At 46.9% G+C, this 225,509-nt stretch overlaps 12 protein-coding genes and 1 long non-coding RNA gene across 42 annotated transcripts; 6 read left to right on the forward strand and 7 right to left on the reverse strand.

Annotated features, from left to right (window-relative positions):
• The first annotated feature begins 15,110 nt into the window (after nt 1-15,110).
• Nucleotides 15,111-28,449, forward strand: RUFY1 (RUN and FYVE domain containing 1). 2 transcript variants are annotated; one of them, XM_052684802.1, is made up of 18 exons: nt 15,111-15,399; nt 18,190-18,363; nt 18,592-18,709; nt 19,327-19,428; nt 19,735-19,858; nt 20,463-20,521; nt 21,066-21,131; nt 21,647-21,716; nt 22,508-22,609; nt 22,884-23,000; nt 23,623-23,790; nt 24,604-24,701; nt 25,153-25,272; nt 25,802-25,931; nt 26,309-26,403; nt 26,803-26,851; nt 27,058-27,135; nt 27,758-28,449. In XM_052684802.1, the coding sequence occupies exons 1-18, from the start codon at nt 15,141-15,143 to the stop codon at nt 27,899-27,901; spliced, it is 2,073 nt and encodes a 690-aa protein (XP_052540762.1). In that variant the 5' UTR covers nt 15,111-15,140; the 3' UTR covers nt 27,902-28,449. The 2 variants fall into 2 exon arrangements, with proteins under 2 accessions (XP_052540762.1, XP_052540763.1); XM_052684803.1 differs by having other exon boundaries at nt 15,240-15,350.
• A 951-nt stretch (nt 28,450-29,400) lies between these two features.
• HNRNPH1 (heterogeneous nuclear ribonucleoprotein H1) lies at nt 29,401-44,968 on the reverse strand. 13 transcript variants are annotated; one of them, XM_052684712.1, is made up of 15 exons: nt 44,880-44,968; nt 44,338-44,449; nt 37,701-37,760; nt 36,590-36,727; nt 35,747-35,902; nt 35,412-35,555; nt 33,819-33,957; nt 32,637-32,815; nt 32,373-32,444; nt 32,160-32,299; nt 31,860-31,995; nt 31,651-31,734; nt 31,474-31,545; nt 30,751-30,843; nt 29,401-30,185 (listed from the first exon to the last, which is right to left on the reverse strand). In XM_052684712.1, the coding sequence occupies exons 2-15, from the start codon at nt 44,384-44,386 to the stop codon at nt 30,061-30,063; spliced, it is 1,587 nt and encodes a 528-aa protein (XP_052540672.1). In that variant the 5' UTR covers nt 44,387-44,449; nt 44,880-44,968; the 3' UTR covers nt 29,401-30,060. The 13 variants fall into 13 exon arrangements, 12 of the variants coding, with proteins under 12 accessions (XP_052540672.1, XP_052540671.1, XP_052540681.1 ...); XM_052684711.1 differs by lacking the exon at nt 44,880-44,968 and adding an exon at nt 44,524-44,648; XM_052684721.1 differs by lacking the exon at nt 44,880-44,968 and adding an exon at nt 36,921-37,015 and having other exon boundaries at nt 44,338-44,352.
• On the forward strand, nt 38,142-43,589 carry LOC128081470 (deoxycytidine kinase 2). Of its 4 annotated transcripts, XM_052684727.1 has the most exons (7): nt 38,145-38,253; nt 39,086-39,201; nt 39,425-39,618; nt 39,839-39,986; nt 40,398-40,513; nt 42,077-42,176; nt 43,315-43,589. In XM_052684727.1, exons 1-7 carry the CDS (start codon nt 38,154-38,156, stop codon nt 43,336-43,338), a joined length of 798 nt encoding a protein of 265 aa, XP_052540687.1. In that variant the 5' UTR covers nt 38,145-38,153; the 3' UTR covers nt 43,339-43,589. The 4 variants fall into 4 exon arrangements, with proteins under 4 accessions (XP_052540686.1, XP_052540687.1, XP_052540685.1 ...); XM_052684726.1 differs by having other exon boundaries at nt 38,142-38,253; nt 42,077-43,589; XM_052684725.1 differs by lacking the exon at nt 38,145-38,253 and having other exon boundaries at nt 38,574-39,201.
• A 6,916-nt stretch (nt 44,969-51,884) lies between the features above and the next one.
• On the reverse strand, nt 51,885-56,998 carry LOC128081524 (leukotriene C4 synthase-like). Of its 5 annotated transcripts, none has more exons than XM_052684841.1 (6): nt 56,794-56,998; nt 54,124-54,281; nt 53,293-53,392; nt 52,936-53,006; nt 52,645-52,726; nt 51,885-52,438 (listed from the first exon to the last, which is right to left on the reverse strand). In XM_052684841.1, the coding sequence occupies exons 2-6, from the start codon at nt 54,179-54,181 to the stop codon at nt 52,312-52,314; spliced, it is 438 nt and encodes a 145-aa protein (XP_052540801.1). In that variant the 5' UTR covers nt 54,182-54,281; nt 56,794-56,998; the 3' UTR covers nt 51,885-52,311. The 5 variants fall into 5 exon arrangements, with proteins under 5 accessions (XP_052540801.1, XP_052540798.1, XP_052540802.1 ...); XM_052684838.1 differs by lacking the exon at nt 56,794-56,998 and adding an exon at nt 56,638-56,748; XM_052684842.1 differs by lacking the exon at nt 56,794-56,998 and adding an exon at nt 56,253-56,574.
• A 9,650-nt stretch (nt 56,999-66,648) lies between these two features.
• On the forward strand, nt 66,649-83,903 carry CANX (calnexin). Of its 3 annotated transcripts, none has more exons than XM_052685154.1 (15): nt 66,649-66,722; nt 73,854-74,039; nt 74,493-74,566; nt 75,042-75,100; nt 75,443-75,584; nt 76,853-76,934; nt 77,735-77,927; nt 78,386-78,575; nt 79,253-79,366; nt 79,815-79,971; nt 80,300-80,515; nt 80,908-81,027; nt 81,119-81,248; nt 81,404-81,498; nt 81,597-82,143. In XM_052685154.1, the coding sequence occupies exons 2-15, from the start codon at nt 73,857-73,859 to the stop codon at nt 81,717-81,719; spliced, it is 1,878 nt and encodes a 625-aa protein (XP_052541114.1). In that variant the 5' UTR covers nt 66,649-66,722; nt 73,854-73,856; the 3' UTR covers nt 81,720-82,143. The 3 variants fall into 3 exon arrangements, with proteins under 3 accessions (XP_052541114.1, XP_052541115.1, XP_052541112.1); XM_052685155.1 differs by lacking the exon at nt 66,649-66,722 and adding an exon at nt 66,971-66,994 and having other exon boundaries at nt 82,079-83,903; XM_052685152.1 differs by lacking the exon at nt 66,649-66,722 and adding an exon at nt 66,971-66,994.
• A 1,641-nt stretch (nt 83,904-85,544) lies between these two features.
• Nucleotides 85,545-106,434, forward strand: MAML1 (mastermind like transcriptional coactivator 1). Of its 3 annotated transcripts, XM_052685151.1 has the most exons (6): nt 85,545-86,047; nt 94,378-95,787; nt 97,916-98,185; nt 100,467-100,581; nt 102,080-102,295; nt 102,433-102,530. In XM_052685151.1, exons 1-6 carry the CDS (start codon nt 85,679-85,681, stop codon nt 102,438-102,440), a joined length of 2,388 nt encoding a protein of 795 aa, XP_052541111.1. In that variant the 5' UTR covers nt 85,545-85,678; the 3' UTR covers nt 102,441-102,530. The 3 variants fall into 3 exon arrangements, with proteins under 3 accessions (XP_052541111.1, XP_052541109.1, XP_052541110.1); XM_052685149.1 differs by having other exon boundaries at nt 85,546-86,047; nt 102,080-106,434; XM_052685150.1 differs by having other exon boundaries at nt 85,546-86,047; nt 94,381-95,787; nt 102,080-106,434.
• A 98-nt stretch (nt 106,435-106,532) lies between these two features.
• Nucleotides 106,533-113,820, forward strand: LTC4S (leukotriene C4 synthase). 2 transcript variants are annotated; one of them, XM_052685158.1, is made up of 6 exons: nt 106,533-108,399; nt 108,744-108,806; nt 111,018-111,117; nt 112,265-112,335; nt 112,473-112,554; nt 112,654-113,820. In XM_052685158.1, exons 2-6 carry the CDS (start codon nt 108,749-108,751, stop codon nt 112,793-112,795), a joined length of 453 nt encoding a protein of 150 aa, XP_052541118.1. In that variant the 5' UTR covers nt 106,533-108,399; nt 108,744-108,748; the 3' UTR covers nt 112,796-113,820. The 2 variants fall into 2 exon arrangements, with proteins under 2 accessions (XP_052541118.1, XP_052541117.1); XM_052685157.1 differs by having other exon boundaries at nt 106,533-108,806.
• MGAT4B (alpha-1,3-mannosyl-glycoprotein 4-beta-N-acetylglucosaminyltransferase B) lies at nt 113,605-150,047 on the reverse strand. Its single transcript, XM_052685156.1, has 15 exons — nt 149,905-150,047; nt 126,769-126,948; nt 125,941-126,081; nt 124,875-125,008; nt 123,235-123,281; nt 121,169-121,282; nt 120,721-120,796; nt 120,046-120,160; nt 119,169-119,299; nt 116,768-116,875; nt 116,268-116,461; nt 115,799-115,877; nt 115,315-115,402; nt 114,745-114,857; nt 113,605-114,644 (listed from the first exon to the last, which is right to left on the reverse strand). Exons 1-15 carry the CDS (start codon nt 149,999-150,001, stop codon nt 114,621-114,623), a joined length of 1,641 nt encoding a protein of 546 aa, XP_052541116.1. The 5' UTR covers nt 150,002-150,047; the 3' UTR covers nt 113,605-114,620.
• Nucleotides 150,048-150,189: 142 nt separating this feature from the next.
• Nucleotides 150,190-152,354, reverse strand: LOC128081492 (uncharacterized). The gene is made up of 3 exons (XR_008207206.1): nt 152,093-152,354; nt 151,887-151,998; nt 150,190-151,133 (listed from the first exon to the last, which is right to left on the reverse strand). It is a non-coding gene; the product is annotated as an uncharacterized LOC128081492 (long non-coding RNA).
• Nucleotides 152,355-154,256: 1,902 nt separating this feature from the next.
• Nucleotides 154,257-158,678, forward strand: SQSTM1 (sequestosome 1). Of its 3 annotated transcripts, none has more exons than XM_052684807.1 (8): nt 154,257-154,519; nt 154,662-154,757; nt 155,522-155,751; nt 155,846-156,002; nt 156,449-156,538; nt 157,060-157,304; nt 157,554-157,635; nt 158,369-158,678. In XM_052684807.1, the coding sequence occupies exons 1-8, from the start codon at nt 154,342-154,344 to the stop codon at nt 158,524-158,526; spliced, it is 1,236 nt and encodes a 411-aa protein (XP_052540767.1). In that variant the 5' UTR covers nt 154,257-154,341; the 3' UTR covers nt 158,527-158,678. The 3 variants fall into 3 exon arrangements, with proteins under 3 accessions (XP_052540767.1, XP_052540766.1, XP_052540765.1); XM_052684805.1 differs by having other exon boundaries at nt 154,259-154,519; nt 157,554-157,761; XM_052684806.1 differs by lacking the exon at nt 156,449-156,538 and having other exon boundaries at nt 154,258-154,519; nt 157,554-157,761.
• Nucleotides 158,679-159,165: 487 nt separating this feature from the next.
• Nucleotides 159,166-162,472, reverse strand: MRNIP (MRN complex interacting protein). The gene is made up of 7 exons (XM_052684808.1): nt 162,386-162,472; nt 162,259-162,318; nt 161,991-162,088; nt 161,146-161,215; nt 160,706-160,842; nt 160,365-160,452; nt 159,166-159,867 (listed from the first exon to the last, which is right to left on the reverse strand). The coding sequence occupies exons 1-7, from the start codon at nt 162,443-162,445 to the stop codon at nt 159,298-159,300; spliced, it is 1,083 nt and encodes a 360-aa protein (XP_052540768.1). The 5' UTR covers nt 162,446-162,472; the 3' UTR covers nt 159,166-159,297.
• Nucleotides 162,473-163,012: 540 nt separating this feature from the next.
• Nucleotides 163,013-181,339, reverse strand: TBC1D9B (TBC1 domain family member 9B). Of its 2 annotated transcripts, XM_052684769.1 has the most exons (22): nt 181,150-181,339; nt 179,682-179,792; nt 178,529-178,647; nt 177,243-177,471; nt 176,347-176,605; nt 175,600-175,807; nt 175,262-175,474; nt 174,604-174,765; nt 173,883-174,033; nt 173,293-173,507; nt 172,478-172,595; nt 171,796-172,081; nt 170,967-171,096; nt 170,204-170,302; nt 169,648-169,716; nt 168,740-168,980; nt 168,292-168,357; nt 168,067-168,138; nt 167,602-167,652; nt 166,777-166,824; nt 166,226-166,332; nt 163,013-165,435 (listed from the first exon to the last, which is right to left on the reverse strand). In XM_052684769.1, exons 1-22 carry the CDS (start codon nt 181,265-181,267, stop codon nt 164,743-164,745), a joined length of 3,765 nt encoding a protein of 1,254 aa, XP_052540729.1. In that variant the 5' UTR covers nt 181,268-181,339; the 3' UTR covers nt 163,013-164,742. The 2 variants fall into 2 exon arrangements, with proteins under 2 accessions (XP_052540729.1, XP_052540730.1); XM_052684770.1 differs by lacking the exon at nt 167,602-167,652 and having other exon boundaries at nt 181,150-181,338.
• A 603-nt stretch (nt 181,340-181,942) lies between these two features.
• RNF130 (ring finger protein 130) lies at nt 181,943-223,591 on the reverse strand. 2 transcript variants are annotated; one of them, XM_052684708.1, is made up of 9 exons: nt 222,891-223,588; nt 216,698-216,892; nt 205,756-206,006; nt 202,534-202,605; nt 201,809-201,891; nt 196,534-196,630; nt 195,579-195,783; nt 193,495-193,588; nt 191,595-191,787 (listed from the first exon to the last, which is right to left on the reverse strand). In XM_052684708.1, the coding sequence occupies exons 1-9, from the start codon at nt 223,249-223,251 to the stop codon at nt 191,772-191,774; spliced, it is 1,374 nt and encodes a 457-aa protein (XP_052540668.1). In that variant the 5' UTR covers nt 223,252-223,588; the 3' UTR covers nt 191,595-191,771. The 2 variants fall into 2 exon arrangements, with proteins under 2 accessions (XP_052540670.1, XP_052540668.1); XM_052684710.1 differs by lacking the exons at nt 191,595-191,787; nt 193,495-193,588 and adding an exon at nt 181,943-186,773 and having other exon boundaries at nt 222,891-223,591.
• Nucleotides 223,592-225,509: the final 1,918 nt, after the last annotated feature.

The raw sequence follows: 225,509 nt of genomic DNA on the forward strand, positions 1-225,509 counted from the left end.
ACTATGGTCATTCCTGAGCTCCAGGCATAGAGGAACACAAGGAACAGCAGTGCTGATGTGAGAGGGGCAGCAACCAACCCCCATGAGGGTACAGAGGGCTCTCCTCATACCCAGAAGACCCTGCAGGAGAGGTGCTGAGCTCACGACCCCCTCCCCCATGCTGTGCTCCCATTCCCATCTGCAAAGCAGAGACCCACACATCACAAGACATGCTCACACAGGTGTGAGGACACCACTCGTGCCCAGCAGACAGGGAAGAGGAGGTCTGCAGATAGCAAAATTATTACTTTTTTCCTTCTTTTAAAATCAGGTTAATTATTTATTCATCCACAAAACACAGGTTATTGTTTGCTAAACAAATCTGTGCACCAGTCTGTGTGCATTGCTCCTTATGTGCCAAGCACCCTGCTTCAAAACAAGCCCCGTCTCCCTCCATTCCTCACTCCATCACTGCTCCCTCGAAGAGCCCTGTCCCATCACCAGCACCAGAAGAACAGAACTCCCAGCTGGGGACAAGGAGAGCGCTGCTTTCCACTCCCACAGCTCTGCTGCATGAAATGATTTCAAAAACAAATTCAGGAGCAGCGGCACGAGGAGCCCAGGCATAAAACTAAAGCCTCACAGGGTTTTGTTATCACAACACCACACTGTTAAGTGTCCTAAGCAATCTTTTTTTAAGGAAAACAAGTCTTTAGAAACAGAGGTGACCCCAGAAGTGATAAGTGAAGAGGTGCACCTGAAAGTCTGTTATCAGCTATTTGTGCCTGGCTCTGCCTCAGATATGGCACGGCGTGGCATATATATGGCACGGCGTGGCATATATATGGCACGGCGTGGCATATATATGGCACGGCGTGGCATATATATGGCACGGCGTGGCATATATATGGCACGGCGTGGCATATATATGGCACGGCGTGGCATATATATGGCACGGCGTGGCATATATATGGCACGGCGTGGCATATATATGGCACGGCGTGGCATATATATGGCACGGCGTGGCATATATATGGCACTGGCTTGCCGTGCTGTACCGTGCTGTGCCCTATGCCATATATGGCATGGCATGGCATATATGGCTTAGGGCACAGCATGGTATGGCACTATATGGCATGGCATCCGAGCTCCCAAACCATAGGGCAGCACTGCAAAAAAACAAAGACTAGCCGACATGACGTGCCCTTGCTTGATATTCAAAGGTGGACCTGCCAGAGTTGCAGCTAAAGTAAAAGTCTATTCAAATTAGCAATCAGCACATATGACTACTCTTCCATTTCCCTTCCATGCACTGAAATAGGAGCTCCAGCCTCCCTGCACATAAACAGCAAACACACACTCGGCATCTGATACCAAAGAAGGCTCCCAACACCATGAAAAGAACAGGGAGAAGGTACTGCAGAGAGGGAGCTGCCATCTTTGCTTTGCATCTGTGAGTGTTTGGCAAGGCACATATGGAGGATTCTTTTCTCCGCCTCATTTTTGGCCATGGAAATGCAGGAATTGGGGAAAAGCAGCAGTTCTGCCTGGGGCTGCTCAGGACAACCCAGTGACCTCAAATGTATGGTTCCTCCCCCCAGACACAGGTGCTGGGGAGCCAAATGTGTCTGAAAAATAAGCAGGAAACAACAGTGGCACAGGAACACCTGAGAGTTCTCCTTTCCTTCTCCAAGGAAGATATTTTTTGGCTCTGTGCAGGACAAATCCTGAGCATTTCCATTTTCTCTTTTCCTATTCAGTCCTAACACAGTGAGGATCTGGGGGGCTTTGTTGCACTTATTTCCTGGTACTGAACAGAAACACTTCTGCAAGCAGCAAAGAAAGAACAACAGCAGAGCAGCATTGTGCATAAGATCTCCTAAATACACCCACGGACCAGTGATAGCAAGCCAGAACAAAGGTCTTCACTGTCTCCTTCTGCCCCACCAACGAGAAGGAAAGCAGAAACAGCTCTGAAGAAACCACAGGAGAATACTTTCTCTTTCAACCCACGCTACGCAGTAGCTATCAGGCACTTGGGGCTTCCACAGGGACACACAGCCATTCCTCTGCATTAGGAAGCCACATGTCCAACCTTCACTGCCTGATCCTGCTCTGGGTGTCAGTGGATGTGCTAACTGCCAGCTTCCCTGCATGAGGAGCTGCTTTCCCCAGACTCCTGCTGCTGAACTCCCAGGGCTTCTGTCATCTCCTCAGTACAAGTGCAGGAAAATGAGGGAGAAAACCTCTACATCCAACCCACTGCATTCAACTCAACCCATTGTACTCAACTCAGCCTCTTGCATCCAACATGCAGCATCCTCAGCATCAAAAAAAATTAAAATAGAATAAAATACAAAGCCTCAGGGAAGCAAAAGTCTGAGCAGGTGGAAGAGCAGAAGTCTCAGAGGTGATGGTGACACAAACCTGAAAGGGAGTTGTAGCCTTTTGGTCACTATGGTCATTCCTGAGCTCCAGGCATAGAGGAACACAAGGAACAGCAGTGCTGATGTGAGAGGGGCAGCAACCAACCCCCATGAGGGTACAGAGGGCTCTCCTCATACCCAGAAGACCCTGCAGGAGAGGTGCTGAGCTCACGACCCCCTCCCCCATGCTGTGCTCCCATTCCCATCTGCAAAGCAGAGACCCACACATCACAAGACATGCTCACACAGGTGTGAGGACACCACTCGTGCCCAGCAGACAGGGAAGAGGAGGTCTGCAGATAGCAAAATTATTACTTTTTTCCTTCTTTTAAAATCAGGTTAATTATTTATTCATCCACAAAACACAGGTTATTGTTTGCTAAACAAATCTGTGCACCAGTCTGTGTGCATTGCTCCTTATGTGCCAAGCACCCTGCTTCAAAACAAGCCCCGTCTCCCTCCATTCCTCACTCCATCACTGCTCCCTCGAAGAGCCCTGTCCCATCACCAGCACCAGAAGAACAGAACTCCCAGCTGGGGACAAGGAGAGCGCTGCTTTCCACTCCCACAGCTCTGCTGCATGAAATGATTTCAAAAACAAATTCAGGAGCAGCGGCACGAGGAGCCCAGGCATAAAACTAAAGCCTCACAGGGTTTTGTTATCACAACACCACACTGTTAAGTGTCCTAAGCAATCTTTTTTTAAGGAAAACAAGTCTTTAGAAACAGAGGTGACCCCAGAAGTGATAAGTGAAGAGGTGCACCTGAAAGTCTGTTATCAGCTATTTGTGCCTGGCTCTGCCTCAGATATGGCACGGCGTGGCATATATATGGCACGGCGTGGCATATATATGGCACTGGCTTGCCGTGCTGTACCGTGCTGTGCCCTATGCCATATATGGCATGGCATGGCATATATGGCTTAGGGCACAGCATGGTATGGCACTATATGGCATGGCATCCGAGCTCCCAAACCATAGGGCAGCACTGCAAAAAAACAAAGACTAGCCGACATGACGTGCCCTTGCTTGATATTCAAAGGTGGACCTGCCAGAGTTGCAGCTAAAGTAAAAGTCTATTCAAATTAGCAATCAGCACATATGACTACTCTTCCATTTCCCTTCCATGCACTGAAATAGGAGCTCCAGCCTCCCTGCACATAAACAGCAAACACACACTCGGCATCTGATACCAAAGAAGGCTCCCAACACCATGAAAAGAACAGGGAGAAGGTACTGCAGAGAGGGAGCTGCCATCTTTGCTTTGCATCTGTGAGTGTTTGGCAAGGCACATATGGAGGATTCTTTTCTCCGCCTCATTTTTGGCCATGGAAATGCAGGAATTGGGGAAAAGCAGCAGTTCTGCCTGGGGCTGCTCAGGACAACCCAGTGACCTCAAATGTATGGTTCCTCCCCCCAGACACAGGTGCTGGGGAGCCAAATGTGTCTGAAAAATAAGCAGGAAACAACAGTGGCACAGGAACACCTGAGAGTTCTCCTTTCCTTCTCCAAGGAAGATATTTTTTGGCTCTGTGCAGGACAAATCCTGAGCATTTCCATTTTCTCTTTTCCTATTCAGTCCTAACACAGTGAGGATCTGGGGGGCTTTGTTGCACTTATTTCCTGGTACTGAACAGAAACACTTCTGCAAGCAGCAAAGAAAGAACAACAGCAGAGCAGCATTGTGCATAAGATCTCCTAAATACACCCACGGACCAGTGATAGCAAGCCAGAACAAAGGTCTTCACTGTCTCCTTCTGCCCCACCAACGAGAAGGAAAGCAGAAACAGCTCTGAAGAAACCACAGGAGAATACTTTCTCTTTCAACCCACGCTACGCAGTAGCTATCAGGCACTTGGGGCTTCCACAGGGACACACAGCCATTCCTCTGCATTAGGAAGCCACATGTCCAACCTTCACTGCCTGATCCTGCTCTGGGTGTCAGTGGATGTGCTAACTGCCAGCTTCCCTGCATGAGGAGCTGCTTTCCCCAGACTCCTGCTGCTGAACTCCCAGGGCTTCTGTCATCTCCTCAGTACAAGTGCAGGAAAATGAGGGAGAAAACCTCTACATCCAACCCACTGCATTCAACTCAACCCATTGTACTCAACTCAGCCTCTTGCATCCAACATGCAGCATCCTCAGCATCAAAAAAAATTAAAATAGAATAAAATACAAAGCCTCAGGGAAGCAAAAGTCTGAGCAGGTGGAAGAGCAGAAGTCTCAGAGGTGATGGTGACACAAACCTGAAAGGGAGTTGTAGCCTTTTGGTCACTATGGTCATTCCTGAGCTCCAGGCATAGAGGAACACAAGGAACAGCAGTGCTGATGTGAGAGGGGCAGCAACCAACCCCCATGAGGGTACAGAGGGCTCTCCTCATACCCAGAAGACCCTGCAGGAGAGGTGCTGAGCTCACGACCCCCTCCCCCATGCTGTGCTCCCATTCCCATCTGCAAAGCAGAGACCCACACATCACAAGACATGCTCACACAGGTGTGAGGACACCACTCGTGCCCAGCAGACAGGGAAGAGGAGGTCTGCAGATAGCAAAATTATTACTTTTTTCCTTCTTTTAAAATCAGGTTAATTATTTATTCATCCACAAAACACAGGTTATTGTTTGCTAAACAAATCTGTGCACCAGTCTGTGTGCATTGCTCCTTATGTGCCAAGCACCCTGCTTCAAAACAAGCCCCGTCTCCCTCCATTCCTCACTCCATCACTGCTCCCTCGAAGAGCCCTGTCCCATCACCAGCACCAGAAGAACAGAACTCCCAGCTGGGGACAAGGAGAGCGCTGCTTTCCACTCCCACAGCTCTGCTGCATGAAATGATTTCAAAAACAAATTCAGGAGCAGCGGCACGAGGAGCCCAGGCATAAAACTAAAGCCTCACAGGGTTTTGTTATCACAACACCACACTGTTAAGTGTCCTAAGCAATCTTTTTTTAAGGAAAACAAGTCTTTAGAAACAGAGGTGACCCCAGAAGTGATAAGTGAAGAGGTGCACCTGAAAGTCTGTTATCAGCTATTTGTGCCTGGCTCTGCCTCAGATATGGCACGGCGTGGCATATATATGGCACGGCGTGGCATATATATGGCACTGGCTTGCCGTGCTGTACCGTGCTGTGCCCTATGCCATATATGGCATGGCATGGCATATATGGCTTAGGGCACAGCATGGTATGGCACTATATGGCATGGCATCCGAGCTCCCAAACCATAGGGCAGCACTGCAAAAAAACAAAGACTAGCCGACATGACGTGCCCTTGCTTGATATTCAAAGGTGGACCTGCCAGAGTTGCAGCTAAAGTAAAAGTCTATTCAAATTAGCAATCAGCACATATGACTACTCTTCCATTTCCCTTCCATGCACTGAAATAGGAGCTCCAGCCTCCCTGCACATAAACAGCAAACACACACTCGGCATCTGATACCAAAGAAGGCTCCCAACACCATGAAAAGAACAGGGAGAAGGTACTGCAGAGAGGGAGCTGCCATCTTTGCTTTGCATCTGTGAGTGTTTGGCAAGGCACATATGGAGGATTCTTTTCTCCGCCTCATTTTTGGCCATGGAAATGCAGGAATTGGGGAAAAGCAGCAGTTCTGCCTGGGGCTGCTCAGGACAACCCAGTGACCTCAAATGTATGGTTCCTCCCCCCAGACACAGGTGCTGGGGAGCCAAATGTGTCTGAAAAATAAGCAGGAAACAACAGTGGCACAGGAACACCTGAGAGTTCTCCTTTCCTTCTCCAAGGAAGATATTTTTTGGCTCTGTGCAGGACAAATCCTGAGCATTTCCATTTTCTCTTTTCCTATTCAGTCCTAACACAGTGAGGATCTGGGGGGCTTTGTTGCACTTATTTCCTGGTACTGAACAGAAACACTTCTGCAAGCAGCAAAGAAAGAACAACAGCAGAGCAGCATTGTGCATAAGATCTCCTAAATACACCCACGGACCAGTGATAGCAAGCCAGAACAAAGGTCTTCACTGTCTCCTTCTGCCCCACCAACGAGAAGGAAAGCAGAAACAGCTCTGAAGAAACCACAGGAGAATACTTTCTCTTTCAACCCACGCTACGCAGTAGCTATCAGGCACTTGGGGCTTCCACAGGGACACACAGCCATTCCTCTGCATTAGGAAGCCACATGTCCAACCTTCACTGCCTGATCCTGCTCTGGGTGTCAGTGGATGTGCTAACTGCCAGCTTCCCTGCATGAGGAGCTGCTTTCCCCAGACTCCTGCTGCTGAACTCCCAGGGCTTCTGTCATCTCCTCAGTACAAGTGCAGGAAAATGAGGGAGAAAACCTCTACATCCAACCCACTGCATTCAACTCAACCCATTGTACTCAACTCAGCCTCTTGCATCCAACATGCAGCATCCTCAGCATCAAAAAAAATTAAAATAGAATAAAATACAAAGCCTCAGGGAAGCAAAAGTCTGAGCAGGTGGAAGAGCAGAAGTCTCAGAGGTGATGGTGACACAAACCTGAAAGGGAGTTGTAGCCTTTTGGTCACTATGGTCATTCCTGAGCTCCAGGCATAGAGGAACACAAGGAACAGCAGTGCTGATGTGAGAGGGGCAGCAACCAACCCCCATGAGGGTACAGAGGGCTCTCCTCATACCCAGAAGACCCTGCAGGAGAGGTGCTGAGCTCACGACCCCCTCCCCCATGCTGTGCTCCCATTCCCATCTGCAAAGCAGAGACCCACACATCACAAGACATGCTCACACAGGTGTGAGGACACCACTCGTGCCCAGCAGACAGGGAAGAGGAGGTCTGCAGATAGCAAAATTATTACTTTTTTCCTTCTTTTAAAATCAGGTTAATTATTTATTCATCCACAAAACACAGGTTATTGTTTGCTAAACAAATCTGTGCACCAGTCTGTGTGCATTGCTCCTTATGTGCCAAGCACCCTGCTTCAAAACAAGCCCCGTCTCCCTCCATTCCTCACTCCATCACTGCTCCCTCGAAGAGCCCTGTCCCATCACCAGCACCAGAAGAACAGAACTCCCAGCTGGGGACAAGGAGAGCGCTGCTTTCCACTCCCACAGCTCTGCTGCATGAAATGATTTCAAAAACAAATTCAGGAGCAGCGGCACGAGGAGCCCAGGCATAAAACTAAAGCCTCACAGGGTTTTGTTATCACAACACCACACTGTTAAGTGTCCTAAGCAATCTTTTTTTAAGGAAAACAAGTCTTTAGAAACAGAGGTGACCCCAGAAGTGATAAGTGAAGAGGTGCACCTGAAAGTCTGTTATCAGCTATTTGTGCCTGGCTCTGCCTCACGGCGTGGCATATATATGGCACGGCGTGGCATATATATGGCACGGCGTGGCATATATATGGCACGGCGTGGCATATATATGGCACGGCGTGGCATATATATGGCACGGCGTGGCATATATATGGCACGGCGTGGCATATATATGGCACGGCGTGGCATATATATGGCACGGCGTGGCATATATATGGCACGGCGTGGCATATATATGGCACGGCGTGGCATATATATGGCACTGGCTTGCCGTGCTGTACCGTGCTGTGCCCTATGCCATATATGGCATGGCATGGCATATATGGCTTAGGGCACAGCATGGTATGGCACTATATGGCATGGCATCCGAGCTCCCAAACCATAGGGCAGCACTGCAAAAAAACAAAGACTAGCCGACATGACGTGCCCTTGCTTGATATTCAAAGGTGGACCTGCCAGAGTTGCAGCTAAAGTAAAAGTCTATTCAAATTAGCAATCAGCACATATGACTACTCTTCCATTTCCCTTCCATGCACTGAAATAGGAGCTCCAGCCTCCCTGCACATAAACAGCAAACACACACTCGGCATCTGATACCAAAGAAGGCTCCCAACACCATGAAAAGAACAGGGAGAAGGTACTGCAGAGAGGGAGCTGCCATCTTTGCTTGCATCTGTGAGTGTTTGGCAAGGCACATATGGAGGATTCTTTTCTCCGCCTCATTTTTGGCCATGGAAATGCAGGAATTGGGGAAAAGCAGCAGTTCTGCCTGGGGCTGCTCAGGACAACCCAGTGACCTCAAATGTATGGTTCCTCCCCCCAGACACAGGTGCTGGGGAGCCAAATGTGTCTGAAAAATAAGCAGGAAACAACAGTGGCACAGGAACACCTGAGAGTTCTCCTTTCCTTCTCCAAGGAAGATATTTTTTGGCTCTGTGCAGGACAAATCCTGAGCATTTCCATTTTCTCTTTTCCTATTCAGTCCTAACACAGTGAGGATCTGGGGGGCTTTGTTGCACTTATTTCCTGGTACTGAACAGAAACACTTCTGCAAGCAGCAAAGAAAGAACAACAGCAGAGCAGCATTGTGCATAAGATCTCCTAAATACACCCACGGACCAGTGATAGCAAGCCAGAACAAAGGTCTTCACTGTCTCCTTCTGCCCCACCAACGAGAAGGAAAGCAGAAACAGCTCTGAAGAAACCACAGGAGAATACTTTCTCTTTCAACCCACGCTACGCAGTAGCTATCAGGCACTTGGGGCTTCCACAGGGACACACAGCCATTCCTCTGCATTAGGAAGCCACATGTCCAACCTTCACTGCCTGATCCTGCTCTGGGTGTCAGTGGATGTGCTAACTGCCAGCTTCCCTGCATGAGGAGCTGCTTTCCCCAGACTCCTGCTGCTGAACTCCCAGGGCTTCTGTCATCTCCTCAGTACAAGTGCAGGAAAATGAGGGAGAAAACCTCTACATCCAACCCACTGCATTCAACTCAACCCATTGTACTCAACTCAGCCTCTTGCATCCAACATGCAGCATCCTCAGCATCAAAAAAAATTAAAATAGAATAAAATACAAAGCCTCAGGGAAGCAAAAGTCTGAGCAGGTGGAAGAGCAGAAGTCTCAGAGGTGATGGTGACACAAACCTGAAAGGGAGTTGTAGCCTTTTGGTCACTATGGTCATTCCTGAGCTCCAGGCATAGAGGAACACAAGGAACAGCAGTGCTGATGTGAGAGGGGCAGCAACCAACCCCCATGAGGGTACAGAGGGCTCTCCTCATACCCAGAAGACCCTGCAGGAGAGGTGCTGAGCTCACGACCCCCTCCCCCATGCTGTGCTCCCATTCCCATCTGCAAAGCAGAGACCCACACATCACAAGACATGCTCACACAGGTGTGAGGACACCACTCGTGCCCAGCAGACAGGGAAGAGGAGGTCTGCAGATAGCAAAATTATTACTTTTTTCCTTCTTTTAAAATCAGGTTAATTATTTATTCATCCACAAAACACAGGTTATTGTTTGCTAAACAAATCTGTGCACCAGTCTGTGTGCATTGCTCCTTATGTGCCAAGCACCCTGCTTCAAAACAAGCCCCGTCTCCCTCCATTCCTCACTCCATCACTGCTCCCTCGAAGAGCCCTGTCCCATCACCAGCACCAGAAGAACAGAACTCCCAGCTGGGGACAAGGAGAGCGCTGCTTTCCACTCCCACAGCTCTGCTGCATGAAATGATTTCAAAAACAAATTCAGGAGCAGCGGCACGAGGAGCCCAGGCATAAAACTAAAGCCTCACAGGGTTTTGTTATCACAACACCACACTGTTAAGTGTCCTAAGCAATCTTTTTTTAAGGAAAACAAGTCTTTAGAAACAGAGGTGACCCCAGAAGTGATAAGTGAAGAGGTGCACCTGAAAGTCTGTTATCAGCTATTTGTGCCTGGCTCTGCCTCAGATATGGCACGGCGTGGCATATATATGGCACGGCTTACAAACGTAAATTCAGGTACAGTTTTAACAAGAGAGATGCATTTTATTGGTGTAAGCTACAAAGTCAAGTTGTTCCCTGTGTGCGTCCTGTCTCCAATTAGGAAAAGTAACGCTCTAATTAGAAATAACCCTGCCAAGGACAAGTGTCAAAGCAAAGCAGGAAGAAAAAGGTTTGCTCCCCCAGTAGCCACATGAGTTCATTAACAGTGACATGGACTGTGCTCTTATCTCAAGCAAGAGATAAAACATTAATCTGTTTTGCAACTATTTGCTTATCATATAGTTTAAAGTGATGCTCTGGTATTCTCTAAGCACAACAGGGCTGCACAAAGCCTGCTGGTGGTTAAACCAGGATACCCTTCCAGAGCACAGAATACACTTCACGCTGATTGAGCTGCAGCGAAGAAACAAGCTTTGGTTCATGCAACATTGTGGCCTAATCTCACACCCTGATAGTGGAAAATTGAGCATCTGTTTGGGTTTCTGCTCCCCCCACATTTATTTGGTAATAAAGGCTTAGCAGGCAAACACCTAGAGCCAAACAGAGAAAGTCACAATTGTGTTCTTAGTACAAAGAAGCTTCTGAGCTTTATGTGGTCTCCTGGCTAATTGTGATTCAGTGTATCAGTTAGCTGTGATCTTTGGTGTCTTCTGCACCTGAATAATATTTTCTGACATTTAAGTCAAGCTAAATAAGAGCATGCTAGTGACAGTAACAAAGTCTATGCTCAGAACTACATTAAAAGCAGGTTTCCCAGGTTGGGTTTCATAAATTTCTTTGCAAACATGGACCTAGCAACAGAGCTGGATCTTTTTAAGATAATACCATATCTGGTGACAGCAATTCAAAACTGGGTTAATAATTAAAGGCAAGATCCCTTTCCCTCCACTGCCAGTCCTTCAATGAGGTCTGGGAATGGGTGGATCCTGGCTCCACCCCTTCCAGTCACTCAGGTGCATTGCATTGCATACACCTGAGCTCCCCTGGGTTGGCCCTGCATTGCCACCGGCTGCTCAATCACTGGTTTAAGCTGGGACTGAGCACTTCTGCTACAGCGTGCAAAGTTCAGCTCATAAACAGATCATGTTTTCCTTTTATTCTCTTCTACTAAGAGGCTACTTCAGATGCATTTCCTAATAGCAAAATCACTACTGTGTTGGCTACTAGAAGCTTTTAGGATTTATTAAGACAATGACTCTACTTTCTAATTATGGTTCTTCTTTCTCCCTACACATTTATAGCTGCTATGATGCCAGGAGCTTCTGTGATTGCCAAAAGATGGGAGGAAGGATGTTTAAGGTAAAGAACTCTGTTAGTAAGTCTGTCATCTGCTTTGCTAATCTGCCATGTGGAGTCTCCATGGAAAGCTCAGGTCAGGCAGAAAACTGGGGGTTGAACAGGACATGCATATCGTGAGTAACTCTTCCAACACACCATCTGGAAAATATGAGATGTTTCGGTACATTAAATCAGTAGGGAAACAATTTACTTCTGTTTTATCAGATTTCTGCCAACTCAGGGCACTGAAGTGGTTCAGCAAACCAATGACCAAGGGGATTGGGGAAAGGATTTGGTCAGAGTAAAAGACAGCAGCTCCACAGCCAGCAGCTGGATTGCCTTTGGCTGCTAGAAAGCTACAGTTATAAATTCCTGCCATTTTTTACCTTTGATTGGCTTATCAAGATGTCAGAGGAAACAGGGCTGTTGTAAGGAATAAGAAGTAACTGAAGTTTCCCTCTTGATCTTGAAGCAGGGAAGGGCCTTCAGTGAAATTATCCTTACTCGTTATATGAGGAGAAACAGGGAAGGTGGTAACAGTTACACAGCTCTGTTACCCAAAAGTTCATGTTTCTCTTCGGTTCTTGCAATAAACGAGGTGCTTCTGCACATCTGTTCAGCGTTTCTTTTCTTCCTCCCTCTCCAGAAAAAAAATCCCTATTGAATCAAAGGGTTTGGGAGTTATCCCTAATTGTGGCAAACAAGCTGCTAGCTTGAACTCCACAAGGATAAAAGAAAGGAAGAGACAGATAGAAGAGACTGTTTTTGTTGGCTTTTTAAATAAAAATCTAGCCAAAGATGTATTGATTTCCCTTTTGTTTTAGGCTCTGCAGTATCTGACCAATTAACATGCAGTGACATTCACAAAACAAGCATAAAAATGAGAAAATCCAAGGCAAAGTAAAGGCAGGGAATTACACTTCTCAATGCCTCCTGCAATTTCTTTCAATAGTTTAATGCATCTAAGATGTGACTTAGTTATAAGATCTTTACTATTTGTGAAGAAGACTTAATCACAAGCAGCCTGTGCCACATCCTGCCCTTGGGTGAACAGGAACAGAATCACCAGGATTGTAAGCAAGCATCTAAATGATCTGTGGTATATTATGTGAAAAAAAATGTATTTTATTATTCCTACGGAAGAATAAACTTCACTTAAATGTATTTCAGGTAACTTAAAATCCTTTGTCTGAATTTTCCTTCTATTCTTACTGAAGCAGCAAAGCAGTCTGTTGTCTGATGTGCACAGAACCTTGCAAAAATGGAACTTCCTCTACAACACCCCCATTTTTATCATTCCACTATTTCGTAATATTAAATGTTTCCATACCTTCATACTGCTTCCAGTGAACTTGCAAAGCCACACCACTTTTCATGTAATGACTCTGGCCTGGAACATTGCCTCCCAACCCCTGCAGACCCCTGCAAATCTCCATGGAAGATCAGAAGGCACAGCTGTAGGTGACCTGGAACACCTCTGGGGATGGAGCACCCACAGCTTGTTTGGCAGGCTGCTCCAGTGCCTCACCGCCCTCTGGAAAACTTTCCCCTTAATATCTGATCTAAATCTCCCCTCCTTCTGCTGAAAACCGTTCCACTTGCCCTATCACTGTCAAACCCTGTGCATACAGTAGATTGAGCCCAGCACAACAATTCCAGTATTTGTATGCCCTGCTGGGAAGGTGACACCTTGAGAGCTGTTTGCTGTTTCCCAGGCAGCCTCACAACACGGCATTTGCTCGCGGTGCGTCCTTGCCGTGTGTGAGATGCCGCCCCACGAATACAGCAGTGCCACAGTGTCACCTAGCGGGAAGCTCTGTGTGCTGCTCATTCGCAAAGCACCAACAAATAATGTGATAAATAATAAAAAGCTAAGTTGGCGTGCACTTCTTAACTGTATTCTGACATTCCAGATCGCAGCCCACTGCATTCCTGCTATGGGTCTTTTATTTCCTTTACTTTGCTAAAAAACAGGTGATAGTTTAGAGTAGAACAAGAGCAGGACTAGTGGTCTGCAATGAACAGAGGTGAAATAGCAAATGCAGAAGTGGAAAATAGAAATGAACCCACTTTCAGAGCTAAAATTGCACTCTTATTCATGCATAGTGCCTATCTTTCATTCAAGACCAAAATAATGAACAACTTTTTTTTTTTTCTAGCTGTGCTTAAAGCTCTATTCTCTGTAAACTACATCCTCTGTGGTTATTTCTCTACCATGTACATTGATTATTATTTTTTAATAGCAATATGCAGAAAGATGATCTTTCATTTACTGTTTTTACACAGAGGTTAATTGCAAGGCAGCACAGGGAAGTATGATGCATGATTACATTACTGGATCAACACGATGGTAGGTGGACAGGGGTCTTTGTTTGCTTTTACTTTCAGTCACAAACTTTCCACATCCTATTCTTCAGCTCTATTGAATAACAAAATTATTTTGAAACTCACAACTCTGTTTTGCCCCTCTGGCCAATACTGTCCTCAGACTCAGTATTGCACAGACAGTGAAGGTTGAAAATCAGCATTAGGTCCTACTCAAGTCAGACAGAAGTGTACTTCTGTAAGCAGCAGCAAGGTAAGAACCTGTGAAGCTATCGGACACAGTGGTCGCTTAAATCCACTGTTAAGTACTGCTGGAGTCCACCAGGTGGACTCTGCACCCTTCCAGCAGCAGCAGCTTACTGCCCGCACTTAGCTCGCGTGAGTCATGGATGAACAAGAGGCTGCTGAGCTCTGAATTCTCGGCAAAAATAAACCAGATTCTTTATGCTTTGTAGGAGAGGAGCTGACAAACTTGCGGTATCTGAGAAGCCAAAAGGATAGAATCAATCTTAAACTAGCTCAAAGTGGGAGGATAAATAAGATGCAGACATAAAGATCTGTTTTGCTCTGATGATCTCCAACTTTCCTATTCCGTCTCCCCTTCTCTTTTTTTCTTAGGGGAGAAGAAAACAAAGAAACTTGTGTAGCAGGAAAGCTAATATGCAAAATCATATGACTGAGTAAGTGATCTATCTGCCTCGCAACAAAATGACCAATACAACTTGGGTGCATACAACTTCTGGAAGGAAAAAAAATGAGTGATAAACCATCGGTATCTGGGACACCTACTAAGGCTCAATGATCATATTGGGGTCATTTCAGTTCCCCTTTGCAATAAATCTCTCCTACTAAGCATGGCCCAATCACAGTCATGAATAGCCTGATTGTGCCCAGCTGCTTTGTAATGGCAGTGACAGAAGCACACACTTACCAAAAGAGCGAGTTGTCCTTCCTACCCACCACTTGAATCAAGATAGGATGGCTTCAGTTATACGTGTATAATTATATCAATAAAAGTAATAAAGATCTGTTTCAGCATACAAAACACCAGAAAAATCTGGCATTTTGAAAGATACTAAATATATATATATGTATATGAAAGTAACATTTGGAAACACAGAATGCAAGGAAAGAAAACATAACGTGCGGGTTTTTTTCTTATTTTCAAACTCGCTTAAAAAGAGAACTCCGCTCAGGTTTCGTCGCCCCTTCCCTCTCTCCTAAAGCTTTCAGCTGGGCGCTACCAGCGGGCTGCCGGCAGCTCTGGAGGCGGTCCAAGCCCGGCCTGCGCTGGCAGGGCGGCCCCGCGGCACGGCCCCGAGGTGCGGGACGAGGCGGGCCGAGCGCTGCCGGAGCGCAGTCATGTGATGGAGCGAAGATGGCTGCCGGGGAGCCGTGCGCTGCCGCGGGGATGAAGGAAGACTTTGAGATCATTGACAAAACGCAGGTGCCTGACACAGCCGAGCTGAAAAACGTGGAAAAAGAAAAGGAGGAAGCGAAGTGGTCCGCTCCCATCTTATCGCTGGCAAAGAAAGCCTCCGAAAACCTGGCGCTGAGCTATGGCAGCGCTCTGAAGTCTGCGGCTTCGGTAGGACTCATATCCAAAGCAGTCAGCAATGACAGCACAGCAAAAACAAGTATGGCTATGTCTATTTAGTAAACTTGCTTTTTATGCGGTACAAATAAGTTTAGTTCCCGTAAGTGGCGTTAAGTAGTGTGATGCTTTATTATTACTTTGAATTTAGGGTGTTTTGTTTTGTTTTTAATGTAATGCTGCGCTTGTTTCTTTAAGCAAGAGCACGCAGGCAGCACGGGAAAAGTTAACAAACTATAACCAGAAGAGCCCTAAGCTCTTGTAGCTCTTGTCAGCATCCTTAGATTCACTTGTATTTGTGGTTCAGGTGGCTTTTCTTGATTCCCTTTCTGCCTGAAGTTGTGCTGAGCAGCAGCCTGCTGGCGGGGTGCCTTCCTGGGAGGGAATGACGCTGCTTCCTGCACGGCTCACACGTCAGACAGCGGGCAGCTGGACTAAGGAATGGGTTGCTTACAAACTAATTGCTAACTGTGCTGAAAAACATCTCGTTTAATCACAGCTTGCTTTATTAAGCATTGCGTTCATGGGTGTAGTAACATGGGATTTATGGAAGAGCTCTCTTAAGACTGAATTAAGTGGGATCTTTATGGAAATTAAATCTCAGTAATATTTACAATACAGGAAACAAACCCATTCAAATGCAGTAGTACATGAGCACATTGGGCTGCAAGCTCCCAAGCTGGTGTCTGATGGCTCTGGGCAGCAGAGCTCAGTTATGCTGGCTGGTTATAATCTTTTTGTTTTGAATATTACGTATTCAAGCTGCATTCCTGAGGATGAATCGTAACTGCATGGTGGAATAAGGCTGATAGAATATTTCTTGTGTGAAAATTCCTCAGTGATGCATAGTCAGAGGTCAAGATTTCCTGTCCAGAAAGCAGCCTCCATTCTTATCTCTTTCTGCATCCACAGAACTCACACCAAACTTCTCAACTGGGGTGATCCAGTGTCTGTTCACATTTCATACCTGTTCTACCCTCCTATATAAAGCACTTCCCTGTTAACTTTGACCAAGCATCGTTTGATTTAAATGAGGTCTTTTTTAGAAATAACTTGTGGCCTGCAAGTGTATTTGTGGAAAAGTAACAAGTTGTTCCCTGCTGCCATCTTTTTGTATGAATTTTATTTAACTTCCCCCTACTTCAGATCTGGTGATCACGTGTAGATTCTGCTACACGCTGTGTGGTCAGCTGGACAAAGGAGGGAAAGGCACATCATAAACCCATTTTCTGTCACTGAAGAAACTGTTCTGCCTGGCTGGAAAGGCAGGAAATGCAAATTTAAAGAATGCAAATCAAGAAAGACTGTCTTAAAGACCAAAAGATGGAGAACTGTCACCTTTTCTTTATGCTATTCTCCTACTGTGTGTAGAACAGTGTATGGTAAACAAAGCATGGAGCTTCAAAGTGATGTTAAAATCAGCCGAACTGAGTCAGACACTACAATAACATGTTTTTAAAGATTGCATATCTGGGATCTTTTGCACTTACGTAATTCAGTTTGTGAGCTTTGAGGGTGGACTTGGATAATTTGCTAACACCTGGCTACTCTGCATGTACCAACTGGTACGTAGTTTTGCTAAAGGTGTGTGTGACTGTAGATTTCCAACAGACTAAGCGATTGTTTGTTACTTAAACTGAATACAAATCATCAACAGTGCTGTTTAGTTGAAATTCGTGTTCATAAAGAACACTTCATTCACAGTATTCATTTTTTAAGTCTTCTAGATAATATATATAGTGTTACAGTGTTTTATATATATATATATATATTTATATATATATATATATACATATATATATATATATATGCATCTCTTCAGAAAGGCTTACAAGCAAAATATCCCTGATAAGTGAAAGTTCAAGATCAGAAAACAGCATAACAATATATATTCAGTTGCTACTGAACACCTCAATATCTAAACAAAGCCACAGATTTCTTATGTCTAGTCAGGCTTTTTTCTCTGTCCTTAATGTCCAACCTGACATTAAAACCCAAAATGCTACAGCCCTCATGATCCTCAGTCTCAGGCATTATGAGCAACTTTGGTACTGATATGGCAGAGCTAGGCTGCTGGGAGGACAGGACTTCATGTGCTGTGATTTGCTGAAATAATTTGGTTAGGATAACTTTGATAACACTCTTCTCACAGGGAAAAGTTACACTCGATTTTAACTCTACATTACTATTCTGTGCACGAGAACATCACGATGAGAACTACTACTCAAACGGACTTCTGTGCGGTGTTGCTAACAGCCCTCACCCTCTTCCACGTGACTGACGGGGTTGTACCTTTTAGACTCACTCGTAGTAACTCGCATTCCCGCAGGCGACCAGGCCGCCCCCACAGCGCAGAGGCGGCAGGCTTCTTAGCGCAGCGCGCTCGGCCCAAAGCAAACGTAGTCGGCCGTGGGCCTGCGCTGACTGAAGCGGTAGCTCACCGTCGCGGGGTTTTGGTTGGTTGCTGTGGATTTGTTTTTGTTGGCGATGGGTTTTGCTTGTTTTCTGCCTCGCCCCGCATTCAGGTTACCGCGCTCAGGTCAAGGTGAGGAGCGCCTCCCGCCCTCAGAGGCGGCGCTGTGCGCGCGCGGGACGCCCTGCTCGCAGAACGAACTATTTCTAAAATGGCGCCCGGCGCGCGCGGGCCACGCTCAATCTCGCGAGAGTTCAGGGTTGTTGGGGGCTGCTGTTGCCGTGGTAACTCGGGAGCACGGGGCCTGGTCTGAAGCGCCCCCAGTTGGGGCCGGGCGGCGGGGGGCGCCGCTCTGCGAGGGGCGGCGGGAGCGCGTTTCTTAAACCGGCTTTTCTGTTTTTGCCCCTCCCCGCCGCACAGCCGCGAGGCACCACGCCATGGAGGAGCGCGCCAACCTCATGAACATGATGAAGCTGAGCATCAAAACCCTGATCCAGTCGGCCCTGAGCCTGGGCCGCACTCTGGACTCCGACTTCCCTCCTCTGCAGCAGTTCTTCGTGGTGCTGGAGCACTGCCTGAAGCACGGCCTGAAAGGTGGGCTTGTGCGGCCGTGCGCTGAGGGGAGGCCCGCAGTGACACTGGTTGCGCTGTGCCCGGCCGTGCCTGCTGTGGGCTGTGTAGGGCTCTGCCGGCTGTCCGAGCGCCCTGTGGCTGTTTGTCCTCTCAGCTGTCCGCTTGTGAGAGATGCGGGTGTGTGGTTGTGGAATGGCGGCTGGGAGGCTGTCGGTTCTCATCACGAACTTCTCTGTGTGCTCCCTGTAGCGAAGAAGACCTTTATTGGACAGAACAAATCGTTCTTTGGTCCTTTGGAGCTGGTGGAAAAGCTTTGTCCTGAAGCATCAGATATAGCGACTAGTGTCAAAAATCTGCCAGAGCTGAAGTAAGTTCCTTGTTGGGAATTACGTGTTTTGCTCACTCTGCTGGGAAATGCAATCCTTCGGGTGGTTTCTTAGCTTCATTAATGAGATCTCGTTCCAAAGAGACAAACAGGGTATGTAGGAGGCGTTGAGTGCTCCCAGAGATAAGGAGGCTGTCTCAAAATATTCCGCTCTTCTCTTTCAAATAGTGCACTCAAAAACAACATTGCAAAATTTCTGTAAGCGTGCTGTAGGATCTTCACAGGTGGTTCTTTCCCCTTGCTCCCATCGCTTTTATGGCTTTGTCTAACTTTGTGTGCATGTACATTTCATTTGAGGCCTCAGGATAATGAAGAGACTAGTTTTATTCCCAGAATGTATGAACGGTTGGGTTCTGGTGTCAGCTGAAGATATGTAGGGCTTTCTGATTCAGAAAGATGTTACAGTACACTTTCCTGACACTGAAACATCGGAATGTAATCAAATCCTTCTCTTGCTCTGGCCAAAAAAATATTTCCTTTGAGATTTAATTAATTTAATAAATAAGTGCCTTCATCTCCCTTTGTAAAGAGGGAATTTTCAATTGCACAGCTCTATTTAAACATTTTTGCTTTACCATAACCTTAATGTTTCATTTTAGGACTGCTGTAGGAAGAGGAAGGGCTTGGCTTTATCTGGCACTCATGCAAAAGAAACTGGCGGATTATCTTAAAGTGCTTTTGGACCATAAACATCTATTGAGGTAACAACACCAGTACCTTGCATTCACTGAATCCTTGCATAGCTGTAGAAAAAAGTCATTAATTGTCCCATTTAACTTTGGGTTGTTCTTGCATTCTGCAAGGCAATAAGTTGTTCATTGTTCTTGCAGTGAACTTAGGGTCAGGAGAATTTTCTGTTTTGCATCTTCTGCCTCGTGCACTGCCTTAGCAGGGGGAGGCTGGTCAGCTGAGCTTTAAAAGCACAACATTACTGCTTATGTTATTTTAGTGATAGAGGTACCATTGTAATTATGATGTTCAGTGATGCCTTATCTTATTTCTTCTAGTGAATTTTATGAACCTGATGCACTGATGATGGAGGAGGAGGGAGCAGTCATTGTGGGTCTCTTAGTTGGACTGAATGTCATCGATGCCAACCTTTGCTTGAAAGGAGAAGACTTGGATTCTCAGGTGAAGATTGTTTAAATATGATCAGTCCTTAAAATAATTGAGTTGAATTAAGCACTTTGATAAATACTTTACAGAGATGAGCCTAGAATTCCTAAATCTGTTATGTAGATAGGGATTGTCATTGCTTTTGTAAGTGGACGTTTGAATTCCTTGCATAAGAAACCAAACTTTAGATGAAGTGTGCTAAACACATGAGACACGTTGCAGTCAGTCTGCTAAGGCCTTGTGGGGTCTTTTGTTTTGAGGGTGAGTGGAGCTTTTCCTTAGGTTGGGGGAGGGAGAGTGGCAGGAATGTCCCGCATAGAAGCTGGTCATGTTTCCATACTGACAAGTATGAAAGTATCCATCTCCTTCAGTAGCAGCTTATGGAAATGCTGTCAAAAACAATAACTTCAGGGAAACTGAGTGCACCCAATGTGGTGGTTTTGATGCTGACAGATACTGGCCTGGAGGTTTGCTTTGGTTGTGAAGGACATAGGCATGATCTGTCTTCCCAAATCCGAACATTTAGATTTTTACTTTTTTTTCCAAATATAGAGAAATGCCTTCTGCTACTCAGAATTGTGTTGTGAAAGCATGGTAATCTCTTAAATATGTTTTTCAGGTTGGAGTGATTGATTTTTCTCTGTACCTTAAGGAAACACAAGACAGTGATGGCAAACAGTATGTATGGTGGATGAGTGATTCTAAATTGTTTGGGTTTTGTGTTTTGTTATTTTTTAAGGACAAGCCCATCTGTCAGTCTGTAGGAGCACATCAGTGCTAGAGATATCAAGCTCTCTTATTAACTGAAAAAAGAGAATCCTAAATAGATTTACTAGCTAAACAGAAGTACAACAATAGTTGATCCTGTGGCAACTTAAACAATGTGGTGAGGAGAGTCTGTCCCAAGCCAGCACCAAACTAATGACACTCAAAATGTGAACAAAATGTGAACTTAGCCTCTGCTAAGTCACTGCTTGATTTCTGAGCACCAGCTCAGTGCCATGCTCAGTGAAGGAGCTGTTTCTGTGGGAGATACCAGTTATGGAGAAGTATTTTTACTGGAAGTGTTAAGTGATGATGTTACTGCTTCCTGACCTTGCTCAAACACATTTCTATCACAAAAAAAGATATGCAAGTGCATGTTGACAACCTCTGTACAAATTAACACTTTCAAATGGAGAGAAGTTTCTTCTCAATCAATACATTCTTGCTTTACAATTAGAGATGGAGGCATTACTGCTGTCCTTGACCAGAAGCATTATGTGGAAGAGCTGAACCGGCACCTAAGGTAGGACTTTCTGCTGTTCTGAGGCACAACCACTTTCCCTTACAGCTTTAAATGTCTTTGCTGTCATTCTTGCGACTTTTGTCTGATTATAAACTGTCTTTTTTGATTCTCTGCTGAAAACTTAGTTTCATGTTGCAATCTTAGTCTTGTTATGGCAGATGCTAGCAAAAAACAAGTTCTGTAGTAATAGTTGACTGTTCCGAAACTTGCTAGTGGTCAACAGAGGATTTTGCAGATGGATTTGTGACAGTTCTCCCTTGAACAAACATCTCAAAGTCCATCCTTTAGATGGAGATGTGTTCTTATGTAGCTGCTCAGTGCTGGTAGCTGGCTTCGTTTAACCTCTGCAGTATCAAAGAGGTGTTAAGACTAAAAGCTAACCCAAAACAGCTGTCATAATGAACAAAAGTCATTGTTAGCAAATACCAGATGATGGAAGTATGGTTGTAAACAGGAATAAACGTTGAACATTGGCACTTGTATTGTTTTCATGCATTATTTTTTTCTCAACACAGTTGCACAGTCACAGATCTTCAGAACAAAATAGACTGCTTAGAAAAGACCAACTCAAAGCTGCAGGAAGAGGTTTGTGTCTGGCTATTAAGTGTTTCTTAGCTTTCTTCTGTCAGAGACAAAACACCCAAAGAATTCACCACACACTTGGACTGAGTTGATAATAGTGAAGTATGAAGGATTTCCTTAATCAAGGTCTTTTTCGTGCAGCGATGTCTCCACCCCAAATTAATCATATCACTAAAGAACACGATTTGTCTCGCTCTGCTCACACACCTTTATACATATCTCTCGTGTGAGTTAGAATGGAAATCGGGTAAAAATAAAAGAATAAAGATCACTTTGGGAATCTTTCCTAGTTGGGAACCACAATAAAAGCCATCAGTACATGTGACGAAGGCTGAGGGGATTTTTTTGCTTGGTTGGTATTTGTTTTGTTTGTTTTCAGGTAATGGTTGTTTTATTGTTCATATTACATGCACTACATGCCTACAGTCTGAACTGATATAATTCAGCATCCAGTGCCTTTTGGGGAATCTCCACTTGAAACTGCCATAACGTTCCAGCAGCTCCATGGCTGCCTTGTGCCTTGTTTTGGGTACCAGGAAGAACACTGCACATAAAGACCTGGGGTTGTGTTTGGCTTTTTGTGCTGTGACTCAAAAATAAGTGATGAGGGCATGGAGCACACTAATAAATGTTGTGGCCTTGTTGAGGCTGTAGGGTGAGTATAGCTGCAAAATGGCCTGGCAGCTTCTGGGAAGAATGAAAGGGCCAAGAGAGAAATGAGCTCCAGACTTCAGGATTTCTTCTGGTGTTTCATGTTCGTGCAGTGATAAAATACAGACATGTTTTTTTCACAGCTTGCAGCAGCAACTGACCGAATTGGCTCACTGCAGGAAGAGCAGCAGCAGTTAAAGCAACAAAACGAATTAATTCGGGAACGAAGTGAAAAAAGTGTTGAGGTAGGAGCATGACTTGAAGGTGGGGTCCTTAAAATAAGCCAGTTCTCTTGTTCAGCTACAGTTAGAGCTCTTGAAACAGCTTTGAACGGGAATGCAATGGAGCACAGCTTAACACACTTCTGTAAATGACTATTTATGTCTGCTACTTTTTCCATTGTGAAACAATAGGATTTTGCTTGAAATCGCACACAAATCCTTCAGTGAAACAGTATTTCTCAGTTACAGCCGAATTGTAGCGTTGTGATTTTGTGGTCTTTGCAATTGTTTCCTCTAGGTGACAAAAGAGGATACAAAAGTAGAACTGGATACTTACCGGCAGTCCCGGCAGGGTCTGGATGAAATGTACAGCGATGTCTGGAAGCAGTTGAAAGAAGAAAAGAAAATGAGGCTGGTGAGGAAACTTACCTTTCGTTTCACTCTCTGTAGGTACAGGACTGCCTGCTGTGAGCTAGGATTATGAGCACGTGGTGCATGCTGTGCATTTCTCTAAACTATTCAGAATTCATGATGGGTTTGGAAAGAAGATGCTGCTCTTAGGTCATTTACAGTGTCAGAAGAGAACTGCAGATCTGGGCCTATTTAATAGAGTACCAGGATTATTTGAGCAGAGACTTGAGCTAAGAGCACAGAAAGGCAGCTGCTGCTGTGGGATGCCAGCAGCCACGTTCACAGTTGCCTGCGAAGCAGTGACTGGTGAAATGAGCGCCAGGCTCATTGAATCTTGTGGTTTGTGTTCAGACCATCTCCAGCCTGCAGGAAATTGCACAGCTGAGATGCACACCATGCTCTACATTTTAGGGCAAGAGCTCAGATCTGCTGCCATGACCTGGAGAGCCAAAATAGTTTTTTGCCCTTACTGACTCACTGTATTATTTGAGACTAACTTTTCTGTAGAACTGTAGGTCTGTACCTGAGAGAGTAATGCAGAATTTCTGTCTGGTTTGATGTGGGCTTTGGAAATACTTGTCCCCGGTGTGATTACCTAGCAGTAATTAAGAAATCTCCTTTGTAAGGAACTAGAGAAGGAGTTGGAGCTACAGATTGGAATGAAAACAGAAATGGAAATAGCCATGAAACTTCTGGAAAAAGATACTCATGAAAAACAAGATACCTTGGTTGCACTTCGCCAACAGTTAGAGGAAGTGAAAGCAATTAACTTGCAGATGTTTCACAAATCTCAGGTATGTGCAGAGCAGAGGACAGAGCAGCTGCAGTGATGGCCTTGATGTGATGGTAACGCACGTGTGTGTATCTGCACAAATGGGTGCATCTGTTTTCTTAGGAGTATCTGTTTTAAAAGTTGTTTGGTTCCTTTTTTAGCTGAGTTTTGTTATTAATACGAGATTGGGGTGGTTTTGGAAAGGACTTTCCCTGCGATGCTGAGCACTGTGCTTGGGATCATCCAGGAGGCACTGAGCGAGTTGTGGAGAAGCAGCTCTGGCAGGGAGGGAAGGCGGTTTGGAGGTGTCTGTTCTGACAGCTGAAGGAGCAGTCTTTAAAAACACAGTTGCTTCCTGCAGCCAGAACTGCCCTGCTGCTGCTTCCCCTTGTCTCATTTGCCTCTCAGTTGCACTGCATTTCACACTGCTTACCAAAAAACCAGCAAGCTTCGCTAAACCAATAGAAAGCCAAGTTTGTGTGTTGGTTTTTTTACTTCCCTGTGAAACAATGTCCTTCAAGTGCAGTTTTTGCATTCAGATCGCAAAAGTAACAAATATAATGTGACAATTTCCTTCTTCAGACTCTTTAAGAGAAGACTTGGCCTGTAGCTGATCTCTTGAGTTTAAATGTTATTGGAATCAAGTTTTTTTGTTCTGAGCTCTTAACAGAGCAGCTGAGCAGTGTCTGCTCTGCCACTATCAGCGTCTGTTGGCACGCTGCTCTTAGACCTGGCACGGTTTGTCACAAACTGCACAGGCTTTATCTGCTGACTGAGTGACCTTCAGAAAACTACAATGTATTGTCTGCAATCCCCGACTGCTTTATTCCTGCAGAATGCAGAGTGTTCTTTACAACAGAAAACAGAAGCAATATCTTCTTTTGAAGGAAAAACGAATGAGATGATGTCTTCTATGAAACAAATGGAAGAGAGGTAATGATTAGAAGCTCAATACCATTGGTCGGTAGAAGGTTGTTATAGACCTGACTGAGGTTATTATAGAATGGCTTTCTATTTCTCAGTATAACCCTCAAAATGTCTCCTATAGATACGTGGGGTGCCTGCCAGCATTCTGCTCTTTTTCTCCCTATTACCACACTCCACGCTCATCTGTTCCCTTTGCCCAAGCAGATATGCACAGCACTGACTCGTCTGAAAAAGATCTGTGCTGTAGGCAAACTGTTTAAAAACTGTGTTGGCGTGGGTTGAAAAGCAGGTATGACCTGGGAGTTCAGCAGAAACAGCTTTCTGGAACTCCTGCTTCTCCACCAGTACCTTCAGTTCTACTTTCTGTAAAGACCTGTGCAAAAATGTGAAAGAACAAAATGCCAGTGAATAGATGAGGAAATGTGAGATGTCAGCAAATGTGTTCCTTACTTTGCAGATTGCAGCATGCAGAAAAGGCAAGGCAAGCTGCAGAGGAAAGATGCAACAAGATGAAGCAAGAGCTTGCCAGCAGACTTGACACTTGTCGGCAGCAAATGTCCCAGCTGGATAGCAAATGGTATTTCAGTGCTATTTCATCTCATCAGTTTTCCTTTTTTTATTTTCCTTCGTTTCTATTTGTTTAAGAAGCGCCTTCAGTGCTCATCCTGTAGGCTTGGTGCATCAGTGACTGTCAGCCAAAGCAATTGGGATTTCCTGAAGGCAGACTGGGGTTGGGGCTCTTGTCCTCCCAGGTTTGTAACACAATGTTTCATTCACTGCCTGCACATCAGGGCAGGGCGTCGTTTCAAACGTGGCCGTTGGAACACAAGTAGTCAATGCATTTTTGTGGAGATGGTGTGGTTGCTTTTTTTCTTCCTTCTGGCTATTCACCAGTTTCACTGCTTGTTTTCTGTACTCTCTAAGTACTACTATGGGTTTTTTTTTTGTCTGCTGCTGTAATATCTCTGTTGTTTCTTTGGCAGAATACTGATGCAGGTTTTGTCCTCTTTAGGACAAGTTTTCTTCTCATATTGCTGATAGCCTTAAATGCCATAGGATGTTTTTCTGCTGTAGAGTTCCTCTGAATCAATGATTTTTTTAAATAGCTCAACTCTGGAAAAGGAATTAAAATCTGAAAAGGAGCAGAGACAAACTTTGCAAAGAGAACTACACCAAGAGAAGGATGCCACCTCTCTGCTTAGAACAGAATTGGAACAAATGGAAGGACTGAAAAAGGTATGCATGGTGCAGGCATGCTGTGTTCAGAACCAAAGCTGGCTTGAAATGTATCTTCAAGCACAGAGAATAAATGAGTTAGATGGGCTTTTCTTAACACGTTTGTGGCACAGCACTGCTGCATTCTGGCTGTGCTCAGGGATGATTAAAGCCTGAAACTGTTCCTTTTTTTCTGGTAAATATGGTTAAATGACTTCATTGTTCTCACTCTGCAAGCATCCATGGGTAGTTCCCCCATCTAACACTAGAAATGAACCCTTAGAAATAGGCAGCTTTGTAAAGAAGTTTATGCTTGTGATTTGCTGTGGTGTTTCGGATAGACTGTGTCTCAGATCACACTTAGCACACGAACTTGATTTTTGAGTTTGATTTTACAGGAGCTGAGAAAATTGCAAGATGAGAAGCAGCAGCTGGAGAAAGTCTGTGAGGAGCAGGAGCAAGCTCTGCAAGAGATGGGGCTTCATCTCAGCCAGTGAGTGATAGGAGTTGAACTGGGGGTGGCGTGACTTGGAGGGCAGGGTTTCAAATTAATTACGAAGAACTTTGAGTCCATTTGTAGAACAGGTAGATGTGAGAATTTGAGGAGGCAGTTACTGCACATGGCGAAGCAAAACGGCCGTCCTTGTGTGAGAACTGGCAGGGATAAGAAACAATGCAGTAAATGCTGAGTTCGTAACGTGGAACTCTGCTTTTTCCACGTTGCTTCTGAATATACCAAAAACAGGGCGTAGCCTGAGGTGGTACCCTGGTGATACAGAGTGGCTCAGAATGGTAACGGTGAGCTGACTGAATAGATTCAGTGGCTGCACAGGGGAAGGGCAGGTAAAACAATGCTGTGCAGAGGGAATCATTTCTTCTTTTCTTCCCCCAGATCTAAGCTGAAGATGGAAGACATCAAAGAAGTAAACAAAGCACTAAAGGTACTCTCTTATTTTGTGGATATTTTGGCTTACACGTGCATTTCACTTAACACCTTCACAGTTCCCGCAGTTAACTCTTGATTTATTTTATCCTATTTTAAAAAGATGGCTTTTGGAAAAAGAATTACAAACAGTGTGGATAAATTGCTTCTGAGCCTTATGAATGAGCTTATCTCCAACGTGAGCGTTTTGTTCCAATTTCTTAGGGTCACACCTGGCTGAAAGATGACGAAGCAACACACTGCAAGCAGTGCGAGAAGGAATTCTCTATCTCAAGAAGAAAGGTACCGTTGTTCACTGATTTCTCCTTTTTCTCTCAGGAAAGAAAAGTGCTTTGTATCATTTGCTGACTGCCTCAGTCTAAGGACTTGTGGGTGTGAGAACTAAATAGAGCAGTAGTTTGGTGTTTCCCGCTCTAAGAACAGTACGTCTCTGCTTGGGCACTTTCCTTGGCAGGAGGCTGTTGTGGGTTGTGTTCTCCTGTGCTGTGATTTGTCCTCATTTCCTGCTGAGTTCAGGAGTGAGGAGGGCTGGATGCTGACAGGCCGAGCTTGGTGGTGCCTTCCAGTTGCAGTGGTGCCTTCCAGTTGCAGGGGACGGGGACCTGCTGCACAGCTGGGGACAGCTCTGTGTGCCTGCAGGCAACGGGGCAGGGCCCACCTGCGTGCTGATGCAGCCAGGTGTGCCAGAACACAGCTGAGGGGCGGCAGGGCAGCTCCCCTGGCCCGTGGCTGAGGGCAGCTCACAGCAGCTGGGAAGTTAAGCTGCTTTGTGTGAGTTCTCTGCATAGGAGATGGTGCTGTGCAGGGTGGGATTCTGGGACTTGAGGATGAGATTAGTGGACTCAAGGCTTTTGTCGTACCTCCTCAGCACGCAGCTGTCCTTACTGCAGTTCTCTGCTTGTAGCATCACTGCAGAAACTGCGGGGACATCTTCTGCAACACCTGCTCCAGCAACGAACTGGCGCTGCCCTCGTATCCTAAACCTGTCCGCGTCTGTGACACTTGTCACACTTTGCTACTTCAGCGGTGTTCATCTAATTCCTCCTAAGCCTCTGGTAACCTCAGAGGGACCGACTCAGCGCTGGAGAAGTAGCCATCATTGATTCTGAATTCCAGGCACCTTTGCAGCAGCGTCTGCTCTATTTTCCATCGTTAGGACAGGTCAGTGTGGAAGAGTGGTAGGGGTAATGCAAGAGGGATAACTAAAATTGTATTACCTGAGTTCCATTCAAGTTCTATTTGAGACTAAAATGCAAATCCATTTTCTGATTTTTTTTATACAGGAGATATTTGTATTAATATTTGTATATGGGATTTCTAGTTACTCAGTCCCTCTAGAAGATACTTTTTCTGTACATTAACTTCAGTTCCTCTGTATCCTCACTGTAGGCATTCCTGTGACACTGGCTAACATACAGTTGTGTATGGGCTAAGAAAAGGAATGTTCACTTACCAATTGTCTATGGAAAGAGCTTTATGAGTGTCCATGAATGTGCCTTCTGTAGTCAGAGTAAAAAAACTACACCTTAACACTTGTTCTGAAAGTAGCTGTGAGCACAGTGTGGTAGCTGCACAATAAAGTCTTTTGCAAAAAGATTCAGTTCTGACTTTTTCTAATGCTCCGTCAGTCCCATAGCCTGGAAGCGAGCCTTGTTACAGCGTGGTGCAGGGCTAAGGCTTAGAAATACAGACTGAAACAGATTTCACTACTACTGAATACTGCAGGCAGTGAGCATGGCTGGGAGCAGGGCAGCCCTTCAGGTGAGCTGCCTCACCAGCTGGGCTGTTGCTGACTGCCTGCGCTCTGCTCAGAGCTCTTGTGCTCACTGCTGAGGTCTGAGCACACAGCGCTGCACCAATCACAACTGGAGATCCATTACTGCAGGCTGGCGCTGGCAGCAGCCTGGTAGCAGTGGAAAGCCTTTTCTATAGGGCAGAGATAAAACTGGCTTTAATCTTTTCAAATCTATTGCTGGATTTCTACCACTGTAGAAAGACACCCCACAGCCGTTCCCCTTCAACCACAGGTTAGAAGTTTAGTTAGAAAGGGACGAATTCTCCATGGTAAATGCATGGAAACAGCTGCCCTACCGCTTCAGAGGAAGCTTCAGCTGTCACTAAGCTTAAACTGTTTATAAAACCACATCTGTGAGCATGGAGTTTGACAAATTGAATTTATTGAAACACAGCTGCACTAAGCTGCAAAGTCCATTGATCCAGCATCGATGCCTGTATCTACGTACACAGTTATCCCCAGCCCTCTTTGCAACTTCACAACCACGTTAGGCAGCCAACATCAGGCTCCGGGGCGTTCTGAACTCCTGCAGTTTGTAGCCCCCACCCCAACAGGACGCACCTTCCTTCACTAACTGCTTGTGGCTGGGAAACAGTCGTCACTTTTACATCCCACAAGGCCCCACAGCTTCTGCATTCCTCCAGCCAGGCACAGTGACTCACAGCAGACACGGAGTAGCACAATTATTGACTACAAAGCAGCATCTCAGCTTCTGTGGTACAGATAGAGGCAGAAGTTCAAGAAGAAATGAGTTCCAGTTTTTAAAAGGAAGATTTATTTAACAAGTTTCACTTAGCGCAATACACCTAAAAAGGAAATCACAATACAATGAAAGATTAAATCAAGGCCTCAGAATTGTATACAAACACCAAGACCGAAATCCTAAAGTAGCCGTATTGCGTCTCAACACGTTTCCCCCATTAACTTAAAAAAAAAGCTTTAACGTGCCTTACAGGGTATTAAAAGAAATAAACTAGAACTAACATGCCAAATGTTCACTTGGAATTTCAGACACAGCTCCTATATTGTTTCTTTACAAAAAAGCATGTTTTTTTCAACATGTATTCAAAACAGTGTCAGATGTAATATGGTATAAGAGCAACATTTAACATAATTCAAACAGCTTTAACCTAAATACGCTTACTGCTTAAATACACTCCTACAACAAAACTAACTTGAGAAACGCTCTGAGTTGTTTAACAGTTATCATCTCTGCTCAGCTGGGTTATTACATCCTAGATGAAAGTTCATTCTGTATGTTCAAAAATACTGAACCCGAAAGGTTTAAAATAACAATCCTGATTTCACTTACAGTAAAGCATAAATCACAAGCTCGTATTGCAAAACTGTTAAACTTAGTTTTTTGTTTTTTTGTTTTTTAAAAAAAGATTTGACCAAAAGTCAGCCGTTGGTTACATTCCCCAGCCGCCGCTCATGTTGGACATGTTGGACATCCCGCCCATGCCGTTCACTCCCATGGACGCGCGGTTCCCACTGCTGTAGTAGCTGCTGTTCATGGCGCCCTGACTGCTCGGGTCTGGGTGGAAACAAAGCAGCATATCACCACCCCAAGCAGCACATCGCCACCCCAAGCAGCACGGCGCCACCCCAAGCAGCACGGCGCCAAACGCGCACAGCAGCTGCGGCCATCAGCTCTCGAGCTCCGCACCGCACACAGCAACTCCTCCGCCCCGTGCTGAGAGCCGCAGCTTAAAGCTCCCTATCCAAAACTGGACCGCTTTGCTGTGAGCCAACACCTCCCCCCCCCCTTCCAAGAGCCTCAGCATTTTCTATTACTCTCCTGTGCAGAGTACCCCATTCCCTCCCCACCAATTCATCCTGCTGCATTTACACCAGGGTGTCTCCAGTACCACAGTGCCAGTTAGGAAGTCTGGAGACTGGCATTCCCGATCCACTTCGGAATAATGATTTAGCAAGCTTCTCCCTGGCAACAGATTCCCGCTTTCAATTTATCTCCTTCTTGTTCTCAATTCACTCTGGGGATCGCAGCCCACTCCATACAGCTGCCCTTCAACACCATCAAGCAGGACCTCCCGCTGGAGCTGCCTGCAGCCGCACAAAGGCAGCAAACAGAGCCTTACCGTATCCACTCATGCTGCTCTGGCCGCCATATCCGCCTCCGTAGCCCCCACTCAGCTGCTGGTTAGCTGGGCCACCATAGCTGGATTGGCTTCCTTTCAAGAGAAGGATACAAACATTACAAACCAGCCCATCATCAACATCAACAGTCCCACATGCTCAGGAAATAGCTCACTCTTTAGCCTAGGTAACCTCCTAAATAGATAACGTAACCAGTTCCAAACAAATAGCTGAGTTTGAAAAAAATATTCCTATAACCAAGCAGCAACAGAAGCTCCTAAGAAGTATGGCAAGCACTCGTTTTCAAGCACAAGAGGGTTTACTCTTGCAGCTTCTGCTGCCTAACTTCCATAATCCTGCTCCACACTGTGGGACAGATCTGTTATCTGGAGCACATCACAGCCTGCTGTAACACCTGCCCTGTGCGGGACACTAACTCAGCACCTGGAGTTGCTTTTGTCTACAGTCCTGACAGGAGCTCCTTAAGCTTTCTAACCACTGTTCTTCACCTACTTCTTGTCTACATGTACTCTTACAGAACCTCTCCATAGATAAAACATCAGCATTACTTTCTAGACATTCTGTGATTAAAATACTACTATATCCATACAGATACCCAGCCCCCCCCTCAAAGAAATCCCAAAACACCACCCCCCATTTTAAGGTGCTCCACTTTAAGGTTTCTAAGAAACCAGAAAATGGGAATACTCTGAAGGCTTGCATACCTGCCAATGTGCTTGTGTTCCAATCCTGAACCACTCCTTCAGACTCCTTGACTGTGTGATTAAGATAAAATGCTGTATTTCAGAATAAGCAGAAGCTGAGCAAGATTAGCCAGCTTTATTAGTATCATTAAACATTAAGTTTCATGTAACGAGGACAGTCAGACTGTTCGCACATACCCATTGCTCCCATCATCTGGCTGCCATAGGCACCACCAGTTCCTCCCGCTGTTGAGTTCAAGAAGAGCTCTACATATCTGTGTTCTGAAAGAAAAGAGAGTGCTTGACACCAAATTCACAGTCCCACCGCAAGAAAGGCTGCAGAATGCTTGGCATCCCACTTCCAGGAGGCACGGCACAGAGCTGCGCATTACAGCAGTCACACTTACGCATGTTTGCTTTGTCTTTGGACATGGCGGCCACCGCATCCTCGTGAGTAGCAAATTCAACATCTGCCTCTCCAGTCACTCTGCCATCTGGTCCGATTTCAATGTGTACTCGTACAGGGTTCAGAGGTGAGAAGAACTATATACAAAACACAAAGAGATTAAAATGCACCAATATAGCAGTTTGGTTTCACAGCAAGTCGTTCTCTGTGCAGGAACGCTTGCTGAGCAGCAGCACGGTTACCACCCGCACCAACACCTGCAGCACCCCAGGGCTTCAGGGAGCAGCAGGTGTGAACTCACGTTGTAGATGTCGTTCTCCGTCGCTCTGTAGGGCAGACCTCTCATGTGGACACAGTGGCCAGTCGTGCTCTGGAAGGTGGACGTCCCGTCGCCGTATCTGTGGTCCGACATTCCTGCAGAGAAGAGAGTCCATTCTAGGTCTTTCAGATGTATTTAAGTTTCTGTTCTATATGTATTGAAGGTTAGTTACAATTCCTATTAGAGATAGCTTACCTCTCCCAAATCTATCAGAACCAAAACCATAGCCATCGTTATACCCATTGTAGTCATCATAACCTCCATAACCTGCAAGTAGATAGGACAACATGATCATTTCAACTGCAGGAATGTCCAATGCACACAAACACGCCGCACACAACATGACCAGAAGTTGTTTCTTCCCGAAGAAATAAAGCCAGACCCGCATACAAACCAGACCTCGGCTCCAGGCGCTGCTGCCTCCCGACCTGCAGCTCGCCCTGGGCCTCACAAACTCACCTCCTCCGTAAGCACCGCGCCTCATCCTCTCCAAGCCACTTCCTCTACCAAGACTGTTATATCCGCGGGTGAGACCAGGCCTGTCGTAGGGACCTGGCCTCTGCATCGCCATCAGCTTGCGAGGAGGGTCGTAGTGAGTGCGCACCTCTGCCCGGCTGCTCTTGAAGATCTCAATGTACCTGAAAATTGTTGCCACAGGCAGTAGTCAGTCTCTCATTCCTTCCACAGAAGACCTTACAATTTCACAATAAAGCAAGACATTCAGTCAGAGCCTTGACACTGGCAGCGTATTTTAAGCCAGGTTTCTTTACATTATACAGGCAATGACATACTACGAAAAATAAAAAACCCTACGTTACTTTTAAATCAGTATCTTTTCAAGAAATTACAATTACTGAAGGGTTCATGTGCTCCTCATACCTCACAGTATCCCACCCTTAAGGGCGGGGGAGCGAGACTGAATCCCCACCCCCACCCCCAAATTTAAAGTGTTAGTCAAGAAAATACAGGAGGGACGGACGTCCACTCAACTCAGCACTGTTTTGCTCATGTGGCAATACAAGTAGAGGGTTAAAAACCTGATCTCCACCACGATTTTAACCCATCAGGATGCTACAAAAAGCTCTGCATGTGCTAATGAACCCAGCCTATGCTTCAGTGATTCAGCGTAGGCAAGAAGTGCATGCTTCAATGAAAAATAGTCACAAGTAAGATAGAATAAAAACCCTTTGTGACAATTTCTTGAAAGCTATGCTTATCACATGGAAGATTAATACAGTAAGAAAATTCGTTACATTTCAATTTATAAAACAAGTTTAGAAATTATCACATTTTCTTATGGTAATAAGAGTACTGTGCGTGACTTTAGAGCTAGAGGTATAATTGGTGCTATTGGAGAAGTTAAAGCCATAGTCTCTCAACTTTGCCACTCTCAAGCTACTGGTTTTGCACTCCTCAGAATGACCACGTTTTCAAAGCACGCAAGCTGAGCCCAATTTCAATTTTCAGTCAGTGCAGACAGCCTGTGCCACGCTGCACGTCAGTCAGTGCCTTTAACTGATGACCAAGTTAGAGACCAAAATACTGTGTTTATTTGGACACGAACATTTTCAGAAGAGAGAATATGGATTTAATTGGTTACCATAAGAAAAGCGACATATCCAACCAACCATCCATCCCCACCTGTGCCCTATTCTTTCCTTGTGTTTCTTTAGAGCCTTTTCAGCTATTTCCTGTGAAGCAAACTGCACGAAGGCCTCCCCCGTACTCCTCCCCTGGAAGTCCACCGGCAATGTTATCCCATTTGGCACGATTTCCAACCCTTCAACCCAAGGACAAATAACCCCAGTAGGGGGCAATATTAACATCACAAGCCCAGTCATGAGTTTTCTTATAGCTTTAAATACACCAGAAGTTCAGCATTTGTAAACGAATGGTATGTTGATTCTAGAACACTAGAGGAAAAAGCACGTAAACAGAAGAAATGTATCACCACATACCATTCTGTGTTCTTAATCCACCCTGCAGAGCACAGACAAGTTCTGAGCATCAAAAATAACTCCTCAGAAAAGGCATCTGAGGCAGGGTGCATTAAGAAGGTTACACTGTACAAATCTTTTCAACTCTGTGAAAGTATTTGATTTTAAGATGAACTTTCAACGTAACAGATTCAAACACATCAAGGTAAACAACTTCACAGAACTATTTAAGTCAGTCAAGTAAAATAATCACACAAATGTTAAGTTTCAGTGCTCAATTAAGAGAAATCATGATTTCAAAAGTATTAGCTAACGAACACAAGAGGCACACTTCAGATACTAAGCACATTTAACAGTCTTTGAAGATTAAATAATTTAACCATAGCAAAGTTAAAATGTACACTTTGGAACTGCTAATTCAGAATACAGTAAAGCTTTCAGAACTCATAGCAGTATTTTGAATACTTTAAAAGAAAGACAACAGGTTGAGTCATCTAAAGGCTGCTAATAACACAGTCTAGCCACGTGTAGCATTTACAGTTAGACAGCAGGTAGTTACTACTGCAAAAACTGACACTTTTGATCATAAATAGGAGAACAGATTTCATTCTTAGCATTTACAACAGCATCCCATCGCTAAGAAAATAAGAATATACACAACAGCTGCAAGAAAGTGAAAATTAGAGTCAGCAAAGCATTCTCTCTCCATAAGAAACGACTAAGCTATTCAACACCAAGGGAAGTGGGACGGGCACGGGAAAAGCTCTACTTCAGCACAGTTCAGCTGGATGGCTTTGCCGTTGTTTGTTTTTACCTGGGGTATTTTTCAGTAGGAAATCCATATTTTTTTCTAAGAAATCACTGGCAAAATGCACTGCCTTCCTCTACCTTCAGAGGAAGCCAGAACCAGCACATGATCTAGCTAAGGCGGAGAGGAAATATCTTTCCACTTGAATCGTTCATTTGTGCTTCAGAAAAACATTTCCTACTATCCCTCCTTGGAACAGTCTGCACCACACCTATGAATCAGGACAGCTTCTGCAAGATACCTGAGTTATTTAGCAAATAAATACTTAAGAAATTATCTCATGAGTCCAGATAATTAATTGGCAACTGCTTATTTGCTCTTAATGCAGATCAGCATGCTGCTGGAGGTATTATTACTGGGCAGCCAGGAGTGCATTTCTGTTTTGGGGGGTGTTTCTTTTTTGGTTGCTGGTTTTGTCAGTTGTTTGTTGTTGTTTCTCCTTTCAGCATTAACCATTACTGCTACAGCTAGTACTTTTACCCCACATACCTGAAAAAAACTGTACAATTTCTTCTTTACTACAGCCAAATGGGAGTCCTCTAAGACGTACAAAACCATCATTAGCCGTATCAGGGCTGTTGGGACCAGTATGCTTCAGAACCCAATCCATTTCAACGTTGTTTGACTTGAAAACTGTAAAAGGCACTTAGAATTAATGCATTGAGGAACGCTCAGCTCTTTTTAAAGCCATTTGCCTTGAAACTAGTCAACTTATGATACAACAGAAGTCCATTTGTCCTTCCACATGCACTTTAGAGACGGAACAGATTACCAAAACCCACCAAAAACAAATACATCTAGTCAGTTACTAGACCAAATCAAACCTTCAACATATCTGTGTCCCATTGTTTCTCGGTCTTTTTTCAGTGCCAATTTCACATCCTCTTCTGATTCAAGTTCAGCAAATGCTTCTCCACTTGGTCTGCCCTCCCTTGTGTAGATGAAACGAATACCCAAAGCTCCATTCAGAATTTTGCAGTCTGAAAAACAGAAACAAGAAGCCCCATTAATTTAGTTGTTAGAAGAATGTGGTAGCTTTAAAAGCTTCAAATATTCCAAAAGGAAGCAAATAAGTGAAATTGTGTAAGATAACAGTGTTCCTGTTAAAATAGGGCATTTTTTTCTTTAATTGAGGGCCTAGCTAAAATCAACTTATTCTTCTGCTCAAGACTAAAGATTAACTTTAATTTTTTTTTTTTAGAAAGATGTTTTGCTGCCTCAAGTCAAGTCAAATATGCCTTTGATCACAGCTGACAGACTTTCTAGTCAGCACAGATTGAGATAAGTAGTAATGATCAAATGGAGCATAATGAACAAAGTCAGGACCAGATCTAATGCATCAAATTCCTGAAATAGTTGGCTAGTTACAACAGTATCAAAAACTACTTTAATTAAGCTCGCAGTAAGGAATTTTCATTCAAATAGAAGATTCTCTAGCCTGGCGGCTCAAAAAGAGCTATAGGTATTCCAGCAGCTCCCTTAGCTACATTTGTTCAGTTCCTGCTTGAGAAGCATGGCTTTCTACACTGCATCCTGGCTGGGGCTCTTGCTTCACGAACATTGCTGGCTACTGAAGTACCCTGAACTTCCTTCACCCACCAGCTGCAGCGCATCTAAAGAAACCCCAAAGAATGCCAGCCCCCTAAAGCCTGACTTGTTTCACTTACCAGAGAAAAACCTCTGCACCTCCTCCGTGGAGCAGGACCAGGGCAGCCCCCTCACTTTCACCACGTATCCCTCGCTGCTCTCCGTGTTCAGCATCACATTGGAGGTCAGGTTTGGCTCCGCCTCGGTCTCAGTGGTGGCTGCACAAGACCAAAGCAGTCTTTTTGAGCCGCTGCAAAGCATGGCCACCACCCGCACCCCTCAGAGCGCCCGGCGGACCCCCGGCCCAGCCCTCCCCCTCAAGCCTCCTCTACCTCGGACCGCTGCCCGCCTCACACACACAGAGCCGCTCCCGCCCACCTGCCCGCGCCCAGCCCCCATCCCCGCACGCACACATGGTGGGGCTCCGCGGTGGTTCTAGGGCTCCGAGCCTGATCCGCTGTCCGGAGAGCGCCTAGTCCCAGTCAGGCGGCAGCAAGCGGGCGAGCCTGTGGCGAGAGCGCGCTAGGAAATGGCGGCGGGTACTCCCGCTTCCGCTGGGCCGGGCCTTCCGCCGCACAAAGAACCCCGACCCCACGCACCGCCCGGGCGGGCCCGACGTCCGGCAGCCCCCACCGACGCTTGCCGCACTCCTTCCCGGCTCAGGGCCCGGAGCTCGGCGGGAGCCCGACGTGTGGCCACCGGAACGGGCCGCGCCGCTCGCCGCAACCTCGGCGTGGCTGGGACGGCGCGCACGCGCCCCGCGCCGCCAATCGGGGAGCCTCTCGGCCCCCCCCCCGCCTGCGCATGCTCTGTAGCGCCGCCACGCTCGGCCGCCCCGGGACACAAACCCCCTACGGAGACGTTCCCCGCGCCGCTCCCGCCAAGTTGCGCATGCGTCCTCGCTAATCTACGCTCCCCCTCCCGCCTCCCTTCTCCCCCTCCCCCACGGTTTGTGCGCATGCGTCGCCTGCCTGCTGCGCTGAACAAAGCCAAGGCGCTCGCTCCCGCGCAGAGCGCGGGCCGGGCCTGCGCGCACGCGCCTCTGAGCGCCGCTCTCCACACTGCGCATGCCCCGCGGGCCGCGCCCCCCCCTCGGCCTCCCGCCGGGCCGCACCGCCGCCACCCGACCCCCTCCGACACGACGTGTGGAGAGCTCTGACCGAGCGGGGGTGTGCGGGAACCGGCACTTACCAGCTTCAAAGGCTGACGCTACACCACGTGAAACAATCTGCTCGCTTCGGTCACTGAAGCCTGGTGTGTTTGTAGGAGATGGGGAAAGAAGAGACACGGGTCACAATTATCATAACGTAAAGGAAAATATCCACCCCTCCCATCTCCTCCAAACACACTGGCCCTAGCTAGTTCCGCCCTGCACCTCTCTGTCGGAGACAACAGAGTTACCGGCGCCAACAGCAGCCCCTCACACGGCACGTGCCGCGTCCAACCGCGCGCCCACAGAACCCAATCCGGTAGCCGCGCGGGGAGCGGGGCACGTACACCGATACGGAGCCGCCAGCACGGGGAACTTGCTAAGGGTGATGCAAATTAGAGCGGGAAATAAAGGGGAGGGGCGGGCAGCGCAGAGCCCGCCCAGCGCTCGGCGGGAGCCTTAAAGCGGGCCGCAGCCGCAGCGCCGCTCCCGCCATGTCCACTCCCGCCAAAAGGAGCCGCCGCGGCCCCGCCGCCGAGCTGGACTCCAGCTTCCAGAAGCGCCTCAGGAAGATCTCCATCGAGGGCAATATCGGTGAGCGGGGCGGGGGGGATGCTTGTGTGGGAGCGCCTTTTCTCCCATCCCAGCGGGTGAAGGAACAGAGGCGAGGGGGAATGGGTTAATGGCAAACAGCCGGACTGCGCTGGAGGAGCCGTGCTGTGAAGCACCGGCGGGTGAGCCCCGCTGCATCCGTGCGCCGCTAGGAAGCGGCACCACCACCAGAGGCAGAGGCACTGCGTTCCACCATCCGCAGCCGCCGGCCGTCCGGGACGGATGCATTCCGTCCCTGTTATGTACCTCAGCGGTGCCGCCGGGCGCTATAACAATACGGCTTCTCTCGGCGCGGCCGCATCCACCTGGAAGCAGCCGCGAGCCTCCACCCGTTACCGTACTCGGGAGTTCCCGCCCGCAAGCGGCGCTGCACATCAGTGCTCAGCCGCCGCCAGCTGGCCATTTAATCGCGCATGCGCGTGGCTTTCTCTTCCCCCCCCCCTCCGGCCCAGCACCGCGCAGGCGCAGCAGCCCCGCTCTGCCCCGCCAGCCCGCCAACAAAGCGGCACTGCCTGCTCCTAAAATGGCGGCGCAGGCGGCCCCACGAGGGCCCCGCTACCTCCTTATCGCCAGGACCCAGCTCCGGTGCTGCAGATTAGAGCCTTTTTCTCAGAACGTACCCGAGCCTGCGCCTGCCCCTGCTCCGAGCAGCTGCCAAGATGCTATGGCAGGGCCGTGCACACGCATCTCTGCATGCCCAGCACTGCACAAACGCAGCCTGCGGTCTCTCAAGAAACCTCACAGCTGCCACTATCCTATCCGCCACAACAGCCCAGTTCACACTCACACTCTGCATTTTACGAATCTTTTGCAGCAGCCGGAAAGTCTACACTTGTCAGGCTGCTGGAGAAGCACAGCGATGAGTGGGAGGTGATCCCCGAGCCCATCGCCAAGTGGTGCAACATCCAGACCAGCGAGGATGAGTGCGAGGTGGGTGTGCTGTGCCGGGGGGCCCAAGGAAAGGTGGGCATGGGAGGAAAACTGAAGTCATTCACCAAGGAAATTGTGCCAAAATTCACCTGTACTTAGTTTCTAGAGATGCTGTTTCCTCCCAAGACCATTCAGTCATTCCCACTGTGCTTTTCTTAAGAGACATTAAGGAAGGAATAAAAGCCTATGAAGCCCTATGAATGTCTTCTCTCTTCTCCTCTAGGAACTTTCAACTTCTCAGAAGAGTGGAGGAAACCTACTTCAAATGCTGTACGATAAACCTACAAGATGGGCTTATACTTTTCAGACTTATGCCTGCTTGAGCCGAGTAAGGGCACAACTGAAACCCATCTCAGCCAAGCTGCATGAAGCAGAACATCCAGTGCAATTTTTTGAGAGATCTGTGTACAGTGACAGGTAATGATCCAATGCAACAAGAGCTCAGAGTAACAGCTTCAACACTTTAACTATAATCTGTAAGAAGCAGTTTTAACCAACAGGCACGAGTTCAATGATGTAGGGAGCATTGCAGACGTAGGTCTATGTCATTGATGTTCTCAGTACTGATTCTGATGGGAAGTACTTACAAAGTTCACTTACGTTATTCCTACCATGACACTAGTGTTTTTCATTGCAGGTATGTGTTTGCTTCTAACCTGTTTGAATCTGGAAACATCAATGAAACAGAGTGGGCTATCTATCAGGACTGGCACACATGGCTTTTAAATCAGTTTCAGTCTGAAATAGAACTGGATGGGATGATCTACCTAAGGACCACACCTCAGGTATGCTGAAGTATATATGTATGACATACTGCAGTGACTTCACACCCTAACACACTGAACCAGCATTTTCTTCTCCAGAAGTAACAGGAAGCCTTCAGTAAACTCAGATTTGCTTTAGAGACCAAATTGAACATATCCTTTCTAAAGCCTACAAACGCTGTTTTTGCTATTATCTCCTAGTCACTAAGCAGCCAAAGCTCATTTTGGAGCTGTACTTCAACAACAGCGTATGGGAAGGAAAGAATCTTTCAGTAAGAACTGTTGACTTTTGACTCACTCAAGCATTCAAATTAATGCTCACTGATGCCTAATGCTTTTGAAACCTTCGTAATTTTTCACGTTACACATTAATGGTTCTGATTTAATGACTACTTTAATACATTGTTAACATTCAGGCTTGCAATTTTTCAGAAATGCATGGAAAGGCTACAGAAGAGGGGAAGAAAAGAGGAGGAAGGAATTGACCTCGAGTACTTGGAAAACCTCCACTATAAACATGAGACGTGGCTGTATGAAAGAAATATGAGGTAGGAACCTGTTTCCCCTGGACCACTACTGTGAGCAAAATTGCTTAAATAACCTGTTGCCATGAGGAACCAGACAACTACCAGCTAATTCTCATTTCAACTTATAAGCAAGTTTTTACTATCAATCAGAAGGTAGAAAAAAGCCTGAGATCCATCTCTAGTTTCACTCGGGCATGGTTGGAATGACTTAAGCATTAGCTTCAACTGAAAAGCTATGCTAGTTGTGATTTTTCTCCAGCAATTCCTTAAGTTTAGAACTGGAAGTACATAGAAATAGGGCAGTTTAAATTGGACTCAGTGGCTAATTCCTTACTAAGCAACTTCCAATGTAAGCGAAGGTAAAGTCCTGATTACCTTTAAACTCGGGTGACTGTGTCTCAGCAAGGTTTAAATATTAACCCTGCCTTCAAAACAAGCAATTATCAGAAAGGCTTCTGGCAGTCCCTTGTATAAAGGAAACATGCCAGTGACTAAGCTATCTCTGCACGTCTTTTTTCCCCCCCCAGACTCTTACTGAGTCATACTTATCAGCTTTCCCCACGTAGGAATTAGCTGGACATAAACGCTAACTTCAGGTTTTCCCTATAAGAACCTGAAGTAGTCTACTGAATGCAAAACAAGAGGTTAAACATTTATTACTGACTGCAGTAGTAATAAATGACATCAGCATATTAAGTCCATTGCAACAACAGAAAAAAAAAAATCATAGAAGAGTTCAGGATATTCCTGGTAGGCAAGCGTGACTTTTCAGCTGAAATAAACAAAACTACTTCCAGATGGTGTACTAACAGATGCAAAACAATTCCAAGAAAAGTACGTTAAGCTGAACAGGCACATCTGCTTTTACTAAGTCTAGAATTCATGTAGGATGACCCAAGAGTTCAGGAGACAAGAATGTATTGCAGTGTTGTGGAATTATAACATTTACATTGTGTACTCATTCCAAACCCATGAGCAAACATTTCCTGTATTTTTAATACAAGTTAGAATGCTGTTCAGCCCCCTTTACTGCATTTTGGAAATTGTTCAAGCATAAGACAGTTCTCTTAAATCACGAATTTTCTAAGTGACATCTACTTGCACAGCCACTGCTGTCAGGCCGCAGCTGAAACTGTCTTGCTCATCTCCTAGCAACTTTAAACACCAGTCTTAGAACCTGTTAGAGGTCATTCCCAAAAGGAAGCTTTAAAACTTCATCTTGGTAAATGGATTAGCAGCTAACTACAAAGGTGGTGGGGGACACACAGGGCAAGAGGTACTTCAGAGGAAAATATTCACTCCCTCTTATAAAAATTGGATTCCTGATAGTTGGCTCCACAGCAAAAAGAATGAGGTAGAGAAGCATAAAGAATGTTCTTCCTCTTCCTACCAAGAGCCAGTCCTATGAAATGTACATTACAGTGATGCAGTGCAGATGAGTGATTAAGGACAGGGCTTTATACCAAAGTCATCAACATCCCAGGTGTACGTGGTAATCTGAGATGCCTTGGAAAGCAATTAGAACACTGTGTGAGTAAAGCTTTATATAAAGTAATTTGTAAAGCTATGTTCATCTTTTAACAGAGTTGATTTTGAGAACCTTAAGGAGATTCCTATTCTTGTTTTGGATGTTAATGAAGATTTTAAAAATGATAAAATTAAACAGGAGTACCTGATTGATGAGGTAAGTATTACATGTTTTCTCCTGCAGTAACAATTGGAAGTTATTGAATTTTATGACTGTTAATGTATTACCTTAAAAACTCAAAATACAGAATTATGTAGTAGTAATCTGGGGCTTCTACAATTGGCCCTCTTCATCACACGGATGAGGAAGATGCATTTAATTTTCCTCTACAAAACCATTTAATCCCTTACTTGAAGCAGTTCAAGGGAGAAATGACTATTTTTTAAAGAGGGGCAGTTGTGGAGGCCAGTCAGACTGACTGCTCCCTGCCAAGTCTGCACTGCCACACCATTCATTAAATAGTTGACACAGCGGTAGCGTGCAATTCATGCCATCCATGATGCCTTTAGAAACTCCTAGTCAGATCAGAGCTACTTGTGCTCCTTCAAATATCAAGGGTGTCCACGGACAGCACAACATATCTGAGAAACAAAGATGTATGCAGGTCTGTGTGCACGATGTGACACTTTAAATAGCAACACAGAAATCCAACAGCCATCAGAAGAAACACTGAGTTCACCAGACAAAATGGTGTCTGCTAGTTCTGGGGAAAGACAAGATCAGGGAATAAATGCCCCAAAGCACTCTGCTGTAGCTAACTACTGTGTACCAGTCCACAGCAAAAGAAATCCCAGGAACTACTTTTCTGTCCTGTTCTGGTCATCAATGCTAAAGATGAATGTTTGAATCTAAAATCTAAATCTATGCTTGGGTGCATAATGTTCACTCAACGTAACATGGTGGTGTTTGCTATGAATTTGCATCTTCCACTATGGAAAACACAGAAGAGCTTGGCTCGATTTTCAGACAATCCCCTTTTTCCTAAGGAAGAGCTACTTAGTGAAGGCATATCCATTTTTCTTTAATGGAACAATATACTGTAAAGCTACCTTCCCTATCTTTCTAATGAATTATTTAAGTTACTCAAGTCTACCCAGTACTAATTATAGTAAAAGGCATTTCAGATCACGAATTATATGTAGATGAGTTGTATGTAGAGGCAAAACAGCACTGGAGACCAGCATACAGAAGGAGTACAGTAACACCTCCTTTGTTCCTTCAGAAAAGGGGGAAGCTTCTGGTGTTCTGCCATTTCTTTTTAAAACATGTTAAACATACGCTTTTGTTTCCACAGATCAAATCTTTCCTGACTTCTTAAGAATTAAGGCATACATGAAATGCTTGGAACTCAAGAGTTAAACCGAACAGTCACGTGGTCTTCAACAGTCTAGCTAAACTAGATGTACTGTCAGTGTAACTTATAAACCTCAGAAAAGTAGTTTTGTTTGTTTGAACTGTGTTTTTTTAGATAGACTTTACTGTGTATTTTAAAGAAAAATACAGAGTGCCTTGATAATGTATTTCATTTTGTGTATATTCTCTACTCTTTAATAAACATTTTTAAAATAACACAGGCTGGTAGCTGGCTCCAAGCACAGAGGAGTTAAGTGGTTATCAGCAACTGACAACCGGTAAATATAGATACCAGGCGCCGGGGAGGGTTGTTTTGCAATAATTGGCATAGTTCACCATTTTAAGATCAGACTGTTATGGCGTCCTGAGCCTTTCCTTTCAACTTGTGCTTCATTAAATGGCTGTTTTCAAGGGATTTACACTACTTAAGGTCAGGCATTACTGCAGCCAGAAGGATTACACCTGGAACAAACTCTCATTTAAGGGTGCCTCGTATACGATCTCCCCCATCACCGGAATTCCCCTTCCCCCACTCCTCCCCCCCCTTACCACAAGGCCAGCAGGGAGCGGGGGGGAGCCGTCGGCAGGACAACAAACGCGCAGCAACCCGCCCGCCCGCGGCACCGCTCTCTCCCCGCCCCCCCCCAAACCTTCCTCCCCGTTCCAAAGCCGCCCAGCCGGGCGCCTCAACCCGCAACCCCCACCCGGAGCTCAACGACCGCCACGACGCACGCGGCGCGGGGGGGAGAAGGGAGGAGGAAGCGGGAAGGGGGGAAGCGGCACACGCGGCCGCGCCGGGCCCTCAGCGCCATACGCGCCCCGCCGCCCGCAGGCGCCAACACGAGGGGGGGCCGCACGGCGCCAGGGCCTCGGATCGCCCCACCCCCACCCGCCGCCCCACCCCCACCGGTTTCTCCTCACGCGACGCCGCTCTCGGCCGCCACCCGCCGCCACACGGCCTTACCCAAGCCGGGGATCTCGCCCTCGGTCTCTTCGGTGTGACAGGGGTCCATCTCGGCCGCGCCTTTCCGGACAGGGCCCGGGAGAAGACAAAAGCTTGACGGGGCGCTCGAGCGCTGCACAGACGGAGACAAAAGCTCAGCGAACGCCGAAAAGAGGCTTCGGCGAAGGCGGATCGCGACCTTCCGACCTCTTGTTCCCTATTCCCGCGGGGATGAAGCCCGATGGAACCGCCGGCCCTCCAAGGCCCGACCCGCCTGCTCGCTCCTGCGCAGCGCCGTTCCGCTCCTATAAATAGCCGCCGGCCGCGCTGCGCTGCGCGCTGACGTCACGCGCCGCCCGCCCCCACCCCTTCGCCGGCCGCAGGCCAATGGCAGCGCGACAAGTTAAAATCGGCCAATCACATCCCGCCGCTCGCTGCGGAGGGGGGGGGGGGAGAAGATGGAGGAAAGGGGGAGAGAGGTGCGGGGATGATCTCTTAATGGCTCCCCTGGCGGTCGGGGGGCTGTGGCTGCTCGCGCGCTCCGGCCCCACGCTTCGCCTTACGGATCTGGGCAGTCGGGGGGCGCTCAGCCCCGCGCACCCGTTTCGCCGCCGCCGTCCGCCCGCAGACCTAAGATGGCGGCCGCTTTGTCCCCACCGCCCGCCTCGCACCAACCAACCCCGCCCCGCGCCCTCACTCACGGCGCTGCGCGGCGCCGGGCGGGGAGCGGCGGCTCGGCGCACTGCGGTCGTCAGCGGGCCTGGCCCCGCCTCCCGCGCGACGGAGCCGAACGGGCAGAGCTGCCGCTCTTCTCCTCAGCGCCGCTCCTGGCCGCAGCGGGGCGGCGCTCGGGGGACTGCAGGCGTTGTGAGGCGGGGACAGAGCTGAGGGGAGGGCAGGGCGAGGCGGGAAGGGCCGTGAGGAGGCCTCGTCGGGCCGGCCCTACGCCGTCGCGGACCGTTTTCTCCACGGCCCCTCGGCGGCACTCCTAGCCCGACCTGCTCCTTCTGTAGAGCGTTATTGCAAAGAGCTCTTAGCGAAAGTACTGTTAGAAAGAATGCGTCACTAGAACGGCTTGGAATAGCTGCGAAGGAGCCAGAGGGATGGGTCTGATACGGGCTGACCTTAGGACTGCGCAGGTGTGGCGTCTCCTCGCAGCTTTCCTGACTGAGCGGCCAATGTGCAGTGAGCCCCTGCGCTAATCCCTACCGAAACGTTTTCATTTCTGACAGCCGTTTTTGTCCTCCTTTAATTAGTGTTAATAAACTTAGGCTGAGGCTCATTGACTAAGTGTCATTTTATTGCTCTGGCCTTTTCAGTCTCCGTTACAACATCTGATTACTGGGGCTGGCTCTCTGCTGTACTCAACGCGATCCACAGCAGTGCGCAGCTTTGCAGTGGGCTGCACTGTCTGGTTTTCAGTGATAAATAAAGTCAGGTCTATCGAATGCTGTCTCGATCATATGCCTATTGAAGTCTGCTTTCTGACTTTCCTCTTTACAGGACACTTCGGAAATGGCAGTCTTCCTGTGTTTACACTGGGAAGCAGTCCTGCTACACGCATACTCTCCTAGTGTTACAATCAAGGTCATGCGACTTCTTTGTAAATATGTAACTGCAAGAGCCGGCAAAACGCCTGCCCGGGCTGACACAGCCAACAAGGTGTTGTATGCAGCCACCACCAGGAGGAAGAATGTGGCAGTGAACAGCAGAAAGGCAGACATGCAGAGAGGCAAGCAAAGATCGAAATAGTTATCAGAAGAGTTATAATTAACCAACATATACGTGGTGTTTGAAAACTGAAAATAATTGCCAACTGAAGACAGCAGCCCTTTTCTTGTGTTGCCATATCTGAGATGTGCCTTTGCAAGTAAGGAGAGTCTCACAATATATGAGCACTTGCAAAGCATGAGATAGGGGACAAAAATCTTGCTAGAAATTTTTGATGTAGGATTTTAGTAGGTTTCTTGAAGCGATGAATGTGCAGACCTCTGGGTCTTGCTTCCACTATCTCTTGGAGGACTGTCTGTTTACCTGTTGTTGGTTGTGTTTTTGTTGCTGTGTTGGTTTGTTCGTTCGTTTGTTTTTTGCAGTCTGACACCTACACCTCCAACAGGCATGGTTGAGCTGTTGCATGTCAGTATGTCTTTCAGCAACTCAAGTTGCAGCTTCAGGTAACTGTTTTCCTCTAAAAGAGCTTTGTTCAGCTTCAGAATTTCACTGGCCTGTTCCTGCAAAAGGCATACCTGCAGGCTGGTGGAAACAGGAGCTGTTCTTGTTTTCCCACTTTCATTAACAGAAGGAAAATAAAGCTATGTTCAAGTCTGCACAGGGAGATCAGCATGCTGAGTTTTGTAGTCCATCTGGTAGAAAATGGGCAAAAAAGGGGGGGCCTCTTGGGTAGAAACCGACTGGAGAAATTAATTGTTCAATATTAACACGGCCCTATGTGACATCCTCACTGAAGTTCATGGTGAATGGGGATGGGCTGCATGAACTCTGATCCAGCCTGCAGAAAGATGCACAAGGCTGGGCAGAAATGTTAAGTATTAAGTTAGACCAAAGGACTAAAGTAAAGCTCTTCTTTGAAGCTTGCTACCTGCTCAGGACATTTCTGCTTGGAACTAGCCATACACTGTTGTTTGTTAGGTTTCTTAAGTTTCTTTCCTGAACAGCAAAACGGTAGAGGAACTCTACAGCTCTGCTTCAAGTGTTTTATAGGCATCTAAGCAAACGGAGACATATTGCATGTCTGGAAGTGGTACAGATGCTGATCCCCAACCGAACTTTGGAGATACTACTGCAGTGCAAAAAGTAATCACCAATAATTCTGTTACTATTGACTGCCAAATCACAGAAGAAAAAAAATACAAAAACAAAAACCAGCAATCAGAGTCTAAATACCTGCTCTGAAAGGATGACAACACTTCATCCTGGTCCGAATGCTGTGTGGTCTGTACATTTCCTGCTTTCCTAGCTAGAAGTTTTCCATTTGTTCTACTGTAAGACTAATCCTTCAAGTCTCAGCCACAGCTCAGTCGTCTAGACGTGTTGCGTGTTCCTTGTGTTTGCATATAAGCATGTATAATTCAGGATCTAACAGTTAATCTGCAAACCTGATTATCTCTCACCAAATGCTGCTAGCAGCTGACTTGCTGTATCATTTGAGGTCTGAAAATGGGAAATATATAGAAGTCCCATACTAGTAACAGTTAGTTTCTCCTTGTGAGACTCAGAAGCCCCAGAGTTCGTTATAACCTTTCTTTTGTCCCTACCCATAGCGCTAGACAGCCTCTAGCTGTGATAAATACAAGCTAAACAATACTATTAAATATGCATGCTGTGTGTTCTACCATATTAGATAACATGGCCACATTCATGATCCGCTCCTTTTTTCAATTTATTGCTTTGCTCATCCACCCTCCAGCTCCCTTTTGTTTTGGGCAAATCCAGAAGCTTTTTGGTTACACTTCACCTTTCCTTTCTTCCTTTTCACCCCTTCCGTCCTTATTCATTACACTGAATGCAGTGCTCTGCAGCGGAGGCTGGGCAAGAGCTCGTGTTTCTGTTTTCCTTATCAAGTTTACTGAAGAGTCAAGTCTGTCTGAAAACCAATTTGAGAATCTGCTACACTTTGCTGAAGATAGAGGCAGATACCAAATCTTTTTCTCTGAAGCTGCTGTCCTGTTTGAATCTATCACCCTTGCCTTTATACCACCAGGTTATTCACAGCTTATGCTCAGACCATCCTTCAAATCTGGCAACATGGAAGAATTGCCTGTGTGATCGCATCCTCCTACAGCAAGAGTCCTCTCCCAGCACACCTCAGCTGTCTGCATGCTTTGCCTGACTGAGCGTGGTGGGCATGAGTCAGCTGTGAACCAGGAGCCATCTGGCCATGCTGGCTGAGCTAAAAAGGCTGGTCTCTGGGAAGGCTGCTTCTGGGCTCAGGCAGAACATTTGCAGCTCTTTGGCACTTTGGCGTTGCACCTGCTTCCAGGAAGGAGGTGGGCAAGCGTCCATGTGCATCCTCTGCAATTAGACTTGTCTGCATTTCTTTATTCCCTCCCAGAGGCAGAATGAGCTGTAAATCTGTAAATACTTTACAATGGGGGTGCCCCAGTCTGGTCCTGGGGGAGTGTGCTGCATTATCTATGTAGCTGGACAGATAACATTGCAGTTCTAGCTCACAGCCCAGCCCTTGCCAAACTCATTATTCTTGGGAGCATCGTAGACAAGGAGCAGCTTCCAGGGACACAGGCAGGGATGGCTGCAGGCACTGAGGCAGGGGAGCCACGAGGAGCCCACTGCAGTCGATGAGCCATAGATCTGACCGTGACGTGGAGTCAAGAGATGAAGCCTGTCTTAGCCCAGGAGCAGTGACCACCAGCGCTCACTGTTTCCATGTTTGCTGACCTGGTGACCCCCGCCTCCTGTCGCATGTGGTAACACTGCTCTGGCTGTGCAGGGTCACTCTGTTTTCTCCTGTTGAGTGACACAGTGCCCAAGTGATACAGCTGATGTACAGATCAGGAGTGCTCTGTGCATCTTCCTGAGTGCTGGCTCTGCTTTGCTCTTCCTACCTACCTCTTACTGTTGGTTTTAGAGCAACACTGCAGCATGTGTCCATGCTCTCCTTCAGAGGCTGCATTAGATCCTACCGACCTCATGTACACTACAGCTCTCACCTAACCAGGAAAAGATCAATTCTTTGTGCTGCCTGAGAAGAGTTATTTACTGGGATGTATAAAACTGGTGACGATTAGGCAAATTTTAACCTTTGCATGTGGATTTTCCAGGCCTACCTATCTTGACTGATAATACAAAATGGTGGACAGCTTTGGTTTTGCTTGGGTTTTACCATGGTATCTAATCTAGGAATGTTCTTTCCCTGCAGGCAGTATTTGCCTGCCCTCCCCAGTCCACAGGAACATCCACACCTCCCTGCAGCCCCTCTCTGCATCCGTGCACCAGCACTGCATCCACTGCATCCCCTCTCGCTCTGTCTCCACCAGCACCATGCCAACCTCTTGGTTTCTGCCGGTGCAGTGCACTCCTCGATTTCCTCGGAGCAAAGCACTCCTTGCTCTGATGCACACTGCTGCGGTCCCTGCAGCTCCTGCTCATAAGATGGGTCGTTATTCCTGTTGCACAACTTCCTTCCCTTTTCATTGCCCTCGAATGTCAGCATATAAAACCGAGATGAGCCGATAACAGCATCGGGGTGAGGGAAGGAGGGAAAGAGGAGGGAAAGGGAAGCTTCCCCGTGCCGCTGCCGAGCTTCCTCCATTGGCCGGTCAGCCGGGAGCCGGAGCTGTGGGAATAAAGACCCATTGAGGAGCTCGGCTGCAAATTAGCATCTGAATTCCGTCGCAGCTCGTTGTCAGATGGGCAGGAGTTGGGTGCTGGCCTTGGTCTCTCAGTACTGATATACAAAGGTGGCTTTAGGAGGTTCTCCTCCTCCTTTTCTTTTTTTTTCTGAAGGGAAAGAAATGAGCTGTTCGAAATATGAAAGCTTCGTTTCCCTTTTTTCATTCTTCAGCTGTCTACTTCCTCTCTACTTTTGTCCTCTGCTTCATCCCCTTTCCCTCACCAGCCTGAGCTCTGTCTGGGTACTGTCACCCACTCTGACCTACTTCCCTCCCTCCCCTTGGCCCATGGATGTTGGTGCTATGGGAACCTTGGTGCCATGCCAGCCACAACACCAGGCCACCTGCTGCATCCTTCCCAGCTCAGCAGGGCTGCATGTGCCGCACCCCGAGGAGATATTACCTCTGGTAACAAGTAGTTCTTCCTGCTGCCAGCTGCATGGCCTCCTCTGGCCCCAGGCACAGCATTTGGGTGCTGTGGGCTGCATGTAGCCCTGTCACCAGACCTCTCTGTGCATGTATCCTGCACAGCTGTCACATGTTGGATAGGAAACAATGTGTGTGCATCCTTGATGTTTTCAAGACAACATGCTATGAACTTCTTCAATGGAGCATAAAAGCCCTACAGGGGCCTCAGTTTCTGCACGTGCACATGAATCCAAGCGTGCACCCACATGGCCATCCCTGCTGGGGAGGCAGTGGCTTTGCTGGTGGGCAGAGCTCAGTGCCTCCACCTCCCTGCTGCGCACAGGGAAGTGCAGAAGGGAGGCCTGGTTCTGAGCTTTTCTCAGTATAGAAGGATTCTCACTGCTTCTCCATGTTTTCTTAGTTCTTTGCTCAGCTCCCATTCATCCAGCTGCAAATTTCCCTCCAGGTACCCTGAGCTGAGCTGCCCTCCTGCTGGCAGCAGGAGAGGGAGCAAGAAGGTCCAGGAACCTGTAAGGCACTTGCAGGGGCTCTCAGGTCATTACTAAGACACGTCGGGGTGGTTTCTGTGGGGCTACAGGACTCCTTCCCACTGGTAACCTTAATAGCAGGGCTGTGTGAAATGGGTCACAAAAAGCTTTGTGCAGAAGACGCACAATCCCAGAACCATCTAGCCTGAACCTTCAAGATCACCGATTCCCAGCACTAAGCCTCCTCATTCAATGCACCATCACGTACTGCATTGCATTTACAATGACATCTATAACCTGCCTGCCCCGCATGCCGCTTGGCCTCGCGTGCGTAGGGGAGCAGCGGGACGTTCTGCCCACCCCGGGAGCGGCCGTCCCTGATCCCTCCGTTCCCTCGGCCTTCCCAATCTCGTTCTCCCGCTCCCGGTTCCTCTCCCCCCGGCCCCGCAGCCGCGTGCTACCGGCGCCCCCTGGTGCCCCCAGCGGGGCGAACAGAGGCTCCCTGGCGGTTGCGGGTGGGTGGTGGATCCCCGCACCCACTCGTGCCTCAGCTTTTGAACCTGATAAATCCCAAACATGGATGTGGAGCCATGGTCCGGATCGAAGTGTTTTTGGTTTTTTGTTTTGTTTTGCTATCCTGGTGCAGGAGGAGCAGAGCGATGGCGGCATCCCTGGGAGAGGGGAGCAGCTCTCCTCCGCCTGCAAGCCCTGCCGGGCTTGAGGGGGGGATTTCACATCCAGGAGGTTCCTGTAAGGTTGGAGCTGTGCTGGAAACTTTGCACGGATGAGTGCTGTTAGTTTGGTTTGGAATTGAATAGTTTGCACGAATCCAAGAGCCTGAAAGGGAAACAGACTGGGGCTCTGCTGAACAAAGCAATTAAACCACAGGGAAGGAAGTTAAGTAATTTGCAAAGTTCATAACTTCCCCAAAAAGTGCTTTGTGTTCTTCCAATGTAAGATATGCCTGTCACTGGGAAAGGAGGGAGCATGACAGGGTTTACAATCCTGTTAATCCAGCAGCACGCTGATGCAGCTGTTCTCGCTGAATTTGGTGAGAGGTTCCCGGTGCTGAGGGCAACAGAGCACCTCTGCTATTCCCTGAGCTGTGTACTGCCAGCCTACAGAACCAGCATTTCCAGCCCTGTTGTCACAGGGGCTGAGCCCACCTGAGGTGCTCTGCACTGCTGATAACCAGCTTTGCACCACGACTGTCTTCATCCCTGCAGGGAAACCAAACAGCCCTGCACCCCAAAAGAGAGGTTTCACCCTATGCCAGATGCAGACTCATGAGGACATGCACAGCTCAGCAAGCTCAGTGTCCTTTTATTGGCAGCAGCTCCTGTGCATGTTGTGTGCAGCAGCACTGCTGCAGCACAGCCAGCAGTGTGCAGGGACCTGATCTGGGTCGCCCCTTGTCTCTGCCCTGCCCCAGCCTGTGGATGCTTCCTCAGAAATTCTCTTCCTGGCTGTGCACCATGGGAGGCTGTGCTGACCCCACGGTGCCTGGGCTGGATGCGGGGGCTGAGAAGAGCTTACTTCTGTTTTCCAAAAAATTCTCCTTGCTTTGGCCATCAGCCATACAGAGCAGCTAGGCATGGAGTGCTGGGCACAAACAACCTTCAGAAAGGCCTTTGTGGCTCTGCCAGCTCCACAGGTGTTGGAAGCACAGTGAGGTGGACTTGTAGCTGGGGGCAGATACGAAGTGGTGATGCCAGTGACGGCCAGGAGCATCATGCTGCAAGCAGCCGGAGGACATTCAGACCCACATAGTGAGAGAGAAAGAAATGCAGGAGGCCCAGGGTCGCTGCTGCGACGAGCACCCAGAGAACACCGGTGCTGAAGTAGATGGGGGTGAGCCTGGAGGGGGAGAGACCGAACATCACTGCGCTGCTGTGGGAATGCCCTGCTCCCACCAAGGGCTCTGAGAGGCAGCCCTGGCTCCAGCCTCCCCCCATGGCCCTTGCCCATGCTGTGCCCAGCACTTGTTCACACAGCGGCCCCAAAACAGCTTGTGGAACTGAGCAAATTGAGACCCAGCAGTCAGCACTGGCTGGAGGTGTTACCTGTCTGAGGATGATGCTCTGTATCCCGTAAAGTAGCAATAGCGGGAGTAAAGATAGAGCAGGCCCAGGGCTGCAGCCAGACCTGTGATTGAGAGATATTGAGAGCTCCAGAGGATTTACAGAGCTCCTAAATGGAGAGCAGGAGGTGAGGAATAGAGGCAGTGCCCACTGTCTCTGAACTCCTATCAGACAGTATTGCTGCCTAATTCATTCCTCAGAGGGTGAGCAGGACCCGAGGACAGAGGCAGCACTGCAGACCTGGCACCCAAGCAGCTGTGGGGCTGCTCTCACCTTGGTGGAAAAAGAGTCCAGCCTGCCACAGGAGTGCCACGAAAATGGGAAAATACTCTGAGGAGTTCACCCTAGAGGGAAAGAGAGAAGAAACAAGGGAAAGGAGGAAGATCATGCAGGACACAGGACTGACAGCAGAAATGCTGAACTTGGGCAGTCCCGCTCTAAGCCCCACTCAAAGCTCTCTGAGCTCACGGAATCCCAGTACCGACCCTTATACCCATTAACTGGACCCCAGGGGAGGTGGGCATCTCCAAAGTGCTGCAAGGCATCAGAGAAACTGAGCAGCAAAGGAAGGGACGAGCAGTGCCACCAGACAGGAGGGCTGCAAAGCATGTCACAAGAGAAGTTTCTTACTGTGCTCGAAAGATCCGCTCAAATTCAGGTGGGCCTGAGATGTTGGGAGGAGAAACGCCAAACGTGCGCCTTGCATGGATCACCTGGAGGAAGAAGTAGGCTGCAGCGAAGGAGAGAAAAGTGGCATGGGTCAGACATTGGGACTGGCCTGGTGGCCAGGAAGCTGGCAGGAGGTAAGGGGGAATGTCCTGCAGCTTCCTTCTGACCTCGCAGCCCCACATTCCAGAGAGAGCTGGGCACATTCAGACAAGGCAAAGGAATGTACATGTGCAGTGGTGAAGCAAGCAGTATGCAGTCACATACAACCAGTGGTTATCTGGTTTCTTTCTTCCATTTGTTGTTGTTGTTGTTGTTTTTTTAAGATCTTTGTTTTTTTCCCCTTCTAAATTCTGATAGCCAAGCAGAGAGGGAACTGATGCCACAGATAAGCCACCCAGATGCTGAGGTCTATAGTCATGCAGCCCTTGTTAAGGTTGAGATTGCCATGCAACCCACCTCATCCTGTATATTTTATGCTATGATCTACATCAACTGCAAATCTACTGCAAACCTGTGTTTCAAATAAGGAAATTCTAAGTGTTTACAGAGAAGATCGACCAAGAGATATCAAGACAAAAGAGGTGTGTTAGTTCTGGGGAGAACTGTAAGGAGGCTGGCATGCCAGGCACATTTTTTGTTTTAGTGTTCAAAAACCACAGAAGATATCACTCACTGAAAGCAGTAAATTGGCAGCATGGCAGCAGAAACAGAGCATGGAAGTGAAAGGAAATAAAGGAGGTATGGTAGACCAACACAGGTGGTACCTGAGCATGGGTACATGATGGTCCCTACCTTGCTCCAGGACCCCAAGAACCGTCACTGCAGCCAGCAGATGGATCTGCTCCAACATAGCGACACTATAAAACCTGATTTCCCAAGCAGGATCTCCTCTGGCCAGGTCCAGTCCTTGCTGATGCGTTGGGTGGCGGTGCAGACAGCACAGGCTTGCCCTAAGAGAACAGAAAAGTTCAGTATGCAGCACTACAAACTAGGACTGCAGCTTGCCCACTACCTTGTGCACAGTGGCAGATAAAGGTCTGGTGGAGAATTCCACTCCCACCCTCCCTTTTCCAGGAATACAATAGGAGGAAGTGGGAAAGCCAGCAGAAACCTCAGAGGAGAGATAAGGGAGGAGAATGAGGGGACGGAGCTAGCCTAGCTAGTTCTTCCCTAGAGTAATGGGTCTAGCAAAAGCCCATGCACATCCCTCCTTTGGTGCAGCACAAGAAACTGCAGCCCTGCTTAGCTGCTCTGCATTGCTCATAGCACAACTCACCACCTTTGGGGGCATGCAGACCCTGTGCTCAAGTGCATGCATTGGCACAGAGCACAATTGCTGCACAGGTATGGCACCAAATAAAGCCCCACGTGAAAACCTACTGCAGATGTAGGACAGGGTGTGAACAAGTGCAAAAGATACGGATCTGCTTTGCATAGACCTGGGGTGAGTCCTGTACAACAGTCAGACAGCGAGGGAGAGTTTTGAATCTCTTCCCTGTGCTGGGAAGGCTGGGAGCTGAGCACTTCTGCCTCCCTCTCTGTCCTCAGCTAAAACAACCCCTGTGATACACATCAGTGAGAGATTTGTGGGAGTGAAATCCAGCACAATCCATCAGGATGTAGCAACAACACACTGAGGGCATCACATGCGTGTGACCACAGCAGCACTCGCAGGTCCCTGCCCAGTGCTGGCACTGCTGGACCCCGACTTCGTGCCCTTCCTTTCCATCACTCGAAGAATTCACTTTTGGCCCAGGGAAAGGTGAATGAGGTTTATGACAAAAGCGCTCATTAATCTTCACTATCACAGAAAACAAAATCAGATGGATGCAAGAGGAATTGCACTGTGTATCTGACATCCTTGATGGACTTTTCAAGGAACAATGTACCTCACCAGTGGATAAAGGCGCTCAGAGTAGTGACACCGATGTCCCAGCTTGTTTCTCAAAACATCAAACACCATTTTTCAAGCTTCAGCTGTAAGGCTGTTTTATATCAGAGCTGATCCACTTCCACTTCACCAACTGTTTAGGAATATGAGGGAGGTGGTGGTTTGTTTTCTCAGCTCAGCTGTCAAAGAAATGAAGGACTTTTCCTGTGCCAGCTCAGAAAAGGCAGAGGTCTCAATGCACGGTGCAGTTTCCTTTTCCCTCATCTCCTGGCTGATTACAGCCTGCTAGCAAAGGAGAATACAAAGCACAACAACTGAACAAGATCTGTGCTCACACCTCAGCAGTGCAGCATGAGCTCAGTGCACATAGGAAGACTAGGCTACGAAGTGTTTCAAAGGACCCTAAAGAGTGCTTCTATACCCCAAATCATCACTAGTTGCAAAACACTTCTGATATCATCTGGTGTAGTCTAAATACAACAAGGTTAGTAAAAATATGAATGAATAAACAAGTGCAGGCATCTCTCCCTTCCTCCCTCCCATGTAACCACCATTTCTTCAGCTGCCTTTACCTCCTGCTGGCTACCACATTTTTCTATTTGCTGTTTGTGACCACGACAACTCTCCTTATTTTCCATCCTCACTCAGTGATAGGAGTGGGTGCTGGCACTCCCTGAAGGCACTAAATGCCATCTGAGGGGACTGGCCCTGGTGCCCAGCATCCCACAGATCACAGCAGCCGCATGTGTGGGTCCAGGCTGGGGCCAGCAGGTGTGTTCCCCTTGCCTCCACCACCATCCCTCTAAGTGCTCACACCCGACCCAGCAGCTCTCTGGTCCCATGGCAGCTCAGCCCACGCTCTTGCTTGGGCATGAGGCTCACGAGGCTGCGAGCAAAGGGCTTGGTGCCTGAAGGTGGCCGAGTGAGCCACCACATCCCCAGCAATGAGAGGCAGGAGATGGGCTGGGATGTCTCTGCTGTCACCAGCCACATGCAATGACACTGGAAGAAGCATATCGCAAAACCTCACCTTCCGAGGCTGGCACGGCAGAATTTCCTCCTAATTGATGACAATGCTGCAGTTGCAGGTCCAGGCTGGGTACGGATTTAAAGGGTTGGGAGCTAAAGGAACGCTGCCTGCTCCTCACTGCCGTGCCACTTGAATGTGGCACAATGCAGAATCACTGCGCCGCCCACTGACTCATCGCAGGACGAATTGCTCTGTGCCCACGCTGCCAGGGCTTCTGCCACCACCTCCCGCAGCCATTAATCCCTCCTACCTCCTGATTACCACTTCAGAGCAGTGCTGCAGGATGGTTCGTGATGCTTATCTGGATTAAAAGCAATTTTGAAGGAAAAAACAAGCAGCATAGCAAGCCCAGGGCAGCTTTCGGCAGCAGGGTGCTTTGCCATACCTGTTTCTCACTGGCAGCAGTGGGGCGAGAAGAAGCCAGCAGAGCCCAGCGATGTCACACACAGCAAGATTGCCCTGGAAATGCATTCCATAAAACGGCGACGGACCAAGAGCTCTGTTAGCGGAAAAGGAAACAATTTGCATCTGATCAACTCACCCTTCAGCTGTGAAGCACAATGGTTCCCTGACCGTCCAAAAATCACAGAAACACAGAAGTATTTTCTAATATAGTTGGCCCTTGTGCTTCCTTTTGCTTCTACTTGTGCAGCTGCTGAGCGCTTCCAAACCCGAGATGGTTGAACTGCATGTGGGAACAGTCAGTGCCTTTTCAGCAGCCACGTGGAGAGCAGTTTTAGTTCAAAAGGATTAAAAGTCACATGTTAAAAAAAAAAAAAATCTCAGTTCAAAAGTATTCAAACACAGGAAAACAAACAAACAGAAACTCTACCCATAAAGAAAAAAAGAGGTTTTTGATTCAAAATACGAGCCTCCAGGCCTTGGTGTGACCAGCTGGGCAACCCTTGGACTGGGAGGGGTGCAAATAACCAGCAGCTTCTATCTGCAATCAGCATCTCTTGAGATGTCCTCAGAATTCTTGGGTTTTGAAGCTGCAAAAGGAAGTGCAGGATGAAAATATGTGGCATGAGGACAGAAGTTCATCATTTCGTCCCTTGATAACACAGCACTGGCCGAGCTCAGCCAATCCCAACGATGGCTGCAATTTCTGCTCTGCAGATGTTACCAAGGCTCCCTGGAGGCTCAGATATCACTTCGATTTGTGCCCAACCCGGGCATTTTGCAACAACTTTTGAGGGCAAAATCAGTTTGCTGTGGGATGCTTTAACCATGTCCCAGCAGTCCTAAAGACAGTGATCTTCACGTCAGGAGGGACAAAGTGCTTTGTCAGCAACAGGAGGAAGCTTCACTGTAAAGCCTTTGGGAAGCTATGGAATGAGTATGTGATACTCATGTTGTCAGGGATCATTTGGAAAATATTTTTTTTTAATAATTCTATTTTCCTAAAGACATTTGGTGACCATTATCTGCATGAATATTAAATCTGGCCAGAGGGCAAATCCATATATAAGCAGTGCTAAAGTGCTGCCCTTACTCAACATCAAAAGGTACTGAGATGCACAAATGGCCAAAATCTGTTAAGAATATGTAAACAGGAAAGTTCAACCCCTCTCTTGTCCAGCCCTGCCTCATAGTATTGTCACATGGAGCAGTTCTTTTGCCAGTTTTCCTATTCCTTTTTCAGCAGGATGTCAGAAAAAGCATTGGAGCAAAAAAGAACAACAGCAGAAGGGCGGCTGCGCTTCTGGCAGAGCGAACAAGAGCCAATCCTGGGAGCAATATTGCAGACAGCAGGGATGGGAAGGATTTCCTCCAGTGGTAGGACACACACTTATTATTATCCTATAGTGATGTGGAAAAAAAGTGGCAGGGCTCCCTTCAGGCCACATGGAATAGCTTCAAAGGCTGTAAGCAGGGCGGCTTGTTCTGAATTACAGGGCGAGGGAGCACAGCGCTCGCTGCCTGGTACGTGTGGGTCAGGGGGGTCAGTGAGGGACCGAGGGGACGGACGGGGCCTGAGGGCAGCGGAGGTGGCTGTGGGAGACCTGGGACACGGAATGTGGCACGAGCAGGATGGGCAGCTGCTTCCTGCAGGAAAGGCACTGAAGGTAACAGCGCGGCACCTCCTGCGCCTGCTAGCAGGGGTCTGGGGAGCAGTCAGACATCACAAGGGCGAGGTGTGAGCCGAGGGAATTAGTTTCTGGTTAGCAGCTGTGACTGCTTTGTTCAGATGTCTTTGCTCAGTCAAGCCTGGCTGAAGCCAAGCTGACCTGAGTGCAGCGAGCAGCAGCGCACACCATGTGCCCAGGGCAGGCACTCAGTGCCAGCACCAGGCTGTCCACATCCCACCATAATATTGGCAGTGCCTTATGAGTCTTTCTGTCCCACTCCGGCCTTGCAAAGCAGGGCTGCAAGGACCAACTCCAGCACTGCTCTTCCTTCCAGCGCTTGCTGCTCCCACACACCACATCATGCCCTCCAGCTCAGGGTGCTGCCTCACAGCGGCTGCATTTCAGGACAGAGGGGTGAAAGCCTGGGCTGTGAGTTAGGAAACTGTGCTCTTCCCAGAGGCATTTGAGAAGCAAATAACGAGCCTTCGGGCACCAAGAGCTTTTGCAAAAGGTGAGGAGCTTCCCCTCAATGACCAGTCACACTCTTGGACAGGAACTGCTTTAAAAACAGCACGGTTTGTTTTTAGGGTGTGTAACAGAATAGAACAGCCAGAAACAGTGCAAAATCCCAAACCTTCCTGCACACCCTCACCTCCAGCCATATGCAGGCTGGGTGGCAGTGGCGGTGTATTGCAGAGCTCTGCTTTCTGCCATAGGCTGCCCACGCTGGGTTTGGTGGGCAGATCTGATTGCAAGAAAGAACCACCAGTGTCACTTCCCCTCTGCTAATGAACGTCACTGTGCCACTCTAGGAAAAAATGTTTAATTTAAACTTGCTCTCTTTGCTATACAAATCCCTCCCAAGACATCATAATTTCAACATATTGTTTAGGAAACAAACAGATGTCACACCTGTGATTTGTGCACACAGTGTCAACAAGCAGGATGGGCAGTACCAGCACATGGAATGCCACTGCACCACACCTAAGGAATCCCACTTCTCAGCAGCCACCTGCCTGCTGCACACAGCTCAGAACTGGGATGCTGCCCAGGAGCTTCGTGCTTTGTCCTGGTGGTGGCCAGGACATGAAAAAAACTCCCAATGACAAAATTACACCCTGTGCATCCTCGCTATGTCTGCAAGATGGTATTCATCTCCCCTGTGATGGAAGAAGCTTTCATCTGGGTCCAGCTTGGCAAGGCAGGACCAGACACAGCACAAAGCAGCTCAGCTCTCTGTACTGGGAAGCTCTGGTGCTGCTCACCACAGCCTCCCATCACAATCCAGTCCTTTTCTTCAGTGCCAGCAGACATCCCAGACGTTTCTATGTCCCACGCAGTTTCAGAGATTACTTGTAACAGCTTGTTTGCTTTGTTCACTCTCTTGGTCTTCTCATCCCAAATACACCTCTTACATTTTTGGCTGTTGCTATAGTTCTGCAAATACCAAAGACTAACTTGCCTTGCTTTCTGAATAGGCAATAGATCTCCAGTATCTATGTGACAATTGAGCTCTTGGCAGCAGGAAGAACAGCACTAGAAAATAAAAAGAAAAGTAGATTATAGAAAAAAGGGATTTAAGGGAGATCAATCCCACCTTCCTACAATTGCTCAAGAAGAGCAGTGGAGTTTCTCACACTCCATTTCAAAGACCTTTCACTAACCTACGTACCACTGAAAAAGAATGAACATCAATCCATACTCCTGCTCATCATTTGCTGATACAATCCCATAAGGATGTTGCCTGGGCAGAGGCAGCCAACCAGGACCTCAGTGCTCTTGGCATCCCCAAACTTGTAATTGTTTGCTGGGACGGCTGCCAGGCTTCCCAGAGCAGGGCTGCACTGAGAGCGACTGGAGGGCTTCTGGATGGTCACAGCCCCTCCGAGAGGGAATTCTGAGGGATGAATAACACTATGGGTGTCAACCAGACATCCTCACAGAGTTATCTTTAATTCAAGTGCCGTTTGGAAGTCTTGTTAGGAAACTGCTGGTCTGTAATAGTTAACTTCTGTTGAAGAAGGAAGGGGCAGCTCGGGAACACACAGCGCTGTCTGTCGTGCAGGACTTATCAGGGTCTGTGCATAGGCTATGACTAAAACAAACAGAAAAATCTCCTCTCATTTCTAACAGGTTCAGTGCTTACAAAGGTCAACGCTGTCAGCTGGTATCTGCAGAATGGTCCTTTTTCTCCAGTGAAAATGAATTCAAACTCCTCCCAAAGTGCTCTCATGATCACCATTTCATCTACCAGTGATTCTTAACCCTAAATACAGAGATTCTTAACCATATGTATGCAGGTATACTAGATTTTTATTACATATTGCTTTTCACTGTATGTACATAGATTACTCAGGTATATGTACATTACATATATATTTAAAACTCTGTGAAGATCTGTAAAGCAGACACTGGTTCAGCAATAAAATAAGTAAGCCATTAGGAAGAGGCTCCATTTATCACAGGGATTTTGCTGAGCTTGCATCACATCTGCATCTTCATTCTTAAAGGAGGATCTGTTGGATTTTCTGTGTGAGTGCCCCAAGACAACAAAGGCAGCTCTGCATGGCAGTGACTGATTCAAACTCTGTTCACAGATACTTGCCAAGCAGGAGAGCTGAGTAAAGCATATATTTAGAATAAATGTAAGGAATAAGCTGAAAATGCAAAAACAAAATAGTTGACATGCATGGATTGTTACAGTGCAGTTTCTAAGAAGGCAGCAAGGCAGGCAGGTCAGCGCCAGCCCACTCCTCCCAGCATGGGGAGCCCTCACCTTACTCCTTGTTGGGAAACCAAACCTCTGTATTTTTGAATCCGTCTGAGAACAGCACTGTTCCCTGGGGCATAGACGATATTTTTAATATAGCCTTATTGTAGGCTGTATTAAATCAGACATCACCTTTCATTCCTCCTCTTTCTTTAGTTTCCATCGAGCTGAGTAGCAGCACGCCCTCACAACTGGATCTTTTCCTTTCAGTTATAAGGCTCAGCCCATGATTAATTCAGCTCTCGGGTGATAAGATCTAACTCCAAGCTATCTGACCTGAGAAAGAGAGCAAAGGTAGTCACGTTTCACTCGTGTAACCTTACTCATTCCCCTCCCTCCCGTGCCAAGCAGAACCTCCTGACCCCAGCCCACCATTTCCCTATCACCAACACACCCAACGAGGCCTTTCCTTCCCCGAGCTCTGTTTGCTCTGAGAACAGCCAGCTCTCTGAGTTCTCTGCCTCCACACCTCACGGGTTTTTTCTGCATGAGAAAGCTTCTGTGTCCTCCAAACCCACAGAGAATACCGCACTGTTTGTTTCAGTGCGCTCTGCTGCAGTGCTGCTCTTAAGCCTGTGACTCACCCTATTGTCAGGGATGCTGTTGGAACAGCCGTGCTGCATGAAGGATTGGTAACAATTTCCCCCTGCTGAAGGCCACCTGCAAGAGCAGGGCACGCTCATCTCGCCTCCCTCAAACCAGGAGAACCTGGGCCGCCTCCATGCTCTCGCATCCATCTTTGCTCACCTGCTCTGCTTTACAAAACCCTCTTTCATTTTGGAAACGTCAATTCCTTGCACTGCCCATTCATCTCAGCAGCAGTGGTAGCGAGATCCATCCTCTGCAGTAAACCTGGGGGAAGGACTCTGCCGTTTCCTTGCCCAGAGTGGAGCCTTTCTGTAAGGAAAAATCCGGGAATTCCAGCGACGCTCCTCGGAAGTGCGAGGCGTCCGCGCTGCCGGAGGGCCGGGAGCCGCTCGGCTCGCAGATGGAGCGCTGGCTGCATTCCTGCCGCCAGGCGGCGCTGCGGAGCTGCGGAGGTCGGCAGCCCCGCGCCTGGTTCCGCCCTCGGGACATCGAGGCGGGCGGCAGCGCCGCAGAGCCGCGCTGTCATTTTCGTCCGTAAAGAAAAATGGTGTCTTAGCTCTTTTCTGAGTAATAGCGGCATGGGAGAGGGAGCTGACACCATAGACAGGAGGCTGGGGCAGGTCCCAGTGCTGGAGCTGCATCAGCGCGGCCACGGGTCTTCAGAGTGCCGTCCCGTCTGCACCAGGAACTGCAGCTGGGAGAATGCGATGGAGCCCGCTGTTATTTTGGGGAGGTGCAAAGTCACTGTGCCTCGTTGCTGTGCTGTCACCATCCCTCCAGGCACGTGTTCTGCCTCGGATCGCAGGAGGACCAGCTGCTCCTTATTTCTCAGCAGGAAGTCCCTCCTGCACACTGCTGACTTACAGCTCCTGATGTTGGTTTCAAGGGTTCCAAGCTCACCTGTCCACCAGGCTGTGCACCAGAACGTGTGGCTCCACAGCAGGCACAGCTGAACGAAATGCATGTCCCACCTCAGCCGCTGTGATTCATAGAGCAGCACTTCGGCACAAACCAACCTTCATCAGCAATTAAATCAAGCATTGGAGATTCCATTTCACAAGTTGTTCCAAGTGTACCTCCCTGTGTGTGTTCCAGTAAAGGACAATCGCACCAATTCCACTGAAATCAAACCACTGGGCTTTGCAGGAGGTGCCCGCCCCATCCAGAGCAGGAGGAAGAAGCGTGCGGTAATGCAGAGAGAAATGGGCTCAGCATGAAACCACACGTGGGATTTAAGTGAAAACAACAAGGAAGCTGACTGTATAAACACGAAGCTCAGATGCCAGTGAGAGCCACACCTGCGTTTCTGTCTGCTTTAAAAGGGTGGTGATGTTTTTTTTGGTCAGACATGGACAGAGGCCCGCAGAAATGATGGAGATGTTCTCCTGCAGCTCCAGCTGTGCTGTGAGCAGGAGAGCCGTGGCCCTGTGGAGGTCACTGAGTTAAGTGCTGCTAATTCCCTGTTTGTTGACCTCAGCGAGGCAGGATTAGGGAAGGCCAGCAGTGGGAGGTGGCCTTGTGCTGCCTGCATGGCATGCCAGGAATGTGGCTGTTGGAGCACTGGTTCTGCTTGGGTCTGAAGGGGCTGCATGGGGCAGGGCTGGCCCTCAGTGCCCACTTCTTTGTGCAGAGCTGGAGGCTGAGGGCTGTCCTGAGGGCTGTCCTGGCCATGAGGCCTGGCTGAGTGGGAGAAGAATGGCTTCCTACCCCCTCACTTCCCCAGCTAATAAACGCCATTTAACTGTTTTCTTATTTTCTGTGATGGCATTTTGGTTTCCTTTAACTGGGTTCAATCACTGTCAAACTGAAGGTGTTTGAGGTTGAGAATGGTAAATATTTTTGTTCTCCAACAAGCAAACAGCTTTGTTGGCAAAACAACCGCTCCTAAATAAAACAAACAAACATCAGCCCTGAGCTGACAGCCCACCCTACAGCCAAACCCCCACAGGTCCAACTCTGCTGCCCGTGCCCAGCCAAGCTCACAGAAAAAGGCTTCCAGTATGACACCCTCAGGGAGAGCACAGACCTGGGGGCATCTGAAGGCAACCTTGGAGCAAATTACATCTGCTCTCTGAAAGAAGGGGTGGAAAAGGGCACACCCAGGACCAAACTGTGCTCAGCAGCGCGGTGCAGCGCCTACAGGAGCTACCAAACCTGTGCACAACCCAAGGGAAACATCAGTTCCATCAGAACCACGGTTGCTACCTACGTACAGACCAAACTTGCGCCTGGTGTCTTGTCTTGCATAATTCTGACCTGTGGGTCCCAGGAGTTTTCTATAACGTTCCTGTTGCACAGGCACTTCCTAGCTCCTTCACTTACTACCAGAGGAATTGTTTATCTTCTTCCACTTCAGTCTGTGCCTCCCCATCTCCTCCCACCCATCTGCTAGAGCTCTGCTTCTGGCTCTCTGGTGCATCTTCCTTTCACTACTTCCCCTCGCTTTGTTACAATTAATTCATAACATTTCTTACATTCACATCTATTACCTTTGAAAATGGCAGCCCTTTATTTTTAGCTTCAGACACCTGGGCCCCTCTGGTTTGACAAAGTCAATGTATCTTTCCCTGCCTCCTTCTCAGGAGTAGTCTCCAGAGATGTGACTGTAAAGAAATGGTTTCCATCAAAGCATACCAGGGCGCGTGGACATTGCCCCATAGAGATGCGAGCTTGTCTTCCCTCCTGCAGTGCAAAGTTTGAAAGAGCAAAAGTCAGTGTTCTCCTGCTGCTCATCTGCCTGTACTGCCTGTTATCTGCAGTCCCACTGCTGTCCTGCAGCCCCAACCTGCCTGATTTTCCACTCACTTCTTACCAGCTTTCCAGGGGAGAAAGAGATCTGAGCAGAGCTCCAGCTAATTCTTGAAATGCAAGGAGAGAATTAAGGAAGCAGGAATTCTTCAGAGATCAAGGTTAGAGGGAATTAAGATCAGAAAATAAAAGCTGAAAGTGCAGCAGGTTTCTCTGCCTGGCAGCAGGACAGAAAAGTTGCCCAAAGCTGTGGTCTGCCCATAAACAGAGAATTCTCCTCTTTCCTCTGAGTTCTATCTGTTCTGGATGAGGGACTTCAGTCTTTTCCAGCTTCACCATACTGCCCACTTTCTGCCTTTCAGAATTTACCTCTAAAATCAGAGAACAATACAGCGTGCTCTGCAAGCATTAATTGGTGGAAACTGGCAGATCTGCTTCGATGCCTGAACAAACATAAGTGAAAACCATTGAAAACCAAAGAAAATCTCAACAATGCAATGTGGTATCTGCCATCCCTCTTTCTTCCACTGCCCTGCCCTGGCACATCATAGCCTGGCCTAAAAATACCACCTGCTTGACTGCCAGAGCACTTAAACCTCTGTGCATGGTCCTTCTGTTCCCTTCAGTCCTCTTTTTTTCTTTTATCCCCTTTCTTTCTGGACCATCTATTTGTCTTATGTGGATTTTGTATTATTTTAACCAAAGTCAAACATCTCAAAAATCACAGAGCCGGAGATGGTTTTAGCAGCTTGTATTTCTTTTTAACTGACTCTTTTTTCCCCAGATGACAAAGCAGCACAGGCAGCAACGGGCTTCAGGGCTGCCTGCCTGTGCCATGATTCAGCAGTTGTAAAAGGAAGGAATGCCTGCTTTTTTGGGAGAGGGTGGAGGAGAGCAGGAAGGCATGTGTGACTGGCGTGTGTGTGTGCATCAACTTCCCAGAGCTTGTGTGATTGGAGCACGGCGTTCTGCAATCCCGCAAGTTATGCTGGAGGTAATAACCTGTTTCAAAAGAGGGACTTGGAAAGCATTTGGAACAAAGCTGCATTTTGCCCAGAGTGGAGATGGAGCGTGCTAAATTAAACATCTTTGTTACCCTTTGGAGTATTTGTTTCTAATTTAAGACACTTGGTATCTCACCTGCTGCCTGTCATTTGAGGCTGTTTCCCTGCCTATCTCTGCATCCTGCATTTGGGCTGGGCACAGCTCAGCTGACAGCGAGGCATAGGAGCCAGCTTGTTGCCTTTGGGGAAAACTGCGACCACTGGATCCCAAACTTCAGCACAAGCAGGGATTTGCTGTTTTATTTCATTTATGCTGAGCCTTATTTCCGAGCGCCGGGCCCTGCCTGCATTGTCCTAACGCAGTGGAATTTTCTCTGTGGGGAGACTTACGCTGCTGACTCACTGCATGGACTCAAAACAGATTTGTTTGCAAAGAAAACCCCTCTGCCCCTGCTGAGGGGCAGCTCCTGCTCTGCTCATCACAGCACTGCTCACGCTCAGCTCTTCCTCCCACCACCACCACAGGGACCGTTACTTCTGCATCCCCCGCCCTCTTCGACTGGTTTGGCCGTACAGACGCCGAGTCCTTCACCTTTACACGACTACTTTGCTCATTTCAGAAACGTGGCATTGCTTAAAACTCCCAGCATTACGTAAGGCCTTGAAGCCCAGTTCCACCCTCAGCCCCTCGGCGCGCTGCGTTCCCCGTCTTCCCTAAAACCCCAACTCGTGACTAAGAGATACCAGATGCACTTATTTTTTCTTAATAGGCTGAAAACGCTTTCCAACGGGTTAAAGAAACACAAGGGGCAATGAAGGTGAATGTGCTGTTTAATATAACAGCGTCCAGGCCCTTAGCAGGCTTCACCCGAGCCCCCAGCTGAACAAGCAGCTCCCAACAACCCACAGCACGAAGCGAAGCGACCCCCGCCACAAGGCCGGGCCGGAGCCCCCAGCCGTGCCCCCACCAACGAGAAATGCGCTGCGTCCCCGCCCACGTTTCAACGGCCTCCCCTCGGCCAGCCAATCGCCGCGCACTTCCTGCAACCTCACCAACCAATAGAAGCGCTCCACGAAGGGCTGCGCCGTTGGGGCGTGTTTTGAGGCGGGAGAGGCTTCGAGCGGCGGCGACATCAGCCAATCGGAACGCCGTACAGGCAGAGGAGCGAACGGGCGGGAGCGCCGTTTGCCAATGGGAGAACATAAGAGAGGTGGGCCGGGAGGCGGGGCTGGCGCGCAGTAGATAGGCGGGCGGCGGCGGTGCTGGGCGACTGGACACGTGACGGAGGTGAGGGCCGGGGGCGGCGGGCGGGGGCTGCGGCGCTGTCGGGGCTCGCGGTAAGCGCCCCTTCCTGCCCATGCACCGCGCCGAGCGGCGCCAGGCCGTCTGGCTTCGGGGCGGTGCGGGGTTCGGCGGGGCGGGCGGCGGCGACGGGGTGCCGGGCCTCGAGCGCGGGCCCGGCGGGAAGCGGGGCGGTCCTGGAGCCGCCGAGGGAGGGGTGATCGCGGCCGGGGGCTGCGGGGCCGCCCGGCTGCGTTCCGTGAGCCCAGCGGCTTCTGGTAGGTTCTGCGGCCTCTGGGCGGGCGGCGCGGCGCGGCCCGTATGGGGCCGGGCGGAACCCGGACTGCTGGGGGCGGCGGGACGGGGCGTGGTGTGATGCCGCTGTAACGGGAGGAGAGCCGGTGTGACGGAACGAGGAGGGTCCGGAACGGGGCAGAGCGGGGCCCGACGGGGGGAGTGCGGCCTAGGGGCTCGGAGCCGCTGTGCGGGGATCCCGACGTGCGGGGCCGGGCCGCTTTCAGCACTGGGCGGGGGGCTGTGCGCTCGCAGGGCTGGATCGGGGTCTGAGCAGCGTGCTTTTGAATGGAAAATCGAAGTGAAGCACGCGCAGCCCTGCGTTCCGCTCTGCTCTTCACGAGGGAACTTTCACGTGCCGTCCTGCGCTTCAGAACTTTCTAGGCGGTGGAAGGAGAAATGCTGCGGCTGATCTGGTTTGGAAGGGAAGCTGCCATGCGGTGGTGGCTGCAGTTACGGTACAGCTCGGGGCTTCAGCCATTGTGGTGTTAATTAATTAATGCTGTGCTGTTAATTAACGCTGCGGTGTTTCTGCAGAACATCATGTAAAACATACCGAGTTTGTTTGGGGTCTGTCAGGTGCCTGAGGTCTGGGCTCCAGGAACGTGATGTTTGTTGAAATTCAGTGTTACTTAATGCTTGTCAAGTAAGTAGAAATAACCCACGTGTGTTACAAGAAGATGATAGAGCTGTAGTTGTGTGTGAGATAACAGTGTTAAGAATATGGACTGAATGGAAGTGAAAATATGTTGCTCCAGAGCCACTTCAGGTGCATGAGAGTGGCTGTGAAAACATCCCTGCTGTTGATATGATTGCATTATGTGGGTTTATTCAGAATACTTAGCCTTTTTTTTAACTAAACTTGGTATTTGTTTAAGTCTTAATATTCCCACTTCACTATATATATATATATGTGTGTATGTATATATGTAATGGAGAGAATACTTCTACACACTACTTGACAAGCTGGCTGTAAGGTGCTAACTGCTTCCTAGTGTTGGCTGCCTTCCTTAGGAGAGAAGCCTAATGCAGAACAGCACGAAAGCTTGCAGCTTCTGCTAGATTGCCCTTTCATTCGGTGTGTTGGAGCACTTCCTCCTAAGTAAATGAATAAATGCTTTACTGAGAGCACTCTGTAACTTGTACTTAGTCCTTCCTTATATTTCCTTTTCTGGCCTTTCATTTTTCTGCCTCTTGCAGTGAACAAAATGGCAGCCTATTCTTGCTGGAATCAATTCTAAGCAAGGCAAACCTGAATTGATTTCTAGGCATGATGTCGAAGATCTTGAGGCACCTCCAGATCTCTCCCCACCTACCGTAATTTCTCTTGCAGTCCATCTGTTTTATGGCTAGGAAGCCTTGCAGTTCTGCCTTTGTCCTCCAAGGACTTCCAGTTCTGCAGGGATCTCTGTGCTGACAAACAGTACATGGTGTTTTTTCCCTTGCTGTTTCTGCAATGTTGTACATTATTTTTAGAAACTGGCGTATTTCAAGTGCTTATTAATGGCAAGCTTTGCTGTCACCTTTCACACCTAGTCTCTTGGTTTGTGCTCCTTGCAGCCCAACCAGGGCAGCTTTTTCTGTTGTGTGTAGGGGCTGCAGGTCTGGCTAATCTCAGGCCTGAAGTAGCAGTGTATCCTACCCACCCCCTCCTTTTTGAGGGGGAGAAAAAAAACCGAACCAACAAAACCACCCACACACAGAACTCCGGCCTGTTGAAAGCAAGGTAGGGCAGTACTGGAGTCTGTCTGACTGCAGAACTAAGCACTTAAGGGGAGAATAATTTTGTCTGCGTCGTATGAGCTGCTGTGTATGTGAACATAACTTTATTATATCCCTCTCAGAGGAGCGGTGAGATACTGGTTGCTGAAATCAGTGTTTGGCAATGAAGTTAGCTGTCTAGCTTTGCTGTGGGGTGTAGATCTCCCAGGTCTGCCTAATGAGAGTCTGTCTGACAGGCGTGGATGCCTGCAGTGTACCTGATACGATGGCATAAAGCTGCTGCTAGCAGCTTAATTTCCTTTATCCTTGGCTACTTGTCCCGCTACAGCCCTTCTGCCTTTGTGTACTGGACTGGAGAATTGATGACAGGTTAAAACAGTGTAGCAGAAGGGTTTTTAGCCATCTTAAATGGCCTGCCCTGCTCACCATCAGGCAGCTGCTGTGACACAGCAGAGGAGGCAGGATGTGGAAGGTGAAGGGATCTTGAGATGTCAGGGAGATTCCTCCACTCCTCAGTGGTTTGAACTGTAAGGAACTATTGGACTGCCTTGTAGAGTAGCCAAGTCTTGCTCAGAAATAATGACAATGTAGTTTGAAAGGAAAGAGGTGGGGGGTGAGGATGGGGCAAATATGTGTCATACTTTTGATCTCCTGGCAGTTTTGTTTGAATGTATTGACTTGTGACTGTACATCTTTCTTCCATGGCCCTTGTCTTGCATGAGGATGCATTGTGCTTATTTTTGCAGATGTGCTTCCTCCATAAATGCAGTAGCAAAGTGTGGTACTGAGCACAGGGCTTTGCTAGTAAATCTTGCTTATATAGGATCAAGTCAGTTTCAGTTGTTGATTGAGATGCTCCTGAAATAAAAGCTGATAATGCTCTTCCAGTTAAGTTTCTAAGGGTGGTTATGGTAACTTGTATGATACAGACACTTCCCTTCAGTGCTTAGCTCTGCAGTACCTTATTTTGAAAGACTTGTTTTATCTGACAGGGCTTTTTTAATAGAAAGAACTTTGTTAAACTATATCTAGCAGCAAGTCACCTGTGGTTATACTTTGTGCAATATGCAGTGTTAAGAACTGGCTCCATGAACCACTCAAATAGATGTGTAACCAAGGAGATGATTAAACTGGTTTTGCAGGCTCTGCTTAAACCGTCAGGGAAGTTACTTTATAAAGAGTACATTCTGGAAGTGTGACAGCAAGGAACTTAGACATCCTCTGCGAGGGCCCTCTCCACCGTGTCCTTCCTGCTGCATGTGGTGGTGAGAACTCTGATGTATTGATCAAGTCTTTGCAGTGTCGTGCCACTAATTAAGGAAATTAGACTTTGTGCCCAATGAAATAGGAAAAATAAGTCTGTGAAGCTGCATGATATCCTTAAGGCCTTGGAATCCAAAGGCGGCAATCCTTTGGTCCTGCACTGTAAGAGTGCAGCTGATGCTGGCTCTTCATGTCCAGTTTGGATTAGTTTTTACCAGTGTAACTCTGCAGTTCCAGGTGTCTGTTTTCAGTGGTCCCATAAATTCCAGGGGAAAATGTTTCAGCCCTCTGCCAGGAGCTGGTGAGCAGTGCTGGAGTGGCAGCGAGCTTCTGGAGTGGAAGTTGGCTGAGGATGAGTGATGTGATGGCACTGGCAGTTCTAACGCTTTCTGGTCAGTGCCCTGTGATAGCAAATGGCAGATTTTCCCTTCTCTGCGGATTGCCTGCTGATGTTTAGGAGTGTCTGAAGACCTTATTTAAGAAAGAAAGTTCTTACCTCTGACTTGAAATGGTGATGTACTGAAAATGGCAGTTGCTCTCTGGGTGAGAGACCTTCTGAGCTCACCTGTTACAGAGGGCTTCTGTGTTGTTAAATGCTTGGGGCAGCTGCGTGATCATTGCACCACCGTTGGGAGGTGCTGTATGGTGGAAACTGAAGAACAGAAGTGCAGGGAGAGCATCAGAATTGGAAGCTGGGCTCTATCTGCAGAGGAGGAATTGGATCTTAGTGCAGTTGGTGGCTGTGCTTCTGAAGACTGTGTGCCTACACCTGTAGTTGCTGGTGGCTCAAAGCTCTGCTGGAAATTTGTTTTCAGAGTATCTTGTGTGAAAATGACTCCTATTGCCTCCAGTTTAGGAGTAGCCTGATTTACTACAGTATCATCATCTTGGTTGTGTCTCCAAGGATTGTGTGAAGTTGAAACTTTCTTCTGTAGCAGCGCCTGTTACAGATGTAGCTTTAAAATATCACAAACGTGTGCTTCACTTTGGGTGTTCTCAGGACAATTCCGTATAGTTTAATGTGTAATGTTGCAGATGTTGCAGGGAAGCCTGACCTGACAAGTGGCAGCACTGGAGGTGCTCCCAGTCTGTGCTGGGTGTGTGAGTGGATCGTGGGCAGAATTTGGGAATGATTTCATACGTAGAAGAGAGCTGTGTAGGATGCCCTTGTGAAAACTGCTTTCCAGTCATTATAAAGAAGCAAAGATAGAAAAGTGAATTAACTAAAACATAGAGATTTTAGCTTTTTTAATTAAAAGAAATAAGCTATGGGAAATTTGAGTAGATTGTACTTGCAGCCTGAAATGAGTTTCCCCAAGCCTCCAACTCAGCAGGGTTGGCTATAGGAAATGGGAAGCTGTGGGGTGGGTCCCTGTGGTTGCATCAGGAGCACTGATGTGCAGAGCGAAAGAGCTGCTGCCTGTGCTTTGTGGGCTGTTGGTGGACCTGACTGGTTCTACCTGACTGCTGTGATAGAATTTCTGGAGCAACCTTGCATGCAGTGTCAGGCTGTGTGGCCTTGTCACTTAGCCAAGCAAGAAGCGCTTTTACCAAAGTCCACTGACCACAGACAGGTATTTCTCAAGGGCTCTAGTTGGGGTGGGATGATAATATAGGTAATAACTCCACAAGGAGTCTGTACTGCTGTGAACGTTTGGGGGCTGATCTGTATCTTTAACCCAAACTTCCACTGCTGGTGGTGAGGTCAGCAAGGGGATTGCTTATGTGCTGAGATGCTGACATCCTCTGCACGGGCCTGGGAGGAGAGGAGGCATGCGGAATAGGAAAGCACTGTCTTTTAACCTTGCTGTATTTTTAAGAAGCACTTTTTCGTCACTCTCCTGAAACAGTGCGGTGGTGGCTCCATCTGCGTGATAGAACTTGAAAGCAGTTACAAAACTTGGAGTAAAATTCTACTAAATCTAGCCCTGCTAGGAATGTGTTTGGTAAGGCAAGACAAAACTCAGCCTTACCTTGGAAGGGCATCCCTGTGCCACCTCACCCGGAGTCCCTTCAGTCACACAGGGCACATCCAGAGCTTTAACAGTTGCTTCTTCACAGATGTTTCAGGCTCTTGTTTTTTCTCCTCTTCTGGCCCTGCTCAGAGCATGCTGTCTATGCAAGAGAATTTCAGCCTCTGTTGATTCTGATGTTTACTTGACAGCTTTTGTTCTTTGGCTTTGTATTGTGGTGCCCAATTTGCAGTAAGATCCGGGTGCCTCTGTGTGGTCTGTAACTTCTCATCTGACTGTACCACGTGCATGAAAAAAAACACCAAGCACAACAGGCTTTGCTTATATGTAGGAACACTAAAAGTTTGTGTCAGCTGTTCATGCTGTGAGCCGATTCCTTTTGGCTTCGAGCTGTTTTGGTGCAGTTGCCTGAGCTGTGGGGGAGGGCTGTGGGCATGGATTGAGAGCATAATCCTCGAGGCCATCACTATTGTTAGGGAACAGGCTGTGACTGCACGTTGCTGTAGTGACAAACTGGACGTGACCTCAACACGAGTCTCTAAACTGCAGTTGGAGAAATAAAACATCCCCTCTGTCATTAGAAGCAAGTTAAAGAATAAAAGAATGGTATATCTAGCATGCAGTGGAGTTGTGGTATACTGGATAGTGCTGATAAGCTGCTGAGACTGTAAATGCTTTTAGCTGCCTGAACATGCTTTGGAAAGTAGGAAATTGTTTTCTAGCTCAAACTTGGGCCCCTACAGGCCTTATTAACTCTTCTTGAGTTATGTTTGTAAGTTTGTGGGACAGCAGCCTGAGGCAGGAATGTATGGGAAGGAGGGAATGTTTAGCTTTATAATCTCGTTCTAGAAGGAATTAGTACAGTATCCAGCTACAACTCTGTGGAAAAAAGTATTTGGAATGTAATTGAAAGGGGCAGATTTTCTGCTTGCTGTGAGCATTGCCCATCTGTCTTTGGTGCAGATAAAATGGTGAGCAGCGTGGTAGGAGTCTTGCTTTCTACATCCACCTAAAGGTGCAGTGGTTGAGTCGTTCTTTTTATCTATCATTTTACTTGCAGAGATCTTTTGAGCTTGAGTTTGTCAAGGTCTGCTATGTTTTAGTTAAGATGATATGCTGGGCATCCCATGAATTAGTTGGTGTGATGTTTTATTTCTATAAGATTTCTGTATTAGATTTTTCTGCTTTGATCATCCTGTTAAATTAGAGATAAAACTAACTGCTGAACAGTGCGAATTCTGGGTCTGCTTCAATATCCAGCTGCTCATAGACATCTGCTGAGTAGTATCAGTGACTGTTGGCAGTCTGTCTAGAAGGAAGCATGGGGAAGGGGTCTGATGGATGGAGGTAATGGTGTCCTGTGTATGAAATCAAGAAAACTATTGGACCGAGGTAGAAGATGGGTTGCTTTGTAGGTGCTTGAAAGAGGTAGCTAATATTTAGGAACTGAATAGAAATACCAGTGTCAACCTGTTGCCTTTAGAGTTCCTCACAAACAACAAGTAGATTTTCCTGTTCAGATTGCTTAGATGTGTAAGTTGTGTTGCAGACGTGCGTCTGTTCTTTGTGTGGGCTGTGGCAGTGGAAGGACAATACTGACACTTCTGCAGCACGACCTGCAGAGCTTGTCCATGTGCTCCTCCAGTGCACTAGCATCTCTTTGTATTAAAAATACCTTGAAGTCGTATGTCTTTCCCACTTTCTGAGCTGTCTTAACCAGCCAGAAGCAATAAATAGTAGAGCTGAGAAGGTAAGTTTGTACCTCTTTCAGTGGTGTGACTTGGTGCCCCACCTGCTGCCAGAAAAGCTTGTTCTCTCAGCTGAGAAGCTGCATGTTGCGCGTGTGTGTGCTGGCTTAACCTCTTTCCATTTCTTATTTATTCAGATAATGGAGATGAAATGGCTGCTGTATGTGACACTGCTAGCTCTTGGGACTCTTGCTGCCCAGGAGCATGATGTGGGTGATGATGATGGTGATGATGTCATTGATATTGAGGATGACTTGGATGATGGCGTTGAGGATGTAGAAGATTCAAATCCTGAAAGCAGCACTCCTCCTCCAGCTCCAAAGGTTTGGCATAGGTGTTCTTGAAAATGCAATTACTGCTTGTGTTTTGACTGCTGTCAGCCTGATCAGAGTTACCTTTACTTTGCTGAAACTTAATGTGTAGTGATGCTGTTAAAAATCACTAGCATGGAGTAGGGTTTGGGATTAAGCTTAGTTGCTTCCTTGCTATTCTTATTTGACCTGCATCTTCTTCCTCAAAAACTTCAGTGAGTATTTGAAAACTGGTGTAATTACCAGGAATTAATGCTGAAGCTTCCAGCTAGATAAAATCTTCAGTTTTTGTTGCAGAGGAGAGCACAGTGGCTCAGTGTAAGCAGCAGTGTTTACATCATTTCTGTATTTATGGTGCCAGAATGTTTTAGGTACTGTGTAGATGTAGGATTTGAGCTGTATATGCTTGTACTGCTTTAGAGAATGTGCCTTGAAGGGTACATAAATGCCTCTCTGTTTCCCTAGGTTACTTACAGAGCGCCAGTCCCAACTGGCGAGGTGTATTTTGTAGAGTCCTTTGATAAAGGAACTCTGGATGGGTGAGTAAAATGTGAGGGCTGGCTGAACAGACAAAATCCAACTATTATGGGGAAGGGAGTTCCTACTGCCTGTTATTGAAAATAAACAGGCAACACGTGGGGAGGATTACAGCAGTGACTGTGGTCCTGGCTGTTGAAGTGATGAGATAAACTAGTTTTTGCTTGGGTACTAGTAATAACAGGAAGAGAAGTCGTATTTTATGTATGCTTTAACCTTTATCACCTGACTTTGTGTACTTGCTTCAGGTAATGTAAGCATAATGAGGTATTAGAAGCTTGAATATTGGAATTTTTACAGAAGAGAGACTGAGGCAGAGAGTGATAAAGATGAGAACTTCACAGGCTTGCTATGGAGCTCAGGGGATCGAGACACTGGGGTGTAGTCATAGGACAGCAAAGGCTATTTTAACAACAGGTTTTTTGTGTGCGTGGTGAAAAAGTGTAAGTTTCTTACTGTTGGATTCTTGTCTTCTAGATGGATCCTTTCCAAAGCCAAAAAAGATGATACAGATGATGAAATTGCTAAATATGATGGTAAGTCCTATCCATATTTTGACTGATGGATACTCATGATGTCAGTTTGCCTTATGCAAAGAAGAGCTATTAGTCTGTTCTGCTTGCTCCTTGAAATTACGTTCATTTGAAAAAATGGGAGAATGTGTACATGGTTAACAATACAAAGCACGATCCTGATTCAGGTAAGATTCAGATACAATTTCCACTTTGAGGTTTTAAAATAATTTTTAGTGAAGACGTTCAGCCCATTAACTTGAAGGCACCCTGCACAAAGTCAGTGATGACTTTCTTGCTTAGGATTGGGCTGAGGCGAGATTGTATCAAATGGATTCTGATAATATTTGGTTGATTTTCCTCCAGGTAAATGGGAAGTCCAAGACATGAAGGACACTAAGCTTCCAGGAGACAAAGGGCTTGTATTGGTAACACGAGCCAAACATCATGCAATTTCATCCAAGCTTTCAAAGCCTTTTGTATTTGATACCAAGCCCCTTATTATACAGTAAGTAAAAGATAACTTAGTGTTCTATCAAGGGTGACATGATAGCAGGCTGGGGTTCATTTTGTGACTGAGCTTTTGTTGGCTGTGGGGGGTCTAGATGACACAAGATAGACTGTAAGGTATCATTATACAATTTGAGTAGGAGCAAAATAGCAATCCGGATTCCTCAAGTGGGAAGTTAGGAACAGAGTGGCCCCCTCTGAAGCCTGAGGAAAAAAAGTAGTCTCTGAAAAATAGAGTTGGTAATTAGTCTCTGGACTTGTATTTCTTGTACTCAGCAGAACAGGCAACTGATTTCTGTACTGTTGATTATAGATGTCCATGTCCACTTGGACAAGAGCTTGTCTGTATGTCACTGTGTTTATTCAGTGAAGTGCCCCCTGTTTCGAAGGGGGAGTGCGCAGAGGGTTAAGGGTGCACTTGTTTCCACCTTCCTTTGTTCTCGTGCATCTGCTGAGGAAGATGAGCAACTTGTCTCGCTCTACTGGGCCATGAGTGATGTGGAGGAATCTGCTTGCAAGCATGTTAGACTAGTAAGCAGGAAAAGAATCTTTCAATGACAACAGTTGAATTGTGGGATATTACCTGAGTTATCAGTTTTAAACAGGCAGTGAGCTAGTTCATATTTGTACAAGATAATGAATTGGTCACTTTACTTTGCATTACTGTTTAGTTTTGGCTCACAATGCATGGCTAAAAATAAGTTGAAGTGGTCATTCACTTCAGCTGCTGGCATTGAGAGAGGTTTGAGCATGCTTAGCCTATTCCTGACAGACATGCTTTGCCTTTTTCAGACTCCTTGGCATCTCTAAATATACTATTGTATGCTTACAGCCCTAAAGGGAGTTCTGCTCGGATCCAACTGCTTGCTTCAGTCATCTTGCAAATTGAGTTGTCTGTCTGCCATCGTGGTTGTGTGGAAAATAATTGGTTCCTCTTAATCTCTGTTGCAGTCTCTTACATACTTGAAAAACCTTTTCTTCCCTCTACTTCTGGATCACAATCTTCTAGATTAGTGCTTAATTCTTTTCATCTTTTCTGTCAGGTTAAGTCTTTTAAATCTTCAATTCTGCTCTTTTCTCAGGCCCTCTTGAACATCTGCTTAGTCTCTAGAGTGCAGCATGTGTTTTTAATATTCACTCTTAATTTGAAACAAACAAAACCAATATCGTCTTACTCTGCAATTTTCAAGTATAAAATCAGTCACGTATTATGAAGGTAAATGTTGCTTGTGTATAACATGTTCTTCACTTCTCTGTCCAAATAAGGTATGAAGTAAATTTCCAAAATGGAATAGAGTGTGGCGGGGCCTATGTGAAATTGCTTTCAAAAACACCTGAATTGAACCTGGTGAGTGCTGCTAATGCTGTCATCCATGGAACAAGGCAACAAAGCTTTTTTATTTTTTAGAGAAACCATTTTGGTAAAGGCAGTGGGGCACATTTAGGGCCTGATCTTCAAAGTACTTTGTGCTCATTGATTTCCCAGTATTTTCAGCTGGAGATGAGAAATACTGAAGTTTTCTGGCCTCTTGACTACATGTAATACCCAGAACTTGGGTACAAGTAGAACTTCACTACGTGCCCAGAAGACTACTTGGCTATCTGGCCGGTTTCATGTATGCATAGAATCTCAAGATACCATTAAGCAGAACAAATAGACTTGCAGTTATTATATTTAGTTAAGTCTGAAATTGAAACAGTATATACCAGCTTGTGTATAAAAGAAATACATCTCAGCTCCACTTTTAATACTGCTTATTCTTTATGTGAAAGAAATTCACTGGACTGGCTAATAGTATCTGATATTTCTGTTAGTGGCTTTCTAGTCATTTTTGTAGTGTAGGGATTTGCTTAAAACGTACATAGTTGTCACTGTGTAATGATTTACTTACCTTGTTAATAACACTTGTACAGCAATTGTTTTCCATCTGGAAAGTAGAGATGAAAGATGCCAAATAACGATGGTAGGCTAATTCTGGTCTTCTCTCTGGAAGCTTGTAATGGTGATGTGAGTTTTAGTCTGGGAACCTCACTGCCTTTGATACTGAGTCGCAGAACAGTTTCTAATGCACTGAGGGTTTTCAGGGTAGGCATTATCTGAAGTTGTATTTCAAATCAATAGCATTAAGTTTTGCATTGTTTTTAAAGGATCAGTTCCATGACAAAACTCCATACACGATCATGTTTGGCCCTGACAAATGTGGAGAGGACTATAAACTGCACTTCATCTTCCGGCACAAAAACCCAAAGACTGGCAAATATGAGGAGAAGCACGCGAAGCGTCCAGATGCAGACTTGAAGACCTACTTCACTGACAAGAAGACACACCTTTACACACTGGGTATGTTGACTGCTAGCTGCTATTCACATTAACAACTACTTCTGTTTTCTGAGTCAAAAACTCAGTGAACAGATGAACAAACAGATCTTTGTATGAATATACCATGCAGCTAGAGGCCACTTTATGAAAGTTATGAATGCAAAAGCTAGTCTTAGTACATAAAGGATTGCTGCTTCCTTGCTAGAAGTTTTGATTCGCTTAAAAAGTCATGAGATCTTGAACTAAACAGATAAAGGAGAACTGTATTTCAGAGTAGCTGTTAGTGACTTGGTATGATAAGTATTCCTGTCACTGGTTATATTTAGACATCATGGGAAAGGTTCTTAATTCTTAAAAGGAGTTGCTAGGTAGATGGTAGCTGGGATTAATGAAGTTTGAATTGTACAGCAGGAATGAGTGATACTTCAAAGCACACCTTCTAACTTCTGTGCAATGGCCGTACTTATTTTTCTTTCCAGTTTTGAATCCTGATAATAGTTTTGAAATTCTGGTTGATCAAATGGTTGTCAACAGTGGGAATTTGTTAAATGATATGTCTCCTCCTGTGAATCCACCCCGAGAGATTGAGGACCCAAATGATCAGAAGCCTGAGGATTGGGATGAGAGACCCAAAATCCCGGATCCAGATGCTGTTAAACCAGATGACTGGTAAGGTGTTGGAAGAGTGGAAGAGAGGGAGGTCTTGGCGTGGTAACTTCAGCCTATCAAAAGTCCTCTAATGACATACAGAATTCTGAGTCTCACACTTGTGTAAACCTTTAGTTACAAGTTGGTTTAGTAGCAGTGCAGTAAATAAAGGTAGAAAGGATTGATGTCCTATAGGAATAACTGTTCTTGTGCTGCCCACAGATAAAGACTACTGAAAACATCTATGTTAGCCAATGTGCTCATCTCTAATTTGCTTAAATGACAGGATGAAGGTATAAGTTGTTTGTGTAACGCGTAGTTAAGTGACTGAAATACCTGACAGCCTAGGGCAGAAGCTGGTACTGATTTTTTTGTTCTCGAGCCTGTGCTCTATGAATCACAGACTTGACTGCAAGCTCAAATACATGTTTCCAGTGACCAGTGGGGATCTGGGATTTGCTGTAATGTGCCCTTTCTAGATTAGCATTAAAAAATACTCTGTATTGGCTGGAGCTCTTGACTGTGCTTTGAGGTATCTGCAAGGTAACAGACTGCAAGTTAAAACATGGTGTTGTGTTCAGAAGTGAAGCTGGCTGATAAATCAGTGGGCTTGCTGAAAGTCTCAGAATCTTGCTTCAGGGTTGGGAATTTTTTTTTTTTTTGCATATTGTGTTAATATATTAAATGCCATCTTTAAGGGATGAGGATGCTCCTGCAAAGATAGCAGATGAAAATGCTGTGAAACCAGAGGGCTGGCTGGATGATGAGCCAGAATACGTAGCAGACCCTGATGCTGAGAAGCCTGAAGATTGGTACGTTTACTGTGTGTTATGTGACAGGTGTTTGGGTTCTGGTTTTGACAAATACAAGAATAACTGGTTTATTGTTGTTTGCTAAGAAAGTTGTCAATTTAGGCATTTTCTTTCAAAAGTGGAAGATGGAATTAGTCTAAGGAATTTTGTGTTCTCTCATTTATCTGTGTACTGGTGAACTGTTCTGTTTACATTGCAAGCTGAACAGGTCAAGGATGTTCATCTTCCAGTTTTACCATTCTGGGGACTAGCTTTCACTGAGCTTCAGTGCTTTCAAGCTACTTCTTGAGATACTTCTCTTTCTGCAGGGTCATTATCTGTGGAATTGTTACATTTAGTTTCAATATCTCCATTTTAAAGTAGGAATTTTAATTTTCCCAAAATTGCATATGCTCCAAGTTTTAGTCTGTTTAAGGGGACGGACCTGAAGGCTGGGTTTCTCTTTCAGGGATGAGGATATGGATGGTGAATGGGAGGCACCTCAGATTGCAAATCCAAAATGTGAATCAGCTCCTGGCTGTGGAACCTGGCAGCGACCAATGATTGACAATCCAAACTACAAGGGCAAATGGAAACCTCCTATGATTGATAATGTGAACTATCAGGTTGGTTTTATCATTGTATAAACTTCTGGCCAGCGCAGTGCTTCTTTTCCAAAAGTCAGAGTAATTATAAGTTCAGCAGATGTCATTAGTATTAAAAAATATTGTTATCTTTCTATGTTTTCAAGTGAACTGTTTCAAAGTGCTTGCTCTCTTGGCTTCACTTTTTTGTAACACTCATGAAACTTGATTTCCCAAACCTGTAGAGTCACACCTATAAACATTATAATTTGGTATAATGAATTGTTCTTCCTAGCTGAAATGGACTGAAAACTAAAAATGCAAACTGTATACCTGTAGGTAAGGCTTGAATATTTTTTGTCTTTTGTAGGGGATATGGAAACCCAGGAAAATCCCAAACCCAGATTTCTTTGAAGACTTGGAGCCTTTCAGGATGACTCCCTTCAGTGCTGTGGGACTTGAGCTATGGTCAATGACATCTGATATCTTTTTTGACAACTTTATCATCTGTACTGAAAGAGCTGTGGCTGATGATTGGGCCAATGATGGATGGGGACTGAAAAAGGCAGCTGATGGTGCTGCAGAGGTGAGAAACGAAGGCTTAATTGTGTGCTTCTGACTGAAACAGCACTGCTGATATTTTGGTCCAGATTTTATCAGTGTTGATCAATACGTATCTTTAGGTACCAAGGCTGGGGATTCATAAAGCTAATTAGAACCTTTAATTTGTAGTTACAATATGGTAATTTACTATTAATGGCAGTGAGTGTTCACTATTCTTGAGTGTTTTTGCTTTGACAGTTCTGCTAACTGTATGCTAATTCTTAACTTATAAACAATGGAAAAAGTATAAAAAGCTTTAGCTTTTTGAAGTATTAAATGCCATGTTTGGGGATGCAGGAAACCTATTTGAAAAAATTTGTTACAGACTTAACTGCTGTGACTTGCTGGGTTTTAATGGTTCATTGTACCTTACAGCCTGGTGTTGTGGGCCAGATGATGGCAGCTGCTGAAGAGCGTCCTTGGCTTTGGGTAGTGTACATCCTCATTGTGGCTTTCCCAGTGTTCCTTGTTGTTCTTTTCTGCTGCTCTGGGAAGGTATGCATTTCCTCTGATAATAAGTATAGTATTTAAGAAGTGATTCAGTGTAATGTGCCTTAACTTTACAACTAACATATTTTTTTTTTAGAAGCAGCCAAGTGCTGCGGAGTACAAAAAGACTGATGCTCCTCAGCCTGATGTGATGAGTGATGAGAGAGAGGAAGAAAAAGACAAAGGAGACAAGGAGGAAGAGGAGGTGGCAAGTGAGGAGAAGCTAGGTAGGCAAAATAGTGAATTGTGAGATAAATGGAGTTCTCAATCTGAAAGAACAAAAGAGCAAGATGGGCAGACATAATATCAAGCCAAAGGTGAACTGAAGGTGCAAATCCTAATGACAAGAAAATGAATGAGATTTCTTTCCCCTCTTCTTTAGAGGAGAAGCAGAAAAATGATGCTGACATAGGAAGTGCTAGTCAAGAGGAAGAGGAGGAAGAAGAGGAAGGGGAGGACAGGAAACGTGCATCAGAGGTAAGAGAACACTTGATTTTTTTGAGGAAAGCCTTTTTCTATACCAATAAAAAATCCACAAGCTTAGCTAACCTGGTTCATATGGTGCTCCTTTCCAGTGTCAGAACTCCAGAGAATTTAATCCCTCGCAAAACAGGAATTGCTGTGGCCAACCTCAGCAAAGCAGGGAACGTTGTGAAAGGAAGGCACTTGCCATAGACCCTGCATTGTGGGAAGACTAGGATTGTGTGGAATGCATCATCTTGAGGCAAAAGGCTCATTCAGCTTTGTGTGTAGTCAGGATGTGACCTTTTAAGTGCTCCACACTGACATAATGGCTGACTTAAAAATGGGTGGAGTGTTCCTTGAACTTGAAGGGATTTGTGCAGCTGCAGCAGTACTTTGAGCAAATAACATAAATTCACTATGAAAATAAGGATTTGTCTACCCTGCATGGAAAGGAAGGTGTAGTAAGAGCAAGAGATCCTTTTAAAATCAAATTGTAATGTAGAGTTGCAGAAGTAAGTTGTTTGTAGGTTTAAGTGGCTTTCAGGAATAAAGTTAGATTGCCTTAATGTTTTCACACCTCAATTTCTTGCAGGAGGAGGAAACTGTGAATAGATCACCCAGAAACAGAAAGCCAAGGAAAGATTGAAAAAAAAATAATCATAAGAACTTAATCTGTGTGAATTTTTTTCCAAAACATGGTTCTGGGAGAGGACCTTGGACACCTTACATTGAAACTTGGACAAACCTCAAGATTTCACCATCCACAGGTTCCAGTCACACTATCCAATGTAATGGAGTGTCTAGCAGTAAAATACTTGCAATCCATCTGTTATAAAGAACATCATTCCTGTAGAAAGAATGCATTTAATATAATGGGCTGTGGATTTTGGAATGTAACATGACTAACCTTTTCACTTTTGGTTTTAAATATTTTTTTTCTGTTTTTATGTAGATTGGTAGAATTTTACCAGTCTCGTATCTTGGCTTAATTTAATATGTTAATTAGTGAAGAATAACAATGAATCTTTAAATACTAGATGATAAAACAAAAATGCAGTTTCATAACTAGTGTTTTTTTTTTTTTTTTTTTTTTTTTTTTTTTTACAAATGTGCAAACTCCTTTGTCATGTCTTTCTATCCCAAAAAATTTGGTAATTATTTGAAGAAAAGTTTTCAGTATATTTGAAAATTCCTCTTCCCTCAAAAGGGGAAAAAAAAAAAGGGGAGGAGAGGAGATCATGTGTGGGGGAAACCAGTAGTTAAACTTTGTTCCTGGTGGGAGCTGGGAGGGAAGAGGAAGGGGTTGGTTGGTCAGTCTATGGAACATGCCCTCTGTGCATGGCTAAAGCCCAATTAAGTGTTGACAAATGATGTAGGATTTGGAGTGGGTTGTCTTAATGTGGCATTTAATCCTGCAGACCTTACAGTTAATGGATTTTGTTAGTTCAACTCTTTGTAAAATTAACAGGTGGTTGGGGGGCACAGGGGTGGTGCTGGACTGCTCTCCCTCTTCCCCTCTCTTCAGCCACTGATACTTTCCTTTCTCTGTGACTACACAGCTTTTTCTGAGTGCAGCTTTGCCTCAATTGCTGGAAGTGCTTCATGTTCAGCTCATTGTCAAACTCTTTTATTTTTATGGCTAGGCCTACTCCAGGGTCCAAGCACTGGATAGGACAGTGTCTCATATCCTCACTGTTATCACTGTATGTATTCCTATAGGAATGGGAGAAATGATTGATAGAGAAGTTGAACTGAGTATTTAATAAGGAAAAAATCCCAAGATGTCAGTATTTGTAGGTGGGGAAAGAAGCATGTGGAATATCTTAAGTGGTATGTGAAACTGTTAAGTCTTTCATCTGCTTTTCATGTAACAAATGCATCCTAAATTATATTGTGAATGTTAGGGAGTTTCAATTCCAGCTGAATAAATTTTTTTTAAAGCGTCGTGTCTACATATTATACTGTTTCAAACACTTGTGGAATGCTGGTGGTCACTACAAGAGCATACCTCTGAGGGTGAAACTGACTTCATCACACTGTACCAAATATGTTGGGGTTCAGATGTCTATACAGATAAGCTTTTGTTTGTTTAGAGTGAAATTAAATGTCCTGAAATTACTTCTCTTGCACTGAATTTAAACACTCCAGTGTTTGGTCATAGCTGTAGTATGGGGAATAATTCCCAGGGGCTGTGGGGTGGGGGTTGGGTGCTCCAAACCTTGCAAACAGTCTAATTACTAAAGGCTTGGGTTTTTTGTTTGTTGGTTTTCTTTTCTTTTGTACAAACACCTTTTGCTGCCTGTCCTTACGTTGTACCCCTCGTTTGTTGTGTTTGAAATATTAGTGACCACAAATGCATAGCAGGATTTCTCGATAATTTTTTTCAGCAGTGTGCAAATAAACTATTGTAAGCAAGATACTGGAAGTAATTTCAGACTTCTGTTGGGAGCTATTGCATGTTTAGAATGCCTTTGCCTGTTGAACACCGGGTAAATACTGCTCCTGACTGCCAAAATAGCTTATACTCTGACATGGGAGATGTCATAGCTTAAGCATTGCTATTAGCTTGTTCTCAGGGCTGTACTTCTATCAAGGAGCAGCTGCTATTTATGACTCAGTCCGTTGAGATGATGTGTATGTAAATGGTTTCGATTCAGCTAACATTTTGAGCACAACATAATTCTACTAATCCAATGGTTTTTATCTTAATATGCAAATTGCCTTAAACTCCCAAACAATTCATGTGCATACGTGTTCTTTCCTAGCATCACAATGGGACTTGAGATCTGCTGTCAGCTTCTAAAATAATACTAAGGCGAAATGTAAGTCTACATTTGCTTTGCTGAATCTCTGAAGAGGTCTGTCTGCATGCTATGGCTTTTTTTTTTTTTTTTTTTTATTCCATAGTGTATGCTTAAATAATCACTACAATAAATTAAGACTTTCTGAAACAGCTAGAAAATGCAGACGTCACTTCTTACCCTGCCTTCTGCATGGGGCTGCTGCGTTCAGCCTCAGCATCGCTCTGTTACAGGAGGAAAAGACGGCTGTGTAAGCTGAACTCGTCTGGGCTGAGGGAAGGGATGTGGTTCTATAGATGATAGAGAACAGAAATGCTAAAATGGCTTTTTCTCCTAGCACTGCTTTTCAGAGAAGAGTTGATGTAAGTAGGAAGTAAGGTGGTGTTCTGGCTGGGGCTCGTAGCAATGCATCCTGGCTTGTTGCTGTGATGCACTGAAATGTAGTCGGATCGCCTGCTTCAAGCTGGGCTTCTGCGTGCCTCAGGTCATCTCTTATCTCCTGTGATCCCGTGTACTGGGTTCCTGTGGGACTCGAGGTGAGTCCAAGTTAGCTCTGCTACCGCGGGGGGGGGGGGCGTGGTTGTTCTTAATGCTGCAGAAGCGGCGTGGGGTGAATTATTGCAGGAAGGCGCTTTCCTTGTTAATTGGCCGAAGTTTCAACCCTCGGAATGAAATCCTGGCGCGCCCGCCCTGAGCCCCCGAGCAGCGGAGCCCCGCCTCCCGTCAATCACCGCATGCTTCCCCCTTCCGCTGTCCTGATTGGCTGCGCCGTCTTCGCCCCACCTCTTTTCTTCCCGTGCCTTTTAAACGCGCCGCAGCCCGCCCCCTGCCAGGCGCTCTCTCCTCCTACGCCTTGGCCGCGTCCCTTCGCGCCTCCGCGCCTTCCTATTGGCTGAGAGCGCCGTCCCTCACGACTCGTGACGCGCGGCGCGCCGTGACGTCGCCCGCCACCCAGGAAGCTCCGCCTATTTATTCTCAACTCGGCTCTTGAGGGGAAAAACAATTTCAAGATGGCGGCGGCGCGGATAACAATGGGGACTCGGGGCTTCGGGCCGGCCCGTGCCTGAGAGCGGCGGCCAACCGGCCGCGCCGCGCCGGGGAGGGAGCGGAGCGGGCTCCGGCCGGACCCCCGGGGGCGGCGGGCAGCGGCCGCCGGGCAGGGCTGAGCGGAGAGCGGGGGAGCGAATCGGCGCCGGGCTCGGGAGAGAAGGAGGAAGTGGGGAGGGGGGGAGCGAGGCGGGCGCCGGGCCGGGGGCGGGAGGAGGAACCGGGCCGGGGGGCCCAGGTGAGGCCGGCGGGCGGGGAAGGAGCGGCGAGGCCTCGAGGAGGGCCATGTCGAGGCCCGGCGTGCGGAGCCGGTGAGCGGCGGCCTCCCCTCGTCCCTCCGGTCCATGGTGCTGCCCTCCTGCCCCATGGCGGAGTTCGTGGTGCCGCGGCACAGCGCGGTGATGGAGCGGCTCCGCCGGCGCATCGAGCTCTGCCGGCGGCACCACAGCGCCTGCGAGTCCCGCTACCAGGCCGTGTCCCCGGAGCGCCTGGAGCTGGAGCGCCAGCAAACCTTCGCCCTGCACCAGCGCTGCCTGCAGGCCAAGGCCAAGCGGGCCGGCAAGCACCGCCAGCCGCCCCCGGCCCCGCCGCCCCCCGCGCCACCTCCGCCCGCAGCGGCCGTCGCGGGGAGCGCCGAGAGGAGCGGAGCCAACGGCCTGGACGGAGAGGCGGCGAGTGGAGAGCAGCACGGCCGCGGCAGCACGCTGATCGCGGTAAGGCGCTGCTCGTGCCGCGCTTGGGGCTGTCAGGGTGTCACCTCGATAAGGGCGCGTGTGTCGCTGAGGGGGGAACTCTGCCAGCGTGGGCTTTGCTGTGTCTTGGAAAGAGGAGAAGAAGAGAGGCAGTGCTTGTTTGCCACCCGCTGCAGTGGGTGTGAGCGCTGTGGGAGTCCCACTCCACCCATTACAGCCTGGCTGAGCAAAGAACGCGAGTGTTTCCCTGGCCTCCTTAGCGCTGCTGGTTGTCAGGGCATGTGCACGCGGCCACGGCTGTGTGCCTATCTGGAGAGGCCGCTGCTTAACTTGCCCCGAACCCTATAAATGTCGTTAGCCTTTAAACGCTCTGCTGGTGTGTCAGCAATGTAGGTTAGTAGGGTGACCTCGCGCAGGCTGCCCCTCCTAATGCCTGTCCTTCTCCAGGGCACCCATTGCTAAACGTTGACCTTTGTGGAAATGATACAGTACTGCTTTGAATTTCTTTACGAGGGGATGGTGGGTTAACCCGATGCATTTTCAAGTTACTGCATAGGTAAATCCTATTTTTAAAATTGTCTGCTTGCTCAGTCACAGTAAAGAAGAGAATGTGGTTCTCTGCTGCCCTCGGCTTCACTTAGTTACAGTTTTTAAAACAGAATCATGACAGAGCTCACTGAGTGTTTGGGTATGACTGTGCATGATGTGGGATTGTGAGACACAGCACGCAGATGTCAGCTTTCATGTAGCGCTGGGCAGCACATACCTGGTTGTAGACTTTGCAGCATGAGCTGAAAACATTGCTTAGCTAACTAGCTGCTGTATCGTGTGTGAACCTAGGATACTGACTGTATTGAAGACCAAAGCGTTTGTGATAGTTTGAGTGCTTCAGATGGTTGTTAAAGAAGAACCTTTGAGGATGAGAAGAAACTTTCTGCCATCCTGGCAGTGATTCTGTAGCACTTAAGCAGGCACTGCTCTTTGCTGGGCTGATCCTGAGTGTAACTTGGTGTCAGAACACAAATCTCTCAAACTCTTTTTTATTTTCCAGAGATTTGATGGGGTTTCTGTTTGTTTCCTGTTTGGGCTGTGAAGCATTCTGTGTCTGGGGCTCTATGCATATTTGTGTAGCTCACTCCACAGAACTCTTTAGTATGTCAAATCCTGTTGCTTAAAGTGCCACCGTGCTCTTTCATACCGATCCTTGAAAAGAAAGATGTCCTTGATTCGTTGGTGTTGTTTCTTTTAAATCGCTTTGGATGTGGATTTGATCTAATTAGCATCCATTATAATGAGGGCTCTCAGCAGCAGTGTGGTTTTGAAATACAGTGCACATCTGGGGAAGCCCTTCTTGTTCAGGAAGCTGCTGCCAGTGGCCAATTTACACAACAGAAGAGGGTTTTAGTGTATGAATGACTCCTCCTCGTGCTGGCCTGCTGTTTCCTTCCTTGGATACATGACTGTAAGCTTAATTGCAGCTGCTGATTCATCATCTCGTTACTAGGGTATAAAGTTAGTTAACGCTTTTGAAAAAAAAACCAAAACACCCCCCAAAAACCAGAAACTAACAAGAAACCTCCGCTGCTGGTTTTGTTCCTTTGGCACAGGAGATCTTTCTCTCCGTTGGCGTTTTACCTCTGGCTGTACCCGTGGCTGAGGAGCAGCTCTTATTGAGATCAAATGTGTCTGTGCCTGGGAAGCACAAGGTTACGGTTTAAAATATTCAGTAGACTTTGGATTAACGCCGAAATTCTGTTTTAGAATATCCTGAGCATCCTTTCAAAAGAATGCCATTAGGTAGTGAAGCATACATTACATCGGTGTAACCGCTGTTACGGTGTGGAGTTTCTCTTGAAGCTGCGTATGAATCTTCTCTTGGAGACTAGGAGCTGCATTCAAAGTTAATGGGGCGTTTGTTTTGATCCTTGAGAGAAAAGTGACCAATGTAAGTGTAAAGGGCACGGGATCTCACATCTGTGAGCTGGCAGCAGGACCTGCAGCTGCTGTGCCACGCGTGTGCCCAGAGCACAGTGCCTGTGTGCCCAGGTGCTGCCCTTGGTGGACGCAGAGTAGCCCTGGGTAGAGGGAGCACCACCCTGTCACATCCTGTATGACTTGTTCACGTGGCCAAAGCCCGAAATTACATTTCCCTCCCAGTAGTTTCTGGTGTATGTATGCTGAGACTGAGCAGAAGCCAGGGGCAGTGCCATCCTTCGTTTTCTTACTAAGCAGTGCTGTCTTGTGAGTGCACAGAAACTAAGATACGATATGGATACAGAAATTCTTACGGATGGTTTGTGTGCTCAGTAGGCTTGTCCTTCATTTGAGGAACGAGATGAAAATACTGGCTTCCTATTAAAAAAGCCCTAATTTAAAGGAAAATTCAAATGTTTAAATTTTGCTTCAGGGTGGTGTTAAGACTTGTTCAGAGCAGAAGATGCTTAGTGCTTGAGTAACGTCCCTTGTGTTGATCTTCTATTTTTGAGAAACAGAGAAGTTGGGAAGGGACAGGAGCTGCCATCGAGCAAGTTTTTTTTCCTCTTTGCCAGTTTCTGTTTTGAGAAAGTTCATTTCAATAGAGTTTAAATTCTGCCTGCTGGAAAGGTTGCCATGTATTTCTGACAGACTGTGATGTCGTGCATCCCTGAGCTGTGCACCGAGCGCTTCCTCAGCATGGACAAGGAGCGTGCTGGGGGTCTGCGTGTTCATCTCCATGCTGTGCTTTGTGGTGGGGCCTTTTGGAAGGAGCTGTGCAGTGCTTCTCTTCCCACCTGAACGCGGGGGTTGTGTAGATGCTTTGCTTTGTCTGGGACTGCTGTGGATGGCATTTCTGGAATGGGCAGAGACCTGCTCAGCCTTGGGAATGCTCTGTGTGAAGCTGAGGAGCAGAGCAGCGTTTGCTGGGGAATGGTAGAGGCTTGTAAAAGTGCTGGTTGAAGCCAGGCACCCAAGTGAAAAGTTTAAGGAAAATTTCAGGAGAATAAAGAAATGTTCTGTGATTGAAAGGAGCTGTAGTAGAAAATGAAAGGGAATAGATTGCCTGGATTATAGGGACAAACATGGTTGCATTCTCCTAAGGAAGCCCAGGCTGGTATGCTGACAACTCAGGAGACTTTGGGGTAAGCTGTGGTGGATGGGTGTTAAATTGTGAAATTATGTTTTACCACAAAAATAGCAAATTATTTCCACATTATTTATACACAACTTCAGTACAGTGTACTCTTGCCACCATTGTTTGGTTTTGCTGACAAGTCTGATAGCTTGTTGCACAACAACTCTGACAGGTTTTTCTTTGTCTCCTTTTAATGCTGTGAGGTATTGTTGTGTGTTTGAAGCACTTCCCCTCGCAGATTGGTTAGATATGCAGCGCTGCTTTCTGAGCTGCAGGGATCTGGGAGGGACTGATGTGCTGCTGCAGTCCAGGCGAGGTGGGCGATCCGGCGGCCGAAGGCTCTGCAGGGCTTTTTGATTCAGCAGAACAATTCCTGCAGCAGAAGCTGCCCCTTGTGACTAATGCAGGCTGGGCTATTTATAGCCATGCACATCCACAGCCCTTCTCCACTCCAGCAGGCAGTCACCCAAACACAAAAGACTTCTGGAATTAAAGTAACAGTCAAAATTGAAGTTAGCGCAGCACTTTCGTTCTGACAACGCGCTGGAATGCGGGAACACATTTGGTAATAAAATGCTTTCCTTGCACGGAGAGTGCAACTTTGGAAGCTGTGTGTAGATGCTCAGTAAGAAGAGAGTACTTTGCAGGGCCAAAATGGTTTTTTTCTATCCGAAATTCGTATGTATTGCAACTCCTGGTATTTGCAATGGTCTTCCAGCTTGAGAGGTGGTCATCCTCATTGCTTCTGTCCTCAGCCAGGCAGGGAAGGAGAATCTGTCAGCTCAGAAGACTGTGCTGCTCCGTGGAGCTGGTGTGTGCTGCAGTATTGCCACTGCTGCTGGAGGCAAGCTGGTGTGTTCCCCTGTAGGTGAGGGTGCTGGAAGGCATCTTGGAGCTGGAGTTTTATTGCACATGTAGAGTAGCACGGGATTTCTTCTTTGAAAATGGCCAGCATTTTCTCATGCTGTTATTTTGTGACGGATCATAGATATAACTGAAGACTGAAACTCTAAGTTTAATTGAAATGAGATGTAAAGCTTTGTTGAATCCTGTAAGGAGAATTTAATATCCGAAACATGTCATCAGGGTGCCCAAAAGGCACAGCATAGAGTTAGGTCTTCAAAGTTTTATTTCTGTCATTTTTGCAAGCCTTTCTTGGGGGAAAAAAAAACACCAAAAAACCCCCCACAAATTTGCTTGCAGTTTCTATAACTATAAACTTATAAATATTTACCAACTATAAACGTAATTATTTACAATATTGGAAGCCCCTTTTTTCCCTGTGTGACAGAAGAGTCCCGAAGCCATGAACTCTGCCAGTGAGTTTGCTGGCAGAAAGCTGAGATCAAGTGTTAGTCCATTCCCAGTTTCTTCTTGCTGGGCTTCCTTGTCAGTGAGTGGCTGGCTCTTACGAAGTCTGCCAACATGCCTTCGCAATGAGGCTGCAGTGTGGCTGGGTGTCGTGGTACATGGTGCTCAGGTTTTGTGATGAGAGCGTTTGGGATGGACAGCCCTGTGTGGGGAGGGGTGGCACCTGGCTTTGATCTGTTCCCCTGGGTCAGTGGGGAAGCCGTGGTTATGGCCTGACTGCACGTGTACTCCTGCCAAGCAAACGTACTGTACTGGTTTAAATGCTTTGGATAAATGCTTTTGGGGTAAGAGTCTTAGGCAAAGTTAAGTAGGCTCATTGCAGAGAGCTTACAAGGTTCCTCTGCTGCTGGGAGGTTGGGCAGGCTAAGAAAATGGGAATACATTTCTGTTTCTGATCTTGTGACAATGGAAAGAATTGACTCGTGTTCTAAATAAAAGTGATTGATTCTCCGAAGGAAACCATGAATAACACATCAGAAAGCGACCGTGCTTTGCAAAATCATAACAGACAAAAAAGAAATGCTAAAGAGATTTTCTTAGTGAGTTGCAAGCTATGCTTTATTCTTGTCAGTGTGGATTTTTTTTTCCTTTGGAGTTTTGGCAGAAGAGAACAGGTTTTTCTTGCCTTGAGAACTCTGTTGGGGCAACTCGATATGCAGATAACTTGCTGTCTAACTTGTATCTCATGTATGCTATGTGTTGGGTTTTTTTTCCCCAAAAAAGGTCTTTAATTACACACAGACAAATGAGAAGAACCAAGTTCAACATTTCTCCTTCTGTTAGGAAACCAAGAGCTGAGATAGTATATGAGAAATGGTATTTCACAAGAGAAGGGTATGTTGTTTGCAGAGCAGTTGTGTGAATTTCAGGTTTTATTGCTTAGGAAGGTAACCATGAGTAAATAGAAGCTATCAGGTATGTTAGTGATGACGCTGGAGCAGTAGCTGTTGGCACCTGCAGCTTTTGGTACCACTGTCCTTGAGTGAAGAATGGAGGTGGGACATGGAGGCTGGCTTTCTTCTGCTCAGCTGGCTGAGCAGCTGCGGCAGCGTAACCTCAGCACAGCCACAGTATCCAGGTATGTTTTGTGCTGCTTTTCCTCTTAAAAGTGAGCTAGGATTCAAGTGCAGTTGGTGAATAGCTTCTACATTTCAGGGATTAAGTAGCCTTGTTGTGAATCGGGCTGTCTTTTCTGGTGCAGATAAGAGATAAGCAGATTTTCTTCTTTCCTGTGCGTCTGCTGGCTGCTGTGTACAGGTAGGATATCTTTCAATTAATAGTACGTTTAGATGAGGTGAAGCAGACACCCCAAATTTTACCTCATAAACGAATTCCTTTGAAGTTCCTTATTTTTTCAGTTTGGTTTGTTGTGAAGGAATTTAGTATGAGCTGAAAGAAGGGCTGTGTAAGAGCAACTCATGTCAAGGAGTTAAAATTGAGAATCTGGGTGTTTTGACTACTGTTAAAAGCCATGCAGATATGATAGACCCTGGGTTTTTGTGGGGGAAGAAGCCTGTGATGGACACTAAGGATCTACACCTACATCTAGACTTCATAAGTTTACTTTAGAAGCATAAATGATTTAATCTTGCATATATTGCAAGTGGTGCAGCACAACAGCAAAGACCTCAGCACAAACCAACTTCTGGAATACCTCTCCATCAACCTGAGTTTTGCAGCCCACAGAGGACTGTGGTCCTACCCGAGCCCTAAGCTGCCTGCAGGAGTTGCGGTTGCAGCTGTGGTTCCTCTGGGCCATGGTTCTGTTTTAATAGGGGAATTCACTTCAACCATGAGAAGAATACATTTAATGTACAAAACTAAATTAGTACTTGTATGTTATTTTTTGGAGAGTGTTTCTTCCTTAATGATTTGGAATTAAGGAGGATCCATCCCAATCTTTGATTGACTCATCATATGACCTCAGGCAAGTTACTCATCCACCTTGAGCTTCAGTTTTCCCAGTTGGAGTATTAAGTAAACAACAGGAAACTTGCCAAAAGCCGAATGTTGGGTTGAGTTGAAGCTTCCTCACTTTCTGTTGTTTTCTGTTTTTATGAAAAATCAGATTTCCTTTATTCTCTTAAGTTAGTAATTGAAAAACATTGTTGTAGGTCTGCTACTGAAGCTGTAGATGGGATGTGAAGTTCCAAATGTGTCCCTCCTCTTACAAGCTCTGCTGCTCATCTCACTACTTTGCTGCTGTTTCCATGAGGCTGCGGAAAGATCCGGGTCTCCTGGAAACTGCAGTCCATCCCTCTTGTAAAAAGGAGATGTAGGTGTTACCTATGCAAGCACGAGGCAGTGTTTGTTTCCAAAGATCAGCTAGCTGTGGACAATTAACGAGAGAGCAACCACTGTGATCCAGTCCTTCTATCCTTAAATCAAAAGAATGCTGTTGCCCAGGCAAGTGCTGTAACATTCCTGATAATTTATGCTGGCTCTACACACAACCTTTTGCTTCAGTGCCGAGATCTTGAAGTTTCCCCTGTTTGTTCTTGGATGAAACGTTTTTTCCCCAAGGGTTAGTGGACTGCATTATGGAGACTGCGTATTAAAGTAAGTGTGCTTGTTTTGAGGTTTGTTTAATGAGCCTCTTTTCTGCCATCTGAGAGGACTATTGTTCAGTGAACCACACTTGAGATGAGTGGCTTTTTGTGAGGATTCTCCTCATGTGTCCTGCTGGGACACACAAAGGCATCTTTTCCAGGTCAGGGGAAAAGGGTTCCCTCTTTAGACGTGCAGCTCTGAGCTGTCGCTGCCCTGCAGGTTTGTCTGTCGTGGTGTAGTGATCCCAGTACAGCAAAGCCCAGCTGTTTGGCAAATTTACCTAAGGGGGGAATAATTCATTGTCATCTTTGATGTGTGCCTGTGTTCTGTTTTCTGATATTTTTGAGGTCACTGAAAAGGAGTTAATATTTGAAAGAACGCTGCCGGAAGAGAAGTTAAACTGGGGGACCCACACTCGGCTTTGTGGAACCGAGGTGCTGTTGCTGTACCCTCTGGTTGCTTCTAGGTGGCACTGCAAGAAAAAGAATGCATATTCACTAGCTGTAGACTGGCCAACTGTTGAGCTGGTTTGTGCTCTGAGGGGCACAGAGCAGAGAGTAGCAGGGGGGAAATGCTTCGGGAGAAGAGAGGAAAGGAATAAACTTACTGTGTGACAGAATCGGCTGAGCTTCTAATTGCAGTTACGTATGAATGGAACTGTGGTCACTTGGTGACAAACTGGTTTTGCTTAATGCCAAAAATGTGATGGTGTACAAAAATTACATACCTGTTTATCCTCCAGTAATTAAAACCACAGCAGAAATGATTTTTTTTTCCTAAATCTTTTCATGTGAGACTGCTTTACAAAGCAGTCTTGCTGGAGAATTATACAATGTGTACATAGACCAAGTAAATGCAGGTTGTTAGTCTCAATTTGAATCTTATTGTTCTTCCATGTTTTACATTTTGAACAGGAAAGATGATAATATGTTCGAATTCAAAGTCATTTCTCAACTTGTCAAATATCTGGCAGTTTTCATCTTTGTTTGATTTAGTGCCTGGTTTGGAAAGTTTACTTTTCAGAGTTAAAGCCTCTCTTCCTGAATCTGCTGGAGCTTCTAACTCCAGCTCCTCATTTCTCTCTCTTTATTTATGAGAATTCTGTATCATTTACAAGAGATGATTGGTTTGGAAGATTTTAGCAAGGAAGTCATCTCATGTGATGATTTGTGAAAACTGAAGACCTAGCCCTTCTTTTCTCCCTAAAATGTTTTTTTTTTCCCCCCATATTCAGAGCTAGACAATGTTTTTGTAAGAAATAATCTGAGATGTGAAACTAAATAACTAAAATCTTTCTTTCTTTCTTTCTTTTTTTCAGCAGCTCCATGAGACTGTGAAAAGAAAGCTTGATAGTGCTGCTTCCCCTCAGAACGGAGACCAGCAGAATGGCTTTGGTGATGTATTTTCAGTTTCCAAGAAGCTGCGTCGTGATGACGGTCTTGGTGGAGTGAGTGGTTCTTCCAATGGAATGCCCCCTGTGTCTCCACTCCATCATCTTGACAAGAAATCTGCCAGTGGAGATACCTTGCAGCTTAATGGAAAACATCCGATGGGACTCGATGGCATCAGCAAGAAGTGTCTTCCAGATTCCAGTCTGCAACTGAATGGAGGTGGTGATGCTGATGATTCATTTCCTCTGAGTTTGAACAAAGAGCTGAAGCAGGAGCCTGTAGATGATCTTCCGTGTATGATTGCTGGAGCAGGGGGTTCTATATCTCAGAACAACTTGATGCCTGATCTTAATCTTAACGAGCAAGAATGGAAGGAGCTTATTGAGGAGCTTAATAGGTCAGTGCCCGACGAAGACATGAAGGATCTCTTTAATGAAGACTTTGAAGAGAAAAAAGATGCGGATTCTTCAAATTCAGCTGCACAGACTCCATTACCGCAAGATATTAACATAAAGACTGAATTTTCCCCTGCACCCTTTGAACAGGAGCAGATGGGATCTCCGCAGGTTAGATCTGCTTCTTCAGGTTCAGCATTCATCGGTGCTGCCTCTGTTCCTGTAAGTGCTGCGTCTCCGGTGGTCGGTAGTTCTCAGGCTATGTTTCAGCCTTCTAGTCAGTCAATGACTGAAAATGCTAATCAGCCCATGATGCAGGCATCAAACCACTCTCAGAACGTCCAGAGACCTCTCTCCAATGTGCTTTTACCTGGGAAGGGGGCAGGAAGTGCCAAAGAAATGTCCTCTGCTCATCAACTCCAGCAGATTGCTGCCAAGCAGAAGAGAGACCAGATGCTGCAGAACCAGCAGCAGGCTTCCCAAGTCCACCAAACCAATCAGATGTCTACCTGGCAGTCTGGGCCTTCTCACAGCCCACTGGCCGTTCCATATACCATGGAAAATCCCACCAGCCCTTCAGTTTACCAGCCGGACTTCAACAATCAGAAGCTCATGATGCCTAATATGGGAAATAAAAGCTCTCCGAGAGCTGGAGGCAACTACCATGTGAACATACTGGGTCATCAGCAAAACAACATGAACCAGAACCCTGTGAATAGTCAAGGCTCAGTGCTAGACTATGGGAACACCAAACCTCTTTCACATTACAAAGCAGAATGTGAACAGGGCGTTGCAGTACCTGGTCAGAACAAGACTCCCATGTTGGCTTACATGCAGCAGCGCCAGCAGCAGCCACTGTCTCACGTGGGTGACGACCAAAATGGAATGATCCTGTTGAAACCCAAGTCTGGAAACATTACCTACCGACTGCCGCACAGCCAGGTACGTGTTCTGATCTTTGTTACTTTTGTTTAGTGACAGATTTAAGGGTTTGAAAGAGGATGTTGGGTAGGTAAGATTGGAGTATGGGTTACTTGATGGTGTTTCAGATCAGCTGCTGCGTGTTCCTGAAGAAGAAGATGGTAGTGCACAGTGTGCTGAGGCAAGAGTCACGCACTGCATTTTCCACTGAGGAAAGTTTTTAATATGCAATTCTAGGTCATGTTGGTAATGTGTGGTTTGCAACTTAATACACTTCATGGGCAACAAATTATGTCGCACTTCACAGAAGGTTCTACTTACAAAGATAAATAGATGCTTTGTGAACTTCTGCCTGAAATAGCTCATAGAACTGCAGTGTTAAACAGTGTTCTAGCAGAAGATTTGCTTTCTTTACTTTCTCCTTGGTCCCTGACTTCTGTAGGAGTTGGCTCACTATAAACAGATACGCCTTCAGTTGCTGCTTTTTGGAGAGAGATGGGAGTGAGGGCTGCGTTCTTGGTTACTTGGGTGTTACTTGGCATTTTTCAAATCTAAGAATTTGCTACTGGTTAAGTCTGTGAGAATGGGAATGTATCTTTAATAGGTAACATTTGTCTGCTTGAAGCATAGTGCTTCAGGTTTTCCTATAAAGGAGAACTCCACGTTGTGCTTCTTTGCCTTACGAGATGTAGTAAATTGGCAATATAAAGATAACAACATATAGCTGATATTACAGATGTGCTGCAGGTAGGAATGTATATAGCAGGTGAAGGAGAACAGACTTGTAGGCATGTGCTATCGAATCCCCACGATGCACGTACTGGAAGACCTGCTGTCAAAAAAGATCCTTGTTATAAGGATTAAAACTGCAAAAGCCATCCGAGCTCCAGCTCTTGCAGTGTGATCCTTCAGTAAAGCAAAACACAAAATACACGGCATAAAGCCCTGAGTAGTCTGTGGTAAAGACCACAGTGATGTAAAAATACAAATGAGATCAATAATACATGCTTCATAAGGCACAAGGAAAATTAATCTCTTTAAAAGCTAGTGGAAGTAACGATCTAATGATATTTTTGGTGACGAAAGGAGGGGAAGGGTGAAGATGATTGTGTGTGTCACATTTATCTCTTGCTGAAAAACTTGAAGGTGACCTTGTGTCTGTGCTGTCATGCTTGCATCGAAATAACAGAAATCCTAATGAATACTTCTGGAGAATTTCTAAGAAGCTTGCTTACAGAACAACTTAGCACAGCATTACCTATATTTGGCTCGTAATTTCTTGCAAAACTGCTGCAAGTGAGAACCAGCAGCCCAGACCATTAGCTGAATTCTGAATGTGAAAATAAATATGTTTGCATAATTTGAAATGAGGCTGAACTGTGCTTAGAAGTGATAACAAATGTCAAATTCCAAATGGATTCTCATGTACAAAGAGATCGGTATCAGGTCTTGATGGATAACTGTTCCATCTTTGACTCGATGGCTTTTCCTGAGTTCCTATCTCCAAAACAGAACAAAAAAAGCAGACTTAAGAAAAAATGGATACGACCAGTTATCCACAGTAGTGTTTTGTCTGTATAATATGATGAAGGCTGGATTGGTGACCAAACGTTGGGACTCTTTATTTTGGTCAGTGATGTTTCTTCCCCTTCGCCTGTGAATAGTGAACTCTGATACTAAAAAAAAAAAGTCAGCATTAGGAGGGGAGGTGTAAACTTCCAGAGTTAAGTGTTGACAGAGGCAGGATAGAACTATATGATGACATTTCAAAGCTGGTTGGAAAGCTGCAACCAAAGGTAACTGCAGTTGGTGCATCTGAAGTGTTGGTTGTAATGACACCATTCCTCTGGCTGAGCAGAAGCGCACAGAGCTGTGTTCCCCTTTCTGAGCTGGAGTTTGGGAAGTACTTTAAGTGAGGCTTGAGTTAAAACCTCAGTTCCTGAATCTGCTGGAGCTTCTGACGTGAACTCCAACTCCTCATTTCTGTGTCTTTGCTTATAAAAATCCTGTATCCTTTACAAGAGACAATAGAACATGTGGTCATCGTTATGAAAACATCTTTCCTCATCTGTGTGACTGTACAAAGTCTCCAAGTTCTAGAGGGCTACCCTCCTTCTGTAACTCACATCATTGTTTTTATGTTCTGCAGGATCAAACCACATCTCCTAATGTTCCTCGTGTTCCTGTTTCTGTCCCGGGTGCTGGTGTTGGTGCCCAGGCTCCCAATGTCACCATGGCAGGGAACCACAGCAACCAGTCGTATCTTAGCAATCAGCAGCAAGCAGCAGTGATGAAGCAGCACCAAATGCTGATGGACCAGCAGAAACAGAGAGAGCAGCAACAAAAGCACTTGCTCATGGAGCAACAGAAGCAGCAGTTCCTAATGGAGCAGAGACAACAACATCTCTTAGTTGAGCAGGTAAGGGGGGCCAGCAATCTTCTTTCTTCCTTTCCACTAGCATGCTTTGGCTGACTTAAAGCTGTGTTTGAGATGTTGTAGAACTACTACAGCCTTATGAGATAGGGGATGTAAACTACAAGATGTTTTGGTATAAATCACTGTTCTGTTTTATATAAAATCATCAACAAAATGTAACATTTGGTTCCTGAGACGTTCTTTCTGTTACAAGGCACAGCTGTGAATTAAAAGAATTAAGCAGCTAGAATTTAATAGTGTGGAAATGCAAGCTGATACCTACAGGAGGAGGAGATATACCAGTGATGATGTAATTCTTTGCCTTCCTTCTTTCACAAAGGAAATGAGAGCAAAATAATAAAAGGTTGGGATACCCTTGATGTTTTGGAGAGCTTTAAGCAAGGGACTCTAAGCTGGTTGAGTTCTGCCTTTCCTCTCTGTGAGTGCCATGACAGTTCACGTTTCAAATTTTAAATCATCTTTCATTTGTTTATTTGGGGAAAATAATTAGACATCTGCATCCAACTTGCATCTTATCCTGCCAAAAGAATTTAACTCTGCTATCCATCAGACTGTGCAGAAAGCTGCTTTAGTCTCTCTCAGGGAAATGGGCTCCTTGTGTGAACCTCTCTAAGTTTTAAACCTTTTGCAAGTCTTTCAGCTGGGAATCGGTCTGAAGGGCCTTACTGCTGTCATCTGTGCTTTTCTGCATTTCTGAGTAGTCCATGCAGGCATGTTCCACACATTGCCACTGTACAAACAGAACACATCTCTGCGCTGGGTACGGAGGAAGGGAAGATGGATTTTCAGAGCAGGTTTTAGGCCCAGGGAGAATTTACAATTCAGATCTTCGTTTTGTCTTTCAGGATAACTGGTTGGGGTGAGGGGGTGTGGAATGTTATCTTTGGGGATAATAGGAGGAAAAGAGAGGTGGTAATTTATAGAAAAAACTGGGAGTTGCATATATTCCTTAATTAAAAGACAAAAGAAAAAGTCATTGAAGTGGGTGACAGTTTCAGGTATCCTCCCCTCTCTGATACTGTGAGAGTTTCTTACATTTGACATTCTGCATCTTTTTTATTTTTATTTTTTGCTGAGCCAGCCTTCTGCAGCTCTTGGTTCATCCTACTGCTGTGGCACACTTCCCTGGCTTCTGTGGTCAGCCCCTTTCAGGTCTGACTGGTCCTGCAAGCAGCAGGTCCCTTCTGTGAAACAGCCTGCCCTCTTCATTCCTCTGCATGTCTCAACAGCTTCTCAGTTGCAGACACTTCAAAACAATGGTAGTAATGTGTACCTGCCTGCTTTTCACAGTGCACTCATCTCTTCTTGAGGGGCTTAGTGCTTGTGTCTTTGTCCTAGGACTCTTGAAAGGGAATTTCTGTCCCTGCCTGTGCTCTGTGAGTGTTTTTACATAAGTGAGTACTTGTCCTTGGTATCGCTCTTAATGCTCTCAGAATTTCAACCTGGTTGAAGATAGCTATGGACAAGGGCCAGAAATGCTGTCTGAGATGTGCTTTGTGGTGTAAAAGCAGCCTTTTGGCTGTTGCTATTGTCAGAATCGCACTTCCTGCATGGACTTACACACCTTCTCCCCTGCCCTCCATGGCTTTCCATTCCCTTTAAATTTGCTAGTCTTCTAATGAATTTGTCATAAAGTACATGCAGATTGGATGCTCTTTTCAAAGAAGCAAGCTGAGTTCAAAGCATTAGTAGGGCTTGTTGCAATAAACAAGTGAATTATTGAGAAAATGGTTTGGAACAGCGATTGTAGAACTTGCATAGCTCCTGTTGTAACCTTGGTTTTGTAGTTTTCCATGATCTTCTAAGACACCCAATAATTTGGGTTTTTATGTTTTTGTTTTTGAAAACTGGACCTAGAAAACATGTACATGTTTTTCCTTTTCTGTGCAACAGTGGTGTTTATGACTTGTGCTTTAACTTTACACTCTTCAAATAAATTGATCTGGGGGCAAAGAGTAAAAGGTATTTGTGGGTTTTTAGGTGTTTTGGGCTTTTTCTCTTCTTGTATTTGCTAGAGTATTGTACCTTTAGGATATTGCTGAAAATGGATGAACGTTCCATTGGTTAAGAGACTGATACCTGTGACTTGCAGTTATTTCAAGGCTTCAGCTGAGAACAAAGGTCTGAAATTGAAGGTGACAGAAGCTCCTGTAATCACCAGCTCCATGTAAAAGCATGCGGGTGGCTTGATTTTTATCTGCACAGCTGCTCTTGGAGAATCCTTGCCTTGCTTCCTACTTACTTTGCATTGGATCTTTCCCAGGAGAAGCAGCGGCAGCAGCAGGAGCAGCAGCTGCAGCGACACCTGACCCGGCCACCTCCCCAGTACCAGGACCAGCAGCAGAACCCGTACCAGCAGCAGGTTGGGCAGTTCACAGGTGAGCATTGTGAAGTAATGGCAGAAGTACTGGGAATAAAACCAGGCGCCACTGGAGTTCCTGGGCTGGAGAGCTGAAGGTTGATTTATTGCAACATCTTCCTGTGTTACGGTGCTTTTCAACTTTTAGAGGTGGGCTCTGGTACATTTGAAAAAATAACAGCTTCCTCTGACCTAAACATCTAAGGCAGTGCAAGCTTCTGATTCTGTAATATTGCTGTGGCATTGGATAAAACTTGGCCTTTAGAACAATGAAAGTATTTCATTTTTATACTCTTATTTTCCTTTGCAGATGTTAAATTCTCCTTTAACTTTTGTGTTTGTAGTACTGCTCTAATATTCTCCCCTTCAGAAGGGAATGGCATCCTATGTGGCTCTTGTGGGATTTGGTTTTGTTCATAGGAGCTTGGAATGTCTTGATTGTACTGACACTGATAAATATTGGGGGTTTTTTGCCATGAAGGTGGAATGGCACCAGGAATGTGGAAGAAGTAGAGAACAGCAAAAAATTGTCTCCTTACCTGACAAATCCTTACTTACCTTGGCATCAAGGAGATACTTGCTTTCTGTTATAAAGCTACAGTGTGCAAAATGTACATATCCTCTTCTTTCTGTTTCCTTGCTCTATTCCTACAGAAGTAAATGCCAAATACAGAAGATGCAAGTAGAAATGTAATACTCTCATTCTTAGTGTTTGTGATCATACAGTAGAGTGAGGGCTGGGCGTTGTTACTTCTCTGAAAAACTTGATACCAGTGCAGGAGGTTTGTGCTAACAGTGGTCAGAAACAGACTTCAAATACTGAAATGCATTGTGTTGTCTCCTGCTGAATTCCTACAGAAATGTAGTGCTATCTCTGTTAGAAGTAGATTATATGTTTCTATAATGAGTATCAGTGTTATTTTTCCCTTGCTTTGATGATTGTAATATTCTGCATCTTAAGTGCTGGTATGTGTTCTACCTCTTCACTGTACGACCTCCCACTTGGCCCTGTAGCTGGTTAATTGTTAATCCAATGGAAAGCCAGTGTTACTCGTATGTCTTGAATTATCTTTTAAAAGATCTGTAGCTTTTTGTTGTTTGAAAGTAGAGGAAGCTCTGTGTAGGCAGGTTTCCCTTGGTTGGCTAAATGTGGGGAGAAAGTGGATGATATATCTATACTTTACTGTGCTTGTCTGTTGGATTTTTTTTTTTTTTTTTTTCTTGTTTTAAGTAGTAGGGATGTTTCTTCTACAGGGAAGCATCGCAGTCCTGGCCAATAAAGCCTAATTTTTTTAGTGTTGGTGATGCTGAACTCATAGAAGTGGCATTCAGGCTTTTTAGGAAATTGGCATATCTGTGTTTGAGATCAGACTGGGCACAGTACTGCTGTCTGTGTGCTGGTTGCTGAAATTGTTTTATACAAATGTAGCTGCATTCTGGCTTATAGGGTCCACAGGCCTAGGCTGGCCATGGTTGAACTGAGTAGTTAATGTACAAAATGTTTCTTTGTATTTCAGGATCATCTTCAGCCATGCCTGGGGTCAGTAATTTAGGACAGTCCAGCTCCAGCAGTCCACGGATGTTTCCTCAGACCCAGAACATGATTCAGATGGGACCTGGGCACACTGCTGTCGCACCGCTGCAGTCTGGCTCCAGCCAGCAGGACCGGGGGGTGTCTCAGTACGCCAACATGCAGAACATTCAGCGAGGGGGGCTCTACAGCATACCGTCAGGTATGGTTCCCCAGCATGCAGCTCAGAGTGCCAATGGACAGCCACCGATGCAGAGACAAGGCAGCTTGGGCCAGGGTGCTGCTGTTCCTGCTGGCTATGGGCAGAATACCTTAGCAAACTCAAGTATTTCTCAACAGCACAATAAAGGCGCACTGAATCCAACCTTATCTAAGCCACAGTTGGCAAGAGTACCAGCTGCTATGGGGGCTCAAAATCCATCTTGGCAACACCAAGGTATCCCTAATATTAATAACCAGACACAAGGAAACGGTGGCTTAGGACCATTTTCTGCCAGCTCCTCTTTCCACATGCAGCAAACTCATCTAAAGATGGCCAACCAACAGTTTGCTCAAGGAATGCCTCAGGTAAGCCTCAGCACCAGCAGGCCCATGACCTCCATGAATGCTGCCGTGTCTGGGCAGATGCTGTCGTCGTCGTTAGGCACGCAGCAGCGGACAAACCCACCTTCACAACAGCAGGTACCCTCACAGCAGGTCTTGCCTGGCATCAACCAGACTGTTCCGGATCTGAACGCTTTCAACCAGAATCCAAATCAACAAATGCCCAACAGAGGTAATATGCACTGTAGTCAAGGGTACCCGGTGAGGACAACCAGTCAAGAGCTGCCTTTTGCCTACGGCAGCCAGTCAGGCAATAATGGACTTCAGAACTTAACTGGTGACACAGATCTGATAGACTCTTTGCTGAAAAACAGGACTTCGGAGGAGTGGATGAATGATTTGGATGAGTTGTTGGGAACTCATTAAAAGAGGGCTGGGGGTGGGGGGTTCTACTTTTTTTTAATTATTTCATGAAATATAAGCAACACTTGGACCAAAAAACCTGTGGCATTGAGGAGACTTGCAGGCATTAGAGGTAAATGGTTGGGAAAGGGACTGGAGCTGCTTCTCAGTGAGCGCTGACGCGTGGTAATGGCGCACCAAGCAGGTCTGCAGGAGTAGTGCGCTTTGCCCCGGCGTCTCTGGGGAGTTGCACGTTCAGACAGGTCAAACAAAGCTGTGCGTGTCCCATCCAGCCTGTCAGAAATCTCACTTGCAGTGTTCTAAAATGAGAAATTTTAATTATTTAAAAACAGAACTGTTTCACAGAAGTAGTGCAGAAAGAAAGCAAACAGTTGCAGAAATTTAGGACTTAGTTTTCTGCAGCTGTTACCTGCAATCATTATTGTCCGTAGCTTGACATGCTGTTGTAGTACTGTCATCAGATGTCTGACTTTTTGTTTGAGGCTACGTGCACCTGAGTACGCTTGCAAGATGCTGTGAATTTTTCCACCGCTGAAGCATGTGCCTGTACTCTCCATAAGCAAGTGATATTTCACAGTAAGTGTTTCTAGATGCTGGTGGTAGATGAAAGGAAGTATTAAAACCTGGCCAGTTAGTCAAGGTAGTCTTCTTAATAGATTGTAGTCTTTTAAGCTGCAGTTTGCACTCTGTTGTAGAGAGGCACAGTTCTTGGCTTATACCTTACTGTGTTTAAAGGGGGAATTTCTTATGGGAGAACTTTTAAACTATAGTAGGTTTAACATGAATTGTAAAGCCATTTCCTTTGCACCTGTTTCTTCATAACTTATTTCCAAAGGTAGTTGTATTTAAATGAAGGCTTTGCTTCATGACAGCTCATTTAGTTTTCTTTGTTGTAAAAAGTAAAACTAACATTTGAGATCAGTTCATCCCCCAAAGCTAGCAGTGACACAATGAGCACAAGACTTTGTCACTTCAGGGTAAAATGAGGAAAAAAAGAACTTGGCTGAGAGGTGAAAAGTCCTTAGCAGTACCAATAGCACAAGCAGCCTGGGAGAATGCTTGCATCAAGGTTGCTCCAGTATTGAAGTCTCCCCCTTTAAATACTTTTGTTTTTAATACTGGGTTGTGAGTTTGGTAATCTTTCTGTAGACAGGTGGGTTTATCCCGTTAATATCCCTCGAAGCAGATGCTGGTTCTTTAGCTCAGCACAAGGAGACCTCTTGTCCGTGTTGGGATTACTCACAGGAAGGACTGAAACCACAGTGGCAGCAGACAGTGTTCCAAAGTCCTTACTTTTACCAAAAAAGATCCCTTATCCACCAACAAACCACCTTGCCTTAACCTTTACTTTAAAACGAAAATAAAGTTGAAAGCTTTTGTTTTAAATGCACAAATACCTCTTCCCTTTCTAAATCCACTTCTTTTGGAAAACTCCTTCAAACTTTTTAACCAAACCCGGCGTTGTGATTTAAAAGCAGTTTCCCTCAACAGACTGTTCTTCTTCGGGAGTTTTCCACTCTGCAGAATGTGCGAGAGGATTTTATTCCAGTGGGTGAGGGGAAGCGAAGGATAACGTGGAATTCGAAGAAGGAAAATGCGTTCCTGTATCTGCAGCTCCTTTGTCAGACAATTTGCACTTTTAAAAACTGCTTATTTTTAACACTAATACTTTAACCCTTTCCAAATATGCATGGAACGTGGTTTGTCCGACACGCTCGCCCTGCGTGGACGAATCGCGCTCTGTTGAACAGATTTGATGCTGTTGAGCCGCTGGCAAAAGATGCGGTTGGTCGGTGGATCCCACCGCTGAGTAGTGGGTAGAACTTCACTGAAGCAGACGTAATCCCTTGTAGAGCTTTCGCAGAGGTAACTAAGATTGTCTTTGGATGGGAAGACGAAGGTGTTAGTTGCTTTGGTTGTTGACACTTATGATATTCTCTAGAATAAGTAGTTGAGATGCAAATAACTGATGCTGACTTTTCTTGTACTGGCAATCTAAGGAAAGAGCTAGTGAGTGGTTTAGTATTAAACCAAAAACTGGTCCCAGGTAAGTGTCGTTAGCGTATAGATAAACTAGCAATGGCAGGGGAAGAAATGTTTGCTGTATATTTGTTTCTAAGGGTTAACTTTGCACCAGTGTGCCTTCCCTTCCTGCTGGGGGTGTTTGGGACCTCATAATTTCAAGTGACACCCTTCAGTGTCGCTATTTCCACTCCCCCACTCCCCCCTTGCCCCTTACAAACACTTGAGAGATATAACAGGGTAGTAGGATTCAGCTTTTCGTTCTTCCCTGTTCAGTGTGCTGAAGTCTGCGACGTTCTCTGGTAGATTTTGCACACAGTCTTTGTTCTGAATAAGTGAAAAAATCCATCTGCTTTTAATTTCTTAATCAGAGGAAAAGAGCATCTTCTGTTTGCATTATTGCTACCAAAAAGGCAATCCAGCGTGATGCCCAGTGAAATGCAGCTGTGCTCTTTCCTCCGCTGTTTCTGGAAGCTGAGGTGGACATTGCCCTGTTTGACCAGAGGTTTGTTCAGGAAGGTATCGAGTTTTGGGGACAGGGCCTTTTCATGGTACTGTTGAACTAAAATGAAGTGTGATTCTAGGCAGCCTGGCTTATGATGCCTGTTGGTCTTCATGTGTGAAGGGGATCCAGACACCACGTGACCGTGGGAAGAAGCAGCCCTTGCTTCTGTTTTGGGCCCCGTCGCATCAGGCTGTTAGGAATCACTGTAACAATGCTGAAAGAGTTGAAAGGAAAGGAAAATACGGTTTAGATGTCTGTAGGTGCATGGGTAGGGCTGAGCTTTGCCTTTATGCCCTTTTTCATGTAGCTGTCTGTATATGCACTTGGGCTTTCCATTTGCTGCAGCTTCAGAGCAATAAAATGTAGCTCCCCTGAACTGCACCTGGCCAGCCGCCCATGGCTTTATTTATAAACTGCGGTTTTGGTTGGGTGGGAAAGGTGAGAGTGTCACTGTGCAACATCCACTGCCTTCCAAAAACCACGACTCGATTGAAAAGGGTGCTCAAAATTTTGTTATACACATTTCCTTTGTGTAAATAAATGTTTACAATTTTATATTAAAGATTTGAATAAGAGTTAGATCTTCTGACTGTATATTTTTTACTTTTTATAGATTTTAAAACTATAATTCTTTATATATGTGTTTGGGGGGTATTATGGTAAGTTTTATGCTTGTAAATGGAGAACAGTTGAATTTGATGCTAACCTTTATGAATTTTTGTCATTGAAATGTATAAAGAGTCCATTAATCCCCTTATTCTTTTACTACAATTACTGGTGCACACCAAAAAGAAATCCTTCACTTCTGTTTTATCATTATAAAATAAATATTTTGCTAGTGTATGAAACATGCATGGCGTGACGTTCTACGTTTGTGTGAGCTGAGCAGCAGAGGGCTCAGCGTTGTTTGCAGTGTGTTGGTTCCCTCATCCCAGCACACAGCTCTGGCCAACCTGGTGCACAGGCTCAGGTTCTGCTGCTGTGTCTTAACCAGTTCTTAGTGCTACAGAAAGGCAGCGGCAGCCAATGCTGCATAAAGAGACTGCAGAAAACTCCGGAAAGGAGCTGCAGCCACTGCCTCTGGGTGCTGGGAGTGTGAGCACAGAGGGGTTGCTCATTAAGCATCGCTTCACTTCTTTTATTTCCAAATTTGAAAGTGAGAAAGTGTGCAAAATGTGAGTTCTGGAGCTGGTGCTGCTGAATGAGGACAGAGATGCTGGCAGCAGCTACGTGAGGAGTTTGGGTTAAAGCTGCCAAAGTCGCTGGTTCGTGGTCGCTTCATCGTGCGTCTGGAGCTGGTGGGTTGAAGAGGTGGTGGCAAGCAGTAGCAGAGTGGATCTGGGCTACTGATGGAGCTCTTGGTTGAACACTGCATAGGATGGTCAGAAATAAAGCGAAAATCTGTGGCTCTACCAGCATCCAAGGGAGTCATCGTTTTCAGGGGTACAAGTTTGGGTTTTAATAGTCTTGCTACCAAGCTGTAATTGATGGATTGCTCAACTGTTCTGAAGCAGTTCTCTTAGCGGTGAATCATGCTGCTTGCAGTAAAGCTACAAGTTCAGTTATTTATGTATTGTTTCCTGTTTAAGTGCAGCTTTTAACTGATCATATCTAATCTGGAGTTCCAAACTAATGCCTCTCATCTCTCTCCCCAACCACAGATATGATAAAGAAGTGATAAAGAAGAATCTGCGAACGATGACAACTGTGTTTCTTGCTAAGGCTGTGTTCCTCTCGCATGTTACAGCAATTCCCAGCATCTCCCTACATAGGCAGAATTTTAATCAGCTTCACGCACTGAAGGACAGTTCTCCATGTGTTGAACTTCGGGTTTTGTTCTTTGGCTGGTGTTAAAATGTTGTATGGTTGCTGGAATGGTGTAAGCAAAAGCAGTCTGGTGATGTCCCCTGTCTGAATGTTAGGGTAGATACCCATGTGAAGCTGTGGGTCACCAACAGCTTCTATTAAATGGAAGTAGAGCAGTCAACCTTCAGTCTGGGCCTCAGAGCAGCCTGCAGACCCAAAATCCAGTTGTGTTGTGAGAGGATGGGGAGCACTTGTGCTGCATTTCGTGTGTTTTGCCAGGAAAAGTGCACAGCTGTGTGTCTGAGTGATGTTGAAGTCAGCTTGAGAAACTGCTGCAGTGGGGTTTTGAGAAGTTGAAGGCTGAAAACAGAAGTGAGAACTTGCAGCATCCTGCTTGGGATGGGCGACAGGCGACAGGCCTGTTCATTCCTTGTCGGTGCTGTGAATGAAGCTGGCTGTGCATCTGCACAGGGGGAGATGCAGTGGTTCAGCCCTTCCCTGCACTTCTCCTCATCAACATGAGGTGAAAACTAATTTTTCTCTCTGTCTCCCGTTTTAAATCTTTGAAGTCAGTACTCTTTTATTTTTCTCCTGTTGTTCCAGGCCGGTTTGTAACTTCTTCAGCCAATGTCTGTTTGGTTTTTGTGATGAAGGAAAAGAAGCCATTCAGCTCTATGAAACACTGCTGCTCTTTACATTTCATGCTTATAGTTCTGATGTTACTGTGGTATTTCTGAGCCATCTCTCTCCCCTGTGCTGCCGTCCTTTCTGAAGGGAGAGCTTTTGGCTTGCATTTGAGCAAGGAAATGGTGGTACTGCAGAGCTGTGACTGCACCAGAAAACCACAAGAAGTGACAGAGCTCAAAAGGGCTGCGCTGTGTAAGCTTACACTTGTCATGGGCTGAGCATCCCAGTGCTCTTCTAAGGATGGCACTAAAGTCTATGAAGTCCTTCCCCTGACCAATTCTGTATCTTGGAATAGGAGCAGCAGATCACGCCATTAATTTGTGAGTACTCACTGAGACTTGCACAACCTTGTATAGAACATAGGTACTTCAGAAGTGATTGAAGTGAGCAGTAAAGACCTCATTGTCTTTCAGTACAAATCAACCTGAGTGCCAAACCTGTAATGTCCAAGGATCCCTTGGGGTACATGCAGCCCGTGCTGCTGCTCTCCGGGCAATGGGCAGCTGCCTGGAAGGCTGAGGGGTGTGGAGGGAGTGGATGCTTGGAGGAAACACGTGTTGTGCAGGGGAATAGGGCTCTGCTGTGGGGTGTGCAGAGGTGGGAGGAGGGCTGGAGAGCTGCTCTTCTCATTGTGCTGCTTCATTTGCGCGTTGGTTCATGGAAGGCAATATGAGGAGCGAGGTAGACTTGCTGGCTGCTGTCACTGTTCTGGGAGTCCTGGAGCAAGGTAAATAAATGGCCTTTGTGTCAGCTACTAATTAACCTAATTGCATCAAATGATGCGGAGCTGGTTCCCCTGTTCTGTTTGCTGTGCATGCGGGATGGAAGCTGCTGCCCTCGGTGATGGTGAGTGGCTGCACACTGTGGCTGCTGCAGGTGGGAGGCATTGTGCCTACGGGTGTCACTGGGGCACTAAAAGGTGTGTGAGTCTGAAAGCCTCTGTCCTAGAGGGAAATGGGAGCTGAAGTTTTGCTTCTAACCTTTGAACACCATTGATGATTGAATGTTTTAAAGCAGAGTGGGTTGTGACAGAATTTCAGAGCGTTGTGTGTGGCTTGGCATGGTTGGAAATGGCTGAAACAAGGGTGGGTGTGTGCAGCACTGATGGAGAACTCAAACACACATCAGAGATGTGTGGAAGGAGCTGTGTTCTGTCTGTGCCTCGTGCTCAGCCCTCTGTCCCATTCTGCAGGACAGGTGGTTTTGCTGCTCTTGTCTTTATTGCTCAGTCCATCCCCATGGAGCTGTCGGCCCTTTGCTCACAGCTGCTGGATGTGGCTCTGTGTTGTTTTCAGCCATCAGGTGGTGCATCTCAGTGCAGGTCTCACCTCAAACCCAAAGTGCTGCTCGGAGAAGGGGGCTCACGACTCCAGGGTGGTCATTTCCCTCAGACAATTTACTGAGAAACAAATGGAAGTGTTTTGTCTTATGCATTTTTGGTTATTAACGTAAGTGGGGGTGGAAGGAGCGCTCAGCGTGCAGGGAAGGAAAGGTGAATGCTTGAAATGAATTAAGGAAGTGTTTCAGAGACCTTTTCACTGGGAAACCTCATCAGCTCATCCCTAAAGAGCACCTTCACCCCCATGTGTTTGCTTTATGGGATCCTTCAGCGTTCCATGCAGTCTGTGAGCAGAACGCTGCCACCGGGGTTGGTTCTCCTTTCCCCTTTTAGCGTGGCTTCACAGGAAACACCTTGTGCAATGTCACAGCTTGCCAGTCCCCACTGAGAGGTTTGCCAAGAGTATTCAGATGCATGGAGCTGTCAGCCCTGGTGATGGTGGGTGAGTCTGGGGGTGCATCCTCGTGGGGAATGGAGGCATCCAGTCGAGTTTAACCTGGAGGCATGGAATCAGTAAGGTTGGAAAAGGCTACTAAGATCATCTCGTCCAACTGCCTGCCAATACTGCCCACTGAGCTGTCACTCAGTGCCACCACTCCACACTCTGGAACACCCACAGGGCTACAAAGTATGGGAAGCAGAGCAGATGGAGCTCTTCATCCTTCTGAGGAGGTTTGTGCAGTGCAGCTTCTCAGCACCTTCTTTTGAGAGGGCACTTTTGAAGGGCATCCCAATCTCTGCTAGCTGGCCCAGCCACATCTCAGGGCACTGCCCCAAACCTGTGTGTGGGATCTGGCACAGGAAGTGTTCAGCTGTCCCCAGAGGGCTCTTCATCCCCTCTGCCTCCCCCCAGCACTCATGCATGGGGCTGTGCACAGGGCACCAGCACATGTGCACTTCATCTTCAGTGCATTTCTGTGGATAGTTAAGTGGATAACGTTGTGTAATAGGTCACATAGCACCAGATTATTTACATTTCTAATTCCTTTTCCCTCTATGTCTGTTCTATTGCTTATCTGCAGGCATGTGTGGCTCTCACTCATCTTTAATCTTGCAACATCTGTCTCCTCTCTCTGTCCTGCTGCTCTGCTCTTATCCTCTATCTTACAATAGGACAGCCACAATATGGTCGGTGTGGGCTCCTCGTCTGCCTCTCAGTGCCCTATGGCACCTCACTGACCCCGTCCACAGCTCTGCCACAGCAACCACAGCCTGTTTCATGCTTCTGCATTCTCCTGGATGAACAGCCTTGTTTTCAACAAAAGCAAAATTAAGCACTTGAAACGTCATCAGCATTTCCCTGTGGGAATAATGATCATTCATCAGATGGTGGAACGGTCCAAATCCTCATCACTGTGGAGTGACCTTTCCTGGCCTGAGCCCATCACCCCCTCTTTGAGCTGCTCCAGCCGCAGGGCTGCCCTATGGGAGTGAAGTGTCAGAGATCATCGCCCCATCACAGTGCTCTCACTCAGGGCATCTCTAATTGAACCTCACAGTGCCATTTTCCTCCAGCCCTGTGCTTGGCTCCGAACTGGAGAAAGCTTGGTTGAATGCAACACTGCTGGGCAGTCACCTCTGTCTGTTGCTCTCTTTCAGCCTACTTTGCACTGCAGGTGATCTACGCCCGGAGGAAGTACAAGATCTCTCCCCCGGAGACAACGGGTCACCCCGAGTTTGAGCGGATCTTCAGGGCTCAGTAAGGTTTAGTCGTTTGCAGTGGCTGCACCCAGATCTTGTTTGGGTTAAATATCAATATCAGGAAAGACCTGAAGTCGTGGTGTTGTGAGAGCACCTGTGGGTGCGTGTTGAGGGCTTTTCCTTCTTCCTCTGCTCCTATGGAGTGAGAAGTGCTGGAAGACCCCTCTGGTTTCCAGCATGCACCATTGTCCATGTTTCATCTTGGTGATGCTATTCCATCAGCAGCCAAAAGGAATTGGCTGAGTGGGGGTACATTGAGAGCAGAGCTGATGTGTTTCCCTGCCAGCAGGTGGAAGATGGTGGCGGAGTGACAACAACACCCACTGGCTCCTTCAGTGGTGCCACGAAGGGCCAGCCCGCGTGGTGCTGTGCTGTGCTGTGCTATGCTGTGCTGTGCAGTGCTTTGCGGTGTGTGCTATGCTGTGCTGTGCTGTGCTGTGCTATCCTATGCTGTGCTGTGCTGTGCTATCCTATGCTGTGCTGTGCTATCCTATGCTGTGCTATCCTATGCTGTGCTGTGCTGTGCTATCCTATGCTGTGCTGTGCTATCCTATGCTGTGCTATCCTATGCTGTGCTGTGCTGTGCTATCCTACGCTGTGCTGTGCTGTACTGTGCTATCCTATGCTGTGCTGTGCTGTGCTATCCTATGCTGTGCTGTGCTATCCTATGCTGTGCTATCCTATGCTGTGCTGTGCTATCCTATGCTGTGCTATCCTGTGCTATGCTGTGCTGTGCTGTGCTATGCTCTGCTGTGCTGTGTGCCCCCCTCCTGCTGTGGCTCTGAGCAGGGCTGTCCAAGGCCTTTCTTCCTTGTGTTTTCTTCCTCCCTTCATTCTTTTCCCTGTGGAAAAGGATGCAAATAGGTCATTTGTTTTTATGTCTTAAGAGAGAGGGGGAAGGTATTGATGTATTACTATGGAAAGCTGGCAGTCTCCCTTGCTCAGGCTGTAGCCGCAGCATTCGCTTCCTCACAGTTTCCAGCTCCCGCTCTGGCTGCATTCCCTGAGCTTCTGAGACTTCTTGGCCAAACTTAAGATTGAATTGCTCAGGGCTCCATAAGGTCACTGTGTCTGTGGGTGCAGCTCTGGGACGTCCTTCTGGGCACCCACCAGCTGTGGGTTTTGTTCCTCTCTGCTTCTCACAGGGCGAACTGCTCTGAGTACTTCCCCATCTTCCTCTCTCTCCTCTGGGTTGCTGGGATCTTCTTCCATCAAGGTAAGGGGCAGCAAGATGAAACGCACCCCGAGGCAGCTGTGCCCATCTGCATCCCCTGAGCATCCACAGGCCAGTTCCCCCCTGCCACAGCTCTCCCACGGCTGCAGCCCCCATCCTGCTCTCTGCTGGCCCTGCAGGTGTGGCTGCAGCCTGCGGTGTGCTGTACCTCCATGCACGCTTCCGCTACTTCCGGGGCTACATGCAGGCTGCGCAGGGACGGTGAGTGCCCACAGCACAGCCCAGAGTGGGACGTGGCCCAGGCACCACGCTCAGGGCTGCTCTCCCCTCCCCACCCACGGCTGACAGATTTCCTCACAGGTTGGGGCCGCTGTATGCCAGCGCCCGGCTGCTATGGCTGCTGCTGGGGCTGGCGGTGGCCGGGCTGCTGGCACACTTCCTGCTGCCCCCGTCCTGCCCATGGATGCTGATGTGGCCCCTCAAGCTGCTCCGTGCCCACTGAGCAAAGCCATGGCTGCCTGGAGCGCTCGGCTCAGCCCAGTGTGACGGTCAGCCTCCTGTCCCACTGCCCACCTCATCCCTGTTGGAGCGTCACACAGCGGAGATGCAAGCAATAAATGCCTGTTCTCAATAGGTATCATCTCTCATTGCCAAAGGGGATTGGGGAGAGGGGGAGAATGTCACAGGCTGATGGGTCCCATGGGAAAAGCTGCTGTGATCAAAACTTGGAAGTGTCTAAGACCTTACCCAAACTGAGAGGAGGGGTGTCCAAATGGTAACGGCTGTGCCCGTCTCTGTCTTTAATCACAAAATCATTAAGGGTGGGAAAGACCCCCTAAGATCCCCCAGTCTAACCCCAGCTCCCCCACACCATGCTCATAACCACGTCCTGCAGTGCCACATCTCCACGGTTCTCAAACACCCCCAGGGATGGTGACCCCCCCCAACCTCCCCGTGCAGCAGTGACACGGCATCACCACTCTGTCAGAGAAGAAAAGCTTCCTATTATCCAACCCGAACCTCCCCTGGTTCCTCCTCCACCTCAGCCCTGTCCTCCTCCCACCAGGACTCTGCCCATCCACAATTTCTATCTCAGCTTCTCCCACAACCCCAGGAGCTGCTGAAGCCACTGTTGAGCAGAGAGCTCCACAACACATTTCCTAAGAACCATTTCACAACTGCACTTAGGAGGTGCAGGCGCATTCCTTGCTCCTAGCTGAGCAAGAGCAGATGAAAGCTTTTTTATTCCCAGGGCAGGAAGCAGGGACGGCCCAGGCTGAATGCCAGCCCAGCGCCTCTCACAGCTGCACCAAAGGTTTAAATTTTGCTTTTATTACAGTGCACATTATTTTATATATTTATATATAGAGATGTAGTTGAAAAATCAAATGTATCCAATAATAAAAAATACAGCACGTTAAAGTAGTATAATGCATTCCAGTGTATAGCTGAAGAGACATTGGGATTTACACTAATCCCTACTATTTTTGAACTGGGCTACTTCTGCTTTTTTTTTTTATTATTTTTTTCCAAAAAATTCACACCAACCAGTAATAGTTATTTAAAAAGCTGTTTTCTGCACTCAATCTCAAGGCATGAAGACACTGGAGACTTCACCATGAGTTAAGGGGCTGTGTTCAATGCTGGCAGGCACAGTGTGGCGTTTATTTTTTTCCCTGCCCTACTCAGAGCTCCAACCCCCTTTTGGATTCGTCCCTCCTCCACCACGGAAGGGTCAGCCCTCACCCTCAAGAATCTACAGCCATGGTCAGGATCAGTGCCTGTGCTACAGTGATGCACACGTTGATCCCTGGCTGTTCCCATCCCAGCGATCCCGCACCCATGCATCAGCCTGCAAAGCAGGGGCAGGATAAAGCTGTCTGAATCTGGCCCCCTCCGTCCCCAAACACAGCCACCATTCCCCTTTCTTGGGCTGAAGGTGCTTTTAGTCTCCATTGCTGCTAAAGCTCATCCCAACACTGAACGGCCCCGCACACTGACAACGCGCCCACAGGAGGAGCGGTGAGCACCTGGGTCTTGCCTAGGGGAGCAAAGCCACCCCTTTGCAGGGCAGCTTGGTTTTTGCTTTTTTTTCCTCCTTCCAGAGGAAAGTCTGTCCAAGCCCCGCAGCACCAGTGCTGGCCTCGAAGCCAAGGTGTGGAGGGCTGTCCGGTGCCCACAGGTCAGAGTGCAGCTCCTCCCAGCAGCCGGGTGCCACCTCGCTGGCATCGCGGTCCCCGCATCTCGGCCGGCTCAGGAACGAGGAAGAGTGGGGGGAGGTAGAAGGACCCGGGCGCTACGTGTGTCCATCCTTCAGCATGCCTGCTTCACTCTGCTTTTTTGATAAAAATCTGAAAGGAGAGGAGAGAAGAAAGCAGTCGTGTAAACGTGTCCTGTTACATAGCACGGAGATGATAAGGCTGGGGTGGTGGCGGCGGCAGAGCAGCGCACCTCGCTCAGGATGATCCACACTGGGGAGTCGGTCTGGATGGAGAGGCGGATGGCTTCCAGCGGCCCGAAGGATGGGTCCACCTCACCCTCTGCAACACCCTTGGAGAAGGAGCCTGGCGGGAGAGCACAGGTGAGGCGGGGCTGGCAGAGCAGGGGCACCACGGGGACTGGGCACACAGGGCCCAGGCATCAGGGAGGGGCCGAAACCAACTGAGAAGCCATCAGTGAAGCACAGAGTGCACTCTGCTACACTGAGAGGAGCAGCACCCATCAGTTAGAACAAAATGCAGACAGAACAAGTGCAGACAGACTGATGCAGCACTGTGCTGTAATAGACAAGAGACAGGATAAGGCACAGGAGGCAGTGCTTCTTTCCACAGCATTAGCAAGCATTCAGCCTGTTGCTATGTCCCATTTTGGGAATAATTTGAAGAAAAAAAAAAAGGAAAAGAAAATGGAAAAAAATCACACTCTATACTTGTGCCCTATTTTCCAAACAAAGAAAGAACAGCTTTAAGTCATGTGAAAATGAGCACAGGGGATGCATGCACGGTCTCCTCCCTGCCATACCTATCTGGATGTAGCCATCGGCTGTTCTGTGGTATCTGACAGCTGTACCTCTTCCCTCCTGCAAGGTTTCCTTGTCTGACTGCAGGCTCTGCAGGATGGAGAGGAGCTCTCAGCTCGGGACCAGCAGTGAGAACCACCCCAAAGCCCCAGGCAATAAAAGCAACCCCCGGAGCCACCCCCACAGCATCCCTGGCTATATGCAGGTCTCAGCACTCTGTGGCACCTTGTTCCCCTGCCCCGCACAAGGAGCTGTACATCCTGCCCCAGCCCTTCCTTTGCAGCCACCCCATCCACCTGGGTATCCTCTGTAGGCAGCTCCATCCCAGCTCCCAAGGCGATTCCATACCAGGGGATCAGCTGCTCAGGCTGCCAGCACCTCCCAAAGGCACTCAAGGTTCTCCTGACAGTTCTCAGTGGCTCTCCCTTCTCCATCCTCTTCTTCTTCCCCCTCCACCCACATCTCAGCTCTCACTAACACACTTACATCAAACGGCAAAACTTCCACAGTGGTATTGAAGAGTTTGTCTTCAGGGTGCTCAATGTTCCCGCTGCGGAAGAAGAACCTGTGACAGAGACCAAAACCACAGAAAACTACATTGAGCACAGGGAAGTGATGACTTGTGAGCCATCAAACATCTCAACCTAAGAGGTGCAATTCCTAGAAAGCACCTGTTTGGTAAGGACACCTGTACCAGATGGGTACCCTAAGGGTTGTTCCTAAGTGCAGGAAAGCAAAGGGTTCCAGCAGACATGGACCCACCAAAAAGGGTCAAGTCAAATCGCCCTCCCCCTAGCAGAGCACTGCTCCCTCCTCCCTTTGCCCATGCCCTCCCCATAATGGGCATGGGCAAAGAATTCAGCCCAAAGGGAGAGCCAGGAGAACACGAGAGAAGTATCTCCTCACACTCTGTGCCCACCCGGTGTCCCCACCCGTGCAGCCCCCAAGCACCGGCCTTTCAATGCGGAGTGGTTTGAAGAATCTGAATCTGATGAAGTCTCCAGCGGTGGGTGTGAAGGCCCAGAAGAAATCCTCTCTCAGGTAAGCCTTCTCCAGGGTGAAGTGCTGGTAGGTTTTCAGGCTGGTGCTCACCTCTGCAGGAGGGTTGACGTGCTCCTTTCGCAGCGCATGTTTGCCAAAGTCCTTGTCCTTGATGGAGGCAAAGCAAGAAAGCAGGAAAGGATCACAAGCTGCTCTCAGCCACGAGGAATGGGGTTTCCAACAAGGCAGTGCAAATTAAAAGCTCTTGATTTGCGCAGTGAAGAACGGAGCACTGCTGTTCCCTGTGTCTCAGCCAACAGCTTGAACACAACTTCCAAATGTCACAGAACTCTGCACACACCAGCTCTCTGCCAGGTGAGGGGCAGCTTATCAAAGGCCTTATACCATCAAATCTGTCTGCAGTAGCAGAAGGGATGTCTCCACTATGGGGGTCAGAGACTGCTCAGTACCCACCTTCAGCTTTTGGATCTTCCCAGCCAAAGAGGAATGGGTTCCCACGTGCTGGAAGAGCGAGGGCTTGAAGCGGATCCTCAGGTTTGCCTTCTGCCTGTCGCAGTGCTTCTGAAATGGGAAAATCCCCCATGTCACCACCTCACGTGCCAGCTTCCAGCATCAACAGAGGAACCCCTGAGGGAATGACTGATCTCAGAGACACGAAGGTCACCACCAGGGTCTGGTGAGCAGCCGGGGCTCACAGCCCACTGCCATGTTTCTCATTGCTAAGCGCATCCTGGCAAACGATGAGCAGATCTCTGGGCGATGTGAAGTAGGTACAGGCAGAGAATTCAGTTTCTTTTGTCCTTGGCTTATCTGGAAAGCCCTTTCCCTATGACTCAGAGCTCAGGATCTCTTATTTCTGAGGTGACAGTAAGTTCTGGGATATTTAGAGCCTAAGCTCGCAGGCAGCAGTCACAGTCTCATCACCGGGCAGTTTTCAGTCTATTGGCAGTTTTTGTTGGGTGCTGCCAAAGCTGTTGGCTGCTTCGTGTCCATCCCACCACGTAATGAACTTGGACGTGCAGCTCTGCTGCAGCCACTGCTCTCCATGGGGCAGGAGATGACGGGGAGGGAAAGGATAACAGCCCCAAGAGCACAGAGCAGAGCCATGAGGAGGGGAATGGCAGCAGTGGGCCTGAGCTTTCTGTGTTTTGTTCCCCTTCCTCTGACTCACCTGCCTGGCACCACTGGGTACAGTGAAAGGGGGGGGGGTGACACTGCCACCACCCCTGAGCTGTGAGATGCTAGGCACACCCCTGTGAGCCGCCAGCAGATAATCCCCTAATCAGCTCACGTTACATCAGAAAATTAAAAGCAGCCCTGCTCATTGCCAGCGACAACAAACGCGGCCCCGCAGAGCAACCGTCAGCTCTCATCTCTGGGTGGGCAGAGAAGGGGGAAGGAGAGAGGAGGAGGCTGTGACACCTCCTGGTTTCTCCTCTCTTTTACTACTTCTGCTAAAGAGGCATTCGCTGACAGCAGCACTGACCCAGTGAAGCCAGGACTGGGCTCAGCTGGTGGTAATAAGGCCATCCTTTCACACAGCTCTGCCTCAGGTAAATCTAAAATTAGTTTTAAAAGGAAAAGCAGGCTATATCCAGAGCAGACAAAGCACTCAGTGAAAGCTCAGGTCAAACAAACTTTCAGTCAAAAAGACAAATTCTCACTGCTACTCACTTGGTTCCGCACAGCAGGATTTACAAATGGGAGTCGTGTTTGAAAGGGAGCAGTGCTGAGTTAATCATGCAAACAGTAGGGAAAAGAAGCCAGAAATCCACACGGAAAGTAGGTTAATTTTTAAAAAGGCAACACATTTAAGAGGCTTGCAGGTTCCCCTGGGAAGCCTTCGGAGGACTCTGCCAGGCAGGAGCTGAGCAGAGCTGATGGGGCAGCGTGGTGGGACCTGTGCTGAACCAAATCTCAGGCTGAAGGCTGTAGGGAGGGGGCACAGAGAGCAGGGCGGCACAGAGCGCAGTCCATCCCCCACTCCATCTCCACAGCCCCAACTCTGCCCAAGGGTGAGAGGTCATTGGAGGCCAGCACAGAGGCTCAGGGCTGCTGTGTCACCCGGCTCTGGCCCTCAAGGAGAAATACAATATTAGCCCCAGTGTGACTGGTTGCCCTGGCACGAGTCACCAGGTCTTTGTGGCCACCAGGTCCCTCCCAGGCTGCTGGCTCTGAGCACGCAGCTATTCTGGGCCACCGGGACTCAGCTGCTCAGCGTCTGTCAGGAGAACACAAGCAGTGCAGAGTAAATACAGTATGCTCAGGGAGGAGGGTGGGGAGATGGCAGTGAGCTCATCTCACTCGTGCTCACCCTGGCTCCTTCTCTGCCCATCCTACTCAGTTTAGCCCCCTGCTGCTGCTGCTACAACTTAAAACACAGCCCGTGGGTGCAGGGCTTTCTGCTGCTGACTCCACGAGGCAGCACAAAGCAGGATCCCGTGTCAGCACTCTGCACCCTCCCAGATGCTGCAGTGAGATGCTGGTGTGCCGCCGGGAAGCAGGGCAGGGAGGGTCAGCTGAGGGCAGCCTGTGCAGGCTCCCTGCGGGGATGCTAAATGAGCACTGAGCCAAGGGTTATTCCAGGGTACGGTGTGGGGATGGCTGTTGTGCTGCAGGGCTGCAGGAACAGAGGGATGCAGAAAGAATGCCTTTTCAGGCAGCTGCAGAAAGGGCTGAACTCCCCCATCCTGCACTGTCCATAAGGAAGCCCAGAGGAGCAGCAAGGCTCAGTGCTAAGTCAGCTAGCACCAGAGTGCACTCACACGACCCTCCAAAGCCTCTGCAGGTACAGACCAACCATCTTTCTTCTCTCTCAAAAGAACTTTCCCTTCAGTGCAGGTTATTTACGTACCGCGTCCTTCTCAGGGTTGCAGACTTTCACCCAAAGGATGTGATCTAGCAGCCAGTCAATGGGTTTGTCCTTATAGAACATCAGTATGAACTCCACGATCAAGCTCAGATCCAGAGACTTGAACATTTTTCCTACAACACAAAAAAAGGGAAAAGAGAGCAGCTATTGTAATGTATTGACATTGTGTAGAATGAGAGCTGGGAAGAAAACACTCTAGAGGCTGAGATGTGGAGGTCAGATGTGTCCCTTTCTCTACATAAACGAAATAACGTGCAGCTCTGTTTTATGTACCAGTACTGTTGGCATTGCTAATACAGCTCTGGATTTAATATTCATGGCAGAATTAGAAAGCATTAGTCTCTCATAGGTCACAGCAGTACCAAAAGGTCTAAAACTCTTCCATTCAGCAGAGAGAAAGAAGGTTGAAAGTCACTCAGCCAGCTGCAGGACACATCGTTTCCTGCCCTGAAAACTGGAAGTTTTAAGCCAGTCAAACCAGGATCCAGCATAACAGATGAAGCTGCTACTGCAGCCATGTACTGCTGTTCCCAAAATAGTTCTGTGCTGATGTAAACTTCCTTTTGTACACTGTTAGGCAACACCAGAGCCAATCCAGCCTAAAAGCTACTGGTCGTGTCGAAGCCATCAGGCTGTCTGGTAAGCCTCCAACCAGGTTTATTTTCATTAAAAGCGAATGTCAGCTGTGGCTTGGAGGAGCCCTTTTTCCTGTGCAAACACAGGGCTGGTTGCAAAAAATAAGGAGGAACCAAGTCCAAGGTTTTGACCGTCTCACGAATCCAAGTTGTTGGACAAGAGCTGACCTTCTTACAACGCCCAGCAGGTGTCTGTGCTTGTTGGGACAGAGGTGAGACTTTACCAATAAACCCCAGCTGAGAGAACTCCAGGATCATCCACTCCTCAGAGGGCTGCTGCAAGGCAAAGTTCTTCATTGTGCTGAGATAGTTTGGTTTGGCCACGATATCATCCTCCAGCTGCAAGAGGAAGGGACAGTCAGTGCCAGTGACACATCCAGGTTCCAGTAAGAGCCTCTCTGCAGAGTAATCACACTGTAGAGTGGAGGAAAGCTTTGGCACAGATCTAGTTTATGTTGGAAGACACTCCAAGCAGATCCTAGCAGGTAAACAAAGCAAGGGCTCCTGGTCTGACTAGGAAAGATGTCTCCCAGTCTGAAGCACTTCAGAAAACCACCTGGCCAGCCCCACACTTAGCAGCCACATCTGCCAAGCTGTGCTTCAGACACAGCAGTGTCCAGCAGCCTCTACTCCCATCAGCTGGAGGGCTGGCACTTCCCCATCGCAGGAGGAGATGATGGTTACAAGATGCTCCTCCACAAGCTGTGATACACATGCAAGCAGGCTCTGGAGGGACTTGTCCCTCTGCAGCCACACACTGGTCAGGGCTTTGCTTCCCTATGGAGTGCAGTCTCTGGGGTTAGCACAGCCCAGCCATGCACTGGAGTGGGTGAAACACAGAGAAGCAGGAGAACAACAGAAGATTACCATCTCCTCTCCACCCTCAGCACCAAACCTACCTGTACGTAATAAATGCCTTTGGACTGGGCATACATCATTAAAAAGCAATAGTCCAGGTTCTGCTTGGTCCTCCACCTGCAACAGACAAAGGCAATGGGAGTGCTCATCCTGCCCAGCACACTGCTGCTGCTGGGGAAGCTGGCACACAATCACTCCTTTTGGTCCCTGAGCCATCCATTCAGAGCCGCTACGCAACTGGAGGGCTCTCAGAACGAGCAAACCTGGGTCAAAGCCACCACCACACTGTGCTGATGGGAGTAACGCACACAAGGCAAGCCCTGCGCCAGCTCATGGCCCCACACCACAGCCATCCAGCTCCTGGACAACGTGAGCCGTGGGGCCTTGTGTGGGACTGCAGAAAAGTGTTCTCCCTGCTGGAGTTGGAGAGAAAGATGTTGCAATTACTTAACGAAGGGTTTGCTTGCATCTAAGATCATTGATTCTTACCTGACTCTTTCCTTGGGGTCCCCAAAGGATTCCCGCAGATGGGAGAAATCAGGGTAGAAATGTGGAGAGGGGGAAATCACCTCCAAGAGACCAGAGTGGATTTCCTTTGGGAATCTGAGGGAGAAAGTCAGCTGTAAATACATGCGTGCCTCCATGCCTGATGTACCACTTCACAGACCGACTCACTGGGTAAACATCAAGCCACAGAACCAAACAGAAAATGCAGCCTCTAGGATGAAACCTGCCCTAGTGCACCTCCATCCTCACCAAAGGACTTTGAGGACTGACACCCAGAAGGAAGCGTCCCGTATTTATGGCACTTAGAAAACACACAGGTCAGCTTCAGAGAGAAGGTGCTCCCTCAGCCCCGCTCTGCAGGATTCAATGGCCCTGCAGACAGGCACAGCAAAGGTAGGACTTGCTGACATCACCGGCCTTCAGAGATTTTCCAAATGTGCCAGTAATTAAGAGTTGTTTTGCAGAGATTATGCTGTGCATTTCTGATAAGTTACTTAAAGCGCCGTGCTGTGCTGCAGTCAGGACAGCCGGCAGGAGTTCCACCTCGTTCCCTCATGCTGATAAAATCAGCATATATTTTTCCTGTAATGTGGTTTAGAAGCCTTTAAAGAGTCAAAACCAAACAAGAAAAAAAATCTCACTCATCTGAAAAATATGTACCTACAGAAGTGCTGCAAGCAATACCCAGAGATTGCTGAAACTGCCAGAGATAAGCGGGAAACCCAGTTATTTTTACACTGCCCTTTTCGAGAACATTTGGTGCAAGGTTGATTTCCTTTGTTTGTGCGGAGCCTGGAGGATGGGAGATGTGACAGAGGGAGAGAGAGCAGCGAGAACGCCAAAAACTTCTCCCTTAGTTTTCCCTTCTCTATTCCCCCCTGGGACCGGCAAGATTTCCAACTATTTTCAGCAGTGAAACAGAGCTGATAAAACTGCAACGAGGCAGCGACCGCCTTCACGTCCTGCAACAAGAGCTCAGCACTCCCTGTCCCCACACCACCTCCATTCCATTTGGAAGAAAAATAAGTGAAGTGAATGGGGGTGGGGACAGAAATAAAACCATGAGGCCAATTAAAGTTGCAGGCCATCCGCACAGAGCGCTCGCTGCAGCAGCGGCCAGCAATTCCATCAGGATACAGCAGACAATTGGCCCATTATCCCCGCTGCGTGCGTCCCGCAGCCAGCAGGCAGGAGGAGGGAGCGCTGCCAGCTTCTGCACAGCAAGATGGAAGGCTCTGTTTCAGCTCTGCTCCCAGGGCCGCACACAGCCCTCCGGCTCCGCTCGGGGCGCTCATCCCAACGCCTCGCCCGTCATTGGCTCGGGGATACGCTGCCCTGCAGAGGCTCCTTCTTGTGGTTGCTGCCATCCTTTGGAAACATGCAAATGCAGGAGACGGACCGTGGGCAGAGCCCCCTCGTTCTCCATTTTTTCCTTCACCTCTGAGCTCTGGCACTGTTACCACCTGGCCTGGCTTGCAGTTAATGATCCGCTGCTGGCTTCTGCCCTGATAGCACTGAAAAGCCACTAAGGCTGCAGGACATAAATAGCAGCTAGGGAGAGAAAAATGTAACTATCACCTAGGACATGAGGAAAACAAACCAGTGGGAGCAGGAGGAACACCAAACGTGCATTTTGAAGGCACTACAGCATGTGAATGTGCGTAGGTACCGCAGTGCCCAGCTGCTCTGACTCACAGAGCAGGCAGAGGGCCACTCAGGTACAGCAACAATTGCCAGGATTACTGTAAATCTAAATAATCCTTCTTCTTGCAATGCCAAAGCACAGAAAGAGCAAAGACAGAACAGCATAGCCTTGTGTGCTGAATACTGCAAGCACACAGCAGACTACTGGAAGCTACATATGGGACACATTTTGGAACAAGAACTGGAAGCAGCAAAAGCAAAGACAATGCAGAACTGAAGAACAACAAACAAAGCAGAGAACAAGAAGAAAGGGGCACAGAAAGACATGTATTCTGACTAGAAGAAACTACCCCTGCCCCGCGGCAGGAACAGCCCAGGCCCATGCAGTCATTCAAAGTGCTTACAAGTTTTTGATATTTTCTGCCACTCCGGCTGTGTACTGCGTGTCCGTCTGAAAACAGAAGTTACACAGTGTTAGATCACTCAGCCCCAGCTTGTGCTGCCCCGTGTTTGAGAAATCACCTTGCATACACCCTGGGCACGCTGTCAGCACCTCCACATCATCCTCCTTTAACATGCATCCCCCCATCTCACACCCAGCGCAACCCCCGCTGTGACAAAGCCCTCCTCTGAGGTGAACCCATCACACCCAGACCACAGCAGACAGTGCAGGATCCCAAGCTCTGAGCCCTCCCAGCTCTCCAGCACTGCCTGCACTCTGCCCACACCGTGCCTCTGCATGAAGCGATAAACGCTGTCTGCAGCTTGTTTCATACGTGCCAGCTTTCATCCAAACAACGCTCGGCAGAAAAGGATCTCCACCCCTCTTCTGAAAAGCACGGGATTATTTACGTGCCTGCAGTTTCATTTCAAGTTCATTTCAACACTTTTCTCCCCGAACCAACAGTTAGTTCGCAGAGCTCAACCTGTGGTGGTTTGGAGGCAAAGGTCAGTGGCACCGCAGGGCTCTATCTGGGAGTGAGATAAGTGCTAAGCAGGGACAGGCACGGGACACAAAGCATCTGACCAAGAAAACACCAGCAGGAGCAAAGGGCAGGAGACCCGGGAGCAGAAACGTGCGTGTTTCCTGGTGCCTGCATTGTTCTGGGCAGTCACATGCACCACGGGACCGGGATGCGGGTGGATGTGTGGATGCAGCACTGGGGTCGTTGTCTTGGCGCCAGGAGGAGGTGATACGAGCAATGCAGGGATGTGACACCAGTGAGGCTGTGCTGGAATGGCGACAAGGGAAGATTTTCTCAAGGGAACAAAGCTCCCATTCCCAAAAAAGGGCTCTGGCTCTGTTATGGAGTTACCAGTCAGGGGCCGAAGAGCCAAACACTACTCAAAATGTCAAACCACGAGGAAAGAGGCATCAAAACCTGGCATTTGTCTTTGAGCTGCTCCCTCTACCATCATGCCACTGAGGTTTATCGTTCTCAGTGCATTTCTGAAAATTAAGACAAATGCATTTGGGGCTCACAAAAATAATCCTGAGGGGAAAGCTGGGGAGAAAAATAACCATCTAAACCCAGAGATAAAAGCAGCTCTTGTGGATTAATGTATCAAGGCTTTTTAGCCCCCGGATTCTGCAACTGATTCTGGACTCCAACATGAGTGTAAAGCAGCATATTAGTCTCAGACAAAAATAAATGGGCTCTTGATAAATAAATGGGATCTGGAGAGAGGTTAGGGCCTTTTTCAAAGAACGGCTGAGAAACAAAGCTGCTGTGGGGGGGAGCTGAGAGCCCCTGAAATGCGACCATGAGGCTGCTCCAGCTCAGTCTGGGAACAATCACTCCAGCACTCTTCCAGAGGTAGCAAGACACAGACAACGATAAAATCACGCATCACACAACAGCTGCTGACGTGAGACATTTGTGTGCTCACACCCTGGCCTCCCTACCGCTTCATTTTGGGCAGGATGCATCTTCTGTTCCTGGCAAAGGCTGGGCTCATCTGCCCAGCCAGAAGACCAGGCCCACAAGCACGTGGCTGTACTGTTTGGCACCAAGTGGGACCAACAGGCCAAGCTCCATCTTACCTCAGCGATGAGGACAACGATGACCGAGTCCTCCTTCTCCTGCTGCGTGAGCTCAGAGATGAGGGAGCTGAGGGTGTCCGTAAGGTAGGAATGCACCTCCCGCTTTACGCTGGGGATTCCCATCACGACAGACACTGCCCAGGGCCAAGAAGAGATTTTAGAAAGAGGCCACGCCGGACAAAATGTTCTTCTCAACTCCCATGACCACCCCATGGTTCACCCAGTACAGGCCAGCAGCAGCCTGGTGCAGCCATGGCAGGGCACCCACTGCGGTCAGGTGCTCGCACAATGGCTGGGACTGCTGTCCTCACACCGCTTGGCACCTGTGGGGACGGTGAGCTGAGGGCTGAGGCTGTGCTGATCCTCAATTTTGGAAATCTGGGGCATCAAGGTGGACAAAGCCACAAGCAGCCTGGCTGTCCCTAATGCTGGGCAGATTCCATTAGCAAACAAACCTGGCTTTGTACTCTTTTCTGAAAAGCAGAAAGGAACTGGAGGTTCTTTCTTTTCTCCCCCAAAAACTTAGGAAACGCCCCAAACTCTCCCTGCCCAAGGTCCTTTCCGGCATGTGAATGGCAACTTCAAGAGCACCCTTGTTCTCCAAAGCACTCCTATGGCCAGAAGCACCTTGGCCTAAGAGGAATCAGTCAGCTGCTTGGGTTTGGGTTGAGATTTGGGAGCAGGGGAGGAAATGCTTAAGAACCCAAGTCCTGCTCTGGATGATATTTGTTTCCTAACACAGTTTAGAGTCTCCACGAACTGTGCTTTAATCTGACCACCTTGTAGGCAAAGCCTGAAGCACTCCAGAGATGGAAAGCAGCAAAAACCATCTGAGAGAAGCACTGAGAACCCTTTGTGAGCACAGACATCCCCATTACTCTCTGGCACGCAGATGCTCTGTGGCTTACCCACCCCGTGTGCTGCAGCACCAAGGAAGCTCACATGATACATGCAGCTGTTCCTCCAGTCCTGCTCATCTCCGCAGCGCAGCCAGGCCCGGAGGAAAAGGCAGGGGCAGGCACCAGGTGAGAGGAAGAGCACTAAAGCAGCACTAATTCCCATTTACCTCCAGTGCGCCCCTGTCCCACATGCACGGCTGGCTGCAGACTGTTCTCCTTTGACAGCAAATGTGGCAAATGATGGAAGATGGTGGGAAGGTGCAGCACATTCTTGTTGGTGATATTCCACAGTTTTAACTTGGTTTCGTCTTAAAAAGGAAAAGGGAATCAATATGCAAGGAATGGTATGTAGGAAGAGACTGCAAGGCAAAAAGCCTTTTTAGAGCAGCCTGGCCACCCGAGACTACTGCTGGGATATAAAAAATGAGGCCAACCTTTAACATGCTACCACAAACCCAATTAAAGTTCAGCAGGAGCCATGAGGGCCTTGAAGAACTTCCAAAATATTTGGGAAGGAAGGGGGAGAATGAAGATCAAATGAAGGCCAAATCGGATCTTTCCAAGGAGATCCAATTTTCTTCAACTGAGCAACTTAAAAAAAAATGAAGAAATAAATTGGCAAAGGGTGCTCAGCCAATCTAACTCCTTCCTCTTCCCTGTCTCCAGATACCCACTACTTTCCATATGCATTCAGTACAGCCATAGGAAACGGCACATGTGACTCGCAAGAAAAAAACTTAGAAGCAAGCAAGTTGGCAAATATCACTGGCAGAGGCAATCACAATGTTCAACGATGCATACATACCTGCCGTTAAACAAGAGTTTAAGAGTTCCCAAGTCTATTGCATTAAATAACAATAAAAACCAACAAACACCTCTGAACTCCACCGTTTGCTGGTGCCGGGAGGAAGAAGAGCACCGTCCTACCTGCACACACACCTCTCTACCTCCTCACTAGCAACCTCCAAACCATCTCCTCTGCTCCTGCTATTCACCAGATAGGCTGCTCCAGGTGCGGTTGATGTCTCGCAGGGCCTGCTTCTCCGAGACAGCTCTCTTGATCTCCTCCAGTACCAGGTTCAGCTCCTTGGAGCGCTTCAGGCTCTCCTGCTCGGCTGCGTGCAGTCGGTCCCGGAGAGCCAGGAACTCCCGCTGGTAGATGTCCACAACGTCACCTGCAGATGGCAAAGAGAGCATTATGCTTCCTCTGTGCTCAAAGGATGCAAAAGTGAAAGCAGTCATCCCTTCCATACCTCCGAACTAGGATTTATGGAGCTGCGGTCTATCATACACTAATCTGTTATGGTGGAGAGAGCTGGTTGATATACAAAGCATGGTTGATACATGCACAGAAGAAAGTCTCTGATACACAAAACAGCGTTTTGTACAGGGATGCACACGTGCTTTGTGCTACCATGTCGGCCGCGAGAGCTCTGACAGTCTGAGGGAACTTTCAGCTGCAGAGCCACAATGTAAAAGCTGCTTCCCTTTCTCTCTTTAACTTGGGTTCTGGTCATAGAGAATAATGACCTGATGTTGTGTGACCAAAGCATGGAGCAAGAATATGTTGTGTGTTAGTTCTTCTTTGCTCTACGCTCAGTTGCTTGCATTAGTTTTAAGGAAAATATTATGCATCTCTACAACACCAGAAGTTGGGGTGTCAGATGGCAACGACAGGAGTGAGCAGCAAGGACCAGGAGTTGAGTGAAAAACAACTGGAAGTATTTGGGTTTGGTGACTTGGTAAAACAATGACAAAACCAAGAAACACAAATATTTCCAATCGCCATGCTCCTTGCTTGGGTTGCCTTACTGTAGAAAAATAAGAGTTTAAGAGTGAAGGCTTTGGGCCTGAGAGTTGGTCTCCAAGAGAAGACGCCGCTGGGACCTTCAATTGCCAGCCCTGATGCTATGGCAGATGGCACCCCAGGAAAGACCCCAAAATTCCCTCACAAGGACTGCTCCAAAGGACCATCTATCAGCAGGGTGAGCAGAAGCCAAATCTTGGGCTCACAGGGAGGGAACCGGCACCGCACACCCAGCTGTGCAGGGGACACGGCAGCTGCAGATGGCCTGGCATGAATAACTGGGGCAAAGGCAGCAGCACCACAGGGGCCCTCGCCAGATGGCACACAGCATCTCCAGGGAGAAAGAGCTGCCAAGTGATTGAGTGGATTTTATATTGCTCAGACATAGTGGCTGCAGACAGGATGCTTGTCATTGTGGGAATGGCAGGCGCAGGCGTACCACAAAGTTCTGCCCACAGCACGGAGCAGACAAACAGACAGCTGCTCCTACTCCCACAGGGTTTTACTCAGCCCTCCCCATCTTCTTGCCACCTGCAGCCAGCCCTGAGCTGTGGCATCCCTCCCACAGTGCGTGTGAGCGGCGGTGATGCCAGCAGGTGAGCAACTTTGGTTCTGCAACCTGTCTGGACAAGGGGATCTATAGGAGGAGCAGAGTCCAACACAAGAAGCCCCCTGCCCAGCTCCATGCTGGCACTTACTAAGGCTGCCTCCAGGCAGAGTCCCAAAGGGATCCTAAGGACAAAACCAATTACAGTCATCTTAGTGCTCCTAAATGAGGCAGAACAAAGCCTGTCATGTGGCAATGGTGGCTGGGATGCTAATATCAATGCAAGTGTTTGGATATGCACCTTAAGGAAGCATAATAAAAATAACATATATAAATGAGTAACTTCTCAAGGGTAATAAAGTTTTTTATTGCCAAACAACACCTTCCCAGCCTGCCCTTTTTAAACAATAAAACAACTGAGTGCTTCCATCCATAACTAACTATACAACATCTGGCAGCAGAGTTGGTTAGCTATTGATATGCTTTTCTGGGCCTTTTTTTACCCCATTATTAATGCAACTTGTGTGCTCAGTACACATACACTTTCACCTCTAGTCATTCATATGTTTTCAGTGAGGTTAGATTTTACAGAACAACACCAGAACACAGTCAGAAGAGCTAACTCAACCAAAAGCACTGCACTGGAGCCAGCGTGAATGGAAACAGTTACACCAACTGCACTGAGGATTTCTATTCTGGGGTCCACGAGCAAATAAAAAAGGGTGTTTTGAAGATCAAACATGCCTAGCTCCAAAGCACAGGGTTTCCAAGACAACAACACTTCCAAGTCAAGTTCTCTTTAATGCTTTTGCCTAGGAGAAACTCCCCCCCCATGGGGCCTCTTCCCCACAATCCTTACACACTCACTTCCCATCCCCAGGCACGCGCCCGCACAAGACTCCATCGACCTCTGGAGCTCTCTGCATTACTGCAAAGTGCTGGGAGATAGGGAAGGAGGAGAGGAAGGCAATCCCATCTGGTTGCTGCTCTGTCTGACACGGGCGACATGCAGGGGGCACAAACAGAACCAGTCCTTCTTTTACCCTGAGTGATACTGCTCCCAGTACTAAGGGGCTTGCAGGAAAAACATGGCAACCCCCTGCATGAGGGGCTGCTGCAGGAATTTAAATCCACTCCACAATGAGCCAGACCTTAACCTGACGGTAGCTCCCATCTGTAAGAACACACCTCTAAGCCCTTACATTGTCCACGGTTAGGGGTTTTCATGCTCCTATCTTTAAATACTAGGAGCAAACCTTGCTTCCCCTCCTCACTCGATGCTGGTCTCCTCTGCGCTACCTGGAGCAGAGCATGGGGCTTTGTGCTTAATGGCTTTTTCCAGAGTGCTGCACTTCGTTTGTGTCAGACTGCGAAGGGAAATGTCACTGATTATTCAGGCACTAATGACCTGCCCACTGATGCCAAGAGCTGTACTTTTCATTAGGCAGCAATGGTGATGTGCAGTCAACCATTCGCTGCTTTTCTGGCTAATGGTTGGAAGTGAAATTGTATTTGTTTCCAGTGCTCTTGTCCTATGATGTGTTAGCAGGCTTTCCATTCTTTAATTAAAATTTCATGAAATTTGAAAGCTGATCGATTGTGACCAGTTACAGCGACAGCTTGAGACAAAGCCTGTGGTGGGCACACAGCTTCCCCTGGATTCCCAGTAACACCATTTTGCACTTAGAATCATCAAATCAGTAAGGCTGGAAAAGACCTCTAAGATCATCTACTCCAATCATCCTACCACCTATCCATACCACCAATATTGCCCACTCACCACGTCCCTCAGTGCCATGTCTCCATGGTTGTTGAACATCTCTGGGAATGGTGACCCCACCACCTCCCTGGGCAGCCTGTTACAATGCATTACTACTCTTTTGGAGAATAATTCTTTCCTAATATCCAATCTGAGCCTCCCCTGGAGCAACTTAAGGTCATCACCTCTTGCCCTGTTGCAGGACAGACATGGCAGACCCAGCTCTTTCAAAGCAGTACTTCCAGTGCTTGCAGATGACACTGTCAACCCAGTGCCCTGCAAACAACACCTTTCACACCACACCACACTCAGTATCTGCACTCAATGCTTCTTCAAAAGCAGTTTTCAGGCACAGGCTGCCAGGCCATTCACCAACTGGCTGCATGCATGGCAGTACACAAGCCTCTGGGCAGCTGCTGGCAGAGCTTGGCAAATGGCTGCACCCTGGGCTCTATTTTCTCCCTAAGGTTTGGTCTTGATCTAGGACAGCACCTCCAAAGGTCTGGTTTTGATCCAAGGCCCCCAGCTGATACACTGTTGGCTTCCCAAAGGCTACTGTCCATCCAAAATGGCGCCCACTTCTACCCATCCAAAATGGCGCCCACTGCCCACAGAGGAATTCTCTGCTTTTGTGGCTCTGTCCCTACTGAAGTGACAAGGAGGCGAACCAGGCCTTCCTGCAGAAGCAGGGGCTGAGGTGTCCATGTCTGCTCTGCTTATCCACTTGCAGTTTTTGAATCAAAGCAAAAAGCCTAATCTGGGTGTAAAGCAGCAGATGGGCACAAAATGAGGCCAATGCCGTAAAGCCGCCACTTTGCAGCCTCTCAGGGTCACTCACTCATGTGCACATAGATACAGTCAGGAGTTCTGTAATCCTCAATGCCGTGATAGTCTCTCAAATCTTTGCTAGCTGGATTCTCCTCTCATTAGGAAGACCTTTGAGAGACTTTGTTTAAAAACTAGAAACAACTCCCAGCCTCTAATCTGTTTATCTCTGTGAAAACTTGGCTTCAAGAGCACAACGGCGCGTTTTGACCCTTCTGCTGCAATCAACACACACGTCAGAGTTTCCAGGGATGGAACAGCCAAAAGAAAGCACAGTCCTGGGCTCACAACACAGAGAGAGAGAGAGAGAGCAGAAAGCCAAACTTTCCGAGTAAAAACCATCAGGCACAGCGAGCCTCGATGGAGCGCCCTCGGCCCTGCACGATGATGGGCGATTTGCTGTTTTGATGTTTAATGATTTATATAATGCTGGCACTGCTCCACGCATTACACTCTAGATTGCCCCAATTGAATCACAATGTTCATGAGGTATTTGCTAAGGGAACGCCACCAGACTGTTAACGTGGACACAAGGAGATGCTGTGCTGTATCGGTGAGTTTGGTTCAGCCTCTGGGATGCGGCAAAGGCTGGGGCAGCGCACAGGGACCAGCATTAATTCCACAATAGATATTTCATACACTGGAAAGCTAAATTTTGCCATTTGGCTGTGGAAGGAACAAACCATCAACAGAACCCCAGAGCAACCCCAGAAGCCACAGGGAAGAGACTGCTGGGCTGTGTGGAGCTGCAGGTGACAGCTGTTGATAGCCCACAGGGAAGGATGGCAAAAATACCAACTTGTACAGCAGGGAGGGAAAGAGAGAATTCAGCAGCCAAAATACTCCTGGCTCCATCCTGACAAGAAAAGCAAGCATCCCAGCATCCTCACACTGCAAACACAAGTCCATCATGCAGCAAACGTTATGTGACACTTGCAGCATCACTGTGCACTGAGTCTCAATGGGCATTTTGCAGCTACTGCTTATAAAAACACACTTCAACTTTCTTTGTTCATTTCACATTAGCGCTGCTGTAATTTGTGGTTAATATCAAGTCACAAAGCACCACAGAAAGTCATTAGTACTACTGGAAAGGTCGTTATTATTATTGGGAAAACAGCTGCAGGTGCAGAGGAGGAGGAACTGCTCACATTTCTGATCCTGCTCTGAAAACAAACAGCTCCTTCTACAACTCAGTTTTTTTGCTTTCAAAGTTCTAAGCAGTAATTCAGGGATGGGCAGGTTCCCCGCTGCATGTACAGTGGCTCATATCTGGATGGAGAACACTGAAATCCCACTCCCAAAAAGGGGCACACATCCCTGGAGGGATACAGGTGAGGATGCAGAAGTTCAGCACTAATGAACCACACTGGGATGCACACATGTGGGTACCAGCAGCCATCAGACTGTTCTCCTGCACCTGCAGAGCCCTTCTGTCCCCACTGCTCAGCTCTGTGGGTGAGCCACACTGAAAGAGATAAAAAGCCCCACGAACAGTGCATCCCCTGGGTTTTGTCATAAGGCAAAGTGAGGAAATCTCTGGCAGGCATAAGCCAGCATCAGATTCTGCAGAAGAAACCAGCTCCTCGGTTTGTCTGGGATTTTATCAACTTGTCCAAGGGATTTAATGAGACAGACGCATCAGCTGGCAATTTGTTATGCTGCAAAACAGCTGAGGAAGAGAAGGAAGGAGGCAAATAGTGCTATTGATCAGAAGAGAAAGAACATGGTATTAGGCAGTGAATTTTCATCGCAGCAAAAGGTTCAAGAGGAGGCCATAAGGTTCAGTATTAAACCTCCTGTCTCTTAGATTTAGTAAGGATCTGGAGAAAGAGATGAATTTGCAAAGTAGCAAAATACAGAAACGACACAGAGATAAGTTCCTCAAAGCCCTAAGCCAACCAAATGACTGGGAGAAAAGGCAACAAAATGAAAAATTAACACCAAAGCTGACAGATGCAAATTAATCGGGGAGGAGAAGGGAGTCGAGGTATTTTTCAGGCAGTTCCTAATTAACAGTATTAACTGAGAGGGAGATTGGAGCTTCAGAACATCTTGGTGCTGCTCTGCAGGTAGCAGCAACCCTGAGAGAGAAGGGATGGAGAGGGAGGCAAGGAAGATGTTGGTCTGCTCAGAGAACGGGATGGGGAATAATAGCACGAAGATTATAACGTTATTAAAATGATGCTGCCTAATCCCAGAATAGCCTTCACCTCCTCTGAAAAAGAGTATTATTACAGACTTAAAAGGGGCTTTAGAAGAAGGTGATGAGAATGATCAAAGGGCTGAAAAAACCCCGCTCTGCAAGGAAAGAAAAAATATATGAGATTATTCATCTTGCAACTGGCGTAATAATAGGGCTCATGATGAAAAGCATATAAAATAGAGTGATATAATGAAAATATATCACATAGACTTTCATTCTCCATGCTTGAAACTACAGGAATAAGCAGCCATTCGATTCAAATATTGTTAATTTCAAACTGACAAAAAGGAAATGTTTTGTGGTGAAAAAAAAAAAAAAAAAAAGTATATCTCCAAACTTACTGCCATAGAAAAACAGCAAAAGGGAATTTAAACAAAGTGCCAGACCTGGCAGTGCCCTTCATCGTCCCACGGCGTGGAAGGATGTCTCCAAATTGCTGCACCTCTCCTCCCACACCACAACTTAATTAGGAACACTGCAGCTTTCTTCTTCAAAGTGAAGCTAATTCATTAGCAATCTAATTATTTACCTGTGTAGCACAATACAGCTTTCGAAGCATTTTCTCTCAAATGGAAAGCAAAGGCTTTGTTCTCGTTGTTTTTTTTTTAATACTCTCTATTTGACTGGGGAATAAAAACATGCTGAAAGTGAACAAAATAAGGCATTATAGAAATCATGGGTCATTAAACCTCCAAATAATTGCAGCTCCACAGGATTTTTAAGAGGACACATCACACTTGGGCATGGAAAGCAACCCAAAGGGTTCCTGGAATGCCCTTCCCTCTGTATGGCACAGCCAGCATGGAGAATGCCCTGGGATGTGTGCTGCTCCTGTGCACAGGAATGCTCCTGCAGAAATCCGCATGGCCACCCCACACACAGCAGAACCCTGGCACATGAGGCTTCACAGATACCATGTGCAAGAGAAACCTGCTTTGCTCCCACTGCTTGCAACCTCTGGGCTGCACTGCTGCCCCTCCTGCCTTGTTCTCACCGCAGGGCCAAAGCCAGGGGGTGCAATCCCATGAGACATCCCCAAAGAGTGCAAGCGTGCAGGGCTGTGTCCCTATAGGTGCCTTAAAGAAACAAAAACACGGAGCAGAGCTAATGCCTCACAGCCTAACAGGAAACCCCGTTTTATTACAACCTAATTGTGTTATTAATGAAACACAGACCTCACTCCACCAAAACCCATGCAGCCTGCTCCGTGCCGCAGCGCTAATGGCTCCGCTTCCCGTTCGACAGGAATGCCTCCAAGAAGGCAAGCTGATCTTTGCAAAGGTCACTGTGTTAATCATCATGCCCTTTCTCTAGCAGCCGCTGTCACTAATTGCCTGTGAAGGAGTCGAGATGAAATTCTTGTTAATCCTCCTCCCAACATCACTACAACTCAACATCATCATCATTCCCTTGAAACAACTGTAAGCAGCTGATGGGCCCACAAGACGCGGACCGAGAGGGTGAAAAAAGCAGCTCATCTCTGCAAACTGAAGGCTAACGTGGTGATAAGCAGCAGGAAGTGTGGGGACAGTTGTGCTTCCCCAGCTCCTGCTAGGAAGGAGCATCGCAGCCATCGCTGCGCGCCGCAGCCTCAGAACAGCCGAGATCCTGGAGCACGGGGAGTTTGTTTAATCAATAACATATGAAGCTTCTGGCACAGTCGAGCATATGAAAGAATTTTACAACAGCAAAATAAAGCACTGCTGTGTTATAAATCAGAGAACACATATGGAAAAGTTAAAGGGATGTACTAAGTCGCAGAGATATCAAGGAAATCACAGAAGTTCTGGCTGGAGTCCCCGGCTCCATTTGTGCTAAGAGCAGTGAACTTCAATGCAAGTCAGGTTTTACTGCTTTTTCCAAAAGAGAAACTCATTTGCAATGTGTGCAACTGTATTAGAGTGAAAGGACAGTGAGAGCGCTTCCTTTGCTCCGCTGTCTGTCCACATACATGGAACTTCTGGTCTACCTATGGACGCACAAACAGATCCCAGTTTCCCTATGGTACCAATGCCTGACCAGATCACGGCTGTGCCTTTGGGCAGCAGCAGATTTTAAAGCCTCTCATCCTGATCACGCGATGAGCCGATCTGCATCGCATTTTGTTTCAGCTCTCTTCAGTAATTTGCAGAATGCTTCAAATAAAACTCATAGAGAGCCTCTTAAAAATTATTCAACATCAATATTTGAAATATTTATCCCCCAGGGTGCAGGCTCGTAACACGAGCACATAATGGGGTGCATTTTCCTCTCTCCAGAGACAAAACAAGACATTGCCATTAAATAGCACACTTAGCCCAGCTGTAAGTGTTGATGCTACGTGAGGTCTCCTGTTTCATCTCATATGCAAGGATAACTCCTGGGAAGAACAACATACCGCTAAAGGAAGATCTGCTTCTCGCTTTCCACATTCAGCAGCCAAGAGAACACAAGGAAGGGTTATCCAGCAATGCTGACACCCATCCCACAAGTCACAGCAGCCAGAACAGAGTGCAAAGCACCTTTTGTAACCACGTCCCGGAGCTGTGACCTGCAGAAATTCTGTTCTTCCTTACAACCACCCCAAGTCAGGGGTACCTCCTGCAGCCCTGGACTGCAAGACCACAGTGTCGGTGCTTCACTTCACAGCTATTCCTAAAGTGCTGTTCAGCCCTGGCTTTTGTAAGCAGCCACCTCATGCTCTCCATGAGCGGAGGTGCACTTCAGGTATCTCATTTCCTTACAACACCTATTTAAATGCATCCGTTTTTTCAGCATTTCACACATGGTTACCTTTACTGGTGGCATACAGAAAGCAGCACTAATTGCTGTGAGGGCTGCTGTGGCTCAGCTTTCCAGACTTACACCCAGAGGGAAGCTGTGCTGCAGAAAGATGCAGCTTGACATGTTCACCTGATGCAAGGGTGTCCCTGCTTGAGGAGGAAAGCAAGAAACAGTGCCTGAGCCCATGGGGGTAATTTTCCATGACAAAATCATGGCTGCAGTTGGCAGAACATAAGCACTGGGAGCTCAGTTCTAGCCCCTGTTTCCTCTGCACCAAGAGGTTCAGTGTTGCTATGATGCCTGGGAGGCATTTCTGTACTTGTATCCTTTAGGGACCCTGGGTGCATCCCGATGCTGCTGCAGCAATGGTCCCTCAGCTCCGTTCCTGGTGCTGCCAGCTGTCAGCTGAGCACACAGAGAAGTTCAACAGATGCTTCATCCTTTGGAGGCGTCCATAAAGAACTCACCCCAGGTTCATGACTCATCCTCATGCCCAGCCTCCCAGATCAGCTTTGTCACCCAGCATTGCTGACTGCAGTGTGCCGCTGCAAAAAACCTAACCCAATTTTCTCAAACCTTGAGAACAGGCAGTGGAAGTTGTGCTGGTAAGCTGCAGAACCAGCACCAGGGCAGCAGGTAGGGGAGCTCCATCCCTGCAGGGCGAGGATAAACCTGTGGCCACTGGGAACAACTGGAGTGGAGGCAGCAGCAGGACAGCTTCCCAAAGGATCTCACTGCTAAGCTGGAGAGTCTTGAAAAAGCAGAAAGTAGGAACTGTAACAGCATGAGGACGTACACAGCTACGGATGGATGGCCACGTCCAAAGCCTGCTTACAGCGGTGCTGTTCTGGCAGCCTTATAAATCACCGCCCCTAAAGAAGTGCCTTGTTTTTCTGTAAGGAGACAGAATAAGCCTGCAGCTCATTCCCTGGATGTGCCTTTCCCTGTCGCATTCAGGGGGTGGCACGCAGCAGCCAGCAGGGCACCAGCGTGCTGCCATAGCCTCACACACCTGCAAAGACAAATACATTCTTTAACAGCAGACAGGAGGCTGAGGAATGGAGCTGTAAGAGTGTACTGCTGCACATGAAGGGACATTCATTCTGCTGCTAACGCCTGTAACTTCCCCACTGAGAGCAATGGGCATCGCCAGAAAAAGAGACAGCGCTCCAGCCTGTGCTGACTGATCCCTGAGCCTGTGCTGGGTGCACGGCTGGCAACACAGAGCTCTTTGCCCTGCCCAGGCCTCGAGCTGACACAAAATGCCCATGCTTTAATAGCGAGTGATTAACCATCAGCATAAATTATCCTGATTATAATGAATTTCTCCCAAAACGGGCTTCGGCTGGGCTGCACAGCACACCCAGCAGCTCCCAGATGTGTGCTTCAGTGGGATCACCCCGGGCACGCTGTGCAACCCACACTACGGCTGCATTTTTTATTACAGACACTCAAGAGATCTGCTAGCACGGGAGCAACTCTGCCCTGCTGAGCTTCTTGCTTCCATGCAGCAAGGCTGGCAACTTCAGAGCAGTTTCACAGAGTCACATTTCCAGTGCTACTGAAGTTGTCTGCTCTCGGTCTGCTGTGAACATGGCATGCTAAATGATCTGACAATAGACATCTTTTTTTTTTTTTTTTCTTTTTTTTTCCTTTTTCTTCTGGAGGGATGAACAGGAGCCAATAAATAAATGAACAGGTTCATAAAGCCAGACTGCCCTCCCTCTCCCCCTCAATGTTTTTTTATGCCTCCTGTCCCCTTGCAGCAGGGTGCATCTGATGGCATTTTGATGGAGGTATGCTCTCCTATTTAACAAGCAATTAAAAAAAGAATGCTACAACAGCATTCAGAAGACATAAGCATTTCCTCTGCACGCTCACAAGCATTTCCTGACCCAGCAGCCTCACAACATGGAACACATTTAGCAACTGTGTTTTCCCACAATAATATTTTTACCAACCGTTGGCTGTCGCTGTTTTCCATTTAAGGCCATAATCCCATTGTGGGATAACCCAGAGCAGCAGATCTTCAGAGATGTAATAATTTGGGCAAAGTCCCAAAAAAGAAAAGCGTTGCAGCTATCCTTGGGAAGAAATCAGGAATGAGAAGAGAGAAGCTGGTTTCCAAGTGCTGCCACTATCGGTGTGCCACGATGGCCGGGCTCCTTTTGTTTCCAACACAACTGGATGGGTACATCAGGAGTGAACCGAGCACACACACCACGATCTGGGCAGGACGGCAGACGTGCTGCTGGGTACTGCTGGAACCTTCTGCTGGGAGGCCCTGGGGGGACTTCATTTGGCTTCACTGGCAATAAAAAGGACTGGCATCCTGCTCTGCAGCACTCCCATACAGAGAGATATTTCCATAGGGCACACGAGCCATGCAATTTGTGCTGTGCTTTGATGATGTAAATCAAAATTCAAGCGATGTTTACAGCACTCCTGTTGTCCCTTAAAGTTTATTTTTCTTTACTGCATGCACTCAGTGCCCGGGGTGAGGTGCTGTATCAAACTCTGCGCTGCCTGATGGGAAGCAGAAAGCTGGGAGATCCTCATTGGGCATCCCAGACCCATACCTCCATTAGCTGCATTAAGAACTTCAACAAATAGGCGTATACACAGCGTTACAGGAATGGATTTCAATTGAGATGAGTCCTTGGCAGGCTTACACAAGTAGAAAAGCACACGCACATAAAAACTGGGAGTTCTGCACAAGCTAATGGAGCAAGCAGCAAATAACTGGGCATGCTCTCTGGGCTCAGGGACGGTCTCCTTTACGACAGACAGTAATGCCTTGTTACAGGAGAAACAAATACAATAAAGATGAATATTCCATCTTCCCCTGGCTGCAGTTTAAGTGTTAAGCCAATACAAATTCTCAGGTTATATTTCACAAAAACAGCTCCGCCAAAATACTGCTGGTGGTGTGGCAAAGTACATCTCACTTCATAGATAAATCCTGCAGCCTTCACAGGCAAATGTTCAAACACACTGGGCTCTATCCAACAGCCCAAAGGAAGGCACAGAGTGAATTTACAACCAAAACGACCCTTCTTTTGCCACATCACTTAGCCTGGTGGTTTATGAAACGATGCTGCGTACCTTCATGTGTGCTACAGGGCTCCACGGGTCCACTGGTACCTCCTGTGCTCCTTCTGCCCGTACTCTCCCCTTGCCTTCCACCTCCATTTTGAATTATTTATCATCAGGTATCACATTCATTTGCATACTCTATGAGGTGCAAAATAAATGATTAGTCATTACATATCAGCCTCTTCCAAACCATCTGTGCTGGGCTCTGCGGCAGTTTTGTTTTGCCTTCCTCTAATTCTTGGGGGGGAAAAAGAATAATCCGAGGGGAGAAATGGATTTGCTGGAAGCACACAGCAAAGCAGTCCTCAAGCTTGCTGGGAGCAAAGGTTTATTGCTCTGTTAGAGCTGTGCTCCACATCGAACACACAGGCTATCATCTTCGGTGTAATTTAACCGGCGGCACAAATTGCAAGCAGTATTGTTTCAAAGACCTTTATTTATTGATTAGAAACAAAGTCCTTATTCTCTTCCTGTTCCCTCCTTGAGTCGTGCTGATTGCATACAATGGAGAGCCATCACTTAAAGAGCCAATTAAGTCAGCTTCTCAGAGGTAATTGAATAGCTGAAGTTCTTAGTGCAATATTGTACTGCATTTCTTGATTGCAATGAAGGAAAACAAAGCAGTCACAGCAATGAAAATTAGAGAACGAGGTACAGGTAGGAACAGCAAAATGGATGGAGCCTGTACCAATAAGGGACTGTTTTACTTCTGTGGTGGCTTCTACCCATTGCTACAGGGATGAGAAGGAGAAATCAGCTGCGGTCCTGTTTGTGCTGTGCTGGGAGCAGCTGGTGCCCAGTGTCCAACCGAAAGCTCCAATTAACAGATTTCTTGCACTGGGGGCTTAATGAAGATAACGTGCATGGATTTACTGAAGCCTGATGCAGGAGTTCATTCCCTTCTCCAGCAAAGCCATCAACAGACTCGCTCTTCTCTGTCCTTCTGGCTATGTCCAAAAATAGGATTTCTGGTCCAATTCAAGGATTTTCCACCTCCTCCGGAGACTCCCAAACCACTGCCCAATTTGGCTAAATGAGAATGGGAGATTAGGAAGAAGGACATAAGCTTTATTCTCTTAGAAAAACTTGGCCAGAAAACAAAGGAGAAAGCAACTTTAGCCTGCCTACTCCAAGGGTACATAAAATCATTGATTTAAATGCAGAAAAAAACACCTCGCAAACAGAGAGCAGAATCCTCAATGGGTGATCTTTAACCTCTATAGGAAAATGTATTCCTTTACCCTAAGCCAGCAAGTCAGCTGTCTGCTTTTACACCTAACCATAACTGGGATGTGTGATTCCTTAAGCTGAGGATTCTGGTTGCACATGGCCAAAACCCCCATCCATTTCCTAGAGGCCACAGAGTCACAGCTGAATGATCTCAGCACTCTTTTCCAACCTTAACAATTTTGTAGTTCCCTGAAAACCTCTTTTCAGCCACAAACTCAAAAACCAGCGCAAGGACTTCATCCCACACAGCTCTCCAAAGGGTCCGTGCTTCCATAAGAGCTCATGGCAACGCATCACAGAGAGGAGCTGAAAGCACAGCTGCACGTAAATATCATCCTGAGATACCCAACTTCAGTACAATCACATGCACACATCCACTACTGGAGCACTTCAGGAACACTGCTAATAGAAGACAAATGCATAAGCAAAGGAGAGCTTCAACTAAGAAAGCTTTTGCCATTCTTGGGAGCCACTTCACGGAAAGCTGTTATTCTTAGACGCTGAGGCTGGTTTTTATTCCAACATCACATCCCAGCAACTGCACAGGAACAAGAGGAGTGTGCAGATCACAGCTCACAAACTGCTGCAAAGAGCAGGATCTGTGTGTTGCTCGCTCACCACTGAGCAGTTACACACACCTTAATTCCATCCTCAAACACAACTGGGGCCATGGCAGATGTTCTCCACAGTGTGGACATCATCTGGAAGAGAGTTCAATCCGTTTGACCACAACAGCGAGAATCACAGAACTGTAGGGGTTGGAAGGGATCTCCAGAGATCACCGAGTCCAACCCCCCACCAAAGCAGGTTCCCTACACCAGGTCTCACAGGTAGGTGTCCAGGTGGGTCTTGAACATCTCCAGAGAAGGAGACTCCACAAAGCTCAGTACTGGCAGAAAGGAGGGAGCAGCCAACAGCCGAGCAGGCCCAGCACCCAAATCCCAACCCATCACCAGGATCCCTCTGTTAACTTCTAAATAGAACTGCACTATTTTAATAAGGTTCCTCTAGATGCACACGGATGAAAATGAGAGCAGAACGCACCTCTTGTTATTACGCTTCACCAAAAGGAGAGGGCATGCCCCACTGCCAAAGTGCTCTCCTTCCCTTTCGTCACCCAGATTTCTCCTGTTGCTGAGCAGCCAGAGGGGATCGTTATTTCACCGGCTGCAATCAAAACTGTGCATAACACAGGATCCAGTTACAATCGTACACCTACGTGGTTGCCCATCCTGAAGAGCCCTGAGAGGCTTTTAACGAGCTGCCTGCGTGCAACCCGTCACTCTGTCTCCTGGAGAAGTGGGCTCAGGAGTGACAGCTGTTTAAACAGCGCTCGTGTGGTGGAATAGTTGAAGGGAGAAAGAAGTACTAAAAATAATTGAAATTGCAGCACGAAACGTAGGCAAGGCAGGGGCAGAAAGGACAACCCAGAGGAAGCTGGCAGTAAGAGATGTGATAAGGACTGCTGGAAGCCAAACCAAACAGGAATCTGCACTTCTACGCCATGCACAGCAAACAGCAGCTCCCTGCCTGCCTGTCTGCAGGCCAAATTGCCCCTCCTGCTGCACAGCTCTGCAGTGAGCAGATCCAGGTGGGACTCCAGCATCAGCACAGCACTGAGGGAGACTTCAGTGATGCCTTTACTGATGAGCGAGTAATGAGACAGTGAGCAAGTGGTTCACTGAACAGGCTTGTGGTGGTAGTAAGAACCGGGTAAAATGCCCTTTGAGACTCCTGTGCAATCCAAGGGCATGCAGAAGAGCTACTGTTCTCAGAGGTAAGATGGGAATCTCACCTTACACTGCCATCAGCTGACTTTTAGAGGTGTCTCGGCAGACTCCTCTTGCAGAATGCCAGTGGTGTGGGATACAGCCTGTGGAGGCACAACTGCTACAAGTCAACCCATCTCCTACAGCCACAAGGCCAGAACTGGGAGCAGGAACCTCAGCATTAAGCCTCCTGGGGGAGCAATTTAGCTTACGAGCTCCTGCTCAAGCAGAACGTCACCAAGAAGAGACCATCCTTCTTGTTCCTCTCAGCCCTCCTGCACTTCCAAAAGCCACCAGACCCTAATTGCAATGCCATACTGATGCAAAAAGATGGGAAAGTTCATGACTGAAGGTCTTCCTGTCCCAGGACACCAGTAGCTGGTCCAAACGCACCCAAATGTCACGGCTGCTGCCAACATAAAGCTCTTTCTTTCTCTTTCTGCCATCCTCTGCTTGATCCATTGGGCATCCATTAGGTTCAGGCACAACGGGAGCAAAGAGCCAGCAACAAGAGCCTCATTAACTGACTGCAGCCAGATTTGTTTTGGAGCACAGCGCATTCCCTGTGCTGCAAGGCAGAGCTCTTGCTGGGGGAAAAAACAGATCCAATTTAAGGATGTCCTGCATGCTGTAATGTTGTAAGCAGCTCCACAGTTAGATTTAAAACAACAGCATTACCAGCTGAAAGAAGGGGGAAAAAAAACACCAAACAACAGGAACTCTCCCTAAACCAGCAGAACAAATGAAAAAAGCAAAGGGATGAAGAAAGCTTCAAATCTGCCCTGGATAGAATGTGTGTCACTGCTTCAAGCTGCTGTAGGGAGGGGAAAGAAGGGAAACAGGATAGCAGAGAGCAGAAATGAGATTTATTAGGACCAGCCAGGTAGATAAAAGACAGCCGAACACCAAGCAATGATGTCTTTGTTTTGGGATGAGCTGGCTTCTGAAAACGTCTGGTCAGCTTCAGCATTTTGTACACATGAAATGAGTGTCCACAAGAGTACTCTCCTGAAACGACAGGACTTAATGCAGCTGAGATAATTATCTAGATCCTTCTTTATCCCATTAGTGGTTTTCATTCGCGTCCTGGAACACCATAAGCGGATTGTTCAAGAATTATTTGCCATCCGCTGCTTCAATCCCGATCGGAATTATCTTTATACCTCGGTACGAAGAAAAGAGATTACCTCCCTGCCAGGGCTTGCTGCAGTGCCCTCTTTTCTGAGGCTCTTTTTATCATTTTGCTCTGCGAGGTAATGAAAAGAATCAGAAAACAATTGTCACGGACACGATTTTGCCTCTTCCCAACGTGTGCATGGGGACAAAGCTGAGCCCAGTGTGGTCATCCAACGATACACAACGGGATCCAAACTGCTCCCGGCTCCCCTTTGCATCACGATTCACTAATAAAAGAATGAAGACGACACTGTTAAAAGCAATTAGCCAAATCACGGTGTGCAACAGAACGAAGTGGGATTTGCTGCAACATGAGGTCCCAGAGGTGGGTGCTAAATGCCACGGCTCCCTGGCAATGCAAGTCAGTGCACAGCTCAGATGGAGGCAGAGCCAGAGGAACTCCAACAGCCTGCAGGACCCTTGCTTCCAGGCCTAAAACAACAAGAACTGCCCTCCCAGCTGTGCTGGCTGCTGCCAGGCTTGGTGCTGGTAGAGGAACAGCATTTGCTGCCCAGTGCAGCCAGGAGCAGTGAGGAGATCCCCGGATGAGACAAAAGCTGTCTTCCCTCTGGTAGAAACAGAAGGAAGTACGTATGCAGATCCAATAGGAATAAGAATGCTTTGTGTTGTTGTGTTTTGTTTTGTTTTTTTTTAAACAAGCATGTTTTACAGCTTTGTAATGAGATCTGTAGGGGAGTCATCCTTATAAACAAGTTATTAAAAGAGGGAGGAGGGACGCAATAATAGCAGGTGCCAATTACTCAGCTCCCAGCAGAGACTTTCCAATTTCTCACCTTCCCCCAAAGCAAGATGCGCTTTGCAGCACATTTGCTTGCGAGAACAACACCCCTGCAGAGCACCACAAAGGAGAGATGCATTGCTGCTGCACCGGGCAGCTGCTTCCCACCAACCCACACCGGAGGAGGGACTGCCATGGCACTGTGTTATCTGGCCAAGACTGGAGCAGCACAAAGTAAATAAACCTCAACCATCTTTACATTTGACTACAGCCTGACCGCTCCTCCTGCCAAGAGGAAAAGCACACTGATAGGCTCACTGTGCCTGCCAGGTTTGCCTCTCTGCAAATATCTGCTCCGTTTCAGGAACAAAACCTCAGTAACGATTCTGTTATTTTAAGGCAGCAGCTCAGGCTCGAGCAGTAAATGTGAGCAGTAAATGTTCACATTGCAATCGGAGCCGCGGAGATCCCATCCTCCGAGGCAGCACACCCCAGTAATGATTAATATTGCAAATGTAATCCAATCCTTTCAAATGATTATTTCCAAAATCAGCAAATAATTACCGAGGCCTTTGGCAATCAATACTCAAGATAAATAGACAATTAAATTGCAAAGAGAAACAGAAGAAAGTAGTTAATATTTGCCAAAGACGTGCCAAATGCACTTTTTCATGGTAACCAAATACTTCCAGTCAACAGATATTTTAGTTCACTGGCGAGGCATTTTCAGAAAGTAATAAATTAATCTAATAAAACCGACAGACAGGGTGGAACCAGACGTTAATGAAACACAAACTGATCTATATGGAGCCAGCCCACAGTCCATGTCCCAGTTATGCACAAATGCCATTCTGGTCGCTTATCCCCTCCCTCGTCACAGCCTTCCAGCTCAGGGAAAAGCCACATTTCATTGGTCTTCACCAGAATGATGGCACAATGAACAATTTCAGCCATCAAACCAAGAAATTTGCATGCAGCATGAATTTGAGTTTCCAGTTCTTACGTTTTTTTTTTTTAAATACCTCTCCATCCCCAACATCAGCAAATGAACCAGCTTTGAAACACAGCACTTTGTTCTCCTTTGTTCAGGCTGGTTGGTAGGAAACATTTCTTCTCTGAAAGAGCAGTGATGCAGTGGCACTGCTGCCCAGGGAGGTGGGGGGTCACCATCCCTGGAGGTGTTTGAGCACCGTGGAGATGTGGCACTGAGGGACGTGGTTATGGGCATGGTGGGATGGGTAGAGGTTGCACTTGGGGATCTTAGGGGTCTTTTCCACCCTTTATGATTCTATGATTAACCTCAGGCTCCATCTAGGAAGTGTGAGATAAGCTCCCTCATTGTTCCTCAAGGCCCCAAGTATTCTGTCAGATCAGAAAGGTTCAGCTCAGCCATGGCATTAAAACATTCCCTCTGCTTTTACTACTTTTCTACCTACAGTTTGCTGTGCCCAACCCCACAACCACTCTCAGTGAACCATCCAAAGAGGTGAAGTGCTGGTGTACCAAGAATCTGCGGGACCAGCCAGCTCCATGGAGTTGATGAAGCCACAGTGTTAGGTAAGCACCTGGGAAAGGTCCTTGAATGGTAGATAAGTCAGATTAGACAAGTTTAAGAGGGAAAGTGACATAGAGTAAATAAGTCCATCCTGGTCATTTTCTACAAAATCAAAGGAAGAAGGAAGAGAGGAAATTGAGGGAAATGGAAGACAAAGGGGGAAAAGATATCAAAGACAGCTCCAAAGAAAGCACAATGAGACATGGCACCAAAAAGGCATCGTTAAAACAGGAAAGGCAAGATCAAAAGCACAACATCAGAGTCTGGGCATTCACAGGAGGGAGAGGAGGACACCACACTGCTTTTGCCAGCATTAACTGAATAATTCATTCCTTGGGCACTTTTCTAAGGGTGCTGTCAACCTTGAGAGAGTCTAACCCTACCCAAGCCCGCTCATCCACCAGGCACCCAACACAGGCAAGTTCTTGCTTATGTGGGGACACACAGTGGGAATGCTGCATGTTTCTTGCTTCCAGAAAGCTCTCGCCATCACTGGGAGAGAAGAAAAACTACCTCATATCCTTCAGGGCATATCCATGCCATAAAGAACTCCAAAAACGGTCCAAAAACTCCTGGAGGAATAGGTGAGGCAGCAGGCAGTGGCACTGGTACCAGTGCAGTGACCTTCCCCAGGTTAGTATCAATTCACTGCAGCTAACCCTAAGCCACAAGTGTGACGGTTGTGGATAAAAGCAAATGGACAATGTAGCTCAACTAACATGAGGAAAAAAAGAATGTGACTCGAGAGGGATACAAGCACACGGAAAAGCAGCCAATGCTACAGAGAAACGAGAAAGATGGCTTAAAACAGAGACCTGCCCTTCTTGGGTTGTCTTGCAAAGAGAGAAGGTTGAGGTGAGCTGTTCTACCACAAACAAAATAAAGGTCATCGCTGAATAAAAAGTCTCTACACCTCAATTACAATAAGAAAAGCAGGAAAACACATTTCCCTCTGTCAAAGACAACAATCCTCTCCCCAAGTCAGGAAGCTATTAAGCAGATGCTCGATCAGCAATCCCTGAAAAGCCTCTCCTTCTAGCAGTATGAACCTTCCAGCCCCAGCTAAAGCCCTTCCTTTATTTTAATAGTTTTCATAATCCCTTAATTTGGCAGCGACTTCTGCCTGCATGCACTGAGCCCTGCTGACCTCATGGGCTTCCTCTTGGGAAAAAACAAGAGGCCAATCAGAACCAGCACGGGAACAGTTGCATCCTTCAGGTGAGGAGGGAAGTTTTTCCCCATGTGCTGGGATGCTCCATGCCATCTACCCCAGGGCATCCCAGCCTCATGCCCCAGGGACCCCTAAACCCAAAAGCAAAGAGAGCTGCATGACACATCCCAGCGCTTGGGTGTGTTTGTTGCTCACCATCACTTGGAATTCAGGACTTGCAAATCTCAGCGAGGGTTCACTGGGGCCAACAGTGGGCCAATGGTCGGTAGGTTGGCTGCTGCAGGAGTGAGTTCACATCCATCGAAGGTTTTAGAGGAATGGGTAAGATGTGGCTCTGGGGGACACGGCTTAGTGAGCCGTCAATGGTTGGACTTGGTGATCTTGGTGGTCTTTTCCAACCTCAATGATTCTAACAGCTGTGGGAAGGTTTTCTGCCTTTCTGCCCCCAAATGGGTTTCAGCTCTGCCCTTCGCCTCAGCTCTTCCCTCCCGCTCAGTGGAAGCAGCATTTTGTGGATTTCTCCATGGCTGTCACCAGAAATGGTTCTCTTGGTTTCTGTGTGCAGGGGGAACCAACACCAGCACTGTGCCCACTGCACTCGTACCAGAGGTGAACAGGCGGAGCAGCTTTGCCCAGTTTATCACTAAAGCAATTTCTTCATAATTCAGCAGGCTTCAAAGGTTTCCGGAGATGAGTGGCAGTTTCACTTAAACTAGCAAGTTGTAGATGGGCTTTACCTTAAACACTAAGTGAATAATCAATGAACATTCAGGATATAAGCACAAATCAATGATTTCTTCCAGATGAATCAAAGGGAATCGCAAAGCAGAAACGGTTTTGTTCTGCAAGAGAAGTAAACCACAGGCTCGGTATAACCAGAGGTGTGCAGAACCCGTTCTGCTTCTGTCCTTCCCAGCAGCAGAGGAACACCCATAAGGGCACACAGAGTGAGAGCCCAGTGTGAAAACCCAACAATAAATTGCCAAGGGATGTAAGCAGAAATGCAGTTGGCTCCAGGCAACGAAAGCTTCATTTTGATAAATGCACATTAACAGATTGCATGGTGCCACTCATTCTCGGGATGAATTTGGTCAAACCATAAGCAAGATAATCTTGCACATGCTGCTGCACTCCGTGCATCAGCCACAGCTGCTGGTGAGCACTGCAATGACCCAGCAGGGGCTCTCAGAAACACTCCTGCATATCCTTGTTACTTGTTGTGCATTTTAATGACAGATTTCCAACCTCTGCAGCTCCCTTGCAGAGCCCCCATCTGCACCCCCTCAGCCTCCGCAGGTTGGTACATGTGTCACATATATGTGTCACATACACTGTGGATGTCACACACAGGGACAGCCTCAGCCCTGAGCAGGGACAGGACCTGCAAAGTGCTGCCCTGCACCTCCAACAGAAGCTGTAGAACTCCGGGTGCAGGAGCAAGGAACAGAAAGGACAGAGCAGCAGGAAGCCCTGCCACACTTGTTCTCATCCCTTCTGTTGCTCATCTGCAGGCAGGAAAACTGCTGGGTGCTGCTCCCAAGGGCTGCCAGCCTGCAACATCATGCACCACAAGGAGGGCATCACAGCCCCTGTGCTACCTGCAGTGGGTAAGCAAACCCTGAGCAGCTGTGTGAGAGCGGCTGTGGAGCTGGTCAGACCTGTTTGAACCTCTTTCACTTAATTGTTTTGTCCTCCCAACAAAGAGCAGGTGACAGAGGCAAGCAGGCTCTGCGATGCTTTCTGTGTTTTATCATCCATGTGCTCCCCACTTGTGCAGAGCAGTGTCACCAGAGCTGTCCCCAGGTCGTGGCAGGGGACAGCAACACTGCAGTGAGTGATGGACACAGCCTGCCCCGAGGAGCCAGGGCATGGGGATAGGAGGATCTGGGATATTACAGATTAATCAGCTTAACTTCAATGATGTATTTAGACAGCGATGAGGACCTGAGCACAAGAAACCCTTCTTTACCGCAACCAAATCACTGCAAATGCATCATATTTCTGTGGCAGGGTGTGACATCCCATAATAGAGCTGGCATGCAGGAGAAGGACCCAGCTGCTGCAGGATGGTGTCCCACTGCAGGCACAAATGGGTGTGAATGGGGTTTGCCAATAAAGCAAGGAGTGGGAGGACCTGACTGAGGAATGGTCCAGGGAAGCCCAGACTGGGACTTCCATCCATGAGCTGCTTGTTGGGACACAAAACGCACTGATGGCATTCGAAGGCCACCCCCAGCTGAGGGGGTGCCAGCACAAGAGCAGCATTTGGAACAATCCTGACCCCCTGCACTCATCTGTTAAAACAAGGAAGACCTGGTTCAGCCAGGACAAGTGCGATGTGATGGGATTTGGTGAGAACAATGAACCAGGTGAGGAACGGAAAGCAGGAAAAGTTCTGGAGAAGCACGGCTAAAGGGCAGATGGGACAAAAAACCCATTAAACGTGCATCATCTGTAGCAAAAGTACAAAGCAACAAAAGTACACAGCGAGAAGGATAAGACCCACAGTGAGCTCTGCTCTCTGTGCACAGCAGTGCCTCAGCCCTGTGCTGGGTGTCAGCTCAACATGACAGCCCTGAGGGTTAGCAGCAGAGCCACCACAGACCAAAGAGCTCCTGCAGTAAGGGAAGGAACTGCCTTGTGTGTACCCCAAAAAGGGAAACAGAGCAACGTTTCTGCTTAGATCGTATGAGAAATCTGCTGGTAGGGCTGTTAAATGTCAAACTCTGTCTGGGGAGCTCAGGTATCTCTGTCATCATAGGTTATTAGGAATCAATAGGATAAACATCAGGCAGGAAGGATACGTATGCCCCGATTCTACGTAGGCGCTGGGATGGACTGCATGACCTCTGAGGGCTGACAACGGTCCCAGGACGGCCTCACCAGCAGCAAACACACCGTGCCGGCACACAACCCGCGCTACCTGTAACCTGTTGTAACCACCGCTGTTCGTCAGCAACTGGTGCCAGACGGAATCAGGGCTGCGAAGCCCTACCAGAAGGAAACAGAGGGGCTTCCGTTGGGGTCACGCTCCGTATTTCTGCTGCAGGATGAGCAGAGGCTGCAGCTCCCAGCTGTGGACCGTCCCAAACCCGGCACCCAGCTCAGCACCACGCAGAAGCACAGGGAGGGGCTGCTCACAGAGCCCCAGCACGGCAGCGGGGCGCTCGGCTCCCCGTCCTTCTGGTCCCTCGTCGCCCTGAAGCCACGGGGCCCCCATCTCTCCATAGGGATTGAAACCCAGTAGGATTTAAAGCCGGCACGGGTTCTCCCCTCGAGCATCGCAGCCGGCAGCGCCCAGCAGCCCCTGCTCACCCCCAGCCCGCAGCGCAGCACCGCGGACCCCCAGTGCGGCCCCCGCGGACTCTATGGGACCCCAGCGCGGCGCGTCAGGATGCCGCCAGCCGGGACCCCGGGTCCCTAGGATCCACCCACAGGATCTCCGCAGACCCCACCGGATCGCCCCGCGGCCCGGAGCCGCCCCTTACCTTTGTGCCCGCCGAAGGCTCCGTACCACGAGAGCGAGAGCAAGGCGCAGAGGCAGCCGAGCAGCAGCGTGAGCGCCGTGCCGCTGCGGAGCCTCATCGCCTCCTCTCCGCCGGCGGCGGCCGCATGGCCCGAACGCGGCGCGGCCTCGGCGGCCCCGGGGGCCCCGGAGTACGCGGAGCGGGGCGCGGCGCCCGCCCGCCCGCATGCAGGGACCGCGCCGCGCCGGGCCGGGCGGGCGGGGCGGGGCATGGAGGGGCGGGGCCGGGAGGGGCGCGGGCGGAGAGCGCCCCCATGTGGGGGAATGCGGCATGGCAGCTGCGATGGAGTGCGTGCGTGCACGTGTGTGTGTGTACATGTATATACATCTGTGTGTGTGTGTACGTGTGTGTGTTCATGTATACACATCTCTGTGTGTGTGTACGTGTATATACATCTCTGTGTGTGTGCATGTGTGTGTGTACTTATGCACTCATGTGCACATGGTTTGCATATACAATGGCAGCTACCTCTATACTCCGTTTATGCACATAGCTGCACACATGTATATGTGTGTGCACACATAAATCCTGACATAGAAATGCACGCATGCAAAGGTGCCCGCACAGGTCTGTGTGGATGTGTGCATATGAAAGTGAGTGCAGGGGTACATATCCCTACATGCACCTGTCTGTCTGTCTGTCTCTCTATATACAGGTGTGCATTGTGTACACATATCTTTGTGTATAGTGCAGTGGGTGCAGAAACACCTTGCACAGAGTCCACCTTCAGCTGCTGGGCAGGACAGAAGAAATCAGATATAAATGTTAGTTAGCTTGTTCTTCAGTTCATCAGTCTTCTGCTGATGGGCTCAGCTTCGTTTCCTTGTGAGCTGCACAGTGAGGCTGGGCTGAAAAGGCAGCGCACTGTGGGCTCCCAGAGCTGCAGCATCGCTGCATTACAGCAGCCATACACACGGGGTGGCAATTAGGCAGCCCTGCATCCCTTCCCCATTTTGGGCAATGAATCACTTTTTGAAACCTTGATGTGCACTGCAGGAGCTGCAGTTAATGGGGGAACCCCTCCAGAGAGCTGCGGGTGGGAGCAGTGCTGAGCCCTATGATCATTGCTGAGTTCAGGGCAATACCAGGATGTGTTCTGCTGCACCAGAATCATCAGAATCAGAATCAGATGCTGAGGGACTGTTTCCAAATGTGCAAAATGCTCCCACTGCTTGGGATATGCGATGCACCTGCAGTGGGAAAGAAAAACAATGATTTCTCCAAGACGACCAATTAGACTCCTTTCAAAGGATAGGGCTTAATCTAATTTCTCTGTTGTATTTTGTTTTCATAAAAGGCTGAAGAAATAAATGAGCTTCCCCACACCACGGCATGATAAAACCTTGGGCTTTCATTGGAAAAATAAGAGCGCAACTTTCAGCCCCTGTGACGTTTGTATTGGTGGCAAAGTTTACCTTGACTCCTAAAGGCCCTCCCCGCCCCCACCTCGGTTTTGGCTTTATTTTGTCATTCTTTTTTTTTTTTTTTTTTTTAAGCAAAGTTTGAATTGTGAACTGCAAACACTCAAAAACCCAAACAGCAAACAGAGCCCGGTGACCTTTGTCCTGTCGGTGCTGGCAGCACTGAGCACACTGCAGGAGCTTGGTTTGCACACTGTGAGCTGCCCACAGTTAAGGCCGTGACAGAAATTAGGAGAAATGCGTGTTAGAACCAGATTCAGAATGCAGTGCAGATTGATAGCTGATTTTGTCTGGTTCTCTGAAGAGTCGTTCACCCCAGCTTGACTCTGGCCCAGCTGCTCTGCATCAGCACAGTGCTATTTCATCAGCAACAAAGTGACCTCATTGCCAGGTGCCCATAGGCTGCCGCATTCAGACATTATTGCCTTCAGGTTCTCATTCGGGGCAAAAGTCACAAATCACATTCTGAACACAGCACTCACTCCAGGTAAGGAATGTAGGTTGGAAAAAGCACCATCTCACCTGTGCAAGCACAGAGCTCTGATGTCCTCTCATGGCATAGATGCATGCTGACTCCATGCTTGCTATCTGCACCTTCTTCCTGTCTTCTTTGCTCAGTGCCTGCTCTTCCTCCCTTAAAAAGAAGTGTTGTGTTACACCAGTGAAGAATGGTTCTGATCCTATGTAAACACCACCAGGTTCAGAGCTCAGCTTCAGGAAAACCAGACCTCAAAATGAGACAGCAAAAAGACAGCTTGGCTTCCCCTTCTGCCCACACAGTTTTCCTAAGCAATGTTTCTGAACATGATCCTACCACCAAAAAAGAGATGTATTTCTGTATTAATGCATGTACACCTACCTATTGATGTGTGCATATATATGTATGTGTGAGCATGTGTTTGTGACACCCTGGAAGCAGGCTGGATGCAAGGTGTTTTTTGTTATTCATTATGTTATGCATTGTTAATCATGATGGTGATTGGACACCAGGAGCTGCCTCAGGGCTGGGTGGGAGCCCTGGTGAGGCTGAAGGAGGCATAGAGGAGGGCAGGCAGCCCTTCTGCAGGGCCGGAGGAGGAAGCAGTCACGGGGCAGGGTGAGTCATCAGCATCTGACCTCGCACATCCGGAGGATCCCTCTCCAGAAGCCTCTGGAAAGCACCAGCACCTGCTCTCTGCAGCTCTGCTCAGGGCAAACCCTCCCCCTCGCCCAGGTGCAGGGTGGTGGGGCGGTGGCTTGGATAATGATTCCCTCTGGAGAACTGCCAGCAGCCTCTGTTGTGGTTTGTGAGCACGGGAGCTGAATCCCAGCGGGGCTTTGCTGTGACAGCGCAGAGCTTGAGCAGAAGGAGCACTTTTGACGATTGGGCCTTCGGAGCAGCAATCTCAGCAAATATTTTTAAACACTTTCCAGCAGAAGGTGGGTGGAGGGAGGAAGCAGAGCTGCAGGGGTGCTGAATGCTCTTTTCTGAGCCCTTCCTCTGCAACTTGGAATCGTGAAACTGGAGCAGTTTTATTCCCGTCCGCTTTGCTGTCCTTCTGCTCCATCCATCTGGGGAGCTGCTCATAACCGGGGTTGCCAAGGGGTTTTTTGAGCAAGGATTGTTCTGATGGAGCATGATTCCTAAAGAATGGCAAGAAAATATTCAATGCTGCCAAATGAATGCCAAGCTTGGGTTAATATAGGCTCAAGTTAACATGAGCTCAAGCCAAATCTCAGGCTGCAGAGCTGTGTGCAGGTGGGGTTTGGTGGGGAGACATCCTTCATCTGTCCAGCTGTGGGATGAGAGGATGTAGGGAGTGCCGTGGGAATACATGGGAGCACAGCAGGGCCCCAGCCATGGGGAAACACCAGTCAGGGCCTGGAGAAGGAAATCCCCACCTCAAGGAGGAGGAGGGAACGCTGAGTCACCCCATCCCGTGACCATGAGCTGAGCTCACCGGGGCCCAGCCGAGGCCTTGTTTTCTTTGTGTTTTGAGAAAGTGAGTGATGTCACAGCCAGAGGGCCCAGCGTGACTCAGCAGGCAGCACAGAGATGGGACGTTCTCCATGTTTACTGGATTGAAGTTCACATGGAGGAGCACAAGGATTCCTGGTGTTGATGCCCAGGCCGTGGCTCACATCAAGCTTTCACTTGTCACCTCATGCTGCATGAGTGCTGCTTTCCAGAAGAGCGCTGCGATCTCAAAACTGCCTCACGTGGGCCAAGGACAGACCCACATGGCAGGCCGCATTTTGGCGCATGGAAACTAACGCTTACCCTGTGCTTGGCTGCAAAGGGCACCGCATCACAGCACAGGTTCTACGGTTTTATCATCTCAGCCCAAGCTGGGCATCCAGGCCACGGGCTGGAGGAAATCAGTGCTACACAACCGACATACAAGGGCTGCTCCAAAAGTAATGCCTCCTGTTTGGTGGCAGGATGGCAGCAGAGGTTGAAGAAGTGGTGCTCGCTGACATTCACCAATGCCTGCTGAGTGTTTATGGAGATGAGTGAGTGGCTGTGAGCACAGCATGGCGGTGGGTGGTGCATTTCAGCAGCGGTGACAGTGACAGCAGTCACCTCCAGCAGGACAGGATTTTATGAGAGCAGCACGCAGGCTCTTGTTCATCACTGGTGAAAACACATAGCACTGTGGTGGTGACAACATTTTGTAGCTGAGAACTTGCTCTATCGAACAGTGTCATCGTGCTCTCTGTAGCTGCTGTAGCTCCCACGGAGAAAAATAGGAGGCATTACTTTCGGGACGAATAACGTCTCTCTATTTACAGTCTCCCGGCAGCGCAGGCCGCGGGCGCCGCCAGGCCAAATGGGCGTGGCCTGCGGGAGGGGGCGTGGCCAAACCCAGCTCCGCCCATCCCGCAGCGCGGCGCTATAAGACAGGGGCGCGCAGCACCCCGCCCGCCCCGAGTCGCCCGCCCCGCAGCGCGTATCGCAGCCCCGCGTCCCGCCGGCAATTCCTGCTGCGCCACAGCCATGGCGGCGCTGACGGTGAAAGCCTACCTGCTGGGCAAGGAGGATGCGACCCGCGAGATCCGCCGCTTCTCCCTGATGCCGCCTGTCCGCTATCAGGCCGTTCACGACCGCGTCGCCGAGCTCTTCCAGGGGCTGCTGCGGGCCGGGCCGCCGCCCGCGTTCCGCATGCACTATAAGGGTGAGCGGGGCGGGGGGCTTCCCCCCGCGGGTCGGGGCCGCCGGGAGCCCGCGCCGGGGCCGGGAGGTGGGGCGGGCCTGGCGGCGCGGTGTCCCTCTGCCCCGTGGGCCGAGCGCCTGACGGGGTCCTCTGCCCTACCCAGATGAAGACGGGGACCTGATCGCGTTCTCTACCGACGAGGAGCTGGATATGGCCATGCCTTATGTGCAGGACGGGGTCTTCCGCGTGTACATCAGAGGTAACGCCTCGCAGCCCTGGTGGCACCGAGTGCTTTGGCTCGATGTGCTGCTGGCTGGGCTCCGAGACTGGGAAAATCCCCGTTCTGTCCCTCATCTTCACACCACAGCTCAGAGGGGAGGTTAAATGAAGGGCAGGGTAATGACAGGGCATAAACCCACCCTGCCCAGGGCTTCCTCCTGGCTCCAGGGCCTTGGTTGGCACAGTGAGAGCTGGTGTATTTGGGCTGGTCCTGTGAACCCCCTGCTGTACTGCCAGCAGGTGCTGTAACATGCTAAGGGGCCCAAAATCCAGCTTATTCCTAAGCACGTTGTTCCTCAGTCCCTTCTGTTCACTTGGGAACCTGCAAAGCTTTACGTGCAGTCCATGCAGCGAGTCATGTAAGCCTCCCTTCTTGTCTCAGTTCTCATCTGCTGTGTCTCCTGGCACTGCTGAGCCCTCTCAAGAAGCGTTCCATTCTCACAGCACTTCACAAAGTAGGACGACACACCAAGCAGGGTGGTGCAGCACTAATCTAAACCAATGCAGAGTGCTAGGGGTGAGGCATGCTGTTTGAGGCGCAGGTATGCTTGTAACACCCCTTTGCACTTGGTCAGTGTTCTTATGTGCCCTCAGCTTGCGTTTGGCAGCCAGTGTAAAAATAAACTGACCTAGTAAGTCAATACTGCTGTGACAAGGGCTGTTTGTGTTTCCTTCTCCTCTGCCCGATTTCCAGCCTTTAAATAGTACCCTCGTTCTTGATGCAAAGTTCCCTTTCCTTAATAGAGAAAAAGGAGTGCAGGCGTGAACATCGCTCGCAGTGCAGCCAGGAGCCTCCCCGTGACATGGTGCACCCCAACGTCATCTGCGACGGCTGCGAGGGGCCGGTGGTGGGTGCTCGCTTCAAGTGCACCGTCTGCCCTGACTACGACCTGTGCAGCACCTGCGAGGGGAAAGGCATCCACAAGGAGCACAACATGGTGATGTTTCAGAGCCCGCTGCTGAATCCGTTTGAGGTGAGCAAAACTTAGGGAGCGGAACCAACGAATGGGATGCTACCCAGATGTAAGCTTGAAGTTTCACTTGCCCCACAAACATCACCTTCTGCAGTGGCTTCCCAGAGGGCGCTGGCTCCGTAAGATGCGGCACGGCGTTCCACCCTTCCCCTGGATGCACTGCTGGGGGTATCCTGGACCTGCAGCTCCATGCCAGAACTCGGAACAAGCCCAAGCCAGTGCTGCTGCCTCCAGTCCACCTGCTGCTGGAGGTAAGAGGAGGTGGTTTGGTAAAGGAGAGCAGTGCTGGAGGAGCAGAGTAGCTGGGACTTCACAGCACAGTGTGGAATCTGGGTGCGAAAAGAGACATGGGAACTAATCTAATTGGTGTGAAATAATTAGCCCCTTTCAGGACGCTTCACTTCTGGTGTGTCTTGTGGCCATGGAATACATGAGTCTACAGAGGGATTATTTGGAACCAGACCAAGCAGAGCTATTAGGTCAAGCATGTCACTGCTCTGCTCTTAGATGTGCCTTTCAGCATGGCTGATGAGCCTTAACAGTGCTCATGCCACTGGTCTGTTCCAGAGGTGGTTTTGGTCTCTCTGCTGCCTCTGTGCTGTGCAGACGAGTGACACAAAACGAGCACCAAGAATTCCTGGGGATGTGCTCTTTCCCTGTGGGCTGCTATGTGTACTAACACAAATTATTCTTCTAGAAGCTTCTACTAACAGCCAGCCCCAGGACCCCAATGTCACCTTCTTAAAGAATGTTGGGGAGAGTGTGGCAGCTTTTCTGAGCCCCCTGGGTAAGTGGCTTACAGTGTGTCATCCCCATCCCTGAGACTGGCTTTGCTCCCACCAGGAGCAGCAGCCAGCTGTTGTGGTTGGTACCAGAACCACTTTGTGCTACTAAGCCTCAAAGCCTTAAATTATTGTGTACTAAAATTGTTTGGGTGTAGGCCATCCACTCAGTGCCTTTTCAGAGTCCTTTGTAAGGAGCTGAGGAAGGGATTAATTATATAACCCCAAGTCACCAATGACTTAAAATCATGTTACAGTGATATTTTGCTTAGGCAGGCATACTTAAGTTCTGCCTTGACCCTCTAAATATATGGCCTGTCTATTTAGTGGAGGATGACTAATTGGTGCATCAAAGCTTACTAAAAGAATGCTTCACAAACTTGAATTCATACATATTATATGGAAAACTGTAGGATTACAGTTTTATCATGCTGCAGCATTCAGTCCAGGATTAATGTGTACTTTTTCTTAGAACTGTGCTTTCAGAAAATGTAACGTTTTTTCTTGGTCTCAAATGTGTCCCTAGGTATTGAAGTTGATATTGATGTGGAACATGGAGGACAGAGAAGCAAAGTGACTCCTGCTCCTCCTAATCAAGAGAGTAACAATGCTGAGTCAAGCAGCAGTACTCTTAACCAGAACAGCCAGACCAAACCATACTGGAATAGCACAGATTCTGCTACGGTAGTAAGCAATGTTGCAGAGCAGATACAAGACATGGTGATAGATCCTGTGCCCACACAAATGGAAGATGGCAGCCTCCAGTCCCAGGTACAAGAAACACTGCACTAATTTAATATGGTTGGTGAGGCTTTACTGGAGAGAGAGTAATTTGGTATGTGTTGTGAGATTGATGAGTCAGTTGTCAGCAGATAGATAATATATGGCACCTTTGCTTTACTGCTTTACAGCAAAGGTGGGACTTGTGAAGGTAATTCTACCCATTAAAAGCAGATAGTAAGAGCATGCATCCTACCTGGAAAGCACTGCAGCACTGGACCTCCTTTCTTTCCATTTCAGGAACACAGCGAGTCAAGCAGTTCATCAGGGGGTGATGAGGACTGGACCCACTTATCTTCCAAAGAAGTGGATCCTTCCACAGGTGAACTGCAGTCTCTACAAATGCCAGAGACAGATGATCCCAGCTCCTTAGATGTAGCTCAGGAAGCTCCCCAGGCAGGACCTACAGGGCTGAGAGAGGCTGCACTCTACCCACATCTCCCACCAGGTATGAGAATGCATGCAGGTTTCACGTGGGTGAAAGTTGCTCTCAGTTATTGCCAACTTGCCCAGTATAAGCAAACCTGCTTAGGAACCAAGCTCACATCTGGACAAGTTAAATTGTAACTTGTGCTCGGGCAGCACTCTGCATGCTGTTAGGAACAGGCATATTCTCTGCTTGAACGGGGGCAGCAAGTCCTAAACTGGTACTAACATGCCATTTGAGCAGCATGAAAAAGGTGGTCTCCTAAACAGTGTCCTTGCTGTGGACTCTTTGAGAGCCTTTTAATGCAGGCTGTAGAAGTACATCCTGTGACTTAAGAGGCTTCTCTGGCAAGAGCTTGTTAGAAGTATGCCAGGTCACTTAACTGAAACCACCAGCACTGACGTGTACAGCAAGGACAGACAGATCTAACTCAGCTGTTTCCTTACCAGTTACATATGCTGTACCTCAAAATGTCTGCCTCATAGGATACACAGGAGTGTCTTCCAGTGCTTGTCAGCTATGCCAGATCTGCTAGGATTAGTGCCAGCCTACCGTGTGATTCCACAGCCTTGTCTGGTTTGCTATGAATGTGAAGCATTTTAACTTCAAACTGTCATTCTCTTAACAGAAGCAGACCCTCGCTTGATTGAATCCCTGTCCCAGATGCTCTCTATGGGCTTCTCTGATGAGGGTGGATGGCTCACTCGACTCCTGCAGACAAAGAACTGTGACATCGGGGCAGCACTAGATGCCATCCAGTATTCCAAGCAGCCTCCTAACTTGTAGTAGTCCGTGTAACAAAAACTAGTTTCCTTCTAACTGAAAGAAAATAACGTGGTACAGTTAACTCTAGAAATGCATCTTCTGTTAAAGGTTTCTGTTTCATGTTCCTAAGTGCTTGTAGTGTGGAGGAAGAAATAAATACTGCCACTCTTTCACTGGTGATGAGTTTGTGGGCGTTTAATTATTGTAACTGTTCTACTCTGTTAACTGGAACTTGATTATAAGATAGAAGGTCCAGGCCAAGAGCACATGATTTCCATGTCAGGTGACTCCCAGTATAACAGACAGCCCAGCACTGTGGCAGTCTGCTTCTTGCCCATAAGTTGGGCTTTGAGCAGACCCTTAGGGCTGTTCATTTGTGAAGGGAAATCAAATGCTTGGCTCTGAAGCCTGCACAGTAGCTTTGGAAGAAAGAGTTGCTGTGGGTGATGTAAACAAAGAGCTAGAACAAGGAAAAAGAGCTGCAGTTTACAGTGGGGAATTCATCACAGAACTGAACTGTACCAGTCAGATATCCCTAAAGCCTTGGATGCACCTCTGCTCCCTCCCTCCTTCCATTCTCACTTCTAATATGCTTGCTAGACACCACTGTGCAAATGTAGCACTTCTTGGATCAGTCTTTCCCAACAGAACACAGCTAGATAGCCTTTAAGCAACTTCTTTAATAGTGCTCTTAAAGCTACCTTCACTTCAAAATCTTGCTTCAGTGCACAGTATACAAGCCAACCACACAACAGACAGACAGAAAAGCAATGGTGAAGATGCCCAAGTTTCTCAGAAATCATCACTGAAGTCATCACCTGTGCAGAAGAGGCGTTCACAAGAAGTGGTGTGAGGCTTGGGCCTCGCAAGGCTGGGTGCAGGAGTTCTGCTACCAGTGCTGCAGTCACCAGCTCCAGCCCATAGCACCTGACTTGGAGCTTCTTTGGCCAACGCATCGTTCTCACCTGAGCAATTGATGCTGGGCTGCATGCTGCCAGGCAGTTTTAAGGCAAGTTGCTCGGTGCTAGCTATGCACTTCTTAGATTCAAAATCTGTACCTAGAGGTAGAGCACTTTGAACCTGCTCCAAATGTGCAGTGGCCTTACTTACAGCAGTGGTGCTGTGTAGTCCCAACCTTCCACTGCCATCCTGTGGTGACAAGGTGGCCATAACAGCATTTTCACTACAGTTGTTAGAACAGGAGAGATACTTTTCCCACTTGGAGGGTTTGGTACAAGCAGCTGGGGGTTGGTTGTTCTGTTGTGGCACTGTGGACTCAAAGACAGTCGGCACTACACCATTGTCTGCAGAAACAGCATCTCCATCATCTCCATCAGGCACTGCTGTTGAACACTTCTTGTGCTGTAACAAGAGAAAGAAAGAGCTTGGTTGGAAATGCAGCATGTGTACCAACAAACAGGCAAAGAAAGAGCACTCTTGTCCTTTAAATACATTTATGTTTTCACCAGCAATCTGAAGCAGAGCTGGATCTATGAACTCTGGGCTGTGAAGACTCAAGGCAACTTAACTAGCAGGGCAGATAATTACAGTAACCCCATAGCTGTGTCTTATGCAAGGCGTTGATGCTCAACAACAGCAAAACAGAACTGACAACAGTTGCACTGATGGAGGAATCTGGCCAAACCACTTTTACCTTATATCAGATGGCATTTGCTTATACCTGACTAAAACCCTGCAGAGAGAAAGTCACAATACGATTTGCTGCTTCTCCCCGTTCATTCAATATTAGAGCAGAGGAAGACATTTAAAACTTCAAAGTTACAATGACATGAAAGGAACCAGGAAAACACTGTTTTGCTTTAGTCTTCTACAGCTAAAAATACTCAAGAGATTCTAACCTTTTTGGCTTGATAGGTAAACTGGAAAGCACCATCTTCCTCTGAGTTCTCCTGAACATCACTGTAGAGGAAACTCTCCTGCTTTTTCCTGATCAAAAGAACCACACAGAAAGGTGCCTGGTTAACTCCAGTGTTATTTTTATCACAAACAAGTCACCATAAATGCTCATGAAAAGCAAACTCCTAGCAACAGAAGTCAAGCCACGCTGTTTATTACAGCCTGTACTTTGTTCAGCTATAATAAAATATCTCCCACAACCCTTTAACTACACTTAAAGGTAGGAATTACAAAAAAAAGTTCTTTCTGTTGTCATCTGAAATGCCAGCCTGTATCACTGTACCTTCGTTCTTCCACAGCATTCTTCCTCCGAGAACAGAACTGTTGCCTTTCTGTACTTCCTTCCTCTTCCTCCTCCTCTTGATCTTCACTGCCCTTGTCCAGATACTTACTCCAGCGACTGACTTCTGTCCTTCCCCCCTACAACATTGGAGAATTACTGAAAACAGCAAAATACAAGATTCTCAACCCTGGCATTGTCACATTTGTGCTGAATGCCTCCAGCGACAAGTCACTTTAGGACACGTTCCTCTATCTTGTTCCCAGGTTCAGCATCCGGGTAGAGCAGAAAGTTTCTGTTTGCATCACATTCTACATCTCTCCTGCAGCCTGTATATACACACTATCATCTCAGCTGTGTTAATATAAAGGGATCACTGGTTTCACTTTGATTCCCCAGGTCAGCATGGCTAGGTATTTACTCCAGCTTTGTAGGTGTCTCACCTGCTGCACCAAACTGTTCTCATGAAGGACTGCTGCATTTCTGTTGTCGTTTTCACATTCTTCTCTGTGCCTGAAACAGATGTTTAAATTGGAGTTCCTAATCCAGTCTGCAAATCGACTGTTTATACTGTATTGGAGGTTAGTCTGCTTTCCTCCCATACAAATGATTCTGATCGAAAGCCACTAGCCATGAACTGACAATTTTTAATTGATCGTAATTAGGGATAGAACAGCGTATCTTTTGGGATGACAGCTTAAAACCACTGATTATGCCCTAAGCAAGCAAGGAAACAGGGAATTTATTTCATAATGTTTGTGAACAGCAACTTTTTTTTTTTTTCATAAGGTGAACAAACACAGAGTTTTCTTCCCAAAACTTAACCCTGGAGCACTGCATTACACAACAAAGTTATCTAACTGCCTCTGATTCATCTCTGAAAATAACCCTGAGTGCAGAGGAAGCTCTACAAGTTCAAGCTCAGTTCACAATTAGGCAATTAATAAACAGACTGGGGTGAAATAAACAGGAAAGCCTCACTAAGATTTTCCAGCCCAGGAGGAGTTACACCCAAATGTTTGCACTAATGCATTTCTGTCAATAAAAGAGATTAACCAAACAAATAAAAACTCTGCTCCACATATTTTAACAGGCAAAGGCCTAACCAACACAATAACGATCTTATCTGAAAGAAGCCCTCGTTCAAAGCAGCATGCCAGGACGCTAAATCCAGCGGTGTGTAACCGAGAGGTGGGTGACACGGATGGCACACGTTTGGGCTTTACCACAGGGCAGAACCGCGCTCAGCAGGGAGAGCAGCCCAGCAGCCCTACGAGCCCCTACCTACCGAGCCGTGCGGGCAGCGGCCTCCTCCGCCTCACCCTGCAGCAAGTTCAGCTTCTGGACGTGCAGCCTGCAGTCCCGGCCGGAGCCCTGCCCGTAGACCTGCAGAAGTAACACAGAGGCAGGGAGCGCCCAGCAGGGAACAAACAGCAGGACGTGACGCCGCGCCTCAGCGCGCCGAGCCACACAGCGCCCCCAACACCACACAGCGCTCCCAACACCACTCGGCGCCCCCTGCCACCACAGGCTGCCCGGCCCTTCCGGCCCCTCACCTTCTGCAGGGCCTGCCGCTGTCCGCACACGCAGCAGCTCCACTTCCGGCTCCGCTTGGCCTAGGAGGAGCAGAGGGAGTCAGATGCGGCCCGCAGCGCGCTCCCGGCCCATCGGCCCGCACCCCACCTGCTGCGCCTGGAAGCGGCGGCACGAGCAGCACCGCAACACCCAACAGGGCGCCGCCATGCCTCCCTCGCCATGGCAACTCGCGCCTTCCGCTCACATGACCCCGCTCCCAGCCAATCCCCCGGCCCCGCCTTCTAAGCCCCACCCCCAGCCGCCATGCCCCGCCCCCGCGGCAGTGCATCGCAGGGATGGCGCGGGGCTGCTCTGCGCGCCGCCTTCCGAACCAACCAACCAACAAACCAACCAACCAACCAACCAACAAACCAACCAACCAACCAACCCCCTTCCGAACCAACCAACCCCCTTCCGAACCAACCAACCCCCTTCCGAACCCCTCACTTGGTCTGAGCCGTCTTCACAAGTGAAGACCGACTGCAATCCACTGAACAGAAGTTTGCAATGCTGTGTTTATTAATAAGGTGCATGCTTATAGATAAAGGTAACTACGCATATGTAATAATAACAAAATATTAAAAATAAATAATCATTATTAATAATAAGTGATAAAAATAAGAAGAAACAAAGTGGCCTGACGCCAGTTACAGCAATCTAGCACTTGCAGCAACCTGCTGTGGCCAGAGAACATGCAATCATTGCTGAGCTCAGAGAAATAAAAGGCAGCCAAGGTAGCCTGTTGGTTCTGGTTTGTTTATTGAGTACATGACAGACAGACAGACAGTGTAAAATCACATGTAGTATTTGTACTTTAAAAAAATTACAATAAATTACTGAATAATTAGTAAAAGCAGTTTAACTAATGGCCGCTCTCCAGCTACAGGGCAGAGGCAGAAAAAACAAGAAATGTGTACCAGCTGTGAATACACACAGATGTCGCAAGGGAATTCACACGGAGAAGCACACCGAGTAGTGTTAATGGAGCATCGCACTGCAGGGGTCCTTCCCCTCCTTTATACGCCAAATGCCAGCCCGATCCTGCAGCCCTCCTTGCCTTCAGCACCGGGTCTGCTCCTGCTGAGCACCAGCAACTCCCCCTCTGGCCCTGTGAGGCAGATGCCTGTGCACTGAGATGAGTTTATCTGTTCCAACAGCATTCATTCGCCCTCCTCGGAGCGGATGCTCTCCCACCAGAAGGCTGACTCTTAGTCTCTTCTCACTGAGCAGTCACTCATTGTTCCAGTTATTTCATCTCTTCAAGTGAAATGAAACCTACTCTGCTCAGGTTTCTCCTAACAGACTGATGGCAGAGCCTCACAGTGCTTTGAATTCTCCCTCATTAGGTGTAAATACCTTCTGATGTACAGTACTTTCTAAGAGCACGTCCATGGCTAGACACTTCATACAAGAGATGTTCAGAAAGGACACATTGAGCAGCTGCAGGTGGCACAGCACTCCTACAAATCCAATCCGAGCGTACACAAGGGCTGACTGAGCAGAGCATTCTTAAGGGTCTTATTAAAATTGGACCCATCACTAGTTAGCAAAAACAGAGAATCAGCGAGGAAATAAACATATTCTGTACCAAGAGGGAAAGTCCAGCAGAGCAGTGTGCCACTATTCTAATGCTGAGGCTGATTCACTGTTCAGGAGCACGCTCCCTTCTTATAACCATCATAAGCCCACTGACTGGCCTAATATTACTGCTGCACTGAAGTCAAAGAGCTTGTGGCTTCTGAGAGAAACTAGAAACAGTAGCTTTCAAAGAACTGCAAAAGCTAGAAAACCAGGTTTGTCTGAAAAATGTCTCCTGAATGATAGAGAAAAGTGTTTGTATTATGAAAACAGCAAATCTCATCTGAAAGAAACCTGCAGATCTGAGAAATGTCTGTGTTCAGACCTTAGGGCGCTGGGAGCAGTGGTGCACATCTGCACTGCAGCTGCTGAGTCACAGAACAGCACTGAGGAACTTAGGAGACTATTCATAGGTCAAGGTCCTACAGCACTTGAGAACACTGGGTGAGTTCTCAGATCGGCAGCCAGAGATGAACGCGATTTCAAGCCAGGCTGCATCTGCTGTGCAAATTACACAGGAATCTACAGCAAACAAGGGCAGGCAAGGAGCAGTTACTGTCTGAAATAAAACTTCATTGAAATAAAAGATAGCAGAAGTCAGACATGCATAATTTATGGTGGTAGTTCTGTACGTCAGGGGCTATTAGGTTCTAAGGGCTCTTGAGAATGTAAATCTAATTCTGTTAATCTCAGGAGCGAAAAAAAAAGCACCTACACAGAACAGTCACTGTCTGATGCCCCTTACCAAATGGAATCTACTGTAATTGTGTAGTAAATGGTCTCTGGATAAATAAAAAAACAACCCTGAACACAAAATACCAAACCATCCTGCCATCCGCCACATTATCCCCCTGTTTTATTTCCCAAAGGCAGTAATTGCTTTGAGTTCACCCTGACACAGAAGAAAGCTCATAGTCACTGGATGAACTGAACTGCCTCTCTACCTTCTTCTGATCTTTGATCTTTTGGAGAATGTTGACTTTTTTCTCAAAATAGTTTACAAGAGCTGTCTCAGTCAGCATAGAAGCCAAGATCTGCTCAAAGGAAATAGACCAGTCAGTATCAATGGTGCTGCCGTACCTGGCAGCTGCACTACCACCTTCACAGCCAACAAGGACCGTGTCATCTGCAATGTCTTCACACTGCAAGGAGCCTGTGCTGACCATGGAGTAGGAAGACATGGACATATCGTCTTTGGTTTCATCATCTGACAGCAGCTGCAGAGGAGAACCTTGTCCTTCCCCCGAGCCATCTCCTAGAGTCTGGTTCTCCTGCTCAGTTTTTTCAGGCTGAACATCTCTGCAGGTTTTGTCTTCATGGTCAGCTCGGGGTTGCTGCTCCACTGTTGAGTTCTGACTCTGTTCAGATGTAGGTGACTCCTCTTCACTCACGGGATCTTGGCTACTGTTTGTTTTGCAGTCCTCAGACTTCCTTACGGGTCTGTTGGAGAACTTTTTTCCAACCTCCCCAATTCGCAGAAGGAGGCTGGCGACAGTGGCAATAGCATGGTACAGCTCTTGCTCTACTGGGTCCTCACTGAACATGTTGTAAAGGGTCTTGCATAACTCTATGAATTGTTCCTTTCAAAGACAAAGACCAGAATCATATTTTAGGCTGCAAAAATTGACAGCAGTAGATGAAACAACAGATTGCATGCTGACCGACTCCTACTTTATTTGCCTCCCCACGAAGTTGCAACTTACTTTACTGATTCAGAACAATCCCAAACTGGCAAATAGGCAAACTCCGCTCTATGCTACAGAAGCTGAATTGAGACACAGCCAGGAACTTAACAGTGATGGTACTTTTGCTAACAGGGGGACAGCATGCTAACGTTCACTCCTGAGAAAACCTGAGGTCTTACTTCTGCCCTGCTACTCTTCTGTAGCCAGCTTCTACATATTTCCGCAGTGGTATAAAAAGCACCCATACAGGAAATTAAGAGAAAGAAAAGATCACACTAGTCATAAGACTCTTCTTCCTGTAACTGCATTCTTTGCTCTCCACCAAGCAGCCTCAAGTTGAGGCAATGCAAAAAACAGAACAGCCAAGCAAGCTTATATGACTGATGGCTCACTTCAAACACACTGCTCAGGAGGGAAAACAAAGATTGCAGGTCTTACAGAAAAAGACGATCTGGAAGGCATAGAATCAAACACATCTGACTAGAGGAAACAGCAGCTTGACAGCCAGCTGCAAGCCCACTAAAGAATTCAACACAAGCATGTAGAATTAGGAGCTTCTACAGCTCACTACACCAGAACAGCAGGGCAACCTACTGCATGGACTGAGCACACCAGCAAAATGATGTCACAGTTCTTCAACAAGCTGTTAGTCATCTAACTGGAAACCTTCAGATTCACTTCTTACCTGACTCATTTTGGGGAGATCTTTAATAGTTTCCTTCTTGGACTCTTTTTCCTTGGCCCACATTCTTAGGTAGTATCTATAATCCTGTGGGCTGGTACCTTTCTCCTCTGCAAAACATGACCAAGCCTGGCAGTTAAAGTTTCAGACTTGTTGTGAGCACCATGGCAGCAAAGATCACATTAGAAGCAGGTTTTATTGTCAGTTCAGGAAAGCATCTAGTATTTGGATGGCTGGAGGCTGCATTGTTTGCTGCTGGTATATCTGATAAAGTTCAGTAGAGCAAAAATTTTAACACTACTGAATTAGCTTGACTTCTAATAAATGAATTCCATTAGTCAATAACTTCCCAATTTGATTTTCAAATGTTATGACCTTGGTACATTAGAGAGTCAGAGCAGCACGGCGTGAGAGAGAGCTATTCTGCAGCTCACATCCCACTTTACCAGTGTCCATGAGGGACTCTTTGAAAGGTCTTGACACAACACAGGATAATGAGATGGCTAATGTTGAAGAGACAAGACTGGAATGTGGTCTATTTATAATGAAATTACCTTTTTCTTGACCACTGTCATTTCTCCTTCCTTTCTCTTCTTGGGTTTCTAAAAACAGTAAAATTATAAAATTAGTCATTAATATCTGACTTTCAGGAACACAGCACATGAAGAACATAAGACAATTTGTATCCAAATCACAATTATGAACAAATACATTTAATATATCTCACACTCCCACTTCACGGTTAGGAGTGAACAGAACAGGACAGAAGCAGGAGGTGATGGGATAAATAGGAAAAAGAGAAGCCACACCAAAAAAGTGGTGGAGAGGTGAGGTAAAGGGTGGAACTCTAAAAGAAATGGTGAAACAAACATGAAATATAGCTACTAATGCCACAGCTTAAAGACAAAGAAGTTCACAGCAAGTTCAAAGCGAGATAATGAATGGAGAAAAACAATACTGAACATATAGGACAAGTGACCATTGTCTGTGCTGGCAATAACTCATTGACTGAGCAGACATTCTGAGAGTGATGTGCAGTCTAACTTTATGGATCGTGCTTCTGCTTCCCTGTACTGCTGCTAGACTAAATAGGAAGTCCTGTCTTAGCTCAGTGTTCAGATGGCCACCTAGCACCAAACAGTGCAATTACTCCTTTTTTTTTTTAATAGCATTACTGCATTTTTGTAAACATTAAGCAAAAAAATGCACTTTGATTTCCTATTAATTAGTTCCTACTTTTTGTAAGGTTGAAACACAAGAATAAAAACATGGTTGAACTGCCACAAGAGAGGAGAAGCATCAACTTGAGTATTTAAAATAGCATGTTGGTGCAGGTAGATAATATCAGCTCAGTACGTCCACATAATCCAAGGACTGACCTTGAGACTCACAGTGCAGGCAGAAATCCAGCTCTGAGACAAAAGGAGATACTGGAGCAGCAGTAAGAGGGGTTGAGGAGAAAACATCCCAGATAAAAAAGAAGAAAAGGCCACACAGAGACAGACAGAGAAGGAAACAAAAACAAGAAGAGAGACAATGAGACTTGCATGAAAAACCCAAGTTGAGGTGAAAGACAGGAACTGGCAAAAGTAGACTGCTCCTCTTCAGCAGCACATGACTGTGCTTCAGAGCGTGCCGTGTCCTGCACAACATGGGTACTGAGCAGTTGAAGCTCAAAACTGCTTTATCATCATGCAATAACAACAGTCAACTCAAACACATTCTAACCTTAACATACTGCCATCGGGAGACCATGCCTTGCAAAAATCACCAATCACAGCACATAGATTTGTGCTTGGATTCCTGTCTAAACTGAGAGGTAAGGACAGCAGGCGTTGCATTACCTTCTGTCGTAACATCCTCTGTGAAATAACTTGTGGCCTCCAAAGCCGACTCTGTCTCCTCTGGATTCAGAGCTGTGCTTACAGAGAAAGAAATGTCAAGATCTCTGAGGTAAATGGACAATAGTATTACCCATTTTGTTAGCAAAACTTATGAGACATCTCTTTTCAGTAGCATGTCAGAACACACCATGCTCACCACAGCAGCTTATGGAAGCAATCACTCACCAGGAGGCAGATGCAGTTTGTAAAGTACTTTGAGCTTGTCAGTCAGGTCACCATGGTACATCCCACCTGCAAGTGAAAAAAAACCCACAAAAACAGAGGGATAAGAAAAACAGCATTTAGGAATAAGAATCACTCTCTACACACAAGCTCAAAACAAAGTGAGATTCCATGCAGTGAGGAAGTGCTAAACTGTACAAAGCCCTCTGCAAAAGCCACAAAGAAACCCACAGCAAAGTTTCATCTTGTAGGTTTACCACCTACTGTTTCCCAAAATGAGAGACTGTCTAGCAGAAAAAACGCATCTTTAATTCTGCCTGAAGAACTAAATCCTGAAGGTTGCCACCCTCCCTTCATAACAGTCCAATCATCAGCATCTCCTTTTAGTTTTCTGCTTGGAAGCTGACAGAAACATTTTCTGCAGTATATCATCTCCAGAAATACCACTTACTCATCCCTGTCACAAACTCCTTGAAGTTAATGAGAGAATCCCTGTTCTCATCCAGAAGCCGGAACAGGCGCCCTGCTAGCACAGGGGTGTGAGCACCACAGGACCAGGGGGTCAAAGTGATGAAGAGCTCTTTGAACTGCTCCATGTCTATGCGATACTGCTCCAGGTAGGGCAGGCTCTGATCTCGGCGGGCAGCTGCAGCACGATTATTTCCCCAGTAGCAGCTCATCAGGTACTTTGCCTTTGGAGGGAAAGTATGGAGAAGTCAGGTAATATTGTACCACAACCAGCCATGAGAGTGGAGTCTTTCATGCAGCTCAAAAACAGCACCAAATGAGAAGGGACATTTCAGGACACACTGTTTGTCCTGCCCATCATTATGAGCATTACTTCACCACAAATGAGTACAAAATGGAGGAAGAAACACAGATTTCACTAAGAAACAAAGAAAAAAAAAAAAAAAAAGATTCCTTTTTGTTTGAGTAAAATGAAACTCAGGCTTTCTGCAAGGAGAGCATGCAGATTTTAGAACTCTGGCCTCCCTGAGTCTATAGCATCACACAATTGAGCTTGCATGCAAGTGAGCATAGTATGATTGAGCTTGAGCGACTTTGGGAATTGCACTTGGTGTATTTAACAACACTTCCAATGACAAATAAAGGCAAAGCACTTCAGTAATTGTGTTACAATTACACAGCAAGTTCATGGCAAAACTTGAAAATAAAAACTGAAGTACAAGTCAATCCTAGCTCCATGTTCTAAGTACTGTGTGTCTTTTCTTTCCATTGACTCTGAATCCTCTCTCTGAATGAGCATAATTCAAACACTGTGAATACCAAAAAAGTGTTCAGTAATAGAGCCAGTCTCACTGCTGCCACATAGAACAGAATCCCATATCTGCTTCTTACCTTGAAGACTACATACAGCTCTTCTAGCTCTTCAATAGAGAAACCAATGTCACCAGACACAGCCCGGACCTAGTTAAGGGGAAAACAGGGTGAGTAATTTCTTTCAAAGCTACCCAAACTAAACATGACTCACTGAAAAATCTGTGAACATATAAGCTAAGAAAAGACTTGCAAGAAGATATAATAAAGGAGACGAGAGGAAACACAACTGCTCCAATACTTCACACTGCTGAGGATTACAGGCCAGGAAGCTTCTAGTCGAGCAGAAACTGCTGACATTTGAGCAGTTAGTAAAAAACTCCTGTTATAACTTCCTGTTTCTGCAGCCCACAGAACACTGCGCTGTCCCTTCCTTTTGTTTTTATCTTCAGACTCAGATGCACAGAAAAACAACAGTGAAAGAAACGGATGAAATTTTCCACCTGGGACATGGGAGACAGTTGCAATAGATGTGGACACTCTTTTTTAGTCATGAACCCTTCTGTAAAACTCCCAAACGTGTTAGCATGCTTTCTAAATGCCATTTTGTAGCTCCTTTAATCTGGGAAACACATACCACACTCTTCTTGGCTGTATCCTCCAGAGACTGGATCACCTTCAGCCTTTGTTTAAAACGCATTTGTTCAATATCATCTGCTTTCAAATTGCTAAATTTCTATGAGAAAAGAAGCAGACAGGGTCAGCATCATATCCTGAAGAATGAACTATGCCTGTTCAATCCCATGCTTTTTTACAAACTGTACTATCCCTTCAAAGACAATCTAAAAACCCTACAATACTTCTACCACCACTGAGAAGGTGAAAACAAAATCTCTCTCTCTATTATCCTCTGTCCCCAAAAATAAGTCATATAGAATTCATGAGAAATCCATCATCAGAGGTTTCTAAAGAACAGCTGGAAAGGCACCTATCAGGACACAACTGCAGATCCTGTAGAGTGGCACAGAGAAGAAACTATACAGCTTGTCATTCCTTCCAGCCCCATTTTATTGTAGGACCCATATGAGATTGAGCTACAAACAGCACAGTTAATAAGCTTTTCCACTATGTCAGCCAAGTAAAATGAATTTGGTAACACTCTCTTAAAAGAGAAACAAAGAACATGATTTTCACCATCTCTACTGATGCTGGAGAGACTCTTTGGAGTTCACATTAGCTGAAAGAATTAGGCTTCACTTATTTCAAATAGGAGGATGAAAGGCTCGAGCCTGCGCTCCTTGGGCACCTCTAGCCAATAATGCAGTTCAAGTTCCATCTGCATAATGTGGGATTATTAGGAGAGAAAAATCAGTTGGGTAAAAACTAAGCCAGAACCTGACCTCATAGGATGTTCTGATAAGGTCAAAGATGTCAATTTCAAGTGGTGGGTCATCCCCACTCGTCAATAAGGCATGCAGGTGTGGAATAGGAGGTGAGACGCTCTGCCTGTTGACTACGTTGTCCAAATACCTGTGGAGAAAAAAAAACACCCACACAGAGCAGATGCAAGACTCCTGGATTAATGTCAAGAAAGGAAAAGCAGTAATATCCTAAGCACACAACTCCCTGCTCCCTTGTATTATTAATCTAAACATGTAGAAAAAAAATTCCCAGCGAACTTACAACACCATCCTCAATATCTCCCATGTGGAGGTGATTTTCATTTTAATTTTGGGATCTCTGTTCTTTTCAAAAGTAGGCTCCCAGAGGTACCCTGAAGATCTTGCAGAACATAGGATAGATTCACTTTTGAAGCAAGACAATATTTTATTTGCTATAATTGGGAAATATCTGCTCGATAAGGTTTTACGTTACTAGAGGGCTATTCCTGCCAGGACTTGTTCTTAATAATGGATTAGAATTCTTCTGTGTATTTTGGGTAAGTAACCTCATGGAGTTCAAATTCAAACTGAGAAGCAGGAATGTAGTCTGTAGAACAAAGCAAACAACTCTGGATTCCTACATACTTGAGCCAAAAATTTGTTTCAGCTGCCACAGAAATCAACAGCAATCTTCTCTAGTGCTCAAGTTTCATCCTAATCTGATATCTGTGACCTCCTACGTAATGGAATTCAGGGGAATGACAAAAGAGTCTCTCTCATCTGACAGAAAGGAATGATGACTAAAAGGGGTACTATCACCATTCATTTTAAACAAGAAGAATGGTACCTGCCCAGAATAGTCATTGCTTCACCTTCATCACAGCACTGTAACAACTTCTCCACATTGGCATCAAGAATGGCCAATGACACCTGCAGGATAAACTTGATGCCCTCATAGAAAAAACAGTCAACAATGACAACAGCACTTTCAAAGGGCATCACACTGAGGAAGAGCGTGAGAAACCAAGAAAGGGATATGGTGGAAATCACTCCCAGCTCCTGCATCTTTTCTGACAGCTGTGGAAGATACTCTCGTGTAAGTTCTTCAAAGATGCCCTGGTCCACCAATGCACCTGGAAAAAGAAACAAGAACAATGGCAGGACTCAAATTTGTTGGTCTCATGGTACTATAACTGAGCTAATTAATTATTAAGCAAAACAGTGTGAGCTCACTTTAATTTCAGCTTCTTAAGCTAAACAGAAATGAATACATTTGTTACCCTATTCTCAATAAGCACCACATACATAGATGGAGATTATTCCTGACTCCTCCTTCTTTGTTCAGTGGTAGTGCACAATACCTCCTGTGCTTCCTTCATACACACACAACTTAAAAGGGAAAAAGCTTGTCCTTCATTATCTTTAAAATGCACCACATTTAATTAATTCTGAGGAAACAAAATATTGCTGAGATGCTGATGGAATTGTAGCTGAAAATCCAAGCTCCAGCATGAATTTGACAAACTCACCCACTACTCTTGTGTTGTAGTAATCAGGCAACATCCGCTCACATAAAGCCACCAGGAGCCAGAAAGCCTCTTCCTCATTGCAGTACAACAGCAGCACGGATGTAACGATGTTCATGGCCTACGTTCCAGCAGCATTAAATGTGCAGAGAGGGAGAAACGTGGAGATGTTCATGAAAACTCTGTCATTACAGATCAGCTGAACTTAAAAAGCATGATTCTAGCAGAGCAGTCTCGTGGGACCGAGAGTCAGATCTATTTCCAGCTTTTACTGGTATCTGAGTCACTAGGTGACCTTGAGCCAATTTATCTTCCTGTTTCAGTTCCTCTGTTTGTGAGGCAGCAGATAATATAGCTGCTCTTTGTCAGGCACTTCATTTATGTGATTTTCCAAGTTTGCAGAAAAAGCTTTGATTATAACAGAGCGAGGTAATAAGAACCTCTAACTGCAGAGCAATACATAATAAGAAATTAATTTCTACCAAGTTGTTTCACTAAGCAGCAACTAGTTTCATTTGTGATATACTGCAATACATGCACCATCGATTACTTCATTTACTTGTTCATTTCAGGGAAACCAGGAGATGTTTTTCTCCAACTAGGGAAAGCTCTAGCAGGAAAACTGCTAAAAGAACTTGTCACTACACCTAACAGGAATGTGCAAAGTCTATATGGATAGGAGATCCTTACAACATCACCACTTAATTCCGAATGGACAGCATGAAGGGAAAGCATGAAATTGAAAAAAGAATTGCTGAAAAGCTCCAGTACAGTCATGGTCACCATGTAGGGCTAAAAAGTCTAAAATTCCTTCTTACCTGACAGTATCCAATTGTTGGATTCCTGAATGCATAAGCTGTTAAGACTCTCCGGAGAGCAGCAATCCCCAGCTCATTCTGGAAGGCAGGATGTTCTGGCATAGAACGGTGCAGATCTCTCTCAATTTCTTCTGTAGCAAGATTGTACTTTCCCATCGACTTTTCCACAAGATCTGCATAGTAACCAGGATGAGTGACCATCTCATTCCAAGCTCCTGTAATGACAAAAAACAGTGCTTCACTTCTTGAGCTTTGAAATCAAAGCTTTATGCCCACAGAAGAGGCAGTTGGTAAGCATCACCAACTCAATAACTGCAAACAGATACAAAAGTATAGCAATAAACCTGTTGGAGTGCAGCTCCCAACACTGAAATCCACATGAAGGCAGTGAAAGAGCTACTGTACTCATAAAGTCACGCCAGGAATGCAGTTGCTGCATTTCTGTCCAATAACACCACAAAGTGTAATTCATGTGGAGCTTGCTTGCGATTTATTTCTTCTGAAACAAGCTGTGATTTATACCTTTTCCTCTGAGACATACAAAAAGCTTATTTCTGCAAGCTGCCAAAGCATCCTGCACAACATCCTACCTGAGAAAAGGAGCCACAGTTCTCCCCGAAGGTTCTCTGGGATTCCTTTCTGCACCAGCTCCCTCGTCTTGGTAGTACGATACATACACATCCCTCTCCCATATTCAAAGAAATGAATGTTCCAAGACTCTTCCTTCATCTTCTCCTTTGCCTTCACAGGAATAAATACGGCCATTTTAGGAGATCAAAGCATTTTTATGCTTGTAGGACAGGTGATTTCTGGGTACTCAAACCTACACTTCACAAAAGGAACACACTGTGACATTTAAAGGTTTAGTTCTTCCTGCTGAATAAAAAGGCTGTATGCTAATCTATGCTGCTCTGAAGCTGCCTGAAGTCTTTACAATGGTAACCTGGGGTGTGCAGGGGCATTACATTTACACAAATGCAAGCAGAACCATGGTCTAAGATGACTGCCCAGGAAGCAGAGATATCAGATATTCTCTGCTACTCTGACATGAAGAAACGTTCTTCACAGATAGCAATTGCATCCCAGAAGCACAGTAGGACAAATTGCTCAGCCCCTACTCATGTATCTCTATACTGATACAGTAAGCTGATGGTCAGGTTACATCTACCCAGCACTATCATGGTGACAGTGATACTGCAGAGGTGACAGAAGCTAGGGAGGAAATGCAGAGTCTCAGAGCAAGACAGGAATACTACAAAATCTACTACAAATTATTCATAATTAATTGCTTTAAGTTAAAATATCATTTACCCCTTTGGGTCCCAAAAGCTCCTCAGAATTTCTTCTGAAAAGTTTGAGCAGTCCCTGGGATGCTGTTGGCACTTCACCAGCACAGAAGTTGACAGGTCGATTGTTGAGAGCAGATGTGGGGCTAACTGCAAGAGGGCTGCTGGAAGGCAACTCTGCAACTTCCTGCAAAATAAAAACTGTGATTAAAAAGAAACAACACAACGTATTTCTACAGTTGTAAAGTTGGCTATACATGACACTTCTGCCAGACTGGAGACAGAGCTGGTAGAGAAGAGGTGGCAACTGTTCTGGCTTTTCTGTATTTCCTAAACATCCATCAAGAACTATCCCAGTATTCCAACCTGTCACTCAATTTCAAGACAAGGTATGCTATTAATAGCAGTGAGCCTATGGGAAAATGATTCAATACCACTGAGCCTGCTCAAGACAGTAGGTAAACCTGCAGGGTTTACTGCAGGGACCTCATTATGTAAATTAGCCTCTAGAGCCAAACAGCAAAGCAATTGGGAAATGAGCAACGAAGCATTTGAGCTGAGGCAGCCTCCTCTGCTCATGGCCCAATAAAGGAAATGATCTGCTGATAGCAGTGCTGTGACACAGTGTAAGGAGGATTGTTTGAAGGATGGGCAAACACTCCTCCCATCTGCTTCCTCAGTACCTCACATCCAGGATCACCCAAATTCCACTTCCATTCCCTGTCGCTGCTGAGTGGTTTCTTGGATGGTGTTCTCTGCAAGAAGTCAGAGATTCTCTGCACCAAGAAATCTCGGTCCTTCAGATTGGCAAAGAAGAAGGTCATTTTACTTTTAGTGCTGATGGACAGAGGGCTGGGCAAGACGCTGGAGCTATCTGCCTTCTCAACTATTGTCACCTAGAAGACAAAGACAAGGGCCATTTGAATCTAACAGATTCTCCATTATCTGCCAAGTGCTACAACAGCTAGAAGCATATGAAAGATAAGACAAGCCTGTAGTCTTAATTACAGCTAATCCCCACCTCCCTGAGAGGAATGATGAGATGACAGGCCTCCTCTGCCTTGCTGGCAAAGCAGATGTAATTGTTGGAAACAAACATCTGACCAGGAATGTGCATCTTGTTGAATGGTGTCCACAACGTGCAGTCTGTGTGTCCATCCAGGCATTCATCCTTGGGCAGTCGGAAAGTGGCACGGTAGCATTCATTTTTGGCTCGAGCATCAAGGTCTCTGGGGAAGAGTAAAGAGCAGTTCTCAGAGCTTTCTTCTTACTTGAAAAAAATACTCGAACACCGATGTAAGTGTTCAATCACAAATTCCAGCCTGTGCTTTAATTCTTACTATTCACTTCTCTAACTGAGATGCCACCTCTTATCTGTCCCCTCTTTCAGCCTTCAGGCATGCTTCACTGACAAGGTATGTCCTGCAACACAAGCAATGCAAGCGCGTGTTGGAACAGAAATCTGGGAACCTGAAATGTTACACTGGATCCTGAACTGGAAAGAACAGGATTTTCAATAGTTTCTGGTTGAAAATTCATTCTAAGAACTCCTTGTCTGTATCTTCATGCATGAGAAGGATGTGAGGGCTAATGCGAATTAAGGATCAACTTGGGATGGAGAAACAACACTAGGCAGAGAGCTAATGACTGAAATAAGTGGCACAGCCCCTGGTGTGAGAAGAATCCAGGGGCACCTTGAAGCTCTTTAGGAAGGCAGATTCATTACTACAGTTCCTGTTTCTCTTTCTTCTCCTTGCTGAACACACACCTTTTTAGTGCAGAGATGTTCTTCAGAGGCTTCCTGGGCTTTGGAAGGGACTTGTCCTGTAGGAAGCTCTCATTATCCAGCAGCTGCCGCATAGCGATGTTGGCCAGCTGCTCCATCAACTTGAAGGTCTCATTGATGTTAAGAAACATGGAAAAATAAAGTTCATTGTCCCTTGTGCTCACTTTAATGCACTCAGGGAACAGCAGTGTAGCATTTTTTTCTAGCTGGGTTACATCCACCCACTGAATTACCAGTGTCACTGAGGGAAAAAAGTCACAAACAGCCATTATTAGAATTTGAGGCAAAAAAACCCAAACAAAAAAACAATGAAGCTCAAACAGCAAATGTGCTCTTAATGAGTGGCATTTTTCTCCCCTTACACACAGGCAATTCCTTTCTTCATGCTTTTACTGATTTCTCCAAAAATACTTGGAAGTAACTTTTGGGAACGACCAGAATTAATACAGTTCCAAAAGGTCTCCCTTCCATCCAGCAAATGTTTTCAGTTGCAATTACTAATGCTTTCATTCTTTCTTTCCAGCAAGTTAATTCTGGATTCTGGAGATCAAGCTCTGTAAATACTAGGTGGTGGTTCCAAGCAAAACTCACCAAAGTCAAAATATTGCTTGGTTCTTTAATTCAGTGGAAGTAAAAGCCCAGGTGTGCAACCTGAGAACCTAAGGCACGTGTTGAAAAATGACTCAGGCATTCAGTTTAAACTTCACTGAGTGCCTCTGAGAGGAAGGACTGAACCACATGTTGAGCCAGAGCTCAGAACATTCATAAAAAGAAAAAATCCCATCAGCTAAAAAAAAAAATAATAAAGCCACATAAAAGATCAACCGAATCAAAAAGATTCATGGGAAACTGCAGAAAAAGACAAGCTCATAACTCACCCTCTTTGCCCAAAAGGAAGGAATAGAAACAGAGGTGATTGACAGTGAGGTACAGCCAGCCCTGCCTGGGTACACGTCCCTTCCAGTAGCTGCAAGAATAGTAGTTGACCAACTTCTCCACCTCTGGCATCCCAAACTGCTTCCGCATCTTCAGTTCAGCCTCTTTGAATTTACCTGGATCCTCTTCACTCTGAGGCTGCTGGTTCTTGTTCTCTTCAGCTATAATTCCCTAAAGGACATGGGAAGAGAGGCACCGAGATGAGAAATGAAAGGGAATGCCTGCTGACAGATATAATGTACACTGAAAGGTGACGGCAGCCATCCACAAGACAGAAAGAAGAAATGTGACACAGCAGTTATCATTTCACCCGTCAAGTCAGAGTAATAGGAAAGACATGTAGAATGAGCAGATAGTCTGCTGGGAGCCTATAAGCTGATTTACTTCTAAACACATGCAGCTAACATTCATGTTTAACATCTGACTGAATTCCTCACAGCTGGTTGGGTAGCCCTTACAATGCCCAGCAGCAAAACTGAAGTCTATTTTCACTTGTGAGTGTGACAACAGGAAGGTCATCTGCTAGGAAGGGCAGAGCTCTGCAGGCAGGCAGGCCACGACCGGCCAGAAGGAAGAACAAATGACCACAATCTCTCTCACACAGACACACAGCAAATACAGAGAATGTGACAGAAGTACTGGAAGAGCCTCAAATTGCTGCTGTTCAATAAAAAACCTGCGTGTGTGAGCTTCTACTGTGGAAAATGTACGGGCTGGGAAGCTGAAGTGCATTATGTGCACAACGAGCAGAGGCACTTGTTGAATATGAAGTCAGTGGAAGTTAGGGCACAGTTCCTTTAGACCTACACCATCACAGGAGTGTGAGCACACTGCTTGCAAACTAGAATTCTCTCCTCAGATTTGTTGATAGATCCAGCCTCAGTTTAACCCTCATGCCAAAGGTATAACTTGCAAGGATTGTATTGAGACACTAGATTTCAGCTAGTTACCATCCTAAGAAGGCTGTACCTTGAGATCTTCTGCTCCTAACCTCCTCCCCTCTACCCCTCCAAAAATGTCTGTCTGGTGTTACGGCCACCAAGTCATCCTGACAACACTGTATGCATTTCATAATGCTTCTAAATGTGTCCGTGTCTGCAGAAGGAGCAGAGAGAAGCTCTGCAATGGAGCTCTCACTGCCCCCGTCCCAATTGTAAAAACAATTCTCAATACCACCTCCCCATTCTTTATCAGGTCCTGAAGTCTCTCAGGAATACATGCTCCTTACATGTATCTTGCCCTTGACAAAGGTGGTGATATCTTCTTCATTGTCAAAGATGGACAGAGTCTGCAGTAAGTTATTCTCCAGCCATTCCCAGTGCTTTGTGATCTCCTTACGAGATGATCCTAATTGATGGGGCGAAAGACAAAGGGAAGAACAGAGAAAAAAACACTAGAACAAGCTCCTGTTTTTTTCCAAGTTTATAGCAGGAAACTAATAAATACCAAACAGCAATCAGATGTGGAACACTCCGACTGTCTACATGTCAAGGATACTTCATACACACCAACATTATGTTTCTAATGAAATGCTTCCGTTGCCATTGAGGATAATAAGCACACAGGACATCACTCCATTTATCAGTGCACAGCAGTTTTTTTCCCCCCCCAGAATAAAGCATTGCAATGCTCCAGACAAGAAGTACTTCTTTAATTCCTGATATTCTAAAAGAAAACAAATAAACTTTCAGAAGAAACATGAAATTTCAGAGCAGTCTAAGTTTTTATACCTAGGAGCTGCTTTTTGCATGGGCAATTGTCAGCACAGAACATACAAAGCAAAAAAAGCAACCCAAGCATGCCGGTGTCAGATGCTGTCCCTTGTTTTCTTAAAAAACAAAGTCTCAGTGAAACTCGTATCAAACATTGGTTTTATTTAATCATACAGCCCTCAAGCTTCACAATATCAGCTTCAATGAGTAATCAGTGATTTAAGGAACTCTGCTGTGAAAATTCGCTTTCATTAGCGTTTCATTCCTTTAATTGTTTCAGAGATTTGCATTTACAGAAAGATTTCTTCAGTGAGGTCAACGATGGAATGAAGCAAACAGCAGGAAACACAAACAGCTCCCTACAGCTATGGCTCTACCTGATTTTTTAAGAGGCAGCTTCAGCAAAGAAACAGCCTTTGTCTATTTGTAGTTGGACAGCTAACCTCAAAACACAACCTCAGCTAACGTGTGGTTTATAAGCAAAAATAACTCCAGGACCTGAATTCTCAAAGGACTGCAGGGCTATGAATTCAGACTTCTGTGTAACTTCTGTGTACAGGTCAATGGGTTAAACAACAAACAGATACATATGTAGCTTCTGTAAGTTTACTTGATGTCTATTCTAGCCATTAGACATCGTTTTTAACAGGAGATGGTGTCAGTACGTACCACATGCCACTGCCCAATACACCTGAGAGTCCTGGGTCTGGTGCAGGATACGGTATGGGGCAACTCTGGCACTGGAATCCAAAACTACGTCCAATGTTCCCACAAGGAGACCTGGAAAGCAGAGACACAGAAATTAAAGTAATGCGATATAAAGCAAAGAACCGAGTTAAGCAAAAATTCAGCACTGTTATTCCAAGAAAACAAACAAACAAACAGCCCAGTATTACCACACATCCTGTGCATTATAGCTACATAATAAACAAGAATCAGCGCTGGTACTTGGTCAAGAAAACCAAGATGTAAATCCAGTCACTGCATGGAAATTACCTCTGAGCCACCTACAGGCAATCCCACTGTTAATGGCTGACATTTAGATGGCAATTAAATGGCCACCACAGCTCATTACGATCCTCTGCCTTCCTAGGAGAGTTCCATAGCAGAAGCAAATTTATTTTTCTCCATGGCATCTGGAGATATTGGAGAGGCAGTTAAAATGGAAGGTCTTCACATTAACATCGTCTGAAAAACACTTCACAGAACAGAGCTTTGTCCCCAGCAGGGACAACACTCCATACATCTCTTAGGGACTTTCATCACTGCATTCAAATGACTGCAGGAAGAATGTGAAGCCTCTGGGATCTCCATACTTCTGTTACTTATAGTGATTTTAAGAGACCAAGCTAAATGTAAGAGCTTTCAATGCTGTTACCTTTCAGCACCACCTATGCACACAGCATGGAAGATAACACAACCAAAAGGGACTCAACCAGTTCTGGAGAAGCTGTGACACTCCTGCAAGTGCTTCAGTTAAACAAAGAGAGCAGGAAGAGAACCCAAATTTGGTAACTTCTCAAATTGCATTAGATAAAAGCAGGCACTCTCAGAACAAAATGCTGACCACCGTTAGCACCTGTAAGCAAATCCATTCATTTCAACTGCCTGTTTGTTAGTTAGATCGAATATTTAAGATGAACATCCACGCGGAGCTGGGCAGTCCTTGAAGCAAATATGGACGCATCCAGCTCAGCAAGATCTCAGCTCCGGATCTCGGCAGGATCTCAGCTCTGGATCTCAGGCTTCTTCTGTGTGGCTGTAGGTAGCAGGAGTAAGGGCTCATTCCGCATACTGCCCGTAACAGCGATGTGCCACACACTGACATACAAGGCCACGCTCGTGAACCCGAGCACAACGCAACGAACCGAGCGGAAAGCTGCCAACAGCAGCAGGGCTCACTCCTCCTGCCATAAAACCCGGGCAATTCCAGCACCCATCTACTGGTGCATCTCTGGGGGGGGGGGGGGGAGACGGAAATCCAGCCGCTCGGTGATCCGAGCCGCCCGCAGGCGCCGCCGGTCCCGGCGCAGAGGCCGCCCGCTGGAAGGCGCGCGGCGCGGTCAGGCCGGGTCCCGCATCCCCCATTCCGCCCGCCGGCGCCCCGTTCCCGCAGCCCCGTCCCCGCCCGGCTCACCCGTCAGGCCGCCCCCTTTGCCGTGTCCCCGCCGGCGCTGGAGCAAAAAGAAGGGGTTTGCCCGCTCCGTCACCCACAGCGCGCCGGCCAGCAGCACCTCCTCGGGCCCCAGCCACATCGCGGCGGGCCCTGGGGCCGACCCGGAGGCTCGGCCCGGCTCGGCTCGGCCCGGCCGCACGGCGGAGGGCGGCGCAGGGGAAGCCGCCGGGCCGCGGCGCGCCGCAGGGTCACGGCGCCCACAGCGACCCCTGGCGGCCCGGCGCCCTCACGGCAGCGGGGCGGCGCCGCGACACCGTAGAGAGGAGATGGCGAGTTCGAGTCCCTCTCGCGGAGAGTCTGCGTTCTGATTCTCATTAAACCCTGGGATGATTTGTCTTCTGTGCTGAGGCAGTGCTCTAATTCCGGTTGGAGCTTTTTGTGCGCCGCTGTAATACAAATAGGTACGGGCTGGCCGAGCTGTAAGGCCCTACCTTCATCGTGGTTGCATGGCTTCCTTCCCAGCACTGTCTGGGCTGCAGCAGGTGGAAAGCAGGGAACTGAGGAGAGCTTCTGCTTGCTGTGTCATCTTTTAGGCGGCCAACGCCTCGGGAACAACGCATTGTTGTTTCCTATGTATTAATGGACCACAGCCTGAGACTTCCAGGCACTGATTACAGCAAAATAAAGCAATGTTTTCTATGCAGTAGGGAAAAAAAAAAAAGCTCTGGAAAGGGACCTTTTAACAGTGCGCCACAGAGCCTGCAGAGCACAGCTCAGCCTCCTGCAGTTAAAGACACCAAGATCACAAAACGTGCTCTTTCAAATTGCTTTTTATTGAAATGTAGTACATTAGCAAACCCTAATAGGTATACACTATTAACATATTGGCATATACCACGTAACTACAATACAGTGTTATACTTACATCGAAATAGGTCAGGGAGTTCCAAGTGAGCCTCCCGAGGGCCGGAGCGACGCGCCGAGCGCTCACCCTGCAGCGACCAGCCCAGCATGCTGTTTTTTTGCACACACACCAATGGTGTTTGTAGTTTTGTTCCCCATTTGCTGCTATGCCCCAAGTCCCAAAGGCAGCCCTGGATTTCTCTGCCCCGTTCTGGTGGATGCAGTGCATAGATGGAGCTGTGGCCACAAGAAGGTGCTGCTGGGGAGGGCTGTGCCTTTGGGCTGTGAAATCCCCCCTCCACCCCAGTTACACCTCAGATTTGCAGTGAAATCACTCTCAACAGCTCTAACTTTTAACAAAATCCTACGCACTCCTTGCTTTGCAGGAATATTAACGCTTAGTTATTAAGCTTTGGGGGCAACACTTTATGCCAAGGGTCCCCCAACACCTGGAGACCGCAGGCATTACTGTACAAAGAACAAACAGGCAGCCCTCAGCACACAGCACAAGCACTCAGCTCCATGCAGGTTGTGCCAAACGTGCCGCTGAGCAGCAGCCCCCACCCCATGCAGCCCCCCCTGCCCGTTCTGGAGGTGAGCCCAACAAGTGCAGGTATCACACTTTCTTTGATTATTTCCAAGGTATTTCCAAGCAGCTTTCTCCTGATTTTCCCCCAGTGCAGGTAGCTGGGGCATCTCTCCGCCCTCCCCTGCTCTGCCCTTACAGCAGAAAAAAGGAAAAGGAGCGATGAGATTTTTAAATATAACAACACATAAGCAAGCTGTCACAGCACGGCACACGCTCTTCTCCATGGCTAAGGCTGGAAAACGAGGCCACGCATGGATGTGCAGGAGGGGGGATAAGGAGCAGAGCATTGCCTGCCAGCCTTGGAGTGATGGGGACCTCGGGGCTGGGAGCAGCACGGCAGCCCCACCTTTGAGCCGTGCAACTTCCCTTGTTGTAAAACCAGATGATTATTAGCAGAGCAAAAACATAGATGTGCTTTAACAGTTTAGTCAATGCGCCCTCCAGGAAGCACAGCCCTGTAAGTCAGCTCAGCCCTGCTGCCCCATCCTTCGTATCCAAACAAAACAGATGTGCAGAAATCCCATAGGAGAGTACTAAACACATGTATTTAACTACTTGTCTTTCTTTGGCTTATGTAGGATATCTGGCTATTCCTAAATCGCCCTCACATGCCGAGGCAAGCATCCTAGAAGCAATGGGGCAGTGCAAACAGGCACCAACAAGTGAGCTTACATAGGGAGCACTCATGAGTGGCATTAAGTAAATTTTAACATGCTTCAAATGTAATATTTCATGTTAGTACTATAGGTAAAAAGCACACTTACAGTCTGTTTTTTACTGGCAGTTATCCTCTAAGAACACAAACAAACCTCAATTTTACAAATGTCTTATGGGAACATGCAGAACTTTCAAAAACAGGAGACGTGGAAAAGGGAAAGGGATGGTGGAGCAGCGCGTTCAGATCGCTCAGAGAAACATAAAAGGGCTCTTTTTTTGTAGGTAGAATCCATAAAATTGAGGCTTTCTGATAAAAAAACACTTTTGTTTTCGAAACGTAGAAAATCATTTCCCAAGATACCGACACCACAGCTCCGGGTAGACTGCCATCTACCTTACATCTATGAAATGACCACACACAGCACCACCACAGTAGGACAAGAACAAAGATGCTCATCAAGCATTTTTTTTTTTCAAATATACTGATTAATATGAAAAGGAACATCTCAAACTTACCAGCACAGCCCAGAAAAATCACCCATGCTGCTGTGCTGCCTCTTTCCCATCCTAACTACAATACAGTACACAAGTGCCTGGCACGGCACGTCCCAGCACGCACGTAGGGATCAGTTGCTTCAACCAGACTTAATGTTTCCAGTGTTGCAAGACCTTCCAAACCCACAACGTCCATTGCACAACCGTCAGCCCCAGCTGCCTCTCAGAGAAACACTAAGGCTGGAAAAGATCAGCTAGTCAACCCAAAGGTGGGACCTCTCCTCACCACGTCAGACCCCAGTCAGCACCATCGGAGACAGCTCTTGTTCCCCGCTCCTCTGAAAAGGTAGTTTAGAAGTAGGGAGATTTAACCAAATACAATGGCATTATTTATTCATTTGCCATTTAGGGCTCTGTAGTCGCTAATGCTCGTTTTAATTTCCATCTGCTTTTGAGCTGTCCTCCTCTACTCTGGCACAAAGCTGACTGCTTTGTTCAAAACAAAACCCAGCCCTGCACTGAGGAAGCCAAGCACAACAGGAAGCAGTGCGGGAACTTCCTGATGCTGCCCCAGCGCCGGAGGTGACGGAGCCGTGCCCAGGCACAGGGCAGTGCCCAGGGGTGCCCAGCACACAGCACGTCCCGAGCAGCCAGCAGGGCTCCCACAGCCCGCTCTGCACACTGCCTTGCTGGTGTTAATGCCAGAACTGTGGCCACTCTGCTCTGTGGCACAAGGCACCTCTTGGGCGCTTCTGCGTAGGGAAAATGCACCACGGTGAGCATCCCATCCCATCCCATCCCATCCCATCCCATCCCATCCCATCCTGGCAGCTCCAGCAGGAGCCACAATGCCTCACTCTGTTTAACTACAAACACCCGAGCACAGCTTTTTGCAACCCGACTACTCAACACTGACAAAAACAAGCCCTAAGACACCCTGGAGCAATGGTGTTTTACTTCCGGATGTCTCTGTTCGGAAGCGCCCTGCCCACTGCCTGGAAGATGTGATGATGAAGTCAGGGTTGCTCAACCTGCACCCCATCCCCGTGCACACAGCTGCCACGTGGAGCAGCAAAGCAATGCCTGCAGCCAAACAACCCACTCCGTCCCAGCAAAGGGGCTCCACATCCTCACCACTTGGTTGGGGAAGGTGGCATTGAAGTTGTGCTCTTGAAAAGCCTGGGGTGTAAGCAGGCCTCTAAAGTTGGCTGGGTTGCAATAAAAGTGCATAGGGTAAATGGAAATGGTATTACGAGAAAAATCTCTCTAACCTTCACACCACCCATCCTTGAATTACCAGGTTAAATGAAGCTGACACACAGCAACAGAACATACTCTGTGAATAGGATCGTTTCCTCGTTTTGCAGAGCTGGGTTTTTCTTTTTCTCTTAAACGTCTGTGTTAAAGACACAGCTGAGCCACGCTTCAGGTAAGGATGCACGTCAGCAGACCACTGTACAGTCAAAATTAAAAAACGAGCAGGGGAACTTTTGTAGCAAAATCTGACAAAATTAAAGCATGGCAGGAAATGCCTTACCTACCTTTCTTTTAGACTTACAGATTTCTCAGTTTCCTATACAGAGCGAAGCTGTGTTTCACCTTACAAGGACACAAACGCATTTCTACATCTACAGTAACTGAGACTGCAATGGAGAAAATGTTAATGTTCAAACAGCTCTGCATTGTCCAGGAGGAAACAGAGCAGGAGTCCTCACTCTCCACGTCTGCTCATGTGAGGAGCTCTATGGATGGCTGAACTCAGCTTTCCATCTCCATGTTATACATTCAGAAGCTTGAAACCAATCTCTATTTCCCCACTGCTTCTGGCATGCTCCAGTAAAAATGGATTTTTCATGCTGAGTCCCAAAGCAGTCGCTGCTTTCCTTTATTCCTCTGCTTTCTGCATTCACGTATTGATGTCAGTGGGAAAGGGCATGGCCTGGAGAACGTGTTTGTTGGTTAACCGTTGCAGATCTCAACGTGAGAACAGGATAAGAAGCTTACCTCTCTTCTTTTCTCTGTGTAACGCCAACGTGCTGGCTTTTAAAAAACCTCAGTGAAAAATTTGGTGGATTTTTTTAAACCCCTCCGAAAAGAAAAGTAAAGCAAGAAAGAAAGCTAATTAGATTCCTGCATATTTCAAAAAGTCTAATGGTTTTAAGGTAGATCAAGTGCTGGTTCGGTGAACGTCCTCTCTGTAGAAAGAGACTCACGTGACTGGAGCACACGGAAGGACCAAAAATGTATTCTGTGGAGGCCACTTTTCTCCTGCTTCAGTAGAAATGGAGAAAAAAAACAACAAACGGAAGCATCAAGTTCCTCGAAATCTTTCTGCAAACACAGGGCCTCTCTGCTGCATAACGTCAGACCGGCGTGCTGCCGCCCAGGGGTGAGCAGGTCGTTGGAAACTCAACGCACTTGGAAGGTCCCTCTTGGAAGGGGATATTTCACAGTAAGGTTATGGGTTGACCAAGCTATACGGAGTGCTTTTACCAGTCACCGGCCAGCTCCTTTGCAACTAGTTCCCTTTCTGACTCTGCCCAACAATTCGGACCATTAAAACCAGCATACCCCTGTTGAGGAGACGCATTTGAGTACAAAACAAACTCTTAGGACCACCGCAAAGCCTCTTCCGCACCGCCGAGGCCGGGCCCACACAGCTCCCATGCTGTTACTCAGCAACTTCCATCAGACAACCTTGCTTGCGCTCGGAGGTGCCACCCGCAGAAACCACCACAGCTGTCTTCATCTCCGTGACCTAGAAGGCAGGCTCGTGTTCTGGAAAAAGCAGCTCTTCTTCAGACAAAGGAGATCCATGGAAAGAGTACACAACAATAGGAATGAGAAATGAAAACAACAGAAAGAGGGCCAGGAAGGAATGTGCATTCCTTTCAGGTTTTGTTCTCGTCATACATGTCCAAAGCAGGCTCGATGGTGGAGAATTCGCTCTCGTAGACCAGACTTCGAGGGGACAGAGAATTGCGATGAAAGAAGTGACTGCCTACAAGAGGGAGAACAAAACCTGGTTAGGGACACACGTAAGAACCAAGCAAAGCATCCTTGAGTGTGAGTTCTGTCTGCAAACATGGAATGTGTAGACAACACAAACCCTTCTCAACACAAACCAACAGCTGTGTAGGGTGGGTAGCAAAGGAGAGATCACAGCCTGCAAGTTCTCACCATGCAGAAAAATTAGTATTGACATTGGTACCACCAGTCACTGAGGTGCATCAAAGTCTGCTGGCAAGGCCAGGCCCACTGCTGCCTCCTGTCACATCCCTGCTCTGGGTGACAGGAATCAGCTGCCATAGACCCGGATGAAGCCACACGTTGCCTTATTGCATAGATTAAACACGTTCCATCCGCTGTGCAATGCTGAAGGCCTGGCCGTGGGGCTGGAGGTCCTACAAGCCCCACTGGGCCTGGTGCCGAGGCGCACCTCACCTTTGTCCAGGTATCTTTGCAACATGAAGCTGACATTTCAGACCCCCGCCCATCACATCTGGAGGTGCTGCAGGGCTTTGCCTCCATCCATGTGCTGCTTCCAAGCACTGCTTTTCATATGCATGAGCAACCCTGCCTCCAGCAGTGCTCCCAGATAACACAGGTCAAGTCTGAGCAAGGCTGGGGCAAGCCTGAGTTTTGCACTGCGCCTTGCTTTTGGTTTACAGCTTCACAGAACCAGAAACCTTTGCTAGGTGCCCTGTGTCCTGCGCTGTGCATGGCAGCAATCTTATGGAAAGAGGCACCAACATATTTTATTACAAAGAACCATGAAGACCCAGCCCTTTTCTCCAAATGCTGGCAACAGTGGCAATACTTGAAGCCAGCACACATGGTTGCTGACAGAAGCTGGCTCTTCAAGTCCACAGATGTATTTCGCGAGGAGCCAGCCCTGCTGGTGTACACAAGGTTCCCTCTGGAAACATCTATCAGATCAGGCCCTCGGCCAAGATATGAAATTACCTGGTTTCTCGATCCCAGCAGGGATTAGCTGGGAGCAAGGCTGCTTAGATTACAATACACCCAGCACCCACGTGAGCCAAACTCAAGGTAACTGAAGAGCTTCCAAGATCATCAAGGAGGCACTCGGCAAACTGAGATGCCTCCACCTTCAGGCATCAGTGAAGCAAGAAGCTTAGGGGATTGCAGATTCTGTTCTGGCAGAAATCAAGTGCTTAACTCCTCCTTTCTCTGCCAAATTCTGCGTCCAGCCCATGCCATTCTACAATAAAGAGCCTACAATAAAGAGCAATATTCAGATACCGCTGTTCTCAACAGCTCTTCCTTCTTTCCCACTCACCGTAAAGACGACAAAGTCATTACTCCACCATTCTCACTCAGAATCAAAACTCTCAGAAGTAAATGAATTCATTTTTGACCGCACAGTTTACTGAAACAAGCGCTCACATTGCATAAGAGCACACGTGCAGGTGTTTGTAAGAAGTGTGCGCATACTTTGCAGAAGTGCACACCGGGGCATCACCAAAACCCACCTTTCAGATCTGAAACGTGTCCCAAAAGTTAAAGGTTTCAATTGGACGGTGCTTAAATGGAAAAAATTAGAAGTGTTCTTTGTTTTGGCTTTTTTAATGAAACAATGACCTCCAGATGGTCCGGTCTCTTCAAAACAAACAAACAACAAGCCAACCTACTGTGGAATTGCAGCAGATAAAACTGATTTTGAGATTCTTCTGCTCTGTGTCACAGGTAAGGATCATCTAATTCGTGATGGCCGGGTCTCTGCTCACTGTTGAAATAAACCCTGGGTATTGCTTGTTTCATTCCCCCTTTTCTCCACCCGCTGAAACCTTACACACTGAACAGCCAACGCTGAAGCAAAACAAAAGGGGTTCTGAAAGCTGGGCGCTGCTTTTGTTTTCACTACGCAGAAATCAAACAACGGATTAGGAAGCAGGCGGCCGCGCAGCCATTTCCTCTGCATGGGGACACTTCCACTCCAACTGCTTCACGGGTGAGCTTTCACCAACAGGCAGGCAGGACATCTGACAACTGAAAAATTCATCTGAAAAGGGCACGTCCAACACCTCTGAAATCCCTTACTGTGATGTCTTCTTGCTTCTTGGCAACAGAATTGTAACCCACCCACTTCCAGGAGGCTGCACACAGACCCAGACTACTCTGCTTTCATACCACATATGGGACACATCATTCAGCCTTTCTCCAAATGTGTCTCTCCCCATTATTTTTTGTTCCATGTAATTTTTTCACCAGGATTACAGGCATGCTCGACCACACCTCTAAACCCTTTAAAGAAAAAAGAAAGCATGTAATCTACCTACCTGTAGATGAAAGACATTGAAACAAAACATCTCTCTGCTCAGCTTGCTAAATCAGATCTATTTTTCTTACTGCTTAAGTCAGATTGTGACCAGCTCCTCCAGACCTCACCAGCTACATGTGGCCAACCCACTACACACAGGGCCGTGTTCTCATACAATGCTTCTTGACCTCCACAAGGAGGGCAGCACGGGCAGGACATCAGAGCACATTACAGCTACCATCAGCCTGCCCTGTGCTCAAATTCCAGCTGCGGTTCAGTGCTTTTCAACACGTAGCTCTGTGCTCTAAATAACCAGATCGGTATCATCACCCACATTTTACAGAGGGAAGTGGAGTCAGCAGGGCAAAGCGACCCAACTACGCTCTTCTTGCAACCAAAGACAGGCTCAGGAGGTTCAGGGTGCACTGCGTACTGCCAGCACTGCTGCCCCTCTTTGCTGCCTGCTTGGAAGAGCCCAGCAGCTCAGGCCAGCCTGTTTGCTAGCTGGGGCATGCTTCAAGGAGCCACTGGCACCCTTCCCAGTGTTCAAACACATGGCATTAGTCTAGTTGGGTTTACTGGATAAATGTGTATTTTAAGGTCAGGTAGAAACCTCCACAGCTCCAAAATTCAGCTTCTGAACCTGTTCTCCCACTGTGCGCTTACGAGACATTAAGGTTTATCCCTCAGGTATGGAGAAAACAAACAGGAAGCTTGGGATCAGTTCTAATGTACTGAAAATGAACTTCTCAGTGTTCTCTGCCACTATTCCTCATTATATAGTTTGGATGAACTTTTCAGATAACTGAAGTTTGAAAACAAGCCCACTAGAGCCTGGAATTTTTCCCATCCTAAGACACTACAGAAGCAGGCACAGTTCAAAGGCCAACAATCACAGACAGTACTGTGGGTGCATTAGTAGGAAGCATCAGCTGCTGTCACCTTCCTGTTCTGAAACCCTCAGGATGGATAATCAGGGCCACCCACCAGCAAAAGCTGCAGTCCCTCCGCAGACACAACTCCTTCGTGCAGAATTACGACCAGAGCGCTTCATCCCAAACAGTTCAAGACTCTTGGTTAAGGACAAACTCACCAATCACGCCGCTGGTGTCAAGAAACAAGTGAAAAAAATACAGCTCTTATTTCACAGCCTGTACCCTGTATCATGCTCTGTCCTCCTTCCTCCATGCTTTGGCAACAAGCTCAGGTGACAGAACGCTGCATTTTTCAAGGAGACAGTCTGCAGACACTGCATGGCCGAGGTTGCTCTGTTCATCCGTGACTATAACGGGGTTTTCCAGGCTTTCAAAAGATGCTTATTGCTCTACTGTCTTCACGTTTCTTCCAAACTTTCACAAGGACACAATGAAAAATAATTCTATTAAATGTACTGAAGCTATCACATACTTCATTTTCAATTATAAAAGCTGCCTTCTCAGCTGAAACCTGCTGGACAAATGAGAATTAAGCAACTAGTTTAATGTATATTCTGGCTGTGTTCCTAAATCCTAAAAGCACCGATACATAAAAATAAAATTAAATTCCCTATTTCCCAGTGCATAAAAAAATTAAATTTTACAGTAAAACTTGTTCTCTCCGTTATTTAATTAAATTAGAAAGTACTGTTTCATAAGTCTGCATCTTTATACCAGAAAAACAAACAAAACTCTGATCAGGTTTTAACTCTGTCAGTGATGTTTTCCTCACCCATCTCTTACCTTCCCCCCATCTCAATAACCCCAACACCAGCACTTGGCTGAGCTGCAGACCTGCATGCTTTAACTGAACGTTGGGAAATTACTCATACACCACTTGCATAAGTGAACTTGTGTGAAACAGCCTGAATGAGGACAGCAGACAAGAGATGTTTTCCCCATCAGTTAGAAGACATGGCAAGAAGGCACAGGTTTGCAGTTTCCATCTTACAGCAAAGACCATTATCAGTGCTTCATGCCCTAAACTGATCAGCAGTTAACCCTGCAGTGGTATGAAAGAAGGCTTCAAAGACATCAGGGGAAGAAACGTTACTTTTTCACTTGGTATTGGGAAGGAAGAAGTGGTTTAGATCAGCTTCACTTTTAGCAGAAAAAGGGTGGGGTGAAAGCAGCAGACAGAAAAGGTTTACGATGTGGTTGTCACAAAAACTCTATTGCCAACCTCAGGCAGCAACAGAAGACGGAAATGGTACAGCAATCCTCCCAGAGTGGGACAGGAAAGATTCTGGAGAAAAACGTTATTTCACATCAAGTTTCAGCTGAAGTCAAGGTAAGCCCATCACACACCACAATTCCTCTTCCCCCCTATGGAGCTGGCACTGAGCAATTGCCAGCTACACCACTTGGTCATTCCAGTGCTGGGTGGCATCGTAAGAATGACACTGCAACAGATTTCCACTTATGAGCATGGGTGGCCCAAAAGGAAGAGAGATTACAGATCTGCAGAGATGAAATCATTCAAAAGAAACAAAACAGAATTTGCAAGAGTCTGTCAAACAATGCTAACACAATGGCCGTGACAAATGAAACTCACAGAGTAAGATTTCGTAATTAAAGTTCATTTATTTCTTCACTTTTTTTCCTTAATACAAAGCTTTGGCATCAGCAAATTTTTATGAAAAAATAGGATGTACTAAATAAACGCTTGTGCTGCACGATCGATAAATGAAGCATAAAAATAGGTGTCTCTCCCCAAGGCAATCATCCGGAAAGCACTTCTTCAATACCATTCTGCTCTGTGGGGCACAAAAAAAGGTACAGAATATTTATGTTACAGTTAGCACTGTCAATACTCAAAAAATAAAATCCTGCAAGAGGAAGTTAGAGAGAAATGGCTAATTGCACAGCGCTGGAAAGGCTCGCTCCTACACCTTGCAATGCTTGCCCTTCCCATAAAAAGAGCCAATCAAGCAGTAGGCAACAAAAGGAGTTGCAACAGAAAGTAGAAATGCAACTCTCATGAGAACCCACATCTGGTGGATACAACAGACTACGATTCCTTTGTCTTCCTCCTAGCGATGTGGAAATACCAGGGACACAGATATTCCTGTTCCACATGCACACAGCTTATCTTCCTCCATGCTTTCCCAAGCTGCTCTGGGGTGCAGATTAGCAACATTCAGCTACAGCTGAGGTGTCAGCTTGCACATAGTTGGTTGCAACCTCAAGAATTTGACATGTGAAAAAAAAAAAAAAAACAAAACAAAAAAAAAACCCAGCCAAAATATTTGAATAGGCTATTTGAAGATCTAAAACTTTTCCCCATTAAGCTTTTTTGGAATTAGATTCTCCAAAGAAGAGAAAGAGTCACAGATTAGCAGAATGTGAAAAACTCTGATAACCTCAAAGAAGTTGCACTACATTCCTGAAGATTAGCTTGAGACTGTCCAAAAATCCTACACTGGAGGCCACCAGACATCTTCCCATCCTGCTGAGAAGGGAACCTTAACACTTTTGTGGCTCTTTGGAAAGTATTTGTATTTATTTTTTTCCTCTCATCTCAAAACCAAGAGACTGGAATTATCTTTACAAAGCCATACTTCCATACTGCACAGGGGAGCCTGCCTTCCAATATATCTCTGCATCTAGATCACAAGTCCAGATGTTCTGTACACTTCAAACAAGAACAGCCAGCTCTACCTAGCTCATGCATCTGCAGAACACATTTATACTTGCCCACACACAGAGCTATGAAGGAAGACTGGAAATCACATGATAATCATTTCTGGCCCAGCCTGTCTGAAGGGAAGCAGCAATGAGTCTATAAAAATTAAGAAAGAATTGGTGTCTGTAAGCACTCCAGTGAGTGCAACTCTTAAGCATTTAAAATGAGAGGTCAGAAAACAGGTCAGCTCTACCCACACAAGATGCAAGAAATGGTTGCGAATCATTGCTTACATGATTCTCTCCTAAAAGTTATAAAATCATCTAAATATCTTTTTTTCTCAGCTGGAAGTGAGCTCACTGGGGGGAAAAAAAGATTTATTTCATTTATTTCTTTTTAAAATATCAAATGACTCAGAAATTGAGGTGGGAACTGTCAGAGGTAACGGATGGCAGCAATTCCTGGCTCTGCTGGGTGAATTTTGAACACGGGGATTTAATGACAAACCCAACACTTCCCCAGACCACTGATTAAAAAAAACCCAACACAACAGATCTTCACATTCTCTCTTTTCACCCTCCCTCATCTGTACCTTGTGAGATCTCCTCAGACCATTCAGCTAACTATATATTAAGGAGGAGTTCAGATGTTACCCTGGAACCTACTGCTGGAGGCTTACATTTGAGAAAGGCAGAAAAGGCATTTGTCATTTTGATAAGTGCATATATATATATACACACACATAATTCCTTGTTTTGTTCTCATGGTATTCCTTCCCAACGTTGCCTGTGACACACACCCACCAGAAACGTACAGAAACAGCCAAATGTTTACTTACTCATTAGCATTCAAGCTAGCTGTGGCTTTGATGATCATGTAGCAGAGTGTAAGGGCACTGAGGAGGCCAAAACTGGCAATAATAAACCATTCTTCTGTTGACAAAGGAAAGGGAGGAAATCACTCGTGGGAGAAGGCTTATGTCAAAGCGATGCCAACATTCCCCTCAAACACCACTGGCGGAAGGCAAAGGGCTTCTAAGCCACGAGTGGCACCAGGAAGCGAAGCAGAAGGAGGTTAGCCACAGAGCTACTGACGGGAGAAGGCTAGCAAAGAAGAAGTGGAGAGAGGTGTGGAAAACAAGCATGGCACAACAACATCTCCTGGCTGAGCCCCAGGATTGGCGATAAAGAAAGATTACTTTACAGTGTGAAGGGAACTGTGGGAACGAGGGAAAATGTAATGAAATCTCAGTCCACCCCCAGGTCAGGAGGTGGACTGTTATGGTTGGTTGGGGTTTGCTGAGATGTGTCTCTTCACATAAGCATTTACTTTCACACTTCACTTGTGTCTTCACCCCCTCCCTCCTCAATAAATGCCACGTTACTTTTAAAATAAATAAGATAAGATCACTTATTTGACAGTAAAACAACTACAGTTTTCCACATAATAGACAGAAAGACAACAGGAAATATAATTTCAAGGTTAGTATGTAAGTACAGACATTAAAAACATAAAGATGACTATTAAAGAATGTTCTCTACTCAAAGTTCTCTCCTGGAGATGAATTTAGCACATAGTAATACAGTGAAACACAAACACCTTTGTGAATATGGCTTTTGGTTTAACTCATACTCATCAAAAAAATGTGTCATCCACGAAATCTAAACATTTCAACAGCCTTTTCTAAAGCTTTATTTGATAAACACTGTCAGCATGAGCTCTTGCTGACATTTCTCATTTCATCCTGGCATCCCATCTGTCAAGGTAAGTGCTATGGTTGGGAATAGAGAGCAAAAGCACCTTCTGTAAAACCAAGCAGTTGAAATTGCAGTTAAACTGCAGAGTTTTCCCATCCATGACAACAGAAAGAGCATACAAACAGCCTTGGTGTCTGTTCAAACTGTTCAACACAACTGAAAACACAATGAATGACAAGTTGAACACTGCAGGTCAAAGTGACATATTGGTTTGGGAAAGGATCTAGATTACATGTTCGCATTTCTCCTTTTCAGATCAAGACATTTCTAGTCCTGGGCTCTGTGTTCTGTGAGATGAGGTTCCTTTAGTAACATTTACCTTGCTCAAGTGTCTGAAGAGACACTCTGTAACGGACTGCATCAGTTACACTGCTTTCACTAGCAGTGGATAGCAGCACTGGCTTCAAATCCAGATTTTAGATGCACGTAAGGGAAGTACAAGGAGTAAACCAGACTGAATGAATTCTATTTCTGCAGTTCAGACAGAAAAGCAACCATTCATGTATCAAATCAAGATTCCATTGCATACAGAAAAATGATATAATTCCACATAATGTTTTTGTTACAGAGCCATTATATAATAAAACTCCAGGTAAAATCCAGTCAGTGCATATTTCCCATGCTGTAAGCCCTCACCCACAGGAACCAGTACAGCAGGAATAGTATCCTGAGGTCATATGACACTTGGACAATACTCAAATGTTGATATGTCAAAACCAGGTTTTTTTAATACAAAAACTTTGTGAGAAAAGCCATCTGCTAAGGGACACCAGAATTCCGGCAGTAATGCTGTCAGGAGGAAAAAAAGACTGCAGAAGTAATAATTGACTAAGATGTTTACACACGTATAAATTATTGGATGTCTTTTGGAAATGGTTTTGGCAATCCAGCTTACACTGATCACCGAATTCAGGAGGGCTGTTCTGCTGCCATTTTAGTTCACCCTTTGTTCTTTGTATGCATTTCTAAATGGATACACGATTAATAATGGAAGTGCTGGCACTGCTGCAGGCAGCTTTTGGTTTGGAGTGCCCAGGGACACCGAGCTCACCTCCGTTTCTGCAGGAAGACCTTTTATCACAGCCCTGCAGCACAGAGGAGAGCAGAGCAAGAGCCCCGTCCCAGGAAAGCCATAGAACTGCAACGGAAGCCAAAGCAAACTTACTTGTTACAGCAATGTTGATCTCTCCCGACCTCGGAGTGAGCTCCCCATCCTGGGGAAGCTGCGACATGCCGGAGGTGCGCAGGGGCTCCAGGCTCAGGGAGCTGTCGTTGGCGAAGTCGCCGAGCGCTGAGCGCCTGCTGGCGGGCTGGCTTCTGCTGAGCCTCTCCATGTCAAAGGCCACGTTATCTGTGCACGGCACATTGGGCTGAAAAACACAGCGATCCCTCTTTACAGGGAGGAATACTCTACATGCAATGATCCCGTAAGGATAAGCGCACAAACGCCTCATTTTGCTGCTGCAGCTCAGCTGCCTTTGGATCACAGGGTAGAAACGTGAACAGACGAGCTCTTCCCTTTTTCTTTTACTTCTTTCCTCGAAAAAACACTGCTCCTACCTGACAGTTTTTTACTTATACGGGAAAAACACGAAAAATCCTCTTTGAGCTTTTTTTAAGTCTATTCCCTTGCGAATCAGTCAACAAAAGCAGTACTCTGAGATTCTATGTGCTGGTTAATGCACAACCAAGGAAAGGCTGCTGGCCTCGGCCATGGCGCTCTGCAGCTCTGGGCATGGATTTAACGTGCCAACAGATCTGAGAGCATCTACAGGAGAGCACAGTAAGAACAAGAGCTTAGAGAGAAAACAAAGGAAGACTGAAAGAATTTGAGAAAAGGGAAGACTATAGAGAACGCAGTAGATTTACAACACATTAAGAATCTAAATTCTAAATAGGAACACTATAGAATATTCTTAATAATCATCTAGGGGAAGAAACAACCACTAAAAATGAACTTTATCAGCAGCACAAAAAGCCTGGTAACTAATGGCAACACAGCCCCAGACCCTTCTGACTAAGAGCACTGGAACATCCTTCATCTTTTCTGCTCTGAAGACATTCCTTCTGCTCTGAGTCTCAGAGATGGAAGGGAAAAGAGCTTGTTCAGTCCAACTTACCACAATTCCCAGGGCCTTCAAAATGTTCAGTTTACACATTGGACACGTACAGTGCTCACTGAGCCACGGGTCCACGCAGGCTTTGTGAAAAACATGCCTAGGAGAACAGACAAGGCACATATATAAGCTGCAAACCATTATACTACGTCATGAGAACTACTTTGATGCACTTCTAAATTGTTTCTTCAAGTCAGCAGGACAAATTCTGGAATTGCCAGCAAGTTATGCTAACTGCAGTAAAAAAAAAAGAAAAGAAATAAAAACCTGAAGCTCTTGCTACCAGTTACAATCTCCATTTCCAAGCAGAACCTGGTGCTGAATCAGGAAAGAGGACTGCAGATCCACCAGGAGTCAGTTTCATTTAAAAGCCAACACTAAAGTACTTAGGTTTGATGCTGTAAGTGCTTTATAATTAGCACATCTAAGTGAAGAGAACAAGGTTTTGAAAGGCTTCTGACTACAATTAGCATTGCTTGATATCTGTAAGGAAATTAGCAAGGAAAACATGCCCATCATACCATGGCCACAGGAAACCAAAATCTTTCAGAAATAGAAATGGCAAGAGGAGCTTCTGTTTGCACAGCAGGAGCTCTGCATTGGTTTACACCATCTGAGTCACATCCACAGTACAGACGTAACTGCATTGGATGGGTACAAACCAATAGAACACGGAAGGACTATGCAGACTGCAACATGCCTACCCTAAAGAAGTTAAATCAACCCTCCTGCTGGCTTTCCAAGATGAGCAGAAGCTTTCAGCACATACTCAGGAAAAGGTACTGCTGGACTTGACGCGAGTCAGATTTAGAAAATGCTCATGGCTGCCCAGGCTGAATGGCTGCCTATGATAAGAGCACACACTGAGGAACGTGTTGGACTGCTCTGTCAAGCACACTTAGCAATGTAGCCTTTAGCAATGTAGCCTTTAGCAATGCAGCCATCATGAAGAACAGGAGAGGTATGTTGTCTGCAGTTTAAATACTTGCACAAAATACAAATGTCTCCCATTATTAGTTCTTAGCAGATTCCCTTATTACTCACAGAACTTCAAACTGTGTTTAGAAGTCCTGGGTGACAGAAAATGGTTTGAAATCTTCTGAAACACACAATGATGCCATTTTTCTGCATTGGGAAAATGCGGCTTTTAGTTGCTTGTATTTCCTTTTAAAATTCTCAAAGGCTGTCTCTGAGAGCAGGACAAAACCCAGAACAGCAGACACTGGGACTCCACCAAGCAGGAAAACAGCTTTAATATATGGTTATCAGCTAATCAGGGCTGCAGAAGCACTCAGATCAAGCAAAGCAGGATACCCATATGGATGCCAGCACGGGTCCACTAAATGTTACACGTTCTTTTCAAGTCATTAGCAGTTTGACAGAGTTCAAATGCACCAGGACAGTTCAACTCTTCTGGCAACCTCTTTATTCTTTGCTTTTAGCTCCTAAGCCTTCTAGGACATTTATTAATGCATTTCAAAAAAGAGCAGTGCCCCCAGGGTTATTTATTGATTTAGATCAGTGTGGCTCAGCCTACTACTTACGCTGTGTCTCTGTTGCTTAAGCAGCTTACTGATACCATCATCATGGCTCGGGCTCTGTCTGGCTTTCTCTTGCAAAAGTTAAAGCAGTTACACAGCAACTAAGACAATAAACACGTGAATTATTTTTGAAATTAGTCTGACAAAGTGAGCCTTTGCATTTTCTGCCATCATAAACCTTCTCCATCTTTATCCCTCTGTCACTTGGTCAATAGCAAGCTATCCAAGACCATAAATCTCAGCTCCCAGCAAGCTGCCCTGGGTCACGGCTGTAGACGATGCTCCTGCAGGAGCCACGTGTCTGGGAGCAGTGTGACACAGCTGCACCCTTGAGGCTGCAACACCCAGCCAGCAGCACTGCAAGAGCCTCCCATGCGGGCAGGGCTCCAAACAGGTGAGCTGCAGGTATTTTTCCGCTCTGTCAGCATGCCTAGGAAACACCATAACCCTCTGTTGTGCCACACAGCCTCATAAATGCTTGGGATTGGAAGGGGCAGAAGGACAGCCATTGCCATGGGTAGCAGAAATGCTGCTGGAAGGACAGCAGGGAGTGTCACGTTGCTGCTTTTTCAGCTGCAGAGAGTCAAACACAGGTGAATGTGGCTTAGTCACTTTTGCCACTTGCTGCCCCCATTTTGCCCAGGGCAGGAAATAGTAAGAATTAGGCTTAAAACTCATTTATTTTAGCACAGTCAACATTCAGCCTCATCCTACCAGCTTGCTGCTCTTTATAAGCACCGTGATCTTCCTTCCCAGACCATCTCTTGTCCTTTCCAATGTTTCTGTGCTTTTCTTCAGTTCATCACTTTGCTGTCACCCTCCCTTATCTCTTATCTCTATCTTTCCTTCACACTACCTTTTTCCTGATCACTCTTAACCCAGTGCCCATCGTTTCCCAGATGCTGTGTGATGCTGAAGTGGAACAATCTGTTTAAAGAACACTATCCAGAAGGCTCGACTTCAGCTACATTCCTTCCAGTGTTTGCATCCACTGCTTATTCTAACTCATAAAACGTTATTCACAGAAGACAGAACTGCACTTCAGTTCTCTAAGTCCAGGGAAGAAGGCTACCTTGCCCCTGCGCATGAAAAGCTGTAGGTATGGATTTAATGATCCTTATGGATCCCTTCCAATTCAGGACATTTTGTGACCATACGCTGCTCGTACTGAACATATTTCTTTCTGAAGAACAACACGAATGACTGCAAATACTGCACTAGAGTTTCTATCATTTTCATCAGCTGTATGCCTGTCCAAACCAGATGCCTCTCCATAGAGATAGCGTGACAGACCATACTTAACTGGAGAGAACAGTTCTTGTATCAAAGGGAAGCACCACTTTTCAATCAATACGTCAGCGATTCCTACTGTCTAATGATTATAGCTTCCTCAAAACGCACAGTAAGGACTGCTAGCCCTTCATTTGCTTCCTCTTGGTTGATCCCTTTTCTCTGTGAGAAATTTATTTTCTCATCCACCTTTGAGATTCTCCTCTTTTTTTTTTTTTTAACACTAGGTTTGCATGTTGCACCAAAAAGGAGACGTCAAAATGTCAGGAAGTAGAAAGGGGTTAAATCTCTAAAACAAGACGTGAGGAGACGCACCTCAGTAGACTGAGAAGTTTTATATGCAATCTGAAATTCATCTGGCTTATCTCTGCAGGCACTGGTTGCCCCTTCGCTCATTCTACAAGTATAAAAAAAATCTTTTAGAAAGTATCCATCCCAATGTTCCATCTAACCAAGCGAGGTCTGTGCTTAACTCAAAGCTGAACTGAAGCAGATGAAAAGTGAGATTTCAAAAAGAGAACTAGAAAGTGAACATGAAAGTCACTGCGCAGCCTTCAGCAGGAATGCAGTCAGAGCCTTCCCTGACCTTATATTCTTTTGAAAAGCAGAACAGAAAAGGAACTGTGGAAAAGGCTGAATGGGGCATAGCAAGGAGGGGAGCTGTGCATAGGCAGCAGCCAGGTGCAGCCCCCAGCTCCCTGCAGCAGCTGTGACCAGGGGGCTCTGCCTGCAGCACCGTGGCTTGCAACAGGCATCTGAAGGAAATGGACTTGTAAAATGAATACACAACCATCCTGCTCAAAAGGTCTGTGTCACATCTGCTGACAGTAACAAGACATCTGCGGCTTGGGCAGTGCTGGGCACTTATCTAGTGAAGTGGCCTTCAGACTCCATTTTGCTCTGTGCTCAGCAGTAGGAGATGGTTCCTCATCAACTGTGTGCTCTACATTGGCAAGGACCCCTCACTGACCTCTCCTCAGCATCAGAGACTGAGGAGTGGGATTTGTGAGCACCCACTGCAAACCCTTGAGTCTAAACCCTGAGTTCCATCCATCAGCCTTGTGGCTCAGAGCTGGTGAACAGTTTCCAGAAGTTTCTCCTCTGACTTCCAAACCTTCCTCATAAATGAAGGACTAGGGCATAACTCACACAGGCACACTCTACATGAGATCACAATATATGACAAAAGTGTCTCAAAACTCAACAGTTGGGAATATATTTTAACAGGCAGGAGGATGTCAGCTTTGAATGAGTAAAAATGATTGAACTGTAGGAAGAAATGGACACCCGTCTGCAAGATCCAAACCCCCCCCAAACCCTCCTGAACTTCCAAATATTTTAATGGTAGTTTCTGAACAAACATTTGTTGGGTACATTAACTAAACACAACACTATCGAGAACCTAAAGCAGTTCATTGTTTTCCCCACAGTCCAAGAAATAAAGAACAGAAAAAAGTAAAAACTAATTAAGCTTGGTTTCAGAATTAGAATACACACATATGTTGATTTGCTAAGATAGAAAATATTGTTTCCCTTTTAACATAATAGAAACTCATTATGAATTAGAATTAAAGATATCCAGCTACGCAGAGCAGCCCATAGGAAGATTCAGAAGACTGATAATGAGCTGCTACACACTGCTGCTGTGTGACCCAAGGTTGACTCCAACTCCATGACTGAGATGCTTCTAGTGCATCATGCACACACCAAATTACTGGGTCCTGGCTGTATGTTTGCAACATAACATGCATTTTTTTTGTGCATTGGGAGATAAGGAGAAAGCCCTGTATATCAGAATGCAAGGGAAAAATGACCTTGGTAATGCTTATGGCTACCAAAAATTACCCAATCACTGAAACCAATAACCACGAGGATAAGCACTTAAAAGCATCTAAGAGCAAATATCCCATAACTGAAGAATGGAAATGAACTGAAAACCTGTAGATGTCAAAAGGGCAAAAAAGAAATTGCTGTGTTTTAAGCACCAGTACAGAGCATGCAGCAAGCAGTAGTCCTCAAGCCAAGAATCCATTGCACTGGAGAGACCAAAGACAGAGAGCACAGCGGTTGATTGGTGTCAAATGAGGTACAAAGGCTGGAAAGACTGCATCTGCCTCCAGCACTATTTCGGAAAGCCACAGCAGCACTGCACGGACACTGCACAGAATGCTGCTGCTGCACCTTGTTCATCACACTTCTGTTTGTCTGCCTGCTGTTCCAGCCCTTAAACCTGCCCCAAACCTCAAATATAAGCAGCTCCACTGCTAACGCCTGAACCACTCATCTGCAGACCTGGTTTCATACAGTCTAAAATAAAATGGCTGTTATTAGGACAGGAAATAGTTAACATACGTATCTAGAAATTACAGTGCATATTTAACATGAAATGAAGCAAAGGAGCAAGAAGAAAAAAACAGTTTCCAAACAAAGCAACTCTACTAGCTTACTTGCACGGTAAAATGCGAACAACATCGTTCTGCTTGTAACTCTCAATGCAGACAGCACAATGATCAAAGTCTGGGTCTGTCTCCTAAAACAAACAGAATGAAAATTCAAGTCAAGAGCTTTGGCTGTGACAAAGGTAAAAGTAATTGTAATTAGTACAAGAACCATGCTGTGTCAGAGCAAATATTACCAAGAAGACACAGAAATGATGGCAGGGTGGTTGCATTCCAACACGGCTCAGGAAAGAGAAGTATCTCATGCACACAAAACCATTCCCCTTCACTCGAAGCTGATAAGTGACCATATGAAACATCAGCTAAGATGTTTATAATATCCAGTTGAATTCTTGTGGTACAAATAGTAGGGATTTCCCTCTGGAATCACCTCAGCTTTGAGGTAAAAAAAAAAAAAAAAAAAGGGTTGGGTTTTTTTGTTTTAGGATAAGCTTTTTGGGAATCCTGCTAGCACACAAAACCACTCAGTCACAGCTGCCAGATGGAGCACAAGAAGTACTTAAGTGAGAAAAACTCCTTTGAAATGTGCAAACTTACAGCATACAGCAAGACCACGAGTTACACAAAACACTGTGCCATACGATAAGCAGTCTCCAACAAGGAGGGGAAGATTGGAACACCAGGAGAGAAAGGAAAAGCTGAAAAATAAACTGTTTCCTCTAACAAAAATAAAACACGATGCCCACGTTTATCATGTTGAAATATCATTATACCTTATCTCCCTTCTTTACTGTCCTGGTTGTGAGTTTACCAACAGCTTTCTTGGCAGCATCTCCAAGGCGACGCTAATGAAGTGACAAAGGAGAGAACACAAATTAACTCTGATAATCAAGCTTCATTACTGCCTGTTATAATGACTTATTTGGGCTCAATACTGCCACTGCAATACACACTGACAGTGGGCCAACACTGCGATTAGCAGCATAAACAGCAAAGCCCACAGTTAGAGATTTGTCAGGAAACAAAACAACTCAACAGCAGAGCACAGGAATGCACTCAGTGTGTGGGCATAAAGCTCACACACTGCACAGGGCTCCGCAGAAGTCACCCAACACGTGTGACAAGCTAACTCATCCCAGCCTGTAGTACAGGAGCTGAAGCAATGTGCCCCCCAGTGATTTCTGTCATCATCCTCTCCCACTGCTTTTTATTCAGCATGCTAGAACATACTCTGTTCTCTTAGGCTTGAATTTTTTCTCCCCCCCAAGCACAGACTGATCTTGTTCTGAGACATAACAGATCCTCAGCGTAACCTAGTTTATCCTGCCCTTACCTGAAACCACTGCTACCACACAAAGCACAAGTTTGTGGGTCATGAAATCTGAAAGATCCGATTTAGACCTGAATATAGCCAAAACGAATGCTGGTTTCAATATTAACCTCACTCTGACAGCAAAGGCCAAGCTGTTTTTTGCTGTTTGCAAAATGACCACCTCTGGGTGCACGCTGCCCTCCTGTGCAACCATCACCAGCTGCTGGCCTGTGGGTCCCAGGCACTGAGCAGCACAAGGCTCGCACCTTCTCGTATCAGGAGACTGGGTTTACATTTACTGGAAGAAAGGAAGTTCCCATATTTTGTCTTTCACCCCTCTTGTACTGAACACTCTGCTTTTGAGAGAGACCAATTCTAAGAACATGAAATGCACATGCCAAAATTCCCCATGCAGCTTGGATGGAACAACCGTGCATTTCTTGTGCCTACCTACCTCCTATACACTTGAAAAGCCAAGTTCTTCAACTACCTCGCCCCATATAAGCACTTCCTTTCTTCCCATATAAGCTAAGGCTGTTTTTATTGGAGAAACACAGAGGCCTCTGAAGGCCTTTACAGCAGTGTGTACCAAATCGAGGACTGGCCAACTGCACCAACATTATTCTGGAATTACACAATTCAATTCTGGTTGTTGTCTCCACAGAAAAACAGCTCCTTCATTTCATGGGGTTTTTTAGGACACCGATGCATGGGGTGTCTGGAGTACCATCCGGAACAGAGGTGGGATGGGGAAGCTCTTCGCCTCCTAAAGGAAGAAATCTCATCCTAACTTCAACACGTGAGAAACCAGTCAGTATAAGCAAACCTAAGCTGTGCATCCTGGAGCAAGCATATTGGCTCCAGCACTGAAAGACACAACACCGAAGACTGCTGGAATGATTATCATGCACAGCCAAAGTTGACTGCTAAGAGAGGAACAACGCTGAGAAGGCACGGCAGGGGCTTTCCGTGACCAACACCACCCACCTGAGTCACTGGGGGTAGCACACATAATTAGCCATGCTGCCTGTGTTTGTACTACGTGAAGTCTTTGAAAATCTGCTCCAACCGAGAAAGGATCAATCTCAGCAAAACTCTCCCAAAACACATATTGCATTCTCACATGGAAGGAAATCTGCTAATGGCAACTTCCATCTCCATTCAAGAGATCCACCTTTTCCACCTTCTAATTTTAACAGGACGTTTTGAAATGCTAACCTTGGGGACACTGAGGATTTGCTGTTTGGTTAAGTTTTAGGGCATAGGCATGCAGCGTATGCTTGCTTTAAAACCCACATCAACCTCAATGGAAAAAGGGCACCAGTACATGCAAAGGAGTTTCGTACCTCGGTGGAAACGCACAAGAGTAACCATGTGAAATACCCATATCTACTTGCACTATCTATAAAACACAGCATGGTTTTGAGGGTTTTTAATTTATTATTATTTTTTTTCTTAAACAGGTGCCTCCAGCCCCAAGCTATGATCTTGTTTTTCAGTTAAAACAAGTTATTTCCCCGCGCAGCCTTCTCTCTGAGAGAGCTTTCAAAGCTCTTCAAAAACAAGCCGGAGCCGTCGCCACCTCCTCATCAAAGTTTAATAAGCTCAGCTTTTTAAACCACATCAAATTTTCATCAAGTTTCTCCTGAAAATCTAAAGAAAGAAGAAAGGTCACAAAAGCCCCCTCCCCACGGAGCAGCTGCTTTGAGATATTTGGAAGAAGCCTCAGACCGCTCAGGGGATGCAGCAGGCACAATTCAGCACTCCACAGACACTCCTGGAGTCGCAGTTCTATTTAAACTTCTACCGCCCCCAGGGACCACACTAAGTACCAGCCACAGCTCGCTCACCTCAGAATGACACCCCTAGGAAAATCTAACGGGACCGGCAGCATCAGATGCTATTTCCAGAAACTAGAAAGGAAATCCTTTGTCGCAGTTGAGGCTCTGTAAGTCTGCGTTTGTTTTAGGTTTGACAAAGCGCTGTCAAGAGCCAAAAGAGCTGCCCCGCAGTTTGCCCTTAAAGATCAGTCCTAAATCAGAGGAAGAGGGACAGCAGCTAGAGGTCAGCAGCTTTGTAAGGCACCCTTGACAGAGATGCACAGAGCCAAAGAGAGCAGTCACTTTTTTCCTCCTTTGCAATAAAAGCCAGGACACACTACTGAGACAGCAGGTCATTGAGTCCACGACAGTAAAACATTTACTTCTAAAGTTTAAGCCATATTTACATTGATGACTTCACTTATTCGAGACCTCTGGGCATGGGTGCATTTAATTCAGATCTAAGTTCATACAGTAACAGAGAAAAAGAATCAGAAAGGCACACTGGACAAAATATTACTTAGCATATATGACCAAGAGAATTAGGCAGTCCTTATCAAGTATCATCTTAAAGTCAGTGCAGAACACTAAGCAACTCTGTATCTTAGTTTTCTTACCCTAATATTCATTAATTTACAGTTTGGGAACAACAACTGAACTACCTCACTTATTACTAAAGCTAGCCTTAATAACAGATGGAATGAATAACATTAGCTTTGAACTCCACCACACCATATAAGCATAAGCACAATTTTTCACTCTCCATTTCCAACGTCCATTCCAAGAAAGCAATTCTCCACAGAATACTGTACACAGCAACAACAGCTCCAGAACACGGAGAGGAAAAAACAAAATGCCCTTACCTGATTCCTATCACGTGCACTCGTGTACCTGATCTTCTGGATGAAGTAAAATATTAACCACGCTGAAGAAATTATCATCAAAACAATGAAAGATATTGACACAAAGACTAGGGAGCCCCGACTGAAGTTCTTTAGAGGAACACGGGAACCCACTGCTATGGCCATCAGGACAGAGATGTTCTTTTCCAAGTAATTCAGGATCTCCTTCACTTTTGATTCTGTAATCATTACAGCAACAATGTCTCCAGTTCCTATAAAAAGAGAACAAAAATTAATTAACATTTAAAATCCACAGAGCATGATGCCAGTAAGATTTTCCATATGCAAAACCACTTGGTAAATAATTTTATCCAAGTCATGTATGGCATACTGTGCGCTCAACTCAAGGCTCATCCTTCCAACCCAAGCTTTCCAGGTATGCCAACTGTTTGCAGCTGCACGCGTCCTACCAGGTAACAGTGCTTCCCACACTACAACGACTGTGCACAGCCTGAACAGATCTTAAATCGTATACTTGGTCCAGATTGGAAGCTGTGATTACTAGAATAGGCAACTTAGAGAAAAAACACATTTGGAAGATGAGCGGTGTCAGTATACACAGAGCTGAGCCGGGGGAGTTCGGCAAGTTCCCCGATGTGGTGATGAGGATATCACATGCACACAGACTGCCAAGGACCTACAGATCACAATTCCAAAGAAGCCAGAACTTCACCCCCACCACTTCCCATAGAAGCGGAAGTAGAACAAACAAGACTGGCTGGAAAGTGGAACAGAAATTAAAACTGAGCAGAAATATGAGAGCAGATTTTATCATCCAACCAGAGACGTGCTTAATAAAGTAGCAAAGAGCTCCTGAGACAAAAAAAAAACTGGTGTGCCATTCTTCCTCATCAAGATCTGCACTGAAATCCCTTCTCAAGATCTATTTTCAAGATGCTGGTGAAGGCTGCTCATCTGCTCCTTCCATCTGTCTGCACCAAATCACATTCCCTAAAAGAGGAACAGTAGAATGTGGGTGATTTCAGCACTGCGTTCTGGCTTTGGAGCAGATTTGAGCCGGAGAACTTGGCGTGACAAGATCCTGTGTTAACAAAGGGGATTTCTTTTAAGTCCTTTCATCAGAACCCTATTTTTAAGAAGTTACTGTACCCAGAATATAAAGTAGAAGAATAAAAAGAACAGAATCTTTGAAACTGAGGGCACAGTTAGTCAGGGCGACAAGTCCAAAACCACTCATTTCCCCGAAATGGGGCTTTGCTTGAGCGGCATAAGTTGTTTAAGTGTTACTCTGCTGCTCTTCCCATTCACAGAGCCAAATAGTGCCTGCTACAGTCACTGTCCTCAGTTTTCAGAGAGCGCTTCCAGTATACGCCCGAGAGCTGCCAGAACACTCCTGACTTGTCCAGCTGAGAAGTCCTCGCACTTAATGACAGGACAAAAATCTTCCTTTCCTGCAATTTCAAGGTACTGTACATGGATGCAGCACGCACTCCTGCAGCTCGGATGATGCAAGATCAACCCAGAGGTGATAACTGCCTGATGCCCTCCCCAGGCGTCACTTCATTTCCTCACATCTCCTTCTGATAGCAAAGGCAGAGGGATTGTTTTCCCCAGGGCATTTGTTGTACTATGCTTCCCCAGGAGGTATTATTTGGCCCACGGCATCACGTTCCTATCCAAGTATCAGCCAGAAGCTCTCAGCACAGCATCCTGACACGATTTATACAGCTACCCGTGAAGCAAAGCTGACTAAGATTTTCTGATACCAGTCCAGTTCCGCCTAAACTAAAAGCTGAAGCCTCCACCTATTCCCTGCTGCCTGGAGAATGTGACAAAGCTGACAATCTGCCACATGTTTTCTATAAGGCCCGGCACAAAGGGAACCTCTGGCATCTCTGCAAAGCCATTTGCATTCCAAACAACTCAGCTGCAAACAGCCCAAGTGCTACTGCTGCCTCTGACCCTGTGAGAGCCAAGGAGAACAGCACGGAAGAAAAATAAATTGTGCCTGCTTAACACCCTGAAACTCAGTGGAAACTGGGACTTGGTTTATCCGTATTCTTGTCAGGGGCATCACCCTAAATAATTATAGCAAGAGCTCCTTGCTTGAGAAGAATTGGGGGCAGGAGGAGGCACTGACTTATTTATTTTCAGCACCTTGAAATCTTGCATTTCTGAAACCTAAGCAGAAAAAAAAATCCTCAGGTGAATACAGACTAACAGCACTTGAAGAAGTTAGAGTGTGGTCTTTATATAAATCTGCTGAAAACCAATGCTCTCCTGAGCAAAGAATGGTGCCCAACTAAAAGGAGCTGGAGCACTACAGTCAATGAACTACACAGCTAAGCAGGAAGAAGCTGGACAGACAGTACACCCCAGATAAATGTTGACACCTGCAAATATAAATCAGCTGCCATCATCCAATCCTAAACAGCTCTAACTTGCAATTTTACTATGTGCATACTTATTGGGATAGCTACACAACTCTATTTATGGAAAGGAAGTTGCCATTAATCGTTAAGCCTGTGGAATACAACGTCAAGACAGGAGATGAGAGAAGGATGCAGCAGGTGAGAAGATACTAGGAACAATGTAATGGGAACAAAGCAACAACCAGAAGTTTCCTGTAGACCTCTGTAGAGCACCACAGAGATTACTTTGCTGGCTCACCATATCTCCTAGCACCTTCAGAAAGTCTACTGAAAGTTGTCTCAAAGGAAGATTCCCAGTCTCACCACCAGCAAACAGTTGTCCCTGCCAATTTCTCTTTATGTTGATTCTCGATTGCCAGACACTTCTCTGAAGCTCCAAATACAGACAGCTGTGGGAAGGACACCAAGCTGCAGACAGACATGGTTCAAAGAGGGGACTTCAGGCACCTTCCACCCACCTATCACCCCTGGGAACAGCAGGCAGACAAAACATAACTACCAAGCAGCAGATATTTGCTTTTCTCTTGGGTGTCCAAATGGCCTAAGCAGCTGCTTGGTCAAAACTGTGGGAGAAGGGGTGGTGACAATTCCTGAGCTGCTGCCAGCACTGCAGTGCTGCAAAGAACCTCCTTGCAGACAGGGAAAGCAAATTTAAGATCCCAGCTCAAGAACGGCACGTGCAGGATCACCTGTAAAAGGCACTGAGTGGTTTTGATGGGATGAAAAAAGATCTACAGAAAACTGAGAATTAACCCACTTGCACCAAAAAGGTGAGCACTTTTCTGAGGGCTGCTGTTTTCAGCTAAAGTCTTTGCAACTTCCTTAGCCTTTAACAGCACTTTCTGATGCATGTTGCAGACACAGCATGAAGCACAGACTGCACTCAGCTCACACTAGCAAAAGAATGTTGTTCTCTCTTTAAGTAGCAAACAACATTTAATTGTAACTGAAGCACTGCACTCTATTCTGAAAAACCCAAACTCAACACACATCTATCTGACACATTTTGCAGATGTCAGTTACAAAGACCTGCAAAATCCCCAACTTTCTAATAAAAGTAAAGAACAGTGCAGACAGTTGCTTTCTGGCTGGGTGCAGGGTGTGATTCGGACACTAAGAGCCAAATCGCAACGACAGAGACACCATAATGATCACGTTAATTGGGAACTGCCTGTTTTCACAAACCATTAAAATTCAAAAACCTCTTAAAGCGTTTCTGAACACGCATCAGAAATAAACACATGCACACTGTTCAGCGTGCAGGAAAAGGATCAGTCAGTGCCAGATTTCTTAGATTAAAAAGACAGACCACCACAAACAGCAGTTACCCAGTAGGTCTGGTGGAGCACACCTGACCAAGTGCTTACAGACCTCCAGTGGTCCTTCCAAGCCACGCTCAGTGATATTTTAGACATACTTGCACTAGAATAAAAACTGACCATACTTGTGAACTCCAGTGATCCACATGGAAAACAATACCACCATGGTCTACATTTTGGCTACTACAAGCAGTGAGTTAATGAAGTCACTGTGAGCAAGTTCCAAGACTCCTGTGAAACAACCTTGCAGAGGCAAACACAAAACCAGAAACTTATAAACAAAGGAAGAATGTAACTGCTTCCCCTCCGCCCCCATTCCCCAGGAGAAAACCTCAAAGTAGTTTCTTGATTTGAAGGACGCTTGCTCTTCTTCTATCCCCAAGGAATAGAATACAACTGTCAGAGAAGGTTATCTAAAAAGTCCCGTCTGCAAGAAAGATGACAACTGTGGAAATTAACACAACTCTGAGAACTCACCGGCCAGCAATAATAGAATCTGGGGGCCCACCAAACATTAAAGGAGAAAACAGGAAACACAAAACAAGCACTGTTGTTATTAATGAAGCTTTGAGAGACTGAGTGGGAATTTTTTTGAATGTCCCTGAAGACATCTGCACTGAGATGGAGGAGAGGGAAGGAGAGGACATTGCATTGAAGACAGCAAAGGACACGTGGAAAGGGCAGCCCCCCAGCCACCAAATAAATAAAACAAATGAACACACCACCAGAAATAAATGAAAAGCAGGAACAAGGAATTCAACTACAAGTCAGAGGAAAAGCAATTAAAGAAAAGCGGAAAGTAATGACAAAGTTGACACAAAGGGATATGCTGATAGTCACAGAAAGGTCTTACTGCTCATTTAAGGGTGACACTTCCAAGCTCAGGCTTATATCTATGTTAGAAAATCAACCTCATCACAATGAAAATAACTCTACATGTGCACTGCTAGACAAGGTGGCCTCTGAGAATGCACATCAGTTCCACAGTACTTACCAACAATGGGGAACACACAAATTCTTCAGGTATTTTAAAATTTTAGCCTGATACAAACCAGAAATTCATTGTAAGAATGAAGTCTTATATTCTAAAACAGTCTTTGTAAAAGCAGACAGCAAAAAGAAGAGTCTTGGCATATGGGCAGAGTGATTAACACAGGTCGAGCTGCACAGGTTTTTATTTTGATCTAATCAGAAAGGAAGAGCACATCCAGAGCAGCAGCACCACTGCAATGGTAATATGTTGTCTGAGATGCCCCAAATCAAATACTTCTGAAAGCAGAAACAAAACCATAGTATTTGTCAGTTCTCAGTCCTAAACAAGGCAAGAACTTAATGCCAACGGGCATCCATTTTAAAATGAGACCGAACAGCATTTCAAAGCATTTTTCTTCCTGTTGTCTTTATAACACTGTAAGCATTGAATTCTTGACTATATGTGTAAACATTTACTGCAGGATATCTGATTTACACAGTGTCAGACACCAGAACAGATGTTCCAACACTACCGTGAGAAAATAGTAAATGACAGCAGCATAGGAAACTGTGAGCTAAAAGCCACGTTTTGACGGGGTGCGTTGGTTAAACACAACCTGCAGAACCACCACCTGCCCCCAAACACTGAGCAGATATTTCCAGAAATCACAAGACTCTTTGCTATACAGACTTCTGCAGAACAACCCAACAAACAATTGTGCCTGAGGCCAAGACTTGAATTCTGACTGCCTCCTCAGGACAACAAAGCAGCAGATATTCAAGCCCAGTGAGGACCAGGCGCCAATGAATTGTAACAGAAATGCAGTGAAGTTATGCCTGCAGAACAGACAAAACTCTGACTGCAGCAAAAGGAAACTTCAGGGGATTGATTCTGCCATGGTAAGAGAGGACACTGGACTATAACACCTAACCATGGCCCAAGGCACGGCAGCGAAAGGCAGTGTGCACTGCTAACAGCGGTGTAGGAGTTCTGAGCTCTGCTCCTTCCGGAGCAGCATATGATTGAGGCATGTAATCAGAAAGCCAGGAAGGGCAAGAGCAGCCTTCCAAAGATGGGCGTCACAGAATTAACTTCCAAACAAACAGAACCCAATCAGGTTCTTGCTGTGCTAACTCATTACATGTTAAAAAAAAAAATAAATCAATCCATAGGTGATAAACAACAATCTTAGAAGTGGGAACAAGCCTCCCTGTGCTCATCCTCCTGCACTGAACAACAAACTGTGCTTCGGTACAACGTTGCTGTCATACTTGGAGATCAGCCCTACAATCTGCTATGCCCTGCAGTTCAGAAAGGGGAGCTACACGGCAGGATCCACTGACAAAGCTGTTGGGCTGTATTCACAATTCAGCTGCTGATACATGATTCCATAACCCAGTTGCTCTGTTCTGACACTCAGTGAGAGGCTTCCTAAGGATAAATCTGCATAAAATCTAAACCATCACAAATCATCCTGTTTTATTCCCAAGTCCAAACACCACAGACACAAGATGGTGGAACTATAGCACTGCATTTCCTCAAGCTTAGCTGTGTCCTAATCTCACCTGCCTCTGCCACAGCCCAGAGCACCTCATCATAGCCAAGGGACACCCACCAGCTCCCCAGGAATCAACACAGCATTGGTGGGTGAAGAAAGGCACTGTGCTTGGATCTCATCATGGATCCTTTGTAGAGAGAAAAGGGAATATGTGACACTGAGGGATGTGGTCAGTGGCATGTGGGGGTGGGTTGACAGTTGGACACGATGATTTTAGTGGTCCTCTCCAACCTTGATGGTTCTATGATTCCATCATTTCCTCTTTGTCAACCTCAGCCAGATAGCACCTTGTTTTTACATACCTTAAGACATATAGCACTACTAAAAGAATTAAGATCCTCCCACTAAGCCCAAGATGCACCCAGAAGGGAGTTTCTGAAGACACTTAATGCTTAACTGAAAACTGATTGTCTTCACCTGTGCTTCTGGAACAACATCCAGAAATTGTTACCTTAGACCTGGATTTAACACCCAAACACGGATTACACTCATATTTTTCACTGATGAAAAAACATTAATGTAGACCTTGCAGGCCCATCCATCAATGAAGACATACTTGGATTTTGATATCTAAAACTCTCTGTACTCCTGTATTTTGTAATGGAAGTTGTAGGTGTCCTTCATTTTGTTTTTCCTGGATAGCGTTCTCTATTCCCACTGATGTATGTTGGAACCAGAAAACGCAGGGATTTCTAATAAGAGCAGTCTGTCAGGGTCTGCTATTTTCTTCTGTCCACAAACAGCTTCAATACAGATCCATCCATCTGGACAGTGTTTCCAAACAAGTCCAGCAATCCCACAGGACATGTGGTGACAGAACCGCACCCAAGGATGCTACAAAGAGTCTTTAGAACTTAGCAAAGAGCAAATTCATAGGTTTATGTACAAATGTGATTCCATAGCATCCATGGACTTCGAGAACTACTCTGCTGCTTGAGCACAGTCTTTGGCTTAGAAAAAAAAAAAAGTAATTACTTACAGTCATTAATGGTCCCACGGGCCATTTTGCAGTCACAGAACTAATTACCCTTTCAGCTGGATAAGGAAAAACGAGCCCAACTTGTGTTATTCCAGCTGTGAATGAGGTGTGTACCATGCAGGAACACAGGGAAGAGGAAGTTCTGCAAAGCACTGAGCTTTGTGCAGAGATTTCCCTGCCTCGCCTTGAGGAAAGGTTTGTTTCCCCATGGCACAGAGCGTGTGTTCCCAACACCTCTCCCCACATCCTGCAAAGTGTCAGACAACTCCATCTACTGCATGACAGATTTTCCCAATACACCTCCAGGAAACAGATCAACTGTTGTTGTTGACGTATGTTCCACAGTTTTCAATTAGCACATGTGAACAATTAACAATATGAAATGATCAAAGACACGCAACTACAGTGAGATTACTGCAGATTACTTATCCTTTCTTTTAAATCTCCAAATACAATGACTTGTTTTTCCTGTTTTGGACACTAATATTTCAGGGAGAAAAACTGAGAGCAAGAACAAAACTGTAACACAACGAAATTTTGAGCTGTGGATTAAAAGTCCAGCAGTGCAATAGATTTACCTGATGAGATGCCTGCAACTTTGTGCTCCAGGCTGTAGAAGATTTAGCAGTTTCAGGTAAATTCTCTCAACAAGGCATCCTAACAGGAGCTGTTTAAGTAGTTCCAACAAATTTCTCTAGCACTGATAAACTCTACCTTTTGGAATCCAGCAACTTTACTGCAATGCTTTCTTTTCTGCTTGTTGATCTTTTTTGTTCATATCTGTTACATAAATTCTGAGTATGACTTTTTAATTTTAGAGGCTTCTGCAGCTTGTATTCTTTTCCATAAACCCAAATAAAAATCTGGATGTTAATAGAGTTCACGATAAATTTTAACTGTTCTGTGCTTTAATAGAGTTGTCTCCATCACATGGAGAAATCAGAAAGAATTAAAAAGCTCTTTTACATGCATTTCCTTCCTATTCCCATCATTGATTATCAAGGAGTCAGCTACTAAATATTTTCTCCACCACATCAGCTCTTTCTACATCAGACAGTATTTGTTCTAACTTCTATTAGAAGTAGCATGCAAAACCACTCATAAAACTGCCTTCCTGCCAATGATATCACAGCCCAACATAACCTGTGCTGGGAAAAGGTGTCCTCTGTCAGCCTAAGTGAAGGACATCTGCAAGAATAAGTCAAGTTGGTCTATTTTACAAGTGAACAGTAATGCACACAAGGATACAGACAAAGAAAATGTTGCAAATAGATCAGCAGAAACATTTACTGGAAGTTTTACCAACTCCTTCAAGTCAATCCCTCCTTTCAACCTCAACCTGAAGGGACAGAGACTTAGTGGACACAGAAAAACCCAATTTTGATGCTAGTAAAAGGAACTGTTCAATTAACATGGTGATGAACCCAATTTTGATGCTAGTAAAATAAACTATACAATTAATATGGTGATGAAAGCCTGATTTAAGAGTGATAGCTGCTATCTGGCCACCAGAAGGAATTTATATTCTGTTAAGCCATATGTTGAGTAAGAACAAATTTCCACAAGATTAACATTTTTAAATGTGTGTTCAAGCATAAAATAACTTGGATAAAATATTAATCCCATTGCTGAGAACTGCTTACTGAGCTGTTTTCATACGGAATCACCTCCCTGCAGGTTCAAGATGGGCAGCATATGTAAATCTATATAATATTTTCATTATTTTTAGCACAAACATTGCTAAAGCTGACATTTGGAAATTATGCAAAGATCAAAGTGGGGAAGCAAGCAGCTCTCTGGCTGTGCTATCAGCACCTGCTGTTTTCCTCTCTGCTCGACCACGAAGACAGAATACTCCCAAGGCTCTGCACCTAACAGTATAAGAACTATGGTGCAGAGATACAAAGTGATGTAAGGCCTATTTTTATCTGTGGGAAGAAAATAGACAGCCATGAATGCAGACATCATAAGACAGTTGCACAATTATGCTGTGAAGAATGCATTTTTTTTAAGGAGGCCGTGTGTCAGTACTCTACACACAACATTAGCTTGAACATAGAATCACACAACTGTTATGGATGCAAAAGACCTCTAAGATCATCAAACCCAACCCCCTCCACCCCCACCATGCCCACTGACCACATCCCTCAGTGCCACATCTCCATGTTCTGGAGCTGTGCCACTGCATTGCCACTCGTACAGAGAAGAAATCGCTCCTAATATCCAACCTGAGATTCATGTAACAGACTCATCATTCAAGCATAGGTTCATGAGTCAATACTGCACTTGAACACCAATCAGAGAGTTAATGGACCACTGGATTCCAAACCTTGACTGTGCTGAAGCTAACACCAAAGGACTGGTCTGCATTTCACAGTGACACGTACCTGCAGTTCACTGGGCAAACAGGAAACCTGTCATGGGCAAATACTTGGAATTAACTGCCATGATACAACATTCTGAGACACAGGATAAGGCACAAATTGCTAACATGAGACTGCAGACCTTCATACAGGTACTTCAAAGAAAGACCAGAGCTGAAGGCTCTGGAGGTGGGACTTTTTGCTTGCAAAGTACCTGCAGAAAGGTCTACGAGGATACAGGAGTTAGAAATAGTATGTCAACAGCCTCAGGATTGCCACACAGAGGTCAAAACCTCCCCGAAAAACTCCTGTGGTGGACAGAACTGGGAAGGACAGACCACACCGAACCAGAAGCCACAAGGCATTTTCCATATATGATGTCTGGATGGAGAGAGGGAAAGAGATGCACAACCATAGCACCTCTTTACACAGAAGAATTCTACTTGTGTGACGATACGGAGAACATCACTCAAATTCCAGATACCAAGTAACACCCTGCACTTACAGAAAGAAAACTGAAAACCTCTGGGAAAACAAACAACACGCAAGTCAGCAAACACAGAAATATCCCTTTCTGATTAGGCTGAGTAATTGTGAAGTGAGAAAACCTAGGAAAACCAAACTGCCATTATTAGAACTACTCTGAGCAATCATTTATAATCATAGATTTACTTTAAGTATGAAAGACCCACCCTGCTAGACTAATTCAGCAGTAATGGCATAATTATTACATGAACAGATCAAAAAAAAAAAGTAGAATCCAGAAGAAAACCAGACACAGTGTTCTAGATCAGCAATGTGAAGTGCTCTAGAATCAGACCATCGGACAACTGCACCCCGAATCATTAAGCCTTGAGCACCATAGAGGAATCAACAAAGATTCATCACAGGAAAAGAACTCTCTGAAGTGTTGCATACAAGTGTGCAAGCTCAGATTTGGACCTAGTGTTTGAAAGCCCGCATCGTGGACAGCCGGATGGAGACACCTTACTACAGGAGCTCCCCAGTCCTGCTCGGTGGAATGTCAGGCCTGATGTTGTACCACGTCTGCTCTCCATTTCAGCAAGGTTAAAAGTGCTCACTGCTGAGGTCCTGCAGGTTTTTCCTTACACCCTGACACCCATCTCCCCTCTGCAGAAGCACTCCTCACTGGATACACCAAACCCAAATACTCTCTTCCACAGTTACTGGCTTGCTTCACCGAAGACATGTATCATCTACATCATTAGAACAGGGGCTGCTTCCCACAGCATCACCCGTGCGCTTCAGCGACAGTTTGTGACCAAACACGGCAGTGGAAGAGCCTGCACATATTTACCTTGATGAGTCATGGTGACGGGCTCCTCGCTGGATATATTGTTGTAGATGACCACGGCGGTGGCATTGTGCGAAGCTGCGCGCAGGATTTTCTCTCGGAAGGTACAGTTCCCTCGCTGCAGCAGAGCGATCCACTGCTTGGTGTTGGGAGGGACTTGGAAACGCGTCCGAGGGTCACAGCCCAGGCGATCTGCAACTGGAGGAGTCGGATGCACATTCAGACAAACGGCAATTTGCTCAAACAGGCAAGAGAGAAGAAAATGACGCTGAATTTATGGTTGTGCACTAGGAAGCTGCTGCCCTCAGGTTAATACAGCCCAATGCTAACTGCATTCCTCAGGTTAAAAAGAAAAAGTCTCCTTTATAAAGCTCGATCTCACCACTGAAGCTGTAACCATACGTCCAAGAATTAGGCTCACCAACAGACACTATTTTTAAGCCCAGTGCAGCGAGAACAATGAATTTCCATTTGAATCAATACCTGCCTGCAGGCTGAGAAACACAGGGATATGGGTCATGTGCTGCAGGCAACTACCAGCAGCAGTTTATCAGTCATTCTGGGCAGCATAACTTTTTTTTTCCTTTCTAATGCAATCACAGACATCCCTGCAGTGGGAAGAGTAACTAAACAAGAAGATTTCAGAGCAGCTATCTGCTGTGTGCATGCTGCTGCAAGGATGAGGGCAGCAGCCAATGCCAGCTCTTACACTGTAAGCTTTGCCAGCAAACACGATGTGTTCCTGTTGCTAAATGGGTATGGATGCTACAAAGGAGAAGTAACAGGGTTGGCAAACGCTGCATCTGAGCCCAACAGCATACAAAGACTTTTTTTTTTTGGTCCTTTTTGATGTAATGTATCCTGGAGCAGCCGAAGCCCACACAGATCTATGTACAAAAGGCACAGAGTGCAACGTGGAGAATGGTTTTCCAGTAAGTCAGAGCCAACAGCAACTTGTAATGCACAAGTATTTACCCTTTCAAATGCCACGAGTAAAAGCACTCTTGGCTACTGAAGATGGATGGGACAAATAGTGAAACCTCAGACACACAATTCATCTGGGTAATAGCTCTGAAAACTGCTACAGCTCCCTAGAGCGATACAGAGGAAGCACCCCATACAATTTTCCTTTCTAAGAGGCAAGTTCTTCAGCACCAACTCAGAATGGATGCTACAGCCTGGAGATCCAGTATGGCAGGATGAAGAGCAGTATGCCTATGGATAGCAAAAGGTTCGCTTCAGTGCAGTTGTGTTCAAGGCACACCAAGTAACCTAAATAACGGGTTATTCGCTAGAATGGAAGAGCATCTTGAAATGGAGGAAGCTTCTGAAAAAGCTCAGCTCCATAAAGCCCTGCGAAGGCACTATAAACTCCCAAGTTTGAGCTGTACAAATTTAAACACTGACAGAGAACGTGGCATGAGACAGCAAACAGCCTCTGTGGGAAAAGTAGCACAGATTTTCCACTACAGTAGAGATGAAAGCTTCTCGCAGCAGCGGGCAGAGCTACAAAATGCTGTTGGACCAACAGGATTAGGAGCTGAGATGTGCCGATAGTGAGCATCCAGCTGCACAGCAACACGCACAGCATTACTTCTGGTGGGGTGATGCAGCGTGTCCCAACACTGCTTTAGCCCTATGTAAGTAACACAGAACCGTAAAGGAAAATATGGTTGGGATTGATGAGCCTGCAGCTTACTCGAGATTTAATACAGAGACACAACGTGCTTCTCTCCAGGTCAGCATCCTATTTACCCCACACAAACGTTAAGCAATCCTTCTGCTTTTAACTAAACAAAACTCAGGAACAACTGCAGATAGCTCTTCCTGCTCTGGCCTGCCAACAGCGCCCAGCCCTACAGCACTGCTGGCTGCTACAGCAGCACATCTGCCCCACACCCAGCACTGGCAGCTGGTACAGCAGTACCTCTATCGGCCCTATAAGGGATGGATGAGCAAATGCTGCCATTAAGAGCCACCAGCAATAGCTCCCCACCACTGCACTACCTATACTCCACTGTCCAAGGTTCAATGAGGATGAGACTCAGACTTGCAAATCCTGGATGGTGACTGTGCCGGAATGAAAAGAGACTTCAGATTATATCAGAGCTATTCTAAAAGAACACAAGTGTATATAAAAAGATATGATCAGAAATCACTCAATTTCACAACAGCAGAAAATACAAGTTTACAGAAAGCTGCTTCCCTATAGCCATTCTTCTGTCCTACCAACCTGAAATATAAGGGACCGACTCCGTCCTTCTTTTCTTTGTGTCTAAGCATCATGCACACAGTGACAAAAAACTGACTTTACACTGAAATGGCAGCCTGCTGGTCAGAGAATCATAGAATGGGTTGAAAACGACCACAATCATCATCTAGTTTCAACCCCCCTGCTAAGTGCAAAGTCACCAGGCTACCCAGAGCCACATCCAGCCTGGCCTTGAGTGCCTCCAGGGATGGGGCATCCACAACCTCCTTGGGGAACCTGTTCCAGTGTGTCACCACCCTCTGTGATCCTCCTCATCCCTTCCAATTGCTTACCAGGCCCTTTAGCATTCCCCTATAAGAGACAGAACCATTTTGTGGTGGCAAAAAATGAAGCGAGCATCTCAGCTCCAGACCAACAAAGGCTCCATATTAGCGCTCTGCACACCCTGGGCTGGCTGCAGGCTGCTCCCTGTGCCCCACACTTACACTGAAAGCCCCCTGATCCAAGCAGGGCACTGAGGCCACAGCACCTCCTGTGAGCAAGGCTTTGCCTCCTTCCCACACAAAAAGAGCAGTGCCAGCATCCCACAGCCCACTAACTGCATTGCGTTACGCTTTTCTCCCCCGCTCCCTTTTTCAGGTCAGATACCCCGATCGATCACCTCTCAGCTAACGCTCCATTCTCTCAGACCAACAGCAGTCACCAGAGCTGCTCTCAGCTGAGCACTCAGAAATCCTTTCCCTCTCTGACCTTCAGAGCTGCACCACACCCGGCAGAGGCAGCACAAAGGATGGAGCAGCGCACAGCCCTGCTCGCATGGCACACCTGAGCACAGCACGCCTCAGAGCACCACATCCCTTTTTGTGCAGTACAACTGGAGCTCCCAGGAACGGAATTCAGCTGGGAAACTTAAAGCAGCACAGCAGCACTGATCCACCCCGCTTTCAAGGACGGCTCTCTATCCAATTGTGCACATTAAACAGTATTTTCTTTCAACACGTTAGTACTTCTGTTATTACTAATTGGGTCCTCACCCATGCCAGCTGCAATTCCTGCTTTTTCTAAGTTGCACCAATGGGTGACACAGGGCAACACCTCACTGCTGAGAGCCATGCTACCTAATTGCCCTGGCTATACTTGGCTTTAGCACCAGGAGGAACTCTTTGAACCAGGGTAATCTCGTTTCAGCTAAACAAAAGAAAATCAGGGTAGCAGGCAGTGCTGTAATAGTTAAGATTTAATCTTGTTAGCTCTGTAAGTGTACCACAGTTACAGCTATAAACTGAAAACCACCAGATTTGTCATCACTCAAGGACTATGAATTAAGCTGGACACTGAGATGAGGGGCAAAGGACGAACACATGGCACAACACTGTCCCTCCACCAACCTGCACTTTTTGATGCATTTGTTTGCTGCATTTTCCCCGAAGTTCAGTTTTGCATCCCAGACAGAAACACCACATTGTGCCCAAATATTACCCAAAGTTCTGCAATTGAAACTCTGCTTGGACCACACACTTACAAAACTCAGTGGCACTGTGCATGAGCTGTACCCCTCATTTGTCACCTCAAGCATCTGTCCCCTACCTCCACCTTTCCCTAAGACAGTTTCCTCCTTTCCATTTTATCTGAGGGTCTATAAAAGGCACAGGGAAAGCTTTGGTACGTGTTTTAGCCTAATCATGGTGAATTCAGTGTAAGAGATCCTGATAAAGGAACAGGTGACTGAAAATTTATTGTGTCCTGACATTTAAAGGACAGGTAATCAAAGAGAGCAATGACTTCAATAATTAAACATAAAGCAACAGGCATGTTCAAGAACGTGAGCTGACCACCACCACAGAGCACAGCGCTCCACCCCCAGGCCATGCATTACACACACAGCTGCTGACCCCAGCCCTAAGCTGGTAAAGTCACGTCTTTGCCTGCAGGTAAAGGATGCAAACACAGCACATGGAACGGGACATTTAAGATGTTTCAATTGTAACAGCTGGGTGCCAACTTGCATGCACAGAAATCCCAAGCAGTGGCCCACGGTGGGTCAGTGCCTGAGACCAACACTAAGTCATGGCATCACCAGGCAGCTGCAGCCACTGGGACAAGTGAGGGCTGAGCACTGGGCAGAGCACTACTGCTCCAGCTGCAGAGGCTGCTTGTGTTAAGTGCTATTACAACAAATACATTGCAAACAAGTGCTATGCTAATACAGACTGGCTGATAAAAAGGCATTATAGCAGTTGCAGACAGCAGCACTGCACTGCTATCAGAGCCAAATATAATAAAGCAGAATACAATCACAAGGCTCTCAAGTCTTCAGGAGCATCTTAACTAAAAGCATAACGTACTCCAGCCTCTTTCCTACTAAACACAAGGCTTTTAAACTACGTGAAGCCTCTCAGCAGAATTAAAATAAAAAGCCCCCTGTATGGCCATCTGTGCAGAACAATTCAGAACAGCTTTGCAGGAAGACCGCCACTGCAGTGTTTGTTTTAAGTGCCTTCTGTTGACACACGGAAGGAGAACGCCTCCCAACAACCCAGGGCAAAGTGTTGACGACTGCAACATGTCGAACCCACAGAATTCAGGTCTGCAGCTCTGTGATCTCTCTGCTGTGCTCGCCTCACTCAAACCGTTCACCACGTTACACTTCAACAGCAAAGTAGGAAATGCTCCTCAAAGTACGCAGAGCATCGTGCTCAGCTCTGCTCTCGCTGCTTCTGGTGAGAATGCTGTCCGCCACCCTCAATGCTTGAATCACACTTAAGTGAAGACCGTGCTGGAAGAGACCAGAAAAAGCTATAGGGGAAAACTAAAAAGTAATTAATGCCAGAAGTTTGTTTTTTGACCAATAAAGCAGCTGCTAAAGAAATCAAGTGGTTCAACACCCTGCATGAGAAAAGGCAGCAGAGCTAACCCTGCTCCCAAACACCCCTTGGGATAACTGTGACATGCCCAGAGCTTCCAGGACAGCCTGCTGACCTCACACAGCAGTGTGTGTTTAAGTGAGGAACATCAGGGAGCAGAGAAAATGAAAGGCTGAGCGCATCTGGGGACAGACGGCCAAAACCACTGCAAAGGGCAGGATTTAAGATACAGAAGAAAATCCTTCGGTGGCCAGCTTGCACCAAGATTTGTTTCTCCAGCCTTTCCCACAAACACGCTATTTTAATATGTTCTAATTAACACTTTGTAAAGCAAACGAAACAGAGCTTCAATGAAACCAGCAAGCGCGTGCGCTGCACAGCTGCCTCGTGCGCAGGAGGAGCAGACAGGAGGCTGCTAGATGCTGAAAGAGCATCAACATATTGTCCTGACCTTGATTTGTTAAATCCTCAAGGGGCTTTAATAATACAGCAGAGCTCTTCAGGAAAACACAGCAAAACAAAACCAAGCAAAAACGCTCTTAATATTCACCGCTCGCAGACTGGTTTTAATTGATTACATTGCCTCACGGAATGCATTATTCAGAGGCTGCTGCCCAGAGAGAGGCTGAGAGCACTGAGATCCATCCGGGGCCATTTCTGGAGGACAGCAGTTTGGGCACAGCACCACGGATGGTTATCAAAAATAAGATGCGATTAAACCACACCGCTGTGACCGAGTGCCCGCTCTCATTTCAGACCAAAATCAAGACGCTCAATGATCAAAACCACTCTTGTTTAAGTTAACGCATCATAAAGGCCGATATTTATCGGAAAGCAACCAAAGGGCATCGGCCGCACTCTGCAGCGACAGAACTCGTGTGGAAGCGCTGCCCAGCGCTCAGCGCCACGGACCGGGCCGAGTCAGGGGCGGACATCCAACAGCTCAGCCAACAGCTCGGCAGGCATCCCTGACCCACGCACCGCACGCAGCCGCAGCACGCGGCTTTCCGGCCGCAGCCCCGTCCCGGAGCGCGGTTTTGCAGCTCCCCCTCGGCCGCGTTCCACCTCCTCCGCTCCCGGCTCCCCCGGCCACCCGCACGGCGCGGCGCGGGGCCGTTACCTCCGTTGATGGGCACCGGGGTCACCAGCAGGCCCTTCACCTCCACCTTGGGCGAATCCTGCCCGTAGCGGCCGCGGTCGATCCGGAGCAGCGTGGGGCCGCCCCGCTCGGGGCTCAGCACCGTCACGTTGATGAGGGCCGTGTAATACGACAGCTGGCTGCCGTTGTCGTCGGCGCCGGCCGCCCACAGCCAGCAGTGCCCCAGCAGCAGCAGCAGCGCGGAGCCGCCGCCGCTCCGCCGCCGCCGAGCCCAGCGCGGGCCCATCTTCGCCTTCCGGCGGGAGCGCGTTATCCCATCTGACAGCCCAGGAAAGGAGAGAGACCGCGAGCGGGCGGCGAGGGGAGGAGAGCCCGGGCTCATGCCATGGGAGGAGCCAGGGAAGCGGCGGCACGTCCCGGCACAGCGCGGTCCGCCGGCCCGGGGAGGCTGCGGGAGCTCGGGGCGCTCCGGCGGCCGCTCAGGGCCCCGCGCTCATCCCGCTCGCAGCCCGCGCCGGCCAGAGGGAGGAGGAGGCGGCGGCTCCTTCGCCGCGCACGACTCCGAGGAGGCGCCGCCGCCCCTCAGCACTCGGGCTCAGCCACGCCGCACGCCCCGCTGCCCGCCCCGGCCCAGGGCCGCCTCTCCATGCCCGGCTCGGTTCCGAAGCCGGCCGCACCGCGTTCCGCTCCCGGCGCCTCGACTGCAGCCCGGCGCGGCCCGCACTGCGCAGGCGCGCTACGCCCCACCCGGCGCCACGAGGGCGAGAGGCGGGACTGAGGGAAGCCACGCCCCCACAATGTGGGAGCTACTGTGGGGGCGTGGCCTGAACGGGTGACGTCACTCCGGGCGCGGCAGGGCGCGGGAGGGTGACCGTGGCGTGGAGGTGTGGGGTCCGGCCCTGGTTCGGGGCTGCCCCAAAGAACCTCCGGAGCGGTGTTGGTCTGCTCGATGGTGCCGCAGGGAGTGCTTACAGTGTTGGAGCCAGCATTAGGGACAGACACTGCATCTCACGGCTCCTCAGTGCAGATACCAGGTCAACGGCGTTGGCCATTGGAAACGCGCAAGGTGGTTTAAAAGCACGTGTGAATGGTGCAGTGTTTGGGGCTGGGTTTAGGCAGCACGTCTGGTGCTAAAAGGCCGGCCCAGCAGCAGCAGCATGGCTCCTGTGTCAGGATGTGGCCGCTGCTGCCTCATTTACAGTTACTTATTTTCAGCGTGCTAAACTGGGAAATGTTACTAACACTGAGATGTTAATGAATACAAATCCTTTGAGATGCTGCGTAGCAGGATGCGATGCGTGACACTTCACCATCATTCTTACAAAGGGTTTGAGCTTCTCTGTGACCAGGAAAGGAACAAAAGAACACAACAGCCTTTGCAGATTTTGAAAGACAAATTATCTGAAAATTATTTATGGCTAAGAAGATTCAGGCTGCGGGGTTTGGGGTTCAGATATGTTCTAAATTTCTGAACAAATAGCCGTGCTGCTGTTCTTCTGAGATACAGTCTCCCTGGTGACTTCCCAGCTGCTCCGATAAGAGCTGTGCTTCCTTTCAGCATCTTACTGTGCTGTTCCCTTTGGAGGTGTTGTGGCACATCCCTTTGGGATGCACGTAGCCACATATGCATGTAAGATAACACCCTGAAAGCTCATTCTGTTTACCTCATTTAGCTGCGAGCAGCAGGGCTGAGCCTGCCCTCAGAGAGCCCTGTGTCAGTGCAGAGGAAGGCAGGACTGCCCGCCAGGCTGCAGCTGAGCTGTGGGATGTGCTACAGGCCTGTGGTGCTGCAAAATCCTCCGAGATCTGCTTATGAAAAGCTCTGTAGAAATGTCAGTGCAATCCAGGAAGTGTTTATGAAGCAGCAGCTGAACGTTCCAATGTTCTGTTTCCCCTTTGTTTTGTTTTTTTTTGCTGTTGTTGGTAAACGTTGGGCAAGGAGCCACACGTCACAACAGCCGTGCAGCATTGCAGCAAACCTTTCCCCCCAGCTAGAGGAGCAACCAGAGGACTGCTGGCACAGGGGGCAGCAACCTGGCATCAGGACAACTTCTAGAGCCACCTCCCTTTCCCCATAGCATCCCTGTGCCAGCCCATGAATACTGGCATACAATGCTTGAGCGCAGTTCTTACTGACTATCGGTTCCCTTCTTCCTGTGATTACTGCCAAATAGGGGCCTATGAGAAAGCTGGGAAGGACACCATTAGGGAGTGCAGTGACAGGGCCAGGGATGATGGCTTTAAACTCAAGGAGGAAACACAGTGAGGGCAGTGAGGCCCTGGCACAGGCTGCCCAGAGGATCTGTGCAGGGATCCAACGGCTGAAGGGATCCGAAGCCAGGTTTAGCACAAAGTTTAGAGCAACCTGGTCAGGTGTTCTGTGTTTCCATGATCCTTGTCCCCTGCACAAAGGTAACAAGAGCACTAGGAGTCTCAGATTCTTTGCTTTTACTGCATCAGTATGCTCAGAAGGACCTCCAAGCACTGAGGAACAAGGCCTTTGCTGGCCAGGCTCCCAGCACATTACCTAACTACATGTGTGATGATAGACTCAAACAGCAAATGGACTGAGGGGCCATGCAGCCCCAGCCTCCTCAGTTCCCTTGTCCAACCATGCTCCATCCTGGTGCCTGGTGACGG

This window comes from Tympanuchus pallidicinctus, unplaced genomic scaffold, assembly GCF_026119805.1.
Source record: "Tympanuchus pallidicinctus isolate F22 unplaced genomic scaffold, pur_lepc_1.0 scaffold21, whole genome shotgun sequence".
In the NCBI taxonomy this organism is placed as follows: Eukaryota; Metazoa; Chordata; class Aves; order Galliformes; family Phasianidae; genus Tympanuchus; species Tympanuchus pallidicinctus.

Excerpts from the sequence above, each read along its gene's own strand:
- RUFY1 (XM_052684802.1), top strand. The coding sequence starts at position 15,141 with ATGGCTGCCGGGGAGCCGTGCGCTGCCGCGGGGATGAAGGAAGACTTT. Across the intron at positions 15,400-18,189 it reads TGACAGCACAGCAAAAACAA|CCGCGAGGCACCACGCCATG; the intron begins GTATGGCTATGT and ends CCCGCCGCACAG. Across the intron at positions 23,001-23,622 it reads AAGAAAAGAAAATGAGGCTG|GAACTAGAGAAGGAGTTGGA; the intron begins GTGAGGAAACTT and ends CTCCTTTGTAAG.
- LOC128081470 (XM_052684724.1), top strand. The coding sequence starts at position 38,965 with ATGCCCAGCACTGCACAAACGCAGCCTGCGGTCTCTCAAGAAACCTCA. Across the intron at positions 39,619-39,838 it reads AGATCTGTGTACAGTGACAG|GTATGTGTTTGCTTCTAACC; the intron begins GTAATGATCCAA and ends TTTTCATTGCAG. Across the intron at positions 40,514-42,076 it reads CTGTATGAAAGAAATATGAG|AGTTGATTTTGAGAACCTTA; the intron begins GTAGGAACCTGT and ends ATCTTTTAACAG.
- HNRNPH1 (XM_052684712.1), bottom strand. The coding sequence starts at position 44,386 with ATGGACCCCTGTCACACCGAAGAGACCGAGGGCGAGATCCCCGGCTTG. Across the intron at positions 31,996-32,159 it reads CGGAGAACGACATCTACAAC|TTCTTCTCACCTCTGAACCC; the intron begins GTGAGTTCACAC and ends TTTTGTATATAG. Across the intron at positions 31,735-31,859 it reads CAAAGACAAAGCAAACATGC|AACACAGATATGTAGAGCTC; the intron begins GTAAGTGTGACT and ends CTTTTCTTTCAG.
- LOC128081524 (XM_052684838.1), bottom strand. The coding sequence starts at position 56,723 with ATGCATTTCCAGGGCAATCTTGCTGTGTGTGACATCGCTGGGCTCTGC. Across the intron at positions 53,007-53,292 it reads GAGCGGATCTTTCGAGCACA|GGTGAACTCCTCAGAGTATT; the intron begins GTAAGAAACTTC and ends CTTTCCCTCTAG. Across the intron at positions 52,439-52,644 it reads AGAGCATCATCCTCAGACAG|GCTCACCCCCATCTACTTCA; the intron begins GTAACACCTCCA and ends CTCCCCCTCCAG.
- CANX (XM_052685154.1), top strand. The coding sequence starts at position 73,857 with ATGGAGATGAAATGGCTGCTGTATGTGACACTGCTAGCTCTTGGGACT. Across the intron at positions 79,367-79,814 it reads GCTGAGAAGCCTGAAGATTG|GGATGAGGATATGGATGGTG; the intron begins GTACGTTTACTG and ends TTTCTCTTTCAG. Across the intron at positions 80,516-80,907 it reads CAGCTGATGGTGCTGCAGAG|CCTGGTGTTGTGGGCCAGAT; the intron begins GTGAGAAACGAA and ends TGTACCTTACAG.
- MAML1 (XM_052685149.1), top strand. The coding sequence starts at position 85,679 with ATGGTGCTGCCCTCCTGCCCCATGGCGGAGTTCGTGGTGCCGCGGCAC. Across the intron at positions 86,048-94,377 it reads GCGGCAGCACGCTGATCGCG|CAGCTCCATGAGACTGTGAA; the intron begins GTAAGGCGCTGC and ends TCTTTTTTTCAG. Across the intron at positions 98,186-100,466 it reads AACATCTCTTAGTTGAGCAG|GAGAAGCAGCGGCAGCAGCA; the intron begins GTAAGGGGGGCC and ends GATCTTTCCCAG.
- LTC4S (XM_052685157.1), top strand. The coding sequence starts at position 108,737 with ATGGAAGGCAATATGAGGAGCGAGGTAGACTTGCTGGCTGCTGTCACT. Across the intron at positions 108,807-111,017 it reads TCTGGGAGTCCTGGAGCAAG|CCTACTTTGCACTGCAGGTG; the intron begins GTAAATAAATGG and ends GCTCTCTTTCAG. Across the intron at positions 111,118-112,264 it reads GAGCGGATCTTCAGGGCTCA|GGCGAACTGCTCTGAGTACT; the intron begins GTAAGGTTTAGT and ends TGCTTCTCACAG.
- MGAT4B (XM_052685156.1), bottom strand. The coding sequence starts at position 150,001 with ATGAGGCTCCGCAGCGGCACGGCGCTCACGCTGCTGCTCGGCTGCCTC. Across the intron at positions 123,282-124,874 it reads TCGTTGTCCTCATCGCTGAG|ACGGACACGCAGTACACAGC; the intron begins GTAAGATGGAGC and ends TTCTGTTTTCAG. Across the intron at positions 115,878-116,267 it reads AAACCACTCCGCATTGAAAG|GTTCTTCTTCCGCAGCGGGA; the intron begins GCCGGTGCTTGG and ends TCTCTGTCACAG.
- SQSTM1 (XM_052684805.1), top strand. The coding sequence starts at position 154,342 with ATGGCGGCGCTGACGGTGAAAGCCTACCTGCTGGGCAAGGAGGATGCG. Across the intron at positions 154,758-155,521 it reads CTTCCGCGTGTACATCAGAG|AGAAAAAGGAGTGCAGGCGT; the intron begins GTAACGCCTCGC and ends TTTCCTTAATAG. Across the intron at positions 155,752-155,845 it reads CGCTGCTGAATCCGTTTGAG|TGGCTTCCCAGAGGGCGCTG; the intron begins GTGAGCAAAACT and ends CACCTTCTGCAG.
- MRNIP (XM_052684808.1), bottom strand. The coding sequence starts at position 162,445 with ATGGCGGCGCCCTGTTGGGTGTTGCGGTGCTGCTCGTGCCGCCGCTTC. Across the intron at positions 161,216-161,990 it reads GCCGCTGCCCGCACGGCTCG|GCACAGAGAAGAATGTGAAA; the intron begins GTAGGTAGGGGC and ends CATCTGTTTCAG. Across the intron at positions 160,453-160,705 it reads AATGCTGTGGAAGAACGAAG|GAAAAAGCAGGAGAGTTTCC; the intron begins GTACAGTGATAC and ends TCTTTTGATCAG.
- TBC1D9B (XM_052684769.1), bottom strand. The coding sequence starts at position 181,267 with ATGTGGCTGGGGCCCGAGGAGGTGCTGCTGGCCGGCGCGCTGTGGGTG. Across the intron at positions 175,808-176,346 it reads AACATCTCTGCACTAAAAAG|AGACCTTGATGCTCGAGCCA; the intron begins GTGTGTGTTCAG and ends ACTCTTCCCCAG. Across the intron at positions 165,436-166,225 it reads ATCTCCCCAAAATGAGTCAG|GAACAATTCATAGAGTTATG; the intron begins GTAAGAAGTGAA and ends TGTCTTTGAAAG.
- RNF130 (XM_052684710.1), bottom strand. The coding sequence starts at position 223,251 with ATGAGCCCGGGCTCTCCTCCCCTCGCCGCCCGCTCGCGGTCTCTCTCC. Across the intron at positions 216,893-222,890 it reads CCCGGTGCCCATCAACGGAG|TTGCAGATCGCCTGGGCTGT; the intron begins GTAACGGCCCCG and ends CGACTCCTCCAG. Across the intron at positions 196,631-201,808 it reads GTTCGCATTTTACCGTGCAA|GCATGTTTTTCACAAAGCCT; the intron begins GTAAGCTAGTAG and ends CTGTTCTCCTAG.